This window comes from Pristiophorus japonicus, chromosome 3 (genome assembly GCF_044704955.1).
Source record: "Pristiophorus japonicus isolate sPriJap1 chromosome 3, sPriJap1.hap1, whole genome shotgun sequence".
NCBI lineage: Eukaryota > Metazoa > Chordata > Chondrichthyes > Pristiophoridae > Pristiophorus > Pristiophorus japonicus.
In genome coordinates, this window is record NC_091979.1 from 314161570 (window position 1) to 314449927 (window position 288358).

Consider the following 288358-nt stretch of genomic DNA (forward strand, 5'->3'; position numbering starts at 1 on the left):
GGAACGGAACTCAATGGGGAATGGATCTCAATGGGGGATGGAACTCAATGGGGAATGGATCTCAATGGGAAATGGAACTCAGTGAGGAATGGGACTCAATGGGGAATGAAACTCAATGGGGAATGGATCTCAATGGGGAATGCAACTCTATGGGGAATGGAACTCAATGAGGAAGGGAACTCAATGGGGAATGGAACTCAATGGGGAATGGAATGCAGCAGGGAATGGAACTCAGTGAGGAATGGGACTCAATGGGGAATGGAACTCAGTGGAGAATGGAACTCAATGTGGAATGGAACTCATTTGGGAATGGAACTCAATGGGGAATGGAACTCAATGGGGAATGGAACGCAGTGGGGCAAGGAACTCAGTGAGAAATGGGACTCAATCGGGAATGGAAATCAGTGGGTAATGGATCTCAATGGGGAATGGAACTCAATGGGGAATGGAACTCAATGAGGAAGGGAACTCAATGGGGAATGGAACTCAATGGGGAATGGAATGCAGCGGGGAATGGAACTCAGTGAGGAATGGGACTCAATGGGGAATGGAACTCAGTGGGGAATGGAACTCAGTGGGGAATGGAACTCAATGGGGAATGGATCTCAGTGGAAGATGGAACTCAATGGGGAATGGATCTCAATGGGGAATGGAACTCAATGAGGAATGGATCTCAATGGGGAATGGAATTCAGTGGGGAATGGAACTCAATGGGGAATGGAACTCAGTGGGGAATGGAACTCAATGGGGAATGGTACTCAATGGGGAAGGAACTCCTCAATGGGAATGGAACTCAATGGGGAATGGAAGTCAGTGGGGAACGAAACTCAGTGGGCAATGGAACTCAGTGGGGAATGGGAAACAATGGGGAATGGAACTCAATGGGGAGTGGAACTCAATGGAAATAGAACTCAATGGAAATGGAACTCAATGGGGAATGGAGCTCAGGGGGAATGGAACTCAGTGGAAATGGAACTCAATGGAAATGGAACTCAATGGGTAATGGAATTCAATGGGGAAAGGAACTCAATGGGGAATGGAACTCAATGGAAATGGAACACAATTGGGAATGGGACTCAATGGGGAATGGAACTCAATGGGGAATGGAACTCAATGGTGAATGGACCTCAATGGGGAATGGAACTCACTGAGGAATGCGACTAAATGGGGAATGGAACTCAGTGGGGAATGGAACTTAATGGTGAATGGACCACAATGGGGAATGGAACTCACTGAGGAATACGACTCAATGGGGCATGGAACTCAGTGGGGAATGGAACTCAGTGTGGAATGGAACTCAATGGAATGGGACTCAATGGGGAATGGAACTCAATGGGGAATGGAACGCAGTGGGGAATGGAACTCTATGGGGAATGGAACTCAATGAGGAAGGAATTCAATGGGGAATGGAACTCAGTGAGAAATGGGACTCAATGGGGAATGGAACTCAGTGGGGAATGGAACTCAATGGGAATGGATCTCAATGGGGAATGGAACTCTATGGGGAATGGAATACTGTGGGGAATGGAACTCAGTGGGGACTGGAGCTCAGTGGGGAATAGAACTCAGTGGGGAATGGGACTCAGTGGGGAATGGTACTCAGTGGGGAGTGGGACTCAATGGGAATGCAACTCAATGGGGAATGGAACTCAGTGGGGAATGTGACTCAATGGGGAATGGGACTCAATGGGGAATGGGACTCCATTGGGAATGGGACTCAATGGGGAATGGGACTCCATGGGGAATGGGACTCCATGGTGAATGGAACTGAATGAGGAATGGGACTGAGTGGGGAATGGACTCAATGAAAATGGAACTCAAAGGGCAATGGAACTTAGTGTGGAATGGAACTCAATGTGGAATGGACCAGAATGTTGAATGGAACTCAGTGGGGAATGGACTCAATGAAAATGCAACTCAAAGGGCAATGAACGTAGTGTGGAATGGAACTCAATGTGGAATGGAACTCATTTGGGAATGGAACTCAATGGGGAATGGAACTCAATGGGGAATGGAACTCAGTGGGGAATGGAAGTCAGTGGGGAGTGGGACTCAATGGGGAATGGAACACCATGGAAATGTACCTCAAAGATAAATAGAATTAATTGGGGAAATGAACTCAATGGGGAATTGGACTCAATCGGGAATGGAACTCAATGGGGAATGGAACCTAATAGGGAATGGAACTCAGTGGGGAATGGAGCTCAGTGGGGAATGGAACTCAGTGGGGAATGGGACTCAGTGGGGAATGGAACTTAGTGGGGAGTGGGACTCAATGGGGAATGCAACTCAATGGGGAATGGGACTCAATGGGGAATGGGACTCCATGGGGAATGGGACTCCATGGAGAATGGAACTCAATGAGAAATGGGACTGAGTGGGGAATGGACTCAATGAAAATGAAACTCAAAGGGCAATGGAACTTAGTGTGGAATGGAACTCAATGGGGAATGGGACTCAATGGGGAATGGAACTCAATGGTGGAATGGAACTAAGTGGGGAATGGAACTCAGTGGGGAATGGAACTCAATGGGGAAGGGAACTCAGTGGGGAATGGAACTCAATGTGGAATGGAACTCATTTGGGGATGGAACTCAATGGGGAATGGAACTCAATGGGGAATGCAACTCAGTGGGTAATGGAACGCAATGGGGAATGGAACTCAGTGAGGAATGGGACTCAATGGGGAATGGAACTCAATGGGGATTGGATCTCAATGGGGAATTGAACTCTATGGGGAATGGAACTCAATGAGGAAGGGAACTCAATAGGGAATGGAACGCAGTGGGGCATGGAACTCAGTGACGAATGGGACTCAATGGGGAATGGAAATCAGTGAGGTATGGACCTCAATGGGGAATGGAACTCTATGGGGAATGGAACTCAATGAGGAAGGGAACTCAATGGGGAATGGAACTCAATGGGGAATTGAATGCAGCGGGGAATGGAACGCAGTGAGGAATGGGACTCAATGGGGAATGGAACTCAGTGGGGAATAGAACTCAGTGGGGAACGGAACTCAATGGGGAATGGATCTCAATGGGGGATGGAACTCAATGGGGAATGGATCTCAATGGGAAATGGAATTCATAGGGGAATGGAACTCAATGGGGAATGGATCTCAATGCGGAATGGAACTCAGAGGGGAATGGAACTCAATGGGGAATGGAACTCAATGGGGAATGGAACTCAATGGGGAATGGAACTCAATGGGGAATTGGACTCAATCGGGAATGGAACTCAATGGGGAATGGAACCTAATAGGGAATGGAACTCAGTGGGGACTGGAGCTCAGTGGGGAATGGAACTCAGTGGGGAATGGGACTCAGTGGGGAATGGAACTCAATGGGGAATGGGACTCAATGGGGAATGGGAATCCATTGGGAATGGGACTCAATGGGGAATGGGACTCCATGGGGAATGGGACTCCATGGAGAATGGAACTCAATGAGGAATGGGACTGAGTGGGGAATGGACTCAATGAAAATGGAACTCAAAGGGCAATGGAACTTAGTGTAGAATGGAACTCAATGTGGAATGGAAATCAGTGAGGAATAGATCGCAATGGGGAAGGGAACTCAATGGGGAATGGAACTCAATGTGGAATGGAACTCAGTGGGGAATGGAACTCACTGGGGAATGGAACTCAATGGGGAAGGGAACTCAGTGGGGAATGGAACTCAATGTGGAATGGAACTCAGTGGGGAATGGAACTCACTGGGGAATGGAAAGCAGTGAGGAATGAATCTCAATGGGGAAGGGAACTCAATGGGGAATGGAACTCAATGTGGAATGGAACTCAGTGGGGAATGGAACTCACTGGGGAATGGAACTCAGTGAGGAATGGGACTCAATGGGGAATGGAACTCTATGGGGAATGGAACTCAATGAGGAAGGGAACTCAATGGGGAATGGAACTCAGTGAGAAATGGGACTCAATGGGGAATGGAACTCAGTGGGGAATGGAACTCAATGGGAATGGATCTCAATGGGGAATGGAACTCAGTGGGGAATGGGACTCAATGGGGAATGGGACTCAATGGGGAATGGGACTCAATGGGGAATGGGACTCCATTGGGAATGGGACTCCATGGAGAATGGAACTCAATGAGGAATGGGACTGAGTGGGGAATGGACTCAATGAAAATGGAACTCAAAGGGCAATGGAACTTAGTGTAGAATGGAACTCAATGTGGAATGGACCAGAATGTTGAATGGAACTCAGTGGGGAATGGAACTCAATGGGGAATGGAAATCAGTGAGGAATGGATCTCAATGGGGAAGGGAACTCAATGGGGAATGGAACTCAATGTGGAATGGAACTCAGTGGGGAATGGAACTCACTGGGGAATGGAACTCAATGGGGAAGGGAACTCAGTGGGGAATGGAACTCAATGTGGAATGGAACTCATTTGGGGATGGAACTCAATGGGGAATGGAACTCAATGGGGAATGGAACTCAGTGGGGAATGGAACGCAATGGGGAATGGAACTCAGTGAGGAATGGGACTCAATGGGGAATGGAACTCAATGGGGATTGGATCTCAATGGGGAATTGAACTCTATGGGGAATGGAACTCAATGAGGAAGGGAACTCAATGGGGAATGGAACGCAGTGGGGCATGGAACTCAGTGAGGAATGGGACTCAATGGGGAATGGAAATCAGTGAGGTATGGACCTCAATGGGGAATGGAACTCTATGGGGAATGGAACTCAATGGGGAATTGAATGCAGCGGGGAATGGAACTCAGTGAGGAATGGGACTCAATGGGGAATGGAACTCAGTGGGGAATAGAACTCAGTGGGAAACTGAACTCAGTGGGGAACGGAACTCAATGGGGAATGGATCTCAATGGGGGATGGAACTCAATGAGGAATGGATATCAATGGGAAATGGAATTCAATGGGGAATGGAACTCAATGGGGAATGGGACTCAATGGGGAATGTGGCTCAATGGGGAATGGGACTCAATGGGGAATGGGACTCCATTGGGAATGGGACTCCATGGAGAATGGAACTCAATGAGGAATGGGACTGAGTGGGGAATGGACTCAATGAAAATGGAACTCAAAGGGCAATGGAACTTAGTGTAGAATGGAACTCAATGTGGAATGGACCAGAATGTTGAATGGAACTCAGTGGGGAATGGAACTCAATGGGGAATGGAAATCAGTGAGGAATGGATCTCAATGGGGAAGGGAACTCAATGGGGAATGGAACTCAATGTGCAATGGAACTCAGTGGGGAATGGAACTCACTGGGGAATGGAACTCAATGGGGAAGGGAACTCAGTGGGGAATGGAACTCAATGTGGAATGGAACTCATTTGGGGATGGAACTCAATGGGGAATGGAACTCAATGGGGAATGGAACTCAGTGGGGAATGGAACGCAATGGGGAATGGAACTCAGTGAGGAATGGGACTCAATGGGGAATGGAACTCAATGGGGATTGGATCTCAATGGGGAATTGAACTCTATGGGGAATGGAACTCAATGAGGAAGGGAACTCAATGGGGAATGGAACGCAGTGGGGCATGGAACTCAGTGAGGAATGGGACTCAATGGGGAATGGAAATCAGTGAGGTATGGACCTCAATGGGGAATGGAACTCTATGGGGAATGGAACTCAATGAGGAAGGGAACTCAATGGGGAATGGAACTCAATGGGGAATTGAATGCAGCGGGGAATGGAACTCAGTGAGGAATGGGACTCAATGGGGAATGGGACTCCATGGGGAATGGGACTTAGTGGGGAATGGACTCAATGAAAATGCAACTCAAAGGGCAATGAAACGAAGTGTGGAATGGAACTCAATGTGGAATGGAACTCATTTGGGAATGGAACTCAATGGGGAATGGAACTCAATGGGGAATGGAACTCAGTGGGGAATGGAAGTCAGTGGGGAGTGGGACTCAATGGGGAATGGAACACCATGGAAATGAACCTCAAAGATAAATAGAATTAATTGGGGAAATGAACTCAATGAGGAATTGGACTCAATCGGGAATGGAACTCAATGGGGAATGGAACCTAATAAGGAATGGAACTCAGTGGTGACTGGAGCTCAGTGGGGAATGGAACTCAGTGGGGAATAGGACTCAGTGGGGAATGGAACTCAGTGGGGAGTGGGACTCAATGGGGAATGCATCTCAATGGGGAATGGAACTCAGTGGGGAATGGGACTCAATGGGGAATGGGACTCAATGGGGAATGCGACTCAATGGGGAATGGGACTCCATTGGGAATGGGACTCAATGGGGAATGGGACTCCATTGGGAATGGGACTCCATGGAGAATGGAAGTCAATGAGAAATGGGACTGAGTGGGGAATGGACTCAATGAAAATGGAACTCAAAGGGCAATGGAACTTAGTGTGGAATGGAACTCAATGGGGAATGGGACTCAATGGGGAATGGAACTCAATGTGGAATGGAACTCAGTGGGGAATGGAACTCAGTGGGGAATGGAACTCAATGGGGAAGGGAACTCAGTGGGGAATGGAACTCAATGTGGAATGGAACTCATTTTGGGATGGAACTCAATGGGGAATGGAACTCAATGGGGAATGGAACTCAGTGGGGAATGGAACGCAATGGGGAATGGAACTCAGTGAGGAATGGGACTCAATGGGGAATGGAACTCAATGGGGATTGGATCTCAATGGGGAATTGAACTCTATGGGGAATGGAACTCAATGAGGAAGGGAACTCAATGGGGAATGGAACGCAGTGGGGCATGGAACTCAGTGAGGAATGGGACTCAATGGGGAATGGAAATCAGTGAGGTATGGACCTCAATGGGGAAAGGAACTCTCTGGGGAATGGAACTCAATGAGGAAGGGAACTCAATGGGGAATGGAACTCAATGGGGAATTGAATGCAGCGGGGAATGGAACTCAGTGAGGAATGGGACTCAATGGGGAATGGAACTCAGTGGGGAATAGAACTCAGTGGGGAACTGAACTCAGTGGGGAACGGAACTCAATGGGGAATGGATCTCAATGGGGGATGGAACTCAATGGGGAATGGATCTCAATGGGAAATGGAACTCAGTGAGGAATGGGACTCAATGGGGAATGAAACTCAATGGGGAATGGATCTCAATGGGGAATGCAACTCTATGGGGAATGGAACTCAATGAGGAAGGGAACTCAATGGGGAATGGAACTCAATGGGGAATGGAATGCAGCAGGGAATGGAACTCAGTGAGGAATGGGACTCAATGGGGAATGGAACTCAGTGGAGAATGGAACTCAATGTGGAATGGAACTCATTTGGGAATGGAACTCAATGGGGAATGGAACTCAATGGGGAATGGAACGCAGTGGGGCAAGGAACTCAGTGAGAAATGGGACTCAATCGGGAATGGAAATCAGTGGGTAATGGATCTCAATGGGGAATGGAACTCAATGGGGAATGGAACTCAATGAGGAAGGGAACTCAATGGGGAATGGAACTCAATGGGGAATGGAATGCAGCGGGGAATGGAACTCAGTGAGGAATGGGACTCAATGGGGAATGGAACTCAGTGGGGAATGGAACTCAGTGGGGAATGGAACTCAATGGGGAATGGATCTCAGTGGAAGATGGAACTCAATGGGGAATGGATCTCAATGGGGAATGGAACTCAATGAGGAATGGATCTCAATGGGGAATGGAATTCAGTGGGGAATGGAACTCAATGGGGAATGGAACTCAGTGGGGAATGGAACTCAATGGGGAATGGTACTCAATGGGGAAGGAACTCAATGGGAATGGAACTCAATGGGGAATGGAAGTCAGTGGGGAACGAAACTCAGTGGGCAATGGAACTCAGTGGGGAATGGGAAACAATGGGGAATGGAACTCAATGGGGAGTGGAACTCAATGGAAATAGAACTCAATGGAAATGGAACTCAATGGGGAATGGAGCTCAGGGGGAATGGAACTCAGTGGAAATGGAACTCAATGGAAATGGAACTCAATGGGTAATGGAATTCAATGGGGAAAGGAACTCAATGGGGAATGGAACTCAATGGAAATGGAACACAATTGGGAATGGGACTCAATGGGGAATGGAACTCAATGGGGAATGGAACTCAATGGTGAATGGACCTCAATGGGGAATGGAACTCACTGAGGAATGCGACTAAATGGGGAATGGAACTCAGTGGGGAATGGAACTTAATGGTGAATGGACCACAATGGGGAATGGAACTCACTGAGGAATACGACTCAATGGGGCATGGAACTCAGTGGGGAATGGAACTCAGTGTGGAATGGAACTCAATGGGAATGGGACTCAATGGGGAATGGAACTCAATGGGGAATGGAACGCAGTGGGGAATGGAACTCTATGGGGAATGGAACTCAATGAGGAAGGGAATTCAATGGGGAATGGAACTCAGTGAGAAATGGGACTCAATGGGGAATGGAACTCAGTGGGGAATGGAACTCAATGGGAATGGATCTCAATGGGGAATGGAACTCTATGGGGAATGGAATACTGTGGGGAATGGAACTCAGTGGGGACTGGAGCTCAGTGGGGAATAGAACTCAGTGGGGAATGGGACTCAGTGGGGAATGGTACTCAGTGGGGAGTGGGACTCAATGGGGAATGCAACTCAATGGGGAATGGAACTCAGTGGGGAATGTGACTCAATGGGGAATGGGACTCAATGGGGAATGGGACTCCATTGGGAATGGGACTCAATGGGGAATGGGACTCCATGGGGAATGGGACTCCATGGTGAATGGAACTGAATGAGGAATGGGACTGAGTGGGGAATGGACTCAATGAAAATGGAACTCAAAGGGCAATGGAACTTAGTGTGGAATGGAACTCAATGTGGAATGGACCAGAATGTTGAATGGAACTCAGTGGGGAATGGACTCAATGAAAATGCAACTCAAAGGGCAATGAAACGTAGTGTGGAATGGAACTCAATGTGGAATGGAACTCATTTGGGAATGGAACTCAATGGGGAATGGAACTCAATGGGGAATGGAACTCAGTGGGGAATGGAAGTCAGTGGGGAGTGGGACTCAATGGGGAATGGAACACCATGGAAATGTACCTCAAAGATAAATAGAATTAATTGGGGAAATGAACTCAATGGGGAATTGGACTCAATCGGGAATGGAACTCAATGGGGAATGGAACCTAATAGGGAATGGAACTCAGTGGGGAATGGAGCTCAGTGGGGAATGGAACTCAGTGGGGAATGGGACTCAGTGGGGAATGGAACTTAGTGGGGAGTGGGACTCAATGGGGAATGCAACTCAATGGGGAATGGGACTCAATGGGGAATGGGACTCCATGGGGAATGGGACTCCATGGAGAATGGAACTCAATGAGAAATGGGACTGAGTGGGGAATGGACTCAATGAAAATGAAACTCAAAGGGCAATGGAACTTAGTGTGGAATGGAACTCAATGGGGAATGGGACTCAATGGGGAATGGAACTCAATGTGGAATGGAACTAAGTGGGGAATGGAACTCAGTGGGGAATGGAACTCAATGGGGAAGGGAACTCAGTGGGGAATGGAACTCAATGTGGAATGGAACTCATTTGGGGATGGAACTCAATGGGGAATGGAACTCAATGGGGAATGCAACTCAGTGGGTAATGGAACGCAATGGGGAATGGAACTCAGTGAGGAATGGGACTCAATGGGGAATGGAACTCAATGGGGATTGGATCTCAATGGGGAATTGAACTCTATGGGGAATGGAACTCAATGAGGAAGGGAACTCAATAGGGAATGGAACGCAGTGGGGCATGGAACTCAGTGACGAATGGGACTCAATGGGGAATGGAAATCAGTGAGGTATGGACCTCAATGGGGAATGGAACTCTATGGGGAATGGAACTCAATGAGGAAGGGAACTCAATGGGGAATGGAACTCAATGGGGAATTGAATGCAGCGGGGAATGGAACGCAGTGAGGAATGGGACTCAATGGGGAATGGAACTCAGTGGGGAATAGAACTCAGTGGGGAACGGAACTCAATGGGGAATGGATCTCAATGGGGGATGGAACTCAATGGGGAATGGATCTCAATGGGAAATGGAATTCATAGGGGAATGGAACTCAATGGGGAATGGATCTCAATGCGGAATGGAACTCAGAGGGGAATGGAACTCAATGGGGAATGGAACTCAATGGGGAATGGAACTCAATGGGGAATGGAACTCAATGGGGAATTGGACTCAATCGGGAATGGAACTCAATGGGGAATGGAACCTAATAGGGAATGGAACTCAGTGGGGACTGGAGCTCAGTGGGGAATGGAACTCAGTGGGGAATGGGACTCAGTGGGGAATGGAACTCAATGGGGAATGGGACTCAATGGGGAATGGGAATCCATTGGGAATGGGACTCAATGGGGAATGGGACTCCATGGGGAATGGGACTCCATGGAGAATGGAACTCAATGAGGAATGGGACTGAGTGGGGAATGGACTCAATGAAAATGGAACTCAAAGGGCAATGGAACTTAGTGTAGAATGGAACTCAATGTGGAATGGAAATCAGTGAGGAATAGATCGCAATGGGGAAGGGAACTCAATGGGGAATGGAACTCAATGTGGAATGGAACTCAGTGGGGAATGGAACTCACTGGGGAATGGAACTCAATGGGGAAGGGAACTCAGTGGGGAATGGAACTCAATGTGGAATGGAACTCAGTGGGGAATGGAACTCACTGGGGAATGGAAAGCAGTGAGGAATGGATCTCAATGGGGAAGGGAACTCAATGGGGAATGGAACTCAATGTGGAATGGAACTCAGTGGGGAATGGAACTCACTGGGGAATGGAACTCAGTGAGGAATGGGACTCAATGGGGAATGGAACTCTATGGGGAATGGAACTCAATGAGGAAGGGAACTCAATGGGGAATGGAACTCAGTGAGAAATGGGACTCAATGGGGAATGGAACTCAGTGGGGAATGGAACTCAATGGGAATGGATCTCAATGGGGAATGGAACTCAGTGGGGAATGGGACTCAATGGGGAATGGGACTCAATGGGGAATGGGACTCAATGGGGAATGGGACTCCATTGGGAATGGGACTCCATGGAGAATGGAACTCAATGAGGAATGGGACTGAGTGGGGAATGGACTCAATGAAAATGGAACTCAAAGGGCAATGGAACTTAGTGTAGAATGGAACTCAATGTGGAATGGACCAGAATGTTGAATGGAACTCAGTGGGGAATGGAACTCAATGGGGAATGGAAATCAGTGAGGAATGGATCTCAATGGGGAAGGGAACTCAATGGGGAATGGAACTCAATGTGGAATGGAACTCAGTGGGGAATGGAACTCACTGGGGAATGGAACTCAATGGGGAAGGGAACTCAGTGGGGAATGGAACTCAATGTGGAATGGAACTCATTTGGGGATGGAACTCAATGGGGAATGGAACTCAATGGGGAATGGAACTCAGTGGGGAATGGAACGCAATGGGGAATGGAACTCAGTGAGGAATGGGACTCAATGGGGAATGGAACTCAATGGGGATTGGATCTCAATGGGGAATTGAACTCTATGGGGAATGGAACTCAATGAGGAAGGGAACTCAATGGGGAATGGAACGCAGTGGGGCATGGAACTCAGTGAGGAATGGGACTCAATGGGGAATGGAAATCAGTGAGGTATGGACCTCAATGGGGAATGGAACTCTATGGGGAATGGAACTCAATGGGGAATTGAATGCAGCGGGGAATGGAACTCAGTGAGGAATGGGACTCAATGGGGAATGGAACTCAGTGGGGAATAGAACTCAGTGGGAAACTGAACTCAGTGGGGAACGGAACTCAATGGGGAATGGATCTCAATGGGGGATGGAACTCAATGAGGAATGGATCTCAATGGGAAATGGAATTCAATGGGGAATGGAACTCAATGGGGAATGGGACTCAATGGGGAATGTGGCTCAATGGGGAATGGGACTCAATGGGGAATGGGACTCCATTGGGAATGGGACTCCATGGAGAATGGAACTCAATGAGGAATGGGACTGAGTGGGGAATGGACTCAATGAAAATGGAACTCAAAGGGCAATGGAACTTAGTGTAGAATGGAACTCAATGTGGAATGGACCAGAATGTTGAATGGAACTCAGTGGGGAATGGAACTCAATGGGGAATGGAAATCAGTGAGGAATGGATCTCAATGGGGAAGGGAACTCAATGGGGAATGGAACTCAATGTGCAATGGAACTCAGTGGGGAATGGAACTCACTGGGGAATGGAACTCAATGGGGAAGGGAACTCAGTGGGGAATGGAACTCAATGTGGAATGGAACTCATTTGGGGATGGAACTCAATGGGGAATGGAACTCAATGGGGAATGGAACTCAGTGGGGAATGGAACGCAATGGGGAATGGAACTCAGTGAGGAATGGGACTCAATGGGGAATGGAACTCAATGGGGATTGGATCTCAATGGGGAATTGAACTCTATGGGGAATGGAACTCAATGAGGAAGGGAACTCAATGGGGAATGGAACGCAGTGGGGCATGGAACTCAGTGAGGAATGGGACTCAATGGGGAATGGAAATCAGTGAGGTATGGACCTCAATGGGGAATGGAACTCTATGGGGAATGGAACTCAATGAGGAAGGGAACTCAATGGGGAATGGAACTCAATGGGGAATTGAATGCAGCGGGGAATGGAACTCAGTGAGGAATGGGACTCAATGGGGAATGGAACTCAGTGGGGAATAGAACTCAGTGGGAAACTGAACTCAGTGGGGAACGGAACTCAATGGGGAATGGATCTCAATGGGGGATGGAACTCAATGAGGAATGGATCTCAATGGGAAATGGAATTCAATGGGGAATGGAACTCAATGGGGAATGGATCTCAATGCGGAATGGAACTCAGAGAGGAATGGGACTCAATGGGGAATGGAACTCAATGAGGAATGGAACTCAATGGGGAATGGATCTCAATGGGGAATGGAATTCAGTGGGGAATGGAACTCAATGGGGAATGAAACTCTATGGGGAATGGAACTCAATGGGGAATGGAAGTATATGGGGAATGGAACTCAATGAGAAAGAGAACTTAATGGGGAATGGAACTCAATGGGGAATGGAATGCAGTGGGGAATGGGACTCAATGGGGAATGGGACTCCATGGGGAATGGAACTCCATGGAGAATGGAACTCAATGAGGAATGGGACTTAGTGGGGAATGGACTCAATGAAAATGCAACTCAAAGGGCAATGAAACGTAGTGTGGAATGGAACTCAACGTGGAATGGAACTCATTTGGGAATGGAACTCAATGGGGAATGGAACTCAATGGGGAATGGAACTCAGTGGGGAATGGAAGTCAGTGGGGAGTGGGACTCAATGGGGAATGGAACACCATGGAAATGTACCTCAAAGATAAATAGAATTAATTGGGGAAATGAACTCAATGGGGAATTGGACTCAATCGTGAATGGAACTCAATGGGGAATGGAACCTAATAGGGAATGGAACTCAGTGGGGACTGGAGCTCAGTGGGGAATGGAACTCAGTGGGGAATGGGACTCAGTGGGGAATGGAACTCAGTGGGGAGTGGGACTCAATGGGGAATGCAACTCAATGGGAAATGGAACTCAGTGGGGAATGGGACTCAATGGGGAATGGGACTCAATGGGGAATGGGACTCAATGGGGAATGGGACTCCATTGGGAATGGGACTCAATGGGGAATGGGACTCCATTGGGAATGGGACTCCATGGAGAATGGAACTCAATGAGAAATGGGACTGAGTGGGGAATGGACTCAATGAAAATGGAACTCAAAGGGCAATGGAACTTAGTGTGGAATGGAACTCAATGGGGAATGGGACTCAATGGTGAATGGAACTCAGTGGAGAATGGAACTCAGTGGTGAATGGAACTCAATGGGGAATGGAACTCAATGGGGAATGGATCTCAATGGGGAATGGAATGCAGTGGGGAATGGAACTCAATGGGGAATGGAACTCAGTGGGGAATGGAACTCAGTGGTGAATGGAACTCAATGGGGAATGGATCTCAATGGGGAATGGAACGCAGTGGGGAATGGAACTCTATGGGGAATGGAACTCAATGAGGAAGGGAACTCAATGGGGAATGGAACTCAGTGAGAAATGGGACTCAATGGGGAACGGAACTCAGTGCGGAATGGAACTCAATGGGAATGGATCTCAATGGGGAATGAAACTCTATGGGGAATGGAACTCAATGGGGAATGGATCTCAATGGGGAATGGAACTCGGTTGGGAATGGAACTCAATGGGGAATGGCACGCAGTGGGGAATGGAACTCTATGGGGAATGGAACTCAATGAGGAAGGGAACTCAATGGGGAATGGAACTCAGTGAGAAATGGGACTCAATGGGGAATGGAACTCAGTGGGGAATGGAACTCAATGGGAATGGATCTCAATGGGGAATGGAAGTATATGGGGAATGGAACTCAATGAGAAAGAGAACTTAATGGGGAATGGAACTCAATGGGGAATGGAATGCAGTGGGGAATGGGACTCAATGGGGAATGGGACTCCATGGGGAATGGGACTCAATGGGGAATGGGACTCCATTGGGAATGGGACTCCATGGAGAATGGAACTCAATGAGAAATGGGACTGAGTGGGGAATGCACTCAATGAAAATGGAACTCAAAGGGCAATGGAACTTAGTGTGGAATGGAACTCAATGGGGAATGGGACTCAATGGTGAATGGAACTCAGTGGAGAATGGAACTCAGTGGTGAATGGAACTCAATGGGGAATGGAACTCAATGGGGAATGCAACTCAATGTGGATTGGAACTCAGTGGGGAATGGAACTCAGTGGGGAATGGAACTCAATGGGGAATGGAACTCAATGGGGAATGGATCTCAATGGGTAATGGAACTCTATGGGGAATGGAACTCAATGGGGAATGGATCTCAATGGGGAATGGAACTCAGTTGGGAATGGAACTCAATGGGGAATGGCACGCAGTGGAGAATGGAACTCTATGGGGAATGGAACTCAATGAGGAAGGGAACTCAATGGGGAATGGAACTCAGTGAGAAATGGGACTCAATGGGGAATGGAACTCAGTGGGGAATGGAACTCAATGGGAATGGATCTCAATGGGGAATGGAAGTATATGGGGAATGGAACTCAATGAGAAAGAGAAGTTAATGGGGAATGGAACTCAATGGGGAATGGAATGCAGTGGGGAATGGGACTCAATGGGGAATGGGACTCCATGGGGTATGGGACTCCATGGAGAATGGAACTCAATGAGGAATGGGACTGAGTGGGGAATGGACTCAATGAAAATGCAACTCAAAGGGCAATGAAACGTAGTGTGGAATGGAACTCAATCTGGAATGGAACTCATTTGGGAATGGAACTCAATGGGGAATGGAACTCAATGGGGAATGGAACTCAATGGGGAATGGAACTCAATGGGGAATTGGACTCAATCGGGAATGGAACTCAATGGGGAATGGAACCTAATAGGGAATGGAACTCAGTGGGGACTGGAGCTCAGTGGGGAATGGAACTCAGTGGGGAATGGGACTCAGTGGGGAATGGAACTCAGTGGGGAGTGGGACTCAATGGGGAATGCAACTCAATGGGGAATGGAACTCAGTGGGGAATGGGACTCAATGGGGAATGGGACTCAATGGGGAATGGGACTCAATGGGGAATGGGACTCCATTGGGAATGGGACTCCATGGAGAATGGAACTCAATGTGGATTGGAACTCAGTGGGGAATGGAACTCAGTGGGGAATGGAACTCAGTGGGGAGTGGAACTCAGTGGGGAATGGAACTCAATGTGGAATGGAACTCATTTGGGAATGGAACTCAATGGGGAATGGAACTCAATGAGGAAGGGAACTCAGTGGGGAATGGAACACAGTGGGGAATGGAACGCAGTGAGGAATGGGACTCAATGGGGAATGGAACTCAATGGGGAATGGATCTCAATGGGTAATGGAACTCTATGGGGAATGGAACTCAATGGGGAATGGATCTCAATGGGGAATGGAACTCAGTTGGGAATGGAACTCAATGGGGAATGGCACGCAGTGGAGAATGGAACTCTATGGGGAATGGAACTCAATGAGGAAGGGAACTCAATGGGGAATGGAACTCAGTGAGAAATGGGACTCAATGGGGAATGGAACTCAGTGGGGAATGGAACTCAATGGGAATGGATCTCAATGGGGAATGGAAGTATATGGGGAATGGAACTCAATGAGAAAGAGAAGTTAATGGGGAATGGAACTCAATGGGGAATGGAATGCAGTGGGGAATGGGACTCAATGGGGAATGGGACTCCATGGGGTATGGGACTCCATGGAGAATGGAACTCAATGAGGAATGGGACTGAGTGGGGAATGGACTCAATGAAAATGCAACTCAAAGGGCAATGAAACGTAGTGTGGAATGGAACTCAATCTGGAATGGAACTCATTTGGGAATGGAACTCAATGGGGAATGGAACTCAATGGGGAATGGAACTCAATGGGGAATGGAACTCAATGGGGGAATTGGACTCAATCGGGAATGGAACTCAATGGGGAATGGAACCTAATAGGGAATGGAACTCAGTGGGGACTGGAGCTCAGTGGGGAATGGAACTCAGTGGGGAATGGAACTCAGTGGGGAATGGAACTCAGTGGGGAGTGGGACTCAATGGGGAATGCAACTCAATGGGGAATGGAACTCAGTGGGGAATGGGACTCAATGGGGAATGGGACTCAATGGGGAATGGGACTCAATGGGGAATGGGACTCCATTGGGAATGGGACTCCATGGAGAATGGAACTCAATGAGAAATGGGACTGAGTGGGGAATGCACTCAATGAAAATGGAACTCAAAGGGCAATGGAACTTAGTGTGGAATGGAACTCAATGGGGAATGGGACTCAATGGTGAATGGAACTCAGTGGAGAATGGAACTCAGTGGTGAATGGAACTCAATGGGGAATGGAACTCAATGGGGAATGCAACTCAATGTGGATTGGAACTCAGTGGGGAATGGAACTCAGTGGGGAATGGAACTCAGTGGAGAGTGGAACTCAGTGGGGAATGGAACTCAATGTGGAATGGAACTCATTTGGGAATGGAACTCAATGGGGAATGGAACTCAATGAGGAAGGGAACTCAGTGGGGAATGAAACACAGTGGGGAATGGAACTCAGTGAGGAATGGGACTCAATGGGGAATGGAACTCAATGGGGAATGGATCTCAATGGGTAATGGAACTCTATGGGGAATGGAACTCAATGGGGAATGGATCTCAATGGGGAATGGAACTCAGTTGGGAATGGAACTCAATGGGGAATGGCACGCAGTGGGGAATGGAACTCTATGGGGAATGGAACTCAATGAGGAAGGGAACTCAATGGGGAATGGAACTCAGTGAGAAATGGGACTCAATGGGGAATGGAACTCAGTGGGTAATGGAACTCAATGGGAATGGATCTCAATGGGGAATGGAAGTATATGGGGAATGGAACTCAATGAGAAAGAGAAGTTAATGGGGAATGGAACTCAATGGGGAATGGAATGCAGTGGGGAATGGGACTCAATGGGGAATGGGACTCCATGGGGAATGGGACTCCATGGAGAATGGAACTCAATGAGGAATGGGACTGAGTGGGGAATGGACTCAATGAAAATGCAACTCAAAGGGCAATGAAACGTAGTGTGGAATGGAACTCAATCTGGAATGGAACTCATTTGGGAATGGAACTCAATGGGGAATGGAACTCAATGGGGAATGGAACTCAATGGGGAATGGAACTCAATGGGGAATTGGACTCAATCGGGAATGGAACTCAATGGGGAATGGAACCTAATAGGGAATGGAACTCAGTGGGGACTGGAGCTCAGTGGGGAATGGAACTCAGTGGGGAATGGGACTCAGTGGGGAATGGAACTCAGTGGGGAGTGGGACTCAATGGGGAATGCAACTCAATGGGGAATGGAACTCAGTGGGGAATGGGACTCAATGGGGAATGGGACTCAATGGGGAATGGGACTCAATGGGGAATGGGACTCCATTGGGAATGGGACTCCATGGAGAATGGAACTCAATGAGGAATGGGACTGAGTGGGGAATGGACTCAATGAAAATGGAACTCAAACGGCAATGGAACTTAGTGTAGAATGGAACTCAATGTGGAATGGACCAGAATGTTGAATGGAACTCAGTGGGGAATGGAACTCAATGGGGAATGGAAATCAGTGAGGAATGGATCTCAATGGGGAAGGGAACTCAATGGGGAATGGAACTCAATGTGGAATGGAACTCAGTGGGGAATGGAACTCACTGGGGAATGGAACTCAATGGGGAAGGGAACTCAGTGGGGAATGGTACTCAGTGGGGAGTGGGACTCAATGGGGAATGCAACTCTATGGGGAATGGAATACTGTGGGGAATGGAACTCAGTGGGGACTGGAGCTCAGTGGGGAATAGAACTCAGTGGGGAATGGGACTCAGTGGGGAATGGTACTCAGTGGGGAGTGGGACTCAATGGGGAATGCAACTCAATGGGGAATGGAACTCAGTGGGGAATGTGACTCAATGGGGAATGGGACTCAATGGGGAATGGGACTCCATTGGGAATGGGACTCAATGGGGAATGGGACTCCATGGGGAATGGGACTCCATGGTGAATGGAACTGAATGAGGAATGGGACTGAGTGGGGAATGGACTCAATGAAAATGGAACTCAAAGGGCAATGGAACTTAGTGTGGAATGGAACTCAATGTGGAATGGACCAGAATGTTGAATGGAACTCAGTGGGGAATGGACTCAATGAAAATGCAACTCAAAGGGCAATGAAACGTAGTGTGGAATGGAACTCAATGTGGAATGGAACTCATTTGGGAATGGAACTCAATGGGGAATGGAACTCAATGGGGAATGGAACTCAGTGGGGAATGGAAGTCAGTGGGGAGTGGGACTCAATGGGGAATGGAACACCATGGAAATGTACCTCAAAGATAAATAGAATTAATTGGGGAAATGAACTCAATGGGGAATTGGACTCAATCGGGAATGGAACTCAATGGGGAATGGAACCTAATAGGGAATGGAACTCAGTGGGGAATGGAGCTCAGTGGGGAATGGAACTCAGTGGGGAATGGGACTCAGTGGGGAATGGAACTTAGTGGGGAGTGGGACTCAATGGGGAATGCAACTCAATGGGGAATGGGACTCAATGGGGAATGGGACTCCATGGGGAATGGGACTCCATGGAGAATGGAACTCAATGAGAAATGGGACTGAGTGGGGAATGGACTCAATGAAAATGAAACTCAAAGGGCAATGGAACTTAGTGTGGAATGGAACTCAATGGGGAATGGGACTCAATGGGGAATGGAACTCAATGTGGAATGGAACTAAGTGGGGAATGGAACTCAGTGGGGAATGGAACTCAATGGGGAAGGGAACTCAGTGGGGAATGGAACTCAATGTGGAATGGAACTCATTTGGGGATGGAACTCAATGGGGAATGGAACTCAATGGGGAATGCAACTCAGTGGGTAATGGAACGCAATGGGGAATGGAACTCAGTGAGGAATGGGACTCAATGGGGAATGGAACTCAATGGGGATTGGATCTCAATGGGGAATTGAACTCTATGGGGAATGGAACTCAATGAGGAAGGGAACTCAATAGGGAATGGAACGCAGTGGGGCATGGAACTCAGTGACGAATGGGACTCAATGGGGAATGGAAATCAGTGAGGTATGGACCTCAATGGGGAATGGAACTCTATGGGGAATGGAACTCAATGAGGAAGGGAACTCAATGGGGAATGGAACTCAATGGGGAATTGAATGCAGCGGGGAATGGAACGCAGTGAGGAATGGGACTCAATGGGGAATGGAACTCAGTGGGGAATAGAACTCAGTGGGGAACGGAACTCAATGGGGAATGGATCTCAATGGGGGATGGAACTCAATGGGGAATGGATCTCAATGGGAAATGGAATTCATAGGGGAATGGAACTCAATGGGGAATGGATCTCAATGCGGAATAGAACTCAGAGGGGAATGGAACTCAATGGGGAATGGAACTCAATGGGGAATGGAACTCAATGGGGAATGGAACTCAATGGGGAATTGGACTCAATCGGGAATGGAACTCAATGGGGAATGGAACCTAATAGGGAATGGAACTCAGTGGGGACTGGAGCTCAGTGGGGAATGGAACTCAGTGGGGAATGGGACTCAGTGGGGAATGGAACTCAATGGGGAATGGGACTCAATGGGGAATGGGAATCCATTGGGAATGGGACTCAATGGGGAATGGGACTCCATGGGGAATGGGACTCCATGGAGAATGGAACTCAATGAGGAATGGGACTGAGTGGGGAATGGACTCAATGAAAATGGAACTCAAAGGGCAATGGAACTTAGTGTAGAATGGAACTCAATGTGGAATGGAAATCAGTGAGGAATAGATCGCAATGGGGAAGGGAACTCAATGGGGAATGGAACTCAATGTGGAATGGAACTCAGTGGGGAATGGAACTCACTGGGGAATGGAACTCAATGGGGAAGGGAACTCAGTGGGGAATGGAACTCAATGTGGAATGGAACTCAGTGGGGAATGGAACTCACTGGGGAATGGAAAGCAGTGAGGAATGGATCTCAATGGGGAAGGGAACTCAATGGGGAATGGAACTCAATGTGGAATGGAACTCAGTGGGGAATGGAACTCACTGGGGAATGGAACTCAGTGAGGAATGGGACTCAATGGGGAATGGAACTCTATGGGGAATGGAACTCAATGAGGAAGGGAACTCAATGGGGAATGGAACTCAGTGAGAAATGGGACTCAATGGGGAATGGAACTCAGTGGGGAATGGAACTCAATGGGAATGGATCTCAATGGGGAATGGAACTCAGTGGGGAATGGGACTCAATGGGGAATGGGACTCAATGGGGAATGGGACTCAATGGGGAATGGGACTCCATTGGGAATGGGACTCCATGGAGAATGGAACTCAATGAGGAATGGGACTGAGTGGGGAATGGACTCAATGAAAATGGAACTCAAAGGGCAATGGAACTTAGTGTAGAATGGAACTCAATGTGGAATGGACCAGAATGTTGAATGGAACTCAGTGGGGAATGGAACTCAATGGGGAATGGAAATCAGTGAGGAATGGATCTCAATGGGGAAGGGAACTCAATGGGGAATGGAACTCAATGTGGAATGGAACTCAGTGGGGAATGGAACTCACTGGGGAATGGAACTCAATGGGGAAGGGAACTCAGTGGGGAATGGAACTCAATGTGGAATGGAACTCATTTGGGGATGGAACTCAATGGGGAATGGAACTCAATGGGGAATGGAACTCAGTGGGGAATGGAACGCAATGGGGAATGGAACTCAGTGAGGAATGGGACTCAATGGGGAATGGAACTCAATGGGGATTGGATCTCAATGGGGAATTGAACTCTATGGGGAATGGAACTCAATGAGGAAGGGAACTCAATGGGGAATGGAACGCAGTGGGGCATGGAACTCAGTGAGGAATGGGACTCAATGGGGAATGGAAATCAGTGAGGTATGGACCTCAATGGGGAATGGAACTCTATGGGGAATGGAACTCAATGGGGAATTGAATGCAGCGGGGAATGGAACTCAGTGAGGAATGGGACTCAATGGGGAATGGAACTCAGTGGGGAATAGAACTCAGTGGGAAACTGAACTCAGTGGGGAACGGAACTCAATGGGGAATGGATCTCAATGGGGGATGGAACTCAATGAGGAATGGATCTCAATGGGAAATGGAATTCAATGGGGAATGGAACTCAATGGGGAATGGGACTCAATGGGGAATGTGGCTCAATGGGGAATGGGACTCAATGGGGAATGGGACTCCATTGGGAATGGGACTCCATGGAGAATGGAACTCAATGAGGAATGGGACTGAGTGGGGAATGGACTCAATGAAAATGGAACTCAAAGGGCAATGGAACTTAGTGTAGAATGGAACTCAATGTGGAATGGACCAGAATGTTGAATGGAACTCAGTGGGGAATGGAACTCAATGGGGAATGGAAATCAGTGAGGAATGGATCTCAATGGGGAAGGGAACTCAATGGGGAATGGAACTCAATGTGCAATGGAACTCAGTGGGGAATGGAACTCACTGGGGAATGGAACTCAATGGGGAAGGGAACTCAGTGGGGAATGGAACTCAATGTGGAATGGAACTCATTTGGGGATGGAACTCAATGGGGAATGGAACTCAATGGGGAATGGAACTCAGTGGGGAATGGAACGCAATGGGGAATGGAACTCAGTGAGGAATGGGACTCAATGGGGAATGGAACTCAATGGGGATTGGATCTCAATGGGGAATTGAACTCTATGGGGAATGGAACTCAATGAGGAAGGGAACTCAATGGGGAATGGAACGCAGTGGGGCATGGAACTCAGTGAGGAATGGGACTCAATGGGGAATGGAAATCAGTGAGGTATGGACCTCAATGGGGAATGGAACTCTATGGGGAATGGAACTCAATGAGGAAGGGAACTCAATGGGGAATGGAACTCAATGGGGAATTGAATGCAGCGGGGAATGGAACTCAGTGAGGAATGGGACTCAATGGGGAATGGAACTCAGTGGGGAATAGAACTCAGTGGGAAACTGAACTCAGTGGGGAACGGAACTCAATGGGGAATGGATCTCAATGGGGGATGGAACTCAATGAGGAATGGATCTCAATGGGAAATGGAATTCAATGGGGAATGGAACTCAATGGGGAATGGATCTCAATGCGGAATGGAACTCAGAGAGGAATGGGACTCAATGGGGAATGGAACTCAATGAGGAATGGAACTCAATGGGGAATGGATCTCAATGGGGAATGGAATTCAGTGGGGAATGGAAATCAATGGGGAATGAAACTCTATGGGGAATGGAACTCAATGGGGAATGGAAGTATATGGGGAATGGAACTCAATGAGAAAGAGAACTTAATGGGGAATGGAACTCAATGGGGAATGGAATGCAGTGGGGAATGGGACTCAATGGGGAATGGGACTCCATGGGGAATGGAACTCCATGGAGAATGGAACTCAATGAGGAATGGGACTTAGTGGGGAATGGACTCAATGAAAATGCAACTCAAAGGGCAATGAAACGTAGTGTGGAATGGAACTCAACGTGGAATGGAACTCATTTGGGAATGGAACTCAATGGGGAATGGAACTCAATGGGGAATGGAACTCAGTGGGGAATGGAAGTCAGTGGGGAGTGGGACTCAATGGGGAATGGAACACCATGGAAATGTACCTCAAAGATAAATAGAATTAATTGGGGAAATGAACTCAATGGGGAATTGGACTCAATCGTGAATGGAACTCAATGGGGAATGGAACCTAATAGGGAATGGAACTCAGTGGGGACTGGAGCTCAGTGGGGAATGGAACTCAGTGGGGAATGGGACTCAGTGGGGAATGGAACTCAGTGGGGAGTGGGACTCAATGGGGAATGCAACTCAATGGGAAATGGAACTCAGTGGGGAATGGGACTCAATGGGGAATGGGACTCAATGGGGAATGGGACTCAATGGGGAATGGGACTCCATTGGGAATGGGACTCAATGGGGAATGGGACTCCATTGGGAATGGGACTCCATGGAGAATGGAACTCAATGAGAAATGGGACTGAGTGGGGAATGGACTCAATGAAAATGGAACTCAAAGGGCAATGGAACTTAGTGTGGAATGGAACTCAATGGGGAATGGGACTCAATGGTGAATGGAACTCAGTGGAGAATGGAACTCAGTGGTGAATGGAACTCAATGGGGAATGGAACTCAATGGGGAATGGATCTCAATGGGGAATGGAATGCAGTGGGGAATGGAACTCAATGGGGAATGGAACTCAGTGGGGAATGGAACTCAGTGGTGAATGGAACTCAATGGGGAATGGATCTCAATGGGGAATGGAACGCAGTGGGGAATGGAACTCTATGGGGAATGGAACTCAATGAGGAAGGGAACTCAATGGGGAATGGAACTCAGTGAGAAATGGGACTCAATGGGGAACGGAACTCAGTGCGGAATGGAACTCAATGGGAATGGATCTCAATGGGGAATGAAACTCTATGGGGAATGGAACTCAATGGGGAATGGATCTCAATGGGGAATGGAACTCGGTTGGGAATGGAACTCAATGGGGAATGGCACGCAGTGGGGAATGGAACTCTATGGGGAATGGAACTCAATGAGGAAGGGAACTCAATGGGGAATGGAACTCAGTGAGAAATGGGACTCAATGGGGAATGGAACTCAGTGGGGAATGGAACTCAATGGGAATGGATCTCAATGGGGAATGGAAGTATATGGGGAATGGAACTCAATGAGAAAGAGAACTTAATGGGGAATGGAACTCAATGGGGAATGGAATGCAGTGGGGAATGGGACTCAATGGGGAATGGGACTCCATGGGGAATGGGACTCAATGGGGAATGGGACTCCATTGGGAATGGGACTCCATGGAGAATGGAACTCAATGAGAAATGGGACTGAGTGGGGAATGCACTCAATGAAAATGGAACTCAAAGGGCAATGGAACTTAGTGTGGAATGGAACTCAATGGGGAATGGGACTCAATGGTGAATGGAACTCAGTGGAGAATGGAACTCAGTGGTGAATGGAACTCAATGGGGAATGGAACTCAATGGGGAATGCAACTCAATGTGGATTGGAACTCAGTGGGGAATGGAACTCAGTGGGGAATGGAACTCAATGGGGAATGGAACTCAATGGGGAATGGATCTCAATGGGTAATGGAACTCTATGGGGAATGGAACTCAATGGGGAATGGATCTCAATGGGGAATGGAACTCAGTTGGGAATGGAACTCAATGGGGAATGGCACGCAGTGGAGAATGGAACTCTATGGGGAATGGAACTCAATGAGGAAGGGAACTCAATGGGGAATGGAACTCAGTGAGAAATGGGACTCAATGGGGAATGGAACTCAGTGGGGAATGGAACTCAATGGGAATGGATCTCAATGGGGAATGGAAGTATATGGGGAATGGAACTCAATGAGAAAGAGAAGTTAATGGGGAATGGAACTCAATGGGGAATGGAATGCAGTGGGGAATGGGACTCAATGGGGAATGGGACTCCATGGGGTATGGGACTCCATGGAGAATGGAACTCAATGAGGAATGGGACTGAGTGGGGAATGGACTCAATGAAAATGCAACTCAAAGGGCAATGAAACGTAGTGTGGAATGGAACTCAATCTGGAATGGAACTCATTTGGGAATGGAACTCAATGGGGAATGGAACTCAATGGGGAATGGAACTCAATGGGGAATGGAACTCAATGGGGAATTGGACTCAATCGGGAATGGAACTCAATGGGGAATGGAACCTAATAGGGAATGGAACTCAGTGGGGACTGGAGCTCAGTGGGGAATGGAACTCAGTGGGGAATGGGACTCAGTGGGGAATGGAACTCAGTGGGGAGTGGGACTCAATGGGGAAGGCAACTCAATGGGGAATGGAACTCAGTGGGGAATGGGACTCAATGGGGAATGGGACTCAATGGGGAATGGGACTCAATGGGGAATGGGACTCCATTGGGAATGGGACTCCATGGAGAATGGAACTCAATGTGGATTGGAACTCAGTGGGGAATGGAACTCAGTGGGGAATGGAACTCAGTGGGGAGTGGAACTCAGTGGGGAATGGAACTCAATGTGGAATGGAACTCATTTGGGAATGGAACTCAATGGGGAATGGAACTCAATGAGGAAGGGAACTCAGTGGGGAATGGAACACAGTGGGGAATGGAACGCAGTGAGGAATGGGACTCAATGGGGAATGGAACTCAATGGGGAATGGATCTCAATGGGTAATGGAACTCTATGGGGAATGGAACTCAATGGGGAATGGATCTCAATGGGGAATGGAACTCAGTTGGGAATGGAACTCAATGGGGAATGGCACGCAGTGGAGAATGGAACTCTATGGGGAATGGAACTCAATGAGGAAGGGAACTCAATGGGGAATGGAACTCAGTGAGAAATGGGACTCAATGGGGAATGGAACTCAGTGGGGAATGGAACTCAATGGGAATGGATCTCAATGGGGAATGGAAGTATATGGGGAATGGAACTCAATGAGAAAGAGAAGTTAATGGGGAATGGAACTCAATGGGGAATGGAATGCAGTGGGGAATGGGACTCAATGGGGAATGGGACTCCATGGGGTATGCGACTCCATGGAGAATGGAACTCAATGAGGAATGGGACTGAGTGGGGAATGGACTCAATGAAAATGCAACTCAAAGGGCAATGAAACGTAGTGTGGAATGGAACTCAATCTGGAATGGAACTCATTTGGGAATGGAACTCAATGGGGAATGGAACTCAATGGGGAATGGAACTCAATGGGGAATGGAACTCAATGGGGGAATTGGACTCAATCGGGAATGGAACTCAATGGGGAATGGAACCTAATAGGGAATGGAACTCAGTGGGGACTGGAGCTCAGTGGGGAATGGAACTCAGTGGGGAATGGGACTCAGTGGGGAATGGAACTCAGTGGGGAGTGGGACTCAATGGGGAATGCAACTCAATGGGGAATGGAACTCAGTGGGGAATGGGACTCAATGGGGAATGGGACTCAATGGGGAATGGGACTCAATGGGGAATGGGACTCCATTGGGAATGGGACTCCATGGAGAATGGAACTCAATGAGAAATGGGACTGAGTGGGGAATGCACTCAATGAAAATGGAACTCAAAGGGCAATGGAACTTAGTGTGGAATGGAACTCAATGGGGAATGGGACTCAATGGTGAATGGAACTCAGTGGAGAATGGAACTCAGTGGTGAATGGAACTCAATGGGGAATGGAACTCAATGGGGAATGCAACTCAATGTGGATTGGAACTCAGTGGGGAATGGAACTCAGTGGGGAATGGAACTCAGTGGAGAGTGGAACTCAGTGGGGAATGGAACTCAATGTGGAATGGAACTCATTTGGGAATGGAACTCAATGGGGAATGGAACTCAATGAGGAAGGGAACTCAGTGGGGAATGAAACACAGTGGGGAATGGAACTCAGTGAGGAATGGGACTCAATGGGGAATGGAACTCAATGGGGAATGGATCTCAATGGGTAATGGAACTCTATGGGGAATGGAACTCAATGGGGAATGGATCTCAATGGGGAATGGAACTCAGTTGGGAATGGAACTCAATGGGGAATGGCACGCAGTGGGGAATGGAACTCTATGGGGAATGGAACTCAATGAGGAAGGGAACTCAATGGGGAATGGAACTCAGTGAGAAATGGGACTCAATGGGGAATGGAACTCAGTGGGTAATGGAACTCAATGGGAATGGATCTCAATGGGGAATGGAAGTATATGGGGAATGGAACTCAATGAGAAAGAGAAGTTAATGGGGAATGGAACTCAATGGGGAATGGAATGCAGTGGGGAATGGGACTCAATGGGGAATGGGACTCCATGGGGAATGGGACTCCATGGAGAATGGAACTCAATGAGGAATGGGACTGAGTGGGGAATGGACTCAATGAAAATGCAACTCAAAGGGCAATGAAACGTAGTGTGGAATGGAACTCAATCTGGAATGGAACTCATTTGGGAATGGAACTCAATGGGGAATGGAACTCAATGGGGAATGGAACTCAATGGGGAATGGAACTCAATGGGGAATTGGACTCAATCGGGAATGGAACTCAATGGGGAATGGAACCTAATAGGGAATGGAACTCAGTGGGGACTGGAGCTCAGTGGGGAATGGAACTCAGTGGGGAATGGGACTCAGTGGGGAATGGAACTCAGTGGGGAGTGGGACTCAATGGGGAATGCAACTCAATGGGGAATGGAACTCAGTGGGGAATGGGACTCAATGGGGAATGGGACTCAATGGGGAATGGGACTCAATGGGGAATGGGACTCCATTGGGAATGGGACTCCATGGAGAATGGAACTCAATGAGGAATGGGACTGAGTGGGGAATGGACTCAATGAAAATGGAACTCAAAGGGCAATGGAACTTAGTGTAGAATGGAACTCAATGTGGAATGGACCAGAATGTTGAATGGAACTCAGTGGGGAATGGAACTCAATGGGGAATGGAAATCAGTGAGGAATGGATCTCAATGGGGAAGGGAACTCAATGGGGAATGGAACTCAATGTGGAATGGAACTCAGTGGGGAATGGAACTCACTGGGGAATGGAACTCAATGGGGAAGGGAACTCAGTGGGGAATGGAACTCAATGTGGAATGGAACTCATTTGGGGATGGAACTCAATGGGGAATGGAACTCAATGGGGAATGGAACTCAGTGGGGAATGGAACGCAATGGGGAATGGAACTCAGTGAGGAATGGGACTCAATGGGGAATGGAACTCAATGGGGATTGGATCTCAATGGGGAATTGAACTCTATGGGGAATGGAACTCAATGACGAAGGGAACTCAATGGGGAATGGAACGCAGTGGGGCATGGAACTCAGTGAGGAATGGGACTCAATGGGGAATGGAAATCAGTGAGGTATGGACCTCAATGGGGAATGGAACTCTATGGGGAATGGAACTCAATGAGGAAGGGAACTCAATGGGGAATGGAACTCAATGGGGAATTGAATGCAGCGGGGAATGGAACTCAGTGAGGAATGGGACTCAATGGGGAATGGAACTCAGTGGGGAATAGAACTCAGTGGGAAACTGAACTCAGTGGGGAACGGAACTCAATGGGGAATGGATCTCAATGGGGGATGGAACTCAATGAGGAATGGATCTCAATGGGAAATGGAATTCAATGGGGAATGGAACTCAATGGGGAATGGATCTCAATGCGGAATGGAACTCAGAGAGGAATGGGACTCAATGGGTAATGGAACTCAATGGGGAATGGAACTCAATGGGGAATGGATCTCAATGGGGAATGGAATTCAGTGGGGAATGGAACTCAATGGGGAATGGATCTCAATGGGGAATGGAATGCAGTGGGGAATGGAACTCAATGGGGAATGGAACTCAATGGTGAATGGAACTCAGTGGGGAATGGAACTCAGTGGTGAATGGAACTCAATGGGGAATGGATCTCAATGGGGAATGGAACGCAGTGGGGAATGGAACTCTATGGGGAATGGAACTCAATGAGGAAGGGAACTCAATGGGGAATGGAACTCAGTGAGAAATGGGACTCAATGGGGAACGGAACTCAGTGCGGAATGGAACTCAATGGGAATGGATCTCAATGGGGAATGGAAGTATATGGGGAATGGAACTCAATGAGAAAGAGAACTTAATGGGGAATGGAACTCAATGGGGAATGGAATGCAGTGGGGAATGGGACTCAATGGGGAATGGGACTCCATGGGGAATGGGACTCAATGGGGAATGGGACTCCATTGGGAATGGGACTCCATGGAGAATGGAACTCAATGAGAAATGGCACTGAGTGGGGAATGGACTCAATGAAAATGGAACTCAAAGGGCAATGGAACTTAGTGTGGAATGGAACTCAATGGGGAATGGGACTCAATGGTGAATGGAACTCAGTGGAGAATGGAACTCAGTGGTGAATGGAACTCAATGGGGAATGGAACTCAATGGGGAATGGATCTCAATGGGGAATGGAATGCAGTGGGGAATGGAACTCAATGGGGAATGGAACTCAGTGGGGAATGGAACTCAGTGGTGAATGGAACTCAATGGGGAATGGATCTCAATGGGGAATGGAACGCAGTGGGGAATGGAACTCCAAGGGGAATGGAACTCAATGAGGAAGGGAACTCAATGGGGAATGGAACTCAGTGAGAAATGGGACTCAATGGGGAACGGAACTCAGTGCGGAATGGAACTCAATGGGAATGGATCTCAAAGGGGAATGAAACTCTATGGGGAATGGAACTCAATGGGGAATGGATCTCAATGGGGAATGGAACTCAGTTGGGAATGGAACTCAATGGGGAATGGCACGCAGTGGGGAATGGAACTCTATGGGGAATGGAACTCAATGAGGAAGGGAACTCAATGGGGAATGGAACTCAGTGAGAAATGGGACTCAATGGGGAATGGAACTCAGTGGGGAATGGAACTCAATGGGAATGGATCTCAATGGGGAATGGAACTCAATGGGGAATGGAATGCAGTGGGGAATGGGACTCAATGGGGAATGGGACTCCATGGGGAATGGGACTTAGTGGGGAATGGACTCAATGAAAATGCAACTCAAAGGGCAATGAAACGAAGTGTGGAATGGAACTCAATGTGGAATGGAACTCATTTGGGAATGGAACTCAATGGGGAATGGAACTCAATGGGGAATGGAACTCAGTGGGGAATGGAAGTCAGTGGGGAGTGGGACTCAATGGGGAATGGAACACCATGGAAATGTACCTCAAAGATAAATAGAATTAATTGGGGAAATGAACTCAATGAGGAATTGGACTCAATCGGGAATGGAACTCAATGGGGAATGGAACCTAATAAGGAATGGAACTCAGTGGTGACTGGAGCTCAGTGGGGAATGGAACTCAGTGGGGAATAGGACTCAGTGGGGAATGGAACTCAGTGGGGAGTGGGACTCAATGGGGAATGCATCTCAATGGGGAATGGAACTCAGTGGGGAATGGGACTCAATGGGGAATGGGACTCAATGGGGAATGCGACTCAATGGGGAATGGGACTCCATTGGGAATGGGACTCAATGGGGAATGGGACTCCATTGGGAATGGGACTCCATGGAGAATGGAAGTCAATGAGAAATGGGACTGAGTGGGGAATGGACTCAATGAAAATGGAACTCAAAGGGCAATGGAACTTAGTGTGGAATGGAACTCAATGGGGAATGGGACTCAATGGGGAATGGAACTCAATGTGGAATGGAACTCAGTGGGGAATGGAAGTCAGTGGGGAATGGAACTCAATGGGGAAGGGAACTCAGTGGGGAATGGAACTCAATGTGGAATGGAACTCATTTTGGGATGGAACTCAATGGGGAATGGAACTCAATGGGGAATGGAACTCAGTGGGGAATGGAACGCAATGGGGAATGGAACTCAGTGAGGAATGGGACTCAATGGGGAATGGAACTCAATGGGGATTGGATCTCAATGGGGAATTGAACTCTATGGGGAATGGAACTCAATGAGGAAGGGAACTCAATGGGGAATGGAACGCAGTGGGGCATGGAACTCAGTGAGGAATGGGACTCAATGGGGAATGGAAATCAGTGAGGTATGGACCTCAATGGGGAAAGGAACTCTCTGGGGAATGGAACTCAATGAGGAAGGGAACTCAATGGGGAATGGAACTCAATGGGGAATTGAATGCAGCGGGGAATGGAACTCAGTGAGGAATGGGACTCAATGGGGAATGGAACTCAGTGGGGAATAGAACTCAGTGGGGAACTGAACTCAGTGGGGAACGGAACTCAATGGGGAATGGATCTCAATGGGGGATGGAACTCAATGGGGAATGGATCTCAATGGGAAATGGAACTCAGTGAGGAATGGGACTCAATGGGGAATGAAACTCAATGGGGAATGGATCTCAATGGGGAATGCAACTCTATGGGGAATGGAACTCAATGAGGAAGGGAACTCAATGGGGAATGGAACTCAATGGGGAATGGAATGCAGCAGGGAATGGAACTCAGTGAGGAATGGGACTCAATGGGGAATGGAACTCAGTGGAGAATGGAACTCAATGTGGAATGGAACTCATTTGGGAATGGAACTCAATGGGGAATGGAACTCAATGGGGAATGGAACGCAGTGGGGCAAGGAACTCAGTGAGAAATGGGACTCAATCGGGAATGGAAATCAGTGGGTAATGGATCTCAATGGGGAATGGAACTCAATGGGGAATGGAACTCAATGAGGAAGGGAACTCAATGGGGAATGGAACTCAATGGGGAATGGAATGCAGCGGGGAATGGAACTCAGTGAGGAATGGGACTCAATGGGGAATGGAACTCAGTGGGGAATGGAACTCAGTGGGGAATGGAACTCAATGGGGAATGGATCTCAGTGGAAGATGGAACTCAATGGGGAATGGATCTCAATGGGGAATGGAACTCAATGAGGAATGGATCTCAATGGGGAATGGAATTCAGTGGGGAATGGAACTCAATGGGGAATGGAACTCAGTGGGGAATGGAACTCAATGGGGAATGGTACTCAATGGGGAAGGAACTCAATGGGAATGGAACTCAATGGGGAATGGAAGTCAGTGGGGAACGAAACTCAGTGGGCAATGGAACTCAGTGGGGAATGGGAAACAATGGGGAATGGAACTCAATGGGGAGTGGAACTCAATGGAAATAGAACTCAATGGAAATGGAACTCAATGGGGAATGGAGCTCAGGGGGAATGGAACTCAGTGGAAATGGAACTCAATGGAAATGGAACTCAATGGGTAATGGAATTCAATGGGGAAAGGAACTCAATGGGGAATGGAACTCAATGGAAATGGAACACAATTGGGAATGGGACTCAATGGGGAATGGAACTCAATGGGGAATGGAACTCAATGGTGAATGGACCTCAATGGGGAATGGAACTCACTGAGGAATGCGACTAAATGGGGAATGGAACTCAGTGGGGAATGGAACTTAATGGTGAATGGACCACAATGGGGAATGGAACTCACTGAGGAATACGACTCAATGGGGCATGGAACTCAGTGGGGAATGGAACTCAGTGTGGAATGGAACTCAATGGGAATGGGACTCAATGGGGAATGGAACTCAATGGGGAATGGAACGCAGTGGGGAATGGAACTCTATGGGGAATGGAACTCAATGAGGAAGGGAATTCAATGGGGAATGGAACTCAGTGAGAAATGGGACTCAATGGGGAATGGAACTCAGTGGGGAATGGAACTCAATGGGAATGGATCTCAATGGGGAATGGAACTCTATGGGGAATGGAATACTGTGGGGAATGGAACTCAGTGGGGACTGGAGCTCAGTGGGGAATAGAACTCAGTGGGGAATGGGACTCAGTGGGGAATGGTACTCAGTGGGGAGTGGGACTCAATGGGGAATGCAACTCAATGGGGAATGGAACTCAGTGGGGAATGTGACTCAATGGGGAATGGGACTCAATGGGGAATGGGACTCCATTGGGAATGGGACTCAATGGGGAATGGGACTCCATGGGGAATGGGACTCCATGGTGAATGGAACTGAATGAGGAATGGGACTGAGTGGGGAATGGACTCAATGAAAATGGAACTCAAAGGGCAATGGAACTTAGTGTGGAATGGAACTCAATGTGGAATGGACCAGAATGTTGAATGGAACTCAGTGGGGAATGGACTCAATGAAAATGCAACTCAAAGGGCAATGAAACGTAGTGTGGAATGGAACTCAATGTGGAATGGAACTCATTTGGGAATGGAACTCAATGGGGAATGGAACTCAATGGGGAATGGAACTCAGTGGGGAATGGAAGTCAGTGGGGAGTGGGAGTCAATGGGGAATGGAACACCATGGAAATGTACCTCAAAGATAAATAGAATTAATTGGCGAAATGAACTCAATGGGGAATTGGACTCAATCGGGAATGGAACTCAATGGGGAATGGAACCTAATAGGGAATGGAACTCAGTGGGGAATGGAGCTCAGTGGGGAATGGAACTCAGTGGGGAATGGGACTCAGTGGGGAATGGAACTTAGTGGGGAGTGGGACTCAATGGGGAATGCAACTCAATGGGGAATGGGACTCAATGGGGAATGGGACTCCATGGGGAATGGGACTCCATGGAGAATGGAACTCAATGAGAAATGGGACTGAGTGGGGAACGGACTCAATGAAAATGAAACTCAAAGGGCAATGGAACTTAGTGTGGAATGGAACTCAATGGGGAATGGGACTCAATGGGGAATGGAACTCAATGTGGAATGGAACTAAGTGGGGAATGGAACTCAGTGGGGAATGGAACTCAATGGGGAAGGGAACTCAGTGGGGAATGGAACTCAATGTGGAATGGAACTCATTTGGGGATGGAACTCAATGGGGAATGGAACTCAATGGGGAATGCAACTCAGTGGGTAATGGAACGCAATGGGGAATGGAACTCAGTGAGGAATGGGACTCAATGGGGAATGGAACTCAATGGGGATTGGATCTCAATGGGGAATTGAACTCTATGGGGAATGGAACTCAATGAGGAAGGGAACTCAATAGGGAATGGAACGCAGTGGGGCATGGAACTCAGTGACGAATGGGACTCAATGGGGAATGGAAATCAGTGAGGTATGGACCTCAATGGGGAATGGAACTCTATGGGGAATGGAACTCAATGAGGAAGGGAACTCAATGGGGAATGGAACTCAATGGGGAATTGAATGCAGCGGGGAATGGAACGCAGTGAGGAATGGGACTCAATGGGGAATGGAACTCAGTGGGGAATAGAACTCAGTGGGGAACGGAACTCAATGGGGAATGGATCTCAATGGGGGATGGAACTCAATGGGGAATGGATCTCAATGGGAAATGGAATTCATAGGGGAATGGAACTCAATGGGGAATGGATCTCAATGCGGAATGGAACTCAGAGGGGAATGGAACTCAATGGGGAATGGAACTCAATGGGGAATGGAACTCAATGGGGAATGGATCTCAATGGGGAATGGAATTCAGTGGGGAATGGAACTCAATGGGGAATGGATCTCAATGGGGAATGGAATGCAGTGGGGAATGGAACTCAATGGGGAATGGAACTCAGTGGGGAATGGAACTCAATGGGCAATGGTACTCAATGGGGAAGGGAACTCAATGGGAATGGAACTCAATGGTGAATGGAACTCAGTGGGGAATGGAACTCAGTGGTGAATGGAACTCAATGGGGAATGGATCTCAATGGGGAATGGAACGCAGTGGGGAATGGAACTCTATGGGGAATGGAACTCAATGAGGAAGGGAACTCAATGGGAAATGGAACTAAGTGAGAAATGGGACTCAATGGGGAACGGAACTCAGTGGGGAATGGAACTCAATGGGAATGGATCTCAATGGGGAATGAAACTCTATGGGGAATGGAACTCAATGAGAAAGAGAACTTAATGGGGAATGGAACTCAATGGGGAATGGAATGCAGTGGGGAATGGGACTCAATGGGGAATGGGATTCCATAGGGAATGGGACTCAATGGGAAATTAGACTCCATGGGGAATGGGACTCCATGGGGAATGGGACTCCATGGAGAATGGAACTCAATAAGGAATGGGACTGAGTGGGGAATAGACTCAATGAAAATGGAACTCAAAGGGCAATGGAACTTAGTATGGAATGGAACTCAATGGGGTATAGATCTCAATGGGGAATGGAAGTCAGTGCGGAATGGAATTCAGTGGGGAATGGAACTCAATGGGGAATGGAAATCAATTGGGAATGGGACTCAATGAGGAATGGAACTCAATGTGGAATGGAACTCCGTGGGGAATGGAACTCAGTGGGGAATGGAACTCAATGGGGAATGGAACTCAGTGGGGAATGGAACTCAATGTGGAATGTAACTCATTTGGGAATGGAACTCAATGGGGAATGGAACTCAATGGGGAATGGAACTCAATGGGGAATGGAACGCAGTGGGGAATGGAACTCAGTGAGGAATGGGACTCAATGGGGAATGAAACTTAATGGGGAATGGATCTCAATGGGGAATGCAACTCTATGGGGAATGGAACTCAATGAGGAAGGGAACTCAATGGGGAATGGAACTCAATGGGGAATGGAATGCAGCAGGGAATGGAACTCAGTGAAGAATGGGACTCAATGGGGAATGGAACTCAGTGGGGAATGGAACTCAATGTGGAATGGAACTCATTTGGGAATGGAACTCAATGGGGAATGGAACTCAATGGGGAATGGAACGCAGTGGGGCAAGGAACTCAGTGAGAAATGGGACTCAATCGGGAATGGAAATCAGTGGGTAATGGATCTCAATGGGGAATGGAACTCTATGGGGAATGGAACTCAATGAGGAAGGGAACTCAATGGGGAATGGAACTCAATGGGGAATGGAATGCAGCGGGGAATGGAACTCAGTGAGGAATGGGACTCAATGGGGAATGGAACTCAGTGGGGAATGGAACTCAGTGGGGAATGGAACTCAATAGGGAATGGATCTCAATGGAAGATGGAACTCAATGGGGAATGGAACTCACTGAGGAATGCGACTAAATGGGGAATGGAACTCAGTGGGGAATGGAACTTAATGGTGAATGGACCTCAATGGGGAATGGAACTCACTGAGGAATACGACTCAATGGGGCATGGAACTCAGTGGGGAATGGAACTCAGTGTGGAATGGAACTAGGTGGGGAATGGGAAACAATGGGGAATGGAACTCAATGCGGAGTGGAACTCAATGGAAATAGAACTCAATGGAAATGGAACTCAATGGGGAATGGAGCTCAGGGGGAATGGAACTCAGTGGAAATGGAACTCAATGGGGAATGGAACTCAATGGGGAATGGAACTCAATGGGGAATGGAACGCAGTGGGGAATGGAACTCAGTGAGGAATGGGACTCAATGGGGAATGAAACTTAATGGGGAATGGATCTCAATGGGGAATGCAACTCTATGGGGAATGGAACTCAATGAGGAAGGGAACTCAATGGGGAATGGAACTCAATGGGGAATGGAATGCAGCAGGGAATGGAACTCAGTGAAGAATGGGACTCAATGGGGAATGGAACTCAGTGGGGAATGGAACTCAATGTGGAATGGAACTCATTTGGGAATGGAACTCAATGGGGAATGGAACTCAATGGGGAATGGAACGCAGTGGGGCAAGGAACTCAGTGAGAAATGGGACTCAATCGGGAATGGAAATCAGTGGGTAATGGATCTCAATGGGGAATGGAACTCTATGGGGAATGGAACTCAATGAGGAAGGGAACTCAATGGGGAATGGAACTCAATGGGGAATGGAATGCAGCGGGGAATGGAACTCAGTGAGGAATGGGACTCAATGGGGAATGGAACTCAGTGGGGAATGGAACTCAGTGGGGAATGGAACTCAATAGGGAATGGATCTCAATGGAAGATGGAACTCAATGGGGAATGGAACTCACTGAGGAATGCGACTAAATGGGGAATGGAACTCAGTGGGGAATGGAACTTAATGGTGAATGGACCTCAATGGGGAATGGAACTCACTGAGGAATACGACTCAATGGGGCATGGAACTCAGTGGGGAATGGAACTCAGTGTGGAATGGAACTAGGTGGGGAATGGGAAACAATGGGGAATGGAACTCAATGCGGAGTGGAACTCAATGGAAATAGAACTCAATGGAAATGGAACTCAATGGGGAATGGAGCTCAGGGGGAATGGAACTCAGTGGAAATGGAACTCAATGGAAATGGAACTCAATGGAAATGGAACTCAATGGGGAATGGATCTCAATGGGGAATGGAATTCAGTGGGGAATGGAACTCAATGGGGAATGGATCTCAATGGGGAATGGAATGCAGTGGGGAATGGAACTCAATGGGGAATGGAACTCAATGGTGAATGGAACTCAGTGGGGAATGGAACTCAGTGGTGAATGGAACTCAATGGGGAATGGATCTCAATGGGGAATGGAACGCAGTGGGGAATGGAACTCTATGGGGAATGGAACTCAATGAGGAAGGGAACTCAATGGGGAATGGAACTCAGTGAGAAATGGGACTCAATGGGGAACGGAACTCAGTGCGGAATGGAACTCAATGGGAATGGATCTCAATGGGGAATGGAAGTATATGGGGAATGGAACTCAATGAGAAAGAGAACTTAATGGGGAATGGAACTCAATGGGGAATGGAATGCAGTGGGGAATGGGACTCAATGGGGAATGGGACTCCATGGGGAATGGGACTCAATGGGGAATGGGACTCCATTGGGAATGGGACTCCATGGAGAATGGAACTCAATGAGAAATGGCACTGAGTGGGGAATGGACTCAATGAAAATGGAACTCAAAGGGCAATGGAACTTAGTGTGGAATGGAACTCAATGGGGAATGGGACTCAATGGTGAATGGAACTCAGTGGAGAATGGAACTCAGTGGTGAATGGAACTCAATGGGGAATGGAACTCAATGGGGAATGGATCTCAATGGGGAATGGAATGCAGTGGGGAATGGAACTCAATGGGGAATGGAACTCAGTGGGGAATGGAACTCAGTGGTGAATGGAACTCAATGGGGAATGGATCTCAATGGGGAATGGAACGCAGTGGGGAATGGAACTCCAAGGGGAATGGAACTCAATGAGGAAGGGAACTCAATGGGGAATGGAACTCAGTGAGAAATGGGACTCAATGGGGAACGGAACTCAGTGCGGAATGGAACTCAATGGGAATGGATCTCAAAGGGGAATGAAACTCTATGGGGAATGGAACTCAATGGGGAATGGATCTCAATGGGGAATGGAACTCAGTTGGGAATGGAACTCAATGGGGAATGGCACGCAGTGGGGAATGGAACTCTATGGGGAATGGAACTCAATGAGGAAGGGAACTCAATGGGGAATGGAACTCAGTGAGAAATGGGACTCAATGGGGAATGGAACTCAGTGGGGAATGGAACTCAATGGGAATGGATCTCAATGGGGAATGGAACTCAATGGGGAATGGAATGCAGTGGGGAATGGGACTCAATGGGGAATGGGACTCCATGGGGAATGGGACTTAGTGGGGAATGGACTCAATGAAAATGCAACTCAAAGGGCAATGAAACGAAGTGTGGAATGGAACTCAATGTGGAATGGAACTCATTTGGGAATGGAACTCAATGGGGAATGGAACTCAATGGGGAATGGAACTCAGTGGGGAATGGAAGTCAGTGGGGAGTGGGACTCAATGGGGAATGGAACACCATGGAAATGTACCTCAAAGATAAATAGAATTAATTGGGGAAATGAACTCAATGAGGAATTGGACTCAATCGGGAATGGAACTCAATGGGGAATGGAACCTAATAAGGAATGGAACTCAGTGGTGACTGGAGCTCAGTGGGGAATGGAACTCAGTGGGGAATAGGACTCAGTGGGGAATGGAACTCAGTGGGGAGTGGGACTCAATGGGGAATGCATCTCAATGGGGAATGGAACTCAGTGGGGAATGGGACTCAATGGGGAATGGGACTCAATGGGGAATGCGACTCAATGGGGAATGGGACTCCATTGGGAATGGGACTCAATGGGGAATGGGACTCCATTGGGAATGGGACTCCATGGAGAATGGAAGTCAATGAGAAATGGGACTGAGTGGGGAATGGACTCAATGAAAATGGAACTCAAAGGGCAATGGAACTTAGTGTGGAATGGAACTCAATGGGGAATGGGACTCAATGGGGAATGGAACTCAATGTGGAATGGAACTCAGTGGGGAATGGAAGTCAGTGGGGAATGGAACTCAATGGGGAAGGGAACTCAGTGGGGAATGGAACTCAATGTGGAATGGAACTCATTTTGGGATGGAACTCAATGGGGAATGGAACTCAATGGGGAATGGAACTCAGTGGGGAATGGAACGCAATGGGGAATGGAACTCAGTGAGGAATGGGACTCAATGGGGAATGGAACTCAATGGGGATTGGATCTCAATGGGGAATTGAACTCTATGGGGAATGGAACTCAATGAGGAAGGGAACTCAATGGGGAATGGAACGCAGTGGGGCATGGAACTCAGTGAGGAATGGGACTCAATGGGGAATGGAAATCAGTGAGGTATGGACCTCAATGGGGAAAGGAACTCTCTGGGGAATGGAACTCAATGAGGAAGGGAACTCAATGGGGAATGGAACTCAATGGGGAATTGAATGCAGCGGGGAATGGAACTCAGTGAGGAATGGGACTCAATGGGGAATGGAACTCAGTGGGGAATAGAACTCAGTGGGGAACTGAACTCAGTGGGGAACGGAACTCAATGGGGAATGGATCTCAATGGGGGATGGAACTCAATGGGGAATGGATCTCAATGGGAAATGGAACTCAGTGAGGAATGGGACTCAATGGGGAATGAAACTCAATGGGGAATGGATCTCAATGGGGAATGCAACTCTATGGGGAATGGAACTCAATGAGGAAGGGAACTCAATGGGGAATGGAACTCAATGGGGAATGGAATGCAGCAGGGAATGGAACTCAGTGAGGAATGGGACTCAATGGGGAATGGAACTCAGTGGAGAATGGAACTCAATGTGGAATGGAACTCATTTGGGAATGGAACTCAATGGGGAATGGAACTCAATGGGGAATGGAACGCAGTGGGGCAAGGAACTCAGTGAGAAATGGGACTCAATCGGGAATGGAAATCAGTGGGTAATGGATCTCAATGGGGAATGGAACTCAATGGGGAATGGAACTCAATGAGGAAGGGAACTCAATGGGGAATGGAACTCAATGGGGAATGGAATGCAGCGGGGAATGGAACTCAGTGAGGAATGGGACTCAATGGGGAATGGAACTCAGTGGGGAATGGAACTCAGTGGGGAATGGAACTCAATGGGGAATGGATCTCAGTGGAAGATGGAACTCAATGGGGAATGGATCTCAATGGGGAATGGAACTCAATGAGGAATGGATCTCAATGGGGAATGGAATTCAGTGGGGAATGGAACTCAATGGGGAATGGAACTCAGTGGGGAATGGAACTCAATGGGGAATGGTACTCAATGGGGAAGGAACTCAATGGGAATGGAACTCAATGGGGAATGGAAGTCAGTGGGGAACGAAACTCAGTGGGCAATGGAACTCAGTGGGGAATGGGAAACAATGGGGAATGGAACTCAATGGGGAGTGGAACTCAATGGAAATAGAACTCAATGGAAATGGAACTCAATGGGGAATGGAGCTCAGGGGGAATGGAACTCAGTGGAAATGGAACTCAATGGAAATGGAACTCAATGGGTAATGGAATTCAATGGGGAAAGGAACTCAATGGGGAATGGAACTCAATGGAAATGGAACACAATTGGGAATGGGACTCAATGGGGAATGGAACTCAATGGGGAATGGAACTCAATGGTGAATGGACCTCAATGGGGAATGGAACTCACTGAGGAATGCGACTAAATGGGGAATGGAACTCAGTGGGGAATGGAACTTAATGGTGAATGGACCACAATGGGGAATGGAACTCACTGAGGAATACGACTCAATGGGGCATGGAACTCAGTGGGGAATGGAACTCAGTGTGGAATGGAACTCAATGGGAATGGGACTCAATGGGGAATGGAACTCAATGGGGAATGGAACGCAGTGGGGAATGGAACTCTATGGGGAATGGAACTCAATGAGGAAGGGAATTCAATGGGGAATGGAACTCAGTGAGAAATGGGACTCAATGGGGAATGGAACTCAGTGGGGAATGGAACTCAATGGGAATGGATCTCAATGGGGAATGGAACTCTATGGGGAATGGAATACTGTGGGGAATGGAACTCAGTGGGGACTGGAGCTCAGTGGGGAATAGAACTCAGTGGGGAATGGGACTCAGTGGGGAATGGTACTCAGTGGGGAGTGGGACTCAATGGGGAATGCAACTCAATGGGGAATGGAACTCAGTGGGGAATGTGACTCAATGGGGAATGGGACTCAATGGGGAATGGGACTCCATTGGGAATGGGACTCAATGGGGAATGGGACTCCATGGGGAATGGGACTCCATGGTGAATGGAACTGAATGAGGAATGGGACTGAGTGGGGAATGGACTCAATGAAAATGGAACTCAAAGGGCAATGGAACTTAGTGTGGAATGGAACTCAATGTGGAATGGACCAGAATGTTGAATGGAACTCAGTGGGGAATGGACTCAATGAAAATGCAACTCAAAGGGCAATGAAACGTAGTGTGGAATGGAACTCAATGTGGAATGGAACTCATTTGGGAATGGAACTCAATGGGGAATGGAACTCAATGGGGAATGGAACTCAGTGGGGAATGGAAGTCAGTGGGGAGTGGGAGTCAATGGGGAATGGAACACCATGGAAATGTACCTCAAAGATAAATAGAATTAATTGGCGAAATGAACTCAATGGGGAATTGGACTCAATCGGGAATGGAACTCAATGGGGAATGGAACCTAATAGGGAATGGAACTCAGTGGGGAATGGAGCTCAGTGGGGAATGGAACTCAGTGGGGAATGGGACTCAGTGGGGAATGGAACTTAGTGGGGAGTGGGACTCAATGGGGAATGCAACTCAATGGGGAATGGGACTCAATGGGGAATGGGACTCCATGGGGAATGGGACTCCATGGAGAATGGAACTCAATGAGAAATGGGACTGAGTGGGGAACGGACTCAATGAAAATGAAACTCAAAGGGCAATGGAACTTAGTGTGGAATGGAACTCAATGGGGAATGGGACTCAATGGGGAATGGAACTCAATGTGGAATGGAACTAAGTGGGGAATGGAACTCAGTGGGGAATGGAACTCAATGGGGAAGGGAACTCAGTGGGGAATGGAACTCAATGTGGAATGGAACTCATTTGGGGATGGAACTCAATGGGGAATGGAACTCAATGGGGAATGCAACTCAGTGGGTAATGGAACGCAATGGGGAATGGAACTCAGTGAGGAATGGGACTCAATGGGGAATGGAACTCAATGGGGATTGGATCTCAATGGGGAATTGAACTCTATGGGGAATGGAACTCAATGAGGAAGGGAACTCAATAGGGAATGGAACGCAGTGGGGCATGGAACTCAGTGACGAATGGGACTCAATGGGGAATGGAAATCAGTGAGGTATGGACCTCAATGGGGAATGGAACTCTATGGGGAATGGAACTCAATGAGGAAGGGAACTCAATGGGGAATGGAACTCAATGGGGAATTGAATGCAGCGGGGAATGGAACGCAGTGAGGAATGGGACTCAATGGGGAATGGAACTCAGTGGGGAATAGAACTCAGTGGGGAACGGAACTCAATGGGGAATGGATCTCAATGGGGGATGGAACTCAATGGGGAATGGATCTCAATGGGAAATGGAATTCATAGGGGAATGGAACTCAATGGGGAATGGATCTCAATGCGGAATGGAACTCAGAGGGGAATGGAACTCAATGGGGAATGGAACTCAATGGGGAATGGAACTCAATGGGGAATGGATCTCAATGGGGAATGGAATTCAGTGGGGAATGGAACTCAATGGGGAATGGATCTCAATGGGGAATGGAATGCAGTGGGGAATGGAACTCAATGGGGAATGGAACTCAGTGGGGAATGGAACTCAATGGGCAATGGTACTCAATGGGGAAGGGAACTCAATGGGAATGGAACTCAATGGTGAATGGAACTCAGTGGGGAATGGAACTCAGTGGTGAATGGAACTCAATGGGGAATGGATCTCAATGGGGAATGGAACGCAGTGGGGAATGGAACTCTATGGGGAATGGAACTCAATGAGGAAGGGAACTCAATGGGAAATGGAACTAAGTGAGAAATGGGACTCAATGGGGAACGGAACTCAGTGGGGAATGGAACTCAATGGGAATGGATCTCAATGGGGAATGAAACTCTATGGGGAATGGAACTCAATGAGAAAGAGAACTTAATGGGGAATGGAACTCAATGGGGAATGGAATGCAGTGGGGAATGGGACTCAATGGGGAATGGGATTCCATAGGGAATGGGACTCAATGGGAAATTAGACTCCATGGGGAATGGGACTCCATGGGGAATGGGACTCCATGGAGAATGGAACTCAATAAGGAATGGGACTGAGTGGGGAATAGACTCAATGAAAATGGAACTCAAAGGGCAATGGAACTTAGTATGGAATGGAACTCAATGGGGTATAGATCTCAATGGGGAATGGAAGTCAGTGCGGAATGGAATTCAGTGGGGAATGGAACTCAATGGGGAATGGAAATCAATTGGGAATGGGACTCAATGAGGAATGGAACTCAATGTGGAATGGAACTCCGTGGGGAATGGAACTCAGTGGGGAATGGAACTCAATGGGGAATGGAACTCAGTGGGGAATGGAACTCAATGTGGAATGTAACTCATTTGGGAATGGAACTCAATGGGGAATGGAACTCAATGGGGAATGGAACTCAATGGGGAATGGAACGCAGTGGGGAATGGAACTCAGTGAGGAATGGGACTCAATGGGGAATGAAACTTAATGGGGAATGGATCTCAATGGGGAATGCAACTCTATGGGGAATGGAACTCAATGAGGAAGGGAACTCAATGGGGAATGGAACTCAATGGGGAATGGAATGCAGCAGGGAATGGAACTCAGTGAAGAATGGGACTCAATGGGGAATGGAACTCAGTGGGGAATGGAACTCAATGTGGAATGGAACTCATTTGGGAATGGAACTCAATGGGGAATGGAACTCAATGGGGAATGGAACGCAGTGGGGCAAGGAACTCAGTGAGAAATGGGACTCAATCGGGAATGGAAATCAGTGGGTAATGGATCTCAATGGGGAATGGAACTCTATGGGGAATGGAACTCAATGAGGAAGGGAACTCAATGGGGAATGGAACTCAATGGGGAATGGAATGCAGCGGGGAATGGAACTCAGTGAGGAATGGGACTCAATGGGGAATGGAACTCAGTGGGGAATGGAACTCAGTGGGGAATGGAACTCAATAGGGAATGGATCTCAATGGAAGATGGAACTCAATGGGGAATGGAACTCACTGAGGAATGCGACTAAATGGGGAATGGAACTCAGTGGGGAATGGAACTTAATGGTGAATGGACCTCAATGGGGAATGGAACTCACTGAGGAATACGACTCAATGGGGCATGGAACTCAGTGGGGAATGGAACTCAGTGTGGAATGGAACTAGGTGGGGAATGGGAAACAATGGGGAATGGAACTCAATGCGGAGTGGAACTCAATGGAAATAGAACTCAATGGAAATGGAACTCAATGGGGAATGGAGCTCAGGGGGAATGGAACTCAGTGGAAATGGAACTCAATGGAAATGGAACTCAATGGAAATGGAACTCAATGGGGAATGGAACTCAATGGAAATGGAACTCAATGGGTAATGGAATTCAATGGGGAAAGGAACTCAATGGGGAATGGAACTCAATGGAAATGGAACACAATTGGGAATGGGACTCAATGGGGAATGGAACTCAATGGGAAATGGAACTCAATGGTGAATGGAACTCAGTGGGGAATGGAACTTAATGGTGAATGGACCTCAATGGGGAATGGAACTCACTGAGGAATACGACTCAATGGGGCATGGAACTCAGTGGGGAATGGAACTCAGTGTGGAATGGAACTAGGTGGGGAATGGGAATCAATGGGGAATGGAACTCAATGGGGAGTGGAACTCAATGGAAATAGAACTCAATGGAAATGGAACTCAATGGGGAATGGAGCTCAGGGGGAATGGAACTCAGTGGAAATGGAACTCAATGGAAATGGAACTCAATGGAAATGGAACTCAATGGGGAATGGAACTCAATGGAAATGGAACTCAATGGGTAATGGAATTCAATGGGGAAAGGAACTCAATGGGGAATGGAACTCAATGGAAATGGAACACAATTGGGAATGGGACTCAATGGGGAATGGAACTCAATGGGGAATGGAACTCAATGGTGAATGGACCTCAATGGGGAATGGAACTCACTGAGGAATGCGACTAAATGGGGAATGGAACTCAGTGGGGAATGGAACTTAATGGTGAATGGACCTCAATGGGGAATGGAACTCACTGAGGAATACGACTCAATGGGGCATGGAACTCAGTGGGGAATGGAACTCAGTGTGGAATGGAACTCAGTGGGGAATGGGAAACAATGGGGAATGGAACTCAATGGGGAGTGGAACTCAATGGAAATAGAACTCAATTGAAATGGAACTCAATGGGGAATGGAGCTCAGGGGGAATGGATCTCAGTGGAAATGGAACTCAATGGAAATGGAACTCAATGGAAATGGAACTCAATGGGGAATGGAACTCAATGGAAATGGAACTTAATGGGTAATGGAATTCAATGGGGAAAGGAACTCAATGGGGAATGGAACTCAATGGAAATGGAACACAATTGGGAATGGGACTCAATGGGGAATGGAACTCAATGGGGAATGGAACTCAATGGTGAATGGACCTCAATGGGGAATGGAACTCACTGAGGAATGCGACTAAATGGGGAATGGAACTCAGTGGGGAATGGAACTTAATGGTGAATGGACCTCAATGGGGAATGGAACTCACTGAGGAATACGACTCAATGGGGCATGGAACAGTGGGGAATGGAACTCAGTGTGGAATGGAACTCAATGGGGAATGGGACTCAATGGGGAATGGAACTCAATGGGGAATGGAACGCAGTGGGGAATGGAACTCTATGGGGAATGGAACTCAATGAGGAAGGGAATTCAATGGGGAATGGAACTCAGTGGGGAATGGAACTCAATGGGAATGGATCTCAATGGGGAATGGAACTCTATGGGGAATGGAATACTGTGGGGAATGGAACTCAGTGGGGACTGGAGCTCAGTGGGGAATAGAACTCAGTGGGGAATGGGATTCAGTGGGGAATGGGACTCAGTGTGGAGTGGGACTCAATGGGGAATGCAACTCAATGGGGATTGGAACTCAGTGGGGAATGTGACTCAATGGGGAATGGGACTCAATGGGGAATGGGACTCCATTGGGAATGGGACTCAATGGGGAATGGGACTCCATGGGGAATGGGACTCCATGGTGAATGGAACTGAATGAGGAATGGGACTGAGTGGGGAATGGACTCAATGAAAATGGAACTCAAAGGGCAATGAAACGTAGTGTAGAATGGAACTCAATGTGGAATGGAACTCATTTGGGAATGGAACTCAATGGGGAATGGAACTCAATGGGGAATGGAACTCAGTGGGGAATGGAAGTCAGTGGGGAGTGGGACTCAATGGGGAATGGAACACCATGGAAATGTACCTCAAAGATAAATAGAATTAATTGGGGAAATGAACTCAATGGGGAATTGGACTCAATCGGGAATGGAACTCAATGGGGAATGGAACCTAATAGGGAATGGAACTCAGTGGGGAATGGAGCTCAGTGGGGAATGGAACTCAGTGGGGAATGGGACTCAGTGGGGAATGGAACTCAGTGGGGAGTGGGACTCAATGGGGAATGCAACTCAATGGGGAATGGGACTCAATGGGGAATGGGACTCCATGGGGAATGGGACTCCATGGAGAATGGAACTCAATGAGAAATGGGACTGAGTGGGGAATGGACTCAATGAAAATGAAACTCAAAGGGCAATGGAACTTAGTGTGGAATGGAACTCAATGGGGAATGGGACTCAATGGGGAATGGAACTCAATGTGGAATGGAACTAAGTGGGGAATGGAACTCAGTGGGGAATGGAACTCAATGGGGAAGGGAACTCAATGGGGAATGGAACTCAATGTGGAATGGAACTCATTTGGGGATGGAACTCAATGGGGAATGGAACTCAATGGGGAATGGAACTCAGTGGGTAATGGAACGCAATGGGGAATGGAACTCAGTGAGGAATGGGACTCAATGGGGAATGGAACTCAATGGGGATTGGATCTCAATGGGGAATTGAACTCTATGGGGAATGGAACTCAATGAGGAAGGGAACTCAATAGGGAATGGAAAGCAGTGGGGCATGGAACTCAGTGACGAATGGGACTCAATGGGGAATGGAAATCAGTGAGGTATGGACCTCAATGGGGAATGGAACTCTATGGGGAATGGAACTCAATGAGGAAGGGAACTCAATGGGGAATGGAACTCAATGGGGAATTGAATGCAGCGGGGAATGGAACTCAGTGAGGAATGGGACTCAATGGGGAATGGAACTCAGTGGGGAATAGAACTCAGTGGGGAACGGATCTCAATGGGGAATGGAATTCAGTGGGGAATGGAACTCAATGGGGAATGGATCTCAATGGGGAATGGAATGCAGTGGGGAATGGAACTCAATGGGGAATGGAACTCAGTGGGGAATGGAACTCAATGGGCAATGGTACTCAATGGGGAAGGGAACTCAGTGGGGAATGGAACTCAATGGGCAATGGTACTCAATGGGGAAAGGAACTCAATGGGAATGGAACTCAATGGTGAATGGAACTCAGTGGGGAATGGAACTCAGTGGTGAATGGAACTCAATGGGGAATGGATCTCAATGGGGAATGGAACGCAGTGGGGAATGGAACTCTATGGGGAATGGAACTCAATGAGGAAGGGAACTCAATGGGAAATGGAACTAAGTGAGAAATGGGACTCAATGGGGAACGGAACTCAGTGGGGAATGGAACTCAATGGAAATGGAACTCAATGGGTAATGGAATTCAATGGGGAAAGGAACTCAATGGGGAATGGAACTCAATGGAAATGGAACACAATTGGGAATGGGACTCAATGGGGAATGGAACTCAATGGGGAATGGAACTCAATGGTGAATGGACCTCAATGGGGAATGGAACTCACTGAGGAATGCGACTAAATGGGGAATGGAACTCAGTGGGGAATGGAACTTAATGGTGAATGGACCTCAATGGGGAATGGAACTCACTGAGGAATACGACTCAATGGGGCATGGAACTCAGTGGGGAATGGAACTCAGTGTGGAATGGAACTCAGTGGGGAATGGGAAACAATGGGGAATGGAACTCAATGGGGAGTGGAACTCAATGGAAATAGAACTCAATTGAAATGGAACTCAATGGGGAATGGAGCTCAGGGGGAATGGATCTCAGTGGAAATGGAACTCAATGGAAATGGAACTCAATGGAAATGGAACTCAATGGGGAATGGAACTCAATGGAAATGGAACTTAATGGGTAATGGAATTCAATGGGGAAAGGAACTCAATGGGGAATGGAACTCAATGGAAATGGAACACAATTGGGAATGGGACTCAATGGGGAATGGAACTCAATGGGGAATGGAACTCAATGGTGAATGGACCTCAATGGGGAATGGAACTCACTGAGGAATGCGACTAAATGGGGAATGGAACTCAGTGGGGAATGGAACTTAATGGTGAATGGACCTCAATGGGGAATGGAACTCACTGAGGAATACGACTCAATGGGGCATGGAACAGTGGGGAATGGAACTCAGTGTGGAATGGAACTCAATGGGGAATGGGACTCAATGGGGAATGGAACTCAATGGGGAATGGAACGCAGTGGGGAATGGAACTCTATGGGGAATGGAACTCAATGAGGAAGGGAATTCAATGGGGAATGGAACTCAGTGAGAAATGGAACTCAATGGGGAATGGAACTCAGTGGGGAATGGAACTCAATGGGAATGGATCTCAATGGGGAATGGAACTCTATGGGGAATGGAATACTGTGGGGAATGGAACTCAGTGGGGACTGGAGCTCAGTGGGGAATAGAACTCAGTGGGGAATGGGATTCAGTGGGGAATGGGACTCAGTGTGGAGTGGGACTCAATGGGGAATGCAACTCAATGGGGATTGGAACTCAGTGGGGAATGTGACTCAATGGGGAATGGGACTCAATGGGGAATGGGACTCCATTGGGAATGGGACTCAATGGGGAATGGGACTCCATGGGGAATGGGACTCCATGGTGAATGGAACTGAATGAGGAATGGGACTGAGTGGGGAATGGACTCAATGAAAATGGAACTCAAAGGGCAATGAAACGTAGTGTAGAATGGAACTCAATGTGGAATGGAACTCATTTGGGAATGGAACTCAATGGGGAATGGAACTCAATGGGGAATGGAACTCAGTGGGGAATGGAAGTCAGTGGGGAGTGGGACTCAATGGGGAATGGAACACCATGGAAATGTACCTCAAAGATAAATAGAATTAATTGGGGAAATGAACTCAATGGGGAATTGGACTCAATCGGGAATGGAACTCAATGGGGAATGGAACCTAATAGGGAATGGAACTCAGTGGGGAATGGAGCTCAGTGGGGAATGGAACTCAGTGGGGAATGGGACTCAGTGGGGAATGGAACTCAGTGGGGAGTGGGACTCAATGGGGAATGCAACTCAATGGGGAATGGGACTCAATGGGGAATGGGACTCCATGGGGAATGGGACTCCATGGAGAATGGAACTCAATGAGAAATGGGACTGAGTGGGGAATGGACTCAATGAAAATGAAACTCAAAGGGCAATGGAACTTAGTGTGGAATGGAACTCAATGGGGAATGGGACTCAATGGGGAATGGAACTCAATGTGGAATGGAACTAAGTGGGGAATGGAACACAGTGGGGAATGGAACTCAATGGGGAAGGGAACTCAATGGGGAATGGAACTCAATGTGGAATGGAACTCATTTGGGGATGGAACTCACTGGGGAATGGAACTCAATGGGGAATGGAACTCAGTGGGTAATGGAACGCAATGGGGAATGGAACTCAGTGAGGAATGGGACTCAATGGGGAATGGAACTCAATGGGGATTGGATCTCAATGGGGAATTGAACTCTATGGGGAATGGAACTCAATGAGGAAGGGAACTCAATAGGGAATGGAAAGCAGTGGGGCATGGAACTCAGTGACGAATGGGACTCAATGGGGAATGGAAATCAGTGAGGTATGGACCTCAATGGGGAATGGAACTCTATGGGGAATGGAACTCAATGAGAAAGAGAACTTAATGGGGAATGGAACTCAATGGGGAATTGAATGCAGCGGGGAATGGAACTCAGTGAGGAATGGGACTCAATGGGGAATGGAACTCAGTGGGGAATAGAACTCAGTGGGGAACGGATCTCAATGGGGAATGGAATTCAGTGGGGAATGGAACTCAATGGGGAATGGATCTCAATGGGGAATGGAATGCAGTGGGGAATGGAACTCAATGGGGAATGGAACTCAGTGGGGAATGGAACTCAATGGGCAATGGTACTCAATGGGGAAGGGAACTCAGTGGGGAATGGAACTCAATGGGCAATGGTACTCAATGGGGAAAGGAACTCAATGGGAATGGAACTCAATGGTGAATGGAACTCAGTGGGGAATGGAACTCAGTGGTGAATGGAACTCAATGGGGAATGGATCTCAATGGGGAATGGAACGCAGTGGGGAATGGAACTCTATGGGGAATGGAACTCAATGAGGAAGGGAACTCAATGGGAAATGGAACTAAGTGAGAAATGGGACTCAATGGGGAACGGAACTCAGTGGGGAATGGAACTCAATGGGAATGGATCTCAATGGGGAATGAAACTCTATGGGGAATGGAACTCAATGGGGAATGGATCTCAATGGGGAATGGAATGCAGTGGGGAATGGAACTCAATGGGGAATGGAACTCAGTGGGGAATGGAACTCAATGGGCAATGGTACTCAATGGGGAAGGGAACTCAATGGGAATGGAACTCAATGGTGAATGGAACTCAGTGGGGAATGGAACTCAGTGGTGAATGGAACTCAATGGGGAATGGATCTCAATGGGGAATGGAACGCAGTGGGGAATGGAACTCTATGGGGAATGGAACTCAATGAGGAAGGGAACTCAATGGGAAATGGAACTAAGTGAGAAATGGGACTCAATGGGGAACGGAACTCAGTGGGGAATGGAACTCAATGGGAATGGATCTCAATGGGGAATGAAACTCTATGGGGAATGGAACTCAATGAGAAAGAGAACTTAATGGGGAATGGAACTCAATGGGGAATGGAATGCAGTGGGGAATGGGACTCAATGGGCAATGGGATTCCATAGGGAATGGGACTCAATGGGAAATGGGACTCCATGGGGAATGGGACTCCATGGGGGATGGGACTCCATGGAGAATGGAACTCAATAAGGAATGGGACTGAGTGGGGAATAGACTCAATGAAAATGGAACTCAAAGGGCAATGGAACTTAGTGTGGAATGGAACTCAATGGGGTATAGATCTCAATGGGGAATGGAAGTCAGTGCGGAATGGAATTCAGTGGGGAATGGAACTCAATGGGGAATGGAAATCAATGGGGAATGGAACTCAGTGGGGAATGGAACTCAATGTGGAATGTAACTCATTTGGGAATGGAACTCAGTGGGGAATGGAACTCAATGTGGAATGTAACTCATTTGGGAATGGAACTCAATGGGGAATGGAACTCAATGGGGAATGGAATTCATAGGGGAATGGAACTCAATGGGGAATGGATCTCAATGCGGAATGGAACTCAGAGAGGAATGGGACTCAATGGGGAATGGAACTCAATGGGGAATGGAACTCAATGTGGAATGGAACTCAGTGAGGAATGGGACTCAATGGGGAATGGAACTCAGTGGGGAATAGAACTCATTGGGGAACGGAACTCAATGGGGAATGGATCTCAATGGGGGATGGAACTCAATGGGGAATGGATCTCAATGGGAAATGGAATTCATAGGGGAATGGAACTCAATGGGGAATGGATCTCAATGCGGAATGGAACTCAGAGAGGAATGGGACTCAATGGGGAATGGAACTCAATGGGGAATGGAACTCAATGGGGAATGGATCTCAATGGGGAATGGAATTCAGTGGGGAATGGAACTCAATGGGGTATGGATCTCAATGGGGAATGGAATGCAGTGGGGAATGGAACTCAATGGGGAATGGAACTCAGTGGGGAATGGAACTCAATGGGCAATGGTACTCAATGGGGAAGGGAACTCAATGGGAATGGAACTCAATGGTGAATGGAACTCAGTGGGGAATGGAACTCAGTGGTGAATGGAACTCAATGGGGAATGGATCTCAATGGGGAATGGAACGCAGTGGGGAATGGAACTCTATGGGGAATGGAACTCAATGAGGAAGGGAACTCAATGGGAAATGGAACTAAGTGAGAAATGGGACTCAATGGGGAACGGAACTCAGTGGGGAATGGAACTCAATGGGAATGGATCTCAATGGGGAATGAAACTCTATGGGGAATGGAACTCAATGAGAAAGAGAACTTAATGGGGAATGGAACTCAATGGGGAATGGAATGCAGTGGGGAATGGGACTCAATGGGGAATGGGATTCCATAGGGAATGGGACTCAATGGGAAATGGGACTCCATGGGGAATGGGACTCCATGGGGAATGGGACTCCATAGAGAATGGAACTCAATAAGGAATGGGACTGAGTGGGGAATAGACTCAATGAAAATGGAACTCAAAGGGCAATGGAACTTAGTGTGGAATGGAACTCAATGGGGTATAGATCTCAATGGGGAATGGAAGTCAGTGCGGAATGGAATTCAGTGGGGAATGGAACTCAATGGGGAATGGAAATCAATTGGGAATGGGACTCAATGAGGAATGGAACTCAATGTGGAATGGAACTCCGTGGGGAATGTAACTCAGTGGGGAATGGAACAATGGGGAACGGAACTCAGTGGGGAATGGAACTCAATGTGGAATGTAACTCATTTGGGAATGGAACTCAATGGGGAATGGAACTCAATGGGGAATGGAACTCAATGGGGAATGGAACTCAGTGGGGAATGGAACGCAGTGGGGAATGGAACTCAGTGAGGAATGGGACTCAATGGGGAATGAAACTTAATGGGGAATGGATCTCAATGGGGAATGCAACTCTATGGGGAATGGAACTCAATGAGGAAGGGAACTCAATGGGGAATGGAACTCAATGGGGAATGGAATGCAGCAGGGAATGGAACTCAGTGAAGAATGGGACTCAATGGGGAATGGAACTCAGTGGGGAATGGAACTCAATGTGGAATGGAACTCATTTGGGAATGGAACTCAATGGGGAATGGAACTCAATGGGGAATGGAACGCAGTGGGGCAAGGAACTCAGTGAGAAATGGGACTCAATCGGGAATGGAAATCAGTGGGTAATGGATCTCAATGGGGAATGGAACTCTATGGGGAATGGAACTCAATGAGGAAGGGAACTCAATGGGGAATGGAACTCAATGGGGAATGGAATGCAGCGGGGAATGGAACTCAGTGAGGAATGGGACTCAATGGGGAATGGAACTCAGTGGGGAATGGAACTCAGTGGGGAATGGAACTCAATAGGGAATGGATCTCAATGGAAGATGGAACTCAATGGGGAATGGAACTCACTGAGGAATGCGACTAAATGGGGAATGGAACTCAGTGGGGAATGGAACTTAATGGTGAATGGACCTCAATGGGGAATGGAACTCACTGAGGAATACGACTCAATGGGGCATGGAACTCAGTGGGGAATGGAACTCAGTGTGGAATGGAACTAGGTGGGGAATGGGAAACAATGGGGAATGGAACTCAATGGGGAGTGGAACTCAATGGAAATAGAACTGAATGGAAATGGAACTCAATGGGGAATGGAGCTCAGGGGGAATGGAACTCAGTGGAAATGGAACTCAATGGAAATGGAACTCAATGGAAATGGAACTCAATGGGGAATGGAACTCAATGGGGAATGGAACTCAATGGGTAATGGAATTCAATGGGGAAAGGAACTCAATGGGGAATGGAACTCAATGGAAATGGAACACAATTGGGAATGGGACTCAATGGGGAATGGAACTCAATGGGGAATGGAACTCAATGGTGAATGGACCTCAATGGGGAATGGAACTCACTGAGGAATGCGACTAAATGGGGAATGGAACTCAGTGGGGAATGGAACTTAATGGTGAATGGACCTCAATGGGGAATGGAACTCACTGAGGAATACGACTCAATGGGGCATGGAACTCAGTGGGGAATGGAACTCAGTGTGGAATGGAACTCAATGGGGAATGGGACTCAATGGGGAATGGAACTCAATGGGGAATGGAACGCAGTGGGGAATGGAACTCTATGGGGAATGGAACTCAATGAGGAAGGGAATTCAATGGGGAATGGAACTCAGTGAGAAATGGGACTCAATGGGGAATGGAACTCAGTGGGGACTGGAACTCAATGGGAATGGATCTCAATGGGGAATGGAACTCTATGGGGAATGGAATACTGTGGGGAATGGAACTCAGTGGGGACTGGAGCTCAGTGGGGAATAGAACTCAGTGGGGAATGGGACTCAGTGGGGAATGGTACTCAGTGGGGAGTGGGACTCAATGGGGAATGCAACTCAATGGGGAATGGAACTCAGTGGGGAATGTGACTCAATGGGGAATGGGACTCAATGGGGAATGGGACTCCATTGGGAATGGGACTCAATGGGGAATGGGACTCCATGGGGAATGGGACTCCATGGTGAATGGAACTGAATGAGGAATGGGACTGAGTGGGGAATGGACTCAATGAAAATGGAACTCAAAGGGCAATGGAACTTAGTGTGGAATGGAACTCAATGTGGAATGGACCAGAATGTTGAATGGAACTCAGTGGGGAATGGACTCAATGAAAATGCAACTCAAAGGGCAATGAAACGTAGTGTGGAATGGAACTCAATGTGGAATGGAACTCATTTGGGAATGGAACTCAATGGGGAATGGAACTCAATGGGGAATGGAACTCAGTGGGGAATGGAAGTCAGTGGGGAGTGGGACTCAATGGGGAATGGAACACCATGGAAATGTACCTCAAAGATAAATAGAATTAATTGGGGAAATGAACTCAATGGGGAATTGGACTCAATCGGGAATGGAACTCAATGGGGAATGGAACCTAATAGGGAATGGAACTCAGTGGGGAATGGAGCTCAGTGGGGAATGGAACTCAGTGGGGAATGGGACTCAGTGGGGAATGGAACTCAGTGGGGAGTGGGACTCAATGGGGAATGCAACTCAATGGGGAATGGGACTCAATGGGGAATGGGACTCCATGGGGAATGGGACTCCATGGAGAATGGAACTCAATGAGAAATGGGACTGAGTGGGGAATGGACTCAATGAAAATGAAACTCAAAGGGCAATGGAACTTAGTGTGGAATGGAACTCAATGGGGAATGGGACTCAATGGGGAATGGAACTCAATGTGGAATGGAACTAAGTGGGGAATGGAACTCAGTGGGGAATGGAACTCAATGGGGAAGGGAACTCAATGGGGAATGGAACTCAATGTGGAATGGAACTCATTTGGGGATGGAACTCAATGGGGAATGGAACTCAATGGGGAATGGAACTCAGTGGGTAATGGAACGCAATGGGGAATGGAACTCAGTGAGGAATGGGACTCAATGGGGAATGGAACTCAATGGGGATTGGATCTCAATGGGGAATTGAACTCTATGGGGAATGGAACTCAATGAGGAAGGGAACTCAATAGGGAATGGAAAGCAGTGGGGCATGGAACTCAGTGACGAATGGGACTCAATGGGGAATGGAAATCAGTGAGGTATGGACCTCAATGGGGAATGGAACTCTATGGGGAATGGAACTCAATGAGGAAGGGAACTCAATGGGGAATGGAACTCAATGGGGAATTGAATGCAGCGGGGAATGGAACTCAGTGAGGAATGGGACTCAATGGGGAATGGAACTCAGTGGGGAATAGAACTCAGTGGGGAACGGAACTCAATGGGGAATGGATCTCAATGGGGGATGGAACTCAATGGGGAATGGATCTCAATGGGAAATGGAATTCATAGGGGAATGGAACTCAATGGGGAATGGATCTCAATGCGGAATGGAACTCAGAGAGGAATGGGACTCAATGGGGAATGGAACTCAATGGGGAATGGAACTCAATGGGGAATGGATCTCAATGGGGAATGGAATTCAGTGGGGAATGGAACTCAATGGGGAATGGATCTCAATGGGGAATGGAATGCAGTGGGGAATGGAACTCAATGGGGAATGGAACTCAGTGGGTAATGGAACTCAATGGGCAATGGTACTCAATGGGGAAGGGAACTCAATGGGAATGGAACTCAATGGTGAATGGAACTCAGTGGGGAATGGAACTCAGTGGTGAATGGAACTCAATGGGGAATGGATCTCAATGGGGAATGGAACGCAGTGGGGAATGGAACTCTATGGGGAATGGAACTCAATGAGGAAGGGAACTCAATGGGAAATGGAACTAAGTGAGAAATGGGACTCAATGGGGAATGGAACTCAGTGGGGAATGGAACTCAATGGGAATGGATCTCAATGGGGAATGAAACTCTATGGGGAATGGAACTCAATGAGAAAGAGAACTTAATGGGGAATGGAACTCAATGGGGAATGGAATGCAGTGGGGAATGGGACTCAATGGGGAATGGGATTCCATAGGGAATAGGACTCAATGGGAAATGGGACTCCATGGGGAATGGGACTCCATGGGGAATGGGACTCCATGGAGAATGGAACTCAATAAGGAATGGGACTGAGTGGGGAATAGACTCAATGAAAATGGAACTCAAAGGGCAATGGAACTTAGTGTGGAATGGAACTCAATGGGGTATAGATCTCAATGGGGAATGGAAGTCAGTGCGGAATGGAATTCAGTGGGGAATGGAACTCAATGGGGAATGGAAATCAATTGGGAATGGGACTCAATGAGGAATGGAACTCAATGTGGAATGGAACTCCGTGGGGAATGGAACTCAGTGGGGAATGGAACTCAGTGGGGAATGGAACTCAGTGGGGAATGGAACTCAATGTGGAATGTAACTCATTTGGGAATGGAACTCAATGGGGAATGGAACTCAATGGGGAATGGAACTCAGTGGGGAATGGAACGCAGTGGGGAATGGAACTCAGTGAGGAATGGGACTCAATGGGGAATGAAACTTAATGGGGAATGGATCTCAATGGGGAATGCAACTCTATGGGGAATGGAACTCAATGAGGAAGGGAACTCAATGGGGAATGGAACTCAATGGGGAATGGAATGCAGCAGGGAATGGAACTCAGTGAAGAATGGGACTCAATGGGGAATGGAACTCAGTGGGGAATGGAACTCAATGTGGAATGGAACTCATTTGGGAATGGAACTCAATGGGGAATGGAACTCAATGGGGAATGGAACGCAGTGGGGCAAGGAACTCAGTGAGAAATGGGACTCAATCGGGAATGGAAATCAGTGGGTAATGGATCTCAATGGGGAATGGAACTCTATGGGGAATGGAACTCAATGGAAATGGAACACAATTGGGAATGGGACTCAATGGGGAATGGAACTCAATGGGAAATGGAACTCAATGGTGAATGGACCTCAATGGGGAATGGAACTCACTGAGGAATGCGACTAAATGGGGAATGGAACTCAGTGGGGAATGGAACTTAATGGTGAATGGACCTCAATGGGGAATGGAACTCACTGAGGAATACGACTCAATGGGGCATGGAACTCAGTGGGGAATGGAACTCAGTGTGGAATGGAACTCAGTGGGGAATGGGAAACAATGGGGAATGGAACTCAATGGGGAGTGGAACTCAATGGAAATAGAACTCAATGGAAATGGAACTCAATGGGGAATGGAGCTCAGGGGGAATGGAACTCAGTGGAAATGGAACTCAATGGAAATGGAACTCAATGGAAATGGAACTCAATGGGGAATGGAACTCAATGGAAATGGAACTCAATGGGTAATGGAATTCAATGGGGAAAGGAACTCAATGGGGAATGGAACTCAATGGAAATGGAACACAATTGGGAATGGGACTCAATGGGGAATGGAACTCAATGGGGAATGGAACTCAATGGTGAATGGACCTCAATGGGGAATGGAACTCACTGAGGAATGCGACTAAATGGGGAATGGAACTCAGTGGGGAATGGAACTTAATGGTGAATGGACCTCAATGGGGAATGGAACTCACTGAGGAATACGACTCAATGGGGCATGGAACTCAGTGGGGAATGGAACTCAGTGTGGAATGGAACTCAATGGGGAATGGGACTCAATGGGGAATGGAACTCAATGGGGAATGGAACGCAGTGGGGAATGGAACTCTATGGGGAATGGAACTCAATGAGGAAGGGAATTCAATGGGGAATGGAACTCAGTGAGAAATGGGACTCAATGGGGAATGGAACTCAGTGGGGAATGGAACTCAATGGGAATGGATCTCAATGGGGAATGGAACTCTATGGGGAATGGAATACTGTGGGGAATGGAACTCAGTGGGGACTGGAGCTCAGTGGGGAATAGAACTCAGTGGGGAATGGGACTCAGTGGGGAATGGTACTCAGTGGGGAGTGGGACTCAATGGGGAATGGAACTCAGTGGGGAATGTGACTCAATGGGGAATGGGACTCAATGGGGAATGGGACTCCATTGGGAATGGGACTCCATTGGGAATGGGACTCAATGGGGAATGGGACTCCATGGGGAATGGGACTCCATGGTGAATGGAACTGAATGAGGAATGGGACTGAGTGGGGAATGGACTCAATGAAAATGGAACTCAAAGGGCAATGGAACTTAGTGTGGAATGGAACTCAATGTGGAATGGACCAGAATGTTGAATGGAACTCAGTGGGGAATGGACTCAATGAAAATGCAACTCAAAGGGCAATGAAACGTAGTGTGGAATGGAACTCAATGTGGAATGGAACTCATTTGGGAATGGAACTCAATGGGGAATGGAACTCAATGGGGAATGGAACTCAGTGGGGAATGGAAGTCAGTGGGGAGTGGGACTCAATGGGGAATGGAACACCATGGAAATGTACCTCAAAGATAAATAGAATTAATTGGGGAAATGAACTCAATGGGGAATTGGACTCAATCGGGAATGGAACTCAATGGGGAATGGAACCTAATAGGGAATGGAACTCAGTGGGGACTGGAGCTCAGTGGGGAATGGAACTCAGTGGGGAATGGGACTCAGTGGGGAATGGAACTCAGTGGGGAGTGGGACTCAATGGGGAATGCAACTCAATGGGGAATGGGACTCAATGGGGAATGGGACTCCATGGGGAATGGGACTCCATGGGGAATGGGACTCCATGGAGAATGGAACTCAATGAGAAATGGGACTGAGTGGGGAATGGACTCAATGAAAATGAAACTCAAAGGGCAATGGAACTTAGTGTGGAATGGAACTCAATGGGGAATGGGACTCAATGGGGAATGGAACTCAATGTGGAATGGAACTAAGTGGGGAATGGAACTCAGTGGGGAATGGAACTCAATGGGGAAGGGAACTCAGTGGGGAATGGAACTCAATGTGGAATGGAACTCATTTGGGGATGGAACTCAATGGGGAATGGAACTCAATGGGGAATGGAACTCAGTGGGTAATGGAATGCAATGGGGAATGGAACTCAGTGAGGAATGGGACTCAATGGGGAATGGAACTCAATGGGGATTGGATCTCAATGGGGAATTGAACTCTATGGGGAATGGAACTCAATGAGGAAGGGAACTCAATGGGGAATGGAACACAGTGGGGCATGGAACTCAGTGACGAATGGGACTCAATGGGGAATGGAAATCAGTGAGGTATGGACCTCAATGGGGAATGGAACTCTATGGGGAATGGAACTCAATGAGGAAGGGAACTCAATGGGGAATGGAACTCAATGGGGAATTGAATGCAGCGGGGAATGGAACTCAGTGAGGAATGGGACTCAATGGGGAATGGAACTCAGTGGGGAATAGAACTCAGTGGGAAACGGAACTCAATGGGGAATGGATCTCAATGGGGGATGGAACTCAATGGGGAATGGATCTCAATGGGAAATGGAATTCATAGGAGAATGGAACTCAATGGGGAATGGATCTCAATGCGGAATGGAACTCAGAGAGGAATGGGACTCAATGGGAATGGAACTCAATGGGGAATGGAACTCAATGGGGAATGGAATTCAGTGGGGAATGGAACTCAATGGGGAATGGATCTCAATGGGGAATGGAATGCAGTGGGGAATGGAACTCAATGGGGAATGGAACTCAGTGGGGAATGGAACTCAATGGGGAATGGGACTCAATGGGGAATGGGACTCCATGGGGAATGGGACTCCATGGTGAATGGAACTGATTGAGGAATGGGACTGAGTGGGGAATGGGACTCCATGGTGAATGGAACTGAATGAGGAATGGGACTGAGTGGGGAATGGACTCAATGAAAATGGAACTCAAAGGGCAATGGAACTTAGTGTGGAATGGAACTCAATGTGGAATAGACCAGAATGTTGAATGGAACTCAGTGGGGAATGGAACTCAGTGGGGAATGGGACTCAATGGGGTATGGATTGGTGAGTGAGAGGGGAGTGACCTATAAAAGGCCCAGCGGGAGATCGAGAGCCAGCGGCAGTTGGTGAGAGGGGAGCGACCTGTCAAAAGCATACCGGTGCAGCTACAGCGGGAGAGAAAGCAAAATAGAAGTAGAAAGTAATCAAAAAGTGACGTCACAGCCAATGTGGTAAGTGATTGGCTGGTGATTGGTGAATAGCTTTTCTTTTCTTTTTATTGTTATTACCAATTTAAGGGTATCTAAGGTTAAGACATGGCAGGAGAGCTCGGCCATGTGATATGCTCCTCCTGTACCATGTGGGAACTCGGGGACACTTCCGGTGTCCCTGGGCGCTACGTGTGTGGGAAGTGTATCCGCCTTGAGCTCTTGACGATCCGCGTTGCGGAATTGGAGCTGAGGGTGGATTCACTCTGGAGCATCCACGATGCTGAGAATGACGTGAGTATCACGTGTAGTGAGTTGGTCTTACCGCAGGAGAAGGGTCCACAGCCAGATAGGGAATGGAAGACCAGCAGGAAGAGCAGTGCAAGAAAGATAGTGCAGGGGTCCCCTGTGGTCATCCCCCTGCAAAACAGATACACTGCTTTGAGTACTGTTGGGGAGGATGACTCATCAGGGGAGGGCAGCAGCAGCCAAGTTCATGGCACCGTAGGTGGCTCTGCTGCAAAGGAGGGCAGGAAAAAGAGTGGGAGCGCGATAGTGATAGGGGATTCGATGGTGAGGGGAATAGATAGGCGTTTCTGCGGACGCAGCCGAGACTCCAGGATGGTATGTTGCCTCCCTGGTGCAAGGGTCAAGGATGTCTCGGAGCGGGTGCAGGACATTCTGAAATGGGAGGGAGAACAGCCAGTTGTCGTGGTGCACATTGGTACCAACGACATAGGTAAAAAAAGGGATGAGGTCCTACGAAAAGAATTTAAGGAGCTAGGAGCTAAATTAAAAAGTAGGACTTCAAAAGTAGTAATCTCGGGATTGCTACCAGTGCCACGTGCTAGTCAGAGTAGGAATCGCAGGATAGCGCCGATGAATACATGGCTTGAGCAGTGGTGCAGCAGGGAGGGATTCAAATTCTTGGGGCATTGGAACCGGTTCTGGGGGAGGTGGGACCAGTACAAACTGGACGGTCTGCACCTGGGCAGGTCCGGAACCAATGTCCTAGGGGGAGTGTTTGCTAGTGCTGTTGGGGAGGAGTTAAACTAATATTGCAGGGGGATGGGAACCTATACAGGGAGACAGAGGAAGACAAAAATAAGGCAAAAGCAAAAGACAGAAAGGAGATGAGGAAAAGTGGAGGGCAGAGAAACCCAAGGCAAAGAACAAAAAGGGCCACTGTACAGCAAAATTCTAGAAGGACAAAGGGTGTTAAAAAAGCAAGCCTGAAGGCTTTGTGTCTTAATGCAAGGAGTATCCGCAATAAGGTGGATGAATTAACTGTGCAAATAGATGTTAACAAATATGATGTGATTGGGATTACGGAGACGTGGCTCCAGGATGATCAGGGCTGGGAACTCAACATCCAGGGGTATTCAACATTCAGGAAGGATAGAATAAAAGGAAAAGGAGGTGGGGTAGCATTGCTGGTTAGAGAGGAGATTAATGCAATAGTTAGGAAAGACATTAGCTTGGATGATGTGGAATCTATATGGGTAGAGCTGCAGAACACTAAAGGGCAAAAGTCGTTAGTGGGAGTTGTGTACAGACCTCCAAACAGTAGTAGTGATGTTGGGGAGGGCATCAAACAGGAAATTAGGAGTGCATGCAATAAAGGTGCAGCAGTTATAATGGGTGACTTTAATATGCACATAGATTGGGCTAGCCAAACTGGAAGCAATACGGTGGAGGAGGATTTCCTGGAATGCATAAGGGATGGTTTTCTAGACCAATATGTCGAGGAACCAACTAGGGGGGAGGCCATCTTAGACTGGGTGTTGTCTAATGAGAGAGGATTAATTAGCAATCTCATTGTGCGAGGCCCCTTGGGGAAGAGTGACCATAATATGGTGGAATTCTGCATTAGGATGGAGAATGAAACAGTTAATTCAGAGACCATGGTCCAGAACTTAAAGAAGGGTAACTTTGAAGGTATGAGGCATGAATTGGCTAAGATAGATTGGCTAATGATACTTAAGGGGTTGACTGTGGATGGGCAATGGCAGACATTTAGAGACCGCATGGATGAATTACAACAATTGTACATTCCTGTCTGGCGTAAAAATAAAAAAGGGAAGGTGGCTCAACCGTGGCTATCTAGGGAAATCAGCGATAGTATTAAAGCCAAGGAAATGGCATACAAATTGGCCAGAAATAGCAGCGAACCTGGGGACTGGGAGAAATTTAGAACTCAGCAGAGGAGTACAAAGGGTTTGATTAGGGCAGGGAAAATGGAGTACGAGAAGAAGCTTGCAGGGAACATTAAGGCGGATTGCAAAAGTTTCTATAGGTATGTAAAGAGAAAAAGGTTAGTAAAGACAAACGTAGGTCCCCTGCAGTCAGAATCAGGGGAAGTCATAACGGGGAACAAAGAAATGGCAGACCAATTGAACAAGTACTTTGGTTCAGTATTCACTAAGGAGGACACAAACAACCTTCCGGATATAAAAGGGGTTGGAGGGTCTAGTAAGGAGGAGGAACTGAGGGAAATCCTTATTAGTCGGGAAATTGTGTTGGGGAAATTGATGGGATTGAAGGCCAATAAATCCCCAGGGCCTGATGGACTGCATCCCAGAGTACTTAAGGAGGTGGCCTTGGAAATAGCGGATGCATTGACAGTCATTTTCCAACATTCCATTGACTCTGGATCAGTTCCTATCGAGTGGAGGGTAGCCAATGTAACCCCACTTTTTAAAAAAGGAGGGAGAGAGAAAGCAGGGAATTATAGACCGGTCAGCCTGACCTCAGTAGTGGGTAAAATGATGGAATCAATTATTAAGGATGTCATAGCAGCGCATTTGGAAAATGGTGACATGATAGGTCCAAGTCAGCATGGATTTGTGAAAGGGAGATCATGCTTGACAAATCTTCTGGAATTTTTTGAGGATGTTTCCAATAAAGTGGACAAAGGAGTACCAGTTGATGTGGTATATTTGGACTTTCAGAAGGCTTTCGACAAGGTCCCACACAGGAGATTAATGTGCAAAGTTAAAGCACATGGGATTGGGGGTAGTGTGCTGACGTGGATTGAGAACTGGTTGTCAGACAGGAAGCAAAGAGTAGGAGTAAATGGGTACTTTTCGGAATGGCAGGCAGTGACTAGTGGGGTACCGCAGGGTTCTGTGCTGGGGCCCCAGCTGTTTACATTGTACATTAATGATTTAGACGAGGGGATTAAATGTAGTATCTCCAAATTTGCGGATGACACTAAGTTGGGTGGCAGTGTGAGCTGCGAGGAGGATGCTATGAGGCTGCAGAGCGACTTGGATAGGTTAGGTGAGTGGGCAAATGCGTGGCAGATGAAGTATAATGTGGATAAATGTGAGGTTATCCACTTTGGTGGTAAAAACAGAGAGACAGACTATTATCTGAATGGTGACAGATTAGGAAAAGGGAAGGTGCAACGAGACCTGGGTGTCATGGTACATCAGTCATTGAAGGTTGGCATGCAGGTACAGCAGGCGGTTAAGAAAGCAAATGGCATGTTGGCCTTCATAGCGAGGGGATTTGAGTACAGGGGCAGGGAGGTGTTACTACAGTTGTACAGGGCCTTGGTGAGGCCACACCTGGAGTATTGTGTACAGTTTTGGTCTCCTAACTTGAGGAAGGACATTCTTGCTATTGAGGGAGTGCAGCGAAGGTTCACCAGACTGATTCCCGGGATGGCGGGACTGACATATCAAGAAAGACTGGATCAACTGGGCTTGTATTCACTGGAGTTCAGAAGAGTGAGAGGGGACCTCATAGAAACGTTTAAAATTCTGACGGGTTTGGACAGGTTGGATGCAGGAAGAATGTTCCCAATGTTGGGGAAGTCCAGAACCAGGGGTCACAGTCTAAGGATAAGGGGTAAGCCATTTAGGACCGAGATAAGGAGAAACTTCTTCACCCAGAGAGTGGTGAACCTGTGGAATTCTCTAACACAGAAAGTAGTTGAGGCCAATTCACTAAATATATTCAAAAGGGAGTTAGATGAAGTCCTTACTACTCGGGGGATCAAGGGGTATGGCGTGAAAGCAGGAAGTGGGTACTGAAGTTTCATGTTCAGCCATGAACTCATTGAATGGTGGTGCAGGCTAGAAGGGCTGAATGGCCTGCTCCTGCACCTATTTTCTATGTTTCTATGTTTCTATGGATCTCAATGGGGAATGGAAGTCAGTGCGCAATGAAATTCAGTGGGGAATGGAACTCAATGGGGAAAGGAACTCACTGGAGAATGGGAATCAATGGGGAATGGAACTCAGTGGGGAATGGAACTCAATGGGGAATGGAACTCAGTGGGGAATGGAACTCAGTGGGGAATGGATCTCAATGAGGAATGGAACTCAGTTGGGAATGGCACTCAATGGGGAATGGACGTCAATGGGGAATGGATCTCAATGGGGAAGGAACTCAATGGGCAATGGAACTCAATGGGCAATGGAACTCTGTGGGTAATGGGACTCAGTGGGGAATGGAACTCAATGTGGAATGGGACTCATGGAGAATTGGACACAATGGGGAATGGGACTCAATGGGAAATGGAACTCAATGGGGAATGGAACTCAATCGGGAATGGAACTCAATGGCAATGGAACTCAGTGGGGAATGGAACTCAATGGGGAATGGATCTCATGGCGAATGGAACTCAATGATGAAGGGAACTCAATGGGGATTGGAACTCAATGGGGAATGGATCTCAATGGGGAATGGAACTCAATGATGAATGGAACTCAGTGGGGAATGGAACTCAGTGGGGAATGGAACTCAATGGGGAATGGAACTTATTTGGGAATGGAACTCAATGGGGAATGGAACTCAATGCGGGAATGGTACTCAGTGGGGAATGGAACTCAATGGGGAATGGAAATCAGTGGGGAATGGAAATCAGTGGGAAATGGATCTCAATGGGGAATGGAACTCAATGAGGAAGGGAACTCAATGGGGATTGGAAACAATGGGGAATGGATCTCAATGGGGAAGGGAACTCAATGGGGAATGGATCTCAATGGGGAATGGAAGTCAGTGGGGAATGGAATTCAGTTGGGAATGGAACTCAATGGGGAATGGAACTCAGTGGGGAATGGGACTCAATGGGGAATGGAACTCAGTGGGGAATGGAACTTAATGTGGAGTGGAACTCAGTGGGGAATGAAACTCAATGGGGAATGGAACTCAATGAGGAATGGAACTCAGTGGTGAATGGAACGCAGTGGGGAATGGAACTCAGTGAGGAATGGGACTCAATGGGGAATGGTACTCAATGGGCAATGGAACTCAGTGGGGAATGGAACTCAGTGGGGAATGGAACTCAATCGGGAATGGATCTCATGGGGAATGGAACTCAATGATGAAGGGAACTCAATGGGGATTGGAACTCAATGTGGAATGGATCTCAATGGGGAATGGAACTCAATGGTGAATGGAACTCAGTGGGGAATGGAACTCAGTGGGGAATGGAACTCAATGGGGAATGGAACTCATTTGGGAATGGAACTCAATGGGGAATGGAACGCAGTGGGGAATGGAATTCAATGGGGAAAGGAACTCAATGGGGAATGGAACTCAATGGGGAATGGAAGTCAGTGGGAATGAAACTCAATGTCAAATGTGACTCAATGGGGAATGGAACTCAGTGCGTAATGGGACTCAGTGGAGAATGGAACTCAATGGCGAATAGAACTCAGTGGGCAATACAACTCACTGGGGAATGGAAGTCAGTGTGGAAAGGATTTGAGGGAGTGGGGGACAGTACCTCAGGAGCGAGATCCGATAACAATGTCAGTTAACATGGGAGCCCGAAAAGGAAGTAGGGTGGTCAGCTGTTTGGTCGGAATTGGGTAGGAAGTGGGTCTCATGGACTAAATGAGCTCGGAAATGTCATGAGGGGAGATTGGAGAGAAACTGGAGAGAAATGTGAGGTCAGGTCTTGGGCAGCGGGGATCTTTGGAGGAAGTTTGGCCTGGTGGGCTCGGGGAAGGCATAGAAGAGGCAGAGCTGGCTGAATGTATGATCTCAATCTTAGAGACAACGCTTCACTTTACTCCCACCCCTGGAAACGCAGAAAAACCAGGCATTCCTTGTGTGCAGCAGGCAGTAGTGGTGATGTTTTTAAATGGAGGGAGGGGGATCCTACATCGCGGGACACATTGACTGCAACAGTTGCGCATAGCATGCTGCATGAAGCTCCGACTTGAAAGCGGCAGTTCTATCTGTCATAACAACGCCAGTGAGAGAATATAATGGGGGCTTTACTTGTTAAACAGCGTATTATGCTCCATGCTATTGCCAGGCGGCGTCTGGCTATAAGAAGGGCTCTTGGCCATGTCGGCCCATGGAAGAGGAGGGGCCGATGATGTCTGGGGAGGAGGGCTTACCCCCCATGGGTTTATAGGCACTAATGTTCATACCTCGATCTCTCTGAGGAGCAGTGTGTGAGAAGGTTGTGCTTCCGAAAGGAAGTACTGACAGAGATGTGCCATCTCCTACAGGCAGACCGATGCCTGGACCACTTTGCGGGCAGCCTTCAATACTCCCATCAACAGATTTCTGAATTTATTGTGGTGTGCTGCATGTTACACAGGTTGGCCATCATGAGCGGCCAGGCATTGGTCGTGGGGATTGCAGGCCCAGCTCAGGAGGAGGAGGATGACGAAGAGGATCCTGGCGAGGCCCCCGTTGGATAACCACACCATCCACGGGGGAGGCACCTTGGAGATGCTTCCGGACCAAAAGTCGCATGTCACCAGCTCATAATGGACCGGTTCTCCTAAATGGAGGAAACTGAATGATGGAGCTAATAATGTTCTCCATAAACGCACATCTCTGGTGAACATTGGAATGATACACAAGACACCAATGGCAAAGGATCAACAGACATTTTACTGTCACAAAGTAACAATAACTGCCCCCACCAAAAGAAAACCATACAATAGACAATTTATGTTGCAGGGCACTGAACAACAATGAAGTGCATTAAATCAAAGAAACTATTTACAAGCATAATCAACAAAAATCAGGGCATCTGCACAACATTGTCCTGCACATTATTATGACTTATTTAATGGCGTGATTTTCGACTGGGGCGCAAAGACGTCCTTGTGTAATGCCTGATCTTGCGCCCCCGATCATAGAACCTCATTTTATGCTGAATTTTGCAGACATTTTCCAGACGGTATCAGGTGGCCCCACCATCATTACCACCCTGAAATCTCAAAAGCTGAAAATCCAGCCCATTGAAGTCCACAAGCTCCTCATACATTATCGGAGATGAGGGTGGAGACTGGGGAGAGGGCTTAAAAAAGACAGTTAGCAGTGGAGAATAGAAAGCAGGGTTTATCTTTGCACTCCAGTAGGATTCTGGAATAGCGAGCAACTTTGGCAGACGAGAACAGAAGCCGATAATGCTTTATGATGAGAATTTTAAAATTGAAACATTGTCGATCCAGAAACTAGGTTAGCAAGGACAGGGGTGAAGGCTGAATGGGACTTGGTGCGAATTAGGATACAGGCAGCAGAGTCTGAGATGAGCTCAAGTTTATGTAGGGTGAAAGATGGGAGGCTGGTGAAGAGAGCTTCCTGGATCTTGGGAATGCATCAAAACACAAGTCCTAGACTGTGGAGGAAGAGACATGTAGGGAGGAGGGAACTTCTTGGAGGCTTTTCTAACATACAATCATTGACATTTAGCTAGAAGAAGGAAAGAACTTGCACAGACACGATGGGCTGAACTGCCTCCTTTCGTGCTGTCTTATTCTATGATTTATGTTATGTCTTTCACGACCTAATGACATCCGAAATGGTCAAAGAAGTACTTTTTGAAGTGTTATCACTGTGGTAATATCGGAAAACATGGCGGACAATTTTGCTACCGGCTCCCGTGAAATTTTGCGTGAGTAAACGAAGGCGTGAAAGCAGTAGCTGTGCGCCCCCACTGGTAGAGCCTCTGGCTGCTGCGCCTCCTTTTCCCCTTGCGGCGGCCCATTTTCACCCCGTGGCAAAAATTGGGCAGCGTGCCAGTGAGGCTGCCGTGGGCGATGTCAGTGCCAGCCTCGCGGGTTGCAAACCAGGCTGCACATTGATCGCCGGGCAAAACTTAAAGGGGCGATGCGTGCCGCTGTGTGCAGCCATTGTTTCCCGCCGTTTACCGGTCGGGCTGTGCTCTTCCGACGGGGTCCATGCCGCGGCCGGACACTCTTGTTCGATGCCAAGCTGCAGCCACGGCACCCTGCATCCCCAGTGACTAAGTGGAGGCCCATCAAAATGCCTGCAGAGCTTGCTGCTTCCCCTTTAACAGAAGGGGAGGGGCCTTGAAACACATTAGCGCTATGTGGAGAGGCCGCATAGCACTCCGACGTTCACCCGCGTAGCGCCCCACGCTTCGCCCCGAGAGGAAGTGGAGCGCGCGACATTGCACTCCATTTCCTGTGAGGGGTGGTAATCCCAATTTCTGCACCGGGCATTGAATACCGGGCTGTTGGCACGGCGCCCTCGCTCCTCGGTGGTTCAGGGAGGCCCGTTTCTTCACTGCAGAGTTTACAGCTTTTGCCTTTCCCTTTGATGAAGGGAAGAGACCCTCCTACGTGACAGCGCTACGCGGCCCATCCATCCCACTACCACCCAGAAAGGAAGTGGAGCACTTTCTTTTGCCCTGCACTTCCTTTCGGGGGCAAATTTTTCGCGTTGGGCAGGACTTCTGCACCTGGCCCAAAATTTCCCTCCTACCGGATGTTACCGACGACTAACAGGCCGCAACAACATTTCACCCCTACGGTGAACAATGTGATTGGTTCATTGTGTGGTAGCTGCTACTAAAGATTGGAATCATTAGACAAGAATTAAGAAATTGAATTGGTTGGTTTAATGTGGATTCCTTTGAGAGGTGCATTCGTGGTGTGCCCCCACCTCAGTGGTGCCCCGAAAAGCTGGTTGTTCGGCTTATGCCAGGACCTTCAGTAGATTGGTGGTTATGAGAGGGGCCGAGGAGCGCCAGAGCAGCTAAGTGTGTTTTTCTCCTCCCTCAATAGGATCTTTCGGCCTTGGAGCCTTCTTGCTGCCATTGTCCAGACAAGCTGAGTCCAGTGGATAGGAAGCAGCCAATGGTTCGCAGCACAAGGCCATGGCAGGAGGGCAGGCTTGTGTCAGGGGCATACCTGGGACATGCTAATAGCCGCAGGAAAGCAAAACCAGATACAAATAGGCTTTGACAGGCCCAGCACACTTCAGGCATGCTGCTCATGTCTGACACCCAGTGATGGATGGGAACAAAATTGGCCTTGTACATTCACATCGCTCATTAAATGAGGTGAACAGCAAGTTTCTCATGACATGTCAAGGTTTTTTGGTTTGTATTGTACACATCCATCACATAAACTGATCAATATTACCTTTTGTTGCAGTGTCTCAATGGACTTTATTATAAGTAAGGCACTTCTGCTTTCACTAACATTTTCTCAGTCCCTTTGTTTTGGATGGCAGCTGCGGATTTATTTCTGTCTGCCTCTTTGTCTTTTGCAACACAGATGTTCATTGGTGTGAAGTGGAGTAGGCTGCTCGCTAGCAAGATGTTCTGCACCCGCAGATTTGGAAAACAATTTCACAAGCTTGTGAGCTATGCTGGACTTTGCATCAATCTTCACTACTGAAGATGAAACTGAGTCACCTATGCTCTTATATAGAGGTGACACCAGGGTGTCAGCCTTGTCTCAGTGGTAGCCCTCTTGCCCATAAATCAGAAGGCTCAAACCCAAAACAGAATACATAATCCAGGCTGGCACTCCAGTGCAGTAATGAGGGAGTGCTGCAGTGTTGGCCAAAATTTATGCCTCAACAAAAATCACGGAAACAGACTATCTGAACGTTTATCTCATTGCTGTTTGTGGGAACTTGCTGTGTGTAATGTGGCTGCTGTATTTCATACCTTTCAATAGTGACCACACTTCAAAATGACTTTATTGTCAGTGAAGCACTTTGGAATTGTGAAAGGCACTATATATAGATATGTATATATAGATATGTATATATATATATGCAAGTTCTTTCTTTTCATTACTGAATCTTATTGTGTGGAAGTGGATGTCGAAACAGTCCTCACTAGAATTAGGGCGCTCAAAGCAGATCGGGCTGCTGAGCCCTGATGGTACTCACATTAGGATGCTGAAAGAAATGGGGGTCACATTATGCAAGCCACTGCCTCCTATACTTAAGAGCTTGCTGGGATCTGGGATTGTTCCAATGGACTGGAGAGAGGTCCACATGATGCATATATTTACAAAGGACAAACTAGTCAGAACCAGGAAACTATTGGTTCATTAATTTAACTTCAGTTATGGGCAATTTGCTAGAAGTAAGCCATGTCTCTCCAATTCGGTTCCACATTTTGAGGGAGTTACAAAGTTAGTGGATGACAGAAGCCCACCTGTGGGGGGCTAAATTGGGCTGTATAGCACCTGTTTTTTAGGCTTACGGTTATGGTTAGGATTTAGGGTTAGGTTTAGGTTTTATAGGGCTCAAAGTTGGCCCACCCGTTTTTTCGGCACACTCACCAGAGATGTGCCAACTTTGTGGGCTGAAAACGGCGCCGAAAATATCTCCCCCGATTCTGGCCGCTGTGTTGCCTTCTCCTGGGGCTTGGCACAGTGTGGCCAGTCGATTGGGGGGCGGAGCTAGGGCCCTGAGCCAGAAACAGTGCCGGCAGCTGTCCACATGTGCATTGGAGCGTTCGCACATGAGCGCACAACATTGGCAATCGGCCATCTTTTAAGGGAAAGGAAGCAGGTTGATTTTTGGTGCCAGAAGGAGTGCTGTGAGGAGTGCGGTGGAATAAATCAGCTGCTGGTATCAGTGAGTGCTCTGTGTTGCTGCTAAACTTCCAGAAGGAGTGCTGTATATCAGAAAATCATTGCTGCATGCAAAATAAGGACTGTGTGTTTTGAAAAATCACTGAGTGTCAATTCAATACAGCAATGGAACAACATGCACCAAGGACGAAGAATTTCTTGCATGTTGAAGGGGAGGTAATAGTTAATGTCATTGAGAACAGATGGCAGGAGCTGGATACCAGCAACAGAGGTCGCATAAAAGTGCCACCTAAAGAAATGAAGAAACGGTGGAACCAAGTTACAGAAGATTACTGCGCAGTGGTGAACACCACGAGATCTGGAAGCCAGTGCAAAAAGAAATGGCAGGGCCTTGGTCAAGTAGTTAGTGTAAGTAATATTTTTATTTATTCACTGGAATTGCAATTGTAAATGTGACCAGCTGTACATGTCCCACCCAGCAGAAAGATACAGTCTCTAAAAAGTTGCATTTTCATCTTTGCAGAGGAAGATGGCACATAATAAAAGGAAAAGAACTCGAACAGGAGGAGGCGTGCCAAATCTGCATCCACTGACACCCTTGGAACAGAGGGTCGCTGCTTTGATGGGCCGTGCCTGGAAAAAAGCAACCACCACTGCATAAGCTGGGCCCACATGCGAGGGAGAGGGTAAGTCCTGAAAATTCATCGAGGCCCTTCAAATCAAGCTGCTGCGAGGCGTGCTATGTGTGAGACTACTCATGCCACCCATCCTGCCCCCTCCTGTGCTGCTAATCATTTGACTGTTCTGTTATATTTTGCAGAACCTGATGCCAATCCTGAAGATCCAGAAGAAGATTCAGACGCGGATGAGCCTAACCCTGCAGACCAACTTGGTGGGGGGGGGGGGTGGGTGCGGGGATGGGGAGGGGATGGAGATGGATGAAGGGGACAATGCTGTGATGACTATGGATGAGGCCGTGTTAATGGACTTGGCGTTGGCAACCACTTCCATGAGTTCTGGTGTGACGTTCCTTGGTTTCAGCCAGTCCATGGTTAGTGGTTTAAGTTCTGATGTGACATTCCATGGTTTCACAAGGTCCGAGGTTGAGGGTCCCTTTGCTGGTGGGATGCAGCATGGAACACCCAGGGCCCCATCGTCCCGGCCTGCGCCCCCCACTGGGGGGGGGGATTGCCGGGAGGCAGAACCAAGGTGAGGGTAAGGAGAAACCGACCACGCTCTCCTGAGATGCAGGATGCAACTGATGTGGTTCAGATGATGGCATCGAATGCAGAGTGCAATGACCTTACCCGATCACTCGTGCACACCATCAGTGGGGTGGGTGATGAGGTATCGGGCCTGTCGGGAGAAATAACAATAATTGCACAGGACATGGGAACAATTTCCGGGAACATCAGTGAGGGAATAGTGTCCATGAGGGAGGGAATGTCAGACATAGTGGAAAGGACGGCACATGCCATCAGGGAGGGCATGTGTGAGTTAGCTACAAGAATTATTTTATTACACTAAAGTGAAGTACATTGTAAACTTTTGAATAAAATATATTTACATTAAAACTGACTCATGTTCCATTAACACAACACAACATTTAGGAACAACTGCAAAAAACAAACATGTCCATGTGGAATAGTTGTCGCTGAGCCCTCAGGCATCAGTAAAGCGTCCACGGATGAGCTGCTGGTGCAAGGCTCGAGCAATTGTTAAAGGGGCACGATGGCCCACCCTCCTCCGCTATCGTGCTCCGGCCTCAGGCACTTGCATGGTTTCCTCATCCTCATCATCCTCCTCCACCTCCTCGTCACCTGCATCTTCTAAATCATTATCATCAGCCACTCTCACCGCAGGTGGGTCTTCCACTATCAGCTGCTGTTGTCTCAGGATGGCTAAGTTATGGAGCATGCAGCACACAACATTGAACTGACCGACAATCTCAGGGGAGTATTGCAAGTAGCCTCCGGAATGGTCCAGGCATCGGAAACGCTGTTTCAAGATGCCAATGGTCCTCTCAATGATGCTGCGTGTCGCAATGTGTGACATGTTGTATTGACGGTCAGCTTCCGTCCGGGTTACGTGTAGGGGCGTCATGAGCCAAGTGACGAGGCCGTACCCTTTGCCTCCCAGTAGCCAGCTCTGCCCTTCTGGCTGCTGATCAAACATGTCAGATATAACACTGCTGCGTAGGATGAACGCATCATGGGTGCTGCCAGGATATCTTGCATCGACTGGCATAATGTGATGCATGTTGTCACACACGAGCTGCACATTAATGGAGTGGAAGCCTTTTCTATTCCTGAACTGCTCGGCATCCTCCACAGGTGCTCGCAAGGTGATGTGGGTAGAATCAATGCAGCCCTGTACCTTTGGGAAGCCAGCAATCCTGGAGAAGGCCACAGCCCTGTCATAGATTGCTTGGGTGGTCATTGGGGAACTTGATTAAGTCATTTCTCCGCGCATACAGTGCAGCCGTGACCTGGCGAATGGAGACATGTATTGCATGTTGAGAGACGGAGCAACCCCTGGGCAAATTTGAGCCCATAGTTAGGGTTAGCAGTCAAAAATGGGGTCTGAGGTGTGCACGTACACTTTCAATACAGCGCCTTAGTAAAGGGGTTTGCACGTGTACATCTAACGACAGCCAGCAGCATCCAGAGCAGGCAGGTCATGACGCAAATTAGTGTGCAATGCTGATTTGAAGCCAGCGCTGTCATTTTCGAACTCCATACTCGAGCTCATGCCTCGCAAAGCTGAACATGACATTAAACAGAATGAAAGACCCCTCCCCTCACGTGCACTATCGCTATTTAAATGGATCATAATCTACTTATAGGTTAGCAGCTGGTTTGTTTCTTCTGCCTGTTGGGGCAATAGAATGCATTTTTGGAGCATTCCTATACTTGGCTAAAGTTTGAAGCATCTACAAGGTGTGGTCTGGCTGGAGCTGAAGTACTTTTTGGTTCATTTAAAAGCTTGTGCTGAAACAAGTTGCTTCCAGACATGGGTGGCAAGGTATGGCTTCCTCTGGGAGTTGAGCATGACTGGGAGAATGAAGAGAGGCTGAGCTGAGCAGGACAAGCTGCAAGAAGAGGGAGGAGGATGAGGGAGAGAAGGACTCTCAGCAGGAGGCCATATCCACCGAGGGTCAAAGTTACCTCAACTTCAACAAGAACGAATGCATGTGATCTCTTCACTCCATAACCTCTTTTCACTTCACAAATGAGGGTTGTGACTGAAATCTATTAACTGCTGAAGCCACAACTACAACTTCAAAACATGGCAAGGGCCACCTGTGGCTGTCAAGGTGACTGTGACACTTAGGGCTGGAATTACGGCTTTGATGATTTCGGGGCGGTAATGGCGGCAGGGCAGTAAAGTTTGCGCCCGGGAACAGATTGCGCCTCAGTAAGCAAAATTGGGCAGCTGGGCCCTGAGTCAGGGGGCGCAGCACTTAGGGAGGCTTTGTACACCTCTCTTGGGTACTAGCATGGGAAAATTCCGAGCTAAAGAGCTGGGCCGGGAGTTCACCAAGAGACGCCTGGGAAGAAAAAAACCCTGAAAAACACCCCACAAAAACATTCCCAAAACATTGTCCACGCCACCACAACATAAATCACAAAAAAAAATTAAAAGAAAAAACAATCACACTTACCTTAGGAGTCTGTTATGTCCGTAATGTACTTATGAATGACTCCATGAGGCAATGTGTTGTACTCAAACTGTAGTGACCTTGGTCCTTTATTCCAAACTCCAGAGTGAGGCACAAGCATGGTGAGTAGGCTTTTATATTGGGCCCTGCCATTAGGGCAGGAAAACCCCGGTCTCCACCAGTTGCACCCTCTAGTGGTGTCAGCATGTATATACACAGTGTAAATCTTATTGATAGTACATCAGGTAAACAAGTCTCCGTCTTATGCAACCACACAGTGACTACACAGAGAGTACATCCATAGTCTGCATATACAACAGAGTCCATTACTTACATTCTCTGCAGTCGGTATCGTTGGACTGCCTGATTTCCCAGGCATTCAATGCGGGATGCGCTTCGGGGTGTATGGGTCGGGCTGAAGTCAAAACTCGTGCCGGTGATGCAACCAGGGGCATTGCATGCCGGGCGCAGTTCTTCTGGGTAGTGCTGTTCCACGCCACCGCAAAACTGGGTCCTAGGATCCCTGTGGGACGCTGGAGGCTGAATGCATGCCCAGAAGATCTCACCACTGCCATTGCCGCCACTCCAGGGTGAGAAACGGAGTGCAGAAGAATCCCAAATCTGCCCCTTAATTTTTCAGGCTCCTTCCAGGCTGCTTCTGGAGATAGAAGCAACTTCTCGTAGTTTGCAGTGCTCTGCTGCACATGGTATGTCACTGAGGCTGTTTAAATACTAAGAAACAGTTTAATATCATTCCCTCTTGCCAGAGACATGCAGGCTGAGCGAGCACAGGGGGTTCCCCATGGTGCAGGGTGCCATTGACTGCATGCACATTGCCTTGCGTGTACCTCATCTGAACTCGACCATTTTAAAGAACTGAAAGGGATTCCACTCCCTTAATGTGCAACTGGTGTGCGATCACAGGCATTGCATCATGCAGGTGAATACCTAATAGTCCTGAAATTCAAGTCGGAGGCTTCTTTCAGATTGATAGAGAATTCAAGCTCTGCAGCCCGGCTGCAGTTTTGAAAAAAAACACAGACCACATTGCATTAAGTCATCAATCAACTTGACATTTTAGGACCTTTGGGTAGCGAGCCAATTAAAGGTTAACAGACTATCAATTGAGCCAATAAGGTCAAAGAAGGCGAGTTCTTTTCTGTAAATTGAACCAGGTATAAGTACAGCCATTTTGGCCATGTGGTCTCAGAAGGACAAAGGCCTGGCTTAAAGCCAAGAGCTTGTTGCTGCTGCCAGAATAAAATTACATTAAAACTACAACCGGAGTTCGTATTTCATTGGAAATTAAGAGATCTAATTCAGATGAACGCCTCCGACCGGAGAATTTTTACGAAATTACCTGGTGGTCCCGGAGGTGCCTGGGATTCCGGTGGGGAGGCTTTCTCTTTCCGCGCTGTGAAGCGCGCTCCCGGCCTCCAGGTTCCCACGCAGAAGGTGTGTGAAAGTGGATTGCACAACCAATCAGGAACAGTAAAACACATTTTATTTCTCATTAATAGCAAAGAGAACTCCGTATCTACCAGTTCTCATTGCTACTAATGAGAAAAAAATCCAAACACACTAAACACCATCATAAAAAATAAAAAACACATCTCACATAATAAAAATGAATTGAAATTAAAGTTAATAAATGTCTTAGAGAAAAATATTTTTCCCATTTTTTTAAATTATGGTTTAAAATAAACTTACTGTAGTGGGCAGGGTTTTTCACAATAAAATGTGTTTTATAATTTTATTTTATTATGTTTTTGTGTGTTTTAAAACTTTCCCATGCGAATGTCCTCGCTCCTGAGATGCGGAGAATCTGTCAAGCCGGACCCTTCCCGGGTCCGTACACACTTAGAAACATAGAAACATAGAAAATAGGTGCAGGAGTAGGCCATTCGGCCCTTCTAGCCTGCACCGCCATTCAATGAGTTCATGGCTGAACATGCAACTTCAGTACCCCATTCCTGCTTTCTCACCATACCCCTTGATTCCCCTAGTAGTAAGGACTTCATCTAACTCCTTTTTGAATATATTTAGTGAACTGGCCTCAACAACTTTCTGTGGTAGAGAATTCCACAGGTTCACCACTCTCTGGGTGAAGAAATTCCTCCTCATCTCGGTCCTAAATGGCTTCCCCCTTATCCTTAGACTGTGTCCCCTGGTTCTGGACTTCCCCAACATTGGGAACATTCTTCCTGCATCTAACCTGTCTAACCCCGTCAGAATTTTAAACGTTTCTATGAGGTCCCCTCTCATTCTTCTGAACTCCAGTGAATACAAGCCCAGTTGATCCAGTCTTTCTTGATAGGTCAGTCCCGCCATCCCGGGAATCAGTCTGGTGAACCTTCGCTGCACTCCCTCAATAGCAAGAATGTCCTTCCTCAGGTTAGGAGACCAAAACTGTACACAATACTCCAGGTGTGGCCTCACCAAGGCCCTGTACAATTGTAGCAACACCTCCCTGCCCTTGTACTCAAATCCCCTCGCTATGAAGGCCAACATGCCATTTGCTTTCTTAACCGCCTGCTGTACCTGCATGCCAACCTTCAATGATTGATGTACCATGACACCCAGGTCTCTTTGCACCTCCCCTTTTCCTAATCTGTCACCATTCAGATAATAGTCTGTCTCTCTGTTTTTACCACCAAAGTGGATAACCTCACATTTATCCACATTATACTTCATCTGCCATGCATTTGCCCACTCACCTAACCTATCCAAGTCGCTCTGCAGCCTCATAGAATCCTCCTTGCAGCTCACACTGCCACCCAACTTAGTGTCATCCGCAAATTTGGAGATACTACATTTAATCCCCTCGTCTAAATTATTAATGTACAGTGTAAACAGCTGGGGCCCCAGCACAGAACCTTGTGGTACCCCACTAGTCACTGCCTGCCATTCTGAAAAGTCCCCATTTACTCCTACTCTTTGCTTCCTGTCTGACAACCAGTTCTCAATCCATGTCAGCACACTACCCCCAATAACATGTGCTTTAACTTTGCACATTAATCTCTTAGTATGGACCCGGGGAGGCTGGGATTTCTGGGCCATTATCCTGGCAGCGGTCACAATTCCTTCATTCTGTGGCAGTCCTCTGTGCCACCTGTATTTGAACCATCACGGCAGGCCAAAAGCTGGTGACAAGGGATACCCACTTAATACATGGCTCACGGCTCCGGTCCAGAACCGACACACACACACATGTGCACAGCAGGCCGACAGTGAGAGCCATGCTGCCACATGGAACATTATAGAGCAGACCATTGGTGCCCTGAAGCCTTGCAGTACTCAGCTGAACGGGAATGAAGACTTGTGGTAGTATGCTGCATGCTGCACAACCTCACCCTGATGAGGGAACAACCCTTGCCACCACCTATCAGGCAAGAAGCTGAGAAGCAGGAGCACGAGAAAGTGGAGGAGGAGGAGGAGGACGTGGAGGAGCAGGAAGTGCAACAGGAAGTGGAAGAACAGGAGGAGGAAGGAAGAGTTAAAGTAGACAGCTCCTTTCTGCCCGGGCTCTACGCGATGAAATAATTAATGAGCAATAATTATTTAGAATGAGCTTCAACAACACCTCACAATTCACCAACAGTCCTAAACTTCTTACCTTTCATCCATCATTCACCTTCACAGTATCCTCTTTCTGACAACACAAAAATAAAAACAACCAGAAAATGCACATTATATTCCAATTTTATAAATTCAAGCGTTACAAACTGCAGACAAAATTAAACTGATCACTTTGTGTGTTCCCTTAGTGCCTGTCTTCCATGTGTCTTTGCCTATCCTCGTGCTCCTACAAGGTACGTCCCCAGTGGTTGTTGCATGGGTGGTGGAAGGCTGATGACGTTCAATTGAGGAGACTGCAGATGGCCTTGGAGGGTGACCTCGAGCAGCTCTGAGCCTGGAGGGCCCGTTTCAGACTGCACCATCTTGACCTGGGCGGCAGCAGTCTGGGCGGGCTGGCTGTTATGTTCTTATTGGGGAGCGGGCGGGTAAGTGGAGCTGAGTCCACGGCCAGATCAGCCATGATCTTGCTGAATGGCGGAGCAGGCTCGAGCGGCTAGATGGCCTACTCCTGTTCTTAATTCTGATGTTACTTATGATAAGCAGCAGCAAGGGCACTGGCAGGGTGGCAGTGGTGGCAGGACGAATGCCGCCATCCTGAGAGAGGACAGTCGGTTTGTGCGCCATACTACTCCCCCAGGGTGGCACCTCAGTAATCCTAATAATCTGTTGGAGGATAGATTAATGGACTGCTCTGATGCCCTGGAAGCCCATTTGAAAAATGATATCCAGAGCCACTGTAATGCATGTATGCCTGGGTTTACCTGCCACCAGGGGGAGCGACCGTTGGAGGTCACTGGGCCACAGACACACACGTGCAGCCCTTGTATATAAAGAAAGCCTCCATGTTTAATCCTCACTTTGAGAGCTAATAAAGTAGAGTCAGGTTGCACTTGATTGAGTTCACGGTACTAAGTCTATTGAGTTATTGCATACGCAACATTTGGTGACGAGGCACAATACGAATTTTCACACACAAAAAAAATGAGCACTGTTGGAATCCTGGAGTGATTTGTGGAGGGAGAAGACGGGGAGGATTTTACACATTGCCTCGACCAGTACTTCGTGGCCAATAAGATGGATGAAGACGCTGACGCAGTTAGGCGCAGGGCGGTTCTCCTCACGGTTTGTGGTCCAAAAATCTATGGCCTCATAAAGAATCTACTCTCACCTGCACGTCCAATGGAAAAGACCTATGAGGAATTGTGTGCTGTGATTCGAGACCATCACAAACCTAAAGAGGGCATCATTATCTCGAGATATCGCTTTTACAAGCATGTTCGTTCTGAGGGCCAGGACCTGGCGGAAATTGTTGTCGATCTGAAATGTCTCACTGAGCCGCGTAAGTTTGGAACCGTGTTGGAAGACATGCTGCGTGACGTCTTTGTAATAGGCATAAACCACGAGGTGATCCTGCGGTTGCTGCTAACTACGGAGACGCTGGGTCTGAGCAGGGCCATCACAATCGCCCAGGCTTGCCTGACCACGGTCGATAGTACAAAGCAGATATCATCACAGAGTCGGAACTCCACGGCAAGTACTGTGCACCAGATTGTGTCGTTGGTTGGCAGAGCTGCACCTGGCAGGGCCTACCCGACTGTGTTTGCGAAACCTGTAGCTGCTTGAAGTCCGCCATTGGGCACGAGTCCAATTTCAGCCTGTTGGCGTTGTGGGGGCAATCATCGGCCTCATCAGTGCCATTTCAGGCAGTATATTTGTAGAGGCTGTGCGAAAATGGGGCACCTTCAGCGGATGTGTCCGCAGCTCAGCAAGCGTGCTGCAACACACCACGTGGATGATGATGACCGATCCGGAGCGGATCCGGCAATGCAACCCGAGATACCCGAGGAGGAAGTGAATAGTGTACATTCATTCCTGACAAAGAGCCAACCGATAATGATTGAAGTAAAATTGAACGGCGTGCCGGTATCTATGGAATTAGACACGGGTGCGAGTCAGTCAATTATGAGCCAGAGGACTTTCGAAAAGCTGTGGGACACCAAGGCCGTGAAACCCAAGTAAATGCAAAATTGCGTACCTACACCAAAGAGCTCATACCAGTGATTGGCAGTGCAGCAGTCAAGGTGTCGTACGATGGGGCGGTTTATGATCTATCGCTGTGGATCATTCCAGGCAATGGTCCAACGCTGTTCGACAGAAGTTGGCTCGAAAAAATAAAGTGGAACTGGAACTATATTAAAACTTTGTCACCGGTGGATGACGCTTTGTGTGCTCAAGTGCTGAGCAAATTTCCTTCGGCAACCTCACGGGAGCCAAGGTGCAGATCCACCTGGACTCGGATGCAAGACCGGTCCTTCACAAAGCCCAGGTGGTTCTGTACATGATGAGGGAGAAGGTCAAAATCGAACTGGACAGACTCCAACGTGAAGGGGTCATTTCACCCGTCGAATTTAACGAATGGGCTAGTCCCATTGTTCCTGTGCTGAAGAGTGATGGCACTGTCAGGATTTGTGGAGACTACAAGGTTACGATCAACGAGTTTCGAAACAGGATCAGTACCTGTTACCAAAGGCTGATGACCTGTTTGCAACGCTAGCCGGGGGTAAGTCGTTCACCAAATTGGATCTGACGTCGGCCTATATGACACAGGAGCTTGTCGAATCATCAAAGAAACTTACGTGCATCAATACGCATAAAGGGCTGTTCATTTACAACAGTACTTTCGGAATTCGCTCGGCTGCAGCCATGTTTCAGAGAAACATGGAGAGTTTACTGAAGTCCGTCCCTAGAACCATGGTGTTCCAAGACGACATTCTGGTCACAGGTCGTGACACTGCCGAACACCTGCACAACCTGGAAGAGGTTCTACGTTGTCTGGACAAAGTGGGGTTCAGGCTGAAATGTTCAAAGTGCGTCTTTATGGCACTGGAAGTCGAATTCCTGGGAAGGAAGTTTGCTGCAGACGGCATCAGGCCTAAGGACTCGAAAACAGAGGCCATCAAAAATGCACCCAGACCCCAGAATGTGACAGAGCTGCGTTCATTCCATGGTCTTCTCAACTACTTCGGTAATTTCTTACCTAAATTGAGCACATTATTAAAGCCACTGCACATGCTGCTCAGAAAAGGCAACAACTGGGTTTGGGGTGTATCTCAAGACAGGGCCTTCGAGAAAGCTAGAAATCTGCTTTGTTCCAACAAATTGCTGGTACATTATGACCCGTGCAAGCGTTTAGTATTGGCCTGTGACACTTCATGACACGTGCTCCAACAATCCAATGAGTCGGGCAAACTACAACCCGTTGTGTACGCGTCAAGAAGCATGTGTAAAGTGGAAAGAGCCTACGGCATGGTAGAGAAAGAAGCTTTAGCCTGCGTATATGGGGTTAAAAAGATGCAAAAATATCTGTTTGGGCTTCGTTTCAAGCTTGAAACCGATCACAAGCCGCTCAGATCTTTGTTTTAAGAGCATAGAGGTATCAATACCAACGCATCATCCTGCATCCAGAGATGGGCACTGACATTATCTGCCTATGATTATGTCATTCGCCATAGACCTGGCACCGAGATGGAGTCGAGGACACTCGTGTCGAAGACAGAGTCTCGGTTAAGGAGACCTTCCAAGTGCTCCTTCCAGCGGGCACTGACTGCTTCTCCGAACTTGACCCTCTGTGGGGTAGGACCTTGGGTGCTTGGGTCGTAGATGGTCTTGACTATGATAAAAAGAATCCATGCACGTCATGGAGTACTTAAGGAGGTGGCCTTGGAAATAGCGGATGCATTGACAGACATTTTCCAACATTCCATTGACTCTGGATCAGTTCCTATGGAGTGGAGGGTAGCCAATGTAACCCCACTTTTTAAAAAAGGAGGGAGAGAGAAAATTATAGACCGGTCAGCCTGACATGATGTAGTGAGTAAAATGATGGAATCAATTATTAAGGATGTCATAGCAGCGCATTTGGAAAGAGGTGACATGATAGGTCCAAGTCAGCATGGATTTGTGAAAGGGAAATCATGCTTGACAAATCTTCTGGAATTTTTTGAGGATGTTTCCAATAGAGTGGACAAGGGAGAACCAGTTGATGTGGTGTATTTGGACTTTCAGAAGGCCTTCGACAAGGTCCCACACAAGAGATTAATGTGCAAAGTTAAAGCACATGGGATTGGGGATAGTGTGGTGACGTGGATTGAGAACTGGTTGGCAGACAGGAAGTAAAGAGTAGGAGTAAATGGGTACTTTTCAGAATGGCAGGCAGTGACTAGTGGAATACCGCAAGGTTCTGTGTTGGGGCCCCAACTGTTTACATTGTACATTAATGATTTAGACGAGGGGATTAATTGTAGTATCTCCAAATTTGCGGATGACACTAAGTTGGGTGGCAGTGTGAGCTGCGAAAAGGATGCTATGAGGCTGCAGAGTGACTTGGATAGGTTAGGTGAGTGGGCAAATGCATGGCAGATGATGTATAATGTGGATAAATGTGAGGTTATCCACTTTGGTGGTAAAAACAGAGAGACAGACTATTATCTGAATGGTGACAGATTATGAAAAGGGGAGGTGCAACAAGACCTGGGTGTCATGGTACATCAGTCATTGAAGGTTGGCATGCAGGTACAGCAGGCATTTAAGAAAGCAAATGGCATATTGTCCTTCATAGCGAGGGGATTTGAGTACAGGGGCAGGGAGGTGTTACTACAGTTGTACAGGGCCTTGGTGAGGCCACATCTGGAGTATTGTGTACAATTGTGGTCTCCTAACTTGAGAAAGGACATTCTTGCTATTGAGGGAGTGCAGCGAAGGTTCACCAGATTGATTCCCGGGATGGCGGGACTGACATATCAAGAAAGACTGGATCAACAGGGCTTGTATTCACTGGAGTTCAGTAGAATAAGAGGGGATCTCATAGAAACGTTTAAAATTCTGACGGGTTTAGACAGGTTAGATGCAGGAAGAATCTTCCCAATGTTGGGGAAGTCCAGAACCAGGGGTCACAGTCTAAGGATAAGGAGTAAGCCATTTAGGACTGAGATGAGGAGAAACTTCTTCACCCAGAGAGTGGTGAACCTGTGGAATTCTCTACCACAGAACGTTGTTGAGGCCAATTCACTAAATATATTCAAAAAGAAGTTAGATGTAGTCCTTACTACGAGGGGGATCAAGGGGTATGGCGAGAAAGCAGGAATGGGGTACTGAAGTTGCATGTTCAGCCATTAACTCATTGAATGGCGGTGCAGGCTCAAAGGGTCGAATGGCCTACTCCTGCACCTATTTTCTATGTTTTTCTATGTTTTTCTATGGTTGTCGGCTAGTTGCTGCATCTCCTGCACTTTTTCCGCCCACCATCGGTTCTTTAGGTCGCGAGTTTAATGTTGGACCTCAGCCTCCTGACGTCTATAAAGCGCTGTGAGAGTCTGTGGAGGAATGTGATTGGGGCTCAGGGGAGGCGTGAGTTCGGGGCCAGGGGCCCAGCGGCAGCACGGGCCAGCCCACACTGTGTAATGTGTGCTTACTGGATCCATGCAGCAGAGCAGGTCTCCAGTTGCCTTGGGTAATCCTTGCCACTGGACCAAGACCCAGCTCTGTCAAGCCCGTGTGGTGACTGGTGTGCAACGGCCACCACACATTAAAAAAAATCCATGCACAGTCATCTTCCACCCTTGAGGATGTAGTTCAGGTTTTTCATTCGAAACACCTGCGAACTCATCCTTTTTTTTGCCGTGGAAGCAAGTCATCCTCGTTTCGAGTGACTGCCTATGATGATGATGATGTTGATGATGGCACCAAGAATTGTGCCAATGCATTGAGCCGTTTACCGTTTACCGTTGCCCACGCTGGAGGTGGAAATACCACAGGCCGCATTGCTACTGTTGGTCATGGATGCCTTTGAGAGTGAAGGGTCGCCTGTCACTGCTCAACAAGTTAGGACCTGGACCAGCCAGGATCCGATCTTATCAGTTGTAAAACGTTGTGTCCCTAGTGGTGATTAGTCGGCCATTCCCAGGGAAGTGTGTTGAAACCAAACCTTACAACCATCGCAAAGATGAACTATCCATTCAATCTGATTGTTTGCTATGGGATAATCGTGTTGTTATGCCCAAGAAAGGCAGGGAGAGATTTGTACGGGATTTACACAGTTACCATCCCGGTATTGTGATGATGAAGGCCATTGCCAGGTCTCATGTTTGGTGGCCTGGCATTGACTCTGATTTGGAGTCATGTGTGCATCAGTGCAACACTTGCATGCAGTTAAGCAATGCACCAGTGGAATCTCTGCTAAGTCTGTGGTCGTGGCCATCCAAACCATGGTAGAGCTTGACATCGACTATGCGAGTCCTTTGCTGGGCAGAATGTTTTTAGAAACATAGAAACATAGAAACATAGAAAATAGGTGCAGGAGCAGGCCATTCAGCCCTTCTAGCCTGCACCGCCATTCAATGAGTTCATGGCTGAACATGAAACTTCAGTACCCCATTCCTGCTTTCTCGCCATACCCCTTGATCCCCCGAGTAGTAAGGACTTCATCTAACTCCCTTTTGAATATATTTAGTGAATTGGCCTCAACTACTTTCTGTGGTAGAGAATTCCACAGGTTCACCACTCTCTGGGTGAAGAAGTTTCTCCTCATCTCGGTCCTAAATGGCTTACCCCTTATCCTTAGACTGTGACCCCTGGTTCTGGACTTCCCCAACATTGGGAACATTCTTCCTGCATCCAACCTGTCCAAACCCGTCAGAATTTTAAACGTTTCTATGAGGTCCCCTCTCACTCTTCTGGCCCTGTACAACTTTAGCAACACCTCCCTGCCCCTGTACTCAAATCCCCTCGCTATGAAGGCCAACATGCCATTTGCTTTCTTAACCGCCTGCTGTACCTGCATGCCAACCTTCAGTGACTGATGTACCATGACACCCAGGTCTCGTTGCACCTCCCCTTTTCCTAATCTGTCACTATTCAGATAATAGTCTGTCTCTCTGTTTTTACCACCAAAGTGGATAACCTCACATTTATCCACATTATACTTCATCTGCCACGCATTTGCCCACTCACCTAACCTATCCAAGTCACTCTGCAACCTCATAGCATCCTCCTCGCAGCTCACACTGCCACCCAACTTAGTGTCATCCGCAAATTTGGAGATACTACATTTAATCCCCTCGTCTAAATCATTAATGTACAATGTAAACAGCTGGGGCCCCAGCACAGAACCCTGCGGTACCCCACTAGTCACTGCCTGCCATTCTGAAAAGTACCCGTTTACTCCTACTCTTTGCTTCCTGTCTGCCAACCAGTTCTCAATCCACGTCAGCACACTACCCCCAATCTCATGTGCTCTAACTTTGCACATTAATCTCCTGTGTGGGACCTTGTCGAAAGCCTTCTGAAAGTCCAAATATACCACATCAACTGGTTCTCCTTTGTCCACTTTACTGGAAACATCCTCAAAAAATTCCAGGAGATTTGTCAAGCATGATTTCCCTTTCACAAATCCATGCTGACTTGGACCTATCATGTCACCATTTTCCAAATGCGCTGGTGGTGGTGGATGCCTATTCCAAATGGATAGAATGTGTAATCATGTCATCCAGCACATCCACAGCAACTATTGAGAGCCTTCATACTTTGTTCGCCACTCATGGTCTGCCCAACATCGTTGTGAGCGACATTGGATCGTGCTTCACGAGTTTGGAGTTCCAAGAGTTTGTGAGACTCAATGGTATCAAGCACGTAAGGTCAGCACCATTCAAACCCGCGTCCAATGGTCAAGCAGAGCGAGCCGTCCCAACCATCAAGCAGAGCCTGAAACACGTAACTCACCGTTCTTTGCAGACTTGCTTGTCACGCATACTGCTTAGTTACAGACCCCCCATGCTTACTGTTGATGAAGAGAGATCTCAAGACCAGGCTCTTGCTTGTCCACCCTGATCTTAATAATCACGTCGAAAACAGGCATCAACATCAGCAGTGGTATCATGATCGCAACATTCTGTGTATGTGCTAAATTATGGTCAAGGCCCCAAGTGGGTCACTGGCACTGTTATGGCCAAGGAGGGTAACAGGGTGCTTATTGTCAGGCTCACTAATGGGCAAACATGCAGGAGGCACATTGATCAGATGAAATTGTGGCACACAGACGAACCGGAACAGCTTGAAGAAGACACCATCAATGGCCAACCGATTCATATTCAGCCATCAGAAGACCCTGCTGTTGTCAATGAATCTGGACCTTTAATCCCCGACATGGACACTGCCACTCCCATTAGGTCAGTGTTGTGTATGCAATAACTGTTAGACTGAGTGCTGTTTAACTCTAAGAGGTATAACCTTGGCTCTGCTTTATTAAGACCTAAAGTGACTAATATACAAAATGGCTGCACACACGTTCGTGCAGCCCAATGGCCTCCGACAGTGACGCCATCTAGTGGCTAGTGATTCCAAAATGTACATACAGGACAATAGCCCCCTCTGAGATATTAACACAGTCTTTTACAAATTGAGACGGTCCGGTGTTTTACGCTCCTGGGTTGACCGTCTCAGTTCAACTCCAGCCTTGGATGAGTGTTCAGAGTCTGTTGTGACTGGTGGCTGGGTGTCTGTGTGTTGCAGCTTTGTCTGATCCATATGTTTCCTGCATGTTTGCCTATTTTTGAGCTTGACAATAAATAATCTGTTGCCCTCCTTTGCTATGACAGTACCAGCGATCCACTTGGGACCCTGACCATAATTCAGAACATATACATGATCATTTACAGAAATATCGCGTGACACAGCTGCGCGATCGTGATACCCTTGCTGACTTTGTCTTCTATATTCAACATGATTATTCAAGTCAGGGTGTACAAGAGATAGCTTGGTCTTAAGACCTCTCTTCATCATTAGTTCAGCAGGTGAGACCCCAGTAAGCGTGTGTGGTCTTGTCCTGTAACTAAGCAGTATGCATGACAGGCGGGTCTGCAGTGACCCTTGGGTTACTCACTTCATACTCTGCTTTATGATTTGGACAGCATGTTCTGCTTGCCCATTGGATGCAGGTTTGAATGGTGCTGACCTTACATGTTTTATACCATTGAGTTTCATGAACTCTTGAAACTCCTGACTGGTGAAGCACGATCCGTTGTCACTAACAACGATGTCGGGCAGACCATGTGTCGCGAACATGACACTGAGATTCTCCATGGTAGCTGTGGATGTGCTGGGTGACATGATTATACACTCTATCCACTTCGAATATGCATCCATTACAACAATAAAACTTCTTCCTCAGAAAGGGACCTGCAAAGTCTACGTGGCTCCTGGACCATGGTTTGGATGGCCATGATCACGACTCAGCGGCGATTCCACTGGTGCTTTGCTGAGCTGCATGCAAGTGTTGCACTGATGCACACATGATTCCAGCTCAGAGTCAACTCCTGGCTGCCATACATGAGACCTGGCGATGGCTTTTGTAGTATATGCAAGCACTCTAATAACGATTCCATGAGGTAAGGGTAATGTACTTGAACTGTAATGACTTTAGTCCATTTATTGCAGCTCCTTGAGTGAGGACACAATGAGGCGAGCTCCCTTTTATACTTGGTTATCTGCAGTGTGCAGGTGACCCTCAGCTCTCCACCAGTAGCACCCTCTGGTGGTACAGGTATGGTGTATACAGTTTGAAGCTACATTCAGTAGTCTAGTGTTACAGTACATTCATTAACATACATAACAACACTCCCCCCTAAATCTCATGCCATAGGCTTTTGCACTGTCTTCTCTGGCCCTCGACTGGAGTGCCCAAAGTCCTTGCACTTTGTTTTTGCTTGGGAATGGCTCTCTCCCTGTGGACCCCCAAGTCCTTATTGCCATGACATTGGAAAGTGGTCGGCAGTGGACGGTTGGTGGTTGTAGTGAGAGTTGTGTGAATTCTTGGTGTGATTCATGTGTTCATGGCTAGATACATCCATTTCCCCCCCCACCCCCCACCATATATAGACCATGTGTGTGGCTCAACACCTGCATTGGCATACGTGTAGAGTGAGTAAGGAATCAGGTTGGTTATATCACTGTTTTTGAGTTCAGCAGTGGTAGATCAAGGACATGTTATAAGTAAGGTACATACATTATATGGTCTGGGTGAGTGAGGACGTTTAGTGGTGGGCAGAACCATAGGATGGTGTGGCCTCCCTGTCCTCCATTGAGGGCTGCAGGGTCAACCTTCATTGGTGGTGTAAGTCTGGTCATCCCAGGTCCCGCCGGGAGGGCTGGAGGGTGCTGGCCTCTTGCTCACGGTGCTGGCCCTGGTGGCCAGGAGGTTAGGGCCGATCTGGGGCAGGTTGCCAGTGGTGGTGGCTGTGCCGTCCATTGATCGCTGGCCCTGCAGTGGGTATGCTCCCACTGTGTGTGTGTGTGAACCCTCCCTGGGGCATCACATTGGTCCCGGAGGCACAGGCTACATGATCGGGTAGCCCGCTGGACCTGGGTGTTTCCCACGGGAGGTTGCCTTTGGCTTTGTCGGCATGCATGTAGAACCCGGCATCATTTCTCATTTTATCATTAGCATTCATGATACATTGGCTCCGACCGCAACCAGCCGACTAGACATTGTTATTTGTCTTTACACTTTCACATTTGTCCAATACAACATTTTCCTGTGTACTATCAGTATCTCTGTGCAAGGTTACATTTGGATACCGGCTTTTGTTAGTCACATTTGTCTCATTAGCATTACCGGCATCACTGTTCAACACTACATTTATATACTTGCATTCGTTAATTACACCTTTATCATTTATGTCACCGATATTTCTGTACCAAGAGTGAAACTGTCCCTTTATTGGTTTTGGGTTGCCGGTCTCCTTTAAGAGGGCCCTGCAATCTTTACCCAATCCGGTTCACTGCTTGGCATCACATGTTGCTCCCTCAATGCTGCCCCTCATTGTCTGGTCGCGGCCATCTTGATTTCAGGTGCTTCATGTAAAGTCCTGTTCCCTCAGTACAGATTCACACGAGGCATGTCGTGAAGTCAAGGTCACTCTGGACCTGCACCTTTATTTCACAGCTCTGGAATGCTGCACTTGCCTGAGACATGTGCTTATATACCTGTCTCTTGCAAGTGCAACCCCGGTGGTAAGGTATGCTGGTGATTACAGATCAGATCTTATTACAGTCATGTTCAGCATGTTAGGATACAGTTATATATAATAATGTAAGATACATGACACTTCACCTCGTGGAGCGGGCGCCATCTTCTTTCTCTCCACGAGGTAGGCTGCGGTGATCATTTTCTCCCCAGGTTCTGCCAAGGAAGCCGGGAATCTACCTTCTGCGCCGATCTTCTTCCCTCGGAGTCCTGCCACTGGAACCCGGATGGAGAGGTCGGGTCGTTCAGGTTGGATCATCCCGCCGTTGAGTTGTGCAGTCTGTGTCGTCGCCACGCAGTCAAGCTGGACGGTAGGATTTCCAGGTGCTGCAATGGATCCAAGTTTGGGGCTGCGTAGGACGTCGATCGCCGGGGTCTGGAGGCTTTCCCTGCTGCAACAGATTTGGATTTGCTTCATCCACCTTCTTCCCAGCAGCGTTGGACCATCACCGGCAACGATCCACAGGGGAAGCTTGTGCATCGTGCCGCCATGGGACACCTGGACATCCACGCTGCCAACGACTGGGCTTGTGTCTTTTGTGTAAGTGAGCAGCTTTGCCTGGATTGGAACATTTTGGGGTCGTTTGCCGGGTTTGTCCCAGAGGTTCTCGAAGGCTGTTTGATTCATCAGCGATTGGCTCGCCCCTGTGTCGATCTCTGTCGAGACTGGATCACCATTGATTTCTACTTCCATTTTCCATGGGGAGCTCTCGGTGGAGCAGATATACACTCTGTACACCTCTTCCAGGGGCTTTGCCACTTCGTCTTCATCAGAGCTGGAGCCCGGGTGATCGGCCAACTCATCAGCGACTCGGTGAGTAAAATTCCTTCTACACATTCGCTGGAGATGACCTTTAGCGTTACAGCCTTTGCAAGTATAGTCTTTGTATTTGCACTGGTGGGCCCTGTGGTTTCCTCCACAGCGCCAGCACGGGGCTAGCCGGTTGTCCCCATGTGGCGGACTGAGGGTTGCAGGACTTGGGGCAGCAGCCTTGCCTCTGAAAGGTGTCTTTCGGTTCACTGTACTCGTCGTGTGAGTCATCATCCGTTTGGAATCGCAGGCCGAGATCATGAACGCCTGGCTCACTTTGAGTGCCTTCTGCAGGGTGACCGTAGTGTTCACAGTGAGCAGCCTGTGGAGGAGGCCCTCGTGGCCGATTCCAATAACGAAGATGTCCCTTAGTGCTTCGGTGAGGTGGTCGCTAAAATCACACGGTGCAGCCAATCGTCTCAGGTCTGCAGCATATTTAGCAATTTCTTGGCCTTCGGGCCGCCGGTGGGTGTAGAACAGGTGTCTGGCTGTGAGGATGCTCTCTTTAGGTTTGAGTTGTTCCTGGGGCTAGCAGGTCCATGGCGAGGCTGTGGACAGTGGGCCCACAACTGCTGAGCAAGATAGCTCTGCGCTTATCAGCCAGCGGTGTGTCTCCCGCCAGGTCGTTGGCGATGAAAGAGTGTTCGAGCCTTTCCACAAAGGCATCCCAATCTTCCCAATCAGCAAATTGTTGGAAGTTGCTTAGGTTAGACATGTTGTGCGTGGAAATTCGTAACCTCGTTGCCAGTTGTAGTATATACAAGCACTTAATAACGACTCCATAAGGTAATGGGTTTTGTACTTGAACTGTAGTGACCGTAGTCCATTTATTGCAGCTCCTTGAGTGAGAACACAATGAGGTGAGCTCCCTTTTATACTTGGTTACCTGCAGTGTGTAGGTGACCCTTAGATCTCCACCAGTAGCACTCTCTGGTGGTACAGGTATAGTGTATACAGTGTGAAGGTACATTCAGTGGTCTAGTGTTACAGTACATGCATTAACATACATAACAATTTTCATTATTACAATGTCGGGATGTGTGCTATATAGCTCACGTACAAATTTCTCTCTCCCTTTCTTGGGCATAACAACACGATTGCCCCACAGTATACAATCCGACTGAATGGACAGTTCGTCTTTGCGACGAATGTAAGGTTTGGTCTCCTCGCACATTTGCTTTGAGGATGCAACTCTTCACCACTGATAAAATCGGGTCCTGGCTGGTCCAGGTCTTAACTTGTTGAGCCATGAAAGGAGTTCCTTCACTCTCAAAAGCATCCATAACTAACAATAGGTCCGCCGGTTGTGGCGTTTCCACCTCCGGTGTGGGCAACGGCAGATGGCTCAAAGCATCGGCACAATTCTCGGTGCCAGGTCTATGGCGAATGATATAATTTCAGCGTCCACCTCTGGATGCGGGATGAAGCATTGGTATTGATACCTTTGTTTTTAGAGAATAGTGAAATGAGCGGCTTGTGATCTGTCTCCAGTCCAAAACGAAGACTAAACAGGTACTGATGCATCTTTTTAACCCCATACACACAGGCTGGTGCTTCTTTCTTTACCATGCTGTAGGCTCTTTCCGCTTTCGACAAACTTTTTGAAGCATACGCGACTGGTTGAAATTTACCCGACTCATTAGCTTGTTGGAGTACGCAACCAATTCCATATGACGAAGCATCACAGGCCAATACTAAACGTTTACATCGGTCATAATGTACCAGCAGCTTCTTAGAGCAAAGCAGATCAGTGGCTTTCTCAAAAGCTCTGTCTTGAGACGCACCCCACACCCAGTTGTCGCCTTTGCTTAGCAGCATGTGGAGTGGTTCTAATAAGGTGCTCAATTTAGGTAGGAAGTTACCGAAGTAGTTGAGTAGACCCAGGAACGAACGCAGCTCCGTCACATTCTGCGGCTGTGTGCATTCTTGATGGCCTCGGTTTTTCGCGTCCATGGGCCTGATGCCGTCAGCAGCAATATTCCTCGCCAGCAATTCAACCTCTGGTGCCATGAAGATGCACTTCGAGCGTTTCAGTCTGAGTCCCACTTTGTCCAGACGATGTAGAACCTCTTCCAGGTTGTTCAGATGTTCCTCGGTGTCACGACCTGTGATCAGGATGTCATCTTGGAACACGACGGTTCTGGGAATGGACTTCAGTAGACCCTCCATGTTCCTCTGAAATATTGCTGCAGCCGACCGAATTCCAAAGGGCAGCTGTGATAATAAACAGTCCTTTATGCGTGTTAATGCATGTAAGTATCTTTGACGTCTCGACCAGTTCCTGTGTCATGTAGGCCGACGTCAAGTCCAGTTTGGTGAACGAATTCCCCCCGGCTAGTGTTGCAAACAAGTCATCAGCCTTTGGTAATGGGTGCTGATCCTGTTTCGAAACCCTGTTGATCGTAGCCTTGTAGGCTCCACAGATTCTGACTGTGCCATCACTTTTCAGCATAGGAACAATGGGGCTGGCCCATTCATTAAATTCAACCGGTGATATGATCCCTTCACACTGGAGTCTGTCCAGTTCGATTTCGACCTTCTCCCTCATCATATACGGAACTGCCCGAGCTTTATGATGGATGGGTCTTGCATCCGAATCCAAGTAGATCTGCACCTTGGCTCCCATGAAGTTGCTGATGCCTGGTTGAACAGCGAGGGGAACTTGCTCAGTACTTGGGCACATGTATCTTTCTCCGACGACAATGTCTTGATGCCGTTCCAATCGTATCTGATTTTTTCAAGCCAGTTCCTGCTGAACAGCGTTGGGCCATTGCCTGAGACAATCCATAGCGGTAACTCATGAACCGCACCATCATACAACACTTTAATTGTGATACTACCAATCACCGTTATGAGTTCTTTGGTATACGTGTGCAACTTGGCATTGACTGGACTCAGCCTGGGCCTCACAGCCTTAGTATCCCACAGCTTGTCAAATGCCCTCTGGCTCATTATTGATGGACTCACCCCCGTGTCCAGTTCTGTTGATACCGGCACACCATTAAATTTCACGTTGATCATTATCGGTTTGCTCTTAATTAGGAACGAGTACAGTCCATACACTTCCTCCTCTGGTATCTCGGATTGCGTATTCGGATCTGCGCTAGTCTGACCATCATCCTCCACGTGATGTGTTGCAGCACGCTTGCTCATCTCCGGACACTTGCGCTGGCGATGCCCCACTCTCAGACAGCCCTTGCAACTATATTGCTTAAATCGGCACTGCTAGTGCCGGTGATTTCCCCCACAACGCCAACACGGAGAAATCGGATGCATTCCTGCTGGCGGACTTTAGGCAACCATAAGTTTCGCGTACGCAGTCGAGTAGGCCCTGCCATGTGCCATTCTGCTGAATGCCGAAACAATTATATTTATAGTACTTGCTGAGTTTTGATTTTTCACTGATATCTGCTTTAGACTTCTATCCATCGGCATGCATGACTGAGCGATCGCGATGGCCCTGTTCAAGTCCAACGTCTTCACCTCCAATAGATTACGCAGGATCACCTTGTGGTTGATACCGATTACAAAGAAGTCCCGCAGCATGTCTGCTAACACAGCCCTGAATTTACACGGGTCCCGCTAGACGCCTCAGGTCTGCAACGAATTCCGCCGCATTCTGGCCCTCTGAGCAAACGTGCGTGTAAAATCTGTATCTCGAGATGATGATGCCTTCATCTGGCTTAAGGTGGTCCTGTACCAGTGTACACAATTCTTCATACGTCTTCTCTGTTGGACTCACAGGCAGGATTAGATTCTTTATCAGACCATAAATTTTTGGACCACAAACCGTGAGGAACACCGCCCGGTGCCGATCTGTGTCGCCGACCTCCTCCATTTGTTGGCCACGATGAACTGGTTCAAACGGCTCACAAAGTCTGCCCAATCTTCTCCTTCCACAAATCGCTCCAACAATCCAATTGTGCTCATTTTTGCATGTAAAGGTTCTTGTTGCCTCTCGCCAATATTGTGTATGCAATAACTGTTAGACTGAGTACTGTTTAACTCCAAGAGACATGACCTTGGCTCTGCTTTATTAGGGCCTAAAGTGACTAATATACAAAATGGCTGGCCTTTTATACTTGGGTTGCACACACAGTGACACCATCTAGTGGCTAGTGATCCCAAAAGTGCATACATGACAGTCGGCTACCCAGCCTCAAGTCATGAATGACTCGGAGAGCTCACCCAGATCTGGAATTGAACTGAGACGATCAACTTGGGAGCGGAAAGCCCTGGACCATCTCAATTTGTAAATAGGACTGATACGAAGATCTTGGGGGGAATGATGTAATGTATGTATGCCTGGGTTTACCCTGCCACCAGGGGGAGCGACCGTCAGAGATCATTGGGACACAGACACACACGTGCAGCCCTTGTATATAAAGAAAGCCTCCATGTTTAATCTTCACCTTCAGAGCCAATAAAGTAGAGTCAGGTCGCACCTGATTGAGTTGACGGTCCTAAGTCTATTGAGATTTTGCAAAAACAACAACCACAATGGCAGCATCTGACCTTCCACTGCAGCACTCAGACCTTTGATGTTAGTTGTCTGTGCTGCAATGGAGCCTGTGACATCATCCGTCAGGCACTTCATCTTGGTAGGTTCCAGAGGTTTACTGATGGAGGTGACGTTCTTTCCATGTTGGAAAGAATTGGCTCCGAGCTCTACACAAAGCCCTATGCCAAGTTGGTGCTGGACTTCTCCATGCCCCTTGATATTGTACACAGGCCTTCTGGCACATATTCTAGTGCACCATGCATTTGGGTATGTACACCAATCATCCTTCTTCTGTAGCCTGAAGTCCCCATCTGACTCGTCTGCAGCAGAACTAGTGCGCGACCTCGCCCTCCAATGAGTTGATACCTGCACTATCCTTAACCCCCACCCTTGCTCCTGTAAATTTGTGTCTCATCACGTGTAGATCCCTCCTCTAACCGAGCCTCTAAATTACACGCAGTGTCAGCCTCTGATCTGGTGGCAGGGAGTGTAAGATCGAGTGACAGTGTCTCTTCACCTTCACTGTCTTCTTCGTCTTCCTCCTCTGACTGGGAAGGTTCCAGTTCTTGGGTATCTGAAATGAAAAAGGGGCAAGCGTTGGGTTGTGCTGAAGGGAAGAGAAAAAGTATGAAGTGTGTGCTTACACCCATCTGCAGCTTGTAAGTCATAAAAGATTGTGGGATGAGGGGGAAATGAGATGAAAGAGAGGGGATTAGGTATGCCGATACCCATGGCATCGAGCTCTCCAGCCCCACCAGTGATCACGACCTCAGTGATTCCCCTTCCCATGATGGCCAGCACTGTCTCCTCCATGAGGGTTATGGCACGCAGCTATGGTTGTCCTCCTCCAGTTCTTTCCTACTGCCTCCTGTTATACTCGATCTTCTCCTGCAAGAAAGGAGGAAGTGTGTCAGTGAGTGTCCTGCAATATGTTTGGGGATTTGCTTGTCATGGTTGAATTGCTGCTAGTGTGTGCAAGCAGTGAGTTGTGAGGGTGAGGTAACGCATATGAATTGAAGGCTTGAGTCCTGATTGATACAGTTGTTGGTAGGTGAATGATGGGGGTGTAGAGAATTGAGCAATGGATGAGACTAGTGTTAGGATGTGCCATTTAAAGATGAACTCACTTGCCTTGCCAACCCGTGGCAGATGATTAAACTTCCTCCTGCATTCCACCAATATTCTCAGAGTGACACTCCTGGCATTGATCTCTGTTGCTATTTCTTCACACTGCGTCCTCCGCATATGTCTGGAGGGCCTCCTGCCCCTGCTGCAGATACAGAATGTCTCTCCTTCTCTCCGCTTCTTCCACCAAGACCTCCAGTGCATTGTCTGAAAAGCTTAGTGCAGCTTCCTCGCATGTTTAGCCATTCCTCAAAGTATCACAGCCCCGATTCACTTTTCAGAAAACTCCCAGCCATTCTTACAGCCACAATCCACCTCCCCTTTAAGAGATGCAGGCTGCCTTTACGCAGTGCTAGATACTCGCGATATTGGTCACCCTGCTGATGTGTGCAGCCAATTAATAACGCGGGTAGTGCTAGTTGCACGCAGCAATCATTTAAAACAGCAGGCAGCACAAATTTAACAGGCTGCCTGCAACGCAATGAACAGGCGCAGGTTAATCGCATACCGTGATCCCCACACCCGTTTTCGGAGGTTATCCAATTTAACACCCTGTGTATCTCTTTCACAAAGTGCCACACAAAGTGCCACACTAAAGGCTACTAAGTACAGTTGTGTCTTGTGGGATTAGCAGACAGATCTTAGATTGGACTGCAAATTGGTTGCATGCATTCAAACAGAGAGTATTCATTAATGGTGGACCAGTGTCAGATCCGTTGCTCTTAACCATCTTCATCAACGATTTGGATGAGTTATAAAAGGAGTGTGGTTTCGCTGCCATGAATGATATCAGTCACTGTAACTTCCGAGAGTTTGCTTCATAGTCTTTGAGAGTCAGAAAGGAATTTCCCAGAGTTTGTTTTCCTAAATTGGCCTGAAGAGGAGGTCACAAACCTATGATCCATGACTCTTTGCAAGGCAAGGGAATACATAACGAGAGTCTTAGGGAGAAAGTGAAATTTATTCTAGCTTTTGCGATTTATATATATATCAACGTATGTTTAAATAATGGCCCAAAAATCTTTGGACTGCAAGCCGGGTAATCATGGCAGGATTTTGTCCACTGATGCCTTCTAGCACTGACTCCGCCAGAGTATGAAGGACCAGCAGTAGGGGGCCATATGTGATTGTGGTAAGTGATTGCCTGCATCATTTGGACACCGGCCAGACCCACACTACTGAAAACTACAGCCCTTGACTGCCATCCAGAGGAACGATTCGCGGTTTGCCCAGCCCCAACACCCACCCCTCCCCGCTGCCATCCCTCTACAGACATGAATATCTTTCAGTATGGAAGCAAGACACAAAGTGGCTTTAAAAGGAGAAGGATAGTCCTTTGCAACATTTTACTACTCTTACTCCCCTATTTCATCACATCCACATTTTTGTTAAATTTCACACATAGTGGACAATAGGGCCTTTAGGCTGTCAGGCTCTCGTTCTGAAGTAAGTATGCACAAACTTCTTGCACCTCCTGGTAGACTGGGTATCTGAAGACTTCTATATAGTGTAGTTCATTTTCTGTTAATATCTCATTCTTTTAATAGCAAAACACATCACTAAAATATCCCAGTACAATTCGAAATAAAAAATAAGCACTAATGTTGCTTATTATTCTGTCATCTCCTTTGCCGGGGGGAGGGGGCGATGGCAGGGCAGCGCTCAAGTGCCACATTAGCTAATCCAATATAAAACCATTGAATGCAGAACACATATTATTTCAAATAAGATAACAAAGTCCTTACTTTGAGTCCCTACCATGTTGTTGTGGTTCTGTGGTTTAAACACAACATTGTACTGTCTCTTGTCTGCAGATAGGTAATCCAATTTATTGTTTCATTATTGCATTGATTGATAATGATGGAGAATTAAAAAGTTTTTAAGCCACTGCCCGGTTTTCCAGATGCTGCCTCCAGGGTTGCTTACCTCACATCTTCAGACTGTGGAACGGCCAATGAGCTTTGACGTTTTGCTTTCCTGATCCACAGCAGGAGCTGTCAGCTTGTCTGGGGCTACAGCAGCGTGGAGGAGAGCAGCATACGATGCTGGAAAGGCAATACAAAAAGGTGGAGTCGGTTCTCATGACATTTTCTGCTGGTGAAAGCAGTGAGATCAGTGTCAGTAACTGCAGTGCAGAAGACTCTGAGTGAAATGATAGTGATGTTGCTGCAGGAAAGTCAGATAGATAGCCAAAGGAATGGACGATTTGGTTATGTGAGTGAGTGAGTGAGTGAGTGTGAGTGAGAGTGAGTGAGTGTGAGAGTGAGTGAGAGTGAGTGAGTGTGAGTGAGTGAGAGTGAGTGAGTGTGAGAGTGAGTGTGAGTGAGTGAGAGTGAGTGAGTGTGAGAGTGAGTGAGTGAGAGTGAATGAGTGAGTGTGAGTGAGTGAGTGAGTGTGAGAGTGAGTGTGAGAGAGTGAGTGTGAGTGAGTGAGTGAGTGAGTGAGAGTGAGTGAGTGAGTGTGAGAGTGAGTGAGTGTGAGAGAGAGAAAGAACGTGCATTTATATAAGCACCCTTCACATCCTCAAGACGTGCCAAGGTGCTTTATAGGCAATGGATTACTTTTGAAGTGCTGTTACGTAGGCAGAATAGCAAGGTTCCATAAATAACAAACGAATAACTGGCCGTATATTACCTTTGACAGGGTAAGCAAGCCCCAAGTGGGCAGAGGAAACGCTTCAAGGACACTCTCAAAGCCTCCTTGACAAAGTGCAACATCTCAACCGACTCCTGGGAATCCCTGGCCCACGACCGGCCAAAGTGGAGGAAGAGCATCCGGGAGGGCGCTGAGCACCTCGAGTCCCATCGCCGAGAACAAGCAGAAACCAAGCGCAGACAGCGGAAGGAGCATGCATCAACCCAGGCATCCCACCCACCCTTTCCTTCAACCACTGCCTGCCCCACCTGTGACAGAGACTGTAGGTCCCACCTTGGACTGCTCAGTCACCTGAGAACTATAAATGAGTGGAAGCAAGTCTTCCTCGACGCCGAGGGGCTGCCTATGATGATAATGATGATTACAGAAACAGGCCATTTGGCCCAACTGATCGATATTGATGTTTATATTGTACACGAGCCTCCTCCCACTTTAATTACCTCTTTCAACCCTGCCCCTGTATCCTTTTATTTCCTTCTCCCTCAGTTACGCAACATAAGAACGTACGAATTAGGAGCAGGAGTCGGCCATACGGCCCCTCGACCTTGCTCCGCCATTCAATAAGATCATGGCTGATCTTTGACCTCAACTCCATTTTCCCTCTTGATCCCCATATTCCCCTAGATCCAAAACAGCCCTTTGGGGCAGAGAGTTCCAAAGATTCACATCCTCTGAATGAAGAAATTCTTTCTCATCTCAGTTTTAAATGGCTGACCCCTTAGTTCTAGACTCTCCAGCCAGGGGAAACAACCTCTCAGTATCTACCCTATCAATCCCTTTCGGTATATTATATCTTTCAATGAGATCACCTCTCATTCTTCTAAACTCCGGAGAGTATAGGCTTAATCTACTCAATTTTTCCTCATAAGACAGCCCTCTCATCCCAGGGATCAATCTAGTGAACCTTTGCTGCGCCGCCTATAAGGCAAGTATGTCCTTTCTCAGATAAGGAGCCCAAAACTGTGCACAGTACTCCAGGTGTGGTCTCACCTAAGCCCTGTACAACTATAGTAAGACTTCCTTACTCTTGTACTCCAAATCCCTTGTAATAAAGGCCGACATGCCTTTTGCCTTCCTAATTGCTTGCTGTACCTGCATGCTAACTTTCTGTGTTTCCTGTATGAGGACACATAAATCTCTCTGAACACCAGCATTTAATAGTTTCTCACCATTTAAAAAATATTCCGTTTTTCTATTCTTCCTATCAAATTGAAGAATCTCACGTAACCTTTTGCAGGCTCACAGCCGACTTTCCCACCTAGCTTTGTATTGTCAGCAAACTTGGATCCATTGTACACAGTCCCTTCTTCTAAGTCATTAATATAGATTGTAAATAGCTGACGCCCAAACACACAATCTTGCAGCACCCCACTAGTTACAGCCTGCCAACCGGAAAATGACCCATTTATCCCGACTCTGGGTTTTCTGTCCGCTAACCAATCCTCTAGCCATGCTAATATATTACCCCCAACCCCATGAGTCCTTATCTTGCGAAGCAAACTTCTAGGTAGCATCTTAGTGAATGTCTTTTGGAAATCCAAGTATACTACATCCACTGGTTCTCCTTTATCTACCCTACTAGTTACATCCTCAAAAAGCTATAATAAATTTGTTAAACACGATTTCCCTTTCATAAAACCATGTTGATTCTGCCGAATCATATTATGGTTTTCTAAGTGCCCTATTACCACTTCCTCGACAAATGGAGTCCAGCATTTTCCTGCGGACTGATGTCAGGCTAACTGGCCTGTAGTTACCCATTTTCTCTCTCCCTACTTTCTTGAATAGCAGGGTTACATTTGCCACCTTCCAGCCTGCTGTGACCATTTTAAAATCAAGGGAATTTTGAAAGATTACAACCAATCCGTCCACTATTTCTGCAGCCACCTCTTTTAAAATCCTCGGATGTCGCTCATCAGGTCCAGGGGATTTGTCAGCTTTCAGTACCATTAGTTTCTCAACTACTTTTTCTCTACTGATATTAATTATTTTAAGTTCCTCACTCTTATTAGCCCCTTGGTTCCCCACTATTTTTGGTATGCTTTTTGTATCTTCGACTGTGAAGGCAGATACAAAATATTTGTTTAAAGTCTCTGCCATTTCCTTATTCCCCATTAAAATTTCACCTGTCTCAGCCTCAAAGGGACCAACCCTTCCTTTTGCTATTCTCTTCCATATTACATACTTGTAGAAGCTCTTACAATCTGTTTTTATATTTCTTGCTAGATTACTCTCATACTCTATTTTCTCCCGTTTTATACATTTGTTGGTCATCCTTTGCTGGTTTCTAAAGCTCTCCCAATCCTCAGGCATACGACTATTCTTTGCAACATTATAAGCCTCTTTTAATTTTTAGCAACAAGCCTCCCTTTAAATGCATCAATGCTATCTGCTTCAACCACTCTATGGGCTCATTTTTTCCCAATGCCGTTTGTTGGCGTATTTCAAGAGTTACGCCCGTTTTCTTTTGGCCCCGACTGCTCCAAAAATTTATGTGAAAGTTTCCCCATTCTAATTTTTTTAATTGGCGCCGCACAGCATGTCCTATAGCTTCGGGGAGTGGAGACGAATGTCTGCGCCGAAAAAAGGATGCTCCCCCCCACCTTCTGCGCATAGGCGGGAAAAAAAAAGAGTTTTTTACGTGATTGCTTTTGGGCGCGCATACCCAGTACACCTCCCAGTCTGCATTCGGCCATTTTTAAAGAGCCAGCTGTGTGTGAGAACTGTGTGAGAACTTTAATTCTCAGTGGAGAAATCGGAGCTGCAATATGCAATGGGGCTCAAGGAGCAAGAATTTCTCACAAGAGGAAATGGAGGCACTAGTTACTGTAATTGAGGCCAGATGGCACAAGCTGGGCACCAACAGAGGTCACATAAAAGTTTCACCAAAATACATGAAGAAATGCTGGAACCAACTTGCAGAAGATTACTGTGCAATGGTGATCACCCCAAGGTCTGGAAGACAGTGCAAAAAGAAGTGGCAGGATCTTGTAGTTAGTGTACGTAATATTTTCATTTATTCACTGGAATTGCAATTGTAAATGTGACCATCTGTATGTCCCGCCCAGCAGAAAGACCCGGCCTCTAAAAAGTTATATTTTCATCTTTGCAGAGGAAAGTGGCACACAACAAAAGAGAGAGAACTTGAACATAAGAACATAAGAACATAAGAAATAGGAGCAGGTTTAGGCCACCTGGGCCCTCGAGCCTGCTCCGTCATTCAATAAGATCATGGCTGATCTGCTCATGGACTCAGCTCCACTTCCCTGCCCACTCTCCATAACCCTTTACTCCCTTATCGCTGAAAAATCTGTCTATCTCCACCTCAGATATATTCAATGACCCAGCCTCCACAGCTCTCTGGGGCAGAGAATTTCACAGATTTACAACCCTCTGAGAGAAGAAATTTAAATGGGTGGCCCCTTATTCTACTCTGTCCCCTAGTTTTAGTTTCCCCTACAAGTGGAAATATCTCTCTGCATCCACCTTGTCGAGCCCCCTCATTATCTTATATGTTTTGATAAGATCACCTCTCATCCTATGAACTCCAATGAGTATAGGCCCAACCAACTCAACCTATCTTCATAAGTCAACCCCCTCCTCTCCGAAATCAACCTAGTGAACCTACTCTGAACAGCCTCCAATACAAGTATATCCTTCCTTAAATACGGAGACCAAAACTGTACACAGTACTCCAAGTGTGGCCTCACCAATACCCTGTACAGTTGTAGCAGGACTTCTCTGCTTTTATACTCTATCCCCCTTGCAATAAAGGCCAACATTCCATTTACCTTCCTGATTACTTGCTGTACCTGCATACTAACTTTTTGTGTTTCATGCACAAGGATCCCCAGTTCCTCTGTACTGCAGCAGTTTGCAATTCTTCTCCATTTAAATTATAATTTGCTTTTCTATTTTTTCTTATTTAACCTTACATTTTCCCACATTATACCCCATCTGCCAAATTTTTGCCCACTCACTTAGCCTGTCTATATCCCTTTGCAGATTTTTTGTGTCCTTCTCACAATTTGCTTTCCCACCCATCTTTGTATCATCAGCAATCTTGGCGACATTACACTCAGTCCCTTCATCCAAGTCATTAATATAGATTGTAAATAGTTGAGGACCCAGCACCGATCCCTGCGGCACCCCACTAGTTACTGTTTGCCAACCGGAAAATGACCCATTCATCCCGACATTCTGTTTTCTGTTAGTTAGCCAATCCTCTATCCATGCTAATATATTACCCCAACTCCGTGAACTTTTATCTTGTGCCGTAACCTTTTATGTGGCACCTTATCAAATGCCTTCTGGAAATCCAAATACACCACATCCACTGGTTCCCCCTTATCCACCCTGCTCATTACATCCTCAAAGAACTCCAGCAAATTTGTCAAACATGATTTCCCTGTCATAAAACCATGCTGACTCTGCTTTTCCAAATGTCCTGCTACTGCTTCCTTAATAATGGACTCCAGCATTTTCCCAACGACAGATGTTAGGCTAACTGGTCTATAGTTTCCTGCTTTTTGTCTGCCTCCTTTTTTAAATAGGGGCGTTACATTAGCGGTTTTCCAATCTGCTGGGACCGCCCCAGAATCCAGGGAATTTTGGTAGATTACAACCAATGCATCCACCATCTCTGCAGCCACTTCTTTTAAGACCCAAGAATGTAAGCCATCAGGTCCGGAGGACTTGTCTACCTTTAGTCCTATTATTTTACCAAGTACTACTTTTTTAGTGATAATGATTGTGTTAAGTTCCTCCCTCCCTATAGCCCCTTGATTATCCACTATTGGAATGTTTTTAGTATCTTTTACCATGAAGACCGATACAAATTATTTGTTCAATGTCTCTGCCATTTCCCTCTTCTCCATTATTAATTCCCCAGTCTCATCCTCTAGGGGACTAACAGTTTTTATATTTCAGGAGGAGGCCCGGCAAATCTGCACTCACTGACACACTTGGAAGACAGGGTCGCTGCTTTGATGGGTCCTGCCTGCCTTAATCGGAACTCCTACACGGCAAGCGAGCCCCAGGTGGGCAGCGGAAACATTTCAAGGACACCCTCAAAGCCTCCCTGATAAAGTGCAACATCCCCACCGACACCTGGTAATCCCTGGCCAAAGACCGCCCTAAGTGGAGGAAGAGCATCTGGGAGGGTGCTGAGCACTTCGAGTCTTTTTGCCGAGAGCATGCAGAAAACAAGTGCAGGCAGCGGAAGGAGCGTGCGGTAAACCAGGCTCCCTACCCACCCTTTCCTTCAACGACTCTCTGCCCCACCTGTGACAGAGACTGTAATTCCCATATTGGACTGTACTGTCACCTGAGAACTCATTTTTAGAGTGGCAGCAAGTCTTCCTCGATTTTGAGGGACTGCCTACGATGATGTTGATGATGGGACCGGCCTGGAGAAAAGCAACCACCACTGCACAAGCTGCGCCCACACTTAAGGGAGAGAGTAAGTCCTGCAAATTCCACATTCTGGCTTTGCTAAAAGTCAAGCAGTGCGCGGGCTAGCCATGCTTTGGTTCCTGGGGATGTCTCCGTCAGCTACGCTTCAGTTGATGCAATGTGCTATCATTCATCGTGGCCCTTCAAATGAGTCTGCTACCTGCACTGTGTGAGTCTACTCATGCTGTCCTGTCCCCTCTTCTGCTGCTAACCATTTGTCTGTACTGTTATATTTTGCAGAACTTGAGGCCAACCCTGATGACACTGAAGCCGATGCAGAAGAAGATTCAGATGCAGACGAGCCTGAAGAGGAGAATAGCTTCCAATCCCACCTTCCAGACAATTTAAAAGACACTTGGATGTGCTTTCCTATTTTTCTGTGTTATTATTTAATATATTTAATTTATAAAAGAAACGTTAATATATAATATATTATAGTATAAGCAACTGTAGTAATTTATCATTATATTTATATATTTGATTTATTTATTTCAGGTCAGACCAGCTCTGTATATCCCAGTCCCTCTGTATACCCGAATGTATTCCAGTGTCGCTCTATATGCCAGTGTGACTCAGTGTCTCTGTATATTCCAGTATAAGCTGGTGCCTCTGTATATGCCAGTGTAACCCAGTGCCTCTGTATATGCCAGTGTATCCCAGAGCCTCTGCATATCCCAGTGTATCCCCGAGCCTCTGGATATGCCAGTGTAACCCAGTGCGTCTGTATATGCCAGTGTATCCCAGGGCCTCTGTATATGCCAGTGTAACCCAGTGCCTCTGACTATGCCAGTGTAACCCAGTGCCTCTGTATATGCCAGTATACCCCAGAGCCTCTGCATATCCACGTGTAACCCAGTGCCTCTGTCAGGGGCGGACTAACCATGGGGTGGATCGGGCTGCAGCCCCAGGCCCACCAAATAAATGTGGGGAAAATATAAGGCCTCCCAAATATGCTGGATAGATTAGACAATGAGAGGAAAATCAAGACCGAGGAAAATATTGTTTATTGGTCTAACGTGTACATACCTATTTTTGCAGAGACAAGATCTTTACTATTTATATGTGTCATTATTTAACTGTGTTAGAAACATTGGGCCCAAGTTTCCACAGGATAAAAAGCGGGCGCCCCTCCGAGCTGGGCGCCCGTTTTTCGTGCCTAAAACGGCGCCAGAAAAAAAACGCACTATTCTCGAGCGCTTTGCAGCTCCTTGTCTGTTTGGCGTGGCGCCCAGGGGGGCGGAGCCTACACTCGCGCCGATTTTGTAAGTGGGAGGGGTCGGGTACTATTTAAATTAGTTTTTTTCCTGCCGGCAACGCTGCGCGTGCGCGTTGGAGCGTTCGCGCATGCTCAGTGTGAAGGAAATATTGGCACTCGGCCATTTTTGTAGTTCTTTGTAGCTGTTTAATTTTTGAACATTTTTTAATAAAAGCACATTGCCATCAGCACATCAGCACTGAGGCTTCACTTCTCACTGTCTCCTTCCCCTTCCTCCCCTCCACGGCAACAAGCCGCTGTCTCCTTCCCCTCCCTCCCCTCCGTGGCAACAAGCCGCTGTCTCCTTCCCCTCCCTCCCCTCCCTCCACGGCAACAAGCCGCTGTCTCCTTCCCCTCCCTCCCCTGCGCAGCAACAAACGGCGGTTTCCTTCGAACGATGGTTGAAGCACTTTCACACAGGTAGGAAGATGGTTTATTTAATCTTTTCTTGGCTTATAAATGTTTATTCAGGTTGAATTTATTTGTATAATATTTGTAGAAGTATAAATAAGGATTGATTATAGAATTTAATGACTTCCCTTCTCCCCCCCCCCCCCCCCCCCCACCTCGATCTGGACGCCTAATTTGTAACCTGCACCTGATTTTTTTATGTGTAGAACAGGTTTTTTCAGTTTTACAAAAATCTTCACTTGCTCCATTCTACTTTAGTTTGGAGTACGTTTTCACTGTGGAAACTTTGAAATCAGGCGTCAGTGGCCGGACACGCCCCCTTTTGAAGAAAAAATTCTGTTCTATAATAGAACTGTTCTACCTCACTAGAACTGCAGAAAAAAAAATGTGGAGAATTGCGATTTCTAAGATAGTCCGTTCTCCACCAGTTGCTCCTAAAAATCAGGCGCAAATCATGTGGAAACTTGGGCCCATAGAAACATAGAAAATAGGTGCAGGAGTAGGCCATCCGGCCCTTCGAGCCTGCACCACCATTCAATAAGATCATGGTTGATCATTCCCTCAGTACCCCTTTCCTACTTTCTCTCCATACCCCTTGATCCCTTTAGCTGTAAGGGCCATATCTAACTCCCTCTTGAATATATCGAATGAACTGGCATCAACAACTCTCTGCGGTAGGGAATTCCACAGGTTAACAACTCTCTGAGTGAAGATGTTTCTCCTCATCTCAGTCCTAAATGGCCTACCCCTTATCCTAAGACTGTTCCCTGGTTCTGGACTTCCCCATCATCGGGAACTTTCTTCCCGCATCTAACCTGTCCAATCCCGTCAGAATCTTGTAAGTTTCTATGAGATCCCCTCTCATCCTTCTAAACTCCAGTGTATAAAGGCCCAGTTGATCCAGTCTCTCCTCATATGTCAGTCCCGCCATCCCGGGAATCAGTCTGGTGAACCTTCGCTGCACTCCCTTAATAGCAAGAATGTCCTTCCTCAGACTAAGAGACCAAAACTGAACACAATATTCCAAGTGAGGCCTCACCAAGGCCCTGTACAACTGCAGTAAGACCTCCCTGCTCCTATACGCAAATCCCCTAGCTATGAAGGCCAACATACCATTTGCCTTCTTCACTGTCTGCTGTACCTGCATGCCAACTTTCAATGACTGATGAACCATGACACCCAGATCTCATTGCACCTCCCCCTTTCCTAATCTGCTGCCATTCAGATAATATTCCGCCTTCGTGTTTTTGCCCCCAGAGTGGATAACCTCACATTTATCCACATTATACTGCATCTGCCATGTATTTGCCCACTCACCTAACTTGCCCAAGTCACCCTACAGCCTTTTCGCGTCCTCCTCACAGCTCACACCGCTACCCAGTTTAGTGTCATCCGCAAACTTGGAGATATAACACTCAATTCCTTCATCTAAATCATTAATGTATATTGTAAAGAGCTGGGGTCCCAGCACTGAGACCTGCGGCACTCCACTAGTCACTGCCTGCCATTCTGAAAAGGACCCGTTTATCTTTGCTTCCTGTCTGCCAACCAGTTCTCTATCCATTTCAGTACCATGTGCTTTGATTTTGCACACCAATATCTTGTGTGCGACCTTGTCAAAAGCCTTTTGAAAGTCCAAATACACCATATCCACTGGTTTTCCCTTGTCCACACTACTAGTTACATCCTCAAAAAATTCCAGAAGATTCGTCAAGCATGATTTCCCTTTCATAAATCCATGCTGACTTGGACCGATCCTGTCACTGCTTTCCAAATGCGCTGCTATTTCATCTTTAATAATTGATTCCAACATTTTCCCCACTACTATGTTTCTATGTTTTTACTGATGTCAGGCTAACTGGTCTATAATTACCCGTTTTCTCTCTCCCTCCTTTTTTAAAAAGTGGTGTTACATTAGCTACCCTCCAGTCCATAGGAACCGATCCAGAGTTGATAGATTGTTGGAAAATGATCACCAATGCATCCACTATTTCTATGGCCACTTCTTTAAGTACTCTGGGATGCAGACTATCAGGCCCCGGGGATTTATCGGCCTTCAAACCCATCAATTTCCCTAACACAATTTCCCGCTTTATGATATCCTTCAGTTCCTCCTTCTCACTAGGCCCTCGGTCCCCTAGTATTTCCGGAGGTTATTTGTGTCTCCCTTCGTGAAAACAGAACCAAAGTATTTGTTTAACTGGTCCGCCATTTCTTTGTTCCCCATTATAAATTCACCTGAATCTGATTGCAAGGGACCTATGTTTATTTTCACTAATCTTTTTCTCTTCACATATCTATAGAAGCTTTTGCAGTCAGTTTTTATGTTGTCAGCAAGCTTCCTCTCATACTCTATTTTTCCCCTCCTAATTAAACCCTTTGTCCTCCTCTGCTGTATTACAAAATTCTCCCAGTCCTCAGGTTTGCCGCTTATTATATAATATATGTAATATATAAAATGTATGTTAATATATAATATATTATATTAATATATTATAGTATAAGTCCACTGTAGTAATTTATTATTATATTTATACATTCGATTTATTTGCTTCAGGTCAGACCAGCTATCATAGTCATAACTGTGGTGTCCTTACACCTTACTATAGAATCACACGAGGCACGTTCTATGGACAAGGTCACTCCATGACCTGAACCTTTATTCCCAGGACCAAGAAGTGCTGACACTGCGTGGTACCTCCCTTTATCTACCTGGATGACCAGGTGAGGAGTGTCTCCCACAAGTTCACCCCTTGTGGTCAAGGTGTGCATTACTCAGGTGTATACAGTGTTGTCACATAAGGGTTACAGTTATGTGAAGGTTACAAACATGACATCACCTCCCCCCAAATTCTTTGGGTCAAAGATTGAGTCTTTCAGGCGGTCGACGCTCTCTCGTGGAGCACCGCAGTTGTGGCTCTGGTGGTTGGGCCTTGGCATGCATCTCTGTCGCCTGAGGTGATTCCGGCCTGTCCGGGCTGGCCGCAGGGACTGTGCATGTTGGTGAATGTCCTTGTTGCTCGTTCACTGGTAGTGGTGTGGGTGACATCTCATGATCTTCCTCAGGTTCCTCAGTGTCCATGCTGAACCGTTTCTTTACTTGGTCCAAGTGTTTGCGGCATATCTGCCCATTGTTAAGTCTTACCACTATGACCCTATTCCCCTCTTTGCCAATTACAGTACCCTCAAGCCACTTGGGTCCCAAAGCATGATTGAGAATGAATACTGGGTCATCGATTTCTATGCATCTCCCCACTGAGTTGCGATCATGGCACTCGATTTGGGACTGGCGCTTGCCCTCAACAATGTCTGACAGGGCTCGATGAATGAGGGACTGCCGCGTTTTAAGCATGTGTTTCATGAGTAGTTCCGCGGGCGGGACTCCCATGAGCGAGTGCGGTCGGGACCTATAGGCCAGCAGGAGGCGCGATAGGTGGTACTTAAGGGAGGGTCCTTGAATTTGAAGCATGCCCTGCTTTATGATTTGAACTGCATGTTCCACCTGGCCATTGGAAGCCGGCTTGAACGGTGCTGTCCTGACGTGTTTGATACCATTACCCAACATAAACTCCTGGAATTCATAGCTCGTGAAACACGGGCCATTGTCGCTAACCAGGATGTCCGGCAAGCCGTGGGTCGCAAAGACCATACGCAGACTCTCCACGGTGGTGGATGTCGTGCACGAATTCAATATGATGCAATCGATCCATTTCGAGTATGCATCGACAACAATGAGGAACATTTTTAACATGACCGGGCCCGCGTAGTCTACGAGAATGCGTGACCATGGCCTGGTGGGCCAGGGCCACGGGCTGAGTGGGGCCTCCCTGGGAGCATTTCCCAGCTGAGCACACGTCGTGCACCTGCGAACCCAGTGTTCCAGGTCTGAGTCAATTTCCGGCCACCATACATGTGACCGGGCAATGGCCTTCATTAGCACGATGCCTGGGTGTTCGCTGTGGAGTTCCCTGATTAATGCTTCCCTTCCCTTCTGGGGCATGACTACCTGGCTGCCCCATAGCAGGCAGTCGGCTTGGATGGAGAGCTCGTCCATCCATCTGTGAAACGGCCTGACCTCCTTGGGGCATGCTCCGTGTGCGGGCGCCCAATCCCCAGTCAGGACACATTTCTTTATCAGGGATAGGAAGAGATCTCTGTTGGTCCAGATTTTGATCTGGCAGGCTGTGATGGGGGAGCCTGCGGTGTCGAAAGCCTCAATGGCCATGACCATCTCCGTGCTTTGCTTTGACGCCCCCTCGGTGGTCGCCAGTGGGAGCCTGTTGAGCGCGTCAGCGCAATTTTCGGTGCCTGGCCGGTGCCATATGGTGTAGTCCTATGCAGCCAATGTGAGGGCTCACCGCTGTATGCGAGCTGATGCATCGGCATTGACAGCCTTGCTGTCAGACAACAGGGATGTTAACGGTTTGTGGTCTGTTTCTAACTCGAACCTTCTGCCGAAAAAGTACTGGTAGACACATGCGAGTGCTTCCTTTTCAACCATTCCATATCCTCGTTCTGCCTGGGAGAGCGACCTGGAGGCATAAGCCACAGGTTGGAGTTGGCCCTCATCATTACTCTGCTGCAACACGCACCCAACCCCATAGGACGATACATCACACGTTAAAACCAGTTTCTTACAGGGGTTGTACAAGGTCAACAGCTTGTTAGAACAAAGCAGAACAATGTGCTTAAGTTCGGCAGAAAGTTCCTGAAGTAGTTCAATAGTCCCAGAAATGACCGCAACTCTGATGTGTTGCCGGACCTGGGTGCACGACGGATCGCCTCCGTTTTGGATTCGGTAGGCCGGATGTCGTCTGCGGCAACCCTCCTGCCTAAAAACTCGACCTCTGGGGCCAAAAACACACACTTGGACTTCTTTAGTCGCAAGCCTACCCAGTCCAGTCGGCGAAGCACCTCCTCCAGGTTGTGGAGGTGTTCCTCGGTGTCTCGACCCGTGATTAGGATGTCATCTTGGAATACGATTGTTCCAGGGATGGATTTAAGCAAGCTTTCTATGTTCCTCTGGAAGATAGTGGCCGCTGAACGAATGCCAAATGGACACCTTTTGTAAACGAATAGCCCCTTGTGCGTAGTGATGGTGTTCAGAAGCTTGGATTCTTCACCTAGTTCCTGAGTCATGTAGGCTGAAGTGAGGTCCAACTTGGTGAACAGCTTGCCACCTGCCAGCGTGGCAAAAGGATCCTCCGCTCTCGGAAGCGGGTATTGGTCCTGTAGTGACACTCGGTGGATGGTGGCCTTGTGGTCGCCACAAATCCTGACCGAGCCATCCGCTTTAAGGACAGGAACGATGGGGCTTGCCCAGTCACTGAATTAAACACACGAAATTATGCCCTCTCTTAGCAGCCTGTCCAACTCAGTCTCAATTCTCTCACACATCACATATGGTACGGTTCTGGTTTTGTGGTGCACTGGTCTGGCGTCCGGATGATGCGTATCACTACGTTGGTGCCCTTAAAAGTCCTGACACCAGGTTGAAAAAGTGGCTCGAATTTCTGTAGAACCTGTGAGCATGAACTTAGCTCCACAGATGAAATGGCATGCACATCCCCCCATTTCCAGTTCATCTCGGCTAACCAGCTCCTCTCCAAGAGCGCGGGACCATTCCCCGGGACAATCCAGAGTGCCAGCTGGTTCTCCGATCCATTGTGTGTGACCACCAAGTTTGCACAGCCTAGTACTGGGATGATCTCTCTGGTGTACGTCCGTAACTGCATGTCAATGTGTTCCAGTTTGGGCCTGTTAGCTTTGAGTGGCCATAGTTTTTCAAATTGTTGGGCACTCATAAGTGACTGGCTGGCTCCTGTGTCCAGCTCCATGTGTACCGGGATGCCATTTAATAGAACTTTCATCATCATAGGTGGTGTTTTGGTATACGAGCTGTGGACGTCTGCCACATGAACCCGCTGGACTTCAGCATCCATAGCTTTGCCCCAAGCATCACCCTGCCTTGCAGACCCCTCGTCTGGTTCCTCTACCTCGTAAACTAGCCTCGCTATGGGCTTTTAGCACATTCTGGCCAGATGTCCACTGAAGTTACAGTTTCTGCAGATAAATTTCTGAAACCTACAGGTTATTACAGCATGTTTGCCGCCGCACCTCCAGCATGAGCTGAGATTGTTGTGAACAAAGGAACTGTTAACAGGCATTCCTCTCTGATTGTCTCTTTGATTACTCTGTTGCTGAGTGTCAATGGTCCCATCCTGGGACACATTGTCCCTTGTGATGGCGTGAATTGCCGATCCCCCTGCCATTGTCTCTGTTGATGGCCCACCCTAGAGCCTGTTGCTGCCTGGGCGGTGTCGAATTGCCCTTGCCTGCCTGCGGGGTTCTGAATCTCGTTTACAATGTTAACTCACTGGTCCATCGCCACGTTGAAACTAGGGCTGCACGCGTAAATTATCTTGGTCTCCTCTTCCCCTGCCATGAAGGTCTGAGCTATCAACGTTGCCCTTTCCAAAGTCAAGACCTTGGTCTCAATAAGCTTCCTGAAAATCCCGGCATGACCAATGCCCTCAATGAAGAAATCCCTTAACGTCTCCCCCCTGCAGGCTTTTGTGAACAACGAAGTCCGATATGCTTTGTCCCTCCCGACGCCGGTGTATGTAGAACTGGTGCCGGACCATGTGTATACTGCTCGCCGGTTTGAGGTGCTCACTAATCAGAGTGCTGAGCTCTTCAAAAGACTTGTCCGCCGGCTTCTCGGGTGCGAGCAGGTCTTTCATCAGCGCATACGTCTTGGATCCACAGCTGGTCAGTAGATGCGCCTCCGCTTGCCAGCCGCTTCCTCTTCCATCCGGTCCTTCGTGACAAAGCTCTGCTGGAGCCTCTCAACGAAATTGTCCCAGTCCTCACCAACACAGTACCGTTCCTCTGTTCTACCGGTGGCCATCCTCATGGGTCGTTGATTCCCGTTTCTCTTCGCCAAATGTGGTGTCCTTACACCTTACTATAGAATCACACGAGGCATGTACTACAGACAAAGTCACTAACTGACCTGAACCTTTATTCCCAGGACCAAGAAGTGCTGACCCTGCGTGGGACCTCCCTTTATATACCTGGATGACCAGGTGAGGAATGTCTCCCAAAAGTTCACCCCCTGTGGTCAAGGTGTGCATTACTCAGGTGTATACAGTGTACAGTGTTGTTACATAAGGGTTACAGTTATGTGAAGGTTACAAACATGAAAATAACCAACCCATTTCGATCAGTTTGCCCCAGGCCCATCAGGCCCTTAATCCGGCCCTGGCCTCTGTACATCCCAGTGTATCCCAATGCCTCTGTATATCATAGAATCATAGAAATTTACAGCACAGAAGGAGGGTATTTTGGCCCATCGTGTCCATGCTGGACGACCAAGAGCTATCCAGCTTAATCCCACTTTTGAGATTTTGGTCCGTAGGCTGCTAGTTTACAGTACTTTAAGTGCACATCCAAGTATCTTTTAAATGTGGTGAGGGTTTCTGCCTCTACCATCCTTTCAGGCAGTGAGTTCCAGATCCCCACCACCCTCTGGGTCAAGAAATTTCCCCTCATATCTCCACTAACCCACCCCCCATTACTTTAAATCTATGCCCCCTGGTAGTTGACCCCTCTGCAAGGGAAACAGGTCCTTCCTATCCACTCTATCCAGGCCCCTCATAATTGTATACACCTCAATAAGGTCTTCTCTCAGCCTCTTCTGTTCCAAAGAAAAATCTCCAATCTTTCCTCATAGCAAAAATTCTCCAGTCCAGGCAACATTCTTGTAAATCTTCTCTGCACCCTTTCCAGTGCAATCAGATATTTCTTGTAATATGCTGATCTAAACTGCACACAGTTCTCCAGCTGTGGCCTAACCAGTGTTTTATACAGTTCAAGCATAACATCCTTGCTCTTGTTAAACCATTTAATGTATATTCCCTTGCCTTTTTCGACCTCCCCAAATACATTACCTCACACTTATCTGGTTTGAATTCCATTTGCCACTGTTCCGCCCACCTGACCAGTATATTGATATCTTCCTGTTATCCACAGCGTTCTTCTTCATTAGCAACCGCACAGCCTATTTTAGTGTCATCTGCAAACTTTTTAATCATACCCCCAACATTTAAGTCCAAGTCATTGACATATACCACAAAAAGCAAGGAACCCAGCACTGAACCCTGAAGAACCCCACTGGATACAGCCTTCCAGTCACAAAAACACCCATCAACCATTACCCTTTGCTTCCTGCCTCCGAGCCAATTTTGGATCCAACTTGTCACTTTGCCCTGGATCCCATGGGCTTTTACTTTCTTGACCAGTCTGCCATGTGGGAATTATCAAAAGCTTTGCTAAAATCCATATACACTCCATCATATTAAATGCATGTTGTTGTAGGAAATAAAGGTTCTGTTACAGTGCATTTACTTATGCCATATGCGTGTTCTCCCAATGAAATGTTTTATTCGTTCACGGGATGTGGGCGTCGTTGGCAAGGCCAGGTTTTAGTGCCCATTCCTAATTTCCCTTGAGAAGGTGGTGGTGAGCTGCCTTCTTGAACTGCTGCAGTGGGTACTTCTTTGGAACAGTTTGGTAGAACTGAGTGACTTGCTGTCCCATTCCACTCCAGAGGGCAGTTAAGCGTCAACCCCATTGCTGTGGGTCTGGCGTCACATATAGGCCAGACCAGGTAAGGACGGCAGCGTTCTTTCACTAACGTGAACCAGATGGGTTTTTACATCAATCCGGCAGTTTCATGGTTACCATTACTGATGCTCGCTTTTTTATTCCCGCTTGATTTAATTAACTGAATTTTTTAATTCCCCAGCTGCCGTGGTGGGATTTGAACTCACGTCTTTGGATCATTAGTCCAGGCCTCTGAATTACTAGTCCAGTAACATAACCACTATGCTACTGTACCCTATCCCAGTGTAATCCAGTGCCTCTGTATATCCCAATGTACCACGTGTTTCTGTAATACCCAGTGTACCATGTGTCTCTGTATATCCCAATGTACCACGTGCCTTTGTATGTCCCAATGTACCACGTGTCTCTGTATATCCCAATGTACCATGTATCACATGCCTCTGTATATCCCAATGCACTAGTGTGTCTGTATGTCTCAATGTACCACGTGCCTCTGTGTATCCCATATACCACGTGCCTCTGTTTATCCCAGTGTACCACGTGTCTCTGTATATCCCAATGTACCACATGTTTCTGTAATACCCAGTGTACCATGTGCCTCTGTATATCCCAATGTACCACGTGCCTTTGTATGTCCCAATGTACCACGTGTCTCTGTATATCCCAATGTACCATGTATCACATGCCTCTGTATATCCCAATGCACTAGTGTGTCTGTATGTCTCAATGTACCACGTGCCTCTGTGTATCCCATATACCACGTGCCTCTGTTTATCCCAGTGTACCACATGTCTCTGTATATCCCAATGTACCATGTACCAGTGCCTCTGTATATCCCAATGCACCAGTGCCTCTGTATATCCCAATGCACCAGTGTCTTTGTATATCCCAGTGCACCAGTGTCTCTATATATCCCAATATACTATGTGTCACTGTATATCCCAATGTACCGCATGTCTCTGTATATCCCAGTGCACCAGTGTCTCTGTATATCCCATGCACTAGTGCCTCTGTATGTCCAAATGTACCACATGTCTCTGTATATCCCAGTTCACCAGTGCCTCTGCATATCCCAGTGCACCAGTGCCTCTGTATATCCCAATGCACCAATGCCTCTGTATAATCCAGTGCACCAGTGTCTCTGTATATCCCAGTGCACTAGTGTCTCTGTATATTCCAGTGCACCAGTGCCTCTGTATATCCAAATGTACCACATGTCTCTGTATATCCCAGTTCACCAGTGCCTCTGTAAATCCCAGTGCACCAGTGCCTCTGTATATCCCAATGCACCAGTGCCTCTGTATATCCCAATGCACCAGTGCCTCTGTATATCCAAGTGCAACAGTGCCTATGTATATCCCAATGTACTGCATGTTTCTGTATATCCCAGTGCACCAGTGCCTCTGTTTATCCCAGTGCAATAGTGCCTCAATGCACCAGTGCCTCAATGCACCAGTGCCTCTGTATATCCCAGTGCACCAGTGCCTCTGTATATCCCAGTGCATCAGTGCCTCAATGCACCAGTACCTCTGTATATCCCAAAGCACCAGTGCCTGTGTATATCCCAATGTACTGCATTTCTCTGTATATCCCAATGCACCAGTGCCTCTGTATATCCCAGTGTACCGCATGTTTCTGTATATCCCAAAGCACCAGTGGGTGGCAGTGTGAGCTGTGAGGAGGATGCTATGAGGCTGCAGGGTGACTTGGATAGGTTAGGTGAGTGGGCAATGCATGGCAGATGATGTATAATGTGGATAAATGTGAGGTTATCCACTTTGGTGGTAAAAACAGATAGACAGACTATTATCTGAATGGTGACAGATTAGGAAAAGGGGAGGTGCAATGAGACCTGGGTGTCATGGTATCAGTCATTGAAGGTTGGCATGCAGGTACAGCAGGCGGTTAAGAAAGCAAATGGCATGTTGGCCTTCATAGCGAGGGGATTTGAATACAGGGGCAGGGAGGTGTTACTACAGTTGTACAGGGCCTTGGTGAGGTCACACCTGGAGTATTGCATACAGTTTTGGTCTCCTAACTTGAGGAAGGACATTTTTGCTATTGAGGGAGTGCAGCAAAGGTTCACCAGACTGATTCCCGGGATGGCGGGACTGACATATCAAGAAAGACTTGATCAACTGGGCTTGTATTCACTGGAGTTCAGAAGAATGAGAGGGGACCTCATAGAAACGTTTAAAATTCTGATGGGTTTAGACAGGTTAGATGCAGGAAGAATGTTCTCACTGTTGGGGAAGTCCAGAACCAGGGATCCCAGTCTAAGGATAAGGGGTAAGCCATTTAGGACCGAGATGAGGAGAAACTTCTTCACCCAGAGAGTGGTGAACCTGTGGAATTCTCTACCACAGAGCACCAGTGTCTCCGTCTATCCCAGTGCACCAGTGCCTCTGTATATCCCAGTGCACCAGTGCCTGTGTATATCTCAATGCACCAGTGCCTCTGTATATCCAAATGCACCAGTGTCTCTGCATATCCCAGTGCACCAGTGCCTCTATATATCCAATGCCAGTGCCTCTGTATATGCCAATGCACCAGTTTCTCTTTATATCCCAATGCAATAGTGCCTTTGTATATCCCAGTGCACCAGTGCATTTGCTTATCACAGTGCACCAGTGCCTCTGTAATACCCAGTGTACCATGTGTTTCTGTATATCCCAATGTACCACGTGTCTTTGTATGTCCCAATGTACCACGTGCCTCTGTATATCCCAATGCACCAGTGTCTCTGTATATCCCTATGCACCAGTGCCTCTGTATATCCCAGTGCCTCTGTATATCCTAATGCACCAGTGCCCCTGTATATCCCAGTGCACCAGTGCCTCTGTGTATCCCAGTGCACCTGTGCCTCTGTATATCGCAGTGCACATGTATATCCCAGTGCCTCTGTATATCCCAGTGCACCAGTGCCTCTGTATATCCCAATGTCTCTGTATATCCCAATGCACCATTGTCTCTATATCCCAGTGCACCAGTGCCTCTCTATATATCAGTGCACCAGTGCTTCTGTATATCCCAGTGCACCAGTGTCTCTGTACACCTCAGTGCACCAGTGCCTTTATATATTCCAGTGCACCAGTGCCTCTGTATATCCCAATTTACCAGTGTCTCTGTATATCCCAGTGCACCAGTTTCTCTGTATATCTCAATGCACCAGTGCCTCTGTATATCCCAGCGCCGAGCTGTTTGCGGGGCGGAGCGGAGCGCTGGCGGACGATTTCCTGCGGCTGCGGGCTGCGGCTGGGGCCGGACTAGGAAGCGGAAGTGGCAGCGGGATAGACGGGCTGCTCCTCGCAGCTGCTGCCAGCTGACAATGATGCGGGGTTGGTGGCTCCGGGTGAGCCGAGCCGGGGCTGGAGCAGGAGCAGGAGCCGGAGCCGGGGCTGGAGCGGCCGGGAGCCGCGTCCCGCTGCTGCTGTTGTGGCTTTGCATCAGGTCGTGCGGCAGCTCCGCCGGCAGGTCCGCCTGGGCTGAGCATTACGGCACCAAGTCGCGGTACGAGGGTGTGAGCCGGGGCGAGCTGCACGCCAGCGACTGGCTGGCTCCTGCCAACTGCAGCAGCCTGCAGGTGAGCGCACTGATCCGGCACGGCACCAGGTACCCAACCAGGAAGAACGTGCCCTGCATGGTGGCGATCCATCAGCTGATCAGGCAGCAGGGTGACCCGGGCAGCAGCCTGGTGCGGGCTCTGGCGGGCTGGCACATGTGGTACCACGAGCAGATGGATGGCAACCTCCACCAGCTGGGCGTCTCCGACATGGTCAAGCTGGCCACCCGCTTGGCAGCCAGGTTCCCCGCCCTCTTCGCCGCGCAGAGTTACAGAGAGAAGAGGGTCAAGTTCCTGACCAGCTCCAAGCACCGGTGCGTCAACAGCACCAAGTCTTTCATTCAAGGGCTGGAGAGCTACCTGGGCCTCCGTGACCAGCCAGGCGGGCAATGGGAGGTCAATGATAGGCTACTGCGCTTCTTCGACCACTGCCAAAAGTTCATCAACCTGGTGGAAAACAATGACACCGCCTTGCATCAGGTGGACATATTCAAGAATGGTCCAGAGATGGAAAGAGTGATGAGTAACATGGCAAAGAAGCTTGGCATCTCACCAGTGTCTATAACCACCGGTATGTACTAGCAACTGACCTGGTTTAACTAAACACTGCAGGCTCTTCATTTGATATTATGAGGGCAGTCTCGGGAGCAGATTCGTGACACCACATTTCTGCCTGGCCACTTTCAATTGCTTTGGTGGCAAGGCATTAAAAAGCTGCTGTTAGTCTTTATTCAAATTTTGAGGGGGGGAAAAAAAGTAAAATTCTCACAGAAAACGAAAAAAAATAAGAATGCATATAATAAAAACAAATTAACAAGCTGCAATGAACCCTAAAAGATGATGAGTGGCTTCCCTACGACCCACAATCCACACTGCTTTAAATCTGCATTAAGTGCCTTCTGAATTGTTGAAAAAAAATGTTACTGCCAATTTATATTGCGTAACTTTCTTAATCTCAACATCAACTGCCAGCCACATTATTTGGGAATGCTAAAAATCTAATCCCAGGCTTTAGGCCTATCTTCATTCACCACCTCAATATCCTGTTAACTCAATTTCCTCTTATTTCTTAATTAATAGTTGATTTAAATCGTGAGAATATTTTAGCTTGTGAACTGTGCAAATGATCAAGTACAGTTCTCAAGCTACAGCAGTGTCTCTATTTAGTGGGGTTTCCGGACAAGTTTTATTATGAAGCAAGACTTGTGGAACTTGGCAATCATTTTCCAGCCATCCATAATTAGTTGAAACTGCTGGTTCTACAGTGGGAATAATCGCGGTGTATTTTTTCACCTCGGTGTTATATGTTTGGGAACCACTATTTTTAAAATCCAAACACCGAGATGTAGAACACTCAATGTTGAAAAGAATAAAAGAGGTAAATCAGAAAGTAGTGATTAGGTGAGATTTAGCTTTAAATTTATTGGAGGAATGAAAGGTTGAGAGGGGAACGGAATTCAACAGAGTCTCGGGAAAGAATGAGTTGGAATAGGAGAGAATGTAGTTCAGTCTTGATTTTAGCACGATGGAAGAACAGGAAACAAAATGAGTGTTGGATGGTGTGTTTTGAGCTTAGACTGTTGCTGCTAACGAGAACATTGCAATATAGCGTTATGAAACCAGAAATAATCGCATTATTAATTATGCTGTTTATCCTGACTGAGCATCTGGGGTAGAGACCCCCTCTTATTGAATGAGATATAAACGCTATACAGGTGCAGCGTCCAAAATCCGGAGTTCCGGAATCCGGACTCCGGACCGATCGATGGCAGGGTTGTCCAGAATCCGTAAAAAGGTTCCGGAATCCGGACCTGCCGATCTCCGGGCCCCGCCACTGACCGACCTCGGGCCTTGCCTCGCTGCCATCCTTACCTCAGGGCCCCCTCACCGGCCCGCCCCAATACCTCCTCTGCGACGTGGCCCGCCGGCCCGAAAAGCTCCACATCAGCGGGACCCCGCCCAAACACCACCTAATGGCGGGGCCCGCCCGAGAAGCTCCTCCATGGCGGGGCCCGCCCGAACAGCTCCTCCATGGCGGGGCCCGCCCGAACACTTCCTCCATGGCAGGGCCCGCCCGAACACTTCCTCCATGGCGGGGCCCGCCCGAACACTTCCTCCATGGCAGGGCCCGCCCGAACACTTCCTCCATGGTAGGGCCCGCCCGAACACTTCCTCCATGGCAGGGCCCGCCCGAACACTTCCTCCATGGTAGGGCCCGCCCGAACACTTCCTCCATGGCAGGGCCCGCCCGAACACTTCCTCCATGGCAGGGCCCACCCGAACACTTCCTCCATGGCAGGGCCCACCCGAACACTTCCTCCATGGCAGGGCCCACCCGAACAGCTCCACCTCGACAGGGCCGGCAGCCCGAACAGCTCCTCGGCGGGGACCCCCTTTTCTGGGGACCTGAGCTCAGGTGTTTCCGGATTCGTGACGTGAAAAAGACAATCCAAAGTCCGGAAAAACGCAGAATCCGGAACAGCCTCGTCCCCGAGGGTTCTGGATTCTGGATGCTGCACCTGTAATACATATAATATGCTTATGAATATGGACAATGTTTATTATCTCACACAGTTTAAGAAGTTTATTTCATGTTGATGAGGTGTATTACATAGCATTACACAGAGTCTACAGCACAGAAACAGAACATTTGGCCCAAATGGTCGGTGCCGGTATTTATGCTCTGCACGAGCCTCTCCCACTCCTCTTCATCTAACCCTATCAGCATGTCGTCCTATCTCTCTTTCTCCCATACGTGTTTATCTAGCTTCCCCTTAAATGCATGTATAACAAGCACCCAGGCCTACTTTTCCACGAACAACCTAGAATTTAAAAATAAGTCAAATAATTTTCACTCCGGTCAAGCTATAACCATGGCAACTTCCTCAGCATAGCTCCCTGCATAGATTCATCAACAGTACAAAAACACTCGTGTGCTGCACAACTGACTCATCAAAGCTTGAACAAAAGGCCATCGAAATAAAATAGAGCCAAACAGTCCTCCAATCAAGGTCGAGTACTGGTTATCAGTTGCACAATGACTTCAGTACTGTGAGGTACTGCTACACAATACTCCACGTGACATTACAGAAAAGCAATCAATGCCGATTAAAAAATAACGTGCACATACAAATAAATACTGCACATGGCATTGTTGTGTCATGTTTATTCTACAAGTGAAGAGGACCTCTAAGTCACTCGTGTTAACTGCTTGCAATGGAGGTGGGTGATGTGAAGCCTTACTGCTCAGAATTGTGGAGTGAGGGATGAATAAAATTTAAAACTCCACTCTGCTCCGCTCTCATTCTGAGCCATGCGCAATGGAAGGTGCCAAGTATAGATTTGGCTCTTTCCTGGGGGACGAAAAGTGCCCTGACGGCCCACTTCTTCCACAGGAAATCGAGAAAAATTTCAGAATATTCCTTACCTAGTACCCTCCAATATTTCTCTCCCAAACCCCAGTCATGGTGCCTGTCCCAGCAGGGGACGGAGCATGGTATCCCATGCAGCAATTGATCTCGACCAAATGCGCGCCTCTGTTTTGAAAGCTTTTGACGCACTAACAGTCGGAGGGGCGTTGGCGAGTCCTATAAAGGCCCAGCGGCAGAGGAGAGGCGGCAGTCGGAGAGGCTGGAGTTCGGGGCGTTGGTGAGGCCAATAAAGGCCCAGCGGCAGTCGGAGAGGCTGGAGTTCGGGGCGTTGGTGAGGCTGATAAAGGCCCAGTGGCAAAGGAGAGATGGGAGTTCGGGGCGTTGGTGAGGCCGATAAAGGCCCAGCGACAGTCGGAGAGGCTGGAGTTCGGGGCGTTGGTGAGGCTGATAAAGGCCCAGCTGGTGCAGGGAGGCAAAAAAGTAGTAGAAAGAAATCGAAAGGTGACGTCACAGCCAAGGGAGTAAGTGATTGGCTGGTGATTGATAAGTAGTTTTTCTTTTTCTTTTCTTTATCAGTAATTAACCTTTAGCATTGTTGTTGCCAAATTAAGTGTATCTAAGGGTTAAGTCATGGCAGGACAACTCGGACACGTGTTATGCTCCTCCTGTAGTATGTGGGAAGTCAGGGACGCTTCCGGTGTCCCTGACGATTGTGTGCGCGGGAAGTGCATCCGCCTCCAGCTCCTGATGGACTGCATTGCGGCACTGGAGCTGCGGGTGGATGAACTCTGGAGCATCCACGATGCTGGGAATGACGGAAATACCACGTGTAGCGAGTTGGTCTTACCGCAGGTAAAGGGTCCACAGCCAGATAGGGAATGGAAGACCAGCAGGAAGAGCAGTGCAAGGAAGGTAGTGCAGGGGTTCCCTGCGGTCACCCCCCTGCAAAACAGATACACAGCTTTGGGTACTGTTGAGGGGGATGACTCATCAGGGGAGAGCAGCAGCATCCAAGTTCATGGCACCATGGGTGGCTCTGCTGCACAGGAGGGCAGGAAAAAGAGTGGGAGAGCGACAGTGATAGGGGATTCGATTGTAAGGGGAATAGATAGGCGTTTTTACAGCCGCAATCGAGACTCCAGGATGGTATGTTGCCTCCCTGGTGCAAGGGTCAAGGATGTCTCGGAGCGGGTGCAGGACATTCTGAAAAGGGAGGGTGAACAGCCAGTTATCGTTGTGCATATAGGTACCAACCAACGATATAGGTAAAAAATGGGATGAGGTCCTACAAGATGAAATTAGGGAGCTAGGAGCTAAATTAAAAAGTAGGACCTCAAAAGAAGTAATCTCAGGATTGCTACCAGTGCCACGTGCTAGTCAGAGTAGGAATCGCAGGATAGCCCAGATGAATACATGGCTTGAGGAGTGATGCAAAAGGGAGGGATTCAAATTCCTGGGACATTGGAACCGGTTCTCGGGGAGACGGGATCAGTACAAACCGGACGGTCTGCACCTGGGCAGAACCGGAACCAATGTCCTAGGGGGCGTGTTTGCGAGTGCTGTTGGGGAGGAGTTAAACTAACATGGCAGGGGCATGGGAACCAATGCAGGGAGACAGAGGGAAATAAAATGGAGGCAGAAGCAAAAGATAGAAAGGAGAATAGTAAAAGTGGAGGGCAGAGAAACCCAAGGCAAAAAACACAAAGAGCCACATTACAACAAAATTCTAAAGGGGCAAAGTGTGTTTAAAAAGACAAGCCTGAAGGCTCTGTGCCTCAATGTGAGGAGTATTCGGAATAAGGTGAACGAATTAACTGCGCAAACAGCAGTTAATGGATAGGATGTAATTGACATCACGGAGACATGGCTCCAGGGTGACCAAGGCTGGGAACTCAACATCCAAGGGTATTCAACATTTAGGAAGGATAGACAGAAAGGAAAAGGAGGCGGGGTGGCATTGCCAGTTAAAGAGGAAATTAATGCAATAGTAACGAGGGACATTAGCCTGGATGATGTGGAATCGGTATGGGTGGAGCTGCGGAATACCAAAGGGCAGAAAACGCTAGTGGGAGTTGTGTACAGACCACCAAACAGTAATAGTGAGGTTGGGGACGGCATCAAACAAGAAATAAGGGATGTGTGCAATAAAAGTTATCATGGGTGACTTTAATCTACATATTGATTGGGGTAACCAAACTGGTAGCAATGCGGTGGAGGAGGATTTCCTGAAGTGTATTAGGGATGATTTTCTCGACCAATATGTCGAGGAACCAACTGGAGAGCTGGCCATCCTAGACTGGGTGATGTGTAATGAGAAGGGACTAATTAGTATTCTTGTTGTGCGAGGCCCCTTGGGGAAGAGTGACCATAATATGGTAGAATTCTTTATTAAGATGGAGAGTGACACAGTTAATTTAGAAACCAGGGTCCTGAATTTAAGGAAAGGTAACTTCGATGGTATGAGACGTGAATTGGCTAGAATAGACTGGCAAATGATACTTAAAGGGTTGACGGTGGATAAGCAATGGCAAACATTTAAAGGTCACATGGATGAACTTCAGCAATTGTACATCCCTGTCTGGAGTAAAAATAAAACGGGGAAGGTGGCTCAACCGTGGCTAACAAGGGAAATTAAGGATAGTGTTAAAACCAAGGAAGAGGCAGATAAATTGGCCAGAAAAAGTAACAAACCTGAGGACTGGGAGAAATTTAGAATTCAACAGAGGAGGACAAAGGGTTTAATTAAGAGGGGGAAAATAGAGTACGAGAGGAAGCTTGCAGGGAACATAAAAACTGACTGCAAAAGCTTCTATAAATATGTGAAGAGAAAAAGATTAGTGAAGACAAATGTAGGTCCCTTGCAGTCGGATTCAGGTGAATTTATAATGGGGAACAAAGAAAGGGCAGACCAATTGAACAAATACTTCGGTTCTGTCTTCACAAAGGAAGACACAAATAACCTTCCGAATGTACCAGGGGACAGTGGGTCTAGTGAGAAGGAGGAACTGAAGGATACCCTTATTAGGCAGGAAATTGTGTTAGGGAAATTGGAGGCCGATAAATCCCCAGGGCCTGATAGTCTGCATCCCAGAGTACTTAAGGAAGTGGCCCTAGAAATAGTGGATGCATTGGTGATCATTTTCCAACAGTCTATCGACTCTGGATCAGTTCCTATGGGCTGGAGGGTAGCTAATGTAACACCACTTTTTAAAAAAGGTGGGAGAGAGAAAATGGATAATTATAGACCAGTTAGCCTGACATCAGTAGTGGGAAAAATGTTGGAATCAATCATTAAGGATGAAATAGCAGCGCATTTGGAAAGCAGTGACAGGATCGGTCCAAATCAGCATGGATTTATGAAAAGGAAATCATGCTTGACGAATCTTCTGGAATTTTTTGAGGATGTAACTAGCAGAGTGGACAAGGGAGAACCAGTGGATGTGTACTTGGACATTCAAAAGGCTTTTGACAAGGTCCCGCACAAGAGATTGGTGTGCAAAATTAAAGCGGGTGGTATTGGGGGTAATGTACTGACGTGGATAGAGAACTGGTGGGCAGACAGGAAGCAGAGAGTCGGGATAAACGGGTCCTTTTCAGAATGGCAGGCAGTGACTAGTGAGGTGCCGCAGGGCTCTGTGCTGGGACCCCAGCTCTTTACAATATACATTAACGATTTCGATGAAGGAATTGAGTGTACTATCTCCAAGTTTGCAGACGATACTAAACTGGGTGGCGGTGTGAGCTGTGAGGAGGACACTAAGATGCTGCAGGGTGACTTGGACACGTTAGGTGAGTGGGCAAATGCATGGCAGATGCAGTATAATGTGGATAAATGTGAGGTTATCCATTTTGTGGGCAAAAACACAAAGGCAGAATATTATCTGAATGGCGGCAGATTAGGAAAAGGGGAGGTGCAATGAGACCTGGGTGTCATGGTTCATCAGCCATTGAAAGTTGGCATGCAGGTACAGCAGGCGATGAAGAAGGCAAATGGTATGTTGGCTTTCATAGCTAGGGGATTTGAGTATAGGAGCAGGGAGGTCTTACTGCAGTTGTACAGGGCCTTAGTGAGGCCTCACCTGGAATATTGTGTTCAGTTTTGGTCTCCTAATCTGAGGAAGGACATTCTTGCTATTGAGGGAGTGCAGCGAAGGTTCACCAGACTGATTCCAGGGATGGCTGGACTGTCATATGAGGAGAGACTGGATCAACTGGGCCTTTATTCACTGGAGTTTAGAAGGATGAGAGGGGATCTCATAGAGACATATAAAATTCTGACGGGACTGGACAGGTTAGATGCGGGAAGAATGTTCCCGATGTTGGGGAAGTCCAGAAGCAGGGGAGATAGCCTTAGGCTAAGGGGTAGGCCATTTAGGACTGAGATGAGGAGAAACTTCTTCACTCAGAGAGTTGTTAACCTGTGGAATTCCCTGCCATAGAGAGTTGTTGATGCCAGTTCATTGGATATATTCAAGAGGAAGTTAGATATGGCTCTTACGGCTAAGGGGATCAAGGGGTATGGAGAGAAAGCAGGAAAGGGGTACTGAGGGAATGATCAGCCATGGTCTTATTGAATGGCGGTGCAGGCTCGAAGGGCCGAATGGCCTACTCCTGCACCTATTTTCTATTTAACACGCCCCATAAGTCTGCCTGAACTCAATCCTTCAGAATATCAACCAGTGGAGTTGAAGGAACTGATTACGATGAACTTGGCAGGCTCATCTTGCTCTATGCCTTAAGACATGCTTGCTCACATTGAAAGTAAAGCTTAGAGCATACATTAGATCAGTCAAGAGATTGATGTGATTAATGCATAACATCACGGAATGGTAGGGCACAGTGTTTGTATCCGTGGTTTTCGTTCGGTATGTTCTCAATCTTGGCCAGGGCACCAGAGGAAGATGTTAAGTCGACATAGGACAATCCCTTTGGAGGGAAGGAGTACGATTAACATTTGAGTGATGCCAAGTCACTTTCATTAACCTAGTGGCTGGCTTTAGCAATTTGATGAGGCATATTTTACCATGTTCCCTCTGAAGCTATCATTTGTTGCTGGATAAGCTTCAGCTTTATTGTCGTAATTACTCCCAAACACGGTAGCAATGTGCATATCTGAACACTGCATTCCGCAGTTTTACGTTTTGGCGTCTACGGTTAAATTTGGCAACAGTAACAGAATCAGGAGAAGGAACCTGGGTTGATAAGTTTTCTCTCCCAAACACAGGACACTGAGGCCAATTGTAGCCTCCCCCCCCCCCACCCCCCCCCCCACCCGGACCCTCATATAATAGCCCTGGGTGAGGTCAGCTAACTCAGCAAACACCAGAGATGGAACATGTCTCCCTGGTCTGTATGGCTCAGCTACTCTCTGTGCAAACCTAGGGGAGCACATTCCAGTTTTCTAATGTGAACAATATCAATAGTTTGGACTAATCAAAAGTGCCAATTAACACAGTCAAAAGAGACAGGGAACCAGGAGTGGAGACCCTCGGGGTGATAGCTGCCATTTCCACAGTACATTTTAGTTTTAGTCTGTATATTCTTTAGTGCTTCTTCCAAAGTGTAATGCGATTTTGTGTATATAATCTCTATATTACCTTGTTTATCATTACTTTTTAGATCTGTGTACACTTTTATTTTATTTGAATTCTATTGTTTACAGGCACTCTCGATGTTTGTGATGAATTATGAATATGTTTGAAAGCTGTACAGAAGTGTTTAGCTCAGTGATGGAATGCCTTTCAGTGATCTCCTCCGACTTGGTAAATGCGGAGTTTTGGGCACAGGAGAAAATATGGAGAATGCGTCCTTAGCACAAAGGTCAAATACCTCTCGCACCACCATATAATGATATCAAACCCTCTGACGGTGCCCTGCAGTTCACTGATTTCTAATGTGGGCGTCGCTTTCAAGGCTGGCATTTATTACCCCTGCCTAGTTGCTCTGAGAAGGTGGTGATGGGTCGTCTTCTGGAACTGCTGCAGTCCGTGATGTGAAGGTGTTCCCAAAATGCTATCTTATTCTTTGTAGCAGTTTGACACAACTGGGTGACTTGCTAGGCCACTTTAGAGGGCAGTTGGTGTGGGACTGGAGTTGTATATAGGCCTCATTAGTGAACAAGCTGGGTCTGTATTACAATTCGACAGCTTCACAGCCACTTTTACTGACACTAGATTCTTATTTCCAGATCTTTCTTTAAACTTAATTCAAATTCTTAAACCACTGTGGTGGGATTTGAACTTGTGTTCTCCTGGATTATTAGTCCAATGTTCTTAAAATGGGTTATATTCCTCTGCTGTATTGAGCTGAAGAACATGTTTCATGCACAAGGTTAAAGGAAGCTCAGTGAGTTGCTTCATCCTATGTAGCGCTGCTCCCTCACGTTCCACTTCCTTCTGTAGAAATAAGACGGGGACAAACTGCAGGTCACAAGCTTACCCTAGACGCACCCTGTTAATTGCTTGCAGTAATAGCCTTGGTATCTTTTACCTTTCTGTTGTGAATTTAGAGTAAGTTCAGGAGCGTTTAGAGACCTGTCCCAGAGAAAGAAAGACTTGCATTTATATAGCGCCTTTCATGACCTTCAGGTGCCCCAAAGCGCTTTACAGCAAATTAAATAGTGCTTTTGAAGTGTAGTCACTGCTGTAAAGTAGGAAACACGGCAGAAAAATAACAGCAAGCTCCAACAACAGCAATAATAATCTGTTTTAGTTGTTGGTTGAGGGACAAATATGGGCCAAAACACCGCAAAGAACTCCCATTCTCTTCTTTGAAATAGTACCATGAGATTTTTTACATTCACTTGAGAGGGTAGACGGAGCCTCAGTTTAATGGCTCATCCAATAGTCCCTCAGTTCCTGGAGTGGTATTTGAACCCACAGCCTTTTGACTCAAGCGAGAGTGCTACCACTGAGTCACTAAAGGTATTGCTGGTTTCAGGGACTCCATGGGAGTGAACAATTAAATAAGCACATAAATCCCAAGATGCGGGCACCTCACAAGTAATGTGAGGTAGCATATTTTGGATGTTTCAATAAAGCACAAAGGTTTTAAGCTTTCAACATTTTTACATGCCAACCATCAACGTTTGGAGCTAGCAGTCATTGGGCCAAAAATTCCGGCCTCGCTGGGTCCTTACAATGTGCATGTGCCGAAAACCGGCTTTTCCGAACTGTCAAGATCCTCTGCGTCCCCGGGAGAAGGACATCCGCATGGGAGAGATTTGGCTATTTGCCCAACTCGTGCCCAGCGATGGTCCTTCAAACTTTTACACCTGGTAAAAGCAGGTGCATAGCTTACTTTTACCAGCGTAGCACTTTTAAAACATATCAAAATTAAATTAAACATTCATTTTTATATTAAAAACCTTATCCATTAAGCTAAGTTAATTTTAACGCTATTAAAACACACACACAAAATTCTAAAAAATATTTATTTTTTTCTAAGACATTTAATTCCAATTAATTTTAAATATGTGAGGTGTTTTATTTATTATGCTGTGTTTCGGTGTTTTAGTGGGTTATTCTCATTGATAGTAATAGAACTCGTACAAACGGAGTTCCCATTTTTATCAATGAGAATACTGCATAATGATTGGTGGTCCAGGCCCACATGACTCCAACATGTATGTACCTGAAAGACATCTTCCCACAGCAAATCTAGGCCTCTGACCAGAATCCTACGTTCCTCCGGGACCACCAGGTACTTCCCTGGCTTTTTTTCGGGTCAGAGGCGTTGGTACGAAGGAAGCGTTGGTACGAAGGAAGCGTTCGACTGCAACTTTCCCCCCGCCCAGTGTTTCAACCTATGTTGTCAGCTTGTTCGCATCAGAACTAATCAATCAGACACTGAGCCATAATTTGCTGTAGCAGGGCAAAGCTCTGGTACTGCATCACACCAACAGTTAAAGCAGGCACGACAGATCACCTGGAAATAAAAGGGGGGGAAAAAAGCAATGTTTGTAATGTGAGAACAAGAAGGGAGGAGAGAAGGCGATATTAATAAATAAAATACCCTACATTACAACGGTACTTCATTGGCTGTAAAGCGCTTTGAGACATTTTGAGGTCATAAAAGGCTTTATGCAAATTCAAGTCTTTATTCTGCAATTCCGATATAGGAGGTAGAGCAATATGAAATGTGCTTTAAAGTAAATAAAAACTATTAAGAGAATTTGAATATGGAAGGACATAGGGTATGTTAGCCTCGTGGTTTAGTACTGGATTCACAACCCAGAGGTCATGTTTAAATCCCACCATGGCAAATTGTGAATTTGAATTGAATAAACCTGGTAATTTATCGGAAAAAGCCCAACTAATAATAATGTCCTTCAAGGAAGGAAGGGAACCGGCCACCCAAAACTGGCAGGCCTACATGTGGCTCTAGTACTACAGTACGTGGGTGACTCCTGATTTCCATTTCACGGGACACTGGCACCAGCACTGGGGCAGGAAGGTGCTGTGTCACTGGGATGGGCCTCACCTGAACCGGAATGGGACCAATCTCCCAGCAGAAAGGATAAATAGGGCTGTGAATAGGACTTTAAACTAGTAAGACGGGGGGAAAGATCTGGTGAAAATAATAGAAATAGGAGATGAGAGTAAAGTTCAGACCAAGGTAAGCAATAAGGGTAACACAAATGGTCAGAGAACAAATACAGTTATAGAACCTCAGTCTAAAATGACTGCTAAAAATAAAGTGAGGGGAACAATTAAAAACAAAACAACTAACTTACCAGCAATGAGCACTGTATATGAAACAAAATGGCAGAATTGGAGACAATAATTTGTAATAAAGAGCCAGATGATCCGGACCGGGGTCAAGCAGGGCTGCATCATCGCGCTAACCCTCTTCTCAATCTTCCTCGCTGCCATGCTCCACCTCACAGTTAACAAGCTCCCCGCTGGAGTGGATCTAAACTACAGAACCAATGGGAACCTGTTCAACCTTCGTCGTCTCCAGGCCAAGTCCAAGACCTCCCAAACCTCTGTCGTTGAACTACAGTATGCGGACGACGCTTGCGTCTGCGCACATACAGAAGCTGAACTCCAAGACATAGTCAACAAATTCACTGAGGTGTACGAAAGCAGGCCTTACACTAAATATCCGTAAGACAAAGGTCCTCCACCAACCTGTCCCTGCCGCACAGCACTGCCCCCCAGTCATCAAGATCCACGGCGCGGCCCTGGACAACGTGGACCATTTCCCATACCCGGGAGCCTCTTATAAACAAGAGCAGACATTGACGACGAAATTCAACACTGCCTCCTTCGGCTGCCTGAGGAAAAGAGTGTTCGAAGACCAGGCCCGCAAATCTGCCACCATGCTCATGGTCTACAGGGCTGTAGTAATACCCGCTCTCCTGTATGGCTAAGAGACAGGGACCATGTACAGTAGACACCTCAAATCGCTGGAGAACTACCATCAACAATGTCTCTGCAAGATCCTGCAAATCCCCTGGGAGGACAGACTCACCAACGTTAGTGTCCTCGACCAGGCCAACATCCCCAGCATGAAGAACATTCTTCTCATGCCAGACACGAGACTCCCAAAGCAAGCGCTCTACTCGGAACTCCTTCACGGTAAACGAGCCAAAGGTGGGCAGAGGAAACGTTACAAGGACACCCTCAAAGCCTCCCTGATAAAGTGCAACATCCCCACTGACACCTGGGAGACTGTGACAAAATACAAGAAGATGTTAATAAATTAGCAGAATGGGCATGTAATTGGCAAATGAATTTCAATATAGATAAGTGTGAGGTGGTGCATTTAGGTAGGAAGAATAAAGAGCTGGAAAATAAGAGTTTAAATAGGGTAAAAGATAGAGGAATCTAGGGGCACACTTTCACAAATCACTAAAAATAGCGACGCAAGTTAATAAGGCCATAAAAAGCAAACCAAGCAGTGGGGTTCATTTCTGGAGGGATAGAATTGAAAAGCAGTAAAATTATGTTAAACTTGTATCAAACCTTGGTTAGTCTCCATATTATAAGACAGATATAGTGACATTGGTGAAGGTGCAAAAAAGATTCACAAAGATGATACCAGAACTGAGAGGATATACTTGTCAGGAAAGGCCGAACAGGCTGGGGTCTTTTCTCTTTTCTAAAACGAAAGGCGGCTGAGGGCTGACTTGATAGAGGTCTTTTACATTCTGAAAGTGTTTCATAAGGTAGATGTAGACAAAATGTTTCCATTTCTGCAGCAGTCCAAAATTAGAGGTTTTAAATATAAGATAGCCATTAATAAATCCAATAGGAAATTCAGGAGAAACTTCTTTATCCAGAGAGTGGTCAGAATGTGGAACACGTGATTACAAGAAGCAGTTGGGGCAAATAGCATAAATATATTTAAGGGGAAGCTCGATAAGCACATGAGAAAGAACGACCTACATTAATATAGCGCTTTTCACGACCACCGGATGTCTCAAAGCATTTTACAGCCAATTAACTACTTTTGGAGTGTAGTCATTGTTGTAGATTGCCTTTGATGATGAAGTGGGAAATGCGGCAGCCAATTAGCGCACAGCAACTCCCTCAAACATCAATGCGATTACGACCAGATAAGACTGTTTTTGTTGTTGGTTGAGGGATAAATATTGGCCAGGACACCGGGGATAACTCCCCCTGCTCTTCTTCAAAATAGTGCCATGGGATCTTTTACGTCCACCTGAGAGAGCAGACAGGGCCTCGGTTTAACGTCTCAACCGAAAGATGGCACCTCTGACAGTGCAGCACTCTCCCTCAGTAGTGTCAGCCTAGATTTTGTGCTCAAGTCCCTGGAGTGGGATGTGAACTTGCATCCTTCTGACTCGGAGGTGAGTGTGCTACCCACCGAGCCACAGGGAGAAAAGAATAGAAGATTATGCTGACAGGGTTAGATGAAGGTGGTTGGTAGGAAGCTCGTGTGAAGCATATATGGCAGCATACGGCTTGTTTCTGTGCAGTAGACTCGTAACTCCGTGTAACTTCCATTTTAAGCAACTTTGTAAATGGTATTACAACATTTTGGATCAGAGACCTAAATCTTTCTTTATTGGTAAAACGCGTCATATTATTACCTCATGCAAGTCATTGCTTCAGTAAAATTGGCTTTAATTCAATGATGGGTGAGCTATATAGGCTGCAACAGGGCCCTGACAGAAATCAAAACCTGCTCAAAAGTCCTAGACTACCCATCAGCATGGCCATGAGAGACCATCTAGTTTGCACTGTGAAAATCATGCAAGTCACTTATAAGTATACAGTACGCTGAATGAGACAATGCATGACTTAATCCCATACCCCTTCTGCCATGGCAGAGGTTGCTGAAGGGATGAGATGCCTATTAATGCCCTCCTCGTGCCGCTCCCCTTTAATTGTCCCCATCCCTTTAAATTTGACTTCCATGCAGTTTTCATCTCCCACAAGTGGCATCCTCCCCAAGATCAGTGGAGTTTTTACCTGGAATTGTGAGGCTTTTATGCAAGTTATGTTCCACATGAAAATGATGCACTGATTGCTCTTGGTTTTCTGGCAGGTCTCAAAGCAGTGTCAAACTAGAATCAAAGTGAAGGTGAAAATTGCGCCCCCTTGTGTCCATTCTGCAGATTTTCTCGTCATGTGCAGTGTGGATCACTAGATGGTGCTAAACTGAAGTTCTCATTCTGGTTTCTCTGCCCTTGCAATGTGACAGACTGCTGAGCGAGGGAGAGTGGGACCGAACGTCCACTTGTGTGCTGGCATAAGTATTTCACCAAACTAATGCTGTAATCCCTGTCTATAAATTTAGAATGGCTAGAACTAACTACGGATTTCTTAATAGGCAAAGCTTTGGATTGAATTTAAAGCTAATCTGTATATTCAATCAGATTGATTAGAAAAGAAACATAGAAACATAGAAAATAGATGCAGGAGTAGGCCATTCGGCCCTTCTAGCCTGCACCGCCATTCAATGAGTTCATGGCTGAACATTCAACTTCAGTACCCCATTCCTGCTTTCTCGCCATACCCCTTGATCCCCCTAGTAGTAAGGACCTCATCTAACTCCTTTTTGAATATATTTAGTGAATTGGCCTCAACAACTTTCTGTGGTAGAGAATTCCACAGGTTCACCACTCTCTGGGTGAAGAAGTTCCTCCGCATCTCGGTCCTAAATGGCTTACCCCTTATCCTTAGACTGTGACCTCTGGTTCTGGACTTCCCCAACATTGGGAACATTCTTCCTGCATCTAACCTGTCTAACCCCGTCAGAATTTTAAATGTTTCTATGAGGTCCCCTCTCATTCTTCTGAACTCCAGTGAATACAAGCCCAGTTGATCCAGTCTTTCTTGATAGGTCAGTCCCGCCATCCCGGGAATCAGTCTGGTGAACCTTCGCTGCACTCCCTCAATAGCAAGAATGTCCTTCCTCAGGTTAGGAGACCAAAACTGTACACAATACTCCAGGTGTGGCCTCACCAATGCCCTGTACAACTGTAGCAACACCTCCCTGCCCCTGTACTCAAATCCCCTTGCTATGAAGGCCAACATGCCATTTGCTTTCTTAACCGCCTGCTGCACCTGCATGCCAACCTTCAATGACTGATGTATACCATGACACCCAGGTCTCTTTGCACCTCCCCTTTTCCTAATCTGTCACCATTCAGATAATAGTCTGTCTCTCTGTTTTTACCACCAAAGTGGATAACCTCACATTTATCCACATTATACTTCATCTGCCATGCATTTGCCCACTCACCTAACCTATCCAAGTCGCTCTGCAGCCTCACAGCATCCTCCTCGCAGCTCACACTGCCACCCAACTTAGTGTCATCCGCAAATTTGGAGATACTACATTTAATCCCCTCATCTAAATCATTAATGTACAGTGTAAACAGCTGGGGCCCCAGCACAGAACCTTGCGGTACCCCACTAGTCACTGCCTGCCATTCTGAAAAGTACCCATTTACTCCTACTCTTTGCTTCCTGTCTGACAACCAGTTCTCAATCCATGTCAGTACACTACCCCCAATCCCATGTGCTCTAACTTTGCACATCAATCTCTTGTGTGGGACCTTGTCGAACGCCTTCTGAAAGTCCAAATATACCACATCAACTGGTTCTCCCTTATCCACTCTACTGGAAACATCCTCAAAAAATTCCAGAAGATTTGTCAAGCATGATTTCCCTTTCACAAATCCATGCTGACTTGGACCTATCATGTCACCTCTTTCCAAATGCACTGCTATGACATCCTTAATAATTGATTCCATCATTTTACCCACTACCGATGTCAGGCTAACCGGTCTATAATTCCCTGTTTTCTCTCTCCCTCCTTTTTTAAAAAGTGGGGTTACATTGGCTACCCTCCACTCCATAGGAACTGATCCAGAGTCAATGGAATGTTGGAAAATGACTGTCAACGCATCCACTATTTCCAAGGCCACCTCCTTAAGTACTCTGGGATGCAGTCCATCAGGCCCTGGGGATTTATCGGCCTTCAATCCCATCAATTTTCCCAACACAATTTCCCGGCTAATAAGGATTTCCCTCAGTTCCTCCTTACTCGACCCACCGACCCTTTTTATAACCGGAAGGTTGTTCGTGTCCTCCTTCGTGAATACCGAACCAAAGTACTTGTTCAATTGGTCCGCCATTTCTTTGTTCCCCGTTATGACTTCCCCTGATTCTGACTGCAGGGGACCTACGTTTGTCTTTACTAACCTTTTTCTCTTTACATATCTATAGAAACTTTTGCAATCCGTCTTAATGTTCCCTGCAAGCTTCTTCTCATACTCCATTTTCCCTGCCCTAATCAAACCCTTTGTCCTCCTCTGCTGAGTTCTAAATTTCTCCCAGTCCCCAGGTTCGCTGCTATTTCTGGCCAATTTGTATGCCACTTCCTTGGCTTTAATACTATCCCTGATTTCCCTTGATAGCCACGGTTGAGCCACCTTTCCTTTTTTATTTTTATGCCAGACAGGAATGTACAATTGTTGTAGTTCATCCATGCGGTCTCTAAATGTCTGCCATTGCCCATCCACAGTCAACCCCTTAAGTATCATTCGCCAATCCATCCCAGCCAATTCACGCCTCATACCTTCAAAGTTAGCCTTCTTTAAGTTCTGGACCATGGTCTCTGAATTAACTGTTTCATTCTCCATCCCAATGCAGAATTCCACCATATTATGGTCACTCTTCCCCAAGGGGCCTCGCACAACGAGATTGCTAATTAATCCTCTCTCATTACATAACACCCAGTCTAAGATGGCCTCCCCCCTAGTTGGTTCCTCGACATATTGGTCTAAAAAACCATCCCTTATGCACTCCAGGAAATCCTCCTCCACCGTATTGCTTCCAGTTTGGTTAGCCCAATCTATGTGCATATTAAAGTCACCCATTATAACTGCTGCACCTTTATTGCACGCACCCCTAATTTCATGTTTGATGCCCTCCCCAACATCACTACTACTGTTTGGAGGTCTGTACACAACTCCCACTAACGTTTTTTGCCCTTTGGTGTTCTGCAGCTCTACCCATATAGATTCCACATCATCCAAGCTAATGTCCTTCCTAACTATTGCCTTAATCTCCTCCTTAACCAGCAATGCTACCCCACCTCCTTTTCCTTTTATTCTATCCTTCCTGAATGTTGAATACTCCTTGTTCATTGTTCTCCTTGTTGAGCATTAAGTTTTGTGTCTACATGATTATTCTTTAGTAAAAAGAAATCAACTCCTCTGACTTATGCTTGGTAAAGTATGATTGAATTATAATCTGTTGTCTCAGCACCATTTTAACGTGGTTTAGGTAAGCTTGTTTTATTTTTGTGTTGCAGATATGGTGGAAGCAACATTTTACCTCTGCACCTATGAGTTCATCCTCAAAGGCATAGTTTCCCCCTGGTGTGATCTTTTGGATAAGGAAGATGTGGAGGTAAAAATAGAAAGCAAAATCATCAATATTTCTGAGTGAAAGTTTCCAGATATGTCCTTCAAAATTAATGTTATCAAAATAAAACCTTATTTAAGCAGCAGACTCTTCATCTATCAGTGAATGCAGGTACGTTGCTGACTCAGAACTACTTAACCGACGAGGTGAAAATGAGCAGAGATGCCCCGACCCATTCACTGTTACATAGGGACTAGACTCACTGCTGAAGCTGCAGGACTGGCGCCTACACAGAGCCTTAAACTATGTTTTTTTTGGAGGAAAGGTTAAAACTACAAACAATAATCTTTTTTTGTAGCTATTTTCTCATTTTCGTAGCTGGAAGAAAAAAAAAAAGCAGGAGCGTCTGCTTATTTAGCGCCTTTCACGACCTCAGGCGCTTTACAGCTAATGCATTACTTTTTAAGTGTAGTCACTTTTGTAATGTAGGAAACGCGGCAGCCAATTTGAGCACAGCAAAGTCCCACAAACAACAGCGTAATAATGACCAGATAATCTGTTTTTTTTTTAGTGATGTTGGTTGAGGGATCAATAATGGCCAGGACATCGGGGTGATCTCCCTGGCATTTCTTCGAAATAGAGTCATGGAATCTTTTACATCCTCAATATTGAACACTCCCTACTGCACTTATCTTAGCCTTTAGAAATCCCCAGTACTGCAGCAAGAACAGCAGTTTACACTTCTGCAGTTTGATTTGCAATTATTCTGGAACAGTACTATAGGCCAAACCTCCAGGCTCACGAGAAATCATATGCTTGTCCTGAAGTCAGTTAAGCAGAGGTCTCATTTTCTCCATAGCTGCATTCTGAAATTGTCAGCTCACCTGCTGATCACCTGTGGATACGACTTTATAAAATTTCATTCTCAGGGTGTGGGCGTTGCTGGCAAGGCTGCATTTATTGCCCATCCTTAGTGGCCCTTGAGAAGGTGGTGGGCCTTCGTCTTGAACCGCTGTGGTTTAGGTCACAAGTCATTAATTTGTGTAAACCACAAATGTGAATCTGGCTGTCTTTTTCCCACCAGTTTTCTTTGCTAACTTTTTTCCCCTGCACTCCTGAAGGAAGTGTCCAGTATCTTGTCCCATATGGCCATTGTTTCTTTGTTTGCCTTGACCATAAGGATCAGTAGGCAGGAAGAACACCACAGTGAAACCTTATCTCTCAAAGCATCCAAGCACCAGCACCTCCAGCAGGGAACATTGGAATGATCGTATCTCCAGCAGGGAACATTGGAATGATCGTATCTCCAGCAGGGAACATTGGAATGATCGTATCTCCAGCAGGGAACATTGGAATGATCGTATCTCCAGCAGGGAACATTGGAATGATCGTATCTCCAGCAGGGAACATTGGAATGATCGTATCTCCAGCAGGGAACATTGGAATGATCGTATCTCCAGCAGGGAACATTGGAATGATCGTATCTCCAGCAGGGAACATTGGAATGATCGTAGCTCCAGCAGGGATCATTGGAACAATTTGTATTTCCAGCAGGGATCATTGGAACAATTGTATCTCCAGCAGGGAACATTGGAATGATCGTATCTCCAGCAGGGATCATTGGAACGATCGTATCTCCAGCAGGGACCATTGGAACGATCGTATCTCCAGCAGGGACTATTGGAACGATCGTATCTCCAGCAGGGACCATTGGAACGATCGTATATCCAGCAGGGACTATTGGAACGATCGTATCTCCAGCAGGGACCATTGGAACGATCGTATATCCAGCAGGGACTATTGGAACGATTGTATATCCAGCAGGGACTATTGGAACGATCGTATCTCCAGCAGGGACAATTGGAATGATCGTATCTCCAGCAGGGAACATTGGAACGATCGTATCTCCAGCAGGGACCATTGGAACGACCGTATCTCCAGCAGAGATATCCCCACCCCCTCCCTCCCAACTTGAGCTCTGAGACGAAGAGCAGTGCCCGCTGCTATTGTACTAGCTGCGATCAGTGAACTCAGATTGAAAGAAACCGACTTACTATCTAATCTGCCATACCTAAGCCCAGTGAATCATCCAAATACAAGGATGTGAATTTAGCACCAATACAGTTTATCGAATAGAACAGCAACTGCAGGATTGAGGTGCGACTCTTACACCGCATTTTACAGTATGTCACGTGGTTATTTCGCTTCTCACTATTAAAAGGGTACACTACACTTTAAATAATTTATCGCACTCCAAATGGGCAATCAGATGATGCGGCACTACAAAGGAGGAAATATTTGTTTGGTTCCAGCACATCATTTGTGGGCCGTCACTGCCAGGCACATTAATTTATATTTAGATTCTTTACTCAAAAAGTTTTCACTGAAATACAAAAAAAAACATAACCGTTAAATTAACTATTCCACTTATCCATTTCTCTCTCAGGTACTGGAATATTTGGGTGATCTCAAGCAATACTGGAAGAGAAGCTATGGCTATAACATTAATGGTCTCTCCAGCTGCAACCTGTTTCAAGATATATTCCAGTATTTGGACCAGGCCATCGAGGAGAATGAGAGGTAAAGATCATATCTTTGAAATATGTCACAATAATGGATTAACAGTTAGTGCACCTAATCAGAGTTCCATGGTTCGAGTGCTGATTTATCACAGTGAATGAACATGGCTTGAAGGCTTGCAGCTGTTTACATTCAGATTCACGCATTTTGTGATTTGCTTCCATGCAGTGGTTTACTCCTGAAATACAGCCCATTTAATCACTGAGCTGACTGGAACTAGCTCCAGTTTATCTGAATTTAAAATGCAACCGTCTTAACCTTTCCACATCTCGTCCTGCTATTAACGCCCTGAGCACATCCTGGCCTTTGTCCCCTCTCCTTCAGTTCTGTTTTTAATATGTCTGCAAACCTCCATTTCTCACTTCATATTACCTCTTAATGGTGCATCTATCTCTTTCCAATTTCTTTGATTCTTTTCACAGTTTTTCCTGGGATTTTTTTTTTTCTGGGTTTGTTTTTTTTCTTCTCCTCCCATCATCCTCTTTGCTGGTGCACAATGCCTTTGGCACTGGCTGCCCTCCCGTACCTCAATCAAGTGGCTTCCCCTCTTCCTCTCCTTGCTGGGGTACAATTTCACAGTTGCCCTCTAGTATCTGACCCAGGTGACCGCTTAACAGGCTGAGGACCAAGAAATTGAGAAAGAAAAAAAATAGGATATGAGAGTAAACTAACAAGAGACATAAAAACAGTGTAAAAGCTTCTATAGATATGTAAAAAGAAAAAGATTAGCAAAAGTAAATGTAGGTCCCCCTACAGGCTGAGATAGGAGAAATTATAATGGGGAATAAGGAAATGGCAGAGAAATTCAACAAATACTTCATGGTAGAAGACACGAAAAACCTCCCTGAAATAGTGAAGTACCAAGGGTCGGATGAGAATGAGGAACTGAAAGAAATCACTAATAGTAAAAGAATAGTACTGGAGAAATGAATGGGACTGAAAGCCGATAAAGCCCCATGGTCTACATCATAGGGTTTTGAAAGAGGTGGCTATAGAGATAGTGGATGCATTGGTTGTCATCTTCCAAAATTCCATAGATTCCAGAACGGTTCCTGCAGATTGGAAGGTAACATATGTAACCCCACTATTTATGAAAGGAGGGAGAGAGAAAATGGGGAACGACAGACCAGTTAGCCTGACATCAGGAGTAGGGAAAATGCTCGAACCTATTATTAAGGATGTGGTAACAGGGCACTTAGAAAATAGTAATAGGATTAGACAGAGTCACCATGGATTTATGAAAGGGAAAACATGTTTGACAAATCTGTTACGAGTTTTTTGAGGTTGTAACTAGTAGAATAGATAAGGGGGGAACCAGTGGATGTGGTGTATTTGGATTTTCAGAAGGCATTCGATAAGGTGCCACACAAGAGGTTATTGAACAAAATTAGGGCTCATGGGATTAGGGGTAATATACTAGCATGGATTGAGGATTGGTTAACAGACAGAAAACAGAGAGTGTTAGATCTCTTAATTTCCAAAGAAATACGAACTCCGATTGTGGTTTTAATGTAACTTTATTCTGGCAGCAGCAACAAGCCTCTGGCTTTAAGCCAGGCCTTTATCCTTCTGAGACCACATGGCCAAAATGGCTGTACTTATACCTGGTTCAATTTAGAGAAAAGAACTCGCCTTCTTTGACCTTATTGGCTCAATTGATAGTCTTTTAACCTTTAATTGGCTCGCTACCCAAGGTCCTAAAATGTCACGTTGATTGATGACTTAATGCAATGTGGTCTGTGTTTTTTCAAAACTGCAGCCGGGCTGCAGAGCTTGAATTCTCTATCAGAGAGTAAGAAAAAAATTTCAGATTGGCAGGCTGTAACTAGTGGGGTGCCGCAAGGATCAGTGCTTGGGCCTATATCAATGATTTGGATGAGGGGTCCAAATGTAACCCGTCCAAGTTTGCTGATGATACAAAGCTAGGTGGGAATATAAGTTGTGAGGAGGATGCAAAGAGACTTCAAGGGCATATAGACAGGCTAAGTGAATGGACAAGAACATGGCAAATGGAATATAATGTGGAGAAATGTGAAGTTATCCACTTTGGTACGAAAAATAGAAAAGCAGAGTATTTTTTAAATGGTGAGAGATTGGGAAATGTTGGTATTCAGAGGGACCTGGGTGTCGTAGTACACACATCACTCAAAGTTAACCTGCAGGTACAGCAAGTAATTAAGAAAGCAAATGGTATGTTGGCCTTTTACAAGAGGATTTGAGTTGAAGAATAAAGAGGTCTTGCTGCAATTATATAGGGCCCTGGTGAGAGGACCCTAGAGTATTGTGTACAGTTTTGGTCTCCTTATCTAAGGAAGGTTATATTTGCCATAGAGGGAGTGAAACAAAGGTTCACCAGACTGATTCCTGGGAAGGGACGATTGTCCTATGAGGAGAGATTGAGTAGACTAGTTCTATGTTCTCTCGAGTTTAGAAGAATGAGAGATAATCTCATTGAAACATACAACATTCTTACAGGGCTTAACAGGGTAGATGCAGGGTGGATGTTTCATTTGGCTGAGGGGGTCGAGAACCAGGGGTCACAGTCTCAGAATAAGGTATCGGCCATTTAGGACTAGGATGAGGAGAAATTTCTTCACTCAGAGGATGGCGAATCTTTAGAATTCTCTACCCCAGAAGGCTGTGGAGGCTCGGCCTTTGAGTATATTCAAGACGGAGATCGATAAATTTTTGGAGACTCGGAGAATCAAGAGATATGGGGACAGTGCAGAAAAATGGAGTTGAGGTAGAAGATCAGCCATGATCTTATTGAATGGTGGAGCAGGCTCAGGGGGCCGAGCGGCCTCCTACTCCTAATTCTTATGTTCCTATGTTAAGTTCTAATCCCTTCCTTTCTACTTTCCTTATTGCACTTGCTCTCCGGTACTTTGGCCAAGTGACCAATCTTCCCTCCCCTCTCTCCTCTCCTCCTTGCTAGGGTTAGATTCAACAGGAACTAGTTACCTCTAGTATCTTACCCAAGAGACCTTTCTTCATTGTAGTCAATGACTGTCAGTGGGATGTTGAACCTCGAGGGAGCATCACAGAAAAGACTAATCCAGAATGGGGCAATGGATAGTGTACCAGGAGCAGGAATACTGGCCAATCCGAACACTCCATGTAAGAAGGTATCTCCTGCTCTCTGTTCTGAATCGCTTACAGTTAACCTTGTATCTATGGCCCCGCATTCTCCACTCCTCAAACCACTGGAAAAGGTCTATTCCATTCCTTCCAATTTTAAACATCTCTGTCCATTTACCCCATAATCTCCTCTGTTCTAATGAAAATGCCTCTTTAGCATATCATACTGTTGGTGGCACACAATAGGACAGTAACTGTGTTTGTCATTTAAACATTGGAGATCAATGCTGCGGTTTCAGCAAATGGAGGTCAATAGATGCCCCAGTTACCACTGGTATTCCCTTTACCCCATGTGTAGAGTTTGGTTGCAATTTGTTACGCGTAGTCATTTCATCTTTCCTCGAGGTCATCAATAACTTTTCTTTCTCCCTTGATTTTGTGCTCATCAGGGTAAGGCATTTTAGTCCTGAGGAATGGATCACTTCTTGCCCCCAGTGGCAGCGTCAAGTGCTTTCAAGTCAGGTGTACTCCATTAGATACAAAGTAAAAGCTCTAGTCCAGAAATTTACCTGCATCATTGTGAATTTATTTCCATTTCCTGTATCTGTGGCCTCGCTGATTGCCAATTAGTGACAAATTAGGCTTCAGGCTCATGCTATGGCCACAGGGCCAGCCGTAACTAGATGGGAGGCTGCTCACATTCATTCACCAACAACCATGGTAGCTGACAGGTGGAGAAGTGACCACAATTCCCCTCGTTGTAAATTGTCCAACATTAATCAGGTCATCAGAGTGAAGTTGAGGGATGTTGTCAAGACACGAGCAGGAGGCGGAGCACAGCGGAGCTGATTCCTCGCTTCGGAGGGCTGAGTTCCGAGGAAAGACTGTAATATTTTGGGCTGTAATGTTTTGAGACAGCATGTAATAAATACACATTGTATTGTGAATGGTATAGAAACATAGAAATTTACAGCGCAGAAGGAGGCCATTTCGGCCCATTGTGTCCACACCGGCCGACAAAGAGCCGCACAGCCTTTGGCCAGCAGCCCTAAAGTTTACATATAAACCTATGAACAATGATGGAAAGGCAAAGAGCACGCAGCCCAGCCAGTCCGCCTCACACAACTGCGACACCCCTTATACTGAAATATTCTACACTCCACCCCAACCGGAGCCATGTGATCTCCTGGGAGAGGCAAAAACCAAATAAAAAATCTGGGAAAATTCCTCTCCGACCCATCCAGGCGATGGAAACTCGTCCAGGAGATCACCCTGGCCACATTCGATTCCCTGCAGTACTTACCATTATATCTACGCCATCCAACAAAAGGTCATCCGGTCTAATCCCAATTACCAGCTCTAGGTCCGTAACCCTGCAGGTTACTGCACTTTAAGTGCCCATCCAACCATCTCTTAAAAGTGGTGAGGGTTTCTGCATCCACCACTCTTCCAGGCAGCGAGTTCCAGGTCCCCACAACCCTCTGCGTAAAGAAGCCCCCCCCTCAAATCCCCTCTAAACCTTCCACCAACCACCTTAAAACTATGCCCCCTTGTAATAGATCCCTCCACTAATGGAAATAGACCTTTACTATCCACTATGTCCAGGCCCCTCAATATTTTGTACACCTTAATGAGGTCCCCTCTGAATCTCCTCTGTTCCAATGAGAACAAACCCAACCTATCCAATCTGTCCTCATAACTAAGATTCTCCATTCCAGGCAGTATCCGACTAAATCTCTGCAACCCCTCTAGTGCAATCATGTCCTTCCTGTAATACGGTGACCAGAACTGCACACAGTACTCCAGCTGTGAGCTAGCCAATGTATGATACAATTTAAGCATAACCTCCCTGCTCTTACATTCTATGCCTCGGCCATTAAAGGCAAGCATTCCATATGCCGCCTTAACCACCTTATCCACCTGGCCTGCTACTTTCAGGGATCTGTGGACAAGCACTCCAAGATCCCTTTGTTCATCTACACTATTAAGTGGCTGACCGCTTAATGTGTATACCCTTTCCTTATTAGCCCTCCCAAAGTGCATGACCTCACACTTCTCTGAATTAAATTCCATTTGCCACTGCTCTGCCCACCTGACCAGTAGATTGATATCCTCCTGCAGCCCATGACTTTCCTCTTCATTATCAACCACACAGCCAATTTTAGTGTTGTCTGCAAACTTCTTAATCATATTCCCTATATTCAAATCTAAATCATTGATGTATACCACAAAAAGCAAGGACCCAGTACTGAGCCCTGCGGAACCCCACTGGAAACATCCTTCCAGTCAAAAAACATCCATCAATCATTATCTTTTGCTTCCTACCTCCAAGCCAATTTTGGATCCAACTTGTCACTTTTCCCTGGATTCCATGGGCTTTAACCTTCATGACCAGTCTACCATGTGGGACCTTATCAAAAGCTTTGCTAAAGTCCATATACACTACATTGTACGCACTACCCTCATCGACCCTCTTGGTTACCTCCTCAAATAATTCAATCAGGTTAGTCAAACACAATCTTCCCTTAACAAATCCATGCTGACTGTCCCTAATTAATCCTTGACTTTCCAAATACAGATTTATCCTGTCTTTCAGGATTTTTTTCCCAGTGATTTTCTCACCACTAAGGTTAGGCTGACAGGCCTGTAATTACTCAGCCTATCCCTTTCTCCCTTCTTATACAAGGGTAATACATTAGCAGTCCTCCAATCCTCCGGCACCATGCCCAGACCCAAAGAGGACTGGAAAATGATGGTCAAGACCTCTGCTATTTCCTCTTTTACTTCGCTCAACAGCCTGGGATGCATTTCATCTGGGCCTGGGGACTTATCTACTTTCAAAGCTGCTAAACCCCTTAATACTTCTTCTCTCACTATATTTATTTGATCCAGAATATCACACTCCTCCTCGATAGCAGCATCTGCATTGCCCCTTTCCTTTGTGAAAACAGATGCAAAGTATTCGTTAAGAACCTTACCAACATCTTCCGCCTCCACACAAAGATTACCCTCATGGTCTCTAACAGGCCCTACCCTTTTTTTAAATTACCCTCTTACTCTTAATATATTTATCGACCATCTTAGGGTTTTCCTTAATTTTACTAATCAAGAATTTCTCGTGCTCTCTCTTCGCATTCCTAATATCCCTTTTAATTTTGCCTCTTAACTTTCTATATTCCTCTAAAGATTCTACAGTATTCAGTATAGAAAAGTTAAATATGGGGAAGACTACTACAAACTGAAATGTGACTATGGAACAAGGGAGCGCAAATTCAAATGAGTAAAAGGCAAATTTAGAACGAAAGTCGGAAAACTCTCCTTCACACACAGGGCCATAATTTGCCAGCCCTACGAGCACGTATGAGGTGCGCATGTGCCCGTGATGCCCGTGCAATGGCCGGGTTTAGGCATGCAAAGCACATGTGCTGAAACCCGGAACTTGCAATCTGTCAAAAAGATTGTACGAATCCCTGGTTAAAGGGCATCCGCTGGCTATTTGCCCAACTTCTGCCCAGCGAATGCGTGTGAAATTCTTCAAATCATAAGGCCTGTTTTTAGAAGCGTAAGTGTTTTTAAAAGAACAGAAAAAAAAACTTTTTTTAATCAATTTATACATTTAAAACCCTGTGAAATAAGTTAAGTTTATTTTTAGCCCCTTTAAAACATGTACATTTATTTTTAAAAAAATTAAATTTTTGTTTTAAATCTTTAATTAAATGTAATTTTAAAAATGTATTTAAAGTGTAGATGTATTTTGGGGATGTTCCCATTCATTCTTATGGGGATTCCGTACATACGTAAGCATGAATGTGGATCCCCTTCTTTTATTGGTTGGGCTTCCTGCACCCCTGGGATGTGTGAGCCTTTACCCGCGGGTACCCAGAGAGGCCCTGGACTGCGAGTCTCCGTACCTCCAGGGCCATCAGCATTTTATTTGAGGATCGGTGACATTTCCCCGTGGGAACCTCCGATCATAAATTCAGGGCCGCTGTGATCGACACAGAATGGACCTCTGGGTAGGATAGGGGAGACAAAGGCCTAGCGTTATCCGGATCTTTTCCGCATGGATGAGCTCGGATGGACTAAAGGCCCTCCTCATCCATATCTTGAGACTAAGGTCGCATTTACACTACATGTTTGGTGCTGCTGCAAAGCAATTTCTACTTTAAACCTGTGCAAACTTACGGTGCAAATTAGACCACGCTTTCCAGCATTCTTTCCAGAGCAAAGAGCGAAAGTCCCTGGAGGGATAGTCCCACTCCACTTCGGTTCGACATCACATGAACTGTAAATCCAATGCAGGGTGAAAACTAGTCTATAAGGTGTTCAAGGGATGCATTGGACATTTAAGAGTTCCAGCCAGGCAAAAGCCAAACAATGGGACATTATTCTTTTTTAATTGATTTGGTCAAATCCAAGGGCTAGATTTTACACTTTTGTACAGATCACCCAAAAATGAGCGGTATTTACAGCGTGGGCGGTAAAAATGGGTTTTCAGATCGCCGGCTTGTCGCCCATTCTCAAAGCCCCTAGTCTTCACTAAAAAATTGGACGTTACCACGAGCGATCTGAAAAGGGCGTTAGCGTTAAATCTCTCTGACCTTCTGCTGTAAAGTGTCGCCGTCCTTAGCAACGGCATGGCAACGCTCGTTTCCCGTGTTTCAGGGAGGTCAGGGGTCATCATTACATGCACAGAAGAGGAGACAGAGAGAGAGGGAGCAGAGAGGGACTGAAAGTGTGTGTGTGTGTGTGGGTGTGGTGTGTGCTTGTTTGGCTGTTGTGGGAGGCACGAGTGAGATCCACCAGCAGCAAAAAGCCTACTAAGCGCCCAGAACATAGTTGGCACCAAGTTTTTGTCCAATAAATAATATATAACATGGAAGGGATGGCGGATGCCCTGGAGCTGGTAGCCAGGAACACTGGTGGAAGAGGGCTCCCAGTGGCCCCGGAGCGCGGCACTGCACCCCAAAGTGCCGCACCCCCATTGCCAACCACACATGAGAGCCACGAGCAACATCTTGTTTCTGGCTCGGAGCACATTCCCACCTTGGGATCGTCCTCTCCCGTATCCGTTTAGGCAGCAGTGTGTCAACCTTGTAAATACCACCAACGTTCTTTCAGGCAAAGCGCTCATTTATGAGTTCCTGATGTAAGAGTCTTGCAGCTATGATGCCACCACGGGCCCTTTCCTGTGGTTAACAGGGGGCGGGGGCATGGCTTCAGCGTCAGCCTGATTGTGTGGCCCGAAGTCAGCGTCCACCTCCTCGTCCTCCTCTTCCTCTCCTGAGGTGGACCGTCAGACCCTTCTGGCAATTCTTGTCCCCTCCTGATAGCCAAGTTGTGCAGCATTGAGCACACCACCACAAATTGAGCTACCTGCTCAGGGTGGTATTGGAGCTCGCCTCCTGAGTGGTCCAGGCATCTAAAGCGCTGCTTAAGCACTCCAATGGTTTGCTCCACGATATTGCGAGTGCCTCTGTGGCTCTCGTTGTATCGCCTCTCGGCCTCTGTGTGGGTGTCACGCAGGGGGGGTCATCAGCCAGGTGGCGAGGCCATATCTTTTGTCACCAAGCATCCAGCATTGACCTTGCGGCTGATTGGTAAACATGTCAGATACAGCACTCTCACGCAGGATGTGAGCCTCATGGATGCTGCCCGGAAATTTAGCATTCACTGCCATAATAATTTGCTGGCGGTCGACAACGAGTTGCATATTCAGGGAGTGGAATCCCTTGCAGTTCCTGAAAACCTCTGCATCCTGAAAAGGTCCCCGCATCGCGATATGCGTACAGTCTATTGCTCCCTGCACCTTGGGGAAGTTACTAATTCGGTAGAATCCTAAAGCCCTCTCAGTCTGAGCCTCCCTGGTCATAGGGAAGCTGATAAAGTCCATCCTGCATGCGTACAGGACTTCAGTGACCTGTCTAATGCAGCAATGTGTGGCATGCTGAGACAGACCGCAAATGTCGCCAGCTGAGGCCTGAAAAGAACCCGATATGTAGAACGACAGTGCCGTGGTGACTTTGACCTCGACGGACAGTGCAGTCCTGATCGTGCGGGCAGGCTGCAGATCTCCCCTTATGAACTGGCATATCTCACTGTGATAACCTCTTTGTGGAAGCGCAGTCTCCGAAGGCAGATGGCGCTGGGTAAGTTGAGGTAAGACTGCTTCTCCTTGTACTTGCGGGGGGGTGTAACATCTGGTCCTCTTCATCAGTCTGTCACGTCTTACATTGGGACATGATGCAGTCGAGCGTACCTTCTAAGTTGGGTGACAGTGTGAGCTGCGAGGAGGATGCTATGAGGCTGCAGAGTGACTTGGATAGGTTAGGTGAGTGGGCAAATGCATGGCAGATGAAGTATAATGTGGATAAATGTGAAGTTATCCACTTTGGTGGTAAAAACAGAGAGACAGACTATTATCTGAATGGTGACAGATTAGGAAAAGTGAAGGTGCAACGAGACCTGGGTGTCATGGTACATCAGTCATTGAAGGTTGGCATGCAGGTACAGCAGGCGGTTAAGAAAGCAAATGGCATGTTGGCCTTCATAGCGAGGGGATTTGAGTACAGGGGCAGGGAGGTGTTGCTACAGTTGTACAGGGCCTTGGTGAGGCCACACCTGGAGTATTGTGTACAATTTTGGTCTCCTAACTTGAGGAAGGACATTCTTGCTATTGAGGGAGTGCAGCGAAGATTCACCAGACTGATTCCCGGGATGGTGGGACTGACCTATCAAGAAAGACTGGATCAACTGGGCTTGTATTCACTGGAGTTCAGAAGAATGAGAGGGGACCTCATAGAAACGTTTAAAATCCTGACGGGTTTAGACAGGTTAGATGCAGGAAGAATGTTCCCAATGTTGGGGAAGTCCAGAACCAGGGGTCACAGTCTAAGGATAAGGGGTAAGCCATTTAGGACCGAGATGAGGAGAGACTTCTTCACCCAGAGAGTGGTGAACCTGTGGAATTCTCTGCCACAGAAAGTGGTTGGGGCCAATTCACTAAATATATTCAAAAGGGAGTTAGATGAAGTCCTTACTACTCGGGGGATCAAGGGGTATGGCGAGAAAGCAGGAATGGGGTACTGAAGTTTCATGTTCAGCCATGAACTCATTGAATGGCGGTGCAGGCTAGAAGGGCTGAATGGCCTGCTCCTGCACCTATTTTCTATGTTTCTATGTTTCTATGTTTCTGCCATCTCGAGTCTGCAGCCTATAATTGGTCATCAAGAGAGGATGAGAAAGGACAGGCCCCATTCCAATAGCTCTCTGTTTTCCACCGATTGGTCACAAAGAATGAACGTCCCGATGAAGACACCTATTAAATTCCAATCGTTCTCAGTATGATAAAGATGTTTGTTCAGATGTTCACATCACCTCCAAAGACCTCCAGAGTACATCTGAACTCCCCCGGGGTTGAAGCAGAGCAGCCTTTTAAATGGTGCGACATGCGATTTAGAACATGACGTCCATACCGTTGTGAGTAGTTCCGGTTAGTTCCACTTTTTCCCGGCAGTTTTTTGGGCGAGCGATATTGTGGGCGAGATGTGTGCGAGGTGGTGAAAGTGACGCTGGGTGATCTCCTGGGCCTTAGTTTCGGCAAATGTGATCTTTACGACAAAATAAAGTGGGCGGTCGGTATTATTGAATCTCGGCGTTAATTACGTGCGGAAACTAACGCTGGACTATATTATGGACGTTGGTTTCGCCCATTCTGATTAAAGTGGGCAGGCGGTATTATTTTTTCCTGGCATTACGTACATGGAGAAAGTAATGCTCGGCAATAAGTGTCCAAAAAATGGCGTCCGTTTCCATTTTGTGGCTAAATGGGCGATATCTGGGCGTTATACATAATTTCAGCAGTAAAATGGACGTTAAGTGGGCTTTACACATGCGAAAAAAGTGTAAAATCTAGCCCCAAGACTTTTTGTTGTTGATGTTGTACAATATTTCTGTCAGTAGATGGTGTTAGGGCACCATGAATAATCACCTGTACAGCCATTCTATTTTTCATTTTACGCTACCTCTCGTGTTAATGTATTTAAAGGGAATTAAAAAAAAAAAACCTTTTAGGAAGTTCTTGTTTGTCTTTGGGAGATGAATTTAGTTCTGTATAAGCATGCAACCTCCCTATCTCTTTTCAGCTCGGGGGTTTCCTGTGACATTGAACCCCCAATTTAGAAGATAACTATTCTTAAGGCCGCAGTCAAGATCTCCAAGAATCCCATGTCAAAGCCAATGATTACTCACATTGGAGTACTTGAGCCCGATACTAACCGAGAGAAGTTCTGCCAGAAATGGTATCTTGTTACAGATAATCTCCAATGCAGCTTTATCCTATCCACGCAACTTCTGCATGTAATGTAGGTTCCGGTGTGTAGCTTGTAGTCTCTCTACCATAAAGAAGACGATGAAGAACAAGAAGAACAGCTTGCATTTATATAGCGCCTTTAATGTAGTAAAACGTCCCAAGGCGCTTCACAGGAGCGTTACCAAACAAAATTTGACACTGAGCCGCATAAGGAGATATTAGTATGGTAACCAAAAGCTTGGTCAAAGACATAGGTTTTAAGGAGTATCTTAAAGGATGCGAGCAAGGCAGATATATTTATGGAGGGAATTCCAGAGATTAGGGTCGGCCGCCAATAATGCAGCGATGAAAATCGGTGATGCACAAAAGGACAGAACTGGAGGAGCGCAGAGATCTCTTGAGTCGTGGGGCTGGAGGAGGTTACAGAGATAGGAAGCGTTCCACTGCACTTTCAGTCTTAGCTCCTTGTCTTCATGTGTCATTAGGCCTAAGTTCACAGATATTTTTCAGCTGTCAGCTTTTGCTAGGTTTTTAGTTTGGCATGTGTGCAGTTGTCCTGGCAGTATGCGGAACTATCAGCAGATGTGTTAAGATATTTAAATTGTTGTGATAGTGCATGTCCATATTAGGAAAATGATAATGCTGATGATGGATTATTTATATTGAACAAGAGTTGCTCAACGGGCTTGGATCTTGAACCCGAGCATAAAGAGTACTGGAAGATAACTAGAGAGAACATGTTATCTTGTAATGTTTAACCTAGTTTTTTTTTTGAAGGCAGTACTGTGGAACATAGTAAAGTAACACTGATCTTTCAGTTTATACCATGCACTCCAAATAAAAGACTTTCCATGTTTTATTGAAGTTCATTTGCTTGCAGACGTTGCCGTTTCAACAAGCGCAATTGCCATTTGTTGTTGGGTTACCAACCCTCCAGAATTGTCCTGGAGTCTCCAGGCATTTTAAAATTAATCTCCAGAACACCGCTGCGAGCAACCAGAGAGAAAAAAAATCATAGGGGAATCCAAAACAAATTGTGTTTTCTTCTCCATTTTCTGCAAACATATTTTGTTTTTCAGTTATAAAAATATTGGAGCTGGGAGTTAAGGTCAAAATGTTTGTTTGACTGACTGCCAAGAACCATCCAATCAAATAACAAAGCGTCTGTCTGCTTTTCAATTGGCTTGGTGCGCGCGAAGGACGACATATCGGGCGACCAATGGCAGGGCAGGATGGTTGGTGGTGGTCATGTGATGAAACCTCCCGGAATATGGCTGACCAGAGTTGGCAACCCTCGTTTATTGGCTTGTGACGTCTGCACCATTCAAAGTTCCTGATCTGTTTTTGGACGGTAGCCTCCAACTACCAGCATATTGTGGAAGGCAACAGTTTTAATGGTTAATAAGGCAACTCATTTTCACACTTGAGATTTCGTTTAGAAATATTGTGCTGGTCACAGGTTAATGTTAAATACAAGTCGTGCAAGTTGGGATTAGGGTTGCCGACACTTCCGGATTGTCCGACAGTCTCCTGGAATTGAGCCTCGCTCTTCCGGGCACTAGTGCTAGCAACTTGGCAGGAAAGGTACTTTATGACGCCGAGCCTTCTCTGCTGGTATAAAAACATCTGGAACACCCGGCACATCCTACGGCTGCTGTCTAACTGTCGGCTGCCTAACCCTAACCCGAATCCTAACCTCAGTGCCTTGTGTAGCTGAGCCCCACATTCTACCCCTGCTGTAAGAAGGCCCTCCACTTCCTTCCCAGCCGTGCAAATTAACAAGTAGGAGAGGCTTGTACACAACGCAGGTTGCAGCAAATGCGAGGGAAAACTCTGCATGCACTCTGATCTGGATTGGGCGAAGGATTGGAAATAATGCGGACCTTCAACATCTTCCTACGTATTTAGTACTCGGCCAAACAGACTGGAAAGCGCAAGGCATAAAGTGAGCAGCTGAAAAGGTTAATTCAGGGTATGTGAGACTTGACTTAGAAAGTGGCCAAGTTGATGGACTCGCTGGAAGAAGCTGAGTGTTCCCATTAATGTTCCTCCATTATCCTTTAGCTGGCTTCACTCCTCTGCGCTCCTCTAATTCTTGAGCAGCCCTAATTTTAATCGCTCCACCATTGATGGTTGTACCGTCAGCTCTGGAATTCCCTCCCTAAACCTCTCAGCCTCTCTGCCTCCCTTTCCTCCTTTAAGATGCTCCTTAAAACCTCTCGCTATGATCAAGCTTTTGGTCATATGTCTTAATATCTTCTTATGTGGCAAATTTTATTTGATAATCGCTCCTGTGAAGGGACATTTTACTACGTTAAAGGTGCTATATAAATGCAAGTTGTTCATCAAGATTTATTACGACGCTCAGTTCGATGTTTAGGTTTACAGCAGGATAAAGATTCAAGGGCTTCCGAAAGAATGTATTGGCATGAAACAAAAGGAAGGTTATATTTACAACAGAATAGGCAGCAGTATAAACTACCACATAGGCAGTCCCTCGGAGTCGAGGATGACTTGCTTCCACAATAGAAATTAGTTCTCAGTCCAGTCTCTGTCACAGGTGGGGCAGACGGTGGTTGAAGGAACAGTTGGGTGGGATGCCTGGGTTGCCGCGCGCTCTCCTTCCGCTGTCGACGCTCAGCTTCAGCTTGCTCTCGGCGACGAGACTCGAGGTGTTCAGCACCTTCCCGAATGCTTTCCTCCACTTTGGGCAGTCTTGGGCCAGGGATTCCCAGGTCTCGGTGGGGTGTTAGATTTATTCAAGGAGGCTTTGAGGGTGTCCTTGAAGCATTTCTTCTGCCCACCTGGGGCTCGCTTGCCGTGTCGGAGCTCCGAGTAGAGCGCTTGTTTTGGGAGTCTCATGTCAGGCATGCGGGCGATGTGACCCGTCCAGCGGAGCTGATCAAGCGTGGTCAATGCTTTGATGCTGGGGATGTTGGCCTGAGTGAGGGTACTGACGTTGGTGCGCCTATCCCGCCAATGGATTTGCAGGAGCTTGCAGAGGCAGCGTTGGTGGTTCTTCTCCAGTGTTTTGAGATGCCTGCTGTACACAGTCTATGTCTCTGAGCCATATAGGAGGGCAGGAATCACTACTGCTCTGTAGACCATGAGCTTGGTGCCGGGTTTGAGGGTCCTGGTCTTCCTCAGGCGACCTTGGCTGCATTGGCACACTGAAGGCGGGGATTGGACCTCGTCATCTACTTGTTATGGGAAATGGTCCACGTTGTCCAAGGCCTCGTCGTGGATTTTGATAACCGGGAGGCAGTGCTGTGTGGCGAGGGCAGGTCAGCAGTGGACTTTTGTCCTACGGATGTTTAGTGTCAGGCCCATCCTCTCGTATGCCTCGGTGAAGGTGTTGACGATGACTTGAAGTTCGGCCTCCGAGTGTGCGCAGACGCAGGCGTCGTCTGTGTACTGTAGTTTGATTGCGGAGGATGGGACCACCTTGGATCTGGGCTGGAGGTGGCGGAGGTTGAACAGATTCCCGTTTGTCCTATAATTTAGCTCCACTCCAGTGGGGAGCTTGCCGAGGGTGAGATGGAGCATTGCAGCAAGGAAGATCGAGAAGAGCGTTGGTGCGATGACACAGCCTCGCTTGACCCCGGTCCGAACATGGAATGGGTCTGTGGTGGATCCATTGGTCAGGATCATGGCTTGCATGTTATCGTGGAGCGGGCGGAGGATGGTGACACACTTTTGAGGGCAGCCGAATCTGAGGAGGATGCTCCATAATCCCTCACGGTTGACAGTGTCGAAGGCCTTTGTGAGGTCGAAGAAGGCCATATACAGGAGTTGGTGCTGTTTCCTGCATTTCTCTTGTATTTGCCGCGCGGTGAAGATTATGTTCATTGTGCCCCTTAGTGAGCGAAATCCGCATTGTGACTCTGGGAGGAGTTCTTCAGCCACAGGAAGAAGGCGATTCAGGAGGATTCTTGCGATGACTTTCCCAGTGGTCGACAGCAAGGAGACTCCTCTGTAGTTACTGCAGTCGGACTTGTCATCTTTTATTGACGATGGTCACGATTACAGCGTCTCTCTCCTGGCATGATCTCCTGCTTCCAGATAAGAGAGATGAGGTCATGGATCCATGCCAGTAGTGCTTCTCCGCTGTGTTTTAGTGCTTTGGCGGGGATTCCATCTGCTCCTGATGACTTGTTCTCCAGTTGTTGGATGGCCTTTTCAACCTCGTGCCGGGCTGGGGTTGTGCTGAGATGGTGGCGGGTGGCATGCTTTGGGATGGAGTCGAGGTCACTCACGTCGAAGACAGAGTCTCGGTTGAGGAGATCCTCCAAGTGCTCCTTCCAGCGGGCACTGACTGCCTCTCTGTCCTTGATGAGCACCTCCTCCGTTCTTGGCCAATAGTGTGGTAGGGCCTTGGGTGCTTGGGCCGTAGATGGTCTTGATTGCGCTGAAGAATCCTTGCACGTCGTGGTTGTCGGCTAGCTGCTGGATTTCTTGAGCTTTCTCCACCCACCATCTGTTCTTTAGGGCGCGAGTTTTCTGTTGGACCTCGGCCTTCAGACGTCTGTAGAGCTGCTTTCTTGCCCTCGAGTTGTGTTGCTGCTTCCAGTCCAAGAATGCCTTGTGCTTGCAGCATATTAACTCCTGGATCTCCTGATCATTCTCGTTGAACCACCTAGTAACAAAATAATAAAAAGCAACAATTTGAAAAAGAACAGAAAACATATTTCCGGACATATTTTATTGCACTAAGTGAGGCTTTATTCACACAAAAAGTGGTAAAAGGCAAGAAGCTGCCATTTTTATTACTCCGGCTTTTCAAAGGCATGCGCTTCAAGCTCTCTGATGGCTTAATCAGATGTAGCACTAGGCCCTGCAGGCTGGAACGTCCTATCTTATATTCCCAGTCTGTGCAGAATAAGCCTATCCCAGCTGATAATTGGCTAGCTTAGCAGTTAGGGCTGGACAGTTGGCCTCAGCACTCCTGGGCTGGGGTTAGGAAGAAATATAAGTAAGGGCCCCATACCTGAGCACTTTCCAATGACCACTGCTGGTAAGTACATGGGCAACAACTTGGAACAAGATCCGACTGGGTTATGATACTTTCAATGATTGGAAAAATCTGCCTCACCCACTCTGAAACATAGGAACATAGAAAATAGGTGCAGGAGTAGGCCATTCGGCCCTTCGAGCCTGCACCGCCATTCAATGAGTTCATGGCTGAACATGCAACTTCAGTACCCCATTCCTGCTTTCTCGCCATACCCCTTGATCTCCCTCGTAGTAAGGACTACATCTAACTTCTTTTTGAATATATTTAGTGAATTGGCCTCAACAACTTTCTGTGGTAGAGAATTCTACAGGTTCACCACTCTCTGGGTGAAGAAGTTTCTCCTCATCTTGGTCCTAAATGGCTTACCCCTTATCCTTAGACTGTGACCCCTGGTTCTGGACTTCCCCAACATTGGGAACATTCTTCCTGCATCTAACCTGTCTAAACCCGTCAGAATTTTAAACGTTTCTATGAGATCCCCTCTCATTCTTCTGAACTCCAGTGAATACAAGCCCAGTTGATCCAGTCTTTCTTGATATGTCAGTCCCGCCATCCCAGGAATCAATCTGATGAACCTTTGCTGCACTCCCTCAATAGCAAGAATGTCCTTCCTCAAGTTAGAAGACCAAAACTGTACTCAATACTCCAGGTGAGGCCTCACCAAGGCCCTGTACAACTGTAGTAACACCTCCCTGCCCCTGTACTCAAATCCCCTCGCTATGAAGGCCAACATGCCATTTGCTTTCTTAACCGCCTGCTGTACTTGCATGCCAACCTTCAATGAAGCCCAGTAAAGCATCAGGGGGAGAATAATTGAAAATAATCTCATTTGTTCTTTATGACCTTGTCCTCTCCATTTTAATTTTTTTTTTAATCCCGACTCTCAAACTTTTTTCCGATGGGTTCATATTTATTTTGTTGCTAATCTGTGTTTTACATTCTCCGTTTAGACCAAAAAATTACCAAAAAATGTAACAAATCTGATTATTCCTCAAAAGTACTGCATTATCACGAGAAGGCCTTGACATTATGATTGGGAGTGCTTACAAACAAATCTCTTGTTAATAGCCCATGCTTCACTTCCATTTTTCAGTCATTAAAGTCTTTTCTTAATTTAACTCAGCAGGCCACCCATTCAGTTATTAGTTAACATCAGCAGATCTCTTACTACGTTGCTCACAGTGAGTTAGAGGTTATTTTGATCCCAGGGTAATTGTTCTGGGGTGTGGAAATGTGACAGCGATGCACTAAAGAGATTTCGAAAGAGTTATGTGGGCGATCTTCCCAGAGTCAGTGATTTAAGTGTTGCTTGGTTCCTGGATAATAAATCAATCGTCTATTCCTTAATGGTTGCAGGTAGATGTTTCGTCACTAACCGTACTTCCGTAGATAAATCTATCCATGTAATTGGGGAGGGGGTAGTGTGGGGGTTACCCTTTATTTTTAATTTTGCTTTAACATTAAGCTCTTTGCGAACTTTAAAAAAAAAATCAAATATCTCTGCAATAGTAATTTGTTCATTTAAGTACAGCTTGTCGGCAAAACATTGCGAAGTCGATTTTAAGGGCCTGGCATAAACGGAATGGTAGCAGCCTGAAAGTAGCATCCGATCACTGACTGCCCTCTTTCCACTGCTGCTCTGGCCATCGCTACCTTGGGCAGGTTGAGATTGGCGTCCAGAGCGTTCACTTGTTTCAGGCAGGCGGTCGCTCGCACTCTGCATATCGGGCTTCTGGGTTAGACATAGCACCCTGATTACAATTTTGGGGTACAAATGGGCAAAGCGGGCACCTTACGTGCTCTGCTCATTTACACAAGGCATTGAGCAGCTTAACCAGCAGTCCTTAAATCCTAAAGCTTCTCTTTAACGTTGATTTTTTTCCCCTGGGCCCACACAAATCTCTGGCCCACTACTGACTGAGCGAGCTCAGCCGGCTGATTTCCCACCCTCAGAGCTTGTCGTGGGGGCTTCCATTTGCTGCTTGCATCACACCAGCTGCACGTAAATGAGGCCTGGGCATCATGACAGTACCAACAGGCAGGCATCAGGCACAATTGATCCATCGCGTTTGCTTCAAGTTAAACTTACCCCTTATAAATTCAGGTCTTTATTCAGAACTTCCCTCTAAACCTTAATATGCTGCACGCCCCCCCCCCCCCCCAAGAATGTGCTACCTGTTTGAGTAATTTTCTGAATATAAACATAAATAGAGGAAATTCTATATTTACAAAAATGTAAAGCGGCCTTTTGAAAAATGGCATAGGATGATGTTTAATTTGTCACGCACTTAACCTGGAGCAAACAAACTCTTAGAATATCATAATCTACATTATTATGTTCTGGCAAGTAACATCAGAAAAATGAGGAGGAGGCCTTTCATTGCTGTCAATCATAAACCTTCTCGAAGCTAGGAGCGTAGTGCATGCTCGGAGCGATAGCTTGCCAGTTTGAGCCTCTTCAGCCAGTTGGGATGAACCTGGCAACTTGCATGAACTTGAGGCGCAGGCTTCTCACCGAGGTACAGGCCAGCAACCAAAAACATTGTTACAGAATTTCAAGCACAAAAGTGGCATTGATTAAACATGTTTCATTATTTTCTTGTATATGTTGCACTTTTTATGTCTTTATTGGCCCAGAAATTCCTGCCTCCCGAGTCCGTACAGAGTGTCTACGGACCCGGGAAGGCATGGGAAAAGCCGATTTTCAGTGTGCAATGCGCATGCACTGAAAACCGGCTTTTCCAATCTGTCATGTTTCTGGCTTGACAGATCTCCCATATGTCGGGAGCGAGGACATTTGCAAGGGCAAGATTGCGGTATTTACGCATAGCTTGCCCAGCAAATGTCCTCAAATCTCTTGCGCCTGATAAAAGCAGGCACATAGCTTACTTTTACAGCTGTTGCGCAAGCAGCAATTTCGCGAGTTGTGGGACTAGTAGTTGCCTGCGATAGTTTCTGAGTTAAATATCAAATTACACACGAGACAAATTACAGTATCGTTAAAGTTCGTTTAATACAGGAAAAGTACAAGACTCACCACTTATACTCTATAATTCTCCGATACAGAAGAAGTACAAGACTCACCACTTATACTCTGTTTAACTCGACTCTGTTTAACTCTGCAGAAAAGGTATTCCAAAAGGTGTTCCTTTCCGCTCAAAATACTAACTCTGTTCAACTCAACATACTCTCATAGTTACCCAATAAGTTCCCGGGTGATCAATCCGGTCCTGACACTGTTCCTTCAAGGGTCGCTCCCTGGTCCCTGCTTCTGTCGAGTGTTTGTCCGAGGTTCTTGCAACCTAGGTGGGGTTTCCCCTCCTGGTTTATTCTATTCTATAATCTGGCCCATCTCCTTTGACTACACATTTGTCTGTGCCCTGGTGATTGGGGTTATTCTGGTTACAATCTGTCTTATTTCATAGAAACATAGAAACATAGAAAATAGGTGCAGGAGCAGGCCATTCGGCCCTTCGAGTCTGCACCGCCATTCAATATGATCTTGGCTGATCATTCAACATCAGTACCCCACTCCTGCCTTCTCTCCGTACTCCCTGATCCCTTTAGCCGTAAGGGCCATATCTAACTCCCTTTTGAATATGTCCAACGATCTAGACTCAACAACTTTCTGTGGCAGAGAATTTCACAGGTTCACCACTCTCTGGGTGAAAAAGTTTCTCTTCATTTCGGTCCTATATGGCTTACCCCTTATCTTTAGACTGTGACCCCTGGTTCTGGACTTCCCCAACATCGGGAACATTCTTTCTGCATCTAACCTGTCCAGTCCCATCAGAATTTTATGTTTATATGAGATCCCCTCTCATTCTTCTAAATTCCAGTGAGTATAAGCCTAGCCGATCCAGTCTTTCCTCATATGTCAGTCCTGCCATCCCGGGAATCAGTCTGGTGAACCTTCGCTTTACTCCCTCAATAGCAAGCACGTCCTTCCTTAGATTAGGAGACCAAAACTGCACACAATACTCAAGGTGTGGTCTCACCAAGGCCCTGTACAACTGCAGTAAGACCTCCCTGCTCCTATACTCAAATCCCCTCGCCATGAAGGCCAACATGCCATTTGCTTTCTTTACTGCCTGCTGTACCTGCATGCCTACCGTCAGTGTCTGATGTACCAAGACACCCAGGTCTCGTTACACCTCCCCTTTAACTAATCTGTCACCATTCAGATAATAATCTGCCTTCCTGTTTTTGCCACCAACCTCACATTTATCCACATTATAGTGCATCTGCCATGCATTTGCCCATTCACCTAACCTGTCCAAGTCCCCCTGCAGCCTCTTAGCATCCTCCTCGCAGTTCGCACTGCCACCCTGCTTAGTGTCATCTGCAAACTTGGAGATATTACATTCAATTCCTTCGTCTAAATCATTAATGTATATTGTAAATAGCTGGGGTCCCAGCACTGAACCCTGTGGCACCCCACTAGTCACTGCCTGCCATTCTGAAAAGGACCCGTTTATTCTCACTCTTGGCTTCCTGTCTGCCAACCAGTTCTCTATCCACATCAATACGTTAATTTTGCACACCAATCTCTTGTGTGAGACCTTGTCAAAAGCCTTTTGAAAGTCCAAATGTACCACATCCACTGGTTCTCCTTTGTCCACTCTGCTAGTTACATCCTGAAAAAATTCCAGAAGGTTCGTCAAGCATGATTTCCCTTTCATAAATCCATGCTGACTTGGTCCGATCCTGTCACTGCTTTCCAAATACGCTGCTATTACATCTTAATAATTGATTCCAGCATTTTCCCCAACACCGATGTCAGGCTAACCAGCCTATAATTCCCTGTTTTCTCTCTCCTTCCTTTTTTAAAAAGTGGTGCTACATTAGCTACCCTCCAATCCATAGGAACTGATCCAGAGTCCATGGAATGTTGGAAAATGACCATCAATGCATTTACTATTTCTAGGGCCACTTCCTTAAGTACTCTGGGATGCAGACTATTAGTCCCTGGGGATTTATCGGCCTTCGGTCCCTTTAATTTCCCTAACACCATTTCCTGACTAATAAGGATTTCCCTCAGTTCCCCCTTCTCGCTAGACCCTGGGTTCCCTAGTATTTTCGGGAGGTTATTCATGTCTTCCTAAGTGAAGACAGAACCAAAGTATTTGTTCAAATGGTCTGCCATTTCCTTGTTCCCCATTATGAATTCACCTGATTCTGACTGCAAGGGACCTACATTAGTCTTCACTGATCTTTTTCTCTTCACATATCTATAGAAGCTTTTGCAGTCAGTTTTTATGTTCCCTACAAGCTTACTCTCATACTCTATTTTCCCCTTCCTAATTAAACCCTTAGTCCTCTTCTGCTGAATTCTAAATTTCTCCCAATCCTCAGGTTTTCTGCATTTTCTGGCCAATTTATATGCCTCTTCCTTGGATTTAACACTTTCCCTAATTTCCCTTGTTAACCACAGTTGAGCCACCTTCCTTTTTTATTCTTACGCCACACAGGTGTGTACAATGGTTGTAGTTCATCCATGTGATATTTAAATGTCTGCCATTGCCTATCCACCATCAACCCTTTAAGTATCATTCTCCTAGCCAATTCTCGTCTCATCCCGTCGAAGTTTCCTTTCTTTAAGTTCAGGACCCTAGTCTCTGAATTAACTGTGTCACTCTCTACCTTAATGAAGAATTCTACCATCTTATGGTCACTCTTCCCCAAGGGGCCCCGCACGACCAGATTGCTAATGAATCCTCTCTCGTTACACAAGACCCAGTCTGGGATGGCCTGCTCTCTAGTTGGTTCTTTGACATATTGGTCGAGAAAACCATCCCTTATACACTCCAGGAACTCCTCCTCCACAGTATTGCTACCAGTTTGGTTAGCCCAATCAATATGTAGGTAAAGTCACCCATGATAACTGCTGTACCCTTATTGCACGCGTCCCTAATTTCCTGTTTGATGCCATTCCCAATCTCCCTACCTCTGTTGGTGGTCTGTACATAACTCCCACTAACGGTGTTTCGCAGCTCTACCCATTTGGATTCCACATCATCCACCCTAATGTCCTTCCTTACTATTGCATTAATCTCCTGTTTAACCAGTAACGCTATCCCACCTCCTTTTCTTTCCTGTCTGTCCTTCCTGAATATTGAATACCCCTGGATGTTGAGTTCCAGCCTTGGTTACCTTGGAGCCATGTCTCCCTAATCCCAATTACATCATATCCGTTAACAGCTATCTCCACAGTCAATTCATAGAATCATAGAAACATAGAAAATAGGTACAGGAGTAGGCCATTCGGCCCTTCGAGCCTGCACCGCGCATGTGCAGCGGTCCCAGCACTGTTTTCAGCGCTGGGGCCTGGCTCTGCCCCCGACCCCTTGTGCTGCGCTTCGCCGAGGGCCTTCATCGTTCCAGCTGCGGGGAGAATAGCAAGGTAACTTTTAGGCGTGGTTTTTGTTCTAAAAAGTCGGCGCAGCTCACGGAGGTGCGTCGTTCTAAGCGTGGGGGCAAACATGGGCCTATTGTGTAGGAGCAATTTGCTCACTCAGCTTTGCTTTTACTGCTTCACACATTTTTTTCATAATACTTGCGACCTTTCTCCCTTGTTTTCATTCCTGGCGCATTTTCAAATTAGTAGATTTCTTTCGTGCAGTACATTACGGCTGGGTCCAAGTTTCTTTTTACTTCTAATAAAAATGGAAAATGCTGGAAATACTCAACAGGTCAGACAACATCTGTGGAGAGAGAGAAAAACAGAGTTAATGTTTCAGACCGATGACCCTTTGGCAGAACTGGAAATAATTAGAGATGTAACGGGTTTTTAAGCAAGTGTAGGGGGAGTGGGGGGAGAGAACACAACAAAAGGGGAGGTCTGTGATGGGGTGAAAGGCAGAAGAGATTAAGAGACAAAAGGAATGATGGTGCAAGGCAAAAGGGGATGATAATGGGGCAAGTTAAGAAACAAAATAGGAGTCGAGATAGGGTGTAAATGGAGATGGCAGAATCATCCTCAGCTGCTGTGGGAAAGAGAAAAAAGAAACTAAAATAGGGGTAGAGGCTCTGGTTTGAAATTGTTGAACTCGATATTGAGTCCAGAAGGCTGTAAAGTGCCTTAACGAAAGATGAGGTGCTGTTCCTCAAGCTTGCGTTCAGCTGCATTGGAACAGTGTGGGAGGCCGAGGTCAGAGTGGGAGCGGAGCGGAGAATTAAAGTGACAGGCCACCGGAAGCTCGGGGTCACGCTTACGGACTGAAAGGAGGTGTTCTGCAAAGTAGTCACCCAATCTGTGTTTGGTCTCCCCAATGTCGAGGAGACCACATCGTGAGCAGCGAATACAGTATACTAAATCGAAAGAAGTACAAGTACTGTTTCACCTGGAAGGAGTGTTTGGGGCCTTGGACAGTGGGAAAGGAGGAGATAAATGGGCAGGTGTTGCATATCAGTGGGAAGCAATTTTGCTGGGCCCCGACAGGGCCTGGTCTGATCCCGGACACAAGCAGAGTGAGACTTCCCCTTGAAAGCCACTTGCCCCGCTGTTACACTAAAGCGTAAGTTCAGTCTTAAGACGTTACTGTAGAGCTAGCATGATGCATTGATTTAATGCCATCAGATGACAATAACTGTAGTTAAATTTTAAAAATTTGAACTTTCTAAACATTTAGCAGGTGGCTGCCGCCTTTCATGATTAACGTCTGTAACAGCATGAAACAAATATCCTTCACTTTGACACCGAATGAACTGTGAAAGTCCGTACTGCCGATTGCATAGACCTAGTATTAGTCCTTAGATTTTCATCAAGGCCTCCATCCGCCCAAAGTGTCGCCAATGGCTGCCGAGGTGCCGGACAGTGCTTTGGGCGGGATATTCATGGCCGAGGTCCCTTGAAGGTCGGCAGGCGGCAAATGGACGACGTACGCTGGCAATCTGGGCGGCAGCGGGCGGGAAGTCACATTCTCGGCGGCAGAGGCGCTTGCCGCCCAAGTGCCACCGAGGAAGGAGTCGGGCCCGCGGAGGGTCGAAGAGCTGGGGGGAAAAAATCAACGCTAAAAATTAAAAAAAAAAACTATCCGAAGATCTTCAGGGGACCCCATTCAGATAAGTCGTTGGAAAAAATGTTTTAACTGTTCGCTTAGCTTTTTTTCCGTTCTTCCTACCCACCGTCGGGGACAGACCAGTCTCCAGCCAGCGGCCCGCCCCCGTTCTGCCGCCGAGTCCCGCCCGCAGGAGTCTGGGAGCTCGGCGGGCGGGAGCTCCGTTGCGGTCACTCGGCAGCGGGCAGTTCCCGCCGGCTCTCCCCTCCCGCCCGCTCCAGCCCACCCCGAAAGTGGCGCTGGGCGGATCATCAGGAGGAATGTCAGCTTCAGCGGACAGTGAGTGATGAATTTTGGCCCCCTTGTGTTAGTGGGTAGCCGTTTGAATGCAGCTCTGAACCGTTAGTGGCTGTTACAGTGTGCACCAGATGAAGAAACCACAGTGGATTTACAAAATAGCTTAAGCAGTTCTTAATTTCCTCTTATTTTGGCATGTGGACAATCAAATTCAGCAACCCAAGACTTTCCAGGGCTTGTGTGAAGTCTCTATTGCCGTGGCAATTGGTGATCGTTTTAGCAGGTGGGGTACACACTAAACCAGCCGAATCAAAACAGCTTGTCACCATAGCAATACCTGGAGACATCTTGCTCTGGGGCTACAAAATGCTGTTTTGTTTCTGTATAACACCAGAGACGGTGTTGCGTGCTCGTCACATTTCCCTCTCTGGAAGGCAGTAAGGTGTTACACAGATGCTAAGGGCTGGATTTCCCGGTCTTCTGCACTCCGTTTTTCCGGCCCGGAGCGGCAGTCTTCGGGTCCGGATTTGCGGCAGCATGGAGCAGCACCGCCCGGAAGAGCTGCACCAGTGTGCAACTGGTCGTGACACCGGCACGAGTTTGAGCTCCTGCCCGACCCGTCCGCCCGGAATGTGCGTCCCGAAATGACTGCCCGGGAAATCAGGGTGGTCCAACCATCCTGTCGGCAAAGAGGTAGGTAATGAACGCCTCAGGTAAGTGTGATTGCTTTTTCTTAGCGATTTGTGTTGTGGCGTGGGCAATGTTTTGGGAATGATTTTGTTGTTTTTTTTTAGGTTTCCCCCCCCCCCCCCCCGATGTCTCTTGAAACGCTCCCGGCTCGGCTCTTCAGCTCGGGAGTTTCCCATCCTTGCACAAAGAGAGGTGTACAATGCCTCCCTTAGCACTGCACCCCGCTGACGCAGGGCCCAAACTTAACTACTAAAGCGCAAACTATTCCCGGCCACTAACTTTCCTGCCCCACCGCCATTATCGCCCCAAAAATGTAGAAGCCAATTTTCCAGCCCTAAAAGTACAGTATCAGATTTATCCACTGTATAAACTGTTTCAAGGTTAGACAAGAGTCAGTCACTGTTAGCCCCTTCACATGATCGAGACAGTTCAAGGTAGAGAAATAAAAGCCACAGGTCAGACCTTAATCATGTTGGGTGTTCCTCTTTTGATGATGGGACACTCTCCCTCAAAGACAATTTGCTGTGACGTGTGCTGGCCATTGAAATAGCATCTTGTCCTGTTCCTGGACACCTGCCATTGCATTTAAACACTGCATAACTTTAAGTCCTCTTAGAACAGAGGTGTCTTGATGGTTCAGCCATTTAAGAGGTAATGTGCAAGGTCATTAGCACTTTCCAGGAATTGAATGTTAGTATGCAGGTACAGCAAGTGATTAGGAAGGCAAATGGAATGTTGGTCTTTATTGCAAGGGGGGATGGAGTATAAAAGTAGGGAAGTCTTGCTACAACTGTACAGGGCATTGGTGAGGCCACACCTAGAGTACTATGTACAGTTTTGGTCTCTTTATTTAAGAAGGGATATACAGATGCAGCGTCCCGAATCTGGAGCCCTCGGGGCCGAGGCTGTTCCGGATTCCGCTTTTTTCCGCACTTTGGAATGTCTTTCTGACATCACGAATCCAGAAACACCCGAGCCCAGGTTTGGGTATTTCCGGATTTCGGAACGTCAGAAAGATTGGGGGGTGGGGTGCGGGGCGCCGAGGAGCTGTTCGGGGTTGCCGGCTCCATCGATGAGGTCGTCGGAAGGGGCCCAACCACCGAGGAGGTGTTCTGGTGGGCCTCGCCCGAGGAGAAGCTGGTTGGGTGGGGCCCAGCCAAGGAGCAGCTAGTCGGGCGGCCCAATCGCGGAGGAGGTGTTCAGGCGGGCCGGCGAGGAGGCCCTGAGGTAAGGGCAGCAGCGGCGGTGAGGCGAGGCCCAAGGCCCGAGGCCGGGCAGCAGCGGCGGTGAAGCAAGGAGTAGTGAGGCGAGGCCCGAGTTCGGGCGCTGAGGCGGTGAGCCGAGGTCAGGCGCTGAGCCGAGGTCCAAGGTCGGGCAGCGGCGGGACCGCGAGGTCAGCGGGTCCAGATTCCGGAACACCGGACTTTGGACGCTGCACCTGTACTTGCATTGGAGACAGTTTCGAGAAGGTCCACGAGGTTGATTCCTGGGATGAAGGGGTTGTCTTACGAGGAAAGATTGAGCAGGTCGGGCCTGTTCTCACTGGAGTTTAGAAGAATGAGAAGTGTTGAAACATATAAGATTCTGAGGGGGCTTGGCAGGGCAGTTGCAGAGAGGATGTTTCCCCTCGTGGGGGGGGACCTAGAACTTGGGGGCATAGTTTCAGAATCAGGGGTCACCCATTTAAGATGGAGATGAGGAGGAATATCTTCTCTGAGGGTCGTGAATCTTTGGAATTCAGGGGAGCCCAGAGTTATGGGGAACAACAGGAAAGTGGAATTGAGGCCAAGATCGGATCAGCCATGATATTGAATGGCGAGTAGGCTCGAGGGGTCATATGGCCTACTCCTCCTATTTGTTACGTTCTTATGAAATCATACCTGAGAATGATGAGCAAGAGCTGGAGTTTACAACTCATATACCCATTGGTGCTCAGAGGAACGACAGCCCTGAACACTGCATAGAACTATGATTCCACACCCTGGCTTATCTACACATCAAACAACCTGTGCACATTTTGCAGGCAGCCAGGTCCCGGTCTCCATTTTCAAATTTAGTCCAGGAACATCAGCTTCTATTTAAGCTACAGTTATTTAAAAATTGTGTAGCATAATATTTGTCCCTATTTAATGCCGGGCGATTGCCCAACTTTCATCACACTGGGGTTAACCACCGCAAAGCTAAAATTGGCAATCATATATCGCTGATGTTTCTAACCCCAGTTGGCTCAAGAGCCGTATAATTCAATCATGAGTCTCCTGCTGATGTTGTACAATAGTTCTTAAATCTTCCACAGAAAACAGAATGGCATCTTCATGGTACGCTCAATGCCCGGGGCACATAAACTTATCCTACTTTTGGAAGATTGAATTGTATATCATTGCTACATCCATAAAGATAATAGGGACTGCTTGAGAATGCAGAAGGGGCTTTCTGTAATGCTTTGTTGTACATGGTGTATCTCATTGGTCTTTTTACCTGAAGCAGTATGGGGATGGAAGGGATGGAGTCACCAATTAGTATTTCAGTCTAGACCAAATTTACCTGTCTAAAAATCCAACCCAAAAAATATTCTTCCAGAGCTATCTTACCCAATGGTGGCACAGAGGGAGAGAGGGCACATATAAGGAGTCAGAGTCATTTTGGGCTAGAAATTTGGTAGGTTTGGGCCCATTTATCGCCATGGCGAAGCTGAAAAAGTCCGTTTTTTTCGTGCTAAATGAGTTGCACAAAATTTAGCGCCCAGGCGGAAAATTCGGCAGCGGTTTTGCACCTGCGCTAAAAATTATCGCCCACCTGGTTTTTTTTGTTGCCATTTTTATGATGTCAATCGGCGTGCAGTGCTGTGCTATCACCGGGGGCAGAAAATTCACCAATATCGCCATTTTTACCACCCGCCCAAAGACACGCCCGATAAAATCAAGTCTTACCAAGTCAGATCCAGTGAGCACTTGCCGCTAACGGTGCCATCTTGAAAAGTGGAGCAGAAGTTAATTGCATCAAAAGATTTGGAGGGAAGACTGCGTTTTAGACAGTGAGCTTTATGTGAGTTCATAGTTTGTTTTTAAGGATATTTAACGACATTTAAAAGAATGGGGGCTATAATATCTCTGCCATTACTCCTGGCTGCTTTTTCTATGCAGCATCGAGCTGGAAGAAGGCTTATTCAAGAGCATTGTGAGCATAATCGAAGAGCTTGCAGATGTATGGGGAGGGAGACCTTACCCCCTCCACGAGTTTACAGGGAACAGCGCTCATACCTACAGCTGTCTGAGGCACAGTGCGTTCGAAGGCTGCACTTCCGAAAAGAGGTGGTGACAGATATGCCAGCTGATAAAGGCAGACCTACAGCCTACCAGCGGGAACAGGACTGCGCTGCCCGTCAAGGTGAAGGTTACTGTGGCACTTGTCTTCTATGCATCTGGCTCCCTTCAGGCATCACGCAGTTTGCTCCACATAGCTGCATTCGCCAGGTGACTACTGCACTGTACGCACGCAGCATGGACTTTATAAAAAAAAAAGCTCCCAATGACCAGGGAGAGACAGAATGAGAGGGCTATTGGTTTTGCACGAATTGCTGGCTTCCCCAAGGTTCAGGATGCCAATGACTGTACACACATCTCCCTGCGAGCACCTTTACAGGATCCAGAGGTTTACCGAAACCAAAAGGGATTCCACTCGCTGAACATACAGATCGTGTGCTACCATAGTCAGCACGTCATGGCAGTAAATGCCCAATTTCCAGGGAGCACCCATGATGCTTTCATCTTTCGTGAGAGCTGTCTCACACCTGTTTGAGTGTCAGCCACAAGGCCAGAGCTGGATGCTGGGGGACAAAGGTTACGGCCTCGCCACCTGGCTCATGACCCCCCTCCGGAACTCTCAGACACGAGCCGAGCATCGCTATAATGACAGCCATATAGGCACACGCGACATCATCGAAAAGATAATTGGAGTGCTCGAGCAGTGCTTCAAATGCCTGGACCACTCTGGAGGATCCCTGCAATACTCCCCTCAGCAGGTCTTTGAGTTCATTTTGGTGTACTGCATGCTACACAACTTAGCCATCATTAGGGGACAGTATTTGCCATTGGGGACTGCAGGACCACCTCAGGAGAGAGGGGATGAGGAGGACCACGAGGAGGAGGAGGAGGACATGGACGAGGAGCCTGGCGATGAACACATGCCACTATCCCCACCACTATCACAGGAGAGGTCTCTTGGAGCTTTCGCCACTGCAAAAGTCTTGCATCAGCAGCTCATAAACCAACGCTTTGCTTGAACAGTGACCAACATGTTTCACTGTTGCCTGCCCACACTATCCCACCATGTTGACTATTCCCTCTCTTACTCTGCAAATGAGACGCTACACAGGAATGGTTAAGGTGAACAAAATAATTTATTAAACATACAGTAACTTGAATAAGATTTCTTAAACATTGTAAACGTAATTTGGAAACTGGAATGCAATTTATTGAACATTATTGTGAACTTTTATAACGGAACAGAATTCGGAAACTTTGAAAACTTTTATAAAATACCAACAACAAAACAGCAACAAAAGAACAGCCCCTGCACCAAACGTCGTTTACCTGCGGCCTCTCCCCCCTCCATCCTAACTGCCCTCCTTTGTGTCATGACCATACGCAAGGTGGCACCAAGATGTCGTGCAGCAACGCGGCCAGAGTACTGCTGTAAAAGGGGGATAGACAATGTGTGGATCCCTTGGAGAAGCTCGGGGTATGGAAGGCCCGGCTTCTGAGTAGCAAGGCTCTAGCTCGGCCTCACCACTTACAGGTGATGTGGGTCTTGGTACTGTGACACTGGGGACTGCAGTGCCAAGTGTCGAGACCGTCAATTGCGCAATGCCAATGACAGCCTTGGTTTTCTCGTGCATCGCAGAGACAGTCTGCGACCTGCCCTCCCTAATGTCTGTGGATAATGTCGCAATGTTTGTGGGAAAAGCACCCAAGACCTCCAGGAGCTGTCAGCTCAGCTGGACGATCTCCCTGGACAGTCCCACCATGTCCAGGTGTGCGTCTTCCTGTCTGTCAGCAGAGCAACTTTACCGACTCACCCTCCAGAGAGGCAGCATACGGGATTCAACCCTGGGAGTGTGCTGCTGCACGCCACCTGGACCCGGGGCCTCGGATTGGCCAAAGCCCGAGAATGTCACTTCCTGGTCAGAGTTACTGGCCACAGTTAAAAGAGGTGTCAATTGCATCGCCGCCGCCCCCCTGGAATTGCTTCATGAGTGTCCCCCAACCGTGGAGATTCCTCATCCTCGGTGTCTCGTGGTCCCCCTCCTCCACCCCCACATGTTGGGCTGAAGTGGAGGCTTCCATTGGTGGATTTGGTGCCTCCTCATCTGGAAATAGAAAACAACGTGCTTAGCAGCAGGGGAGGGGACAGGGTGACATGAGGAAGGTCGCATAACAGGCTCATTTGAAGGACCGGCACTACTGCATTATACGTAGGCCACAGACACTGCATCACATTGCCCCAACCCTAGTCCACAGACACTGCATCACATTGCCCCAACCCTAGTCCACAGACACTGCATCACATTGCCCCAACCCTAGTCCACAGACACTGCATCACATTGCCCCAACCCTAGTCCACAGACACTGCATCACATTGCCCCAACCCTAGTCCACAGACACTGCATCACATTGCCCCAACCCTAGTCCACAGACACTGCATCACATTGCCCCAACCCTAGTCCACAGACACTGCATCACATTGCCCCAACCCTAGTCCACAGACACTACATCACATTGCCCCAACCCTAGTCCACAGACACTGCATCACATTGTCCCAACCCTAGTCCACGGACACTGCATCACATTGCCCCAACCCTAGGCCACAGACACTGCATCACATTGCCCCAACCCGAGTCCACAGACACTGCATCACATTGCCCCAACCCTAGTCCACAGACACTGCATCACATTGCCCCAACCCTAGTCCACAGACACTGCATCACATTGCCCCAACCCTAATCCACAGACACTGCATCACATTGCCCCAACCCTAATCCACAGACACTGCATCACATTGCCCCAACCCTAGGCCACAGACACTGCATCACATTGCCCCAACCCTAGGCCACAGACACTGCATCACATTGTCCCAACCCTAGTCCACAGACACTGCATCACATTGCCCCAACCCTAGTCCACAGACACTGCATCACATTGCCCCAACCCTAGTCCACAGACACTGCATCACATTGCCCCAACCCTAGTCCATAGACACCATCACATTGCCCCAACCCTAGTCCATGGACACTACATCACATTGCCCCAACCCTAGTCCACGGACACTGCGTCACATTGCCCCAACCCTAGTCCACAGACACTGCATCACATTGCCCCAACCCTAGTCCACAGACACTGCATCACATTGCCCCAACCCTAGTCCACAGACACTGCATCACATTGCCCCAACCCTAGTCCACAGACACTGCATCATATTGCCTCAACCCTAGTCCACAGACACTGCATTACATTGCCCCAACCCTAGTCCACAGACACTGCATCACATTGCCCCAACCCTAATCCACAGACACTGCAACACATTGCCTCAACCCTAGTCCACAGACACTGCATGACATTGCCCCAACCCTAGTCCACACACACTGCATCACATTGCCCCAACCCAAGTCCACACACACTGCATCACATTGCCCCAACCCTAGTCCACACACACTGCATCACATTGCCCCAACCCTAGTCCACAGACACTGCATCACATTGCCCCAACCCAAATCCACAGACACTGCAACACATTGCCTCAACCCTAGTCCACAGACACTGCATCACATTGCCCCAACCCAAATCCACAGACACTGCATCACATTGCCCCAACCCTAGTCCACAGACACTGCAATACATTGCCCCAACCCTAGTCCACAGAGACTGCATCACATTGCCCCAACCCTAGTCCATAGACACCATCACATTGCCCCAACCCTAGTCCACAGACACTGCACCACATTGCCTCAACCCTAGTCCACAGACACTGCATCATATTACCCCAACCCTAGTCCACAGACACTGCAATACATTGCCCCAACCCTAGTCCACAGAGACTGCATCACATTGCCCCAACCCTAGTCCACAGACACTGCATCACATTGCCCCAACCCTAATCCACAGACACTGCATCACATTGCCCCAACCCTAGTCCACAGACACTGCATCACATTGCCCCAACCCTAATCCACAGACACTGCATCACATTGCCCCAACCCTAATCCACGGACACTGCATCACATTGCCCCAACCCTAATCCACAGACACTGCATCACATTGCCCCAACCCTAGTCCACACACACTGCATCACATTGCCCCAACCCTAATCCACGGACACTGCATTACATTGCCCCAATCCTAGTCCACAGACACTGCATCACATTGCCCCAACCCTAGTCCACAGACACTGCATCACATTGCCCCAACCCTAGTCCATAGACACTGCATCACATTGCCCCAACCCTAGTCCACAGACACTGCATCACATTGCCCCAACCCTAGTCCACAGACACTGCATCACATTGCCCCAACCCTAGTCCACACACACTGCATCACATTGCCCCAACCCTAGTCCACAGACACTGCATCACATTGCCCCAACCCTAGTCCACAGACACTGCAACACATTGCCTCAACCCTAGTCCACAGACACTGCATCACATTGCCCCAACCCTAGTCCACAGACACTGCAACACATTGCCTCAACCCTAGTCCACAGACACTGCATCACATTGCCCCAACCCTAGTCCACAGACACTGCATGACATTGCCCCAACCCTAGTCCACACACACTGCATCACATTGCCCCAACCCTAGTCCACAGACACTGCAACACATTGCCTCAACCCTAGTCCATAGACACCATCACATTGCCCCAACCCTAGTCCACAGACACTGCATCACATTGCCCCAACCCTAGTCCACAGACACTGCAACACATTGCCTCAACCCTAGTCCATAGACACCATCACATTGCCTCAAACCTAGTCCACAGACACTGCATCACATTGCCCCAACCCTAGTCCACAGACACTGCATCACATTGCCTCAAACCTAGTCCACAGACACTGCATCACATTGCCCCAACCCTAGTCCACACACACTGCATCACATTGCCCCAACCCTAGTCCACACACACTGCATCACATTGCCCCAACCCTAGTCCACAGACACTGCATGACATTGCCCCAACCCTAGTCCACACACACTGCATCACATTGCCCCAACCCTAGTCCACAGACACTGCAACACATTGCCTCAACCCTAGTCCACAGAGACTGCATCACATTGCCTCAACCCTAGTCCACAGACACGACATCACATTGCCCCAACCCTAGTCCACAGACACTACATCACATTGCCCCAACCCTAGTCCACAGACACTGCATCACATTGCCCCAACCCTAGTCCATAGACACCATCACATTGCCCCAACCCTAGTCCACAGACACTACATCACATTGCCCCAACCCTAGTCCACAGACACTGCATCACATTGCCTCAACCCTAGTCCACAGACACTGCATCATATTACCCCAACCCTAGTCCACAGACACTGCAATACATTGCCCCAACCCTAGTCCACAGACACTGCATCACATTGCCCCAACCCTAGTCCACAGACACTGCATCACATTGCCCCAACCCTAGTCCACAGACACTGCATCACATTGCCCCAACCCTAGTCCACAGACACTGCATCACATTGGCCCAACCCTAATCCACAGACACTGCATCACATTGCCCCAACCCTAGTCCACAGACACTGCATCACATTGCCCCAACCCTAGTCCATAGACACCATCACATTGCCCCAACCCTAGTCCATGGACACTACATCACATTGCCCCAACCCTAGTCCATGGACACTACATCACATTGCCCCAACCCTAGTCCACAGACACTGCATCACATTGCCCCAACCCTAGTCCATGGACACTACATCACATTGCCCCAACCCTAGTCCATGGACACTACATCACATTGCCCCAACCCTAGTCCATGGACACTACATCACATTGCCCCAACCCTAGTCCATGGACACTACATCACATTGCCTCAACCCTAGTCCACAGACACTGCATCACATTACCCCAACCCTAGTCCACAGACACTGCATCACATTGCCCCAACCCTAGTCCATGGACACTACATCACTACACCAACGAAGCCTAGGGCAATTTGCAAGACTTGCCCTCAGTTTCGAACAGGGGATCAGCAGCCCATGGGCAGTTGATCTCACTGAGGCACTGATCATAACTGCCAAGCACTCCTCCAGGTCCATCAATGGCAATGTCTGGGGTGGACCACTGCCTGTGCGCCGCTGCTCACGGCGATTATGCGACAACTTTCCCTGCAAAGATGACAATGGGAATGGTTACCAGAGGGTCCATCTGCTCTTGTGGCACACACAGATAGCCATCAAAGCACTTATACCATACTGTGTGCATTTAATACAGTCCTCTGTTTAATGGCCCTGATAGTTGCATGTGGTTCATGAGGAAGACATCGCAGTGCAGAAACATCTTTTAAGATGTCAAAAAGCATCTTACTAATGTGTAATGATCACTCATGGAAAATAAGGTGCAAAGTATTGTAGTACAGAGGGACCTGGGGGTCTTTGTGCATGAAGCACAAAAAGTTAGTATGCAGGTACAGCAAGTAATCAGGAAGACAAATGTAATGTTGCTTTTATTGCAAGGGGGATAGAGTATAAAAACAGAAGTCCTGCTACAACTGTACAGAGTATTGGTAAGGCCACACCGAGAGTACTGCGTATAGTTTTGGTCTCATTATTTAAGGAAGGATATATTTGCATTGGAGGCTGTTCAGAGAAGGTTCACTAGGTTGATTCTGGAGATGAGGGGGTTGATTTATGAAGATAGGTTGAGTAAGTTGGGCCTATACTCATTGGAGTTCAGAAGAATAAAAGGGGGCTCGACAGGGTGGATGCAGAGAGGATATTTCCACTCATAGGGGAAACTTAAACTAGGGGACATAGTGTCGGAATAAAGGGCTGTCTATTTAGAACTCAGATGAGGAGGAATTTCTTCTCTGAGGGTTGTAAATCTATGGAATTCTCTGCCCCAGAGAGCTGTGGAGGCTGGGTCATTGAATATATTTAAGGTGGAGATAGACAGATTTTTGAGCGATAAGGGAGTAAAGGGTTATGGGGAGTGGGCAAGAAAGTGGAGCTGAGTCCATGATCAGATCAGCCATGATCTTATTGAGTGACGGAGCAGGCTCGAGGGGCCAAATAGCCTAATCCTGCTCCTATTTCTTATGTTCTAACACTAATCCTACCTATACCAACATGTGTCTGATTTACAATTTAAGTAATGAACGAGTGCATGAATAAAAATATTACTTTGATGACCCTGCTTTTTCCGACTCTGCTTATGGTCCCTCTTGATATTATTGACTGAGGAAATCTCCTCAACCACTCTGGTCCACAGACGCCTTCGCACATCTGGGAGGGGTTTACCGGCACCCCTCCTATTAACTTTCCCCCATCTGATTTGTACAGCTACGATGAGGGCCTTGTTTGTCTCATAACTCTCTGCCTGCTGATGTCCCCTTCCATTGTGGCTGCTTGCTCTGTGAAAAATAGCTGATCCAGCCCTGGGTGTACTGTGCATACATGGGCGCACCCTGACAGCTGACCAGAATCACGGGAAGAAGAAAAAAACTGGGGGGAAAAAATCGGGTGGGACAAATTTGCGCATGCGCAGAAGGTCCGTCTTTTTTCTCTTTTTTCGATCGCAAATTTCGGCTCCGGTGCACAAATTCACTTGTGCAAGGCCGGATTTAGCGCTAACGCTGGTCACCGTTTGGCGAATTTTGCGACACCCAGCGATAGCGCCACCCCGGCGCTGAAAAGAAATACTGCCGCGATTATCGCCCAAAAACGGGTGAAATCGCTAAAACCCGAATTTCTCGCCCTATATTCAAGGGGAGAAAATAGGGTTGGTGAAGATTGCTCAGATAGCTTGAATTAAGGATATTGATGGATCTTAAGAAAAGAATGAGGATTTTAAATGTAAGGCTTTGGGGAACGACGATACCAGTGCAAATCGGTGAGGACAAGGGTATGGTCAAGTGGGACTTAGTGTGGGATGCATTGAAACCGAGGAGCTCTAAATCAAAAGCAAAAAAAAGCCCATTATTTGACTCTTGTTTCTTTCACCAAATCCTGATAGAGATTCAGATTACTCTCGGAAATCATTCCAGCAATGAAAATCTCTCAACCAACACCTTGACGAAATTAATAGTGAAATTTAAAGTGAAAGTAGACGTCGGTTCCTTACAGGCTGAGACAGGAGAAATTATAATGGGGAATAAGGAAATGGCAGAGATATTAAACAAATACTTTGTATCTGTTCATGGCAGAAGATACAAAAAACATTCTGGAAATAGTGGGGAACCAAGCATTGAGTGAGAATGAGGAAAGTAAAGAAATTAGTATTAGTAAAGAAATAGTCCGGGAGCAATTAATGAGACTAAAAGTCAACAAATCACCTGGACCAGGTGAACTACATCCTAGTGTTTTAAAAGAGGTGGCAACCGAGGTAGTGGAAGCATTGGTTTTCATCTTCTAGAATTCCCTAGATTTTAGAAATAGTCCCCCTGGATTGGAAGGTAGCAGACGTTACTCCGCTATTCAAGAAAGGAGGAGAGAGAAAACAGGGAACTATAGGCTAGTCAGCCTAACAGTAGTAGGGAAAATGCTGGAATCCATTATAAGGGACATGGTAACAGGGCACTTAGAAAATCATAACATGATTGGGCAGAGTTACACGGATTTATGAAAGGGAAATTGTGTTTGACAAATCTGAGAGACTTTTTTGAGGTTGTAACTACTAGCAAGGTAGATGTGGTGCATTTGGATTTTCAAAAAGCATTCGATAAAGTGCCACATAAGAGGTCATTACATAAAATTAGGGCTCATAGGATTAGGGGTAATGTAATACATCGGATATACGGCACAGAAGCAGGCCATTCGGCTCAATCAGTCCATGCCGGTGTTTATGCTCCACTCGAGCCTCCTCCCGCCTTTCCTCATCTAAATCTATCAGCATAACCCTCTATTCCCTTCTCCCTCATACCTGTCTAGCCTTCCCTTAAACACATCTATACCATTCGCATAAACCACTTGCTGTGGTAGCGAGTTCCACATTCTCGCCAGTCTTTGGCTAAAGAAGTTTCTTCTGAATTCCCTATTGGATTTCTTAATGCTCTTCACCACAAGTGGAGATATTCTCTCTCTATCCACTCTATCAAAATCTTTCATAATTTTAAAGACCTCTATTAGGTCACCCCTCAGCCTTCTTTTTTCAAGAGTAAAGAGACCCAGCCTGTTCATCCATTCCTGATATATATATACCTGCACATTTCTGGTATCATCCTTGTAAATCTTCTCTGCATCCTCTCCAGTGCCTCTATATCCTTTCTATAATATGACGACTGGAACTGTATGCAGTGCTCTTAATTGTGGTCTAACCAAGGTTCGATACAGGTTTAGCATAACTTCCCTATTGTTCAATTCTATCCCTCTAGAAATAAACCCTAGTGCTTGGTTTGCTTTTTTTATGGCCTTGTTAACCTGTGTCGCAACTTTTAGTGATTTGCGTATTTGTACTCCGAGATTCCTTTGTTCCTCTATCCCACCTCAACTTGCACCCTTCAAGTAATAAATGACCTCCCTATTCTTCCGACCAAAATGTAATACATCATATTTATCTGTGCTGAATGTCTTTGGCCAATTATATGCCCATTTTGCAAGTTTATTAATGTCCTCCTGTAATTTATTGCAGTCCTCCTCAGTATAGACTATCTTCAACCCCCATCCCTCAATTTGGTATCAACCGCAAATTTAGAAATTGTTAGCATGGATTGAGAATTGGTTAATGGACAGAAAACAAAGAGTAGGAATAAACGGGCAAATTTTTGGGTTGGCCGTGTGTAACTAGTGAGGTACTGCAAGAATCAGTGCTTGGGCCTCAGCTATTTACAATACATATCAATGATTTAGATGAGGGGACCGAATGTAATGGGGCTGAAATTCCGGTTGGAAGCTTCCCGCGGGCAGATGCCTCTGACCTGAAACATTTCTATGAATTTACCTGGTGGTCCGGGAGGAGCGTGGGATTCCGGTGGGGAGGCCTTCTCTTCCCACGCTGAGAAGCGCGCTCCGGTCCTCCAGGTTCCCACGCAGAAGGTGCAGTCACGTGTGACTGCTCAACCAATCAGGTCCAGTATTCCACAACTTTCTCATTAATAGCAATGGGAGCTCCGTACCTACCAGTTCCCATTGCTATTAATGAGAAAAAAATCCATAATTAAAATTAATTGAAATTAAAGTTAATAAATAGCTTGGAGAAAAATGTTCCGAGTTTTTAAAAAGTTTTTTAAATTATGGTTAAAAATAAATGTAACGTAGTGGGCACGGTTTTTAAAAACGTGTTTTTAAAATTTAATGTAATTATATTTTTGTATGTTTTTAAACTCTTACACCTGTAAAAGTAGGTATGCGCCTGCTTTTATCAGGCGCAAGAATTTTGAGGACATTTGTCGGGCAAGATATGCATAAATACCACAATCTTGCCCTTGCAAATGTCCTCGCTCCCAATCTGTCCCGGGGAGGCCGGAATTTCAGGGCCAAGTTTGCTGACGATACAAAGCTAGGTGGGGAAAGTAAGCTGTGAGGAGGATGCCAAGAGGCTGCAATGGGTAAGAATATGACAGATGGAATATAACTTTGGTAGGAAAAATAGAAAAGCAGAATATTTTTTTTAAAGTTGCGAGACTGGGAAATGTTGGTATTCAGAGGGATGTGGGTGTCCTTTTAAACGAACCATAGAAAGTTAACACGCAGCTACAGCAAGCAATTTGGAAAGCAAATGGTATTTGAGCCTTTATTTCAAAAGGAATTGGACGAAAAGAGTAAAGAAGTCTTACTGCAATTAGATAGGGCCTTGGTGAGACCACACCTGGCGTAGTGTGTACAATTTTGGTCTCCTTACCTAAGGAGGGATATACTTGCCTTATAGGGAGTGCAACAAAGGTTCACCAGACTAATCTTAGGTTGAAAGGATTATCCTATGAGGAGAGATTGAGTAGACTAGGCCTACATTCCCTAGAGTTTAGAAGAATGCGAGATGATCTCATTGAAACATAAAATTTTTAAGGGGCTTGGTCGGGTAGATGCTTGTAGGATGTTTCACCTAGCTAGGGGTCACAGTCTCAGAATAAGGGGTCGACCATTTAGGACGGAGATGAGAAGAAATTTCTTCACTCAAAGGGTTGTGAATCTTTGGAAGTCTCTACCTCAGAGGGCTGTGGATGTTCAGTCATCGAGTATATTCAAGACAGAAATCGATTTTTGGATATTAATTGAATCAAGGAATATGAGAATCGGGCAGGAAAGTGGAGTTGAGGTAGAAGATCAGCCATGATCTTATTGAATGGCAGAGCAGGCTTGAGGGGCCATATGGCCTATTCCTGCTCCTATTTCTTATGTTTTTATGTTCTTAGTAACAGCTAGAATTTATACATGCTTCTATACCAAGCTGGTTGCTCTAGTCAAAGTCCAAAGAATGCATATTGGGATTGAAAGAGCATTGAGCAAATGCTAAGGTTCACAATAGAAGAAACAAGTGGTTGTGCCAATAGATGAGTGGCCAATAGAACCCTAAAAGTCAATGGGAAGGGAGTCAGGATGGAACATGGTTTGTACCAAACATGAGAAGCACAGGCTCAATGGAATGAATTTACTGCCATACGTGTCAGTGGAGCAGTAGCTGACAGTTTCTTTCTTCCATAGGGCAGGGTCAGTTTCGATAAATCCTTTTAGAAACATAGAAACATAGAAAATAGGTGCAGGAGCAGGCCATTCAGCCCTTCCAGCCTGCACCGCCATTCAACGAGTTCATGGCTGAACATGAAACTTCAGTACCCACTTCCTGCTTTCACGCCATACCCCTTGATCCCCCGAGTAGTAAGGACTTCATCTAACTCCCTTTTGAATATATTTAGTGAATTGGCCTCAACTACTTCCTGTGGTAGAGAATTCCACAGGTTCACCACTCTCTGGGTGAAGAAGTTTCTCCTTATCTCGGTCCTAAATGGCTTACTCCTTATCCTTAGACTGTGACCCCTGGTTCTGGACTTCCCCAACATTGGGAACATTCTTCCTGCATCCAACCTGTCCAAACCCGTCAGAATTTTAAACGTTTCTATGAGGTCCCCTCTCACTCTTCTGAACTCCAGTGAATACAAGCCCAGTTGATTCAGTCTTTCTTGATAGGTCAGTCCCACCATCCCGGGAATCAGTCTGGTGAATCTTCGCTGCACTCCCTCAACAGCAAGTATGTCCTTCCTCAAGTTAGGAGACCAAAACTGTACACAATACTCCAGGTGTGGCCTCACCAAGGCCCTGTACAACTGTAGCAACACCTCCCTGCCCCTGTACTCAAATCCCCTCGCTATGAAGGCCAACATGCCATTTGCTTTCTTAACCGCCTGCTGTACCTGCATGCCAACCTTCAATGACTGATGTACCATGACACCCAGGTCTCGTTGCACCTTCCCTTTTCCTAATCTGTCACCATTCAGATAATAGTCTGTCTCTCTGTTTTTACCACCAAAGTGGATAACCTCACATTTATCCACATTATACTTCATCTGCCACGCATTTGCCCACTCACCTAACCTATCCAAGTCACTCTGTAGCCTCATAGCATCCTCCTCGCAGCTCACACTGCCACCCAACTTAGTGTCATCCGCAAATTTGGAGATACTACATTTAATCCCTTCGTCTAAATCATTAATGTATAATGTAAACAGCTGGGGCCCCAGCACAGAACCCTGCGGTACCCCACTAGTCACTGCCTGCCATTCCGAAAAGTACCCATTTACTCCTACTCTTTGCTTCCTGTCTGACAACCAGTTCTCAATCCACGTCAGCACACTGCCCCCAATCCCATGTGCTTTAACTTTGCACATTAATCTCCTGTGTGGGACCTTGTCGAAAGCCTTCTGAAAGTCCAAATATACCACATCAACTGGTACTCCTTTGTCCACTTTATTGGAAACATCCTCAAAAAATTCCAGAAGATTTGTCAAGCATGATCTCCCTTTTACAAATCCATGCTGACTTGGACCTATCATGTCACCATTTTCCAAATGCGCTGCTATGACATCCTTAATAATTGATTCCATCATTTTACCCACTACTGAGGTCAGGCTGACCGGTCTATAATTCCCTGCTTTCTCTCTCCCTCCTTTTTTAAAAAGTGGGGTTACATTGGCTACCCTCCACTCGATAGGAACTGATCCAGAGTCAATGGAATGTTGGAAAATGACTGTCAATGCATCCGCTATTTCCAAGGCCACCTCCTTAAGTACTCTGGGATGCAGTCCATCAGGCCCTGGGGATTTATCGGCCTTCAATCCCATCAATTTCCCCAACACAATTTCCCGACTAATAAAGATTTCCCTCAGTTCCTCCTCCTTAATAGACCCTCTGACCACTTTTATATCCGGAAGGTTGTTTGTGTCCTCCTTAGTGAATACTGAACCAAAGTACTTGTTCAATTGGTCTGCCATTTCTTTGTTCCCCGTTATGACTTCCCCTGATTCTGACTGCAGGGGACCTACGTTTGTCTTTACTAACCTCTTTCTCTTTACATACCTATAGAAACTTTTGCAATCCGCCTTAATGTTCCCTGCAAGCTTCTTCTCGTACTCCATTTTCCCTACCCTAATCAAACCCTTTGTCCTCCTCTGCTGAGTTCTAAATTTCTCCCAGTCCCCAGGTTCGCTGCTATTTCTGGCCAATTTGTATGCCACTTCCTTGGCTTTAATACTATCCCTGATTTCCCTAGATAGCCACGGTTGAGCCACCTTCCCTTTTTTATTTTTACGCCAGACAGGAATGTACAATTGTTGTAATTCATCCATGCGTTCTCTAAATGTCTGCCATTGCCCATCCACAGTCAACCCCTTAAGTATCATTAGCCAATCTATCTTAGCCAATTCATGCCTCATACCTTCAAAGTTACCCTTCTTTAAGTTCTGGACCATGGTCTCTGAATTAACTGTTTCATTCTCCATCCTAATGCAGAATTCCACCATATTATGGTCACTCTTCCCCAAGGGGCCTCGCACAATGAGATTGCTAATTAATCCTCTCTCATTACACAACACCCAGTCTAAGATGGCCTCCCCCCTAGTTGGTTCCTCGACATATTGGTCTAGAAAACCATCTTAGAGGGGGTTTCACAAGTTTGCGCTATCAACACACAGTGTCACACAACATGACTACATATCGGGAATTTGATCACAAAGGACAGCACTCCCGATTTGCAGCCCAGATGATTTTCCATCCATTAATGTCAATTCCTGACCTGCTCACCTGGCAAGTGCATACTCATTCAGTGACCACTTGTATCTTCATTTTAAATCATTAATTTACGATGTGTGTGAGCTGAAAACTAGCTGTTGAACCTCATCTGGAACACTCGAGGTTAACTTTGCCTGGGACCATTTGTGACTTGTGCCTGTATAAAGTCAATGTTTGATTAGGTTGATTAGGGCCTGTGGACGGGAGCTCTCTCGGATTGCACCATGTGATTGGCTGTAAGCAACCATGGAGAAGTAGAACGAGTGGCCACTGATAAAGTTCAAGTTTATTTTTCTTTGGGTTCTGAACATTATTTCCTGAGTGGAGAGGGAAGGGGACGTGGCCCTATTCTGATGCGGCCAGCATAATTGTGACTTCAGGTTCCATAGTTCTACCGTGCACATTCTTTGAGTTTGTGAAGCTTTCCGCAACTAGGCATGCAACATTCATGTAATCCAGGTTATCGCATGGAGAGATTATTTATTTTTACATCTCTGTGGTCCTGTTGCGCTTCAATTTGTGACATTATCTTTCCACAAAAAAGGATTGATTTGTCTCGGCTCGCCACAGTAATTTCGGCACACGTACAGAGACTCAGGCCTAGACTTTCCACTTAGCGATGTTTATAATGTTAATCGATTAACAGTGGCGTTAACAATTAGAAAATCTAGGCTGAAAGTAAAACTCATTTTAATTTTTAGCTTTTTTTTCCCTGTTTGGCTTTCTCCCTCTTTGGAAAGCAATGATAGGGGGAAAAGACTCTTATGTTACTGTTCTGGACTATAAACATATAAGCTATTAGTCTGCTATTAAGTCCAGGGATAAGAGATGGCCTTTCCATCAAACTCAAAATAGGGCTACAATCTTCCTTCACTGAGTAGTTGCAGGTTTTGGAAAGCATTGAAGTTGCTACAGTATTTAGAACAATCTTTGCCAACATTTCTTCTTGCATAACACTCACAACGTACCTTGTAGCTCTATCAATGACTTTGGTTTCAGTTTATTGGTCATGGGTACCCACAGCATTCCAGAACAACACTCAGGGGCCCAGTCTTCATGCAGGAGCAAATGTTGGCACGGTACTTGACCATGGAGAGCATAATAACTGAGCCCAATTCTGTTCTTAGTCAATATCCCCACTTTCCAGCAGCAGTCACTGAACAGAATCGCTGGCTGTTTTTACCCTCCTCTCCAGCCCATGGAATACTGAACCAATTTCAACACGCTAATTGCTGTCTGAATTTAGTGCAGACCAGACAATGAATGCAGGACCTTCGGGTCTATGTAGCTTTGTGTCCTTACCTTTATCTGGTAGGTCATAAAATTCTCATCCTTGTTTTCAAATCCTTCCATGGCCTCACCCCTCCCTATCTCTTTAATCTCCTCCAGCCCTACAATCCAACGAGATATCTGCGCTCCTCTAATTCTGGCCTCTTGTACATTCCCGATTTTAATCGCTCCACCATTGGCACCTGTGTCTTCAACTGGCTAGGCCCTAATCTCTGGAATTCCTTCCCTAAACCTCTCCGCCTCTCTCTCTCTCTCTCTCCTCCTTTAGCATATTCCTTAAAACCTACCTCCTTGACCAAGCTTTTGCTCATTTGCCTTAATATCTTGTGTGTCTCAGTGTCAAATTTTGTTTGATAACACTCCTGTGAAACACCTGGGGATGTTTTTCTACATTAGCGGTACCATATAAATATAAGTTGTCGTTGTTAGGTCATCGGGTGGATTGTCATGTTTAATTGAAGTATGTCATTATCTTTGTTGTTGAACAGGAATAATCACCACCTTTAGGGAACATTTGTAATCCTAATTTACCACGCAACGCCTTTTCAGCACAATGCATTCTCATGCATGATAACAGTAGCAAAACATTTCTTTCTGTGATTCAACCTCTGACGTGAATTGGTGTCCCATTTGCTACTGAAGAATTATAATGGGACGGTGGTTATTTTGAGGCATTGGGGTGCATCCAAGCTTTATTTTCTGAATATAATACACATCATCTTGAAAAGTAAATTAAAACTAAGCTGGAAGAGAGGCAGTTTGCAAAAGAGTGCTTTTGTGTTACTCAAATATTAGTGCGAGATTTTGATGCATCTGAAATATTTTGTAATCAATATCCACGTTAAACTTTTACCACGGGAATGTTGGACAGCCATTTCAATCTCTGCGCAAATCTATTTTTGGGGAGTGTGATTGTTTTGTGTGTAACTGGTTAAAGTAGGTTGATATTTGGTTTCGGGGAAGAGTAGATCTCAGTGAGGAAAAACTCGAATCAGTATCTTTCACAACAAGTCTATTTTCCAAATTACATTGCGTGAAAAGAGGCCAGTGTTTGTGATTTTTATATATATATTATATAATAAAATAAATACATGCTGAAAAAATATATATCTGCTGCGGCTTTGCTCATGGTAAATTGGACAATGTGCTCTTTTGTTGCGAGTTCATTATTTACAATTCTGCTGATCATTGAACATCAAGTCTAACTTCTGTTAAGTAAACATGGAGGTGAGGTCATAGAAACATAGAAAATAGGTGCAGGAGTAGGCCATTCGGCCCTTCGAGCCTGCACCACCATTCAATAAGATCATGGCTGATCATTCCCTCAGTACCCCTTTCCTGCTTTCTCTCCATACCCCTTGATCCCTTTAGCTGTAAGGGCCATATCTAACTCCCTCTTGAATATATCCAATGCACTGGCATCAACATAAGAACATAAGAATTAGGAACAGGAGTAGGCCATCTAGCCCCCTCTGCTCCGACAACTCTCTGCGGTAGGGAATTGCACAGGTTAACAACTCTCTGAGTGAAGAAGTTTCTCCTCATCTCAGTCCTAAATGGCCTACCCGTTATCCTTAGACTGTGTCCCCTGGTTCTGGACTTCCCCAACATCGGAGTGAGTGAGTGAGTGGGAGAGTGAGTGAGTGGGTGGGTGAGTGAGTGGAGTGAGTGGGTGGGTGGGTGAGTGGGTCAGCAGGATATCAATTGCAGATTGGAAGATATGTATTAGTTTTCCAGTTTTTAAAATTGTTTTGAATCTCCGATGTCTGTGCACACTGATGAACCATTTTTCGATAGATACATTTATATATTAAAATAGAAACATAGAAATTTACAGCGCAGAAGGAGGACATCTCGGCCCATCGTGTCCGTGCCGGCCGACAAAGAGCCGCACGGCCCTCGGTCAGCAGCCCTGAAGGTTACATACAAACCCATGAACAATGACGGAAAGGCAAAGAGCACCCAGCCCAACCAGTCCGCCCCACACCACTGCAACACCCCTAATACTAAAAACATCTACACACCATCCCAACCGGGGCCATGTGATCTCCTGGGAGAGACAAAAACCAGATTAAAAACCCAGGCCAATTTAGGGAGAAAAAATCCGGGAAAATTTCTCTCCAACCCATCCAAGCGATCGAAACTAGTCCAGGAGATCACCCTGGCTGTATGTATTTTAATTTTGAGACTTGCTAGTCAAGTAGTTGGCAACTGCAGTGTGATGCAGGGTATGACATTATATGTGCAGTCCTACACATTATTGAGTTGTTGTATGTCAGATGTTGGAGATTGTAACTTTGATATCTGAGGTTCTCAGGAAGTACTCAATTCACTGTATATTTCCTCTTTTATGCGTTGGAATTGCTGGCTGAAGCTCGTACTGCACAATGGACACATGCCTCTGTGCACTCCTGTCGACATATGACACAAGGCAACAAGCACTCACAGGAGGAGGGCTGGGTGGGTGACCTCAAACTATTGAGTACATTTGAAGAGGCCGAACTGACCATCATTTGCCATCAAATCTTTGACAAATGGTCATCCCAATAGAAAGAGGGCCACTGAAGTTGAGAGAACATCAAGGTCACTGTTAGTTACAGTGAGCGGCCGTCTTAACTTGAACTCGCTGCTTTGCAATATTAGCTCAGGAACCCTTGAGTAAAATGAATGTGCAGTCTTCTGTTTCTTCAGAGGTAAGTTGAATGAAAATGACCGTGTAAATGGTTAAAGCCTATGCGATTCCCCATGATCAGTTTTCCATTCTGAGCAGGGGGAAGGCGGGAACACTGTAACGCAGAAGTAACGCCAGCCCGCGTTGTGTACATTCGGCTCCCACAAATCATCTGGCCTCTGGCCGCCTTGCATATCTAGAGCACTTTTGTGGCATTTGATCTCTCATTGATTGTGAACTCGCTGTGTCAGGGCAGAGTATCCTGTGCAACTGCAGGCATTTAAAGGTACGCAGCAGCCCTTTAATTGGAAGTGTATTTTGGTGGACTGAAAGCTTTCATGTGTGAGAATGTCAGGGAAGAGATGTACTGTTTGATATTGTAGGGAGTAGGAGCATGGGTGTAATAGGCACGCATGAAGTCGCTAAAGCCCATCTAGCCTCCCCTCAGAGACAGCCAGCATGGCATTGGATGTGATGGCACCAGTTGCAGGGCTATCTCCTGTCTCAGTAGAAGGAGGTACAGGGCTATTTCAATTCCAAGAGGCTCCCACAGCCAGCCACCTCACTTACTCTTGCTTGTGGGGAAGCACTGAGAAGATTAGGATAGGAGCATACAAACAGGAGTAGGACATTGAGCCTGTTTCACCATGCAGTTAGATCATGGCTGATCCATATCTCAACTCCATTTACCCACTTTGGTTGCATATCCGTTAATACCCTTATCTGTTACAGTTCGACATCCTGCACTCGCTTAGTTGCAGTGAAAACTGATGCTCTTCTTTCATGATCATGAACCTCCTGTTCTACTGAACTCTTAGATATACCTTATTTTTAGTGAATTTGCTCTTGATATTGGAAAATTTTATAATAACCCAAACAATTCCTTCACATTCTTATCCATAATACATTCAAATCCAACAAAAGCAATACCAAAAAATCTAGCCAAGATGCAACCAAAAGACCCTACTAACAAATTTCTGTGTCCCTTTAGCTGCTTCCTGCATCCTTGCCGATCAGCCATTTCCATAATGCAACTCCATTTTACACAAACAGTTTTCATATTGCTTCCACTGTGCCTTCAGCTGCTTAGGCCTAAAGCACTGCCATTCCTCCCGAAACCTCTCAGCCTCTCTACCTCTTTCTCCTTTAAGACGCTCCTTAAAACCTGTATCTTTAACCTTCCTAATATCTCCTTATGTGGCTCGTTATCAAACAAAATTTGACTTGGGACATTTTACTATGTTTAAGCTGCTATATAAATGGAAGTTGTTATTGTTGCATGCAGCTTACTTTTAGTGCCGTGTGGAATATTGGCAGTATTTCTACCCGAAGATAGAGAAATATGCTGCATAACCAAAAGCCCTTCACCTCCCTCCCAACTGAAGCTCTGACAAAGAACCTTGCAAGAGCAAAATATGTGGGTGCAAAGCCCATTTGAAAGATTGCAGAGGGTGGGGTTCCACTGGGGACCTGGTGAGATTGCTGACTGTCCAATTTCCTGGTCCCCACATGTTTACATCCTGACAGCAGCTCTCTAATTAATGCGCAGGATGAATTTAGGAACTTTAAGAATGGAAGCAATATCAAAATGTTTCTGTGTAAAATGGAGTTGCATTGAGTAGATTTCACTTTATTCCCTTAAATATCTCTGTAGTGTTTTTTGATAAGCTTCTTGTTTTCTTTCTGTGTGGCTATATTGCACAGCAAATTATTATTATTGAATGGGTAATCGTGCAATTAGAGTATTGCATAAGGAAGATTCTTCCTAGCCTCATGCAACACTTCTGGGATGGCTGTACTCCTGACTTGTGATCAGCAATGTTTTTGAAATTATACTTAATAATTCCTATGTATCTCCCAGTCAGTTATTCAAATAATTGTTGCCCATTTCAGGAAGTCCAGTCTCTTCACCTCTATTAGATTACGACCTGAGCCATGGGCAAATTTTCATAGGGTAAATATGATCAGAGAGTTAAACATGTGGCTTAAAGAACAAGGAAATGACAGAGAAATTAAACAAATACTTTGTGTCTGTCCTCATGGAAGTAGACATGAAAAACCTCCCAGAAATAGTGGCGTACCAAAGGTCCAGCGAGAATGCCACACGGATCGGTGCTGGGGCCTCACCTATTTACAATCTATATTAATGACTTGGATGAAGGGACCGAGTGTAATGTAGCCAAGTTTGCTGATGATGCAAAGATGGGTGGGAAAGCAAATTGTGAGGAGGACACAAAAATATCTGCAAAGGGATATAGACAGGATAAGTGAGTGAGCAAAAATTTGGCAGATGGAGTATAATGTGGGAAAATGTGATGGTATCCACTTTGGCAGAAAAAGTAGAAAAGCAAATTATAATTTAAATGGAGAAAAATTCAGTACAGAGGGACCTGAGGGTCCTTGTGCAAGAAACACAAAAAGTTAGTATGCAGGTGCAGCGAGTAAGCAGGAAGGCAAATGGAATGTTGGCCTTTATTGCAAGGGGGGTAGAGTATAAAAGCAGGGAAGTCCTGCTACAACTGCAGCATGGCTGGCGGAAGGCTACTGATTTTCAGTGGAGGAGACTGCACATGAACTTGCAGGATGGCCTCGAGCAGCTCTGGGCCTAGGAGGACTGCACCATTTTGGCATAGGTGTCAGCAGGCTGGGCTGGCTGGCTGACAGGTAACAGCAAGGGAACTGGCGGAGTGGTAGTGATGTTAAATCGAGTGGAGGTGTGTCATCATCTTCATCTAGCCAGGTTGCAGTTCTTCGGTACCAGAAAAGAGAAAGGCAGGGGGCACTAATGGGACGGAGGGTAATTTTTGCCTGGGGGGAGGGGGGTGCTACCGCCTCCCGGGAAATTGCCTGGGAGTTTGTGGAGGCACTACCATTGTGGTGCCGCGTCCCAGGCCACCACGCAACCAGCGATGACATCATCGCCGTGCGTGGCAACCCCTTACTGCCCCCACACCGATCCATTACCGCCCCGTGGGGGAAATTGCCCTGTGAGCTGTGAGGCTGGCGTGAGCGGAGGTCAACGCCAGCTTCTCGGGTCGTGAAGCTGGCTGACATCTACTCTCTGGGTGCTGGTTAAAGGGGAGGGCGCCTGTGCCCCAGGCTGCCAATTCTTTTGGAATCTCGGGTCGGCTCCACGATGGCGGCCTTTGCGTGGTCCGTTTTGGATGCCAAGCTGCAGGCACTGTCCAATGCTCCCCTGGTGGCCTAGTGAAGGCCACCAGAGGCCTTGCAGTGTGCGTAGCGGCCCTCCCCTTCCCTCACCGCCCCGGTAATCACCCCCAAAGGGAGTGGAGCACACAAGATTGTGCTACGCTTCCTTTGAGGGGTGGTAAGCCGAATTCAGCGGCGGGGACGGGACTTCTGCATTACTTGCAGAAAGCCCCGGCATCAGATGGTTACCGCCCCCGATCGGGATGCAGGGCAATCTTGCCTCCATTTATTTTAATGTTTAAATTTTTTTTTTAACCCCCAATAGTCAATCAATTCTGGAGGACTAAGACTTCACATTTGTAAAATTTAATTTTCAGGGCCTGACAGGTTGTTTGGCAGTAATTATGACTGCCATTAAAAATTCAATTACACCTGAATGTACCAGCCCTAACTTTTTCTGCCATGTTTAGTGGGTAACTAGTACGTAAGTAGAGCAACTTCACGCCCTTGGATGGATTTCAATGCCGAGTTTATCGGCGGGATAGCGCAGCTTGTGGAGGATAGCACTTTACAGATTTTTATGTTTGACTGTGTATGTGCAGACATTGAAAGTTGCTATCCTACTTACTCCATAATAACGGTAAGCGCTGATAGTCTCACTGTTATACTTAACGCAAAATCCAGGCCATTATATTGTTTCCGACAGCCAACAGTTTGAGAAGAAACAATCACACCACTTTTTCTTCTCCTGCCCCTCACCCCTCTCCCATTTTCATATTTAATTTCACACTCACCACCACACATCATCTTTCACTTTTCAAAAACTACAAAAACCTTGTGTTACAATTTGCACTCTCTTCTAACTCTCTTTACCCATGTTCACAGCAAAAGGCAATCTCCTGAAGCAGAGCCATGCCTCCTGTGATCTTGTACTTGGAACTTTATGAATGATGTGAAGGGAATAACATACCACAGAATTAACAGTTACTTTTTTATTGCGGTCTTTTGCATCAGAGCTTGTTCACGCTGCCTATCATACTCTCCTATTCACTCCAAAAGACAGAATGTCGTGTTCAGGCCAAAAGTAAGAGTTGAATTTATTTATAAGACTAACATAATTACACAGAAGCAAAAGAATACTGCAAATAATCACCAATACATCAGTTGATGTATACAATACTTTAAACTGTCCTGAACATAATATAGTCATCGGGATGAATAATTTGATTAGTGGAGGCTCAGTAACAGAAGGAAACAGATCGAAGGTTATTGGCAAAAGGACCAGAGGGGAAAAGATGAGAAGGCATGTCTTAAGCAGCAAGTTGTCATCATCTGGAATGGGCGGTGGAAGCAGATTCAATAATAACTTTCAAAAGAGAATTGGATAAATACTTGAAGAGGAAAAAGAGCAGGGGATTGAGACTAATCGGATAGCTCTTTTAAAGGACTGGCACAGGCACAATGGACCCAAATGGTCTCCTCCTGTGCAGTATGATTCTAGGTCCAGATTGCGTCTACTCTCAAATAAGCTAATCTTGCCGAAAAACACAGGGCTGGCTCATTAACATCATTTTCTGGCTCTCCAGGTATGTTGCTCATGATATGCTTGGGGTGCCGGGGTGAAAAGTCAGACGTCAGCATCCAACGGAGGCTTGTTTGCTGTCCATTCTGTGCCAGGCGATCTTCCAGCATGGGACTTGCTTGGCAAGGGGTGCCCAGGATTATTTTTTAAAACGTTGGTCTCCTCTTCGGCAGGCACTATGCCGTTAAGGTGCTGCTTAAGTGTCCAGACTAGAAACTGAGCTTCTGCCCCTTTAATAAACAGCGGCGCGTTGGCTATCTGTCGGTTTTATTTTCTTCTAACACAGGATTTGCATGTCAAGTAGATTGGATCCAAGAACACCTCTCTATCCAACAGGCACCTGCAAGTTTCACATGAATTTAATATTTCAAATACATGAGGAAATGTCTATGCAATGAACTTGAGTATATGTAATAACTTTCCTCCAGGAAGCCAATTGGCTATTTCTCCCTTGAAACTAATAGCTATCTCTAGACAGCCTTATTTGTTGTCTTACTTTCCCCATGCAAACATGTTTTAAGAATACAGTTATCAGAGGACCATTTTAAATTCACAATTTATAGGCCTATCTAAAACGTCATATGCAAAAGATAGTGTAGAAATGTTATGGTTTGATACGAGATGGAGCTCTGCTTCCATTGCATCTGGTATTAGCATGTTCTCCCGGGATTGCTTTGTTTGACTTGCAATCAAGGTATCCTGCAATATCACTTTTTGTAGACTGGGAGTAACTGATCTTAATAGAAACATAGAAAATAGGTGCAGGACTAGGCCATTCGGCCCTTCGAGCCTGCACCGCCATTAAATGAGTTCATGGCTGAACATGCAACCTCAGTACCCCATTCCTGCTTTCTCGCCATACCCCTTGATCTCCCTAGTAGTAAGGACTACATCTAACTTCTTTTTGAATATATTTAGTGAATTGGCCTCAACAACTTTCTGTGGTAGAGAATTCCACAGGTTCACCACTCTCTGGGTGAAGAAGTTTCTCCTCATCTCGGTCCTAAATGGCTTACCCCTTATCCTTAGACTGTGATCCCCTGGTTCTGGACTTCCCTATCATTGTGAGCATTCTTCCTGCATCTAACCTGTCTAAACCCATCAGAATTTTAAACGTTTCTATCAGATCCCCTCTCATTCTTCTGAACTCCAGTGAATATAAGCCCAGTTGATCCAGTCTTTCTTGATATGTCAGTCCCGCCATCCCGGGAATCAGTCTGGTTAATCTTCGCTGCACTCCCTCAATAGCAAGAATGTCCTTCCTCAAGTTAGGAGACCAAAACTGTACACAATACTCCAGGTGTGGCCTCACCAAGGCCCTGTACAACTGTAGCAACACCTTCCTGCCCCTGTACTCAAATCTCCTCGCTATGAAGGCCAACATGCCATTTGCTTTCTTAACCGCCTGCTGTACCTGCATGCCAACCTTCAATGACTGATGTACCATGACACCCAGGTCTCTTTGCACCTCCCCTTTTCCTAATCTGTCACTATTCAGATAATAGTCTGTCTCTCTGTTTTTACCACCAAATTGGATAACCTCACATTTATCCACATTATACTTCATCTGCCATGCATTTGCCCACTCACCTAACCTATCCAAGTCACTCTGCAGCCTCATAGCATCCTCCTCGCAGCTCACACTGTCACCCAACTTAGTGTCATCCGCAAAATTGAAGATACTATATTTAATCCCCTCGTCTAAATCATTAATGTACAGTGTAAACAGCTGGGGCCCCAGCACAGAACCCTGCGGTACCCCACTAGTCACTGCCTGCCATTCTGAAAAGTACCCATTTACTCCTACTCTTTGCTTCCTGTTTGACAACCAGTTCTCAATCCACGTCAGCACACTACCCCCAATCCCATGTGCTTTAACTTTGCACATCAATCTCTTGTGTGGGATTTTGTCGAAAGCCTTCTGAAAGTCCAAATATACCACATCAACTGGTTCTCCCTTGTCCACTCTACTGGAAACATCCTCAAAAAATTCCAGAAGATTTGTCAAGCATGATCTCCCTTTCACAAATCCATGCTGACTTGGACCTATCATGTCACCTCTTTCCAAATACGCTGCTATGACATCCTTAATAATTGATTCCATCATTTTACCCACTACTGAGGTCAGGCTGACCGGTCTATAATTCCCTGTTTTCTCTCTCCCTCCTTTTTTAAAAAGTGGGGTTACATTGGCTACCCTCCACTCCATAGGAACTGATCCAGAGTCAATGGAATGTTGGAAAATGACTGTCAATGCATCCGCTATTTCCAAGGCCACCTCCTTAAGTACTCTGGGATGCAGTCCATCAGGCTCTGGGGATTTATCGGCCCTTGCAACAGAAAATAACAGAGCCTCTCTGTTAGCAGGCTAAATACATTTTTATGAACTAGCATTTTCCTGAAAGTTTCGGCACTAAATCCCTTTGGCCAGAATTTTCCTTACTTTGGCTGGTCCGCTTAGGGCGGTGTCTGTGGCTTAATGGGACCTATTATGTGTTACCCGGCCCAATTAGATGGAATGAGTCTGGTGACGTCACTCATGGTTCATTTTAAGCCGGGATCCTTAAAGGGATCATGGCCACATTAAATTTAATGTTTAATCTAACATAGTGGATGTTGAATCTTTACTGTACAATAATATAAAAGATATATACGAGTTGCAAAGAAATCGTTAGATCAAATTATATTTAAGTAATATGACTCCAAATACGACCAAGAACATAATTTAAAAAGTACATTATTTGGGAAATTATTGGTGCTTTAGTCACAAATCTATCGACTTTTATATCAGTAACTGATACAAATAAAAGATGTGTGTGTATAGGTAATACATAATATTAAGGAGGTTTTAAATGCAATTGTAAATGGGTGGATTTATAATCTTACGCAAGTTAAGCAGAAGAACTCTGGAATCCCTGACATACAGTGTAAGTGGTGCTTCCAATGTGTTTCTGGGATTTTCGCGGCTTTTCCGCTAAAGTTAACAATAGACAAGTGCGAGAACCTCTGCAGAAATTCACCCTAAAGTCTCGGACTCTACATTTCAATTGGTCAAATTCAGGGACTGAAAACAAATTGAACCAATGGAATGAGTGATGAGAATGAAATTGTTACGGTTGATGATTTGATTTAATGTGTCACTGGACAATCACAGCATACTGTGAGAAAAACCTGACCAGAAAAACAAAAATGTGTATTCAAATGGTATATATCATTCAACATTCAGGAAGGATAGAATAAAAGGAAAAGGAGGTGGGGTAGCATTGTTGGTTAAGGAGGAGATTAAGGCAATAGTTAGGAAGGACATTAGCTTGGATGATGTGGAATCTATATGGGTAGAGCTACAGAAAACCAAAGGGCAAAAAACGTTAGTGGGAGTTGTGTACAGACCTCCAAACAGTAGTAGTGATGTTCGGGAGGGCATCAAACAGGAAATTAGGGGTGCATGCAATAAAGGTGCAGCAGTTATAATGGGTGACTTTAATATGCACATAGATTGGGCTAACCAAACTGGAAGCAATACGGTGGAGGAGGATTTCCTGGAGTGCATAAGGGATGGTTTTTTAGACCAATATGTCGAGGAACCAACTAGGGGGGAGGCCATCTTAGACTGGGTGTTATGTAATGAGAGAGGATTAATTAGCAATCTCGTTGTGCGAGGCCCCTTGGGGAAGAGTGACCATAATATGGTGGAATTCTGCATTAGGATGGAGAATGAAACAGTTAATTCAGAGACCATGGTCCAGAACTTAAAGAAGGCTAACTTTGAAGGTATGAGGCGTGAATTGGCTGGGATGGATTGGCGAATGATTCTTAAGGGGTTGACTGTGGATGGGCAATGGCAGACATTTAGAGATCGCATGGATGAACTACAACAATTGTACATTCCTGTCTGGCTTAAAAATAAAAAAGGGAAGGTGGCTCAACCGTGGCTATCAAGGGAAATCAGGGATAGTATTAAAGCCAAGGAAGTGGCATACAAATTGGCCAGAAATAGCAGCGAACCTGGGGACTGGGAGAAATTTAGAACTCAGCAGAGGAGGACAAAGGGTTTGATTAGGGCAGGGAAAATGGAGTATGAGAAGAAGCTTGCAGGGAACATTAAGGCGGATTGCAAAACTTTCTATAGATATGTAAAGAGAAAAAGGTTAGTAAAGACAAACGTAGGTCCCCTGCAGTCAGAATCAGGGGAAGTCATAACGGGGAACAAAGAAATGGCGGACCAATTGAACAAGTACTTTGGTTCGGTATTCACTAAGGAGGACACAAACAACCTTCCGGTTATAAAAGGGGTCGGGGGGTCTAGTAAGGAGGAGGAACTGAGGGAAATCCTTATTAGCCGGGAAATTGTGTTGGGGAAATTGATGGGATTGAAGGCCAATAAATCCCCAGGGCCTGATGGACTGCATCCCAGAGTACTTAAGGAGGTGGCATTGGAAATAGTGGATGCATTGACAGTCATTTTCCAACATTCCATTGACTCTGGATCAGTTCCTATAGAGTGGAGGGTAGCCAATGTAACCCCACTTTTTAAAAAAGGAGGGAGAGAGAAAACAGGGAATTATAGACCGGTCAGCCTGACATCGGTAGTGGGTAAAATGATGGAATCAATTATTAAGGATGTCATAGCAGTGCATTTGGAAAGAGGTGACATGATAGGTCCAAGTCAGCATGGATTTGTGAAAGGGAAATCATGCTTGACAAATCTTCTGGAATTTTTTGAGGATGTTTCCAGTAGAGTGGACAAGGGAGAACCAGTTGATGTGGTATATTTGGACTTTCAGAAGGCGTTCGACAAGGTCCCACACAAGAGATTGATGTGCAAAGTTAGAGCACATGGGATTGGGGGTAGTGTGCTGACATGGATTGAGAACTGGTTGTCAGACAGGAAGCAAAGAGTAGGAGTAAATGGGTACTTTTCAGAATGGCAGGCAGTGACTAGTGGGGTACCGCAGGGTTCTGTGCTGGAGCCCCAGCTGTTTACACTGTATATTAATGATTTAGATGAGGGGATTAAATGTAGTATCTCCAAATTTGCGGATGACACTAAGTTGGGTGGCAGTGTGAGCTGTGAGGAGGATGCTGTGAGGCTGCAGAGCGACTTGGATAGGTTAGGTGAGGGGGCAAATGCATGGCAGATGAAGTATAATGTGGATAAATGTGAGGTTATCCACTTTGTTGGTAAAAACAGAGAGACAGACTATTATCTGAATGGTGACAGATTAGGAAAAGGAGAGGTGCAAAGAGACCTGGGTGTCGTGGTACAACAGTCATTGAAGGTTGGCATGCAGGTGCAGCAGGCAGTTAAGAAAGCAAATGGCATGTTGGCCTTCATAGCAAGGGGATTTGAGTACAGGGGCAGGGAGGTGTTGCTACAGTTGTACAGGGCATTGGTGAGGCCACACCTGGAGTATTGTGTACAGTTTTGGTCTCCTAACCTGAGGAAGGACATTCTTGCTATTGAGGGAGTGCAGCGAAGGTTCACCAGACTGATTCCTGGGATGGCGGGACTGACCTATCAAGAAAGACTGGATCAACTGGGCTTGTATTCACTGGAGTTCAGAAGAATGAGAGGGGACCTCATAGAAACATTTAAAATTCTGACGGGTTTAGACAGGTTAGATGCAGGAAGAATGTTCCCAATGTTGGGGAAGTCCAGAACCAGAGGTCACAGTCTAAGGATAAGGGGTAAGCCATTTAGGACCGAGATGCGGAGGAACTTCTTCACCCAGAGAGTGGTGAACCTGTGGAATTCTCTACCACAGAAAGTTGTTGAGGCCAATTCACTAAATATATTCAAAAAGGAGTTAGATGAGGTCCTTACTACTCTGGGGATCAAGGGGCATGGCGAGAAAGCAGGAATGGGGTACTGAAGTTGAATGTTCAGCCATGAACTCATTGAATGGCGGTGCAGGCTAGAAGGGCCGAATAGCCTACTCCTGCACCTATTTTCTATGTTTATAGTGCAGATCAATTCACTACAATTACTGTTCAGTTGGAAGGCAAGAGACTAGAATGGCCAGTGAAAAATTAACATTTACCAGTAGCTTTTGAAGTCGGACAGAATCTCAATCTGTTAGCTGATGTAATCAACATGTTTTTATATTGGTTTGTTTCCCATGCTGTCAAATAATCAGCTGGAAAAATGGCCACAGAACTCACGCCTCAGGTTGACAGACGTGGTTCCCGAGCTGTGTGAATCCCGTGGCCGTGCAGGGAAATTTAAAAATATGGGGGAAAAGGCTCTTAAGTGCCTGTAAAGTACCTCATAATGATTTCAATTGGGTTCCCCGCCCCTGCAGGTCGGATCGGCTCCATGATGACAGACGAGTCTGGGGGAAAGGCACGTGGGAGCGAGTTGACAAGTGGGTTCCCGATCTGCCATTTAAAAAAAAAAAAAACAACTTTCCTACCCGACCCGCCACTGATCGCGCCCGCCATTCCTGTTGCCAGTGTGCCAGCTAGATTCTAGGAGAATCAAGGGAGATGGGGATCAGGCGGGAAAGTGGAGTTGAGGTCGAAGATCAGCCATGATCTCACTGAATGTCGGAGCAGACTCGAGGGGCCATATGGCTCCTATTTCATATGTTCTTATGAAGCCAAAGACATTTCCTCTGACCTGCACCCAGATCTCTATGTCCACGAATTGGCCAGTTGAGCTACCGATCTCTCCCGCTCCACCCACAACCTTTGGTTTGAAGAACATGACAAACACATTGTCTCGCCACCTAGGATTCATGCTGAGCTCAAACAAACAAATCACTTTCAGCATATTACATGCAATTTCCTCTCCAAAATGTGCCAACGAACTTCATTGTCTCAACCTGATGTGGTGCATGAGAAAGACTATTCTGGATAGAGGTTTTGATTGGCTTGAATTCACATTCCCAGGGAGTATGTGTTCTGATGATTTAATCCCTTTGAAAACAAATTTAACTTAAAAGTGATATCTTAAGAAAAATGACCTGAAATTCGTCCGAGGCCAAATACTCAACATTCCAAAATGTGATCATTATGCAGTTGGAAAACTGCCATAAACTAATGAGATGATATTACTGATGTAAATTTGGATGCATGCTTTTGGAACAAAGTGCAGTCGCTTAAAACACATGCGTTTGTATAATCTCTTCAGAGTTCCTAAATATTTTATTTGTGGTTTTTAAAACTCAGGGCTGTTGCAAATCAAGGGAGAGAAAATAAGAGTCCACTGTACCAGCAGGAACAAAAACGACACACGTACAGTTCTTGGAATCTTCTGATTCGGGACTTTACTTTTTTGGCTGCCTTACCTGCCTCAATAGTTGGGAAAGTTCCTACGCACAGGCCTGTTACAGCAAAACTATGTCGCTGCCCTTTGCAGCAAACTGAGTACTCAGACAACTGCACAGTTAAAGACGGCTGCCCACCACTGGAGGGGGACATTTACACTGCTGCACTGGTGACACTGCCCCTGGGGGCATCAGGAAAGCACCAATTCATAAGGGTCTTGGTAATAATACCACCTCATTTATTTTACAGTGCTCCACTAGCAGTAACATAAAATAAATATACAACAGGAGGCAAAATAAAAACGTTAACAAGAAAGGGACAGGCTTTAGTATGGGTCTGATTTCTCCACCATCCATAGGATGCTAATGCCCTGCCTTTTAACTCCAATTTGTTTGTATGCTACCTGATCGGAGAAAGATTCTCTATAGTTCCCTACCCGAAAGCATGATGGTGTTGTCCAGGACAACTGGCTAACTATCTCAAATCTTTCCTGTACCTTCTTCTTCTCCCCACCTCCCCCCACACCTCCACCTGCCCTCCCCTGCCTTTAAAATACCACGTTATCTTTGTGTAGCTAATATGCAGTGTAGAAGCATCATGATGGAATAGGCTGACTTGCAAGGAACATAGAATAAGAAAGTAATTGCATTAAATTCAGTTCATTAAATGGATTTAAGTTGTTACCTTTGCTGCAATGATTTATGTAGGTGATTACTCTGAATTGCAGCAGAAATAGTTTGGCTGTTTAATATGTATATTTTTTGTTAAAGATTGAATTAATCTCAATTCTGTTGAGGCTGTTTGTGGTTGTACATTTTCAGCTTTTAATCTTTCACCATCTGCAAAGCATGGGCAAGTTAATTAATCAGCTAGAAAAATCACAAACATCTGTGTTTGTTACACAACTTCTGTTGGAATCCTCTAGCATTCCTTTCCGACTACTTTAATGGCTTGTGGCAATTTTTTTTCCTCCTCCCACTGCCTGCATGGGTTCAGTAAACATTCCTCCCATTAAGTAAGAGAAGAGAAACCTTTTCTCCACAACATAGGATTTAAAATCAGGATGCCCTGAAGCCATTGCATTTCTGTTACTCTTTCACCAAATTTCTGTATCGGTTGACTGACGAGCAGATTATTTCAGCTGCTCTATCCTAATAAGCACATTTTCTGCTGTTCTTTGGTTAGCTTTTGGAAGTTAGGATGTGGGTCCCTTGGAGTCGGGGGGTTTAACACACAAAAACAGTTTGAGAACCATTGGTCTATAGTGCTCTGTTCATCGTCAACCAATGATGCCAGATTTCTTTGGTGATGTTCATCTCGTGGCCCTGAATAAATAAAACACTTCCAGTTTTATGTCACATTCTGGCTTCAAGATTGACATTAACTATAGGAAAGAAAAATACAACATGCTGGAAATGCTCAGCGGGTCAGGCAGCATCTATGGAGAGAGAAACCGAGTTAATGTTCCAGGTCGATGACTTTTCATCAGAACTGGAATAAGTTCGAGATTTAACAGTTGATAAGCAAGTGCAGAGTCAGGGGAAAAATGGGGAGGGGTGTATTTTATGCCTTCCTCCAGACCATGATTTTACCGCATTCAAATTCTGTTATTATCTCCCAGACAAATTAGTCTGGTGTCAAAAAAAGAGACTGTAGCATCTCGAGATGATTATGAAAATTGGGATGACTGAAACCAAAATGGTTAAATCTAAAAATCACAAGTCCTGTTTCCATTGCTGCTTTTAGTCCCATAACAAGAATTCAAACAAGAACCATAAGCAGAAGTCATTATTTGTTGACTGTCTTCTTGTTTGTGATTATCCTGGTAACTCAAACAACTTAAGAAGCACCCTATCTCTGAGATCCCTAGTAAGCAGGCTACTCCGTATGTGCGGAGTGAGTAAACTTAGGCTGGCTGACTGCTTCACCTACTGGAATTCTCAACAGTTAATACTTATCTGGGTCAGTGCCTCTTGGCTTTCTTCCAAAGCATATGCAAATTGGTAAACCATTCAACATCCTTCTGTGTTAAGCAGTTGAACGACTTGAGCATTTTGGCCTTCATGGACAGCACATATTTCACATCCATCCCAATCAGTTTCACCAGCAGAGCTTGGTCAGTGTTGGTAGCTCTCTACATAACTGTCATGAAAGTGGTGCATTGCCAGACTTGCTGGCCAAAAGCTTCAGTGCCCTGACTAATGCTATTAGGCACCTGGTAGGCCAAACTATCTGGGCCAATCATTTCACAAGATTGAACTTTGCTGCTGAAAATGTTTCCCAGGTGGCTGCACTCTCACAATGTTACAGATGCGTCTATTTGCACGAACTGAAATGCAGCCATTTCTCTGATTGGCTCTCCAGACCTATTGCTGCTTTGTCCCCTTGGAGGATAAGCCACACCCTGAAGTTGCTTTGGAATGTGTAACTGGAACTGCCCAGCCCAAGTTCTGACTGACTTTCCAATTTGTAATTCGATCCATTTTGACTTCAGAAGCCACAGAGGATTGATCTCCCCAAAAGCCACCAAGTTCCAGCCGAAGTCCATTACCCCAGCGCCGGTGCATCCCTCCGCCAGCTGAAAACCCTTACCCCAACAAGTGTGTTGCCTCCCACAACCTAAGTCCCTTGCCCCAGCGTAAGTGCTTCCCTCCCCCAGCTGAAGACCCTTACCTCAGCAATGCTACCACCAGCTGAAGACCCTTACCCAAGCGCAAGACCTTACATCGCCATAGAAGGGGCATTGTGTGTGGATTGTTGACAGGTTTATTGGGTATGCAGTGAATAGTGACAGTGTCGTGACTTCTAGATTTCATCCACCCCAACGATGTCCCTTGTAACACACACACCGAGCTTGCACGCACTAGGGGTAGGAAGAACATGATTCGTCTTCTCTGAGTCCCCTCTCACCCCCCTCCAATCCCCCCCACCCTACCTGTGTTTCTCTCTTTTCCCCCTGTAAAGTCCTTACTCAATGCACAAAACCCACACGAGGCACATTCTGTGGACAAGGTCACTCTATGACCTGAACCGATATTCACAGGACCAAGAAGTGATGACCCTGCGTGGGACCTCCCTTTATATACCTGGATGACCAGATAAGGAGTGTCTCCCACAAGTTCACCCCCTGTGGTCTAGGTGTGTATTGCTTAAGTATATACAGTATTGCAGTGGTGTTACATAGAGGTTACATACATGACATCACCTCCACCCCCAAAGTCTTATTGGGATCATAGGTTAAGTCTTTCAGGTGGTCTACGCTCCCTCGTGGAGCACCGCAGTTGGGGCTCTGGTTGTTGAGCCTTGGCGTCAGTGTGTGTCCTCTGTGGTGATTCCGGCCTGTCCGGGCTGACCGCAGGGACTGTGCATGCTGCTGAATGTTCTTGTTGCTCGTTCACTGGCGGTGGTGTGAGCACCATCTCATGCACTTCCTCAGGTTCCTCAGTGTCTATGCTGAACCTTTTTTTTTACTTGGTCCAGATGCTTACGGCATATCTGCCCATTGTTAAGTTTAACCACGATGACCCTGTTCCCCTCTTTGTCTATTACAGTACTCTCAAGCCATTTGGGCCCCACGGCGTGATTGAGGACAAATACGGGGTCATTTATTTCTGTACATCTCCCCCTTGAGTTTCGGTCATGGTACTCGTTTTGGGCCTGGCGCTTGCCCTCAACTATGTCGGTCAGGACTGGGTGAATGAGGGGCAACTGAGTTTTGAGTGTTCGTTTCATAAGTAGCTGTGAGCGAGTGCGGTCGGAACCTATAGGCCAGCAGGAGGCGCGATAGGCGGCATTGAAGGGAGGGTCCTTGAATCCTGAGCATGCCTTGTTTAATGATTTGGACCGTACGTTCCGCCTGGCCATTGGAGGCCGGCTTGAATGGTGCTGTCCTGACATGGTTGATGCCATTACCCAACATGAACTCCTGGAATTCGTAGCTAGTGAAACATGGGCCATTATCGCTAACAAGGATATCCGGCAAACCGTGGGTTGCAAAGACCGCACGTAGACTATCCACAGTGGTGGATGGCGTGCACGAATTCAAAATGATGCACTCGATCCATTTCGAGTACACATCTACCACAATGAGAAACATTTTTCCCATGAACGGGCCCGCATAGTCTACATGAATGCGTGACCATGGCCTGATGGGCCAGGGCCATGGGCTGAGCGGGGCCTCCCTGGGGGCATTACCCAGCTGAGCACACGTCGTGCACCTGCGAACACAGTGTTCCAGGTCTGAATCAATTCCCGGTCACCAAACATGTGACTGGGCAATGGCCTTCATCAGCACGATGCCTGGGTGCTCGCTGTGGAGTTCCCTGATGAAAGCCTCCCTGCCCCTCTGGGGCATGACTACCCGGCTGCCCCATCGTAGGCAGTCAGCTTGGATGGAGAGCTCATCCATCCGCCTGTGAAACGATCTGACCACCTCAGGGCAAGCTCCGTGTGCGGGTGCCCAATCCCCAGTCAGGACACATTTCTTAATCAGAGATAGGAGGGGATCTCTGTTGGTCCAGATTTTGATCTGGCGGGCTGTGATGGGGGAGCCTGCGCTGTCAAAGGCATCAACGGTCTTGACCATCTCAGCGCTTTGCTCCGCTGCCCCCTCAGTGGTGGCCAGTGGAAGCCTGCTGAGCACGTCAGCACAATTTTCAGTGTCGGGCCGGTACCGGATGGAGTAGTCATAAGCAGCCAGCGTGAGAGCCCATCGCTGTATGTGAGCTGATGCATTGGCATTGACAGCCTTGCTGTCTGACATCAGGGACCCCATAGGATGATGCATCACATGTCAGAACCAATTTCTTACAGGGGTCATACAGGGTCAATAACTTAGTTGAACATAGTAGGTTCCGCGCCCAATTGAAAGCCTGTTCTTGACAGTCCCCCCAAAACCAATCATAACCCTTACGCAGGAGCATGTGAAGCGGCTCCAACAACGTGCTTAAGTTCGGCAGAAAGTTCCCGAAATAGTTCAAGAGTCCCAGAAATGAACGCAACTCCGATGTGTTGCCGGGCCTGAGTGCTGGTCGAATTGCCTCTGTTTTGGATTCGGTGGGCCGAATCCCATCTGCAGCAACCCTCCTGCTCAGGAACTCAACCTCAGGAGCCAAAAACACATATTTAGACTTCGAGTCGCAGGCCTACCCGGTCCAGTCGGCATAGCACCTCCTCCAGATTGTGGAGATGTTCCTCGGTGTCACGACCCATGATGAGGATGTTGTCCTGAAATATGATTGTTCCAGGAATGGATTTAAGCAGACTTTCCATGTTTCTTTGAAAAATCGCGGCCGCTGGTCGAATGCCAAACGGGCACCTGTTGTAAACGAACAGTCCCTTGTGTGTAGTGATGGTGGTCAGTAGTTTAGATTCGTCGGCCAGTTCTTGGGTCACGTAGGCTGAAGTGAGATCCAACTTGGTAAACAGCTTACCGCCTGCCAGCGTGGTGAAAAGATCCTCCGCTCTTGGGAGTGGGTATTGGTCTTGTAGGGACACCCGATTGATAGTGGCCTTGTAGTCGCCACAGATCCTGACACAACCATCCGCTTTTAGGACGGGAACGATGGGGCTCGCCCAGTCGCTGAATTCAATGGCCAGGATGATGCCCTCTCTCAGCAAACGGTCCAATTCGCTCTCAGTTTTCTCCCGCATCACATACGGCACTGCTCTGGCCTTGTGGTGCACTGGTCAGGCGTCCGGGGTGATGCGTATCACTATTTTGGTACCTTTGAACGTCCTGATGCCAGGTTGGAATAGTGACTCAAATTGTTGTAGGACTTGTGAGCACGAACTTCGCTCCACAGATGACATTACGTGCCCATCCCCCCATTTCCAGTTCATCTCAGCTAACCAGCTCCGTCCCAACAGTGCGGGACCATTGCCCGGGACAATGCAGAGCGGCAGCCGGTTCACTGATCCATTGTGTGTGACCGTCAACATTGCACTGCCTAGTACTGGAATTATTTCTTTGGTATACGTCCGTAGTTGTGTCTCAATGCTTTCTAGTTTGGGTCTACTGGCTTTGAGTGGCCATAGCTTTTCGAATTGTTGAACGCTCATGAGTGACTGGCTGCCCCCCGTGTGCAGCTCCATGTGTACAGGGATGCCGTTTAATAAAACCTTCATCATCATTGGTGGCCTTTTGGTATATGAGCTGTGATTGTTTGCCACATGAACCCGCTGAACTTCAGCGTCCATTGATTTGCCCCACGAGTCATCCTGCATCACAGACCCCTCTTCTGGTCCATCCGCCTCGTAAATTAGCCTGGTTACAGGCTCCCTGCACATTCGAGCTAAATGGCCACTGAGGTTGCAATTTCTGCAGACAAATTGTTGAAACCTGCAAGTCCTGGCAGAGTGTTTACCCCCACACCTCCAGCATGAACTGAGATTCCTATTGTTGTGAACAAAGGAGCTATGACCCGGCATTCCTCGCTGATTGTCCCTTTGACAGCCCTTGAGTACCCTGTTAGTGGGTGTCAATGGCCCCATCCTGGACTACATTGTCCACTGTGATGGCGTAAATGTCCGTTCAGCCTGCCACTGTCTCTGTTGAAAACATGCTCTGGGGTCTATTGCTGCCTGTGATGTATCGAACTGCCCTTGCCTGCCTGCGGGGCTCTGTGTCGCATTTAAGATATTGACTCCCTGATCCCCCACCACGTTAGAGGCAGAATTTCGCGCGTATATTATTTTGGTTTCCTCCTCCCCCGTCATGAAAGTTTGAGCCATCAACGCCGCCGCTTCCAAAGTCAAGTCCTTAGTCTCGATTAACTTTCGGAAAATCCCCGCATGACCGATGCCCTCAATAAAGAAATCCCTTAACATCTCCCTCCTGCAGGCGTCTGTGAACTTAGAGGCTGGCCAACCGCCGGAGGTCCGCAACGAAGTCCGGTATGCTCTGTCCTTCACGACGTCGGTGTGTATAGAATCTGTGTCGGGCCATGTGTATGCTGCTCGCCGGTTTGAGGTGCTCACCGATTAGTTTGCTGAGCTCTTCGAAGGTTTTGTCCGCCGGCTTTTCGGGTGCTAGTAGGTCCTTCATGAGCGCGTAAGTCTTAGGTCCTCAGCTAGTCAGCAGATGGGCCCTTCGCTTGTCGGCCGTTGCATCTCCCAGCCATTCTTTCGTGACAAAGCTTTGCTGGAGCCTCTCAATGAAATCGTCCCAGTCCTCACCAACACAGTACCGTTCATCTGTGCTACCGGTGGCCAGTCTCGTGAGTCGTTGATTCCTGTTTCTCGTCGCCAATGTAAAGTCCTTACTCAATGGCACAAAACCCTCACGAGGCACATTCTATGGACAAGGTCACTCCATGACCTGAACCTTTATACACAGGACCAAGAAGTGATGAGCCTGCGTGGGACCTCCCTTTATATACCTGGATGACCAGATAAGGAGTGTCTCCCATAAGTTCACCCCTTGTGGTCAAGGTGTGCATTGCTTAAGTATATACAGTATTGCAGTGGTGTTACATAGAGGTTACATACATGACACCTCCCCCCCCCCCCCCGAAGCTCTCTCTCTGCCCCCCCTCTTCTCACTCTCCCTGCGTGCCTCTTTCTCTTTCTCCGCCACCTGCTCTCCCCGGTGCTGCAGGAGACTTGGTGGATGCGTTCGGCTGCTCGGGCCTCAGGTCTGCTGCTGGATGGATCGGAAGCAATGTGGTGTTAGACACGAGCAGTAAAGGGTTACTGAGAATTGGGCTGGGGTGGGGGGGGGGGGAGAGCGGGGATCGGAGTCAGTGATATTTTGCATTAGGCAGAAATAGATCAGGGCTAAGCTGCAAACTGACTCTGTTAAAATGAACCAGGATTTCTGTGAATTCTGCAAACTTCTGTATCAATCAGACTCCCATGCATAAGCCCTGGAGTACAACAATTTTTTGCAAGTCTTATTATTCCAAAACCAGATCAATCCCCATCCCTATCCCTATCTGAGTACCCATTGAAGCTAGCTACGGTAGAAAAGGCAATAAGGGGGTATGCAAGGGAGGGAAGTCACTAGGCTTGGATATTACATAATAGCAGCTTGCAGTTATATAGCACCTGTTAATGTAGAGAAAGTCTCAAGTAGCTTCACTGAAGAGAAAAGAAGCCTATGTGAAAGGGTGAGGAGAAAATCGAAAGCTTTGTCAAAGAGATGAGTTTCAAGAAAGCTTTCAAAGGCATAAAGAGAGATCAATAGACAGGAGTTTAGGGAACGGGTTTGAGAAAGTAGAGCTAAGACACAGAGGGTGATGGTAGAGGATTGACGGGCACAAGAAGGCATGGAAAGCTGGAGATGGTTACAGCGGGAGCAAGGCCATTTGAAATTTGAGTTCATGCAGAGCAACTGGTAAACAATCCTGAGACTGGCACCTTGCAGTGCAAGGGAGGTAGAAATGTCCTCCCAGATTTGGGAAGGGATAAGAATGGTTCTTGGAACACAAGGTTAAGGGACCTGACTTCTGTCTAGCACGAGGGAGTTACGATGAAGAGTGCTGGGATGGAGCAAAGCACCTGACTTTTTTTCTTTTTATCTTCTTCTGTTTTCACTGTGTTTCTGTTTTCTATTGGGAGGGTTAATGAAAAAGAGGGGTATTATAAGGCTTCATTGCAATATCTATACCTTACTTATGGTGGTGATGTTTGCATGCTGGGCTGGATACCAGCTTATGCTCCTACTGTTGACGTGCTTCTTACTGTAGTATGTGGTGCCTTGTATCCATTGTTTATTAAAAGCATTGAGTGAGCCCAACATTCAGCAGACATCACTCCTACAGGTGGTGCTGTAAAGGGTCATATTATGTAACTCACTCAGTGCAGTGGGACTCAACTGGCGTTACTGTGGCAACCTCACTGTACTCATCTTGTATGTTAACATTATCCTGGAAATCTAATTGTCAATCTGAAGCATTGCTAAATTCTTTCCCCAATCATGACCAGTCCCCGAGCAATGGTGCAATAATCCCTCAACTGAAAGACTACTCCTGGTTAAAAGTCACTCTGATCAGATGTTGCCATTCATGGAAACACTCCGATTGCCCAAATAAGCAATAAACGACCCCCCAATGCGCTCTGGAACAGTGTCCGCACGCGTTCCACAATCCACTTTCTGTTTCTGTGAAATGTTGCTTTTCATTCACACCTGAAGTGTGCCTCACTCTCCCCACCTTTACTCGGTATCAACTAAATCTCCCTTGTGGATTTGGGACGCACAGCGATTTTGGCTCTTGGGTTCAATTCCTGCCCAGACTGACGGGATCTATCCTCCGACTGCTTTCTGGCAAATGAGTGCAAACAATTGGGAATGGTCCCACGGGACAAACCTGACAGTAATTTGGAGCGGCTTATCAGAAGGTAAGCTACTCGGAAGCTGATGTTGGAAGTGAAAAAGAAGATTGCACTGATGCAAGAAGACATGCTTCTCTGAGGTGGGATCCAGTGTTGGAGCAGAGCAGTGGAAGGTGTGTGTTTCCCCTTTCCCCCCCCCACATCTTCGTACCACATCTGTGAGTGCTCGAAGCTGCCCGCTCAAAATGAGGAAACTCTTCCTATGCAAAGCGTTAATATCCCTGATCCTCCTGAGAAAATGCCCCAAAACGTAAATAAAATGAATATTGAGCCGAGTATGGGTACTGTTATCATACCAGGATTACAGAGTAGAGCAGCATATAGTCATGCACCTCTCCCAAACCCTATTTGCGGGTAGTTTGGTAGAGACATAGAAAGTAGGTGCAGGAGCAGGCCATTCGGCTCTTCAAGCCTGACCACCATTCGATATGATCATGGCTGATCATGCAACTTCAGTACCTCATTCCTGCTTTCTCTCCATACCCCTTGATCCCTTTAGCCATAAGGACCACATCTAGCTCCCTTTTGAATATATCTAACGAACTGGCCTCAACAACTTTCTGTGGTAGAGAATTCCACAGGTTCACCACTCTGAGTGAAGAAGTTTCTCCTCATCTCGGTCCTAAATGGCTTACCCCTTATCCTTAGACTGTGACCCCTGGTTCTGGACTTCCCCAACATCAGAAACATTCTTCCTGCATCTAACCTGTCCAATCCCGTCAGAATTATACATGTTTCTATGAGATCCCCTCTCATTCTTCAAAATTTCAGTGAATATAAGCATAGTCGATCCAGTCTTGCTTCATATGTCAGTCCTGCCATCCCGGGAATCAGTCTGGTGAACCTTTGCTGCACTCCCTCAATAGCAATAATGTCCTTCCTCAGATTAGGAGACCAAAACTGCACACAATACTCAAGGTGTGGTCACACCAAGGTCCTGTACAACTGCAGCTAGACCTCCCTGCTCTTATACTCAAATCCTCTCGCTATGAAGGCCAACATGCCATTTGCCGCCTTCACCGCCTGCTGTACCTGCATGCCAACTTTCAATGACTGATGTACCATGACACCCAGGTCTCGTTGCACCTCCCCTTTTCCTAATCTGAGCAGTGATGGTTCCAGCTCATCTGGGAGAAATGTGATCCAGGGTAATTTTTTGAATCATTAGAAATAAAAATAATTTAATTATCAAAGAAGCCCACCTCTTTGGTGAGGTTAAGTTATTGGTGATTTCTCCCGTGGCATTTGTGACACTTTGTAAAACAATTACTCTATCTTGGACACAGTTGAAGTACAAATGGTTTTGGAAGATCTCTGTGCCTGGCTGGATAGGCAGCTCCCACGGCTACTGGAGCCAGCAGAAACAAATGATTTCAGGGGATTGGGAGAAACCGCGCATGCGCAGAAGCCATTGAAATCGCTGGCCAGCCTAAAATTGGTATCCATTGAGTGAACAGTGCAGTCAGGCGCTGGTAACACAACCTTCACAAAAAATGCAGATGGATGGCAGCCACGCAAAAGCACTAGGTCCCCAATAGCTGCCTTAAACTCAACTGGCCCATTAAACAACAAGGTGGCGTGCCACCATCTTCTCAAGGGCAACTAGGGATGGGCCATAAATGCTAGTTTTGCCAGCAAAACCCACATCCTGAGAATTAAAAAAAAAATTTGTGAATGGAATATGGGCATTGCTGACGAGCCCAGCATTTATTGCCCATCCCTAATTGCCAGCAGACCATGTGGTGAAGATAATCCCACAGTGCTGTTAGGGAGGGAGTTCCAGGATTTTGACCCAGTGACGATGAAGGAGCGACGATACACTTCCAAGTCAGGATGGTGTGTGATTTGGAGGGGAATGTGGAGGTGGTGGTGTTCCCATGCGCCTGTTGCCCTTACCCTTCTAGGTGGTAGAGGTCGCGAGTTTGGGAGGTGCTGCCGAAGAAACCTTGGTGAGTTGCTGCAGTGCATCTTGTAGATGGTACACACTGCAGCCATGGTGCGCCGGTGATGGAGGGAGTTGAATGTTGAAGGTGGGGGATGGGGTGCCAATCAAGCGGGCTGCTTTGTCCTGGATGGTGTCAAGTTTCTTGAGTGTTCTTGGAGCTGCACTCATCCAGGCAAGTGGAGAGTATTCCATCACACTCCTGACTGGTGCCTTGTAGATGGTGGAAAAGCTTTTAAAATAATGCATATTATTTTTCTTTGAAAACTCTTCTGAGCAACACTCATTCCTCCATGGTTTAATTTCAGGATTCATTAATTTGATTAGTATTCAATAAATTAAATACTGGAATTTTGTAAGTATCTGCACTTCTGTAGAAAGCTGTTTTACTGTGTTGAATATTACAGGTCGGTTATTGACCAGATTGATTGAATTTTTTTCTAAAGAAAAATGATAAAAGGGTTTAAAAATTTATTGAAGGAAAAAAAAGTTAATTTTCTTAAAAAATACTTCAATGACGCAAAGCAAAAACAGAGTTTAAAATAACACAATCTACAGAATAGGGGTTAGATCATGATTTAAAAAGTGGGAGACTTTTTAAAATGAGAAATAAACACAAAATGTCGAAGGGCACATTCATTGTAGAATTTTTTTTTTTTCGTTGCCAATCTTTCCAATTCTTTGTCAGATCATCTTGTCAGATTACAAACGCCAGAGGTCACCTTGCACACATCAAGGATCACTCTGCGCCAATGCTCTTAGCCAAAAGGCCTAGAGCCACTGCACCGTTCCTGGAAGTACTGCAATACCAGGTTCGTGCCATGGAGGTGGGTGGGTCAGGCCCCCCATCCCAGCTGAATGTAAATACAACACTAATTAATTGATTAGTAGAATAGCACGGAAGCTCACTCTGTAGAATGCTATTTAGTGTCAAATCCTCAGAACACCTTTTTTTTAAGAACTTTTATTAATATTTTCTTTTCGTTCTGCACACAGGAGCCAGCCCATATCTCATACTGCTGTCTTGCGCTTTGGGCATGCAGAGACTCTCCTGCCAGTCCTGACTCTCATGGGGTATTTTAAGGACGAATACCCCTTGTTAGCAAACAACTTTGAAGAACAAAGAAATCGCAAATTCAGAAGTGGATGGATTTCTCCCTTTGCAGCAAACCTCATTCTTGTGCTGTACCAATGCAATGAAGCACAGAGCCTAGGAGAAAAATACAAGCTCCAGTTGTTTCTGAATGAAAAGCCACTGCTGTTTCCTCACAGTGGAAATCTTGTCGCCAACTATGACGAAGTAAAGAACTGCTATCAGCATCTCATTGAAGCGCTGAATTTCAGCAATGTATGTGAGTTTGCCACAAGAGAGGACTTAATGAGTCTAGACCGCGATGAATTGTGAGCTAGCTGCGTGTCTTTATCTGATGGGCGCAGGTTGGTGATTGCTCCAAATCACTGGAATTCTTTGTTTTCTCATTGAAAGATTTGTTCAAGCGTCTTTTTTTACGTACTGTGCAGATGTTGCTGAATGTGCTTTGTCAAGGCTTGGGACAAATCATTCATGTTGAGACAGGACTTTGTACTTTGGTTCGTGAATGTCACAAGCACTTCAGTAGTAGTCAGCTAAAATTCTCTAAGGGGCATCCTGTGCATTGTTGCATTTCTTCAATCCATAAGGAAGTACTTCAGTTGTTGTTGGAAGTTTTAAGGACTGAAACTGCTGCTGAGCCTCCAAAGGCAGAAAGTTTAATTGGGTTGCTAAGAAACTTTGGCAATGAATCAATCTAACAATTGATTCTAGCGAAATGAAAACAGAAATTGCTGGAAATACTCAGCAGGTCAGGCAGCATCTGTGGATAGAGAAACAAAGTTAACATTTCAGGTCGATGACCTTTCGTCAGAACTGGAAGATGCTGGAGATGAACATTTGATGAAATGTCATCAATGAAAGGTCATTGATGAAAGAGTCCCAGCATCTGTAGTATTTTGCCTTTCTTTAAGTTGGTTCTGGTGAGTTTATTAAGGATTCTGAAGTATTTGTATGTTTACAGTGCAACATTTTCTGTGCATTGGTGTTTTTTGTATAATAACGTATTGTAATTGTTGGTTCCCAAGAACTGCAGAAGTTTAGTTTGACCTGTACTGTTAAGACCAATGTGTTAAGCACAGGATAAAATTTCTCCCAGACCAGTGTGACAAACCTCGTTTTGACTTTTTCACGAGGGTTTGGCCCCAAAGATTGCTGAAATTTGAATGGAAAATGTTGCAGTTCCTTCACAGTAATCTGCGTTAGAATTGCATCTGAGGAAGCGAGATAGAATTCTTTCTTTTTGTCTCTTACGTAATCTCACTACAGCCTTATGTGATCGAATGCATACTGTATAAATTTAGCTGATCACATCATCCAAAATGTTTCAAATCTCATAAGTTTACAGGATCAAAGAGCAAATCAGACAGGAAGCATTAAGCCCAGTGCTAATGGGGAGGAAGAAGAAGTATAAAAACAACATGCTAGAATTGACAGCAATGTGTGGTGCTGAGTGATCGGTGGCTATAGCTATAGAGGACACTGAGGACAACAATCGAGGGAACAGCACTTTACCAGATTCCATTTAATGAGATCGCACAAAGGGTCCATGTGGTGGACAGATCATTAATCCCTGACTTATATTATGGGGTTATTATAATGACCTGCGTAGCATCCCATAATACCCTCATTGACTCTGAGAAAATTGGAAAGGGACTCGACCTCAACTCAACATGTTAGCAACAATATAATCGGCAACACTGTTACCGACATTTATGCCATTTTCTCCTTACTTGCAGCACATTGTGGCTTTCTGAAGGTGAGAAGCTCAAACTCTAAAGATTTTGGGTCAAAATTTAGTGAAGCTGATTCACCTGAGAAGACTCGATACTGATGGATAATCTCTAAAGCTTGAAGGACAATAAAAAAAATAGGGGTACAATATTGTGGCTATAATACTGAATGTGCAGCTCAAACACTGGTGTGGGAAAGAGGGGTTCCATTTCGTGGGACACTCGCATCAGTACTGGGACAGGAAGAAGTTGTACCGCTAGAAAGGGCTTCACCTGAACCGAGGTCCTAGCTGAAAGGATAAATAGAGCAAAAAAAGGACTTTAAACCAATAAGGGAAGATGGTGAGGGAGGGTTCGGCTAGAAATAATGATATTCTGTGGAATTCTCTACCGCAGAAAGTTGTTGAGGCCAGTTCGTTAGATATATTCAAAAGGGAGTTAGATAAGGCCCTTACGGCCAAAGGGATCAAGGGGTATGGAGAGAAAGCAGGAATGGGGTACTGAAGTTGCATGATCAGCCATGATCATATTGAATGGTGCTGCAGGCTCGAAGGGTCGAATGGCCTACTCCTGCACCTATTTTCTATGTTTCTATAAAACTGATAACCTAAAGATGAGAAAAGAGAAGGGATGAGAGCAAGCTCAGAGTTCAAATGGAGGTATAAATAATCCAAGTTTCAATAATATAGGAATTAATAAATAAAACAATGTTGAAAAATAAGAACACGTGTGATAAGTTTTAAAAACTGAGGAAAAACACCATCAGCGTATATGGGCAGAGCGGGGAATGTTAATCAAATTGGAGTTCTCTACACAAATACACGTAGCATGAGGAATAAAACAAGCAAATTAGAAGCACGGATTCAGCTCAAAGATGTGGCGCAGTAGCCATTACAGATACCTGACTACAAGCTGGGCATGAGTGAGAGCTCATGAGGTCTTTAGAAAGGACAGGAAAATAAGGAATGGAGGAGGAGTAGCAATATTTCTAAAGGACAATATTACAGCAGTTGAAAGAAAGGATATCAGTATGGGTGAGCAGGCAATAGAAACACTTTGGTTAGAATTAAGAAACAGTAAAGGATACAAGACTCTGGTGGAAGATATCGACAGACATCCTGACAGCAGTGATGTAGTAGCAGAATGCATAAATACAGAGATCAGAGAAGCCTGTAGCGATGGCAAAGTGATTATAATTGGAGATGTTAATTTTCGTATAGACTGGGAGATGTAAAACAGCTCAAGTGATAAAAGCAATGAATTTCTACTGGGTGTCCAGGACAGTTTTCATCGAGTAATATGTTTTACAACCAACCAGACACCAGATACTAGATTTAGCAATGAGAAACAAGCCAGAATTAATCCATAATTTGTACATCTTGCAAACAATGACCATAACATTGAAGAGTTTGACATTAAGTTTGAGAAGGAGCAAGATCACACACCAACCAAGATTTTAAACCCAAGTAAGGCTGACTGCGAGGAATGAGACACAAGCTGAACACGTTAAACTGGACTGAGTTGTTAACATGTAAAAGAAAGAAAAAAAAGAAAGACTTGCATTTATATAGCGCCTTTCACGACCACCGGACGTCAAAAGCGCTTTACAGCCAATGAAGTACTTTTGGCGTGTAGTCACTGTAATGGCCAGATAATCTGTTTTAGTGATGTTGATTGAGGGATAAATATTGGCCAGGACAAAACCACAAAAAAAACAGTGAAAGGCATTCAAAGAAGTATTCAGTACAATACATACCCCTAAAGAGTGAAATCTTTCCTTGAATAGTCAAACATATGGGTCAACATCTGAGGTTAGATGGAGCATAAAGCTGAAGAAATGGCTTAGACAAATGCCAAGAAAAGCGGCAATCCAGTGAACTGGGAGAATTACAGAAAGCAACAAAGAGGGTACAAAGACAATATTAAGAGCTGCAAAAATGAATACAAAAAAGGTAATATAAAGGCTAATAGTAACAGTCTTAATAAATATATTTAGAGTAAGAGTGGCAAAGGAAGATGTGGGCCCATTAAAGACACGCAGGTGATGCTGTAATAAACAACAACGTAATGACAGATTTATTAAACAAGTATTTGATATCTGTTTACACAATAGAGGAAGATGATAAAAAGCTAGTGATAGAAGGAAAAAGAAAAAATCATCAAGGGGTGGAACTTAGTCGATTTAATATAAGTAACAAAATTGTAATGCAGAAAATAATGGGACTTAAAACAGAGAACTCTCCAGTACCTGATGGTTTCCACCCAGGTTATTAAAATAAGTCGGTGAGGGACTTGCAGAATTGTTGGTCATAATCTATCAAAGCTTTCCTGATTCTGGAATTGTGCCATTAGATTATAAATTTGCTAATGACGTCCATTATTTAAGAAAGATGGGAGAAGTAACCCAGTTAACTACAGGCCGGTCAGTTTAACGTCTGCTGTGGGGAAGCTAGTAGAATCTGTCATCAGTGATAGAATGACTGAGCACTTGAACAAATATGAGCTGATGAGAGAGAACTAGTTTTGTTAAGGGTAAGTCATGTCAGATTAATCTCATTGAATTTTTTTGAGGAACCCACTAATAAGGTAGTTAGGGGAGTGTCTATGGATGTTGTCTATATGGACTTCCAAAAGGCATGCGATAAGATTCCACACAAGAGATTACTAGTAAAAATGAGAGCCCACAGAATTGGAGGTATGAGACAGAGCGTGGTGATGAGCTGTAGGTACTCTGATTAGTAGGATGATTCCCAGGGATCTATTCTGGGGCCTCAACTTTACACCATATTTATTAATGATGGATGAATGAATAGAGAGTTGTATATCCAAGTTTGTAGATGACACTTAGGAGGGACAGTCAGTAGTGCAGATGGGAGCAGGAAGTTGCAAAGGGACATAGACAGATTAAGTGAATAGGCAAAGCTATGGCATATAGAGCTCAATGTGGGCAAGTATGAGGTCATCCACATTGGGCCCAAGAGAACATAATATGGTGAGTATCCCTTTAAGTAGCGCATGAAGTCTACAATCAATACCTTGTTTATTCCTAAACAGCTGGTAGCACACTAGGCACCAAAATGCCATGCAGCCTCCTTAAAGAGCTCTAGCAGACATTTTAGATAGCAGTCAGCCTCTTAATAAGACGTTCCGAGTGTTGGCTTCAACTCCTTTACCAAGATGGTGCCTTGCACTAAACGCAGGCGAAACTGGCATTTCAGCTTAAGACCCCATCTTGGTCACTGTTTAAGCACTTGAACCAATGAAAGACTGAGATACTAAAATAATAACTAAAAACATTGGAAAATATATCTATAAATCTAAAACACAATGGTGAAAAAAATGAACAATTTAATAAAAAAAACTAACAGCTATTTACAATATACATTAATGATTTAGACAAAGGAATTGAATGTAATATCTCCAAGTTTGCAGATAACACTAAGCTGGGTGGCAGTCTGAGCTGTGAGGAAGATGCTAAGAGGCTACAGGGTGACTTGGACAGGTTAGGTGAGTGGGCAAATGCATGGCAAATGCAATATAATGTAGATAAATGTGAAGTTATCCACTTTGGTGGCAAAAAACAGAAAAGCAGAATATTATCTGAATGGTGGCAGATTAGGAAAATGGGAGATACAACGAGACCTGGGTGTCATGGTACATCAGTCATTGAAAGTTGGCATGCAGCTACAGCAGGCGGTGAAGAAGGCAAATGGCATGTTGGCCTTCATAGCGAGAGGATTTGAGTATAGGAGCAGGGAGGTCTTACTGCAGTTGTACAGGGCCTTGGTGAGGCTGCACCTTGAATATTGTGTACCATTTTGGTCTCCTAATCTGAGGAAGGACATTATTGCTATTGAGGGAATGCAGCGAAGGTTCACCAGACTGATTCCCAGGATGACAGGACTGACATATGAAGAAAGACTGGATCGACTAGGCTTATATTCACTGGAATTTAGAAGAATGAGAGGGGATCTGATAGTAACATATAAAATTCTGACGGGACTGGACAAGTTAGATTCAGGAAGAATGGTCCCGATGTTGGGGAAGTCCAGAACCAGGGGCCACAGTCTAAGGATAATGGGTAAGCCATTTAGGACCGAGATGAGGAGAAACTTCTTCACTCAGAGAATTGTGAACCTGTGGAATTCTCTACCGCAGAGAGTTGTTGATGCCAGTTCGTTAGATATATTCAAGAGGGAGTTAGATGTGGCCCTTGCGGCTAAAGGGATTAAGGGGTATGGAGAGAAAGCAGGAATGGGGTACTGAAGTTGCATGTTCAGCCATGATCATATTGAATGGTGGTGCAGGCTCGAAGGGCCGAATGGCCTACTCCTGCACCTATTTTCTATGTTTCTATGTTACCAATTCGCTCCCTACACAGCAGTGATGTCACTTTTGAATTTCTTTCTCAGTTTTCCACGTTCAGCCCATGCTCTCACTCTGACTTTGGCCTCGCGCACTGTTTAAAACATAAGAACGTAAGAAATAAAAGTAGGCCTTTTGGCCCTTTGAGCCATTCAATAAGTTCAAAACTGATCTTCTACATCAAATCCACCTTGCCACATTATCCCCGTATCCATTGGTTCCCTTAGTATCCAAGTATCTATCCATCTCTATCTTGAATATACTCAACGACTGAGCATCCATTAACAAATTACAAACATTCACTACACTCAGTGCAGAAATTTCTCCTCATCTCACTCTTAAATGGCCGACCCCTTATTCTGAGACTGTGATCCCCTAATTCTAGACTTCCCAGCCAGGGGAAACATCCTCCCTGCATTTAACATGTTAAGCCCCTTAAGAATTTTAGACATTTCTATGAGATCACCTCTCATTCTTCTAAACTATCGAATATAGGCCTAATCTACTCAACCTCTCCTTATGGGACAATCCCCCCCATCAAGGAATCAGTCCAGTGAACCTTTGTTGCACACCCTCTAAGGCAAGTTTATCCTTCCGTGGGTAAGAACATAAACGTAACATAAGAATTAGGAGCAGGGGGAGCCATTCGGCCCCTTGAGTCTGCTCTGCCATTCAGGAAATCATGGCTGATCTTCTACCTCAACTCCACTTTCCTGCACTATCCCCATATCTCTTGATTCCCTTAATATACAAAAATCTATCGATCTCTGTCTTGAATATACTCAATGACTGAGCCTTCACAGGCCTCTGGGGTAGAGAATGCCAAACATTCACCACCCTCTGAGTGAAGAGGTTTCTCCTCATCTCAGTCCCAAATGGCCGACCCCTTATTCTGAGACTGTAACCCCTGGTTCTAGACTCCTCAGCCAGAGGAAACATCCTCCCTGCATCTATCCTGTCAAGCCCTGTAAGAATGAGATCACCTCTCAGTCTTTTAAACTCTAGACAATATAGGCCTAGTGTACTCAGTCTCTCCTCATAGGACAATTCTCCCATTCCAGAAATCAGACTGGTGAACTTTTGTTACACTCCCTCAATGGCAAGTATAACCTTCCTTTGGTAAGGAGGCCAAAACTGTACACAATACTCCAGGTGCGGTCTCACCATGGCCCAAAATAATTGCAGTAAGACATCTTTACTCTTATACTCAAATCCCCTTGTAATAAAGGCCAACATTCCATTTGCTTTCTTAATTGCTTGCTGTACCTGCATGTTAACTTTCGGTGATTTGTGTACAAGGACACCTAGGGCCCTCAGAACACCAACATTTCCCAATCTCTCACCATTTAACAAATACTCTGCTTTTCTATTTTTCGTACCAAAGTGGATAACTTCACATTTCTCCTCATTATATTCTATTTACCATGTTCTTGCCCACTCACTTAGCCTGTCTATATCCCCTTGAAGTCTCTTTGCATCCTCCTTACAACTTGCATTCCCACCTCGCTTTGTATCATCAGCAAACTTGGACATATTATATTTGGTCCCCTCATCCAAATCATTGATATGGATTGTGAACAGCTGGGGCCCACTAATTACAGCCTGCCAACCCGAAAATGATTCATTTATTCCTCCTCTCTGTCTGTTAACCAATCTTCAATCCATGCTAGTATATTACCCCCAATCCCATGATCTCTAATTTTGTTCAATAATTTCTTGTGTGGCACCTTATCGAATGCCTTCTGAAAATCCAAACACACTACATCCACTGGTTCCCCGCGCCCCCCCTTATTCTGCTAGTTACAACCTCAAAAAAACTCTATAAACAGATTTGTCAAACGTGATTTCTCTTTCATAAATCTATGTTGACTCTGTCCAATCCTATTATTATTTTCGAAGTGCCCTGTTATCACATCATTAATAATAGATTCTAGCATTTTCTCTACTACTCATGTCAGGCTAACTGGTCTGTAGCTCCCCGTTTTCTTTCTCCCTCCTTTCTTAAATAGTGGGGTTACATTAGCTACATTCCAACCTGCGGGAACCGTTCTAAAATCTATGGAATTTTGGAAGATGACAACCAATGCATCCACTATCTCTATAGCCACCTCTTTCAAAACCCTAGGATGTCGGGTCAGGTCATGGGGCGTTTATCGGATTTCATTCCCATTAATTTCTCAAGTACTTTTTTTTTTTACTAATAATTTATTTCATAAGAACATAAGAACTAGGAGCAGGAGTAGGCCATTTGGCCCCTCGTTGCCTGCTCTGCCATTTAATAGTATCATGGCTGATCTGATCATGGACTCAGCTCCACTTCCCTGCCCACTCCCCATAACCCTTTATTTGCTTATCGCTCAAAAATATGTCTATCTCAGCCTCCACAGCACTCTGGCGCAGAGAATTCCATAGATTTGCAACCCTCTGAGAGAAGAAATTCCTCCTCATCTCAGTTTTAAATGGGCGGCTCCTTATTCTGAGACTATGTCCCCTAGTTTTAGTTTCCACTTTGAGTGGAAATATCCTCTCTGCATCCACCTTGTTGAGGCCCCTCATTATCATATGTGTTTCGATAAGATCAACTCTCATTCTTCTGAACTCCAATGAGTGTAGGCCCAAGCTACTCAACCTATCTTCATAAGTTAACCCCCTCATCTCCAGAATCAACCGATTGAACCTTCTCTGAACTGCCTCCAATGCAAATATATCCTTCCTGAAATACGGAGACCGAAACTGTACGCAGTACTCCAGGTGTGGCCTCACCAATACCCTGTACAGTTGCAGCAGGACTTCTCTGCTTTTATATTCTATGCCCCTTGCAATAAAGGCCAACATTCCATTTGCCTTCCTGATTACCTGCTGTACCTGCATACTAACTTTTTGTGTTTCATGCACAAGGACCCCCAGGTCCCTCTGTACTGCAGCACTTTGCAATTTTCTCCATATAAATTATAATTTGCTTTTTTATTTTTCGGCCAAAGTGGATAACGTCACATTTTCCTACATTATGCTCCATCTGCCAAATTTTGGCCCACTCATTTAGCCTGTCTATATCCCTTTGCAGATGTTTTGTGTCCTCCTCACAATTTGCTTTCCCACTCATCTTTGTATCATCAGCAAACTTGGCTACATTGCACTCGGTTCCTTCATCCAAGTCATTAATATAGATTGTAAATAGTTGAGGCCCCAGCACCGATCCCTGCGGCATTCTCGCTAGACCCTTGGTACTCCACTATTTCTGGGAGATTTTTCATGTCTACTTCCGTGAAGACAGAAACAAAGTATTTGTTTAATTTCTCTGTCATTTTTTTGTTCCCTATTATAATTTCTCCTGGCTCAGCCTGTAGGGGACCCACATTTCCTTTTGCTATTTTTTTCCTTTTTACATACCTATAGAAGCTTTTACAGTCTGTTTTTATGTCTCTCGCTAGTTTACTCTCATATTCTATTTTCCCTTTCTAAATTAATTTCTTGGTCCTCCTTTGCTAAGTTCTAAAATCCTCCCAATGCTCAGGCTTACTGCTCTTTTTGGCAACATTATAAGCCTCTTCCTTTGATCTAATATATCTTTAACCTCTCTTGTTAGCCACAGTTAGACCACTTTTCCTGTGGAGTTTTTGTGCCTTAAAGCAATGTATGGTTTGTTGTAAATTATGTATTAATTCTTTAAATGCTAGCCATTGCTTGTCTAACGTCATACCTTTTTAATATAATTTCCCAATCTACCTTAGCCAACTCTCCCCTCATACCTACGTAATTTCCTTTGTTTAGATTTAAGACCCTAGTTTCGGATTTAACTAAATCACTTTCAAACTTAATGTCAAATTCTATCATATCATGGTCACTCTTTCCTAAATGCCCTTTACTACAAGGTTAGTAATTAACCCATTCTCATTGCACAATAAGGAGACTAAACCTGTAGACAGTACTCCAGGTGTGGTCTCACCAAGGCCTGATATAATTACAGTAAGACTTCTTCACTCTTGTACTCCAATCCATTTGTAATAAAGACTAATATACCATAATTGTTTGCTGTATCTACATGTTAAATTTCTGTGATTCATGTACAAGGACACCCAGGTCCCTCTGAATACTAACATTTCCCAATCTCTCATCATTACAAAAATATTTTGCTATTTAATTTTTATCTACCAAAGTGGATAACTTCACATTTCTCCACATTATATTCCATCTGCCATATTCTTGCTCATTCATTTAACCTGTCTATATTCCCTTTGCGGGCTGTTTGCATCCTCCTTAAAACTTACTTTCTCAACTAGCTTTGTATCGGCAGCAAACTTGGATACATTACACTCGGTCCCCTCATCTAAGTCATTAATATAGAATGTAAATAGCTAAAGCCCGAACACTGATCCTCGCGATCCTACTGGTTACAACCTGCCAACCCGAAAATGACACTTTTATTCCTACTCTCTGTCTTCTGTCCATTAACTAATCCTCAATCCATGCTAACGTATTACCCCCAAGCCCTAATTTTGTGTAATAACCTCTCGCATAGCATCTTATCGAAAGCTTTTTGAAAATCCAAATGCACCACATCCACTGGTTCTCCTTATCTACCCTGCTAATTACAATCTCAAAAGATTTGTCAAACACGATTTCCCTTTCATAATTCCATGTTGACTCTGCCCAATCATATTATGATTTTTTAAATGTCCTGTTACCACGTCCCTAATAATAGATTCTAGCATGTTCCCTACTACTGATGTCAGGCTAACTGCTCTATAGTTCCCTGTTTTCTCTCTCCCTCTTTTCTTGAATAGCAAGGTTACATTTATGTTCTTATGATTGGCATTCCAGAAATTATGAGTTAAAATCCTCCCCATGGTAAATTATGAAACTGAGTTCAACAAATCTGTGGGCTATCACCAGAACAGAATGACCATGAAAGATATCAGATTGCCATAAAAACCCACTTATTTCACTAATGTCCCTCAGGCAATCCCAGCCTGATCTGGACTATGTGTGACTCTATTCAGCCGAGCAAGCTTCTCAACTGTAAAAACAATCATGACCCAATGTGTCATGTTATGTAACCACAATGTAACACCACTGTATTGCTGTATACACTCAACCTAGATGCACATCTTGACCACAAGGGGTCACTTGTGGGAGACAATCCTTACCTGATCACACAGGTATAAAAAGGGAGGTCCCACGCAGGGTCATCACTTGGAGTCCTGCGAATAAAGAGTTAAGGTCACAGAGTGACCTTATTCCCAGAATGTGCCTCGTGTGGTTTCATACTGTAGAGTAAGGACTTTACATTGGCAACGAGAAACAGGGATTCACGACCCACGAGAGTGGCCACCGGTAGCACAGAGGAACGGTACTGTGTTGGGGAAGACTGGGACGATTTTGTCGAGAGGCTTCAGCAAAGCTTCGTTACGAAAGAATGGCTGGGGGATGCAGCGGCCAACAAGCGAAGGGCTCATCTCCTGACCAGCTGCGGACCAAAGACTTACCCACTCATGAAGGACTTACTAGCACCCGAAAAGCCGGCGGACAAAACCTTTGAAGAACTTAGCAAATTGGTCGGGGAGCACCTCAAACCGGCGAGTAGCATACATATGGCCCGACACAGATTCGACACCCACTGACGTCAGGAAGGACAGAGCATACTGGACTTCGTAGCGGACCTCCGGCGTTTGGCCAGCCTCTGTAAGTTCACAGACGCCTGCAGGGGGGAGATGCTAAGGCACTTCTTTATCGAGGTCACCGGTCATGCGGGGATTTTTCACAAATTAATTGAGACCAAGGATTTGATCGTGGAAGCGGTGGCGTTGCTAGCTCAAACTTTCATGGCAGGGGAGGAAGAGACGAAAATAATATACGCGCTCAATTCTGCCTCAAACGCGGCGAGGGATCAGGGAGTCAACATCATCAATGCAACTCAGAGCCCCGAAGGCAGGCAGGGGCAGTTCGACACCCTCCAGGCAGCAATAGACTCCAGAGTAGGAATTCAACAGAGACAATGGCAGGCTGAACGGACATTCACGCCATCACAGCGGACAATGCAGCCCGGGATGGGGCCATCGACACCCACTAACAGGGTAATTAAGAGCAGTCAAAGGGACAGTCAGCGCGGAATGCCTGGCCATAGTCCCTTTGTTCCCAACAATGGAAACTTTAACTCATGCTGGAGGTGTGGGGAAAATACTCAGCTAGATCTTGCAGATTTCAACAGTTTGTCTGCAGGAACTGCAATCTCAGTGGCCACTTAGCTCGAATGTGCAGGAAGTCTGCAACCAGACTAATATATGAGGCGTATGGACCAGAAGAGGGTTCTTTGAGGCAGGATGACTTTTGGGGCGAATCGATGGACGCCGAGGTTCAGCGGGTCCATGTGGCGAATATTCACAGTTCATACACCAGAACGCCACCCATGATGATGAGGGTTTTGTTAAATGGTATCCCTTTACGCATGCAGCTGGACACTGGGGCCAGCCAGTCACTCATGGGCATTCAGCAATTTGAGAAGCTATGGCCACTTAAAGCCAGTAGACCCAAATTAGCACGTATTGAGACACAATTACGGATTTACACTAAAGAAATTATTCTAGTGCTACGCAGTACAATGATGGCTGTCACAAACAATGGGTTAGTGAATCGGCTGCCGCTCTGGATTGTCCCGGGCAATGGTCCTGCACTGTTGGGGAGGAGCTGGTTAGCCGAGCTGAACTGGAAATGGGATGTTCATGCAATATCATCTGTGGAGCGAAGTTCGTGCTCACAAATTCTGCAACAATTCGATTCACTATTCCAACCTGGCATCAGAACTTTCAAAGGTACTAAAGTAGTGATACACATCACCCCCGATGCCAGATCAGTGCACTACAAAGCCAGAGCAGTGCCGTATGTGATGCGGGAAAAGATCGAGAGCGAGTTGCACCGGTTGCTGAGAGAGGGCATCATCTCGCCTGTTGAATTCAGCAACTGGGCGAACCCCATCGTTCCCGTCCTAAAAGCGGGATGGCTCTGTCAGGATCTGTGACAACTACAAGGCCACCATCAATCGTGTGTCCCTACAAGATCAATACGCGCTCCCGAGAGCGGAGGACCTTTTCGCCACACTGGCAGGCGGCAAGCTGTTCACCAAGTTGGACCTCACTTCAGCCTATCTGACCCAGGAACTGGCCGATGAATCTAAACTACTGACCACCATCACCACGCACAAGGGACTGTTCGTTTATAACAGGTGCCCATTTGGCATTCGATCAGCGGCCGCGACTTTTCAACGAAACATGGAAAGCCTGCTTAAATCCATTCCTGGAATGATCGTATTCCAGGACGATATCCTCATCACGGGCCGAGACACCGAAGAACACCTCCGCAACCTGGAGGAGGTGCTACGCCGACTGGACCGGGTCGGCCTGCGACTCAATAACCTAAATGTGTGTTCTTAGCTCCCGAGGTTGAGTTTCTGGGCAGGAGGGTTGGTGCAGATGGGATTCGGCCCACCGAATCCAAAACAGAGGCGATTCGATGAGCACCCAGGCCCTGCAACACATCGGAGTTGCGTTCATTTCTGGGACTGTTGAACTATTTCGGGAACTTTCTGCCGAACTTGAGCACGTTGTTGGAGCCACTACACATGCTCCTGTGTAAGCGTTGCGATTGGTTTTGGGGGGGACTGTCAGGAACGGGCGCGTAACCTACTTTGTTCAAACAAGTTGTTGATCCTGTAGGACCCCTGTAGAAAATTGGTTCTGACATGTGATGCATCATCCTATGGGGTTGCGTGCATGTTGCAGCAGGGCAATGCTGAGGGACAACTACAACCTGTGGCTTATGCCTCCAGGTCTCGCTCTCAAGCAGAATGTTGATATGGCATGGTCGAGAAGGAAGCGCTTGCATGTGACTGTGATGTAAAAAAAATGCATCAGCACCTCTTTGGCAGGGGGTTTGAATTAGAGTCGGACCACAAGCCATTAACATCCCTGTTGTCAGACAGCAAGGCTATCAATGCCAACGCATCAGCTCGCATACAGCGATGGGCTCTCACACTGGCTGCTTATGACTGCTCCATCCGGCACTGGCCCGGCACTGAAAATTGCGCTGACGCGCTCAGCAGGCTTCCACTGGCCACCACTGAGGGGGCAGCGGAGCAAAGTGCTGAGATGGTCATGGCTGTCGATGCCTTTGACAGAGCAGGTTCCCCCATCACAGCCCGCCAGATCAAAATCTGGATCAACAGAGATCCCCTCCTATCCCTGATTAAGAAATGTGTCCTGACTGGGGATTGGGCACCCGCACACGGAGCATGCCCTGAGGAGGTCAGACCGTTCCACAGACGGATGGATGAGCTCTCCATCCAAGCTGACTGCCTACTGTGGGGCAGCCGGATAGTTATGCCCCAGAAGGGTCAGGAGGAATTCATCAGGGAACTCCACAGCGAGCATCCAGGCATTGTGCTGATGAAGGCCATTGCCCGGTCACACGTTTGGTGGCCTGGAATTGATTCAGACCTGGAACACTGTGTTCGCAGGTGCACAACGTGTGCCCAGCTGAATAATGCCCCCAGGGAGGCCCTGCTCAGCCCGTGGCCCTGGCCCACCAGGCCATGGTTACGCATTCATGTTGACTACGCGGGCCCGTTCATGGGTAAGATGTTCCTTATTGTGGTAGATGCGTACTCGAAATGGATTGAGTGCATCATTCTGAATTCATGCACGTTATCCACCACCCTGGAAAGCCTCCATGCACTCTTTGCAGCCCATGGCTTGCCGGACATCCTGGTTAGTGATAATGGCCCATGTTTCACAAGCTACGAATTCCGAGAGTTTATGTCGGGTAATGGCATCAACTACGTTAGGACTGCGCCGTTCAAGCCGGCCTCCAATGGCCAGGTGGAACGTGCGGTCCAAATCATTAAGCAAGGCATGCTCAGGATTCAAGGACCCTCCCTTCAATGCCGCCTATCGCGCCTCCTGCTGACCTATAAATCCCTACCGCACTCACTCACGGGGGTTCTGCCGGCAGAACTACTAATAAAACGGACACTCAAAACTCGGTTGTCCCTCATTCACCCAGTCCTGACCGACATAGTTGAGGGCAAGCGCAAGTCACAATGACCATAATGCGAGGGGGAGATGTATAGAAATAAATAATCCTGTATTCGTCTTCAAATCACGCCATGGGACCCAAATTGACAAAGTGGGGAATAGGGTCATCGTGGTAAAACTCAACAATGGTCAGATATGCCGTAAGCATCTGGACCAGGTAAAAAAAAAAAAGGTTCAGCTTCGACACAGAGGAACCTGAAGAAGACCATGAGATGGAGCTCACAACACCGCCAGTGAACGAGCAACAAGAGCATTCGGAAGAATGCACAGTCCCTGCGGTCAGCCCGGACAGGCCGGAATCACCACAGGTGACAGACACTCACGTCAGTGTCCAACAACCAGAGCCCCAACTGCGGCGCTCCACGAGGGAGCGTAGACCACCTGAAAGACTGAACCTATGATCCCAATAAAACTTTGGGGGGGCGGGGGGGTTGTGGGGGGAAGGTGATGTCATGTATGTAACCACAATGTAACAGCACTGTATTACTGTATACACTCAACCTAGATGCACACCTTGACCACAGGGGCTGAACTTGTGGGAGACACTCCTTACCTGATCACACCGGTATAAAAAGGGAGGTCCCATGCAGGGTCATCACTTGGAGTCCTGTGAATAAAGAGTTAAGGTCACAGAGTGACCTTGTTCCCAGAATGTACCTCGTGTGGTTTCATACTGTAGAGTAAGGACTTTACACAATGGTTCACAATAAATGCAGCCTTATCAGGGTCATCCACATCCTGCGAACAAATTATAATAAAGATTCCCCCCTCGTCCTTCTCAGCTGAGCAGTTTCTGCTAAACCTGGTTCCCTGTGGGAGGCTCAACGTTCTCCTCATCTTCTTTCAGGAGCCTATCTTCTCCAAACATGCTTAGAGTGGCAGTATTATGTAGCCTGCAACTTACCACCGATATTCTGCTTGCTCATTCAGGCTCATAATGCAAAGCCTTGCCAATGGGCTCGAGAACTCTGAAATGCTGCTTTAATAATCCAAAAAGTACGCTATTATATTTCTCTCACTACAACATGCCTCATTAAAAGTTTTTTTTTCCTGAAAACTACCGGGGTTCTCTAAGGGTTTAAAACATTTTTTAATTCACGGGATGTGGGCATCGCTGGCAAGGCCAGTATTTATTGCCCATCCCTAATTGCCCTTGAGAAGGTGGTGGTGAGCCACCTTCTTAACAACTGAGTGGCTTGCTAGACCCATTCAGAGGGCAGTTAAGAGTCATCAATATTACGGTGGGTCTGGAGTTACACATAGGCCACACCGGGCCAGGACAGCACGTTCCCTTCCCTATTGAACATTAGTGAACCAGATGAGTTTTTACGACATTCCAGTAGTGTCAAGGTCACCATTACTGATACTAGCTTGTTCCACTCGATTTATTTAATTAACTGAATTTAAATTCCCCCTCTGCCGTGGTGGGATTTTAACTCATCACCGGATCATTAGTCAAAGCCTCTGGATTACTAGTCCAGTAACTATGCCAATGTCACTGTTCTCTAAGGGCTTGCCAGGAAACACCAGGACTGGTTTGATGAGAATGACCAGGAGATCCAAGATCGCAAGCGCAGGGCATTTCCAAGCCTTAAACAACAACCCAACTCGGGAGCAGCAAGGCAGCATTACAGACGGCTTAAGGCCAAGGTCCAACAAAAAACTCGGGACCTAAAGAACAGGTGGTGGATGGAGAAAGAACAGGAGATACAGCAGCTGGCCGACAACAATGATGTGCGAGGATTCTTCATCGCAGTCAAGGCCCCCTTCCGTCCAAACATCCAAGGCCCCACCCCACTGCTGGCCAAGAATGAACACCGAGGCTGTCGGGGCCCGCTGGAAGTAACACTTCGAAGATCTCCTCAATCGGGACTCTGCCTTTGACTTGAGTGTTCGCGACTCCATCCCACAGCATGCTACCCGCCACCAGCTCCGTAACATCCCAGCACTGCACGAAGTAGACAAGGCCATTAGACAGCTTAAAAACAATAAGGCTATGGGTGCAGACAGAATCCCTGCTGAGGCATTGAAGTATGGCAGAGAGGCACTGCTGGCGCAAATACACCTCATCTCTCTCATTTGGAGGGAGGAGAGCATGCCGGGGGAATCTCAGAGATGCAGTAATCATGACCATCTTTAAAAAAGGGGACAAGTTCGACCGCGGCAATTACAGAGGAATCTCCCTGTTGTTAGCCACTGGGAAAGTCGTCACTAGAGTCCTCCACAACCGTCTTCTCCCTGTGGCTGAGCAGCTCCTCCCGGAGTCACAGTGCGGATTTCATCCCCTACGGGGCACAATGGACATGATTTTTTCAGTGCGACAGCTGCAGGAAAAATGCAGGGAGCAGCACCAACCCTTACACGTCGCCATCTTCGACCTTACAAATACCTGGAGTACTGCGTGCAGTTTTGGTTTCCATATTTACAAAAGGATATATTTGCTTTGGAGGCAGTTCAGAGAAGGTTCACTAGGTTGATTCCGGAGATGAGGGGGTTGACTTATGAGGAAAGATTGAATAGGTTGGACCTCTACTCATTGGAATTCAGAAGAATGAGAGGTATCGAAACGTATAAGATTATGAGGCGCTTGACAAGGTGGATGCAGAGAGGATGTTTCCACTGATGGGGTAGACTAGAACTAGAGGGCATGATCTTAGAATAAGGGGCGGCCCATTTGAAACAGAGATGAGGAGAAATTTCTTCTCTCAGAGGGTTGTAAATCTGTAGAATTCACTGCCTCAGAGAGCTATGGAAGCTGGAACATTGAATAAAGTTAAGACAGAAGTAGAAATTTTCTTAAACGATAAGGGGATAAGGAGTTATGGGGAGCGGGCAGGGAAGTGGAGCTGAGTTCTTGATCAAATCAGCCATGATCTTTTTAAATGGCGGAGCAAACTCGAGGGGCTGTATGGCCTACTCCTGTTCTTATTTCTTATGTTCTTATGTAAAGGCCTTTAACACTGTCAACGGCGAGGGTCTATGGAGCGTCCTCCTCCATTTCGGATGTCCCCAAAAGTTCATCACCATCCTCCGCCTGCTCCACGACGACATGCAGGCCGTGATCCTTACTAACGGATCCATTACAGACCCAATCCACGTCCGGGCCGGGATCATACAGGGCTGCATCATCGCTCCAACCCTCTTAATCTTCCTCGCTGCCATGCTCCACCTCACACTCAACAAGCTCCCCGCTGGAATGAAGCTAAACTACAGAACCAGTGGGAACCTGTTCAACCTTCATCGTCTCTGGGCCAGGTCCAAGACCACCCTAACCTCTGTCGTCGAGCTACAGTACGCGGACGACGCCTGCGTCTGCGCACATACAGAGGCTGAACTCTAGGACATGGTCAACGTATTTACTGAGGCGTACGAAAGCATAGGCCTTATGCTAAACACCTTACATAAGACAAAGATCCTCCACCAACCTGTCCCCGTTGCACAGCACTGACCCCAGTCATCAAGATCCACGGCGCGGCCCTGGACAACGTGGACCATTTCCTGTACCTCGGGAGCCTCTTATCAACAAGAGCAGACATTGACAACGAGATCCAACACCGCCTCCAGTGCACCAGTGCAGCCTTTGGCCGCCTGAGGAAAAGAGTGTTTGAAGACCAGGCCCTCAAAACTGCCACCAAGCTCATGGTCTACAGGGCTGTAATAATACCCGCCCTCCTGTATAGCTCAGAGTCGTGGACTATATACATTAGACACCTCAAGTCATTGGAGAAATACCACCAACGATGTATCCGCACGATCCCGCAAATCCCCTGGGAGGACAGACACACCAATATTCGCGTCCTCGACCAGGCCAACATCCCCAGCATTGAAGCACTGACCACACTTGATCAGCTCCGCTGGGCAGCCCACATTGTTCACATGCCAGACACGAGACTCCCAAAGCAAGTGCTCTACTCTGAACTCCTTCACGGGGCAAATGAACCAAAGGTAGGCAGTGGAAACGTTGCATAGACACCCTCAAAGCCTCCCTGATAAAGTGCAACAGCCCCACTGATACCTAGGAGTCTCTGGCCAAAGACCGTCCTAAGTGGAGGAAGTGCATCCGGGAGGGCACTGAGCACCTCGAGTCTCATTGCCGAGAGCATGCAGAAACCAAGCGCAGGCAGCGGAAAGAGTGTGCGGCAGACTAATCCCACCCACCTCTTCCCTCAACGACTATCTGTCCCACCTGTGACCGGGACTGTGGTTCTCGTATTGGACTGTTCAGCCACTTAAGGACTCATTTTTAGGGTGGAAGCAAGTCTTCCTCGATTCCGAGGGACTGCCTATGATGATGATCTATGAGGAACGTGCCCAGGCCACAGAACGTCACAGAGCTGCGGTCGTTCCTGGGACTCCTCAACTATTTTGGTAACTTCCTACCGGGGTTAAGCACCCTCTTAGAGCCCCTACATGTGTCATTGCGTAAAGGTGAGAACTGGGTATGGGAAAAAAAACAAGTAATTGCTTTTGAGAAAGCCAGAAACATTTTATGCTCCAACAAGCTGCTTGTATTGTATAACCCGTGTAAAAGACTTGTGCTAGCATGTGATGCATCGTCGTACGGAGTCGGGTGTGTATTACAACAAGCTAACGTTGCGGGGAAGTTGCAACCTGTCGCCTATGCCTCCAGGAACTTGTCTAAGGCCAAGAGGGCATACAGCATGATTGAGAAAGAGGCATTAGTGTGTGTGTTTGGGGTAAAGAAAATGTATCTGTACCAGTTTGGCCTCAAATTTGAGCTGGAAACCAATCACAAGCCCCTCATATCCCTGTTTGCTGAAAACAAGGGGATAAATACTAATGGCTCAGCCCGCATACAGCGTATAACTATACCATCTGCCACAGGCCAGGCACCAAGAACTGCGGATGCTCTCAGTCAGCTACCATTGCCCACCACGGGGGTGGAAATGGCGCAGCCTGCAAACTTGTTGATGGTGGCGCAGCCCGCAGACTTGTTGATGGTCATGGAAGCATTTGAAAATGATAAATCACCTGTCACAGCCCACCAGATTAGGACTTGGACCAGCCAAGATCTTCTGCTGTCCCTAGTAAAAAAAACTGTGTACTGCATGGGACTGGGCCAACTCCCCGTTGAAATGCAAGAGCCAATCAAGCCGTTCCAGCGGCGAAAGGATGAGCTGTCCATTCAGGCAGACTGCCTGTTGTGGGGTAACCGCGTAGTGCTACCCAAAAAGGGCAGGGAGACGTTCATCTCGGATCTCCACAACACACACCCAGGTATAGTAATGATGAAAGCGATAGCCAGATCCCACGTGTGGTGGCCCGGTATCAACTTTGACTTAGAGCCCTGTGTACGGCAATGCCGCGTATGTGCTCAGTTGAGCAACGCGCCCAGAGAGGCACCACTAAGTTTGTGCTTCTGGCCCTCCAGACCATGGTCGAGGATCCATGTCGACTATGTGGGTCCGTTGCTCGGTAAAATGTTCCTGGTGGTGGTGGATGCTTTTTCAAAATGGATTGAATGTGAAATAATGTCGGGAAGCACCGCCACTGCCACCATTGAAAGCCTGAGGGCCATGTTTGCCACCCACGGCCTGCCTGACATACTGGTCAGTGACAACAGGCCATGTTTCACCAGTGCCGAATTTGAAGAATTCATGAACCGCAATGGGATCAAACATGTCACCTCGGCCCTGTTTAAACCAGCCTCCAATGGGCAGGCAGAGCGGGCAGTACAAACAATCAAACAGAGCCTTCAACGAGTCATAGAAGGCTCACTCCAAACCCGCCTGTCCCGAGTACTGCTCAGCTACCGCACGAGACCCCACTCGCTCACAGGGATACCCCCGGCTGAGCTACTCATGAAAAGGACATTTAAAACCAGACTCTTGCTGGTTCACCCCAACCTGCATGATCAGGTAGAGAGCAGGCGGCAGCAACAGAATGTAAACGATGGTCGCGCCACTGTGTCACGGGAAATTGATCTGAATGATCCTGTGTATGTGCTAAACTATGGACATGGTCCCAAGTGGATTGCAGGCACGGTGATAGCTAAAGAAGGGAGTAGGGTGTTTGTAGTCAAACTAGACAATGGACAAATTTGCAGAAAGCACCTGGACCAAACGAGGCTGCGGTTCACAGACTGCCCTGAACAACCCACAGCAGACACCACCTTTTTCGAGCCCACAACACACACCCAAAGGATCAATGACACCACCCCGGAGCAGGAAATCGAACCCATCACGCCCAGCAGCCCTGCAGGGCCAACAACACGCCAGCCCAGCGAGGGCACAGCCAACACACCAGAACAGACATTTGTACTGAGGTGGTCCACCAGGGAAAGAAAGACTCCCGACCGCCTCACCTTGTAAATAGTTTTCATTTTGACTTTGCGGGGGAGTGATGTTGTGTATCTGTAAAGCATGCACTCCCATATTCCGCCACCAGGGAGCGCATCCCCTGAAGTCCCAAGGGATCCCAGCATCCCTTGGGAGCACTGTATATAAGCCGGCTGCTAAGGCCTGTTCCTCGCTCTGGAGTGTCTTAACAAAGACTGAGGTCACTGTTACTTTAACCTCCCTGTGTGCAGTCTCATCTGTGTTAGGAACACAATAGGCAGAGTCACGGTTCAGGAGATCATCCCCACCGGCACCTGGGAATCCCTGGCCTAAGACCTCCCAAAATGGAGGAAGAGCATCCGGGAGGGCGCTGAGCACCTCGAGTCTCATCGCCGAGAGCGTGCAGAAATCAAGTGCAGGCAGCGGAAGGAGCGTGCGGCAAACCAGTCCCACCCACTCCTTCCCTCAACCACTCTCTGTCCCACCAGTGACAGAGACTGTAATTCCCACATTGGACTGTTCAGTCACCTGAGAACTCATTTTTAGAGTGGAAGCAAGTCTTCCTCGATTTTGAGGGACTGCCTATGATGATGATTATGATGCTGCTCCACTGATCATGCAATGCTTGACTGCGGCTTTGACATTTTTTTGGAAATGAACGTAAACAAATTAAGCTGGCTACTTAACTAACAATTACAAGATTGTACTTATGAGTAATGGATTAATGTTAATTCCGAGAAAGGAATTGTTCTTATGGCTGTTGCCTCATTGAAGGATAAGTCCTTAATCAGATAACCCAAGGGGGCTGAAATTCAGGATCTCAGAGACCTGTTAATGCCCGTTTACGGCGGCCATTCTTAAAAATCGAATGGCCGCCACTTTGGGGTCAACTGACCGACCCGACCTAAATTCAGGTCGGGGATTTTTCGGCTTAGACCCGAATCCGCTGAATTCTGATGACCGCCAAAAGCGAGTCATCGGGGGTTGCACTGCCAATTTTATTAAACAAAAATACTTACCTTCCGATATTCAGCTCCATTTGTCGATCGCCCGTTGCGCGGTATCCCCGGCAGGTTTTTCTGTCGGTGCACCCTCTGCAGAGTGAGTGCGGCCCCACTGCACAGCGGCCCTTAAAGGGGAGGGCCCGCTGCCACGGCCACAGTGTGAAAAAGTTTTGCCGGCCGACTTCCCGATCAGCCGGCAAAATACTGCCCCCGGGTTTGGCCGGGCTGCCAATGGGCACCAGGGCTCTTGGGTGCCAGGCCACTGGCCCGGCCAAAACCCTCCCTGGTAGCCCAGTGGCCGAAGATTTAAAATGCCAGAATCTCTCCCCTTTAACAGAGGGGACAGAGCGTGGTGACGCACACGCGCCGCGTCGTCACCACGACTCCACCGCTGATTGACAACGGCGGAGTTCCAGTCCGACCAATTTTCAGCCAGTTCGCCTGGCTTTAAGTCTATGGCCCACCCCCATTACGTGTCATTTCCTGTGGGACTTTGAAAAAATGTCAAAGTCTCGAAAATGGTTCTTCTGACCGCATCGGAGCTCCCAGCGGTAAGTACCACTCTCAAAATCATAGGTGCACCAACTTTCTGGCGCATCTGAATTTCGGCCCTGAAGGTCTGTCAGCATCAGCAGTGATGCAATCTAAGCCGATTAATGGAGTACGGATCAGAACTTTAGATCTGGACTCCAAGATCCCATGATGTGATCCAGGAATGTATGGTCAGTACTAGCGATACAATATGGGAGGTGTTGTGCTCTGGTAATGACTCCACGAGGCAATGTGTTGTACTTGAACTGTAGTGACCTTAGTCCTTTATTGATAACTCCAGAGCGAGGATCACACCTGGTGGCCTGCCTTTTACACTAGACCAGGCACACCTGTACAGGTAAAGTACAAGTCTCCTACTGCTGTGCCCTCTGGTGCCACACCTTGTGCTAGTACAAGCAGTAACCATGTAGGATACATGACAGGAGGGAACTGTTATTATTGTCCATGAACGAATCCTGGACATTAAAGCTTCTCTTAAGGTGCGAAATTCATATACTTACTGCTCCCGGTTAGTGCCAGCGATTCTCGAAAAAATGTCAGCCGCTACGTGGACTGCCTCCAGCCATATCCGTGGACCTCTTTACGCTGTCGGTAAGTAGCAGCGCCCTGTAAAAAAACATGGTGCCGTGGTGAGGTCAATTGGTGTGCAATGCCGATTGAACGTCACCTCCGCGAACTTCAACCCTAGCTCTCAATTCAACGCTGGGTCCTAAGCACCTCAGGTTTACCCGGCTGCAAGCAGGCTGACAGGGGCGATATCTGTAGCTGTTAAGTGACACACTCACATCAATCAAGTAAGTTTGAATGGAAGGGTTTGGCCTCGGTTTGGGGGATTTTATTGAAGTGGTGGCTCGCTGCAATATATGTGAAATGTTTTTTTAAGTGCTTTGGAGTGCTGCTAGATGCTTGCAAGGGCTCGGATGGTAAGTGAACGTCTTTGAGAAGACAGAACTTGCTGAGAATACTCAGCAGGTCATGCAACATCCATGGAGTTCCCATCTCAAGTTGACATGCTATGTGACCAACTGAGTATTTGCAGCATTTTATGCTGTCATTTCACATTTACAGTGTCTGCTTGCAGAGTCAAGAGGAAGATATAGAAGAAGAGGAAGCTGAAGAGGAAGAATCAGATGGAAGGATACATCCCAGACAGCCCCTTTTTGGCCAGCATACCCGGGATGGAATAATCCACCTCCGGTCCCACTGGCTGGGCAGGATGCATTTTTTGGAGTGTGTGAAATGAGGTCGACACAAGGGTGGAGTTGTGCTGATGGGAGGGCGTAAAGCCTAGAGGTGCATTCCAGAAGGAGGATAACATATGAGGATACCCGCATCGTGTATCCCTTCAGCCCCACCGCTGGCCAAGGGCTCAGCCATGCCCCTGCCAAGAATAGCTTGCACTGCCTCCTCAAAGTGGTTGAGGTGATGCTAGGAATGGGAGATGTTCCTCGTCATTAGTGCAGATTGTTGAGTGATTAGGGATCCTGCATTGAGCAGTGTGTGAAGTTAGTGGTTCAGTTGGTAGGGGAGGGCTTTTGAAGATGCATTCACTGACCTTGACCAAAAGGTCTGAGGTCATGAAGCTTCTTTGAGCACTGGAACCAGGTGGTGGGGACGACACTGCTGGCAGTGACAACCTTGGTAATGTATTCCCACGTTGTCCTTTCTGGAAGGCCTCCTGGCCCCTGTGGGTAGAGGACCTGTCTTGCAGTGTTGACCCCCCTGCACAAAGCTGGAGTGCTGCGTGCAAGACTCTGGGTGACCCTTTCCTGGCTTGCTGAGCCATTTATGGTAGTACTGAGGCAGTTTTCCCATTTGTTGAGTTTGGGAAGGTAATTCAGCCTTAAGAGCTGAATATTGACACTGGAGCTTCTTTTAAATATTGATTACTTGTTAAAAGACAGAAAGGGCTGAAAAATGTATTGAATCAGTACATTTTATTTCCACATGCTTCAATGTGCATGGCCGTTTACATTTCAGAGCTTCTCACTGCCCACAATGCATTGTAAGCTTCACAGCCTCGCACACAGACGCTTGGGGAAGCAGCAGGACCACACCAGGACTACACATTGGTCCCGGATCCCTCAGGATGGCGTTGCACCTAAAGTTAGCGCTGCACCACTTACCACCATGCCCCCCACACCAATTTAGGTCGGTTAACGCTGCAGCCATTTCGGGCGGCTGTTAATGGCAGTTGTCAAGGACACCGACTGCTTTCTGGGCGACCATGAATTTTTCCCCCATAGTTTTTCAATGGAAGCTCATATAGATTTTAAGCGCAGAACTGTATGTGATCTGGACTGGCTTCAATTAAGAGACTCTGTAAATTATATTGTGGTAATCTCTGCTTTTCTCCATACTTGCACAGATAATGTGGTGTACAGTCTCCTCCTCTGTATGTCCTCACTGTGTCTTTTGAATTGCCACACAAGATCACTATTCTAGCTTTGCTGTGTCATCGGTCAGAGATGAGAGTGCAAATCCTACTGCACTGCTCAAAGGAGAGTACTCATCTATATCGGGAAGGGATATGGTTCAGCAGAAAGTACCAACAGTTCCTTATGAAGGGAGGGTCCCACTAAGTATAAATTAACCAGATGACTTGTAGAGTACATGTTGTTACCAGCTAACAGATGGAGTTATATGAGGGGTTTGAATGTTTTTTCTTAAGTCATTCAAATATGCTTTAAGTACTGGGATCAGAATTTGTGTCCACCTCTGACTGAGGGGATGACAATGTCCTCGCTTTGCTGCCTATAGGCATCCAACGTGAAATGCTGTTAGGCCATCTTAACCCTGGTCCCAGTGGACATGGCCTCACAACACAAAACTATCCCTAACTGGCCGTCTCATTTAGACAGGTCAGAAGGAGAGAGCAGTTGGGGATACCTTTCTGAGTTAGGTCTCAGGTACGGTTTGCGGCAGTGTAGAGGAAGCTTTACTGTGCAGCGACCATGCTATACCTCACATGACGGTGATATTAAATGGATAGAACAGAATTATTCCATCCCCAGCGGCCTCGTTAGATATAAAGAATACATTCATTCTGTTTTTAAATTATTAATATTATGGATCCAAACACTTCCATACTTTAGGTCATATTAATAACATTTAAACCAGACCAAAATAAAGACTTACAACTGCATTTGATCTTAAAACTTTACTAGTTTATTCAGAGAGGTACAGAACTCTTCTAATGGGAAAGTGCAATCTAAGTGAAATAAGAGGCCTTAGTTGATTAAGTCGGTAGAATGAAATAGACTAGAAGTCAAAAACGAAATACTGTGGATGCTGGAAATCTGAAATAAAAACAGAAAATGCAGGTCGGGCAGCATCTGTGGAAAGAAAGACAAAGTTAACATTTCAAGTAACCTGAAATGTTAACTCTGTTTCTCTCTCCATAGAGCTGCCTTGACTAATAGTCACCTGCCACTCTGTGTGCTGGGGTGAACAATTTATACTATCACAAGTATTTACAATTTTAACCAAAGGAAAGTTTTAATTATGTTGTAACTTAAGTTGCATTGGTTTTAGTTTAACCAATTTAGTACACAGAACTAAAATGTTGGTGCAGATACTTTGAGGTAATTAGTGTGTGTTGCACTGTATAATTTTAAAATGAGGTTTCTTCCTGTATACTAAAAATCTGCTCTCTCTTCCACAGGTATGTGATGACAGCAGTTGCTTCCATTTTATTTTCTTTCTCTTTCTTCTTTTATTGTTTATAGTTTATTATTAAAGTTATCAGCAATTTGGAATTCTTCATCTTTATATTAAGTTTATTCAATAGATTCATAATTTCTAATCTTGTATCATAGAATCATACAGCACAGAATGAGGCCAATCGGCCCGTCATGCCTGTGCCAACTGTTAGAAAGAGCTATCCAATTTGTCCCACTCCCCTGCTCTTTCCCCATAGCCCTGTAACTTTTTCTGTTTCATGTATTTATTCAATCCCCTTTTGAAAGTTACAATTGAATCTGCTTCCTCCACCCTTTCAGGCAGTGCTTTCCAGATCTTAACTCGCTGCGTAAATACATTTCTCCTCATCTCCCCTCTGAAACTCAGGGTCAGGGCCTGATTTCTCGAGCTGTAGAACAATGGACTCCATACTTTAAGCTTTAATTGCCATGTAAACTCAACTGGCCCAGTGGGTGAGTTAGAGCAGGCCTGAACACTCTATTTTTTAAGCCTTTCAAATTTGGCAGGACCAGTCCCATTCAACATTAGTACCTAAAGCCAAGGGTAGGCTGGAGGAGGTGCAAAAACAAAGCAATTAAGAGGAGATAGATTAAAAGGAGGAGAAAGAGAAAACGACTGCCTCACTTCAACGTATTGACGAACACTCAACTTCTGAAACAGCAAGAAGCCCAAATCTGAAGGGAGTACGATAAGCAACATATGACGAAGATTGGAACAATAATTCACTCTTTCAAGCTGCCTGAATTTAAAGAAGAAATGCGAGACAAAGTGCCCTGGAATCATGCGTGCACGCTCGCAAGTTGCCAAGAGGAAGAATTGTAATTGTCATGACTGCTGAAGGTTGGTAGATTGTTCCTCCACAAATCACGAAAATAAATTATATCCACTGTGTGCCAAACATTTTTTGCTGCTCTATACATTGATAACCATAACAATTCTGATTAAACAGTCCTGCACTAATCTATAGCCTGCGGTGGATGAGATCACGCATCCAACAACTACAGCACAGCATACATTTATAGCACCTTTAACATAGGAATAGATGCCAAGACACTTCACAGGAGCATAATCAGACAAATATTATGTGACTAGAGAAGGAAATTGATCCCATTGTGAGACCTTATTCTAGGGAAGGTTTGGGGCCAACATGGACATGGGGAGGAGGGCTTGGTGGGTGAGGGAGATGTGTGTTTTAAAAGTCTGATCTAAACAGGGCAGAGTCCCAACCCAATATGCGACCTCCCTTGTAATTCAAATTTACACCCTCCGCCAACCCAGAAATTTCAGAGGATTGAAGTTTAAATGATCACAGACCGGCACTGTAGCAGATGCTGGTGATGTTTCAGAGTTCAAATATATCTGTTGCAGGATGGCAACCAACAATGCCAACAACAGCAACAACTTGATTAATGTAGCATCTTTAACCGAGAAAAGCTTCACAAAAGGTGCAGCAAAAAAAGAGTTGACACCAAAGTCAAATGAGATATTAAAAGAGCAAAGTCAAAAGAGATGGGGTTTTAAGAGTCTTAAAGGAAAAGACAGAGGTGGAGGGGGTTTAGTGAGAAGTCCAGAGTGTGGGGCCTAGGCAGCTGGGCACAGTTGTTAATGATGGGTCAAAGATGCATTGTGGACGCATGAGGCTAGAATCAGAGTTCGGGGGTGGGAAATGTAGACCGACAGGAGTTTACAGAGATGGGGAACAGGGAGAACATGAAGAGATATAAACACAAGGCTGAGGCGGGCAGCGAGCAAGGGGGGGAGGCGAGGTGTGAGGAAAAGCTTCTGACGCTTCACCCCGCCACCTTCGCTGCCCGACGCCTGGCAAGTTGTAACTCCCGGGCCTCATTTCAGTGTTGGTCGCCTTAGCTGACCAGTGGGCGGGCAGGAAGAAACCACTGCCAGGGACCTGAGGTAACGGCCTGAATTAAATGATAAGTGGTGACGTTGGAGGGGGTGGGGTTCAGAGCCAATCGCAGTGGTGGGTGAGAGGGATAATGTAGGCTCAAGGTTTCCTTGTTGGGCCCAGAAGAGCACTTATTCTCCACCTGGCCCACAAGAAAACAAATAAAAATTTAAAAATGCTCACCTTAATGTGTCTCTTCCAGCCCAGCTCCACAAGGTTTTGCCACAAGGTTTCGCTGGGGGCTCCAGTACTGTCTGCGACAACCACCCATGGCAGTAAAAAAATCGCATTGGGGTTCTAATTACGGGATAAGACTCCGATATTTAAAAGATGTCTCCTGCCTGCCTGCCTGTGCTGGACGCATGTGACGCTGCCAAAAATCCGGCCATTATGATGGCGGCAGGCAAGTGCGTATCAGGAACACAGAGGGAAGCAGGCGACCGCCATTTTAACCACCCATCGCGTACATTCCCGTTTGGTGAGCAGGGTTAAAATCAGCTCTTTAAATTTTCACATGCACAAAAACAATCTCTAATTGTAATCATTCTTATTTTCTCTTCTCCCACCTATTTTTCTCCCCTGCCCCCTTCCTCCCTCCTGGAGCCATGGATGCCTTGGTGGGGTGCAGTGTCACATGTTCACTTTCCATAACTTCGCATAAGTTGCCAGTATTCATGGGTGAACCCTGACGGGAAGTGTCAACGGGCTGTTTGGTCTTGGGAGATGTCACAGCCAGGCCCTATCTTCGCCTTACCCAGCGTCCAGTGTTCTCCATTGAAGTACCTGGATAGCAATCAGGAACGACAATGCTGGCCCGACACTGAGGCAAACTGCAGCGCTCCTACTGAGATCTGCTAATTCAGTAGCAGTATTTCGGCTGTTGGAGTATTCTAACAGTTGGGTTTAGGAATAGTGGCCGGAAAATTCGGATCGGTAGTATCCATTTTCTGGGTGCTACGAATGCCCTTAGATGTCAAAAATTGCGCGAATGGCACGTGCGCATAAATGTGGGGCGATTTTTTAAAATTATTTGTTCACGGGATGTAGGCGTCGCTGGCAAGGCCAGCATTTATTGTCCATCACTAATTGCCCTTGAGAAGGTGGTGGTGAGCCGCCTTCTTGAACCGCTGCAGTCTGTGTGGTGAAAGTACTCCCACAGTGCTGTTAGGGAGGGTGTTCCAGGATTTTGACCCAGCGACGATGAAGGAACGGTGATACATTTCCAAGCCAGGATGGTCTGTAACTTGGAGGTGGAGGTGTTCCCATGCGCCTGCTGCCCTTGTCCTCCTGGGTGGTAGAGGTCGCAGGTTTGAGAAGTGCTGTCGAATTGCGCCAGGCGCCATATTGGAAGTATGCAGAGCAGGTAGATCACGATGTCAATCCGCGTGTAATGCTGATTTGAGGCCAGTGCTGCCGTTTGGAGTTCGATGCTCCAGTGAATGCCCTTTCTAAAGCTCGCACAACTGAACACACGTTCAGCAGCAGGAAGGACCCCACCCCCACCAGTGCTATTTGAAGGGATCATCAACTATTTCCAGGTTAGTTGCTGGTTGATTTCTTCTGGCTGTTGCTATGTGCCTACAAGTGTTTGGTGCTTCAAAAGTAGTTTACCGTTGCTAAAGATACAGGGAGTGGTGTGGCAGGTGCTGAAGGACTTTTGAGTTCAAGGCTTCTGTACAAACCACTGGCTGCCAGACATGGGTGCATTACGAGGAATTCCTCTTGCAATGCAGCAATGACTGGGAGAATAACCAGAGGGTGCACAGAGCAGACCCTACTGCTGGAAGGGGGAGGAGGGTGAGAAGGGCTCTCTGCAGGAGGCCATATCCGCCCAGGGTGTTCGGGGAACCTGAACCTCGGCAAGGAACAATGTTTGAGACGCCTGCACTTCAGTCAGGACGTCCTCAATGAAATCTTCCACCTGCTGCAGCTACAACTGCAACCTCAGAGCAGGGCAAGGATTGCATTGCTAGTGGCTGTGACGGTGATTGTGGTGATAAACAATCATAGGTCTGGCTCCATCCAGGCTGGAGCTGGAGATACTTGCAACATCTTGTAGTTTGCAGTCCACTGTTGCATAGCGGAGGTCACTGACGTTCTATCTTAAAAGAGAGCTGACTATATTTCATTCCCTTTTGCCAGAGAGCAGCAGGCGGAGTGAGCACAGCAGCTTCTCGAGGATCCCGGGCTTCCCCATGGTGCAGGGTGCCACTGACTTCACCACGTGTGAACACTGCCATGTTGGAAAAGAAAGGGGCTCCTTTCCCTCAACGTCCAGACATTGTGCAACAATAAGCAGTGATCACGCAGGTCAGTGCCTGGCATCCTGGCAACAGTCATGATGCCTTCATTCTGCAGCAGGCCACCGTGTCTGCTGCATTTGCGCTACCACAGTATACCAAAGGGTGGCTACTGGGCGACAGGCCTCCACCGCTGGGAAGGAGCCCTGCACTACTCGAAAGAGCGGAGGGTCAAGATTCCAGGTGATCTGCTGCACGCTGTATAACCTCACCATCATGAGGGCACAGCCCTTGCCATCAGCTAAACGTAGAGCAGCGGAGGAGGAGGAGGAAGAGAAAGGGAGGAGGCAACCTAGACAGCCCCTTTCTGGTTGGGCTGTCCATGAAGAACTCATCTGATACCAGTGACTGCAACCCCATGCTTTCACCAACAGTCCCACACCTTCCCTTCCCTCTGTCACTGATCATCGCATCATCCACTTGGCCACCATGCAAAAATAAAAGCCTCCACAAAATAAACATTCCAAACCAAATTTATCAATTAAATCATGCAAATATTGCATAAACAGGTCAACTAATCACCCCTGTGCATGCTCTTACTGCCTGTCATCCATGTGCCTTTGCCTATCCTAATGCTCCTACGAAGTGCTACCCCATTGGCTGCAGCATTGCTGGTGGAAGGCTGCTGACTTTCAATGGAGGAGACTGAAGATGGCCTTGGAGGACAACCTCGAGCAGCTCTGGGCCTAGTAGGCCCAGCTATGGTCGGCACCATCTTGGCATGGGTGGCAGTAGTCTGGGCTGGTGGCTGGCGGGCAACAGTAAGGGCACTGGCAGAGTGACAGTGGTGGGAGCATGAATGCCATCATCCTGAGAGAGGACAACAGGATTATGTTCCATGGAGCCGCTGCCACTCCCCCGGGGTGGCGCTTCAGCAATCCTAGTAATCTGTTGGAGGACGGATTGTTGGACTGCTGTGACACCATGAAAACCCCTTTGAACAGTGGAATCCAGAGCCACGATGGCAGCAATCTGAGCATGCAAGGCAGCAAGCTGATCTTGCATGACTGCACTCTGAGCTTCCACAGCAACACCCAGATGTTGGGTGGCCGCTGCTTGTGCTGCAATGGAAGCTGAGACATCTGCCATCAGACGCTGCTTCATGGTTGGGTCCGCAAGTGGGCTAATGGAGTTGTCCACCACTTCCATGCTGGAAAGGATGGGTTCAAAGCCCTGTGCAAGGTTGGTGCCGGACTCCTCCATGACATTGCATTCAGGCATTCTGGCAGGCTTCCCAATGCACCAAGCATTCAGCCTTCTTCCGTATCCTGCCCCATCAAAGTGCTCACCTTAGTGCTCTGCAGTAGAACTCATGTGTGACTCATCCTCCAGCAAGCTGGTACCTGCGCTATCCTTGCCCGCTGCCCTGGCTGCAGGCCACTCATGCCCGGTGTCTCACCACATACAAATCCCACCTCTATACTGTCCTCTAAATTACATGCAGTGTCAGTATCTGAGCTGGTAGCTGCGAGTGTTAAATTGAGTGAAACTATGTCTTCAGCTTCATTATCTTCCCGTTCTTCCACCACTGCCTGGCCAGGTTGCGGTTCTTGAGCATCTCAAAAGAGAAAGGCACAAGAGTCAGAGTTGCATGCTTACACCATCTGCAACGTGTAAATCAGAAGAGATTGTGGGATGAGGGGGAAGTGGAATGTGAGAAGGAGAATTAGTTATGAAGATACTGCCATCTTCTCTGGTTTCAGCCCCGCGCTGGCTACGGCCTCAGCAATGCTTGTCTCAATAATGGCCAGCATCATGTCCTCCATGGATGTTAGGAGATACAGATAGTTAGCTCCTGCTGTCTTCAGGTGTGTACCACTTTGCCCTGCAAGAGAGAGGATAGTGAGTCGTTGAGTGTCGTGTAATCTGTTTGGATGATGTGGCTGTAATGGTTGAATAACTATCAGTATGTGCAAGCTGTGAGATATGGGAAGATCAGATGAGAAATCGAGCAGGTAGTTGTATAAAGATAGGGATGAGATTGCATAAGGGATGGAATGTAGTAATTAAACAATGAGGTCCCAACCCTTTACTAACCCACTCAGCCTGATGACGCTGATCATGTCTGGTAGTTTAAAGCCACTGATGCAATGGGCGAGTAAATGTGGTTTCTGCAAACCTCCGCCAAAGTTACAATTGCAGAGCAGGAGAAGGCCAAAGAAAATTTTCCCCCAAAATATTTTCCATTACTCACAGGATAACCTGCATTTATCTCAAACAGAGATCAGACATGTGACACAAAGCCATTACATATTTCAGTGACGGTACTACTTGTAACAAAATGTCCTTACAGAGTTCACACAATGTTACTCATACACTGTACAGTCCAAAGCAATGCTTTTACTCATGGATTAGGATGTGATTGTTCCTGTGATATTCTGTCCGCTCCTCTGACTTTTATCTGGTTGTTGTGCTGCAAATGCACTTTGTGAACATATTTCTTGCTTCAGTGTATCTAAAGAAATTAGCAAGAGTGCAAGTCATATAAATGTAGAGACAAACGCTCCACCTCTCACTTCAGGATTTGTTAAATGAGCGTTTTCTATTTATATCCATTAGGATAGCTGTCTGGGTTCAATATAAGTAATTGCAACCCAGCTTGAAATAGAGCTTGCAGATGACTGCAAAAAGTTACCAGCTCAGCGTGATTCCCATGTGGTGGGACAAATACAAAACTAATTGATTTTGACCGGAGGGAACTCCTTAGGATTTTCTCCCTTCCTTGCCTTCTCTCTTGGAAGTTTTAACTCCTTACTGCTTCTTGGCTCCATTACAACATTATTCATTCACCATTAGAACATCACACTTGAGCTGCCTCCTTTTTCTCACTCAACGTGCATTCTCAGCTCGGATCAAGTGCAGGAACCATGGACGATTTTCATCTTCTTAACATGGAGCACTGAGAGTCTGAGACCAAGGACCAGGGAATGAACCCAAAACCTATCTGGTTTGTCTAGCTCAGTACTCATTGCCTTGGCCAGCTGAGCCATCATGAAAGTTTCTTCACGGCTGCAGAGTCATTAGTGTCCTGTTTTGGAAGTCCTTTTATACCTTCTTCGGGTCCCCACATCTGATTCTCTGCTAATGGCTTGCTTCATGCAGTCTGAGAAAAACTCATTCTCCAATTTTTCCTCCCTCATTTTGGGGATGCAACGTCCTACTGCTTCATTAGATAGCTTGGCTGAGGTAGGGAACTAGCTCTCTGTGGCCTAGCGTGTTAGTACACCAGTGTACTGCTGAATTGTCATTTGCATATCACACACACATTCGACAAAAATTGCCACAGTTGTCATCATAGACAGTCCCTCGGAATCGAGGAAGACTTGCTTCCACTCTTAGCATGAGTTCTTAGGTGGCTGTACAGTCCAATATGAGAACTACAGTCTCTGTCACAGGTAGGACAGATAGTCGTTGAGGGAAAGAGTGGGCAGGGAGCCTGGTTTGCCGCACACTCCTTCCGCTGCCTGCGCTTGTTCTCGGCGACGATACTCGACGAGCTCAGTGCCCTCCCGAATGCACTTCCTTCACTTAGGGCGGTCTATGGCCAAGGACTCCCAGGTGTCAGTGGGGATGTCGCACTTTATCAGGGAGGCTTTGAGGGTGTCTTTGTAACGTTTCCTCTGCCCGCCTTTGGCTCGTTTGCATTGGACAAGTTCCGAGTAGAGCGCTTGGTTTGGGAGTCTCGTGTCTGGCATGGGAACTATGTGGCCTGCCCAGCGGAGCTGATCAAGTGTGGTCAGTGCTTCAATGCTGGGGATGTTGCACTGGACGAGGACGCTAATGTTTGTGCGTCTGTCCTCCTAGGGGATTTGCAGGATCTTGCGGAGACATCGCTGGTGGTATTTCTCCAATGACTTGAGGTGTCTACTGTACATGGTCCATGTCTCTGAGCCATACAGGAGGGCGGGTATTACTACGGCCTTGTAGACCATGAGCTTAGTGACAGTTTTGAGGGACTGATCTTCAAACACTCTTTTCCTCAGGCGGCCGAAGGCTGCACTGGCGCATTGGAGGCGCTGTTGGGTCTCATCATCAATGCCTGCTCTTGTTGATAGGAGGCTCCGAGATAGGGGAAGTGGTCCACGTTGTCCAGGGCCACGCCGTGGATCTTGATGTTTGGGGGGCAGTGCTGTGTGGCGAGGACAGGCTGGTGGAGGACCTTTGTCTGACTAATGTTTAGCGTAAGGCCCATGCTTTCATACGCTTCGGTAAATACGTCGACTATGTCCTGGAGTTCAGCCTCTATGTGTGCACAGAGGCAGGCGTCGCCCACGTACTGTAGCTCAACGACAGAGGTTGGAGTGGTCTTGGACCTGGCCTGGAGACGGCGAAGGTTGAACAGCTTCCCACTGGTTCTGTAGTTTAGCTCCACTCCAGCCGGGAGCATATCAACTGTGAGGTGGAGCATGGCAGCGAGGAAGATTGAGAAGAGGGTTGTACAGGACCTTCAACTGCTATTCTGCTCTAGTATCGAGGTTTAGACTTAAAATAAATTTTGATCTTTTAAATATTGATCAGAAGAAGCAATTTTGCGACATATAATTAAACCATTTGCAAGCATTTAAGTGAAAACCCACTTCTACATTTTTATTGGGTGCACTCATTAACTTCCATTCAAATTTAACTTACAGCCTGGTTGCCATCTGCTGTAATAAATACACTTGAAAGGTTATAAACTTGCATTTATTGAGCCTTACTGACTTATTAATTCCCTTTGGTTTCAACAAGATTCATTCTGGTATATGAGAAACTTCAGGGCCGCGAAATTCAGCACTTAGCACCGGCCTTAAAGACAAGTTGCAGCAAAAATTGGCTGCCGCTCCGCTTCCACTGATTTCCGATCCAGGCTGCGGCAGACGCCATTTTGGGCAATTCGGTAGCATGGCCATTGCCTCCGTGCAGCTGAAGAATGCAAATGAGGAAGATTGTGAGGTCAATCAGCGTGCAATGCTGATTTGACACACAAGCTGCTATTTTAGATGCCGCTGCTCCACTGTACGCCCTCTCCTAAGCACGCACAGCTGAACGTGTGTTCAGCTACACGACGGACCCCCATCAGCACTACTTAAAGGGACACAAGCAACTCTGAGGTATGTTGCTTTTTGGTTTTGTACTGGTTCCTGTACAGTTTGTTTGGGTAGTGGCTTGGCGTAAGACATTTAAAAAGTCGTTAAAGAGTTCAGAGAGTGTTGCTGGATAGGTGTTGGCTCTTAAAGAAAGCCCTCTGCAGACAACGCTGCTCTAGGTGCAGTCCCCCTTGGGCTGCAGCATGACTTGGAGAGGAAGCAGAGGCAGCAAAGCAGACAAGCTGCTCGCAGAGGGAGGAAGAAGAGGAGGAGGAAGAAGAAGCAGAAGAGAAGGAGGAAGCGTAAGAAAGGAGGCAACCCAGACAGCCCCTTTCTGGCTGGGATATCCGTGATCAAATCATCCAGCTGCAGTACCAGTGAACGCAACCCCAATTCCCATTGAACTGCGAGATGTGGATGTGAGGCGTGCATCGGTGGTAAGTGTGCGCGGGTGAGGTAAAGTGATGAATGTGAGGTGAGAGTCATGCTTGGTAGAGCTTGTTGGTAGGTGAGTGACTGGGGGTCATGCATTGAGCATTGTGTGAGGCGAATTGAGTAGTTGATAGGTATTAGATCTCTTAATTTCCAATGAAATACGAACCCCAATTGTAGTTTTAATGTCACTTTATTTTGGCAGCAGTAACAAGCTCTTGGCTTTAAGCCAGGTCTTTGTCCTTCTGAGACCACATGGTCAAAATGGCTGTACTTATACCTGGATCAATTTACAGAAAAGAACTCGCCTTCTTTGACCTTATTGGCTCAATTAATAGTCTTTTAACCTTTTAATTGGCTCGCTACCCAAGGTCCTAAAATGTCAAGTTGATTGATGACTTAATGCAACATGCTCCCACTCATGTAGCATCTCTGACTTGGTGTCTGTGAATTTTCACAGCCTGTCTAAATGCAGCCTGTTTGAATTCTCTATCAATCCCTCCTTTGATTCTTTCACAAACTGAATCATAAAACATCAGGTATCACTGGTTAAACATTCTACAAAATAATTTCATACATGTTAACAGAGTTTCCTTCTAAAATTTGTTGATGTGTTTTGCCACATGTCCGGACTAGTAGCTTCCACACAAATTTACACCAATCCGAGTTCCATCGTGGCCACAATGGAAGTCTGGTTTTAGTAGGTTAATTAACCTTATTCCAATTTAATCCAAATCAATATCTTAATTCAACCAGTAACCAACCTTCACTTAAGCATAACATACCCCTGTGCCACGTACAGACGGTCTGCTGGGACCTGCAAGGTGTCTCACCTGCGGGACAGCCGCTACAGCCGCCTGGTCGCAACAACATTTAATCAACATAAACAAACAATATAAAAGTAAAATAATTACAACAAATAGAATTAAACCTTCCACCAATGAAGTTCCTATTGAACCTAGCCATTCAGTGGCTCCGCTCCACAAAGTGAATGATGGGGGTTACTTCAGTTTTTCTACCTCCTTTTGGATATGCTCCGCTAAGTGGGTAATTTCTTCGGAGCTATCTGGGATATATGTGCAACACTCAGTTCCGAGTAGGGTGCAAGTACCTCCCTTTTCAGCCAGGATGTAGTCAAGGGCCAGTCTATTCTGCAGGGCTACTGTGCGGATTGCTACCATTTCTGCATTGATTTTAACTAAGGCCTCTGAGGTATCATTGGCTACCCGTTCCACAACGGATGCCATGTTAATGGATTCCCTTGCCAGTCTGGCGGTCCCATACCTGAGGATCAGAATGGCAAAGAACCTCTCTGTTTCTGTGATAGCTCTCTTAGGATGGTGTAAATGTTCCGACAGTGACTTTATATGATACATATAAGGCACAATGTAGGCTAAATAGCAGGATCCCGTCCAATTCTGGGGCAGCCAAGGGTAGGCCTTGTGGCCACACACCCAATAGGTGCCATTATATGCAATGAATATTAGCTGTTTCTTTGTCAGCAACACTCCGGGGCCTGTCCAGGCTTTTCCATCTGTTTTATTCAGAATCCCCGTTAGGTTAAAAATTCCCACATCGGCCCAGTTTGGACGGTTCCGTGGCTTGATTATATTATAATTCTGGGAGCAGTTACTATACCCCATATTTTGGCCTCCTTTGATGTTTCTAATTAGACAGACCGATTCCACCGGTCTTCCTATTCCCGTTGTATCAGTGATCACAAATAATGGGGGCCGTTTGGAATTATTGTAGCACGGTTGGTATCCTCTTTCAAAGGTAGTCAGATTGTAACCTGCTCTTCCATTTACGTGCCCAGTTTTTCGTATTCTGAAACGCATTGCCTGTTTTGCTTTGATTAATTATCCACTCAGCCATTTCCGAGATATTCAAGGGAACTGGCCTCAAGGGAATCCCTCCCTTTAGAGTTAATGGGAATATGCGCACACACCCAACACCTAGAAATGTTACCTTATTTGGCATAAATGTATGACATATATAAAAAGGTATTCACATGTAATTCCCTTGGTACTCTACTATTTCCCTTTGGTGCAGAGGGTCGGCTAATAAGAGGTAGGCATATGCCTAGAATACCTACAATCAATAATACAGTAAATTTATACACTTTCACAAAAAGTAATTGTCCTTATTAGATTTCAGCTTCAGTTACGGGTTCTCGTCTAACGTGTGAAGCGTGGATCCAGGCTTTCTTTCCTTGGACTTTAATAGCTGCCTGGGTGGTCAATAACACTTGATAAGGTCCCTCCCTCTTGGCACCCAAAGGTTCTTTATGCAACTTTTTCACATACACCCAGACTCCCGGGATGATGTCGTGTCCTCCTTCGAGTGGATTACCCCAAGCTGCCGATACCTGTCGGGAAACAGAACTAATAGCATTGGTTAGGTTCTGACAGTATGATAACAAAGTGTCACTTATTAAGTGAACATCAGCTTTCCGTAAATCGATAGTTCCTGGCAGCGACATGGGTCTTCCTGTTATAATGTCAAATGGGCTTAGACCTGTAGTTCTGTTTGGGGTTGCCCTAGTACTACATAGCACTATTGGTAGTGCCTGGGGCCATGGTGTTCCTTCTTGGTGATATTTGGCAAGCCATTGTTTCAGAGTTCGATTCATTCGCTCTACTTGTCCTGATGATTTTGGATGATAAGGACAGTGTAAATCCCACGTAATGTTCAGTAACCTGCAGACTTCTTGACAGACAGCACCTGTGAAGTGTGTTCCCTGATCTGAGTCAATGCTACTCGGGACTCCCCATCGGGGAATGTAATCCTTACACAAGACCTTTGCAGTGTGATTGCTGTGGCTCTTTTAGTTGGGACAGCTTCTACCCATCTAGAGAATCTGTCGACCATGACAAAAATGTTAGTGTATCCTTGGCATGGAGGAAGAGATATATAATCAACCTGCAGATGCTGGAATGGTCCGAAAGGGGCAGGGGGCCTCAGTTGGGGCATTACCGTGATGGGTCCAGAATTATTTTTCTGGGAGACCACACAGCGGTCTGTTACCAGCTGGGCATGTTTTTTAAATCCCCGACCCCACCAGCTTTTCTGGAACCGTGCCGTCATCTGTTGTGAGGCCAAGTGTCCCCACGAGTGGATCTGTTGGGCTAAAAAAGGCATAAGCGCTTGTGGCGCGACTGGCTTGTTGCTAACTCTTTGTCTCCAGACACCACCTTCGCATAGCTTAATTCCTTCCTCAATCCATGTCTATTTTTCCTCTCTGGAGCACTCGCCTTGCATTGTTTGAAGGTCTCGTGTCAGAGTCCTGAGTGCTTTCAATCTGCACATCTGTGTTGGTTCTTCTGGAGGAACGCCCTGTGAGGCGGCATCTTTAGCTGCCTGGTCGGCTCAGGCATTTCCCTGAGCTTCTGTGGTATTTTCCTTGGTATGGGCCTTACACTTCAGGATGGACACTTCCTGAGGTAATTGTATGCCCTCCAGTAAGTCTCGGACTTCTTTTCCATTTCGGATAGGTGTACCAGCAGCAGTGAGGAATCCTCTTTTCTGCCATAACAGACCAAAGTGGTGAGCGACTCCAAAAGCATAACGCGAATCTGTGTAGACATTAGCTGTCTGTCCTTCTGCTATTCGACATGCTTCTGACAGGGCCCGTAACTCGGCCTGTTGTGCTGACGTTCCTGAGGGTAAACATCCTTTTGCCACTATCTCATATAAGGTTGTAACTGCCCATCCTGCTTTTCTGGTACTATTGTCAACAAAGGAGGAACCATCTGTAAACAGGATGAGGTCTGGGTTGTGCAGAGGCTCCTCTGCTGCTAAGGCTGCTTCTTCTGTTTCTTTTAAAATCTCCATGCAGTCATGCTCTTCACATTCTCCTCCCTCTTGCTCCCTCGATTCTGACATCGGGAGCATAGTTGCGGGATTAACCGGGCTGGCCCGGACGATATGGAGATTAGGAGCTTCCAAAACTGCTGTCCAGCGGGTCCATCTATCTGCCGTCACCTGAGACATTCTATTCATAGACAGCAAAGCATGTACGGTGTGGGGACACTTGACAATCAGCTTTTGGTCGAGGACTAGACCCGCAGTGATCATTACCGCTCGATATGTAGCTTCCATGGCTCTTAGGCAACTTCCCCATCCGAGGGCTACCGCATCCAGTTTTGCCGAATAATAGCCAATAGGTCTTTGCCGATCCCCATGTTCTTGTGTCAGTATAGCTGTCATATATCCTTCTTTCTCATGGACAAACAGAGTAAATGGCTTACCACTGTCGGGGATTCCCAGAGCCGGTGCCGAACACAAAGCCTTTTTCAAACTCAGGAAGGCCTCTTGCTGTTCCTTAGTGAGGGTGATGGCTTCTTTAGAGGCACGTTTCCCCTTTAAAATATCATTCAATGGCTGAGCAAGCTGTGTGAAGGAGTCAATCCAATTTCTGTTAAAGTTACACAATCCCAAAAAAGACCTTAGTTCCTGACTAGTGGTGGGGTTTTTAGCAGCTTTGTCGATGCTGGCTTTATGTCCTTTCAGCCGAAGGTGGTCCAGCAAAGCTCGTAAATCTTGTTCATGCTGGTCTTCCGTGTTTGAAGCTAGCAGGATATCGTCTACATATTGGATGATTGTGGTTGACAGGGGAGGTAATTGCCGCAAATGGCTTTGTAAAGCCATGTGGAATACCATAGGGCTGTTGTGGAAACCCTGTGGTAACCGGGTCCAAGTACACTGTTGTCCTTGGACAGTGAAAGCAAACCACTGTCGAACCTACAGTGCCAGAGGCACCGACCAAAACCCATTGGCCATATCTATAACCAAGAAATATTTATGTTCTGGTTTGAGGGCATTAAAAATGGTGGAGGGACCTGCGACCAAAGGTGCTTTTTGATCAATACACTGGTTAGCTTTCCTATAATCGACAGTCAAACGCCAAGTCTCATTAGATTTCTGTACCAGCCACACGGGCCGATTGGAGGAGCTATGCGTTTTAATAAGCACCCCTTGTTTTTCCAATTGCTGAATAACCGGTAAGATTCCCGCGATGGCAGTTGGACTGATGGGATACTGCTTAGTGCATGGAGGCTTGGTCCCGGTAAATGATGCAGGCTCCATCTGGAGTAGGCCACAATCGATTTTATCTTTAGCCCATATCGGGTGTTCCTTCAATTCTTCTTTCTTCAAAGTTCTAATTGACTATGTCACCCGACCATCCTCGAAATGCAACGATGAATCTATTAGGATTAGAACGTCCATTCCCAAAAGGGGTTGATCTACTGGACCTATCCAGACTGGCGTGGTTAGTTCATGTAGACCCAGCCCGAAAAGTACCGGTGTTGTCCTTTTAATTTCCATTTTATGGCCCCCAACTCCATAGGCTGTACGTGCCCTACCATCCAACGACAAAAAGTCTCCATATTGTAGGGGTAAGCATGTTAATTCCGCCCCTGTGTCTAAAAGACAGTCCACATCCTTATTGCCCACCCTCACAGTTATATATAGCCCATCTCCCCTCTGTTGTATTAGTGCGAGGAGAGGGGCCAGGGTGGGCTCTGATCGTTTTTTGCTATCCCAAGTAACTCCTTCTGTTGTTGTATTGTCAGTCACTTAAATGCTTCTATGAGGTCGTTATCTTGTGACAAGCCTGGCTTGTTGGCTGAATTGTATCCCTGGCTGCGTCCTCTTCCCCGGCCGCAACCTTGCTGTTTTGCCTTGCACGTCTTGGCCCAGTGACCTCCTTTCCCACAATAATGATATTTTCCAGGTAATTTTCCTAATAACTGTTTATCGGAATTCTGGGATTTCCATCCCATAGCCTGTACAGCTCTGACTTTAGCTCCCATATCCCGATCTAATTGGTTACATCGATCCACCAACTCTGCAAAGGTAGTTCCTCTACCTTCCCAGTCCGGTAACACTACCTTAAGCATTTTGGACAGTTCTGGCTTTAGACCTGCCACGAAAGCTGCTTTCAGGGGTCCAAACACTTGTTCATCCATTTCCTCATCCGTATTATTCATACCCGAATGTTCTAGCCACGTACATCTAAACCGCTCGTCATACTCCAGGACCTCCTCTGTTCCTTTCTGTTGGCAGGCTGCAATTTTTCCCCAGTCTGTCTTAGCTGGACTGAAGGCTTGCAGCCAGTGTTTAATCACCTCCCATCCTGCGTCGAATTCTTGCTCATCCTGCCCCAAAGCTTCTTCTACCTTGTCATGCAATTTTCTTCCTTGTGTTTTTGGCACCATTATGGTCAAAATTTGCACTCCGTCCCAGGGATGAAGTTGATATATATTTCTTAAACGGTCCAATTGGTCCCACGTTTTTACTCCCCCTTTCTTTGGATTGGGCAATTCCTTGGACCATTTATCAATTTTCTCTGGGTCTGCCGGATCATGAACTAAGTATTCTGCATACAGCCTTTTCTTCGTTTTTTTTGTTCCGCCCTCATCCGCAGTCTCTTCTAATTTGACTACAACTCGTCTTTTTTTAAACGGGGCAAAGCGCACCCCTAATTCTTCATCCTCCGACCCTGTATCGTCAGAGGATTCAGAATCCGTATCTATTCCTCGGTCGTGTCTTCGGGTTTTCGCTTTTAATTTATCCAAACATGGGTACCCTGGGAGTTGACCGATACATTTTCCTTTTCCTATTACTGTCTCTTGACCTAATGATTTTTTCCATTCTTTAATTTCACCTTTAAGATCTTTAACTTCCGCTTCCGACTTTTCAAGTTCAAGTCTTTTCTGTCGCAGCTGCGCACAAACAGCTTGCAATTGGTCCTTTGTACTGGTCAGTTCTCGATCATGTTGGGAACGCATTATAATTTCATTCCGGTTTTGGATCTGTCCCATAATGGCTATGGACCATCTAGTTCGCTCTTTATTTTTCATACGGGTCGTTTTTCCCCAGACCCTTTTAATCTCGTCCAAGGACCATTGTCCTTTGGAGGTTCCGTACTTTTGTTCGATCTTAATACAGGTTTTAGATAAGTTGAATTGTTGCTCTATGTATTCTTTCAACTGTTCGAGAATCTCATCTATCGAAACCTGCCCACCTTTTACAGTTGTAGGCAATTCTTTGCTCTTATCTCCTGCTGCCATAATACTGATTTCTTTACTGGGGTCTCGAGTCGTAGGCTTTCTAACCAATCAGTAGGTCGGTGATTAATTAACTAACACACCGCCGAAGTTAGACGTCTATGGGACCTCGAGCCGACTACCAACCGGAGGGTTCGCTTTCGGAATCGCGTAGACGGAGAGGCGAATTTAGACTTTTGACCGAGGACTTTTATAAAGAGGAGTCCTTACCTCAGTATGTAGGTCCAATGTCCAAAATTAAGTTTCTTTCCTCAGCGATCCTGTTCGTGATGCCAAAATTGTTAGATCTCTTAATTTCCAATGAAATACGAACTCCGATTGTAGTTTTAATGTCACTTTATTTTGGTCGCAGTAACAAGCTCTTGGCTTTAAGCCAGGTCTTTGTCCTTCTGAGACCACATGGCCAAAATGGCTGTACTTATACCTGGATCAATTTACAGAAAAGCACTCGTCTTCTTTGACCTTATTGGCTCAATTAATAGTCTTTTAACCTGTTAATTGGCTCGCTACCCAAGGTCCTAAAATGTCAAGTTGATTGATGACTTAATGCAACATGCTCCCACTCATGTAGCATCTCTGACTTGGTGTCTCTGAATTTTCACAGCCTGTCTAAATGCAGCCTGTTTGAATTCTCTATCAATAGGAGATGGCTTTTGAAGATGCATTCGCTGACCTTGACCCTTCGTCTAAGGTCATTAAACTTCTTTGGGCACTGGAGCCAAGTCCTGGGGGTGCCACTGTTGACAGTGACCATCTCAGCAATCTGGTCCCACATCTTTCTTGAAGTGTTTCTGGAGGGGCCCCTGACCCTTGTGGGTAGAGGATCTCTCTTTGAGTGTTCACCCCCTGCACAAAGACCTTAAGTGCTGTGTCTGAGACCCTGGATGCCCTTTCCCTGGCCTGGTGAGCCATTTTGGTTTATTGTAAAGCAGTTTAAAAAATTTTGATAACCAGAAGCAGCTCAGCTTTAAGAGGTGCAGACTGCCTTTCTGTCACAAACTCTGCTGTGCACACAGCCAGTCAGCAGCGCGCTCAGTGCTGGGCTGTACGCTGCTATCATACAAAGTAGCAGGTGCTGCCTGCACTGCTTTCAACGGTTGTGGGCCGATTATACAACAGGCCTAATCCAATTTCAACCCACAAATGTTTCAACAAAGCTTACCTAACATGCTATGGAATGTGCCTATGAAACTGAAGCCACCACATTAGTGGGAGAGAAATAAGCCACAAAATTCAATTCGGTCTTCATGGTCTCCCATTCCCAAATCATTATAGTTATATATAGTGCAGTGCACATAATAGTGTCAGCCTTGGCTCAGTGGTAAACCTTCACCTCTGAGTCAGAAGGTTGTGGGTTCAAGTTCCCCTCCTGGAACTTGAGCACAAAATCAAGATGCCATCTATCAGATGAGATGTTAAACCGAGTTAAATCTGCTGGATGTAAAAGATCCCATGACCTATTCAAAGAAGAGCTTTGGCGTTCTCCCTGGTGTCCCTGCCAATATTTATTTTTCAACTGACTAAATCGCTAAAATAAATTATCTGGTCATTATCTCATTGCTGTTTGTGGGACCTTGCTGTGCACAAATTGGCTGTCGCATTTCCTACATTACAACAGTGACTACACTTCAAAAGTACCTCATTGGCTGTAAAGCGCTTTGGGATGTCCTGAGATCGTGGCAGGTGCTGTATAAACGTAGGAAGAGGGGGGGAAAGCATTTAAATTATGGTTCATTTTCAGACCAGATGACATGACATTGATGTCTTAAATTGTGTATCATGGAAGGACTTCTGAAAAGTCATCAATTTTCCAGTGTTGCAATCTTTAACACTTTAATTTCTATTTTTTTTTTCCACAGTGAATCCCATCCAAGCACAGTCAGCTCCAGCTTCTCTACCAGTCCCGGTCTCTCTATCCAACCCAACCCATCTCCCCTCTGTCCTTCCTGCTTCTATCTGTAGCACTGTCCCTGAAAGTGTCAAAGTCAAGGAAAATAAAGGAGCTAACATCACTTAAATTTAGTAACATCTTCAAGTTACAAGAAGTGACCCTTGGAGTCTAGACTTCCGTTCTTTTCTTTTCCTTGACTTCCTCAGATTCGAGGACAACTCGACAGGAGCAGGGAGGGAAGGAGGTACGGGTCGGATCGGGATAAGGGGTAAGCCATTTAGGACCGAGATGAGGAGAAACTTCTTCACCCAGAGAATGGAGAACCTGTGGAATTCTCTACCACAGAAAGTTGTTGAGGCCTGTTCGTTAGATATATTCAAAAGGGAGTTAGATCTGGCCCTTACGGCTAAAGGGATCAAGGGGTATGGAGAGAAAGCAGGTATGGGGTACTGAAGTTGCATGATCAGCCATGATCATATTGAATGGTGGTGCAGACTCGAAGGGCCGAAGAGCCTACTCCTGCACCTATTTTCCATGTTGCTATGGGAAGGGAGGCTGAGTAGGCAAGGAGCTTTCTGCACTCACTTACGCTTTACTTTGGTGCTTAGTCAAGGCTGGGCTGATGACTGGGATGAAGCAAGATCTGGGAGCTGAAAACCGCTACTCTCCCTGACCCTGCTGAAACAAAGCGAAAACAAATACATTTTAATGCATGTTTAGTAGCTTTTACTTCGTGATTACGCCTGCTTTGGCTAATGGCCCATCTATCTGAAAGTGCAGGTACAACTGGTGCTGTGCACCTAGTGTCAGTTCTGCTCCCGCAAGCTGTTGACACAATTTTCCACCTGTGGTGACATGCCTTTTTGCTTGTTATTCACTGTGCAGGGGCTGATGCCACACATACACTGCTGAGATGTTTGAAAAAATCTAATCTGCATGTGCTATTGTACAGGTTGGACTCTCAGTCCACTTATGCAACAAATTAGATCATATTGGGCCCAAGTTTCCACACGATAAAAAACGGGCGCCCCTCCGAGCTGGGCGCCCGTTTTTCGCGCCTAAAGCGGCGGCGGAAATAAAATGCGCGATTCAGGAGCGCTTTGCAGCTCCTTGTCTGTTTGGCGCGGCGCCCAGGGGGGCGGAGCCTACACTCGCGCCGATTTTGTAAGTGGGAGGGGGCAGGTACCATTTAAATTAGTTTTTTTCCTGCCGGCAACGCTGCCATTTCGGGTGACAACTTTTGCGGCAGTGCAAAGTATCGCCGGGCACTACGCAAGCGAAGCCAAGGCGAACTTCCGTTTAGCGTTCCAGGAAGGAAGTGGTGCGCCAAATCAAATGGCTACCACTTTCCTTGGAGCATTACAGCCGGAAAGAGGGGCAGTCACAGTGCAGCCCTGCCCAATGGGAGGATGAATACCACTACTGACCAATCACATCAATTATTGTTTTTGGGTGATTGGCAGCGTTGAATCGACAAGCTGTGGCCTGTGGAAGTTGATGTAATTATACTTTGGCCTATTCTGAAACTTTTCTTTGTTGGAAATTCATTTTGTTCCTTATTAAAGTATTTGATGCTGTACAAACATCGAGGTAATGGCAGAAGCCCTACAAGGTAGGCCATTTCATTTTCTTCCTCATTCTGCATCCTTCACACACACCAAAATAACACCAATTTAAGAAGAGGGAGGCCTGAGGTTGGATGTTTCAATCCCTGCTCCCGAAACAAGGTCAAAAACATTGTCCTGGTGTTGGCCAAATGTAAACAGTAATGGCTGGCAAACCTACATGGTTGCCTTTGCGGACAATGTCAATGGAAACAAAAAGCAGTTGACCTTTCTATCAGTCCTTGAACCAGAAATACAGGTCTCTGGGTGGCTCCTGGGAGATCAAGGCTACCCTCATTTGTAATGGCTGCTAGCACCTGCCATCATCAGCACCATCATCATAGGCAGTCCCTTGGAATCGAGGAAGACTTGCTTCCACTCTTAGCATGAGTTTTTAGGTGGCTGTACAGTCCAATACGAGAACCACAGTCTCTGTCACAGGTGGGACAGACAGCGGTTGAAGGAAAGGGTGGGCGGTCTTTGGCCAGGGGCTCCCAGGTGTCAGTGGGGGTGTCGCATTTTATCAGGGAATCCAACACCTATACACTTTCCAAGTACCAGTCTATTGTCTATGTTGCCATTAGAATGATTATAGAGCAGACAACCATAAATCTGAAGGAGTGCTTCACAGCAATCTAACATGAGGCCTTCTCATAACTACTAAATCTGCCCACTGTAAAATCAGTCCTATGTCCACGTCCTCCCTTTCCCAAACCACCAATTCACTGATATACAGACACTTGTCTATCACAGACAAGTTCCATGTCTCTCATTTATCTTAGGTACTCCCCACCTTGCTGAAAGCACTGCACAAGCACCAGGATCTCAAACCCAGCACCAAGCTCATGGTCTACAGAGCAGTAGTGATACCCACCCTCCTATATGCTTCAGAGACATGGACTATGTACAGCAGGTACCTCAAAGCACTGGGAGAAGTACCATCAACGCTGCTTCTGCAAGATCCTGTAAATCCATTGGCAGGATAGGCGCACCAACATCAGCGTTCTCGCACAGGCCAACTTCCCCAGCATTGAAGCACTGACTACGCTCGATCAGCTCCGTTGGGTGGGCTACATCATCTGCATGCCCGATACGAGACCCCCAAAACAAGCGCTCTTCTCGGAGCTCCGACACGGCAAGCGAGCCCCAGGTGGGCAGAGGAATCGCTTCAAGGACACCCTTAAAGCCTCCTTGAAAAAGTGCAACATCCCCACCGACACCTGGGAATCCCTGGCCCAAGACTGCGCAAAGTGGAGGAAAAACATCCGGGAGGGTGCCGAACACCTCGAGTCTCTACGCCGAGAATAAGCCGAAGCCAAACATAAACAGCGGAAGGAGCGCACGGCAACCCAGGCATCCCACCCACCCATTCCCTCAGCAACCGTATGCCCCGCCTGTGACAGAGACTGTAGTTCCTGCATAAGACTCATTAGTCACCTGAGAACTCATTTTTAGTGTGGAAACAAGTCATCTTCAACTCCGAGGGACTGCCTAAGAGAGTAGATGACTAATAACCACCATGGTCACAGGTTGAGAATTTTAATTCTGTTTAAAAAAATATGTAAATACAAAGCTGGTATCACAAAATGTCGAGGTTGTCATAAAAATCCCACTGGTTTACTAATGTCCTTTATTGTCAGCTGTGGCTCAGTGGGTAGGACACTCGCCTTTGAGTCAGAAGGTTGTGGGTTCAAGACCCACTCCAGGGACTTGAGCCCAAAAATCTAGGCTGACACTCCAGTGCAGTGCTGAGGGAGCACTGCACTGTTGGAGGTGCCGTCTATCAGATGAGACGTTAAACCGAGGTCCCGTCTGCTCTCTCAAGAAGACGTAAAAGATCCCATGGCACTATTTCAAAGAAGAGCAGGGGAGTTATGCCTGGTGCCCTGGCCAATATTTATCCCTCAATCAACATAACAAAAAAAAAAGATGAACTGGTCATTATCACATTGCTGTTTGTGGGAGCTTGCTTGTGTGCAAATTGGCTGCCGCGTTTCCCACATTACAACAGTCACTACCCTCCAAAAGTACTTCATTGGCTGTAAAGTGCTTTGAGACGTCCAGTGGTCGTGAAAAACGCTATATAAATCCAAGTCTTTTTCAGGAAGGGAACTTGCCGGCCTTACCCAGGTCTGGCCTTTATGTGAGTCTTAACTGCCCTCTGAAGTGGCCTAGCAAACCACTCCGTTGTAGTGAATCACTACAAGCAGTTCATGAAGGCCCACCACCTCTTTCTCTAGGGTAAATAGGGATGGGCAATAAATGCCGACCGAGCCAGCATCGCCCACACCCCAAGAAACATTTTAAAATGGTTAAATGTACAAAGAAAAAAAATCTAAAATGTTTCTAAACTGTTGAAAAATGAGAAATCTTTGGCAAAACTACTAGAATAATTTGGAAGGACTATTCAAAATTAGGAATAATATTAAAATGGTAATTACGGGCTGTGTTTTGAGAAATTAGTAAGTGTCCCAAAATTGTAGAGAAATTGAAGAGTATGAAGCGGGCTTTGTATTTTTCTCTGCTTGTCCAAAAGCACATTAGGGTTCACAAGAAGTGGGTAGGTCAGGAACATGGCTACAGAAGTAGTCCATTCAGACCCTCGAGCCTGTTCCGCCATTCAATGAGATTATGGCTGATCTGCAATCTAATTCCATATACCCGCCTTTGGCCCATGTATCTTAATACCTGTGGCTTACAAAAAGCTATCAATCTCCGATTTATAATTAACAACTGAACTAGCATCAATTGTCGTTTACAGAAGTGAGTTCCAAACTTCCAACACCCTTTGTGGATCAAAGTGTTACCTAATTTCATTCCTGAAAGGTCTGGCTCTAATTTTTAGACTATGCCACCTAGTCCTAGACTCCCCAACCAGTGCAAACAGTTTCTCTCTATCTACCCTATCTGTTCCCATTAATATGCTGAAAACTTTGATTAGATCTCCCCTTAAGATTCTAAAATCTAGGGAATAAAACCCTACAGGACAATAAAGTTTATTAAAATTCTAAAGAAGTACAATCATTCTGTTACATTATTAGACTGTATTCACCTTCTAGGAAGATATAAACCTCAAGAAAAAGTATCTAACAATTCAAGTTGAGTAATGCAAATTAGCCAAACTCAAAAACTCAGATGATCCAGTGCTACTGAAAAATAATTGCTGCTTGCAAAACCATGAAAGATTACTTCCAGACATCTAATCAAAGGCTTGTTCAGTGCAACAAAGGAGTTCCATTGCTCAATGGGGACATTTGGAGTGGGCCTAGTTCCAAGAAGCAATTTACTCTGGAAAACTTTGCAATAAACAAACCTTCATAGATGTCGGGAAAACTTCACTCATAATTGTTTAAGGAGTTTGATCAAAAATTGGTTGGAGAGAAACACATTTACTGTTGTTTTTCACAACTCCAGTGCCCTATTCAATCTCATAGTATCTCCATGCTCCTTGCACCTTGAGGAATCCACTTCAGTCTGTAAAGTTGCAGAGTCCACCGGTACGCTCGCGGCCTTCCGCGAGAGGTGGGCACCAGAGGGACTGGAGTGCATCATCACCCCCGGCAACCAAATTTTAATTTGATTTTATGTTTTAAAATTTATTTTGTTTTAATTGCCGGTGTTTTTAGTGTCCCCCTCCACTTTTATAGGGGGCACTTGGAAAAAAATTGATTTTAGAGCCCCCCAAAAAAAAAAACCCAAAAAACACCCAAAAAAAGGGCCTTGAAAATGTTTGGTGTGTCCCCCAGATTGGGGGGCACGATTTAATGTTAGTTGTTTTTCTCTTAAAAGAGTTGTAAAGTTGCAGAGCCCTGTCATGCTGCCACTGATTTTCCATAGGAAAGTGGATGAACTGGCTTTCGCTAGCAAACAATGCAACTCTGACTGGCTTAATGCTTCTGTGCCAAGCTGATTAGCTAATTGTCATTGAAGTTCTCTAGTGACAGCATGGAATGACCCAATTGAGAGCGGTTATCAGGCTTTGGGATTTTTGATTATTTGGCCGAGGAAGAATTTTACATTAATTTATATTAAGATTATGCTATTGTTAACTTCAGCAAATAAGGGGTTAAAACTACACAACAATGGAGTATTGTGTCCGATTCTGGGCACGGCACTTTAGGAAGGATGTGGAGGCCTCAGAGAGGGTGCAGAAAAGATTTACGAGAATGATTCCAGAGATGAGGGACTTCAGTTACATGGATAGACTAGAAAAGCTGGACTTGTTCTCCTTAGAGTCGAAAAGGTTGAGAGGAGATCTGATGGAGGTGTTCAAAATCATGAGGTGTCTAGACAGAGTAGACGGAGAGAAACTGTTCCCATTGGCGGAAGGGTCAAGAGCCAGAGGACAGATTCAAGGTGACTGACAAAATAACCAAAGGCAACACGAGGAAAAACCTTTTGATGCAGCGAGTGGTTAGGATCTGGAATGCACGGCCTGACGGGGTGCTGGAGACAGATTCAACTGTGGCTTTCCAAAGGGAATTGGATAAGTATCTGAAGGAAAATAATTGCAGATCTACAGGGCGAGAGTGGGGGAGTGGGATTAGCTGAAGTGCTCTTGCAGAGAGGTGGCATGCACTCGATAAGCTGATTGGCCTCCTTCTGTGCTGTAACCATTCTGTGGTTCTTTCACACACAAGTTCCAGGAATGCAGATTACATCCAAAATGTCTGTTCAGGATGGTGTTGGAGGGCATAGTACTTTGATTTGTACCTTGTAGAGTGGGGTATTTGTAGGTGGTTCCATGCATTTCTTGTGCTACTGATCATTCTGCCCGTTCTACATTGCTCCTTGTCTATTTTCTATTGGAGAGAAAGCAGGAAAGGGATACTAAGGTGAATGATCAGCCATGATCTTATTGATTGGTGGTGCAGGCTCGAAGGGCCGATTGGCCGACTCCTGCACCTATTTTCTATGTTTCTATGTTTCTCCAAAAGAGCTGAATTCCCAAAGGAAAACTCATTATGGCTTCATTAGAAAGGAGGGAAATCGCAGAAGCTCAGCAACAAAAAAAAAACTATTTTCAAAATAGGCTGAGATATCAGCGCTTTATGAATCCTTTCATACCAGCAGTTGAGCCCTCTAAGTTAACTGGCTTTTTTACCTGAGAATCAGGCAACACTGGACATCTGTTTCATACTGGCCTGATTTACATTCAACATTAATGAGGTGGTAATGATGGAAAATGAAATGTATGATATTACCGCATCATTACTACCTCATTTAAATATGGCCACTGCTAGTAAAGCCACCCTTCTGGGTGTGGCTGTTTGCCATACAGAGGTGCTACATTTAGGGTTCATTCCCGTACTCTCATGACTGCTTGGAACTATTTCACTTTTATTGGAATCCAATTGCACAGTTGCCAACCATTTATTTTCTCAGTTGACACACTCAACCAACACCGTTGGGCGGGCCACATCGTCCACATGCCCGACACACGACTCCCAAAGCAAATGGTCTGCTCAGAACTCCTACGCAGCAAGCGTGCCCCAGGTGGACAGAGGAAACGTTTCAAGGACACCCTCAAAGCCTCTTTGATAAAGTGCAACATCCCCACCGACACCTGGGAGTCCCTGGCCCATGACCGCCCCAAGTGGAGGAAGAGCATCCGGGAGGGCACTGAGCACCTCGAGTCTCATCGCGAGAGCACGCAGAAATCAAGCGCAGGCAGCGGAAGAAGCGTGCAGCAAACCAGGCTCCCCACCCACCTTTCCTTCAACCACTGTCTGCTCCACCTGTGACAGAGACTGTAATTCCTGTGTTGGACTGTTCAGTCACCTGAGAACTCACTTAGAGTGGAAGCAAGTCTTCCTCGATTTTGAGGGACTGCCGATGATGACGATGATGATGACTTTCTCAGTGTTCTGGCCCTGTGTTCATGCTACCTGCAAAGTAGACCCCTGTTCACTGTTCCTGAGAGGCCCCACATCCCTTCATGAGTTTGCTCTTCTGTGCATGCACTCAAAGATTACACATGTCAAAAAAAATTGGCATGTTTTAATACAGGGACGGCAACCAGAGCAGAAAACTGCCTTAGGAGCCTCTGCATGTGCATTTCTTATGAAGGATTATTCACAGAGCCTCCTGGTGAGCTTAGGTGGGGTTTAATTTTACAAATCCCCCAGAGCTTTATTCAGTCAAATGTTTGCTGCTTTCATTGATAGATATTTCTAATTTTATTAAAGTGAGATGAGCTGGACTTGAACGAGTGAACAACCCTCATATTCACATGAAATCAAAATGTAGTGTGCAAGTGTGGGTTACTTAAATTGAGAAAATACAGACCTAGATTTAGGCCTTTTGAATGACAAGGCCTCAGTTTTTTCTGACATTACAACAGTGATTACTTCAAAAGTACTTCATTGGCTGTAAAGTGCTTTGTGACATCCAGTGGTCATGAAACATAGAAACATAGAAAATAGGTGCAGGAGTAGGCCATTCGGCCCTTCTAGCCTGCACCGCCATTCAATGAGTTCATGGCTGAACATGCAACTTCAGTACCCCATTCCTGCTTTCTCACCATACCCCTTGATTCCCCTAGTAGTAAGGACTTCATCTAACTCCTTTTTGAATATATTTAGTGAATTGGCCTCAACAACTTTCTGTGGTAGAGAATTCCACAGGTTCACCACTCTCTGGGTGAAGACATTCCTCCTCATCTCGGTCCTAAATGACTTACCCCTTATCCTTAGACTGTGACCCCTGGTTCTGGACCTCCCCAACATTGGGAACATTCTTCCTGCATCTAACCTGTCTAACCCCGTCAGAATTTTAAACGTTTCTATGAGGTCCCCTCTCATTCTTCTGAACTCCAGTGAATACAAGCCCAGTTGATCCAGTCTTTCTTGATATGTCAGTCCCGCCATCCCGGGAATCAGTCTGGTGAACCTTCGCTGCACTCCCTCAATAGCAAGAATGTCCTTCCTCAGGTTAGGAAACCAAAACTGTACACAATACTCCAGGTGTGGCCTCACCAAGGCCCTGTACAACCGTAGCAACACCTCCCTGCCCCTGTACTCAAATCCCCTCGCTATGAAGGCCAACATGCCATTTGCTTTCTTAACCACCTGCTGCACCTGCATGCCAACCTTCAATGACTGATGTACCATGACACCCAGGTCTCGTTGCACCTCCCCTTTTCCTAATCTGTCACCATTCAGATAATAGTCTGTCTCTCTGTTTTTACCACCAAAGTGGATAACCTCACATTTATCCACATTATACTTCATCTGCCATGCATTTGCCCACTCACCTAAACTATCCAAGTCGCTGTGCAGCCTCATAACATCCTCCTCGCAGCTCACAGTGCCACCCAACTTAGTGTCATCCGCAAATTTGGAGATACTACATTTAATCCCCTCATCTAAATCATTAATATACAGTGTAAACAGCTGGGGCCCCAGCACAGATCCTTGCGGTACCCCACTAGTCACTGCCTGCCATTCTGAAAAGTACCCATTTACTCCTACTCTTTGCTTCCTGTCTGACAACCAGTTCTCAATCCATGTCAGCACACTACCCCCAATCCCATGTGCTTTAACTTTGCACATTAATCTCTTGTGTGGGACCTTGTCGAAAGCCTTCTGAAAGTCCAAATATACCACATCAACTGGTTCTCCCTTGTCCACTCTACTGGAAACATCCTCAAAAAATTCCAGAAGATTTGTCAAGCATGATCTCCCTTTCACAAATCCATGCTGACTTGGACCTATCATATCACCTCTTTCCAAATGCACTGCTATGACATCCTTAATAATTGATTCCATCATTTTACCCACTACCGATGTCAGGCTGACCGGTCTATAATTCACTGTTATCTCTCTCCCTCCTTTTTTAAAAAGTGGGGTTACATTGGCTACCCTCCACTCCATCGGAACTGATCCAGAGTCAATGGAATGTTGGAAAATGACTGTCAATGCATCCACTATTTCCAAGGCCACCTCCTTAAGTACTCTGGGATGCAGTCCATCAGGTCCTGGGGATTTATCGGCCTTCAGTCCCATCAATTTCCCCAACACAATTTCCCGACTAATAAGGATTTCTCTCAGTTCCTCCTCCTTACTAGACCCTCCGACCCCTTTTATATCCAGAAGATTGTTTGTGTCCTCCTCAGTGAATACCGAACCAAAGTACTTGTTCAATTGGTCCGCCATTTCTTTGTTCCCCATTATGACTTCTCCTGATTCTGACTGCAGGGGACCTACGTTTGTCTTTACTAACCTTTTTCTCTTTACATATCTATAGAAACTTTTGCAATCCGTCTTAATGTTCCCTGCAAGCTTCTTCTCGTACTCCATTTTCCCTGCCCTAATCAAACCCTTTGTCCTCCTCTGCTGAGTTCTAAATTTCTCCCAGTCCCCGGGTTCGCTGCTATTTCTGGCCAATTTGTATGCCACTTCCTTGGCTTTAATACTATCCCTGATTTCCCTTGATAGCCACGGTTGAGCCACCTTCCCTTTTTTATTTTTACGCCAGACAGGAATGTACAATTGTTGTAGTTCATCCATGCGGTCTCTAAATGTCTGCCATTGCCCATCCACAGTCAACCCCTTCAGTATCATTCGCCAATCTATCCGAGCCAATTCACGCCTCATACCTTCAAAGTTAGCCTTCTTTAAATTCTGGACCATGGTCTCTGAATTAACTGTTTCATTCTCCATCCTAATGCAGAATTCCACCATATTATGGTCACTCTTCCCCAAGGGGTCTCGCACAACGAGATTGCTAATTAATCCTCTCTCATTACACAACACCCAGTCTAAGATGGCCTCCCCCCTAGTTGGTTCCTCGACATATTGGTCTAAAAAATCATCCCTTATGCACTCCAGGAAATCCTCCTCCACTGTATTGCTTCCAGTTTGGTTAACCCAATCTATGTGCATATTAAAGTCACCCATTATAACTGCTGCACCTTTATTGCACGCACCCCTAATTTCATGTTTGATGCCCTCCCCAACATCACTACTACTGTTTGGAGGTCTGTTTGGAAGCGCTACATAAATGCAAGTCTTTCTTTTCTTATGTTCTGATGTCCAGATCAACATTACACGCTAACCACCTTCCGCCCTATCACAGACCTTCCCCCTCCCGCTTTCTCCACCTCTGTACTTGCTGAAAACCTGTTACACTTCTAAGTTTCTCCAGTTCTGATGAAAGTTAATCGACCTAAAACGTTAACTCTGTTTCTCTGTCTACAAATGCTGCCTGACCTGCTGAGTATTTCTAGAATTTTCAGTTTTTATCACACACTAATCAATTTTGCTCTCCAGAGACATTTGTTTCCAGACCCAGAGCATTCCTTCAACTTGAAAGAAAAACATTAAGATTGACAGTATTTGGAGGCTTGTGTTTAAAAGTTAATGGTGACGATCTAATTTTACTTACTGAGTAGTGTAGAGACGTCTTTATATACTGTATAATGCTATCTCCAACTTCAAATAGTTTGACTTGGGGTGGGCTTTCTCTGTGTTGTGATGCAACATCTTAGATGGTTTATTTTCTCAATGTGATCATTTTGAATTATAATCACAGCAGATAGAAACATGGTTTAAAAAACTGTAGCCGAGTTTTTAGCCTGGTCAAAAGATTAATTTATTTTCGAAAGCAAAGCACAAGTTGAATAGAATTTCACGAGTATCACAATGAATATATTTCAGTACTTTTCAAATGATTATAATACCATCAATAAAGCACAACACGTCCTATTTAGTAATCAGTCTGACCCTAACATGAAGATATAAAGGTTGAATGCACTCCATTGTATGTGATTTCTATTCAAATGATCCACAGGCTGTGTAAGAAATTAACAACAAATTTTCTTCCACTCACAAATTGAGGTCGACAAGTTGTCCAATAGAACAGGTCACATATTATTCAGCATTGCACCATCTAAGCTCACCTCCCCTTTCAGAAATCCATCACTTTTGTGTGCTTTTGGATATTTTTCCCCTATAATACAACTAATGGATTATTGGGCATTGCTGCAAAATAAGTCATGGCAGATTCATGTCCCACTGCATTCCCATTGTAACTATTTCATTTCATATGTTAGATGTTTTGGATTTTAGTTATCACTGAAAAACAAACTGAATTGCAGGATGCAGAATACCAAAGCATCAATAAAAATCCTGAGATCCAATGTAAGAAAAAGGAATTTAAACTTATTCGGGCACATTGACGCAATAACATGAGTCATTAATCAAGGTTGTTTTTTTCACTTATACATTTTGTTTTTGAGTTGTCAACTTTTTGACGTTGTTCGTCTACTTTTGAGTTTTGTAGGTTGGCGCGTATGCAGATACTGAGATACTTTAAATATTACTCTCGACGGAGTTTAAAAATAGGAGCCATTGTGGATATTAGTAAGCAGTTATAATTATTGATAACTTTTTTCCATTTTGCACATCCTTGTGGAGTTATAGGGCCTGAATTTGTGGTTGGAAGCTTCGCGCCTCTGAATCGCAAGGGAAGTACGAACCTACCTGATGATCCCGGAGGTTCATAGACTCGCGTTCCTGGGCCTCTACGCATACGCATGCATAAAGGCCCACATATCCCAGGGGAGCACATGGTCCACAAGCACCCCTGGGTTCACATGGGCCAGCCAATCAAAAAGGGGGATCCCCATTATGCTTATGGAGATTCCATTTACGTACAGAATCGCCATAAGCATGAATAGGAATCCCCTAAAAAATACAATTACACACCAGTAAAATAAAAATAAATCATTACATGTTCAAAATTAATTAAGATATAAGTACATTAAACATTTAAAACAAAAATGTTATTTTTTGAAAAATAAATATCAATGTTTTAAATGGGCTAAAATAGAAACATAGAAACATAGAAAATAGGTGCAGGAGTAGGCCATTCGGCCCTTCGAGCCTGCACCACCATTCAATAAGATCATGGCTGATCATTCACCTCAGTACCCCTTTCCTGCTTTCTCTCCATACCCCTTGATCCCTTTAGCCGTAAGGGCCATATCTAACTCCCTCTTGAATATATCCAATGAACTGGCATCAACAACTCTCTGCGGTAGGGAATTCCATTCTCTGAGTGAAGAAGTTTCTCCTCATCTCAGTCCTGAATGGCTTATCCCTTATCCATAGACTGTGTCCCCATGTCCTGGTCTTCCCCAACATCGGGATCATTCTTCCTGCATCTAACCTTCCCAGTCTCATCAGAATTTTATATGTTTCTATGAAATCCCCTCTCATCCTTCTAAACTCCAGTGAATACAGGCCCAGTTGATCCAGTCTCTCCTCATATGCCAGTCCAGCCATCCCGGGAATCAGTCTGGTGAACCTTCGCTGCACTCCCTCAATAGCAAGAACGTCCTTCCTCAGATTAGGAGACCAAAACTGAACACAATATTCCAGGTGAGGCGTCACTAAGCTCTATGCAACTGTAGTAAGACCTCCCTGCTCCTATACTCAAACCCCCTAGCTATGAAGGCCAACATACCATTTGCCTTCTTCACCACCTGCTGTACCTGCATGCCAACTTTCAATGACTGATGTACCATGGCACCCAGGTCTTGTTGCACCTCCCCTTTTCCAAATCTGCCACCATTCAGATAATATTCTGCCTTCGTGTTTTTGCCACCAAAGTGGATAACCTCACATTTATCCACATTATACTGCAGCTGCCACGTGTTTGCCCACTCACCTAACCTGTCCAAGTCACCCTGCACAGCTCACACCGCCACCCAGCTTAGTGTCATCTGCAAACTTGGAGATATTACACTCAATTCCCTCATCCAAATCATTAATGTATATTGTAAAGAGCTGGGGTCCCAGCACTGAGCCCTGCGGCACCCCACTAGTCACTGCCTGCCATTCTGAAAAGGACCCATTTATCCTGACTCTCTGCTTCCTGTCTGCCAACGAGTTCTCTATCCATGATAGTACATTACCCGCAATAACATGTGCTTTAATTTTGCACACCAATCTCTTGTGTAGGACCTTGTCAAAAGCCTTTTGAAAGTCCAAATACACCACTTCCATTGGTTCTCCCTTGTCCACTCTACTAGTTACATCCTCAAAAAATTCTAGAAGATTTGTCAAGCAGGATTTCCCTTTCATAAATCCATGCTGACTTGGACCGATCCCATCACTGCTTTCCAACTGTGCTGCTATTTCATCTTTAATAATTGATTCCAACATTTTCCCCGCTTATGATGTCAGGCTAACCAGTCTATAATTACCTGTTTTCTCTCTCCTTCCTTTCTTCAAAAGTGGTGTTACATTAGCTACCCTCCAGTCCGTAGGAACTGATCCAGAGTCGATAGACTCTTGGAAAATGATCACCAATGCATCTACTATTTCTAGGGCTACTTCCTTAAGTACTCTAGGATGCAGACTATCAGGCCCCGGGGATTGATCGGCCTTCAATCCCATCAATTTCCCTAACACAATTTCCTGCCTAATAAGGATTTCCTTCAGTTCCTCCTTCCCACTCGACCCTCGGTTCCCTAGTATTTCCAGAAGGTTGTTCGTGTCTTCCTTCGTGAAGACAGAACCAAAGTATTTGTTTAACTGGTCCGCCATTTCTTTGTTCCCCATTATAAATTCACCTGATTCTGACTGCAAGGGATCTACGTTTGTTTTCACTAATCTTTTTTTCTTCACATATCTATAGAAGCTTTTGCAGTCAGTTTTTATGTTGTCAGCAAGCTTCCTCTCATACTCTATTTTCCTCTTCTTAATTAAATCCTTTGTCCTCCTCTGCTGTATTACAAAATTCTCCCAGTCCTTAGGTTTGCTGCTGTTTCTAGCCAATTTATATGCCTCTTCCTTGGATTTAACACTATCCTTAATTTCCCTTATTAACCACGGTTGAGCCACCTTCCCCGTTTTATTTTTACTCCAGACAGGGATGTAAAATTGTTGAAGTTCATCTATGTGATCTTTAAATATTTGCCATTGCCTATCCACCGTCAACCCTTTAAGTATCACTCGCCAGTCTATTCTAGCCAATTCACATCTCATACCATCGAAGTTACCTTTCCTTAAGTTCAGGACCCTAGTCTCTGAATTAAATGTGCCACTCTCCATTTTAATAAAGAGTTCTACCATATTATGGTCACTCTTCTCCAAGGGGCCTCGCACAACAAGATTGTTAATTCGTCCTTTCTCATTACACATCACCAAGTCCAGGATGGACAGCCCTCTAGTTGGTTCCTCGACATATTGATCTACAAAACCATCCCTAATACACTCCAGGAAATCCTCCTCCACCGCATTGCTACCAGTTTGGTTAGCCCAATCAATATGTAGATTAAAGTCGCCCATGATAACTGCTGTACCTTTATTGCATGCATCCCTAATTTCTGTTTTGATGCTGTCCCCAACCTCACTACTACTGTTTGGTGGTCTGTACAGCGCTCCCACCAGCGTTTTCTGCCCTTTGGTATTCCATAGATCCACCCATACCGATTCCACATCATCCAAGCTAATGTCCTTCCTTACTATTGCATTAATTTCCTCTTAACCAGCAACGCCCCCACCTCCTTTTCCTTTCTGTCTGTCCTTCCTAAATATTGAATACCCCTGTAGAGTTCCCAGCCTTGGTCACCCTGGAGCCATGTCTCCGTGGTGCCAATTACATATGTCTGTTAATTGCTATCTGTGTAGTTAAATCATTCACCTTCTTCCGAATACTCCTCGCATTGAGGCACAGAGCCTTCATGCTTGTATTATTAACACCTTTTGCCCCTTTAGAATTTTGCTGTAATGTGGCCCTTTTTGCTTTTTGCCTTAGGTTTCTCTGCCCTCCACTTTTACTTTTCTTCTTTCTATCTTTTGCTTCTGCCCCCATTCTACTTCCCTCTGTCTCCCTACATAGGTTCTCATCCCCCTGCCATATTAGTTTGACTCCTCCCCAACAGCACTAGCAAACATTGTCCCTAGGACATTGGTTCCGGTCCTGCCCAGGTGCAGACCGTCCAGTTTGTACTGGTCCCACCTCCCCCAGAACCAGTTCCAATGTCCCAGGAATTTGAATCCCTCCCTTCTGCACCACTCCTCAAGCCATGTATTCATCTGAGCTATCCTGTGATTCCTGCTCTGACTAGCACGTGGCACTGGTAGCAATCCTGAGATTACTACTTTTGAGGTCCTACTTTTTAATTTAGCTCCTAGCTCGCTAAATATGTCTTGTAGGACCTCATCCTGTTTTTTTACCAATATCGTTGGTACCTATATGCACCACGACAACTGGCTGTTCACCCTCCCTCTTCAAAATGTCCTGCACCCGCTCTGAGACATCCTTGACCCTTGCACCAGGGAGGCAACATACCATCCTGGAGTCTCGGTTGCGGCTGCAGAAATGCCTATCTATTCCCCTTACAATCGAATCCCCTATCACTATAGCTCTCCCACTCTTTTTCCTGCCCTCCTGTGCAGCAGAGCCACCCATGGTGCCATGAACTTGGCTGCTGCTGCTCCCCCCTGATGAGTCATCCTCCCAACAGTACCTAAAGCAGTGTATCCATTTTGCAGGGGGATGAACGCAGGGGATCCTTGCACTACCTTCCTTCCACTGCTCTTTCTGTTGGTCACCCATACTCTATCTGGCTGTGTACCCTTTACCTGCGGTGTGGCCAACTCACTAAATGTGCTACTCACGTCATTCTCAGCATCGTGGATGCTCCAGAGTAAATCCACCTGCAGCTCCCGTGCCGCAATGCGGTCTGTCAGGAGCTGCAGGCGGATGCACTTCCTGCACATTTAGTCGTGTGACTTCCCACATATTACAGGAGGAGCATAACACGTATCCGAGCTCTCCTGCCATGAATTAACCCTTAGATGAACTTAATTTGGCAACAACAATGCTCAAAGGTTACTTACTGATAAAGAAAAAAGAAAAAAGAAAAACTACATACCAATCACCAGCCAATCATTTACCCTTATAGGTAATTTTTTAAAATGTTTAAATAATTAAAAATATATACTTTAATATTTATTTTCACTCTTATGTTGGTAAAAGAAGGCAGATATATGGCACAGAAACAGGCCATTCAGCCCATCCAGCCCATCCGGTGTTTATGCTCCACCTAAGCCTCTTCCCTTCTTTCCTCATCTAACTCTGTCAGCATAACCCTCTATTCCCTTCTCCCTCATATGCTTGTCTAGCCTCCCCTTAAATGCATCTATGCTATTCGCTTCAAGACCTCCCTGTGGTAGCGAGTTCCACATTCTCACCATTCTCTGAATTCTTCTGAATTCCCTATTGCATTTCTTGGTGACTATGTTATATTGATGGCCTCTAGTTATGCTCTTCCCCAAAAGTGGAAACATTCTTTCTGTGTCCACTCTATCAAAACCTTTCATAATTTTAAAGACCTCTATTAAGCCACCCCTCAGCCTACTTTTTCCTGATATGTATACCCTCACATTTCTGATATCTTCCTTATAAATCTTCTCTGCAACCTCTCGGTGCCTCTGTATCCTTTTTATAACATGCTTTTACCTGGCGTAAGAGTTTCACAGCATTCTCTGGGCAGTAGTTGGGCAAATAGCCCAACTTTATGCCAGAAAATGTCCATTTCCCGGGGATGTGGTGGATTTATCGAGCTGAAACTTGACAGATTGCAAGTTCCAGGTTTTCAGCATGCACAGCGCACGCGGAAACCCAAAACTTGCATGCCACTTACGGCAGCAGTCATAGGCCCTAAAAAATCAGGGCTTTGGGCTTCTCCAGAATTGCTGGCTTCCCAAGGTACAGGGCTGCATTGATTGTACCCACATCGCCTTGCGAGCACGTTTGGAGGATTCCGAGATGTATAGGAACAGAAAAGGCTTCCACTCCATTAATGTGCAGCTCGTGTGTGACGACATGCAATAATCTTGTCAGTTGATGCAAGATACCCTGGGAGTACCCATGATGCGTTCATCCTAAGCGAGAGCATTATAACCTTCTGGAAATACTAGGGGAACGAGGGTCTAGCGAGAAGGAGGAACTAAAGGAAATCCTTATTAGTCAGCAAATTGTGTTCGGGAAATTGATGGGATTGAAGGCCGATAAATCACCAGGGCCTGATAGTCTGCATCCCAGAGTACTTAAGGAAGTGGCCCTAGAAATAGTGGATGCATTGGTGGTCATTTTCCAACATTCTATAGACTCTGGATCAGTTGCTATGGACTGGAGGGTTGCTAATCTAACCCCACTTTTTAAAAAAGGAGGGAGAGAGAAAACAGGGAATTATAGACCGCTCAGCTTGACATCGGTGGTGGGGACAATGTTGGAATCAATTATTAAAGATGTAATAGCAGCGCATTTGGAAAGCAGTGACAGGATCGGTCCAAGTCAGCATGGATTTATGAAATCATACTTGATAAATCTTCTAGAATTTTTTGCAGATATAACTAGTAGAGTGATCAAGAGGGAGCCAGTGGATGTGGGGTATTTAGACTTTCAAAAGGCTTTTGACAAAATCCCACACAGAATCAAAGCATATGGTATTGGGGGAAATGTACTAACGTGGATAGAGAACTGGTTGGCAGACAGGAAGCAGAGAATAGGAATAAACAGGTCCTTTTCAGAATGGCAGGCAGTGACTAGTGGGGTACCGCAAGGTTCAGCGATTTACAATATACATTAATGATTTAGATGAAGGAATTAAATGTAATATCTCCAAGTTTGCAGATGACTCTAAGCTGGGTGGCAGTGTGAGCTGTGAGGAGGATGCTAAGAGGCTGTAGGGTGACTTGGACAGGTTAGGTGAGTGGGGCAAATACATGGCAGATGCGGCATAATATGGATAAATGTGAGGTTATCCACTTTGGTGGTAAAAACAGGAGGGCTGATTATTATCTGAATGGTGACAGATTGATAAAGGGGGAGGTGCAACGAGACCTGGGTGTCATGGTACATTAGTCAATGAAGGTTGGCATACAGGTGCAGCAGACCGTAAAGAAAGAAAATGGCATGTTGGCCTTCATAGCGAGAGGATTTGAATATAGGAGCAGGGAGGTATTACTACAGGGCCTTGGTGAGGCCACACCTTGAATATTGTGTACAGTTTTGGTCTCCTAATCTTGTTATTGAGGGAGTGCAGCGAAGGTTCATCAGACTGATTCCCGGGATGACAGGACTGACGTATGAAGAAAGACTGGATCGACTAGGTTTGCATTCAGTGGAATTTAGAAGAATGAGAGGGGATCTCATAGAAACATATAAAATTCTGACGATATTGGACAGGTTAGATGCAGGAAGAATGTTCCCGATGTTGGGGAAGTCCAGAACCAGGGGTCACAGTCTAAGGATAAGGGGTAAGCCATTTAGGACCAAGATGAGGAGAAACTTCTTCACTCAGAGAATTGTGAACCTGTGGAATTCTCTACCACAGAAAGTTGTGGGGCCAGTTCATAGGATATACTGAAAAGGGAGTTAGATGTGGCCCTCATGGCTAAAGAGATCAAGGGGTATGGAGAGAAAGCAGGAATGGGGTACTGAAATGCATGATCAGCCATAATCATATTGAATGGTGATGCAGGCTCGAAGGGCCGAATGGCCTATTCCTGCATCTATTTTCTATGTTTCTATGACACCCCTACACGTAACTTGGACATAAGCTGACCGGGACTACAACATGGCGCACATTGTGACGTGCAGCATAATAGAGAGGACCATTGGCATCTTGAAATAGCGTTTTTGATGCCTGGACCATTCCGGAGGCTACTTGCAATATTCCCCTGAGATTGTCGGTCAGTTCACTGTTGAGTGCTGCATGCTGCATAACTTAGCCATCATGAGGCAGCAGCAGCTGGTAGTAGAAGACCAACCGGCTGATGATAATGATGAGGAAGATGCAGATGATGAGGAGGAGGAAGAGGGCGAAGAAACCATGCCACTACCTGAACCCGAAGCATGATGGCGAAGGAGGGTGGGCCGTTGTGCCCCTTGTGCTTGAGCCTTGCACCAGCAGATCATCTGTGAACGCTTTGCTGCCTGAAGACCCAGTGGCAACTATTCCACATGGACCATGTTTACTGTTTGGACCTGTTCTGTAATGTTTTGTTACGTGAAGGGAACAAATGATGGAAAAGATTTTTATTTACTTCAAAAAGTTGTGTTAATAATCGAACAAATAATGGAAATGATTCTTCTTGAGTTCCAAAAGTTGTGTTAATAGAAACATAGAAATTTACAGCGCAGAAGGAGGCCATTTCGGCCCATCGTGTCTTCGCCGGCCGACAAAGAGCCGCACGGCCCTCGGTCAGCAGCCCTAAAGGTTACATACAAACCCATGAACAATGACGGAAAGGCAAAGAGCACCCAGCCCAACCAGTCCGCCCCACACCACTGCAACACCCCTAATACGAAAAACATCTACACACCATCCCAACCGGGGCCATGTGATCTCCTGGGAGAGGCAAACAACAAATAAAAACCCAGGCCAATTTAGGGAGAAAAAATCTGGGAAAATTCCTCTCCGACCCATCCAGGCGATCGAAACTAGTCCAGGAGATCACCCTGGCAGTATTCTATTCCCTGCAATACTTATGTCTGCGCCAACCAACAAAAGGTCATCTAGTCTAATCCCAATTACCAGCTCTAGGGCCGTAACTCTGCAGATTAAGGCACTTTAAGTGCCCATCCAACCATCTCTTAAAAGTGGTGAGGGTTTCTGCATCCACCACTCTTCCAGATATCGAGTTCCAGATCCCCACAACCCTCTGCGTAAAGAAGCCCCCCCTCAAATCCCCTCTAAACCTTCCACCAACCACCTCAAAACTATACCCCCTCGTAATAGCCCCCTCCACCAATGGAAATAAACCCTTACTATCCACTATGTCCAGGCCCCTCAATATTTTGTACACCTCGATGAGGTCTCCTCTCAACCTCCTCTGTTCCAATGAGAACAAACCCAGCCTATTCAATCTGTCCTCATAATTAAGATTCTCCATTCCAGGCAGCATCCTAGTAAATCTCCTCTGCACCCTCTCTAGTGCAATCACGTCCTTCCGATAATACGGCAATCAGTCTACGGCCTAATCAAAGTATTATACAATTTAAGCATAACCTCCTTGCTTAGATTCTATGCCTTGACCAATAAAGGCAAGCATTCCGTATGCCTTCTTAACCACCTTATCCACCTGGCCTGCTACTTTCAGGGATTTGTGGACAAGGTCCCTTTTTTCATCTACACTATTAAGTGGCCTAACGTTTAGTGTGTATACCCTTTCCTTTTTTGCCCTCCCAAAGTGCATCACCTCACACTAATAATGGAACAAATAATGTAAATGATTCAGTTATAATTTAAATTTATTTTATTCAAAAGTTTAACAAACATTTGTTTGTACTTAACTTTAATAAACATATTCTTGTATCAACCTTTAAAGATTTCACTTAAGATCACTGACAAACTCTAAGATCACTTAAAAACTTTAAGATCACTTACTAACTTTTAAATTTATAAATTTACATCACTTACAAACAAACGTTTAATTTGAGAACAGTTACAACAGTAACAATAATAACAACAGCAGCAGCAGCAGCAAAGAAAGGCTGCACCCATCTCTCCTCCATCTTATTCTAAGACTGCCTGCAAGTTCGCAGCGTTTCTCGGGTTCATACCAAGCTTATTCTTTCAAACATTTTCTTGATTAGGTGGGGGCGGGGTGGGGGGTGGGGGAAGGGCAGGCGGCAATATGGAGGGCCTGGCTTGAGCTTCTTCATATACAGTAGACACCTCAAATCGCTGGAGAAATACCACCAATGATGCCTCCGCAAGATCCTGCAAATCCCCTGGAAGGACAGACGCACCAACGTTAGTGTAATCGACCAGGCCAACATCCCCAGCATCAAAGCACTGACCACACTCGACCAGCTCTGTTGGGCAGGCCACATGGTCCGCATGACTCCCAAAGCAAGCGCGCTACTCAGAACTCCTACACGGCAAGTGAGCCCCAGGTGGGCAGAGGAAACGTTTCAAGGACACCCTCAAAGCCTCCTTGATAAAGTGAACATCCCCACCGGCACCTGGGAGTGCCTGGCCCAAGATCGCCCTAAGTGGAGGAAGAGCATCCGGGAGGGCGCTGAGCACCTCGAGTCTCGTCGTCGAGAGCACGCAGAAACCAAGCGCAGGCAGCGGAAGGAGAGTGCGGCAAACCAGTCCCACCCACCCCTTCCTTCAATGACTCGTCTGCCCCACCTGTGACAGACACTGTAATTCCCGTATTGGACTGTTCAGTCACCTGAGAACTCACTTTTGGAGTGGAAGCAAGTCTTCCTCCATTTCGAGGGACTGCCTATGATGATGATGACCATTGAAAGAAAGAACTTGCATTTATATCGTGCCTTTCACAACCTCAGGACTTTACAGCCAATTAATTACTTTTGAAGGCTAGTTTCTGCTATTATGTAGGAATGGATAGAACATAACAAAGATCAGCAATGTTCCTGCCTCCTGATTTTTCATTTTAAAATTGCCAAAGAATTCCCACATCTATTAATATTAGAATGCTCCTTTCCTGCTTGCCATAAACTAGAGTGCTGTTGTCTGCTGAGTAAAGGTCCAGCTTTTGGAAAAATAGAGAAATAGCCATTTGAGAAGGGGAGCAGAACAATGAGACTTACCTCATTGCAAACCCTTACCCAGCTTAATACATATACTGCCTTAGAAATAGGAACAGGAGTCAGCCATTCGGCCCCTTGAGCCTGCTCCACCATTCAATAAGACCATGGCTGATCTTCTACCCTACCGCCACCTTTCCACACTATCCCCAAAGGTTCACATAAAAGACAGACTTCTGTTCCTCGGTTCTGGCCTAAATACCTACAGCAAATGGCCGAGTGGTCAACTGAATATTCTAAAATGATGTTGCTATCAGCAGTGAAAAATAACCTGCCAATATTGGTACATGAATATTCAGATAGGAACAGCATTTTCTCCACCAAATAGACATTTGAAAGTAAACATAAAATCTTCAATTCAAAAGCCATTCACTACACAAAGTAATATTCAACACAAGTATAATCAATAAAGCAATAAATCAACGTCTTGAGTGCTGCAGTGAAAGCTCAGACTTCTATCATGCAATCTCAACTTGCTGTCATTGAAGCTCAGACTGCTGCCATCATTGCTTTCGTTACCACTGTGCATCGGGTCTTCCAGGGTGTCACAGCGCCCTAGCAATCTGTTCACCAACAGATCTGTTCCCTAAAGACCCTCTGTGGATATGGCCTCCTACTAAGAGCCTTTCTCCCCATCCTCTTCTTCTAGCGGCTATTCTTGTTGAGTGGCCTCTGTTCAATTTTCTAGTCGTGCTCATAGCCAAGAGGATGTCCTACTAATATTTCAGCACCAGCCAGACCACTCCCTGTAGATTATTGAAACTTTTAACAAGTATGGAAACGCTCCCAAAGGGCGTAGAATCGCAGCAGCAGCCAGAAAAAAATAATTCAGCAGCTAACCCTTTAAATAGTGCTGTTGGGGGTCCCTTCCTCCTGCTGGACGCGTGTTTAGTTGTGGAGGGTTAAGACATAGGCTGGAGCGTGGAGCTCCACAATGGCAGCACTGGCGTCAAATCAGCATTACACGCTGATTGATGTCATGATCGATCTGCTCTGCATGCTGCTTGCAGTCATCAGCATCACTAACCCCTTTACAAATATGCCGTCCACCGCACTTCCCATTGGAAGTGTGCATCCACATCGCAGACGCCATTTTAAGTTGCTTCACAGCACCCAGAAAATGGCCACTACAGAGCCCAATTTTGCACCCCATGGGCCAAAACCTCCACTTTTTTGCATGCTTAACGCCCATTTTACCGCTGAAATGACGTGTAATGCCCATATATCGCCCATTTTGGCACAAAATGGAAGCTGACGGGCTTTTCTAGAAAACTTATTGCCGAGCGTTACTTTCCCCATGAGCTTAAAAAGGCAGGAAAAAATATTACCGCCCGGCCACTTTTTTGGGGCAGAATCATAAGAATGAGCGAAATCAACGCCCATAATATCGCCCAACGTTACTTTCCACACGGAATTAACGCCGAGATTCAATAATACCACCTGGCCACTTTTTTTTGTCATAAAGGGCACAACACCCATGAGATCGGCCAGCATCATTTTCACCACCTCGCACACATATCGCCCACAATATCGCTCGCCCAAAAAACTGCCCAGAAAAAGTGGAACTGTTCTGAACAAACTCCAGCAGTGTGGCTGCCATTTTTAAAATCGCAGGTCGCTTCATTCAAAAGGCTGCCTCAACTTCGGGGGATTTTGCATTGACTCTGGTGAAGTGAACATCTCAACAGACATATTTTCAGACTCTGGACTATTGGGGCTTTACTCCAGGTGTATTTTAGTGAGGAAATCATTACTTCTGATCAATCGCTATTAATACTTTCAATGCAATGGCGCCACCAAACAGTAACTGTGCTTAAGCAGTACTTCAGATGTCTTGACCACTCAGGAGGGGAGCTACAATACAACCCTGAGCAAGTAGGTAAATTCGTGGTCGTGTGCTCGATGCTGCAGAACCTGGCTATCATGAGGGGCTAAGAATTGCCAGAAGGCACTGATGCTCCACCTCAGGAGAGAGAGGAAGATGAAAAAGAGTGGCTGGACGCTGACCTAGGGTCAGACAATCAGGCTGGCTATGCAACCATGCCCATGACCCCCTCCAGACAGCAGAAAAGGGCCCGTAGTGGCTACATAGTGTTGTATATGCTGACTATAGATGTACTCTATGTGTAGTCACTCTGAGATTTTATAAGATGGAGACTTGTTTACCTGATGCACTATCAATAAAGTTCACACCGTGTACATACATGGTGGCACCACTAGAGCATGCAACTGTTGGGGACCGGGGGTTTCCTGCCCTGGTGGCAGGGCCCTGTATAAAAGGCTGCACACCATGCTCGCACAGCACTCTGGAATTTGGAATAAAGGATCAAGGTCACTACAGTTCAAGTACAACACATTGCCTTTTGGAATCATTCATAAGTACATTATAGACATAACACATAGCTTCAAGACTCTTACGTGAGGAGCTGATACCTGAGCGATTTGCCTGAAAGAGCGTTGATGTGAGTGACAACGCTGACAAACTGCTGTGTGTGTGCAGCTCAGACATCAATGGTGCTCTTCACCTTGGTGCCAGTTAAAGTTTACGTTGATTGATGTTAAGTTGTATTCAAACCTTTCATGTTAAGGAATCACCAGTGTGTAATGGTCCAGCTATCTGAGACAATGCGCAACAAGGTTATGTTCAGTAAAAAAAAAATTATACCAACATTGGTCTGAAATCATAAGTATCACAGGCAATAACACCCAACCCCACCCACACCCCACTTTTTCCACCATTGGCATCAATCAAATGTTCAACATGTCCAGCAACACAGAATACAAAGGCAAAACAGGAGCGTGGTCCCCTCCCCCCATACATTACAACAGATTACATACACCCAGATGGAGATATAACACAGCCATCACCTGCAGACATGCACCTCACTTTCCTTCCCCCCTCGCCTTCTTCTCCCCACCTCTACCCCTTCCCCTCCTCGCTCCACGCTGCCTGGCCGAGGAGCTCCTCAGGCGGTGCCTCATTGGGGGGGGGGATGAAGGCAGATGCGATCGTTGCACGGGTACGGACCTGGGGGGTGCCGAGGGGGCAACATTCTCTGATGCAGAAGCAGGATCTTGGTCCTTGCTCTCATCTGTCGTTCGCAGTGGTGGTGCGGAACCAAGGAGTGGGGTGACGCGCTCCGGGACCACTGGGAGGCCTGTGCCAGCAGTGTTCCTGGCTATCGCATCCAGCTATCGGGATATGCCCCCCAATGCTTTGATGAGCTGGTCACCAATTTCTGCTGTCTTCCTGGACAATTGTACCATCTCTCCGCTGTCATGTGGCACTTGTGGAACAGACCTGCCGCGTCCACGAGACCTCCGCGGGATCGGCGTCGTCCGGGGAACAAATGGGATGCCCTGTGGCGAGGTGCTTGGGGCCGGTACCTCTAGAGTGGAAGCAGGAATGACCAGAGGACCACTAGATGGCCTTGGGGTCGAATGGCTTCTGGAGCGTGGCGATGCAGGTTCCTCTCATCCATGGAGAACAGACCCAGTGGATTGACGGGCAAAAATCGGAGCTCCTCAGCACCAGATGTAGGATTGTCCGGAGAGTCGGGCCCCACGCCCCCACCTTCTGGCCTCTGTGGTCTTGCCTGGGGCCGCGCTGCTGGCTAAGCTGCAAAACACAAATGAGGTTATTAGAGGAGAAGGGGGTGCTAGGGTCACAAGGTGAGTCTAGCGCTACACACAGCATATGCACGACAAAAGCATCGCCACGATCAAATCATCGCAGACATCACATTTCATGTTTATCAACACATTTGCATTGCAATGATTTTCATTAGGCCATCATTATTTCTATGACAATTTTAGATATCATCTATCATATATGATTGTTCGGATATGAGTGGGTGTGGCATCTATTGACTTTACATCACGCAACGGTGTAAGCTTTACTCACGTGGCATCACTTCAGGGTCTGCAGATGTGTCCGTGGCTGTCCGGGGGTGCTTCCCCATGAATGCGAGCACTCGCTCCTCCAACTCTGTGATGTCGCTGGGGACTGGTGGCCCCCCACCTGTTCACCTCTGCATGGACCTCATCGTCGATAGCTTCTTCTGTAAAAGGTGACAGGATGACATGGCATGAGATCATTGCGTGATATCATTGCTAGGTACTGTCACAGAGACTGATACAACACATAACCGACAGATGTAATCATGATTACTATGATAATGATCATTCTTTACCTAAAGACGTACACCGTGACCGCAGGCTTTGAGTAAAACATTCCCGGTAAAAGTTAAAGACTTCACATCTGCTGATAGTCACTCATGACTGTTACAAATCAAATTATGTAAATACATAAGTACATGTAAATCAATGTAATATTTACTCTTGCGGATCCCACAAGGTCGATCCATCATTTGCGGCATTGGTTGCCCTCACGAACCTCATTAGTCACCGACGAGACCACCTCTGCTATCTCGGCCAATATCATCTGGTAGGCCTTTGGGGTGGGCTTCCCACACCCTCCCTGTGTCAAATCACCCCAGTGTAACTCAACCTCCTGCAGGAGGGAGGCATTTGCCTCGTCCGAGAACCTCCTGGCTCTTTTGCACCCTCCAATGTGCTCCTCTCCCAGCTCACTGCTCTCTCCAGTGTCAGTCTCCACAGCGTGCTGTGATGCCTGCTCCTCTCTCTCCATTATAGGCCAAATTCGGGCAAATATGTGGCTGGTAACAGCTAATTTTTGTTTGCCTACTTGCTGTGAAGCTCTAAAGTCTCCCTCCTTCCTCCCAAAGCAGCCACACCACACCCAGACTCGCCTTCAGTCCCTCTCAGCTCCCTCTCTTTCTGTCTCCTCTTCTGTGCATTTCATGGTGACCCTTGACCTCCTGAATCGCGGGAATCGAGTGTTGCCATGCTGTTGCTATGGATGGCCACGTTTTATGTCAGAACGTCAAAAAAATTTAACGCTACCGTCCATTTCATATCGCTCACGGTAAGGTACCTTTTGAAAAATGGAGACCAGGTGGTTTGAGAATGGGCAAGAAGCCGGCGATCTGAAAACCCTTTTTTACCGCCCTCGCCGGAAATAATGCTCATTTTTGGGCGATAAGCACAAAAGTGGAGGTTCTAGCCCTATGTCTTTTCTTCCATGAAGACTCAATAATAGGCCATCGCACAAACACATTAATTGGTTATTTCAATTACTTTTTAAACATGCTTTTTTATTACGGTGCTTCATGAATGAAACTGCATTCCTGTGGCAGTGTGCTGTGATGGGGCAGTGCATTCATTGCATATTAGTAAGATATGTGGTTATGCCATACAGAGACTTCCTGGTCTCAGCTGTGGTTATATTCAAAAGCATGTGTGTGTGTGCACAAAACCCACAAACCACTGCTTCATATCCAGAATTCACCACCTAGTTAGTTCTTAATCTTGTGTGTACAGAGTGAGGAAGCGATGCACTTCCCGAAGCATAGGCATTCTTCTTGCCTTCACATAGAAACATCAAAACATGGAAAATAGGTGCAGGAGTAGACCATTCGGCCCTTCGAGCCTGGACCGCCATTCAATGAGTTCATGACTGAACATGCAACTTCAGTAATCTTTATCGAGTATGTGTACACATTACATAGAAGAATGCACAAAGATTAACTGTTTGTTCTTCCTCAAAACACATACATCACAAATTGAAATAATTATGGAAATATTTAGCTGTAATCGAATAAATTTATCAAAAGGATTAACATTCTGATAGACAAAAAAGATAGGCCAGCCCAAAAAGGAAAGCAAAACTAAATTGTAGTTTCTAAATTGTAGAATGTCCAAATTCTATTATACTTTATACAATAGTAGACTGACCATACACACACCACAGAATACTGCAGCACAAGGTGCAAACAAAACTCTTAACAAATGGTTAACTATTTGCCTATTGCACTATACTTATGTTTCAGATTCAAAATGTGCAAAAATCTCCATATATTTGGAACTGCTTTAAAAATAAAGAGACTGAAACACCTGAATTATGACAGTGGTAAGGATGCAAGCAGTCAGTAGAGTAGACCATTGTATTTAAAGTTCATAGCAATAGTAACTTGCCAATACACATCATTTGGGTCTAATGTCGCCTATTATAAGTCAATTTGCACTGCAGAACACCTACATGCCACTCATCTGCCATGATGTTAGCACAGTGCATGTCAATTAAAAAATGAAAATGTGCTTGTTTGACTTTCCATTTAAAAAAAACCCAATGTGGTTATATCTTAAAACCAATTATTAAATCCAAGAGAATACAAACGGAAAAACTAGAAAGCCAATAGAAAAGAAATCCAATAAATGCTACTCAAACTGGGTTAATATTGGAAGTGTTGTATGCTTGGAAACAAAAAAATTGGAAGCCATTGGAGAATTTAGAAGCTCCAGTGATACAGTGCTGGACCATCACTAGATCCTACCCGTATTTTATGGGGGGGGGGGGGGGGGAAGGGAAGACACTAAAACAAAAATTGCGTTCATATGAAAACTAGTGACATAAATTCTGAGGAATAGACACCCTTGCAATTCTGTCACCGAGTGTTAGCATAAAATACTCCCTTCTAGCTATAGCACAGATTTGATGCAGAGTAAATATCCTGCTGTGCCTCAACAATGCGTCTTAACCAACCTCAAAGCAGCACTACCTATTACAAAATGTGACATTTCCATTCCCACATCATATTTCTCCAAGTTTTGCACTGCCAATATACCAACTAGGCTCTAGATCAAGACAAACTAATTTTATATTGAGTCTTTATGGCCAGCACAGCGGGGACCTTCATTTTACTAATATGGGATGCCTTCAAACGCAGGGCGAAAAACATGCCTCTCTGCAGTTGGTTACAGAGCAGCCCAGGGGAGCCCCATTGATGTGTGTCCGGATAAAGAGAAGTGTTTAATGCTTGCGTTAAAATGAAAATGGGATTTTTATTTCAGTTTTCACTCAGAGAGTTGTCTTCTCTCAGAAAGTTGTTAACCTGTGGAATTCCCTATCGCAGAGAGTTGTTGATGCCAGTTCATTGGATATATTCAAGAGGGAGTTAGATGTGGCCCTTACGGCTAAAGGGATCAAGAGGTATGGAGAGAAAGCGGGAAAGGGGTACTGAGGTGAATGATCAGCCATGATCATATTGAATGGTGGTGCAGGCTCGAAGGGCCGAATGGCATACTCCTGCACATATTTTTTCTATGTTTACTTGGTTACAGGAAGTATGTGTAATCTGCCTGAAGACTCTGATGGTTGATTAACATTCAATTGCTTCACTTAATGTTTTCCGTGATATCAACCTTACATAACTCGAGAAGGTAATCACACTTAAAAGCTTAACAGAATAATTTTAAACCTTTGAGCACTGCTTACTCTTTGGAGCTTCAAAGGTATGTGTGCCTTTTCTATCACCAGAAAATTCAAATCAACAAAAATAGCCACAAATTCATGCCACACGCAAGGATGACGTTTCATTAAAAAGTTTGTATTTGATGAGAATATATCAGATTCCCATTACTGCAACTTTTTTACCCTGAATTAAGTCGGAGAGTATTCAAGGCACAACTAGTTGAAGCACACACTGTACAACAACAATGAATACGCACACTGGAGCCAAACCACCAAGGAATCTAGTGCCCCATTAACCATATGGCATACACCCCTTTATGTAATTAATTATCTCATTAATTTTACCAATTTAGTATAAACAGAATAGATTATAAAATCTATAAAGTGATTTATATTCTACTTGCGACATTGATCACAATTCATTTGAGGCTTCATCACTCACTAAGAATGTTGGGCACAGAAGTAAAATGGACATCTATTGCTTGGCCATATTACCCATCCTGCATTGTGAATCATTCAAAGTGATAATGTTTAAACCTACAGACTGCTGACGCAAGTCAGAAGTTGATCACATCATTGGGTTATTCTATGACAAGGATAGCTAATATTGGAGATCAGTCAGGACAATGGAAAAGCAGGAACAAACAGACTCTGCCCATGATGTGTGGAAGGCATCCCATGTGAGGTATCAGATTGGCCAGAACAATGGAGGGGCAGAAACTGGGACGGGCTTAACATCATCTCATATTCCTTTGAAATGCCAGGCAGGAAGCAACAGGTCAAATTTATTCAAAAGCAAAACACGACAGATGCTGGAAATCTGAAATAAAAACAGAAAATGCTGGAAATGCTCAGCAGGTCAGGCAGCATCTGTGGAGAGAGAAACAGAGTTAAGGTTTTATGTCAATGATCTTTCATCAGAACTGGAAAAACTTAGTGGTTTTAAGCAAGTGCAGAGGCAGGGAAAGGGCGGAGGGAAGGAAAGAACAAAAGGGAAGATCGGTGATAGGGTGAAGGGCAGAAGAGATTAAATGACAAAAGTTATAATTGTACAAGGCAAAAGGAGATGGTAATGGAACAAGTAAAGAAACAAAAGATGGGTCGTGCAGAAATGTAAATGGGAATGGCAGAATTACCAGCAGCTGCTGTATGAAGAAATGCGGGCAGTGATTATGCTCTGAAATTGTTGAACTCAATGTTGAGTCCAGAAATGCCTAATAGAAAGTTTATTTTGAGCTTCATCGGAACAGTGTAGGAGGCCGAGAACAGAGAGGTCAGAGTGGGAGTGGAGCGGAGAATTAAAGTGACAGGCGACCAGAAACTCGGGGTCACACTTACGGACTGAACGGAGGTATTCTGCAAAGCGACCACCCAACCTGCATTTGGTCTCCCCATTGTAGAGGAGACAGTACCGTGAGCACGAATACAGTATACTAAATTGAAAGAAGTACAAATAAATCGCAGTTTCACCTGGAAGAAGTGTTTGAGGCCCTGGACGGTGGGAAGGGAGGAGCAAAAAGTTGTTCTTTGGTCAGAATGGGCTGCCCACCCTCTCCCCCATTCCACAAGAGCAGCAAGTGTCACTCTAAAATACTTTGGCTCTAGAGGTGCCACTACACTACTAGGTGTATTCTATAGGCCATCAACTAATGGTAAGGATATAGAGGAACAAATTTACAGGGAAATTAAAGAGAGGCGCAAGAACTATAGAGTATTGATAATGGGGCACTTCAGCTATCCTAATGTAGACTGGGATAGTCATAGTGTAAAGGGCAGAGAGGGGGAAGAATTTCTGACGTGTGTTCAGGAGAACTTTCTTGATCAGAATGTTTCTGGCCCAACGAGGAAGGAGGCATTGCTGGATCTGGTTCTGGGGAATGAGGTGGGCCAAGTGGGAACATTTAGGGAACAGCGATCACAGTATCATAAGGTTTAGACCAGCTGTGGGAAAAGACAGGGAGCAACTAAAGATACTAAATTGAAGGACAGCCAATTTCAGGGGGTTGAGAATGGACCTGGCCCGGGTAGTTTGGAATCAAAGATTGGCAGGCCAAACTGCAATTGAACAATGGTCTGCCTTTAAAGAGATGGTTCGGGTACAGTCGAGGTACTTTCCCACAAAGGGGAAAGGTAGGGCAACCAAAGTCAGAGCTCCCTGGATGATGAAAGAGATAGAGAGCAAGATGAAGCAGATGTCAAGTTGAGAATACGTGAGAACCAGGCTGAATATAAAATGTTCAGAGGGGAAGTGAAAAAGGAAATAAGAGAGGCAAAGAAAGAGAATAGATTGGCAGCGAACATAAAAGGTAATTATTTTAATTTAATTTAATCTAAATTGAAAAGCAGGACCTCGAGGGTAATAATCTCTGGATTATTGCCTGAGCCACGTGCACATTGGCAAAGAAGCAGACAGATCAGGAAAATTAACACGTGGCTAAAGGGTGAGTGTTTTGGATCGATAATAATAGACCCAGGTTCGGGATCTGGATGAATGTTAAATAAGAGACAAGACAAATTAAGTAAAGATAAAACACCTTTTACTGAGAGAAAAGAAACATAATACAGTTTACGAAGAAAAGAGAAGTATGATAAGATGCAACAAAGCTCACAGCCTTCAGCCCGTCGAGAACTCCACAACGACGGCTGGTCAGGAGCCTCGGGGGTCCCGGCACCGCTCGCGAATCACGGTCCAAGGTGAAGTTCAAAGTACTGGACAGTTCCATTCCTTTATACTATTGAACAAACATTGGTGCATGTGGCTGATGGCCAACTCCTAATCT

The 288358-nt window shown here is 46.4% G+C and overlaps 1 protein-coding gene and 1 long non-coding RNA gene across 5 annotated transcripts; one reads left to right on the forward strand and one right to left on the reverse strand.

Annotated features, from left to right (window-relative positions):
* The first annotated feature begins 118412 nt into the window (after positions 1–118412).
* minpp1b (multiple inositol-polyphosphate phosphatase 1b) lies at positions 118413–238288 on the forward strand. 4 transcript variants are annotated; one of them, XR_011592784.1, is made up of 5 exons: positions 118413–119264; positions 136861–136958; positions 139360–139493; positions 210556–211572; positions 237353–237435. XR_011592784.1 is itself a non-coding variant. In XM_070876888.1 (5 exons), exons 1-5 carry the CDS (start codon positions 118460–118462, stop codon positions 237425–237427), a joined length of 1464 nt encoding a protein of 487 aa, XP_070732989.1. In that variant the 5' UTR covers positions 118413–118459; the 3' UTR covers positions 237428–238288. The 4 variants fall into 4 exon arrangements, 3 of the variants coding, with proteins under 3 accessions (XP_070732989.1, XP_070732990.1, XP_070732991.1); XM_070876888.1 differs by having other exon boundaries at positions 210556–210907; positions 237353–238288; XM_070876889.1 differs by having other exon boundaries at positions 210556–210996; positions 237353–237437.
* A 42702-nt stretch (positions 238289–280990) lies between these two features.
* LOC139259565 (uncharacterized) lies at positions 280991–288265 on the reverse strand. The gene is made up of 3 exons (XR_011592595.1): positions 288188–288265; positions 282150–282306; positions 280991–281864 (listed from the first exon to the last, which is right to left on the reverse strand). It is a non-coding gene; the product is annotated as an uncharacterized lncRNA (long non-coding RNA).
* Positions 288266–288358: the final 93 nt, after the last annotated feature.

Excerpts from the sequence above, each read along its gene's own strand:
- minpp1b (XM_070876888.1), top strand. The coding sequence starts at position 118,460 with ATGATGCGGGGTTGGTGGCTCCGGGTGAGCCGAGCCGGGGCTGGAGCA. Across the intron at positions 119,265-136,860 it reads ACCAGTGTCTATAACCACCG|ATATGGTGGAAGCAACATTT; the intron begins GTATGTACTAGC and ends TTTGTGTTGCAG. Across the intron at positions 210,908-237,352 it reads AAGCGCTGAATTTCAGCAAT|GTATGTGATGACAGCAGTTG; the intron begins GTATGTGAGTTT and ends TCTCTTCCACAG.